The 288358-nt window shown below is 39.7% G+C and overlaps 1 long non-coding RNA gene across 1 annotated transcript; it reads left to right on the top strand.

Moving 5' to 3' along the window:
* The first annotated feature begins 74908 nt into the window (after positions 1–74908).
* LOC103009836 (uncharacterized) lies at positions 74909–231550 on the top strand. Its single transcript, XR_449834.1, has 5 exons — positions 74909–74959; positions 75077–75290; positions 203003–203101; positions 222285–222382; positions 231513–231550. It is a non-coding gene; the product is annotated as an uncharacterized LOC103009836 (long non-coding RNA).
* Positions 231551–288358: the final 56808 nt, after the last annotated feature.

Below are 288358 nucleotides of genomic sequence, written 5' to 3'. Positions count from 1 at the left end.
TTATATATAATCAAAATGACATTGAGAAAATCTGAATCACAGAGGCATACGGATGGGGAGTTCTGTTACTGCGAAATCATAGCTTTAAGAGAATAACTTTCATAGAGAATCCCAAACCTGGGGTACGTAGCATCTTAGTTTGATTACTCACTCTAATCAGAGACTGTTGGATTTAACACGCATCAACTTCACAGGTACTTCATCTTTATCCAAAGTGACTCCCTGACCAGTTTCTAGAATATCCTAGCCCCCTACCTTTTAAAACGCTTTCTTTGTTCCTATGCGGTTTGCCATTTGTTAATTCCTGACTCCTACTAACACTGCATGTTTTGAATAAGTTTTCACGCAAGACGAAGGTTTGTCTTTGAACTAGATCTCCATCTTGCTGGATAGTTGCTAAATTACAGACTTTACCCTGTAACTATTTACATTCCGAATAGAAACATTTATAAGAGAAGGGTTAATTGGTAAAGGAACCAAGAACACTGAGCATGATAAGAAATAACTTGGAATATATATATATATATATGCAAAATCTAGGCCCTTCCTGCCAGTTCTGAGTGACAACTGTCACCAGAAATCCAAGGACTCTGATGTCTGCATTGAAACACCTGCAAATGTCCTGGTTTAAGCTGTGAAGCGGTTCTAATTGCTGTATATGGCTTGCACATGACATAAATAGTTGTAACCTTTCTGTAAAGTGCCAAGTCAGGAGTTGTTAATCCATAGGGAAGCCATGGTGAGGCCGAGGCTCCAACCTGATCAGTAATTCCTGTTCTTGTTCTCTGATTTAAGAAGAGAGAGAGATTCCTCTCTCTACGGTAGCCCGGCCTCTAGTATGCTGTGTGTGCATTAGTAAAACTGATCTCCTTAAAAGTTCTTCAAACTGAATTACTTAACAGCATCGTTTAGGACTGCTGCAGAGGGAGAGAAGTCAGTGGGACCAGGACTTGAAGAAGTCACTAACGGTAAGGCTGATTAAGGCTTCCACACCTTGCAAAACAGGCCTGGCTGTCACTTAGGGGAGATGGCTGCACTTTATACCGGGAAAACAGGCCCTTTGAGCACAGGTTCTTCTTGCATTAAGACTACTCATTTGGAGGTGATGTGAATTTTCTGTATTCGTTTCAATTCACTCCTCTGGCTCCTCAGGGTAATGACACAATTCAGGCTGATTTTCAAGTGGCGAGCTCTCAGCCTTCCAATTCTAAAGTTTTCTTTTTCTTTTTAATAAAATTCATAATAGGGCAGGCAAAAAAGAAAGAAAAAAAAAAGAAAAAAAAAGAAAAAAAAAGAAAGAAATCAAGTGAAATCAAGTATCACCAAGCCAGGAGCTGTGTTCTGTTTAGAATCTTAGGGTCTCGGCACAGGCTGTGGGTCCTCGAGAGGAAGACTGTAAGGTGAAAGTTGGAACCCACGAGGGCTGCTTATGTGGGGCTCCGCATGGAAAGCTGCAGGAACAGCCTGGGGAGGGGTTGGGGGAGGGGAATGAGCAATTTGCTTTGGGCACCAAATATAAGAAGGTGCTAAAAAGCACAGGAATCAAGATACTTAATATATTAATGCACTGTTGTTTTTTTTAAAATAAAAATTAAGGCCCAAAGATCTATGATGAACAAAATACCAAAATTTTAAATAAAGACAGGATCTGACCCTGCACTTTATGACCTCATTCTCCTTACTGGTGTCCCAGCCCTGGTCCATTGTTCATACATCCATGTTTTCTGCCAGTGGCTACCGGCCTTAGCGCTGCCACGTTGCCCTGGTGATAAGAGCAGGTCAAACTTACCTCAGTGGAGTTTCCACCTTTTGTGATAATCACGACATCATTGTTCAAGTTTATATATTGTGGACTCATCTTCCACTCCAGACACTGAGCTAAGTGCTCTGCACCAGTAATTCATTTAATTCTAGAAAGTGAGGCAGGTGTCCACAGGCACAGAGCCCGAGGCTCAGAGAGGTTCAGTAACTTGTCCCACTTACAGTAAAGAGCCAGGGTTCCACCGGCTGGTCTGAATTTGAGGCCAAGCTTCCACCATTGCACTGCACTCCAACTCCAACTTGAGCTGAGCTTGAGTCGGGAACACCTTAGAGACCACTAAGGAGTCTAGGCAGAATTTAACATGATTATTCTCTTGTCGACGCAGGGTTGTGTACGCTCTGCTCAGACCTCTCCAGCAATGGAGAATTTTTGCTTTCTGGGGCAGTGTTCTATTTCAGGGCTGTTTATGCTTTATTGAGCCAAATCTGCCCTCTCATCACTTCCACATAGTGTTCCCATATTTGTCTTTTGGAATAACTGTTTCTTTGCCTATAATACCTTTTCTTGCCATCATTTGCTGTCTGAACTCCTAGTCATCCCTCAAAACCCACATCAAATATCCCCCTATTTATGTATCTTTGTCAGATTCTCTAGATCAATTGTTCCTCCCTCATCTCTGATCTTATGGCATTTTATACTTGTTTATGTTCTTACCCTAACGTTTTTGGGTATAGTTATTTGTTTTCACAGTTACCCCCCTACTAGACTGTGGGCTCCTTGGTCTTGTTTATCTTTGGACCCCAAAGACCCAGCCCATTGTTTGGCATACTCTAAGGCCTATTAAAAATGCTTTCATGAAAATCACTAGAGTTAAACAGATCAGCTGGGAACTCTTCTTACTGAGGGTGCCCTCCATGTGCTAGGAGCTACCTGTGACTCCTCTCCAACTGTTATAAAGAAAGGAATTTGGACTTTGGAATTGAATCTAAGTTCTGCCTCTTCTGCTTCCTAGATGAGTGACCATGGACCAATCATTTAAATCCTTGCTTTATTCTCTGTCTTCTTCTCCTTCCTTGCTTCTCCCATATTCCCAGTCTCTCTCTCTTTCCAACTTTGCTCGTTACTTGTCCACAGGTAGCCACTAGCAAGGCCATCACAGAGCCCAGCACCTGGCTAGTTCCTGTAGACAGCTCTTCCAGACCCTATGTCGAGGGTTGTTTCTTAACTCTGAGGGTGGACTCTGCAAAGAGAAACCTTTGAGATTCTAAGTTGCTTCCATGTATTTCCTCGGGGGCACCGAGTTGGCCTTGTAAAACCCCGCCCAGAACCCAGCATTGATCTTTGATTTTAATGATACAAATTGAAGAAAAGAGAAATCCTTCTATGGGGGTGATCTGCAGTGGGGAAAACTCTCCAATGATGTGGGGAAAGCCGGCAGCAAATGACAACCCCTGGATGCCTGGAAGTTTGGGGGCCAGGTTTGCTTGGTGCTGCCACTCGCTGGAGCACAACGAAGGTTGAAGATGAATTTTTTTCCTCTCTTCTCCCCCCACCCCAAGTTTCCATTATATTAAGAAAAGGACTTTAAGCACTGACTACACTTAAAGTTTTATTAGATAATACTTGATTGTGCCCGTGATATGAAGCCTGGGGCAAAGCACTGAATTAGATGTCACAGAAACAAATACACAGAAAACTTCAATGACTCGTTGACATATGTGCATCCACATCTGTGGGCTCTGTGCTAAAAAAGCAGACACCCAAATCTGTGGGGAAAACACAGAGCAGCCCAAATCCTTTAGAAAGTTCTGAGCCTGAGTCCTGTCATTTCCAAGGTCAGCATTTTAGGAATTCTGCATTTTCAAAACTTGCAGCCCAGGTGATGGAGGGCATGAAATTCACATCACTTGTTCTACCATCTCCTGCTGCTTTTGTGCTCAGTAAGAATTTCAGAACACCATTCTATTTTATGCCTCCAGTTTATTCTGCACCACAACCCAAGGCAGTATCGACATGTAAAGGATGATTCCACAGATTGTAGCCACCGTGCTGTTTCCCATGTCTGACGAGCCAAGGGCAGTGAGAAGCTGCAGGGTGGGTGAGGAGTGAGTGGGGGGAAGGGAGGGCAGGGGGTGGGTACTGGGAAGAGAGGGAAGACGGGACTCCAAAGGGGCCAGAGGGAGGTTATGGGAAGCAAGACTCTCTCATTTGTAAATCTATATGCACGGTGGAAATGTGTTGTTTTTGTCTGTCCTGTATCACTTTGGTGAATCACTCCTGTGCTACTGTACGGTTCTGAAGGTGCAGGGGGGAAAAAAACAGTGCACAGATAACTTCCCTTTGCTCCCCCGGATCCATGCTCCACCCTTCTCTTCCTCTTTGCCTGGGAGGCTGAGCTGTAGGACCCTCACCGCCCGGGGCTCCCTTCCCCATGGTTTCTGGTTGGATTCATCCATTGAGAGGCACTGAGAGGGGATCGGAGCTGGGAGAGTGAGATGATTCCTCCAGCTCCCTCCCTCCTGGGGTCATTCCTCACTAAAGCTCCCGGCTCTGCTCCTGCAGTGCCCTTGGCTTACTCTGGTAAGACAGCCTGGTAATGTCTCCTCTTATGCCCTTTTTCCCTGGGGAAGCAACAGCTTCTGGCTACGCCTGGGGTACAGTGCCATCCCTTGTCAGTTTTCCCACCCCTGCCCACATCTTTATAAACAGCCCCTTTATTTAACTCTCCTCAGTTTTCCCATTGAGTGCACTGTTTCTTATTGTCATCTTACAGGTACATAGTATATCTCATTCCTCCACAGAATCCCTCTAAAATTAAAACCAAAAACACAAGGGACAGGCAGATGACCCAGATCGGCCCCTTCATTTCTTTAGAGATGGTTATTGATGATATCTTATGAGCCAATACTGTTCTGGGCGTTAGGAACTCAGGGATGAATGACAGACTCTCCCTCTATCCTCATGGCTTTTATATCCTAATGGGAGACACTAAAAGGAGACATACCTGAGATCATCTCACACTTTAAAGAAAAGGAAGGAATGTACTAGAGCCTAACTGGGTGGGTGTCAGTGGGGTGGTAACAGCAGATGGGGTGGCCAGGGAAAGCATTTCTGGGAAGATGACAATTGAGAGGTGTCCTCAATGACAAGGAAAATGGTGAAAAGCACAAATTATGTGGAAGGGACAGCAAAGCTCAAGTGTCTAGGAGCAAGAATGAGCTTGTTCTGGGTCCAGATGAGAAAGATGTCAGTGCACCTGAAGATCAGGAAGCCGGGAGGTTGCGGGTAGGCACTGAGTCTGGAGAGGTGCTGGGCCTGATTGTGTGGATAAGAAAATCAGGGGCTCAGATCTTACTCTGAGTGGATTGGGGGCCATTTTAAGATTTAAGATTTTAAGATAGAAGTGATGTAATCTTTTTCACATTTATAAAAAATCCCTCTGGCTGACGTCTCAGGAGGGGTGTGTGTCTGCATAACCTCTAGCCCCCTCTGTGTGTGTCACTGGCTCTCATCCTTCACATCCAGCTGCCCTGGCTTGGGGAATGGTGTCCCGGGCATCATGTGATCAGGTAGAAAACTGACTGTCCTCCTTGACGGTCCCATCTCGTTTATCCTCATCCATTCAGCTGCCACATCCATCCTTTCTGCCTCTTTTGTAATTCCCCCGCTGGCTTTCATCTCCTCTGTCCCTGCTTAGATTGGGAGCCTCATCTTTCTCACCCCGGATTCCTGCACCAGCATCTCTGCTTCCATCCTCTTGCCTCTCTGGTCCGCTTTCATTGCAAGGGCGATTTTACCAAAGGCACTCCCCAGCTTCCTGTCCATCCTTGAGACCTTTTTGCATCCCAACCCAGCCAACACGTAGCCTCTGCCCATCTTTCCAGTCTCCTTGCCCACAAATCTAACAAGTGCTCTGTGATCTCGCTTTTCCTCAGAGGACGCTCCTTCTACCCTGTGCCTTACCGCTGATGTACCCTCTGCCTGGGATGCTGTATCTCTGCTTGTCCCAGTCATACCTGGTTTCGGCATCATCTCTTTGGTAAAGCCGGTTAGGATGCCCCATCCACGAGGTGGAGTCGGCCCTGTGCTCCTCATTTCTGTGAGTAGCACTCTTTTGGCTCTTTGTCACACTGTTTGGCAACTCATTGCTTGTTCGTCTTCTCTACCAGCCTGTGGAGGGTGAACACGGGGGTGTTTTCAAAACACTGACAACCGGCAGGGCAGAGGTACCTGCCCTTCAGAATGGGAGCCCTGGAGCAGATCCTGAGGTCCTGGAGGCTCTGGCTGTGCCAGGGGAAGCCCCTTTAGTGGCTGGATTGGTGGGACATCCCAGGATTCTGCAGAAGTCCCAGAGCAGGGGTGGCAGAGACACTTGCCTGGAGCCTTGGGTAGCAGTTATTTCCCAAGTGTTCTCTAGCTGTTGTTAAAATATTGACTGTCCTGCACTTTAGCAGCTGTTCAATAAATCTTTGTTGAATGACCGAATGATGAATAATACTCTGCCTCCCCATGAAGCATCCTCCAGCCCTTCTTGCCTAACAGCTCTTTCCCTGTTAGAATGTAAGGCTTCCAGAGAACATCCCTGGCTTCCCTAGTATTCTCATACCGCCTTGCCTGGGGGCGGGTGGAAAGGACGTAGTAGCTACTATTTACTGAGCATTTGCTATGTACACAGGGCACGATGCTAAATGCATTTTCTCCTTTAAACATCACAACACTTCAGTGAGGAAATAATAACAACATTGAGCACTTCTATGTGCTAGACCTGGTTCCAGACATATTTTCACTCATCCATTCCTTATATCAACTCTAAGAGGTAGATATTATTATCGTCCTCCATTGACAGATATTGAAATGGAGGCCCAGAGAGGTCACACAACTTGTTGGTGGTAGTGTTGGGGTTCAAGCTCAGGTCTGGTTCTAAAGTGCATGCCCTTAACCACTGAGCTATTTTGCTTCCACCTGAGCTCAGTGATTGATGGATGGGATAAAATGTGGCGGTACCCCTGGGGCTTAAGATTCTTGGACTTCCTGTTAATCAGTTATACACCTCACACTTCCCTGAGAGGGGCTGGCGCAGTGCAAGGTCTTCATGGATGTGTGCTGGGTAAGGAAATGAATGAAGGGAGGGGCAGAGGTGGTGGGTGATTGGTTTCCTGTCAGCTGCAGGGTTTCTGCTTTGTCTAAACAAACAAACAAACAAACAAAAAACTGCACCAGCAGTGCCATGGGTGAGGCTGGAGGAAAAAGCCGGTGTGTCTCTGCCTGGGCTCAGCTCCCTGGCCACCATCAGGATGGAGTCTGGGAGGTCACGGGCTCCTTCCTGGGGCTCAATCCCAGGCTGACTCTTCCCATGGAAAACTCGTGAGGACACCAAACTTTGGGACAAGAAGAGAAATAAAATAAAAAAGGAAATATCGGATTCACAGGACACTCCGATTTGATCCTGAATTCCAAGATATTCCAGGTTTGGGCTCTGTGTGTACTCCGTCCAGCACACATGGCCCTTCCTGAAACACTTCTCTGTGCTCTGTTTATCTCTGTTTTTTCAAATACTGTCTTGGTGAAGATTAAAGGAGCAGGAGGGCAGATGGAACAGACCAGGGTGTTTTCTTCACACAGTCTCAGACAGGCTTGCAAAAGCAGATGACAAACCCACTCCAGCTTTTATATTTCCTCTTCTCGTACTCATTTTTTTCCTGTCCACATTTAAGAACAAATAACAAAAACATTCTTGTGACTTTGAGTATTGGAGCTTCCGATACAGTTTAAATTTTGGAGAAGCGTGGGCATGCTTATTTTTGTAGCCAATCATCTGGAAAAATTTTCAGAATGCCAGACCCTTTCTGCACTTTCTTTCAAATGAAAGTAGCTTTATTGTTTTCACTGATCAGAAAGGTAAGCACTCTGTCTGGTTTAATGGCTTAGAATTCAGGCAGAGGTGAGGAGATTGGTTCAAGATGGCAAGGTAGAAGGATGTGAGCTCACTCCCTCTTGCGAGAGCACCAGAATCACAACTAACTGCTGCACAGTCATCGACAGGAAGGCACTGGAACTCACCCAAAAAGATACCCCACACCCAAAGACAAAGGAGAAGCCGCAGTGAGAGGGTAGGAGGGATGCAACCACAATAAAATCAAATCCCATAACCTCTTGGTGGGTGACTCACAAACTGGAGAACAATTATACCACGGAAATCCACCCACTGGGTTGAAGGTTCTGAGCCCCACATCAGGCTTCCCAACCTGGGGGTCCAGCAACGGGAGGAGGAATTCCCAGAGAGTCAGACTTTGAAGACTAGCAGGATTTGATTGCAGGACTTCGACAGGACTGAGGGAAACAGAGACTCCACCCTTGGAGGGCACACACAAAGTAGGGTGGGCATCAGGACCTGGGGGAAGGAGCAGTGACCCCATAGGAGACTGAACCAGACCTACCTGCTAGTGTTGGAGGGTCTCCTGCAGAGGTGGGGGGTGTCTGTGGCTCACCATGAGGACAGGGACACTGCAGCAGAGGTTCTGGGAGGTGCTCCTTGGCATGAGCCTCCCAGAGTCCTCCACTGGCCCTACCAAGGAGCCTGTAGCCTCTAGTGCTTGGTCGCCTCAGGCCAAACAACCAGTAGGGAGGGAACTCAGCCCCACCCATCAGCAGACAAGTGTATTAAAGTTTTACTGAGCTCTGTCCACCAGGGCAACACCCAGCTCTACCAACCACTAGTCCCTCCCACTAGGAAGCTTGCACAAGCCTCTTAGATAGCCTCACCCACCAGAGGGCAGACAGCAGAAGCAAGAAGAACTACAATCCTGCAGCCTATGGAATGAAAACCACATTCACAGAAAGACAGACAAAATGAAAAGGCAGAGGACTAGGTACCAGATGAAGGAACAAGATAAAACCCCAGAAAAACAGCTAAATGAAGTGGAGATAGGTAACCTTCCAGAAAAAGAATTCAGAATAATGATAGTGAAGATGATCCAGGACCTCAGAAAAAGAATGGAGGCAAAGATTGAGAAGATACAAGACATGTTTAACAAAGACCTAGAAGAATTAAAGAACAAACAATCAGAGATGAACAATGCAATAACTGAAAAGAAAAACACACTCTAGTGTATTCTGTATCAATAGCAGAATAACTGAGGCAGAATAACGGATAAGTGACCTGGAAGACAGAAGGGTGGAATTCACTGCCGTGGAACAGAATAAAGAAAAAAGAATGAAAAGAAATGAAGACAGCCTAAGAGACCTCTGGGACAACATTAAACGCACCAACATTCACATTATAGGGGTCCCAGAAGGAAAAGAGAGAGAGAAAGACCCGAGAAAATATTTGAAGAGATTATAGTTGAAAACTTCCCTCACATGGGAAAGGAAATAGCCACCCAAGTCCAGGAAGTGCAGAAAGTCCCAGGCAGGATAAACCCAAGGAGAAACATGGCAAGACACATATAATCAAACTGACACAAATTAAAGACAAAGAAAAATTATTAAAAGCAACAGGAAAAAATGACATACAAGGGAACTCCCATAAAGTTAACAGCTGATTTCTCAGCAGAAGCTCTACAAGGCAAAGAGGAGTGGCATGATATATTTAAAGTGATGAAAGGGAAGAACCTACAACCAAGATTACTCTACCTGGCAAGGATTTCATTCAGATTCTATGAAGAAATCAGAAGCTTTACAGACAAGCGAAAGCTAAGAGAATTCAGCACCACCAAACCAGCTCTACAACAAATGCGAAAGGAACTTCTCTAAGTGGGAAACACAAGAGAAGAAAAGGACCTACAAAAACAAACCCAAAACAATTAAGAAAATTGTAATAGAAACATACATATCGATAATTACCTTAATTGGGAATGGATTAAATGCTCCAACCAAAAGACACAGGCTCACTGAATGGATACAAAAACAAGACCCATGTATATGCTGTCTACAAGAGACCCACTTTAGACCTAGAGACACACAGAGACTGAACGTGAGGGGATGGAAAAAGATATTCCATGCAAATGGAAATCAAAAGAAAGCTGGAGTAGCAATACTTATATCAGATAAAATAGACTTTAAAATAAAGAATGTTACAAGAGACAAGGAAGGACACTACATAAAGATCAAGGGATCAATCCAAGAATAAAATATAACAATTATAAATATATATGCACCCAATATAGGAGCACCTCAATACATAAGGCAGATGCTGACAGCTATAAAAAAGGAAATTGACAGTAACACAATAATAGTGGGGGACTTTAACACCTCACTTACTCCAATTGACAGATCATCCAGATAGAAAATTAATAAGGAGACACAAGTTTTAAATGACACACTAGACCAGATAGATTTAATTGATATTTATAGGACATTCCATCTGAAAACAGCAGATTACACTTTCTTCTCAAGTGCGCACGGAACATTCTCCAGGATAGATCACATCTTGGGTCACAAATCAAGCCTCGGTAAATTAAGAAAATCGAAATCATATCAAGCATGTTTCCTGACCACAATGCTATGAGAATTAGAAATAAATTTCCAGGGAAAAAACATAAAAAATACAAACACATGGACACTAAACAATACATTAATAAATAACCAAGAGATCACTGAAGAAATCAAAGAGGAAATTTAAAAATACCTAGAGACAAATGACAACAAAAACACGATGATCCAAAACCTATGGGCTGCAGCAAAAGCAGTTCTAAGAGGGAAGTTTATAGCAATAAAATCCTACCTCAAGAAAAAAGAAAAATCTCAAACAAACAACCTAACCTTACACCTAAAGGTACTGGAGAAAGAGGAACAAACAAAACTCAAAGTTAGTAGAAGAAAATAAATCATAAAGATCAGAGCAGAAATAAGTGAAATAGAAACAAAGAAAACAATAGCAAAGATCACTAAAACTAAAAGCTGTTTCTTTGAGAAGATAAACAAAATTGATAAACCTTTAGCCAGACACATCAAGAAAAAGAGGGAGAGGACTCAAATGAATAAAATTAGAAATAAAAAAGGAGAAGTTACAATGGACACTGCAGAAATACAAAGCATTATAGGAGACTACTACAAGCAACTCTATGCCAATAAAATGGACAACCTGGAAGAAATGGACAAATTCTTAGAAAGGTATAACCTTCCAAGACTGAACCAGGAAGAAATAGAAATATGAACAGACCAATCACAAGCACTGAAATTGAAACTGTGATTAAAAATCTTCCAACAAACAAAAGTCCAGGACCAGATGGCTTCACAGGTGAATTCTATCAAACATTTAGAGAAGAGCTAACACCTATCCTTCTCAAACTCTTCCAAAATATTACAGAGGAAGGAACACTCCCAAACTCATTCTACGAGGCCACCATCACCCTGATACCAAAACCAGACAAAGATACTACAAAAAAAGAAAATTACAGACCAATATCACTGATGAATATAGATGCAAAAATCCTCAACAAAATACTAGCAAACAGAATCCAGCAACACATTAAAAGGATCATACACCATGATCAAGTGGGATTTATCCCAGGGATGCAAGGATTCTTCAATATATGCAAATCAATCAATATATGCAAATCAATCAATGTGATACACCATATTTACAAACTGAAGAATAAAAACCATTTGATCATCTCAATAGATGCAGAAAAAGTTTTGACAAAATTCAACAGTCATTTATGATAAAAACTCTCCAGAAAGTGGGCATAGAGGGAACCTACCTCAACATAATAAAGGCCATATATGACAAACCCACAGCAAACATCATACTCAATGGTGAAAAACTGAAAGCATTTCCTCTAAATCAGGAACAAGACAAGGATGTCCACTCTCACCACTATTATTCAACATAGTTTTGGAAGTGCTAGCCACGGCAATCAGAGAAGAAAAACAAAGAAAAGGAATACAAATCAGAAAAAAAGAAGTAAAACTGTCACTGTTTGCAGATGACGATACTATACAGAGATAATCCTAAAGATGCAACCAGAAAACTACTAGAGCTAATCAATGAATTTGGTAAAGTTGCAGGATACAAAATTAATGCACAGAAGTCTCTTGCATTCCTATACACTAACAATGAAAGAGAAATTAAGGAAACAATCCCATTCACCATTGCAACAAAAAGAATAAAATACCTAGGAATAAACCTACCTAAGGAGGTAAAAGACCTGTACTCAGAAAACTATAAGACACTGATGAAAGATATCAAAGATAACACAAACAGATGGAGAGATATATCATGTTCTTGGATTGGAAGAATCAATAGAGTGAAAATGACTATACTACCCAAAGCAATCTACAGATTCAGTGCAATCCCTATCTAATTACCAATGGCATTTTTTACAGAACTAGAACAAAAAAATCGTAAAATCTGTATGGAGACACAAAAGACCCTGAATAGGCAAAACAATCTTGAGGTAAAAAAACGGAGCTGGAGGACTCAGACTCCCTGACTTCAGACTATACTACAAAGCTACAGTAATCAAGACAATGTGGTACTGGCACAAAAACAGAAATATAGATCAATGGAACAGGATAGAAAGCCCAGGGATAAACCCATGCACATATGGTCATCTAATCTGTGACAAAGAAGGCAAGTATATACAATGGAGAAAAGACATTCTCTTCAATAAGTGGTGCTGGGAAAACTGGACAGCTACATGTAAAAGAATGAAATTAGAACACTCCCTAACACCATACACAAAAATAAACTCACAATGGATTACAGACCTAAATGTAAGACCAGACACTATAAAACTCTTAGAGGAAAACATAGGAAGAACACTCTTTGACATAAATCACAGCAAGATCTTTTTTGACCCACCTCCTAGAGTAATGGAAATAAAAACAAAAATAAACAAATGGGACCTAATGAAACTTAAAAGCTTTTGCACAGCAAAGGAAACTATAAACAAGATGAAAAGACAACCCTCAGAATGGGAGAGAGTATTTGCAAACAAATCAATGGACAAAGGGTTAATCTCCAAAATATAGAAACAGCTCATGCAGCTCAATATTAAGGAAACAAGCAACCCAATCCAAAAATGGGCAGAAGACCTAAACAGACTTTTCTCCAAAGAAGACATACAGATGGCCAAGAGGCACATGAAATGCTGCTCAACATCACTAATTATTAGAGAAATGCGAATCAAAACTGCGAGGTATCACCTCACACCAGTTACAATGGGCATCATCAGAAAATCTAGAAGCAAAAAATGCTGGGGAGGGTGTGGAGAAAAGGGAACCCTCTTGCACTGTTGGTGGGAATGTAAATCGATACAGCCACCATGGAGAAGAGTATCGAGGTTCCTTAGAAAAGTAAAAATAGAATTACCACATGACCCAGCAATCCCACTACTGGGCATATACCCAGAGAAAACCATAATGAGTTAACCCACATTGGGTCATGGGGATGTGTGAATAAGGGTGAAGCAAACCTGAGGTTGGATAGATATTGAGCAGTGTCTTCACAGCTGTAATTCAGGATGTATTACCAGGTGGTGTTCAGAGTTGATTTGATGTGGGAGTGATGGGGGGCTGCAGATAAAGATTTGCGAGGCTGCTGTGATAGTCTGGGCAAAAGTGAGGAGAGTGGTCCTGAGAGTGGGTGAAGGCAGCACAGATGAACTAAAGGTGTCACCTTCATGGTGACTCCCCCAAGCCCCCTCCTCCTCTCATCTGGACCCTGTGACTGCCTCCAGACAGGTCTTTGCTTTCGTTCGTGCCCTCTACACAGCAGCCATAGCAATGTTTGAAAACACATATGTCCAAATCAGAACAAATGGCTCTCTTTGCTTTAAGCCGTTGAGTGCCTTCCCATTTCACATATAAACCCTAGGTCCTTACCATAGCCAAGGAGACCCTAGCGCATCTGGTGCCTGAGAAACTTCTCTGACCTCATCCCCTACCAATCCCCCCTTTCCCTCTGCTCCAGCCACGCAAGTATCCTCTGCTTTTTTGCATACAGCTCGATCTGGCCCCAGGGTCTTTTGACCGGCTGTTCTCCCCAGCTCTGCCATTCTCACTCTCTTCCCCCACACTGCTGCCTGGCTGGCTCTTTCTCATCTCTCAAACATCACCTCTTCTGAGAGGTCTTCCTTGACCACCTGTGTTACGTTGTCAGACAGCCCATCAACCACCTCTCTCCTGTGGACATTTCTGCTGTTTACAGCACGTGTGCTCCCTGAGAGTGGAAATCTTCTCCATCTTGTGCACCTGTGTCCCTGGTACTCAGAGTAGTGTGGGACACACATAGGAGTTCTGTACCTAGTCGTTACCTGCATGTGATGAAATGAATTAAGGACTCAGTATTGCTGCAGGGGGAGGAGCTGATGTACCTTCCTCAAGGTGAGACACAAGGAGACTGAAAGCAGGGCTCAGTGCCAGAAATGCATCCAGGGGGCTCGGCCCCTGGTTGAGAAATCAAAGGTCACATAGAGCAGACATCCACATCAGATGGGAAGATGGGAGCCTGGAGCAGGATCTGGAGAACAGATGAGGTGAGTGCAGACGGGAGCAAACTCAGGGTGGGAAAGTGCCTTCCAGAAGCCTGGCACCATCTGGCCCTGCTACCTTCGGGGTGGAACGGTCCTGTTTGCCCAGTTACGGGTTGCTTTTAAAGCCCTGCCTTTTGCATCACCAACTACCTTATTTAGTGGCTGATTAGATTCCGAGGGGCCAGGGAGAATCAAGGATGCCACTCAAGTTCTTAGCAAGGTGACAGTGACGTGGGTGGTTCTGTTGATTGAAGGGGGTCACAGAGGAGAAGTAGTTGGTTTAAGACATATGGGAATGAGCTGCTTGAGGTTTTATGGGCGCTTCTCCAGGCCTCCTGTTCCTGAGAATGTGAATGTAATAAAGGGTGGTTGCCTAATCCTGCTGTGACCCCACTTTCCCTTCCCGTCTTGTGGTCTGGCTGAATCACTTATTTTTCATGCTGTCTCAGGAGCACCCGCTCCCACCCCCCTGCAGGGCTCCTTCCGCCTGGTGACACTTCCTCTGGCCCCTTCTGTCTTCCTTTGGGATAGATCTGTGGGCCGTATGTTTCTGGATTATACGGAAGTAAAATCGGGAAAGTTTTTTTTTTTTTCCCCAGTTGTGAATTCTGGCATGATGGAATTGCTTCTGTAGCAAAAAATAAAGAGAGCTGATGTAGAAATGGAAAGCTGCCCTCTACTTACTGCTGAAGGCTTAGTCTGGTATTTACAGGAAGCCATGCTTGGAGGATCTCACCAAGCTTTACAAGTACATTTAATTAACCTCGTAGGGTGCTGGAAAGCTGGAGGAGGGCACAAACCATTGGTCCTTGTACAATGGATGGAGAAACTGAGGCTGTGCTTATTCTTGCAAAGAATCAGTGAAGCAAAGCAAGGCCTGACCCCTCGCCCTGTTACCACTCAGAAAGGAGGGCAGGCATCCTTAGGGAGCTGCTCAGCACCTCCTTGGGGGCCTGCAAGTCAGGTCTGTGGTTTGCCCACACCCTTACCTTGCATCAAGAACCTCAGGCCAATCGAGCACATGGAAAAGAGCCAAAGCCTTAACCGTGGTGCCTGGCTGGGGCAGCTTTTGATAGGAGCAGCTGATCAGAGAGAGTTTTTCTGGGTGAAATGCCTGTGTAGAAAGACACTTCAGATTGAACAAAGATGAGGCAAAAAACCTGGAGAGTTTATGGGGTAGGAAGGTGGTGACACAGAACCAAGATCCTTTGGTGGCTAGGTAATTCTAACCGCTTGGAGCGCCAGAATGAACGATTCCTTTCTCCTGGCGGCGTGCCCTGCCTGCAGCTGCCCTTGGTTACGATGCTTTCCGTCTCCATTTCCATCTGGCGACTCATTCATTCTTCAAGTCCGCTCGTGCTTCATCTTCCTGAAACTGTTCCTGGGTCCTGGTTGGAGGGAAATGCATGTTTCCATTGCAGGGTTTGTGTACTTGCTGTTCACTCTGCCTGGAAGCTTTTGCAGAGGTATTTGTCTAGCATGTTCCCTCACTTCTTCCAGGTCTCAGCTCCAACTGGACCTCCTCAGAGAGGCCTTCTCTGATCACCCTGTCTATACTAACACCTGCACTATCCCTTCCCCTGCTTCATTTTTCTTAGAGCCATTAATATTACTTGATTCTCTCTCTCTCTTTCCCTCTCTCTCTCTCTCACACACACACACACACACACACACACACACACACACACATATCTATCTTCCTGCCTACCTACCAACTATCTCATTGTCTATCATCTATGCAAATTTTGGTCTGTCACCTTCATGAAAGTATAAGCTTCATGGGTAGAGTAAACCTAATGGTCTTGATCACAGCTGCTCTCCAGCTGTGCTAGCCTAATGCCTGGCACATAGTTTGTTCAATGTTAAAATATTTGCCAATGAATGAATTAATGGATGCTTGAACTCTGTGCATCCATGGTACCCTCTTTTGACCTCTATTGTATACTTTCATACACTGTAGTTTTTCTATCTCCCCCTTGAGAATATAAGTTGTTATTTTTTTTCCTTTTTTTGGAGAAGGGAATACTCCTGTAATTTCTTTTACAGAATTGTTCAGTCCCCTTGCTCAGAATCTGGCACAATGCAGTGCTCAAAAATATAATGGATTGGTAACTGACTGACTGGCTGAGTGTTCTGGTGAGAGACAAGGTTGGACCAAGGTCATGGCTGTGAGGACAGAGAGGAGGTGCCAGATTCTGGGGCAGACTCAGTAGCAAGCGATGACAACTTGTATAGGAGAGGAAGGAGCAGGGGACGTTCTGCTTGACTCTGACAGTTTCAGCAAGAGGGACTGCGTGGGTGGTGATGTTCACTAAGACATCAAACACCAGAGAAGGTGCAGGTTGTTAGGGGAAGATGGGGGATAACTCATCTTAAGTAGTTTGCATTATCTGACCCCCGAGCAGAGATAAGCCCTCTGTGTTCTTTTTTCCTACTTCTGAAATAAAAATAATTTTCCTCCTACCTTTCTCACGAGGATGTCATTTAAAAAATTTATTACATAAATAATTTTGTCAAAAAAATGTTGAGTGCTTTTGATGTGCTGAACTTTATGCCAAGACAAAGGATAAAAAAGATGCTTACGTGTTTGCCCCCTCTGTCTCTGAGTGCCTTTTCTCTTTATCTCCCTTTATTAAGCGGAGTTATCACTTTCAAGGTACCACTGGGCATGTTCTCTTATACAGAAACTAGTCCAAGGGTTTCTTTTAAGCCCCCAGGGGACTGATAGGAATTTGGGCTCAGGGAGTCTGACTCAGTATGTAAAACTGCAGTTGTCTGAAGTGGGCCACTCCGGAGCCGAACTGAAATGAAAGTAGAATTCTTGCCTTCTCAACAAGAGGAAATGTGCATGGTTACTTTCTATCCCAACCAATAACTCTTCAGCAATGGTAAAACTTCCCTTTGGGGATCTTGACTGAATCAGTCTTTTTCTTCCCCTGAACATATTTTTTAGCTTAGGGTATATTCCAATTTAGAGGCCAAGTGAGTGTGGTTGGGTGACCTGCTCAGGTCAAGTGCATTCCATATTCTAATGCCATTAATCATTTTTACTCAGAGTCCCTTTCACTCAGGTTTCTTTTGCCAGTGAAATGCTCCATTTAAAGTTCCTTGGGGAAAGTCCGTCATAGAAAATGTCAAAGAGGAGACACTGTTTGATTTAGTTCTTCAGTAACCTTGGAGAATTTATTATTCCTTGTTCACACTCTAATATTTGCTTTATTTCCTTTCTCTGCACTCTTTCAAAAAGGAAATACTGATATAATTGAAATGTAAGCGCATGAAAAGGATGAGAAGCAAATATGATATGAATGCGGGCTCAGTAATGATGTGAGCATCTGATTTGTCTAAGAGCTTCCTGGTCACCAAGGCAAAGAGGGAAAAAAAGCAAATGCACATTTTCATTATCACAGAGAAGCACTCTGGCTCCTTAGAGAGGACTTGATTTTTCTTGGCATAAAATTTTTAGGGAAAAAAAAGTGGGAGGGATTTTATGTATATGATAAGAATTCTATGATGAGTTTAAAAGTAGTTTTCAGTAGCTGTTTCACTTGTAATGATCAAGAGTGTCACATTAGTGTCTAACTCAGCAAATTGCTTGTGCCAGAGAGGAACTATTATGAGGTAATCATGTCAACTTGGGTTGCTCTAATTGGTCTCAGAGATCCCTGAAACAATCTGTCTCCAAGGGTAATCCACGAACCTGCGTTTGAACGATGGGGGTGGTTGTTAAAATGTAGATCCTCAGGCCCAGCACAGAACTATGTATCAATATTAGAGTAGAATCCTCCCAAACAGAGGTTGAGACAGGATTTGAGTAAAGTAGGTGAGGTGAATTAAACCCTGGAGGAGAGTGGGGAAGGAAACAGGGAAGACATGACAGCCAATAATTAGTGTTTTAGTAAGGGACCTACCATTCTGAGCAACTGGAGGTTAATACCCGGGAGAAACTCTGTGGCCAGGGTGCACTTATCACCCCTGAGGGGTGAGGGACCTGTAGTATTTTGTCACCAACTTCTATTACTTCTTAGGTAAAGATAGCTTCTGGGGGGCATTAATATCCCAGCACTTCTGCCCTGATTCACAGATGGGCAAAGTAAACCTTGGCAGCCAGGAAAGCTGATGCAGGCTAAAGCCAGACAAAGAAATGCAGGTCTGAAATTTGGACTTCTGGCAGCATTCACTGTGGTGGCAGAGAGGAGTGTATTCATTTTGTAGGGCTGCCATGACAAAGTACCATGACTGGATGGTCTAAAAAACAGTTTATTGTCTCAGTTCTGGAGGTTAGAAGTCTAAGAGCAAGGTATCGCAAGGGTTGGTTCCTTTTGAGGGCTCTGAGGGAGAGTCTCTTTCACTCCTCTCTCTGGGTTTCTGGTGGTTTTCTGGCAGTCTTTTGTAGGCCTTGGCTTTTGCTGTATTACCTTCATCTTCACGTGGCATTGTCCCTGTGTGCCTCTGTGTCCAAATTACTTCTTTTATAAGGTGTTATAGGCTGAATTGTATCCTCCCTAAATCCAAATGTAGAAGCCCTAACCTCTGGTACCTCAGAATGTGACTGTAGTTGGAGATAGGGCCTTTAAAGAGACAATTAAATTAAAATGAGGTTGTCAGGGTGGGCCCTAATCCAATCTGACTGCTGTCCTTATAAGAAGAAACTTGGACAATAGGGAGATTCCCAGAGATGTGTGTGACAGAGGAAAGGCCATGTGAGGACACAGTGAGAAGGTGGCCATCTACAAGTCAAAGAGAGAGGTCTCAGAAGAAAGCAACCCTGCTGGCCCCTTTATCTTGGACTTCCAGCCTCCAGAAATGTGATAAAATATACTTCTATGGTATTTTGTAATGGCAGCCCAAGCAGACTAATAAATAAAAATAATAGTCATGTTGGATTAGGGGCCCTCTCTACTTCAGTATGATCTCATTTTAACTTAACTAATTACATCTGCAATGGCCCTATTTCCAAATAAGGTCACATACTGAGATACTGGGGGTTAGGACTTCAAAATACAAATTTTTGGGGGAAAAATAAAACCCATAACAGGGAGAATATTTGGGTGGATGTTTGATGGGATGGGCTGTACCAGCTGAATCAGAACATTTGAGGATAGGCCCTGGGTATCTGCATTGCTAACAGAGTTTCTAGGTAATTGGTTACACGCCAAATTGTAATTGGTCAATTGTAATTGGTTACACACCAAAATTTCAGAATCAACTACCTAGAACATGGGCCATTATTTTATCTTACCCAAGTATCTATTTTCTCCACTTTACTTTTGGTAAGAGTGGGAGGGCAGACAATCTGAGGCTTTCCATGAGTATGAAAAGCCAGTTTTGCTGCTAATAGAGAATTCCTGATCTTCAAATACCACCACTGCATTATAACTGGTTAATTGCATGTCTGTCATCCTCCACTGGTCTGTGTACTCTTTTTATGGTAGACATTGGATGTAGTTCAGCTTTGCATTTCTTGTTCCTAGTACATTATAGGTGCTGATACATGTTTGTAGGACTGAATCTGTCAATAGACTACCAATGATTGCTTGTTAGATGAGTGAAAATGATCTGTGCATGTTGGCCAATAACCTTCTGTTGAATGAAGGAATAGATATTAAGAATGACACAGTCTCTGCTTCTTAACCCCTTTTTACCAAATGATATTGTAGGCCACAATATCCCCAGGGTTTCATCACTGTCAACCCTAATAGAGGAAACCAGGATTCTCCTACTGAAATTTATTTTACTGGAATTTCTTTAGGGAAATAGATCTAACGATGACTAGAATTTAATACATTCCCAGGTGTTTTTCACTGTATTACTTGTTAAGCAGGCTTCCGAACACATATATATTTCATTCTCAGTAGTCTATGTTAAATTAAGAATGATAATGATAAAGAATAAATAATAAGACCAACTGCAGAAGGCATTCTAGCTGTTCACAAGTATTTTGGCTCTTCTCTCCTTCACGTATAAGATAGGATTATACCTCTCGGATCCCTTCAGAGTTAGGCATGGCTTTGTTACTTGTTTTAGCCAATGAAATCTGAGAAGAAAGGATATTGCTTCTGGGTAGAAACTTTAAGAACCAATGGGAGATTTACTTTCCCATGTGGTATTGATCATGAAATCACCTGTCAAGATGAAGCTTCCATCAGCCTGGATCACTGTGCGATGACTAGCTATCCCTCACCCCACCACAGTATTGGGTATGTAATGTGAGTGAGATTAAGGTTAAGCCATTGAGATTTTGTTTTTATTATTATATTGTAAAAATATCTCTCTTTTTGCATGATAGAATTATATGTGTGGAATGTGATATGAGGCACCACCTGAATATTTGGCCCATCACTAGAGATAAAAAATTAGAAATGTTGAAGTAAGCAAATCACGGTAACCATATACTAATACTTATCTACTTCTATTATGTTTTGTTAAGTTGTATGACTTCTATTATTTTTCTATTCAATTATATGTTATTTATTTCTACAATTTTATTTTCTACTTAAAAGAAATTTGCTACAGTAACTGTCTACTAGGTCTAAGTTTGGGAATGTCAGAGTAAGGGCCTCTGAAAATCTGCTCCTCTGTGAAATGAGAACACTGGCAATACTGTCAAAATCAATTTTTTCAAAACTCTGGAAATTAACTAAGTGCTTGCAACAATCTAAGGCACATTTGTTCAAGAAAAACAGCTGAATCTTGGTAAAAACCATGAGCCTTGTGGTGTTTTTCACTTGCCCTAATTCGATCCCTTTTCCCCATCCTTGTGATAGCTTAAAAAACAAACACTCTTGCAAGTATGACTGTTGTGAAAACCGGCAGCTTAGCAGTCACTGGAGAAGGTAGAATGGAATTGGAGTTCCCTAAAGTCTCATTGTCAGTGTTTGACCTATCTGGCAGCTTATTGAAAGTTTAATTCTCAGAGCATTATTTAACTTGACTCGGAATTCACTCTGCAAACAGCCCTATCTGCAAGGCATTTGTTGAAAACAGGCAGTGACAACTGTTTAACATCGTAGCTGCCAGAGGTTGTGTTACCAGTTGGGGCTAACAGGAGGCTGATCATAAAACTTAACCACAAAAACTGGGGAATGAGATGTCCACTGGGGGCTTTGGAAAGCTATGAAACATCCCTAGAATCTAGAAGGAATCTAGAAGGCCTGCTCGAGAAAGACTTGAGGGAACTCTAAGCTGCTCTAATTTATGGCTGAGATTGAAGCTCTGCACAAACAGGATATGAAGGCTGAAGCAGAATTGTATGCCTTTCCAACATAAAAAGAGAGCCCTTAGGCAAAGACTGGGAGACTTGTTGGTTCTAAGAAGTTAAGGAAATAATTAGCTGACCACTATGTCACCAAGCAGGACATCAATGACTGCATAGAATAAAGAACACAGATTTTACAGAATTAGGCCAGGGAAGTCACTGAGTCAATGAACAGCAGCAGCAGCAGCAACAACAACAACAACAAATCTTGAAGAGGGGAATCTGATTACCATGGTTGACGCACTATATTATTTAAAATTTGCAATTTTTGACAAAATGTTATGAAACACACAAAGAAACAGGAAAGTATGGCCCATACACAGGAAATAAGCAGTAACTAGGAACTGTCCCCAGGTGTTCAACTTACTAGAAAAATACTTTAAATCAGCTATTGTACATATGCTCAAAGAAGTAAAGGAAATCATGTCTAAAGAACTAAAAGAACGTAGGAGAATGAAGAATATAGAAATGATAAAAAAAGAGCCAAATAAAAATTCTAGTTGAGAAGTAAAGTAACTGAAATAAATTTATTAGAAGGGCTAGTTTTGAACTGGATGAAGAAAGAATGAGTGAACTTGAAGACAGGTAAGTTGAGATTATCTAGTATGAGGAACAATAAGAAAAATGAAAAGGGACAGAGCCTCAGACCTGTGGTAGATCATTAAGTGTGTTGAAACATTAATAATGAGAGCCCTAAAAGTAGAGGGGAGAGACAAAGGAGCAGAAAGAGTACTGGAAGTAATAATGTCCCAACCCCCCAAATTTGATAACATTAATTTGTACATGCAAGAAGCTTAATGAACTCCAAGAGGATAAACTCAAAGAGATCTACACCAAACACATGATAATCTAACTGTCTAAAGATAAAGACAAAGAATCTTGAAAACAGCAAGAGAGAAGTGATTCATCATGTACAAGGGTCCTCAATAAGATTAACTACCTTTTCACCATGGAGGTCAGATGAGATGACATATTAAAAATGTTGAAAGAAAAGATTTGTCAACCAAGAATTCTATATCCAGCAAAACTATCCTTTACAAATGAAGGTGATATTAAGACATAGCCAGAAAAACAAAAACGGAGGAAATTCATCACCAGGAGAATTGCTCTACAAGAAATATTAATGGAAGTCCTTTGAGCTAAAATAAAAGGACATTATACATTTACTTGAATCCACATGAAGAAATAAAAAGAACACTGGTAAAGATAATTATTTAGGTAAATATTAGGTAACTATTTTCTGCTTTTACTTGATTTAAAAGTCAATGACATAAAATAATAATTATAAAACTGTGTTGGTAAGCTCATAATGTATAAAGATGTAATTTGTGTGACAATAATAGTACAAAGTAGGGCAGAGGGAATGGAACTATATTGGAGTAAAGTTTTTATATGCTATTGAAATTAAATTGGTATTAATGAAAGCAGACTGTATTAAGTTGTTAATTGTAATCCTCATGACAACTACTAAGGAAATAATTCACAACATATAGTAAAAAAACAAATGAATTAAAATAGTATACAAGAAAATATCTATTAACACAAAAGAAGGGACTAGAGGGACAAAAAAGACATAAGATACACAGTTAAAAACCCCAGCAAAATGGTGGACATATAACCTACCTTATCAGTAATTACATTAAATGTAAATAGGTTACATTCTCCCATTAAAAGGCAGATTTGCAAAATGGATTACAAAACTATGATTCAAGTATATACTGTGTACAAGAGACATACTTAGGTTCAAAGACACAAATAGGTTGAAAGTAAAGGGTGGAAATTATATATCATTCACACAGTACTTAAACAAGAGCTAGAGTAGTATATTATCAGACAAAATAAACTTTAAGACAAAAACTGTTACTAGAGAAAAGAAAGAACATTTTATAATGATAAAAGGGTAACTCCATCAGGAAGTCATACTAATTATACATATCTATCTATCTATCTATCTATCTATCTATCTATCTATTATATAAGAACAAAGCCCCAGAATACATGAAGCAAACACTGACAGAATTGAAAGAATAAATAGACCATCTAACAATAATAATGTTGATAATGGATAGAACAATCAGACTTAAGATCAACAGAGAAATAGAAGACTTGAAAAACACTATAAACCAACTAGACCTAACAGACATTTATAAAACACTGCACCCAACAATAGCAGAATACACATTCATCTCAAGTGCACATGAAGCAGTTGCCAGAATAGACTATGTGTTAGGCCACAGAACAAAACTCAATAAATTTAAAAGGGTTTAAATCATAAAAAATTTGTTCTCTGACCACAGTGGAATGGAATTAGAAATCCATAACAGAAAGAAATTTGGGAAGTTTACAAATACATGGTAATTAGACAACACACTCCTAAATAACCAATAGGACAAAGAAGAAACCACAGGGAAAATTGGAAACTACTTTGAGATGAATGAAAATTAAAACACACAGTAGCAAAACTTATGAGATGCAGCTCAGTCAGTGACTAGATTTAGAGCTTTAACCATCTATATTAAACCACTTATATTAAACCATCTATATTAAAAATGAAGAAAGTCCTCAAATCAATTTACTAATCTTAAGAAACTAGCAAAATGAGAGCAACTAACCCAAAACAAATAGAAGGAAGGAAATAATAAGGACTAGGAAATGAATAAGAGAAAGAATACAAGGACACTAGAGAAAATCTTGAAACAAAAAGTTTATTCTTTGAAACGTCCTGCCAAATTGACAAAACTTAAAGCTAACTGACAGAGTGAAAAAAGAGAGAAGACTCAAATTATTAAAATCAGGAACAATAGAGAGAAAATCACTACTGACTTACAGAAATAACAAAGTTTATAGGGAATACTATGAACACTTGCATGCTAACAAATCAGATAACTTAAATGAATTGGACAAAGTACTAATGTCTTCACAGATTTTCAGTAGTTTGTGAATGCAATATAAACCACTGAGTTGTACACTTTAACAGGGTGAACTTGAATCACATGTGAATTATATTTCAACAAAGCTGTTATCAAAAAAGTCAGATCACAGTTTTTCCTTCTTGCTTTCTTAAATGCCAACAAAAGTGAGTGGTAACTTGGACATTTTATAGGGTAAAGGTAACTGCCCTTTGAATATCTGTATTATGGGTCATTTCAATCTCTCTTTTTTTTTTGGTGGGGGAAGTAGAGTGGGAAAATGGAGAAAACTTTAGAGGAGAGCAAAGTCAGTTGATTTATTTCTATACTTCCCATCTGTTTATCTTTTGTACATATCTCTTATGATCTTCTGTTTTTGCTTGTACCATTTTCTGTCAAACTTTGAAAAGTAACATGACTTCTTTGTAATTTCATTTCTTTTCTGAAATACAACATCAGAACTCTGAATACTTTTGAAAATGTTGTATAGTTTTTATCTTATTAGTTTATATGCCAATTTTCTAAATATATAGAACATAGAAGAAATGGCTCCATGAAAAGGTTTGGGCTTTGAATCTGACGATTAGTTTCTATATAGTTTACAAAAATAAATACAAGGTATTATTCCACTGAGGGAGAATGATCCAGATCATAAAATTTCTATTTCTATTCCTCGGTTAATCATAACGTATTAGAAACACAGACTTTAATGCCCCAATTTTACCACTCTTATGTAGTACAAATTGTTTCCCAGATTGTCTGGTTTCAATTTGAAATATTATGCTCATAAAACTCCAAGGAGCACAATTTCTTTGTAACGCCTTTCCTCTCATCACTGCCTCTGTGTATAATTTATATAGCGTCTCTGACATTCTCTGTGCTTTGTGTAGCTGATATTCCAGTGTTAGGTCTTTACCCTGAAGAGCCTAGAATTCAGAATCTAAAGTTCCATGCACTATGAACAATAAAGCAAAAAATGATGGTGGTGGGTGGAGGTTTCAAGGTCTCTAAATCTGCTCTAACAAGATTCTCAAATCATCATTGAAATGGGTCCTTTTTATACTCAGTAGCCAGAATTAAAAATGGGAACTTGGGTAACCCCAGTTCTTTTTCCTACTGAACTATGATAACTGGTCAGGCTCTATTTTCCTAATTTTCATGAAAACTTATTAGAGTGGCAGGTTGTTTAATTCATAACAATGAATGTCTACTCCTGGGTACCATATGTGCTATTTTATCTAGCATGTAAATTTCTTGGGGGAATAGCCTATGTGCTTTGTATTTTAAAGATTCTTTCACCATGTTAGAAACATAATTGTGTAAATCTTATTATTTCAGTAAGAAAAAAATCCCTAGCAAAACATTTAAACAAACCAAAAAGGGAATTTAATGACTTAAGTACCTGAAAAGTTAAGGGGTTTTCTCCTTCAGGTGTGGCTGGTTTCAGGCTCAAATGATGTCACAAATGATTGTCAGGTCCTGGTATCTCTCCGTAATTCAATTCTACTTCCTATGGTTTGTTTTAATGGTTGTTAGCTCAGGTCTCTCCTCTTGGTGGCAACCTGCCTCCAACTAATCCAGGCCAGAAGATGAGAAGATAAGAGAGCTTCTCTCTCTGTTTCTCTGTCTCTGTCTCTTTCTGTGTTTCAAGCAAAAGTCATTGGTTTTAATTGCTTATCCATCCCTGACCCATAATGGTAGCTGAGGAAGTAATGTTCTCACTAGCCAGGCTAGGTGTGGAATTAATATAATCTAAACACCATCAAATGAGAGTGAAAGAAGGAGTACTTCACTGAACAAAATTGAGCTATTATTCCTGTATAAGAGTGAGGGATGCTAGCTAGTCTATCAGAAGAGATAGTTGGCAATCATTTACTGACAGACGAATCTGGACCATTTAGATTTGGACTATCGTTTGGATTTCTCAGATCCTCATCAGAAACTGCTGAGAAGACAAGAAACACATTTATTTTCATTAAGTCAATATCCACTAAGAATGCCTGCTAATACAGGACTGTTCAGAACCTTTAGTATCAACAGCCTTGTTTTCAAGTCTGAATTAATCATAAGAAATATACATGCTGATGCATGCCGTATTCATGGTTCTGTTTAATCAATTATCTAGATCAGTGTCACCTGTTTAGCCAGGCTTTCTGGATCTCGTTTCTTCCACTTTGTGCAATAGTATTTGGAATCTGGATAATGGTGGTGTCAAATGATGCTATTGAATGAGGGTAGTTAAGTAGATGTCTCTAGAGTCCCTGTTTTCAAATGGGTAACAGAACAGTGCAAGACTGGTGATAGGACACGACATTTCTTCTAATATGTTCCACCACTTTGGGATGGTTTTCTGTAAATTAAATGAGATCTCCTTTGCTCTTCCTTTAGGCCAGTTCCCTTGCAAGGGAAGACATTTATTTCCGACTTAAGGCGTCATCACAGGGAACTGACAGTGCCTTCTGGGGAGACCTAACTTCCCTCCTTTGTGTAGCAGTCTCTGAGGTCCCAATTCGCAATTCACCAGTTAAATCCCAACTCCAGGTTAACCGTGCCTATTAATTTGTAGACAAAAATAACAGTTAAGTAGCAAGAAGGAAGTGTGCCCTTAAGGGAATACCCGATTGCTATACTGGAGTCTCACCAGGACCACCTGCATCAATTTAAAAACGGTTTTTACCACAGGAAGAATTTTCTGCAAACGTTTGTGTTTGTGTAGCTTGTTTACCTCAGCCGGAAATTGCAGCACATTGCAACTTGCAGAGTGTTTACTTTGTTTCCTCTAAATCATACTCAGTGGTAATTATTGGGATCCAGATTTTGTTGGTCTTGCCTGAAAATGGTGGGAAGTAAACTTGGACTGGTTTCAGGCTCTTGAGACGTGGATGAAATAGGAAAGGTGTGATTCCAAATGATTTCTGGAAGGAGAGAACAGGAAGAGTTCCTGTGGTTTGAGCCCCTCAAAATAGTCTTTCCCTCTTGCTTTGGGAGGGGTAATCCCCTCTCTGAGTAGTGTATCTTAAGAAGGATGACCCTTAGGTACTACATAATTCAGAATATCAGAGATTCTTTTATGCTTATTTGACTCCATTTAGTAAGTCACAATGGTCTCTAGGTACTTCATAAAGAATTTGTAGTAAATTTTTGGCATAAAAATTTTCTTGGTCTTGGTCCTGCAGTTGACAAGAATTTCAGCATCTCTGCATACCTTCTTTCTGGAGAATCCCAGGGAATCCAAATTTTATAGTACCTGGCAGGAGGAGGGGGTGGGATGGCTTGCACATATGCACCAGGGTGCCAGAAGCTGTAGGATGTTGGGAATTAAAGACACAGAATGCTAGATCCGGGATGACTCTTGCAGAGCTTCTTCAGTATTTTTGCACTGTGGAAATTAAAAATATTTAAAAAATATTTTCTATGCACGTAGTGCTGAAATAGTAGGATGGTATGTGGCCAGAGAAAGCCACATGGTTTACCTCTAAGAAGCATGAGAGAAATTTGCTACGATTTAAGAACTAACCTTCAATCTCATAAACTTAGTAGCTTCCCTTTTTGAGTCTACTAAGAGAAGAGTCTTTCTTTTACCCACGTGGATTCGCATTAAAAAAGTGTGGCAGTAAAAGTAATATTCACAAAATATTTCATTTATTTGCCTACCTTTTCCATTGCCCTTGCAGTAAAGTAAGGCCATATGACTAGTTTTTGCTGGTGGTCTCTGAGCAAAAGTTGTATTTTCCTCTTCTGGGTTAAGACATAGATTAGATGTGAAATTCCTGTACAATCTCTTTCGCTGCTGCAATTCAGAAGGCCTTGTGTTCCAAATGGTTCAGCTCAACAGGGTGGATTTTTAGCTCTTGATTGAATATGTAAGAGCACTATCCCCCCACCACTGCACCCTGATGGACTTGTAGCATGTTAAGGCACTTAGACCTTGGGGTTATCACTGCAGCATAATTCCGCCTAATATACCAAGTGTATGAGATCACTGTACAGAAATCAAAGGCTAATTTTAAAATGTGCAATGGTAAATGTAAGTGTTACAGGGCTGCACATCTAAGTCCTTAGATCAGTGCTTTCTTTCCTTAAAGCAGATCATGTGTTAGTTTCCTAGGGCTGCTGCAACAAATTAGCACAAGATTGATGGCTTAAAACAACAGAGATTTCTTCTCTCACAGTTCTGGAGGCCAGAAGTCCAAAATCAAAGTCATGGCCGAACCACATTGACTACTCTGAAGGCTCTAGGGGACATCCTTTCTTATCTCTTACAGCTTTGGTGGCTTCTGGCGTTTCTTGGTTCATGACAGCATAGCTCCAATCTCTGCCCCCATCTTTATATAGCCTTCTTTTTTGTGTCTCAGTGTCTCAAATTTCTCTTTCTCTCCTTTCCATTATAAATCCAATGACGTTAGTCACCAGAATCCAGAATTGTAGGCACTAAATCCACTGACTCTAAATCCAGGATGATTTCATCTTGAGCCCTTTAATTTAATTACATTGGCAGAAACCCTATTTCCAAATAAGGTCACATTTACAGGTACTGGCAGTTAGTACTAGGACATTATCTTTTTGGGAGACATAATTCAACCCACTAGAGACTACATGGGAAATCCCATCACAATCAAAATGTTGCTTGTTTAACATGGGCTCTGAATAAAGGGAATTAGTTGCATGAGTTATTCTATTTCCTTAGGTTGACTCTGCTTATCTCTTCTCTAATCCCCTTTTATTAGTCTTAAAGTCATAACTCCAATCTTATTTTCCTAATTATTTCTAAATTCTTTGATGATTCCTCACCAGAACCTTAAGTACTAAATGTATCAAGAATTTGCCTCAGTAGTGAGACAAACTTCTTCCACCTTGTAGCTGCTTCCTCCATTACTTTTTTCCTAGCTCATTTTCCACCATGCAGATTTAATGGGCATTTTTTCACATTCTAAAAATCTTGAGATTCTTAACAAGGTATTGATCTATGCTAGAAGTAGTGGAGAATATATGCTTTCTTCACTTTTTTCATCTCTTTTTCTACCTGAGTGTTTTTAACAATGTAGGATAATTTTGCCTTTTTCTCTCTACTGCTAATTTTTTCCTTATTTCTTATAGCCTTTTTGATATAGTTGCCTCTGGCATTAAAACATACCAAGACTACTGTTTTCTCCTGCTTCATACTATGTAGGAGCCACAGCTAGGAGCAGAAGCCCACACTAGAAATAGGATCCTTGGCTTTTATTTTCTACTTCCTGTGAGAATGTTTGCATTTAAAATCTTGGGTATTTGCTGGTGGAGTGAAATCACTTGTCCTTTTTTTTTTTTTTTTTTAATTAATTAATTTATTTTTTGGCTGTGTTGGGTCTTCGTTTCTGTGCGAGGGCTTTCTCTAGTTGCGGCAAGCGGGGGCCACTCCTCATCGCGGTGCGCGGGCCTCTCATTATCGCAGCCTCTCTTGTTGCGGAGCACAGGCTCCAGACGCTCAGGCTCAGTAGTTGTGGCTCACGGGCCCAGCCGGTCCGCAGCATGTGGGATCCTCCCAGACCAGGGCTCGAACCCGTGTTCCCTGCACCGGCAGGCAGACTCTCAACCACTGCGCCACCAGGGAAGCCCCTCCTTTTTTTTTAAATCAACAAAATTGTGATCAGTTTGGATCTTGGACACATAACTTTTTCGGTCAGGAGAAGAGTAATTTGTGGTGGACTCCATTTGATTTTGCAACCAAGTGACCTTCTAAAATCTTACTCAGAAGCTGGAGGGCTAGATGACCCAGGAAGCTGGCTAGTATCAGCAGTTTCAACCTGATTATGTTAAAGAAAGCTCTCACAGCAGCATTTCCAACATATTCATGCAACAGAGGATGAATATAAGCATCATGTGGACAAATGTGAGTTTTCTTTAAGACCTACTTTTTGGTTGAAAGTAGAATAGGAGTGATGGAAAAGGTCTAGAGCTAATTAGAAAAGTGGATGAGTCATCAGTCTTGAAACCTAGCATTATACCCCTCCCTGGTTTCTGTAGCTGCTTTCTCCTACAGACTAAATAAATGCTGCTTGGCCCAGCCAACCAGGAGAGAAGGGCCTTTCTTATTTGCTAACTCTGGATTGGTGTTATGGTTACTATGCAATTAAAGTTGGGGTTGGTAAATATGTCTGTGGATAATACTAATGAGCTGCCCACACCCATGGCAGACATTGCTAATTGATCTCTGTATTCTTTCCCACTGAGCCTGGACCAGCTCCAGATTCCTCAATTCAGGGCCAGAGGCCCCTTGCCAAGCTGTGGTGAATGAGTTAGAACTATTAACACTCTAGTGGGTGGACTTTTGTAAGGCATTTCCTTCATGTGCACAGGTGGTGAGATAGAGAATGACCCAACAACATCTTGCCAGAATGTACTGAAAGCAGGTAAAGGTAAGAGCAATATCCCTCGTTAGATCTCAGAGAGTGCTAGTTACTGCTGCCATGAATATTTTTTGGTATTGGTTGTATGATGAAAATCTGAAATTGAGGAGGAGGGCCCTGAGTGGGAGTGGGGAACTAGGAAAAGAGAGTTGGAATTTGAACTTAGACTAGGTCTCAGGGATCAGGATGACAAAAGTCACCTGAAGTCACTTTCTGAGCGTTGAGAAGGGAGCCAGCAAAGGCCCCTCTTGGTTTTGCCAGTCCACACAGGACGGGGGGGTGGTGGGGTGGGTAGTTAATTGAGGGTGAGCGATTTTGAGGCTCGTTTTTCTTAGTTGTGATTTGCTGGTACACTTAGGATCACAGACTTGTGCTTTGGAGACCCAACTATTTTAATACCATTTGCATTTCTGCAATTACTTCTGTCTTTCTCTGTTAGATTTTAATAAAGCTCTTTATGAAAATGTCAGGCTGTCTCAGGATTGACGTGTTTGTACATTTTCAGGTCACAATTTTCAAGGGAGAGCCATAGAGGCTTCTTCTGTGGGAGCAGAGTCAAAGTGAGAAAACTGTAAGGAAAAAAAAAAAATCCAGTTTTGGCAACTTAGAATGTTTGTTTCTGTAATTCCACCTTGTACGTGCTTTTGCTTTGAGGCATTATCACACCAAACATATATGGGGGAAGATTAGATTCTATGCGATTCAAGTGTTCTTTGGGGAGAGGAAAGAAAAGCAACAGAAATGCTTGCTTCTCTCCTGAGGGTGATAGGAGGAATATAAGGAACAACCAATGAAGTTCCTGAGGCCCCAGTGGCCTCCTCTTGGGACCTTATCTTTGTCCGCAGCACCTGGAGGAAACTTCGATAATGGCAAGAGGTAGGCAGGGGAAGTAATTTTCCTCCATCTGGGCAGATTCCCAGTCTAATATACTAAATGGGGAAAGAAAACACCTGGAAAACATGCTGTCACCTCCCCCCCCCCCCCCACCCAGTCCATGTCCTGGCAGATATTGCTATTGTCTTTGTACTTTCTCACTGACTTTAGATCAAGCTTTATTATTCTCAACGTAGCACTCAGCACAACCACCATCGGTCAATGAGATTTGACATGCAGGGGAAATGTAATTACCATTCCTGAAATAGACTGCCTCTCTTTCAGTTTCCAGAAGGCAGAAAGTAAGTCTTGCTCTTATTGGTTTCTGCTCTGGCACTTAGCTTAATTATTGACTCAAGGTGCTGCTCAGTGATTTGTTGTGAATGGCGCTGCGTTGGGAGAGGGCTGAGGATGGCTTCCTAATTGCCTAGTGCAGCCAATCACAGCCAGTTCACAGGCAGCTGTGAGGATGTCCCTCCAGATCCTGATGGTTCCATTTTGGTTGATTTCCAGCAGGAAGGACTTCACTTTTGCACCTTGTGTCTATACTATTCTGAGGTTCATTGTTAAAAAGGAACTATGGTAAGCTATTATATATAGGATGGGTAAACAACAAGGTCGTACTGTGTGGCACAGGGAGCTATATTCAATATCCTGTGATAAACCATAATGGAAAAGAATATTAAAAAAAAAGAATGTCTATATGCATATAACTGAGTCGCTTTGCTGTACAGCAGAGATTGGTACAACATTGTAAATCAACTATACTTCAATAAAAAAGGAACTATGGAGTACACTTCTTTTCAAGAAATATTGTTTGAAAACATTGGTATTTTATTATTACTAACAAGTAATTTTCTACTTTCCAGCCAATAGACTTGTTCACCTTTATACTCCCAGTGCTAAGTAGATTTTCAGTCATACATGTGGTGCTCAATAAAGTGAATTTATGTGTTGGATCTCCACATTTTCAAAAGGCTCTTGAACTTAGAACACTGGAAGCTAAATATCTCTTGTTTCCCTGAGGACAAAATAAGACGAAAGTAAATTAACTGCAACGAGACATCCTTCGATTAAATGAAAGCAGAGTTCTTTTCTAGGGAGAGTGGATGAAAATTGGAAAGGGTTACTGAGTGAAGTTCAGATTTCTATGTCTTTGGGACAGCTTTTAAGTACATTCCAGCCTGAAGGCCAGAAGAGACTAAACGGCTTCTCTAAGTCCCTCTGAACCTGGAGACAGAATCTTTCTAGAGAAGGAAAGAAACCCTGGAGGGCAATGACTGTTCTGAGCAATTACTTATATCACAGAGCATTGTTATCCCGTGACCAATGGCTAAATGGGAACAGAATAAGGACTCTCAGGGGCATCTTGAAAAATATAAGTAAAACCTTAAAGGTCAGGGAGTTATATCCATTAAGTGTGGTCTCCTGGAGATGAGTGAGTGTACTTATAGCATTGCTAATATTTTATCAAGAGTTAAGGACCCATTAGAATTTCCATTTGCAAGAGCAGGTTTGCTTAGATCCTGGTCAAAAGTGGTCTCTTTGGCTAATATTGTGTGTGTGTGTGTGTGTGTGTGTGTGTGTGTGTGTGTGTGTGTGTTTCTTGGACTTTTATTTCCCTTTCTCATTCTCAGCCTCAATTTGTTAAGCTATAGTTACAGAGTTTCAAAATATAGCCATTGATCTTTTCTTAACTGACTGCGATTCCTTAAATGAGAAATCTTACTTGGGTAGAGGATTGACTAGGAGAAGGATTTGTAATTTCATTTTATAAATCTCTCTGTTTTGATTTCCTGGCTCCTTGATTATCTGGATGGGAAGCTAGTAATTTTTTTGTTTTAAAGAGAGATATGGAAGAGACTGTCCATCAAACCCATTTTGTCTTCTTTCTTAGCATATGTCTACACCATATTTACCGTACTCTCTCACAGCTAAGTGTAGCCACATTTCTGAGTTCTAGCCAATAAGTTATCAGCAGAGGTGATACATGGCAGTGCTACTCCATGTGTGGTCCAAACACCAGCAGGGTCAGCATCACTGGGGAGCTTGTTGGAAATGCAGATGCTTGATCCCCATCCCAGACTTCCTGGATCAGGATCTCTGGGGATGGGGCCCAGAAACCTGCAAACCTGCTCTCCAAGTATGTTACAATTTGAGAAGCTCTGATGTAAACCACATCCAGATCTGCTCCTTAAAGACTTCTCTGGGATACTTCAGGTTTTTTCTCTTTGCTGGCTTGATGCAGATGGATTGCTGCATCATCATTTGCAAAAAAGGTTGCTCATCAATTAGGAACACCATTCTGGATTTCCCAAGAATAAAAAATAAACACTTCTTGAGTAAAATCACTAAGATTTTGGCATTTAATTTGAGAGTAGCTCATGTTAACCTAAACTATTACAGTGATGGATGGGAAAATGACTTATTCAGGTAACATGAGTGATTCACTTTTTTTTTTTTTTTTTTAAAGAAACTCCTTTATTTATTTATTTATTTATTTTTGGCTGTGTTGGGTCTTCGTTTCTGTGTGAGGGCTCTCTCTATTTGCGGCAAGCGGAGGCCACTCTATATCGCGGTGCATGGGCCTCTCACCATCGCGGCCTCTCTTGTTGCGGAGCACAGGCTCCAGATGCGCAGGCTCAGTAGTTGTGGCTCACGGGCCTAGCTGCTCCGCGGCATGTGGGATCTTCCCAGACCAGGGCTCGAACCCGTGTCCCCTGCATTGGCAGGCAGACTCTCAACCACTGCGCCACCAGGGAAGCCCAAGTGAGTCACTTTTTATGTAGGAACCTCTTACTTAGTTTTGGGTTGTCTTTTAAGCCAATTACTTAGAATTTACTGACCATACTCCTTTCTCTTCATCTCTACTGAGTATTAAAATATCCATGATTGTAGATTTTCATATTTCAGTTTTGTTAAATTTTGAACAATTTAATACTCATGCAAGCATGTAGAGGTTCATGCGTTAGGTCAAATGCTGGAGAAGGAGCACTAGTGAAGTGACCAGTGTGTGAATCCTGGTTTTGTTATTTTCTAGATGTGTGATGCTAGGCAAATAATATAATTTCCCTGAGCCTTGGATTTCCATTCCTCAAACTGGATGGAGTGAACAAGAGAGATAATGGCCTCAGCCTTTATGCATCTTACTGTCCAGGGAAACAAGAGGGAAAAAAATCAAATAAGTAAATTATTCAGTGATTATAAATTGTTTTTATTGCTGAGAGAGAATACTCACGGGATATGTGGGGAGTGTATATTTTACATTCAGGGACGTCCTCTTTGAAGATGTTTTATGTAAATTGTAACCTGAGAGGTAAGAAGGCTCTAGCCACTATGATGGTGTTAGGGTGGGTTGTGGCGGTGGGATGGCAGAAGGGAGGAGAAGGAAAAACGTCCCTTCCCTTCTGACTTGCTGAGATGACTTCATTTTTATAAGATCAAGATGGTGATGGGGATCATATTTTCTTTTTGTTTGTTTGTTTGTTTTGTTTGGCCATGCAGCATGCAGGATCTTAGTTCCCTGACCAGGGATCAAACCCATGCCCCCTCCTAACCACTGGACCGCCAGGGAATTCCCGATTGTGAGAATTTTTAAAGATTTTTTAAAGGTTATTTATTTATGTATTTATTTATTTTGGCTGCGTTGGGTCTTCGTTACTGCGCGCGGGCTTTCTCTAGTTGCAGCGAGCGGGGACTACTCTTCGTTGCAGTGCGTGGGCTTCTCATTGTGGTGGCTTCTCTTGTTGCAGAGCACAGGCTCTAGGCATGCGGGCTTCAGTAGTTGCAGCACACGGGCTCAGTAGTTGCAGCACGCAGGCCCTAGAGTGCAGACTCAGTAGTTGTGGCACACAGGCTTAGTTGTTCTGTGGCATGTGGGATCTTCCCAGACCAGGGATCGAACCTGTGTCCTCTGTACTGGCAGGCGGATTCTTAACCACTGTGCCACCAGGGAAGTCCCAATCATATTTTCTCACATCATCAGGGGTATTTCAATTTCTGATTGTATGCTCATTATTGTGTGCAAGAAACAGTAGATACTAAAGTAAATGATACTTGTCTCTAGAAAAAGTATCTCCTTATCCTTCTCTCAGGTTGATGGTATATGAGGCTGAGTCAATCATATCTGTAGTTGGGCTGGGTCTCATGCTTGCTCCAGTTTCCTTTCGAGCCAGTACACTCTGGTTTCAAACATTCTGAGGATGTCCCTTCAGCAGGGCTTAAGATGTTAACACCAGAACGACTCTGGGAATATTTTTGATGCTTTACAGCTCAGCCACCAGCTTTCTGAACAATGGGGAAGCTCTCTCTGCTTTACAACTTGGCTGCCAACTTTTCTGAGTCACTGGGGAGTTCTCTTTGCTTTCCAACCCTGCCCTCTGGCTCTATCCATCTAGAAAAATCTCTCTCCCCCACTTGTGACAGCTGCCCTGTCCCCAGTCTTTATTGGGCAGCTGCAGTGCAGTCGGTGAACCCTGCCTGCAGCCTTCCTTGCATTCCCTGAAGACTCATTGTACCCACAAGGGATGTCTCCTGCTCTGCTCTGTGATTTTGGTGTGTACATCTGTGCCCTCAGAGAAGGACTTTGAGGAAGTTTGGCAAATGGGTGCAGAATTATTGCATTACTGGGGCCCCTCAGGATTTTAATCTATAACCCTGGCTCATGTGTGCCCATTAAAAGTTTGTAGAAAGTTCATCTGGTTTCTCTTTATCTCCATCTATTGCCAATTCCCACCCCACCCCCACTCCCATTGCTCTAACAGGGGTGAAAGCAACTGTGGTATCTTTTCTCTGAGGAAGGACTTTCCACTTTGTGAAATTTAGTTCGTTTAGGTTTCTTGGAATCTTCAGTTCTTAGAATTTTTTAAAAGACTATTTTGTATGTAGCTTATTTTGCCCCTTTTTGTTGCTTAGAGTGGGCATGATACTCTCTTGCAACTTTCTACACGCTAATGAGAAGCAGTAGTCTTTTCAATGAGTTTTCTGTATGCGAATCACTACTATGCATTACCTGGGTATTCCCAAGCTCCCCAGCCTGTTGGGTTAACACAGCCCTTTTCCATTAAGTTAAATTATTCGGGATCCCAATAGCCCAGATGATGGGAGACTCGCATTGTCTCCTAATAACCCAACATAATCTTGGGAAACACCATTTTCCTACTCACCTCTTGCTCTCATTTCATGTTTCTGTTGAATTCTCTCTAGCCTTTGCATCTCACTTCTTGCTGCTGTTCCCTTTGCTTTGACTTATATCAATCTCACATGAATGAAAGCAGGAAAATTCATAGGAGAGAAAGAGCTAAAAGGGCAGAGGGAACAGGATAAGGGAAAAGGAAATATGAGGTTGGGGAGGGGTCTGCACTGGCTGGTATAGGGAATGACCAAGTGGGGACATTCTGAAACACAGGTATGAGAGCCTGTGTGCCCTGTCTTTTTTTTTTTTTTAATTAATTAATTAATTAATTTATTTATTTTTGGCTGTGTTGGGTCTTCGTTTCTGTGCGAGGGCTTTCTCTAGTTGTGGCAAGCGGGGGCCACTCTTCATCGCGGTGTGCGGGCCTCTCACTGTTGCGGCTTCTCTTGTTGCGGAGCACAGGCTCCAGATGCGCAGGCTCAGTAGTTGTGGCTCACGGGCCCAGCTGCTCCGCAGCATGTGGGATCTTCCCAAACCAGGGCTTGAACCCGCGTCCCCTGCATTGGCAGGCAGATTCTCAACCACTGCGCCACCAGGTAAGCCCTCCCTGTCTTTTTAATCATGTAAAAGAGATGAATTTCAATTTCCACTGCTGTCTCTCTCTTTTCTTAGAATTATGTTTTATTATTGAGTAAAGAGCTGCTTGAACTCTCTGTGTGGTCATTCCTCGGGGGTAATGATCAAGATGGTAATTGATGAAAAGAATGGCGTGATCCACAGCCAACACCCCTACAAGTCCATCTTCCACCTACAGGCGGGTGAGTGGACCCACCTGGGGAGAATATCTGGTTGGAAAAACAGCATGGTTCATTCCCTCTCCTCCCCTCCTTGCATCCTGGATAAGTCTACTCCAAGAGTCTATTCCCCCAACTTCACCATCCATAACTGGTTCTTGTAACAAAGAACTTAAAGAGAAAATTTTGCAAGAGAATAACCTTCTGAAGTGATTCAGAAAAAAACTCTTCATCTTAGGGAATAACTGTACTGTCATTGAAATACAAACTCACTGTGGGTTTGAAAACATTAAATATGACTAGAAGGTAAGATTTAATCCTGGGAGGTAAATTTCACAAGGGCATCTTCATGGAAGAAAATAAAAAACCTAAACCACAATGATGCAGTAAAACAGGACAGAGAAAAAAGGAGACTACAAAGGTTTCTCAAGGACAACTTTTGTCTGCAGTTCCTTTAATGGACTTGGAGCTGAAGCTAAAAGAAAGGATCGTATGTGTGGCTGGTGGCAGGTGGCTTTGTCACATCACATATCCACCTCCAGCCTCCAGTTTATTCATCCTTGTGCGGACGGATGTGGTTTCTCCAGGAGTTCCTTTACTAACAGAAGGGGCAGCTGTAACACAAAGCTGATGACTCAGAGGCCTCTTAGAGCTGACTGAAGACAGACATAGTCTTTTTCTTCATGGCTTTTTGCCAAGTATGCTGCTATTTGCACCTTGAAGCAACCCATCTCCTCTGGGATACCACAGCCTCTTTGTTCAGGTATTTATCATAGTGTTTGGCACTTTGCATTGTATTATCTTTCTCCCTGCTTTGCCTCTCCCACTAAATCTGCACTTTTTACAGGAAGGGACTCTGTCTTGTTTGTGAAACATCCCCAGAGCCTAGCACAGTTCTTGGCAGGCTACAGATGCTCAATAAATATTTGCTGGCGGAATGAGTAAATAAATGTATGATGAAATAATTAATATACACATAACACGTTGAACATAATTTTGGGAATTAAAAGTACAACAATCCCTGAACACCAAGACCAAAATGCAAAATAATACTTTGATTTCTAACATTTTTGTAAGTTTGCATTAAAAGTTCCTTAAGTAGTTCATCGTGTTAGGAAGGAATTTTGTTTGATTGCTAGGAACTGAGAGCCGATTGTAGGCGCTTAAATGAATTGGGAGTTAGTTTTCTCCTGTAAAATAAAATCCAAAGTTAGGGAATTCATAAGCAGGTGGGGCAGTGTCATGAAGTTGTCAGGGACTGAAACTTTTTCTCTTTTTCTGTCCAATCCATCCTTAGTGTGTGGCTTCCATTGTCAAGGTTCCCAGGGGCTGCTGGAGATCCTGCTAGTATGTCTGCATCATATCCAAAATTCATATTGTCAGCTTTTTATTCAGCTCAGTTTTACCTAGAGGAGTTTTCAACGTCTAGGTAGAGCAGAGTTTCAACTTGGGTTTCAAAAGTTATACAGAATCAAGGCCAGATCCTCAGGAAGACGAGTCTCATCTTCACAGAATTATAAGAGTGCTAGCTTTCATACTTGTGCTGGGGAGTATGATTGCCCAGCATCCTTGCCTGGAGCCTGGACAAATTCTGTGGGATAATTTATACTCCAGAACAGCACTGAGGGTTCAGACTGAGGCTGGGACTTGACCTGAAATGGCATCTTTGCTTGGCTTCTCCCCTCCTAAGCCCTTATCCGTTTCTCCTGGAAGCACTTTCTTAATAAATTGCTTGCGTGTGAATCCTTGTGTTCGGGTTTGCTTCTGGGGGAACCTGACCTAAGATAATGCCTGCTTAGGAAAAGCTGAGGCGAAGTTCAAGATCAAGCATGAGTAACCTGCATCCTAAGGCAGTCTCTATGCCTGGTGAAGACACAGGCATTTGCTGAGGGGGGAAGGGCAGGGTTCTCTTTTCCTAAACCCTGTGTGGCCTGTGCTGGGTGAGGCACCCCCCCTCCTGGCTGGAGCCCCGTGGCCTCTGCCTTTGCTGAGGCCCTTGGCTCCCAGTCCTTTGATGAGACCCAGAAGCCTTTGCTTTAGACTTTCGTGTTGAATCTGCCACATGGAAGAAGAAGCAGCTCTGAGTAAAGTGATCTGTGCTGCCGCCAAGATGATTAATGCCTCTTTGTCTGGCCTCGGTGGTTAAAGCCTACTGCACATCTGTAAAAAACAATTGCACGGATCAAAGTAAACATTTAGGCACCAAAAAGACCATAACACCCTGTCTGCACACTCACATCCAAGGCCCCAAATTGGGTGCCCTCGTACATCCGAAGCTTCAACAAGTCCATGAAGTCTTTGTTGCCCCATATCTCATCCCTTATCTATTTCCCAATGTTCCTGACTCATGCACCAGAAGTTAGCTGTCCCCTGAATTGAATGTATCCTCCCACTGAAATATAGGACTTTCCTGCATGGGGTCCTGCTGCTGTCAGATATAGAGTAGGAAGTCATGGAGGAGATTGCATGCTTCTCAATCACAAGGAGAGGTTGGGGGAAGGGATGTTGGAATCTGTTGGCGAGTTTATCCTCCTAAACTTACCAGTCAGATACATCATCTCATTCCCCTTCCCATCATTTTGAATTGAATGGATTTGGAGGTAGAGAGGACCCAGGAGATTTATACTAATGGAGCTCCCTACAACATGGAAGGAAACATGAGGTGTGGGAAGCAAATATTCCTTCTTATATTTTCAAACAGCACTTTGAATTTTCAGTCTCTACTCTCCTCCATGACCAGGTGCTTCAGGAGATGCTATCTCAGCCCTAGCCCCAGCCCAGGGTGGAGAATCAGTTTGGTCTTAGCCCATCTTGTTGGTGCTATTCTAGTTGGCTATGATTGGATTAGGAAGATGGAAATTGATGAAGATAATTCCCCCACCATCCACTGCCGCCACTGCGAGGACTGAATCCTGATCTGGATATATATTTCTATTTGTGTATACTCATTTTTCCATTTCTGTTGCTATTATAATATTTTGTTAGCTCAAGCTTGTATAAAACTAATAACCCTAGATAATTTTTACATGGACAGTTATTAAACCAGATTATTTCTTCCATGCTAGTGTCTGTGATTTTTTTTGAACTTAATTCAAGTGCGATATAATCTTTCTTCAACTTCAAAATACACTAAAATGGAATGAAATCTACTTCTGTACACCTGTTTGGTAACCAGCGGAATTTGGGTTCCAGAAAAACAGAATTGTGTGGATTGTGAGTCACTTCTGCTCTGGATAATCAGAAAGAGGAAATTGGAAGTTGGGAATAGAAAGGGGAGGTAAAGCAGATGGCAGAGGGAGGTTAGAGATTTTTGCAGTGAATCCTTGGGGAAGACAAAGGAAAATGAAGCACAGCAAACTCAGAAGGATATTCAGGTGACATCTGTGAGGAAGAGTTGGGGAGTTGACAGCTGAGATGCGAGAGAGAAGATTTGATCCAAGGAGGGAGTAGAAAGCATATTCTGAGTCATGCAATCAGGAAGGCACTGATCATTTGAATGGAGAACCAGGCAAAGAAAAAAATAAGTTTCAACTTCACTGAAATTTTAAGAAACTCAAAAATTTCAAGAAAGTTAAATGGAAATTATTATTATAGCATCCATTATTATTAATTTAATAATGTCTTTATTCTTTTATTTTCATGAATGCAAAATATATTTTAAAGGGCTTTTATAAGTTCAATTCTGATTTGTTTCTTGAATTCTGGTTTTTGATATTTTCTTAATTTCCCAACCTCAAAATCTCTGACAACAAGGATTTTCTGAACTTCAATTCAGTGTTTGATGAGATGACAATATTTACATTTATCTCCCCTACATTTCGTCTCATCAGTTCATAAAAGAAAGATTGACAGATTTGATCACTTACAATTACAAACTTCTGCATAGAAAAATGCATCATGAACGCAGTAAAAAGTCAAACAATGGACTGGGAGAGAATATTTGCAGCACATATGAATGACAAGGATTAATATCCCTCATCCAAAAAAACGTCTCTCAAGTTGATAAGGAAATGACATACAAGTCAACTGAAGACTAGGTAAAAGGCATGAAGGAGCACCTCAGAAAAGCAATGATATGTGGACAGTTCACAGGAAAAGCTGTCCAGCTTCTCTGGTTATCAAGGAAATGCAAATGAAAAGAATGAGAGACCATATTGGTCAGCAGATTGGCAGACATTTAAAAAGTTGGTAACAATCAGTGCTGGTGAGGATGTGGGGAAATGGGACATCTTATATATTGCTAGCGGGTTTATTAATTTTTATATACTGTTGAAAAAGTATTTGTTTAAAAAATGAGTATATCCTTTGACCCAGAAATCTTTCCCAATCTCCTGGTAATTCACCCCACAAAAACAAAAGTAAACTAACTAAGGGTATACATATATCCTTAGTAAATAAACAAAGATGTTTATTGCAACATTTCTGCAGTGGAAAAACTTGGAAGCATCCTGAATACTCATCAGTTAGGCAGTGGATGAATGAATTATGGGGCATCCATATTATAGAGCCTCAGTGAGTTATTAAAAATAACTATGTGTTTCTCTATGTTGTGTAATAGGAATTAGCATAGTGCTGTAGGTCAATTATACTTTACAAACAAACAAACGAACAAAAACTCATTGAAAAAGAGAGAGAATTTGTGGGTACCAGAGGTGGGAGTGGGGGAGCAGGAATTGGATGAAGGCAGTCAAAAGGTACAAACTTCCAGTTATAAGATAAGTAAGTACTAGGGATGTAATGTACAATGTGATAAATATAATTAACACTGCTGTGTTTATATATGAAAATTGTTAAGAGAGTAAATTCTAGGAGTTCTCATCACAATAAAAACGTTTTTTTTCTATTTCTTTAATTTTGTATCTATAAGAGTTGATGGGTGATCACTAAACTTACTGTGATGATCATTTCATGACATATGTAAGTCAAATCATTATGCTGTCCGTATACCTTAAACTTATACAGTGCTGTGCATCAATTATATCTTGATAAAACTGGAAGAAAAGAAAATATCTTAAAAGACAAAAAAACTCATGTGTTTCTCGAACATATTTTGTGTGTTGTCCATAGAATAATCGCATGGCTCACTATCTCACTTCCTTCAAGTCTTTACTGAATTATTACCCTGTCAGAGTGGCCTTTCTTGATCGTTTCATCTAAAGTCACTGTCTGTACCATTCTATCCCCTGGTCTTGCTGTAGTTTTCTTAATAAGACTTACAAGTATCTGACCTTGTGTTATGTGTCTGTGTTTGTTGGTTGATTGTCTTTCTCCCCTACTAGAATGAAATCTCCATGAGAGCAGGGACTTAGGAGACTTTATTCACTTTTGCATCCTCAGTGGCTAGTCCCTGGCACATAATAGGTCTTCAGTGAATTTTTTCCCATGGATGAATCTATAATATTGGCCTAGAAAGCGATGCTTCCTTCCCTTTCCTTGCCCCCATGTTGTTCCTGAGAGCACTCCCCAGTGAACTTCCTGCCTGCTCACCCTATCTCAGGGTTTGCTTTCCTGGGAACTTGCTCTGAAACAACGTGCACACACATATATGAAGAATCTTTTTAAAACATAAAAATGCAATAATTTTCTCCTCCTCTATTTGCTAATCTGAAGGACCGTCTCAGCCCCAAAGTTCCCCACGGGGTTGGCTGAGACCTTGGTTGAGACTTTATCATAAACCAACTTTTTTTTCTCTGCTGAATTCTCTTTCCTTTCATCCCTTCCATAGATCCTGACTTCTCTGGAATGTATTCTTTTATTCCACATCCCTTCTACTCATTTGCTTTTGAGGAGTCAGGAGGCAGATGCTTTCTTCCATTATCAGCTTTCTGGTCTTTACCTACAAATATTAATCATAAGTTACTAGCAGCCCTATTCCCTCTTTCTAGCTTAATCCTTGCAAAGTGTCCCCTTCTTTCATGGAATTAGGGTCAGAAGCCATGGGAAAATTGAATCAAATCTGAGATAGGTTTAATAAAGCAGTCACATTGAATTTCTACTCTCCCTGATTTTTCTCTTCTTTCTCCACGATGTGGGAGTTCTAGATCAAATTAAACTGCTGGGATATAGAGAAAGTGAAATGTAGAGGGAGGATGGGGAATGGGGGAGTGCTAAAGGAAGGCCAAGGCCGAATGCAGCTTGGGTGGAAGTGGGCAGTGGTCATTCATTCCTACAGATGCCTCTATTTCATTTACCCATTAAACATGGATGAAGAAATGTATTATCTGCACTATCACATCTATCTCAACTCTGGACAATGATGATGTTTCAGCTCTTAAAATCTGGTAGAGGAAGGTGAATAATTGCTCTTTAACATTTCCTAAATCTTTTATATTTTCCTGGCCACATTCTGTTTTTTTTGATTATGACATCCTAAGAAGTTGAGCCACATATTCTACTACTACAGTATAAGACTATCCAACCAAGATGATGAGGCAGAAAGGTCAAAAGACAGAAAGTTTTTTAATAGATCAGCATAGCATCCATTAGCACAGCTGCCTAATAAACAGTCATATTGTTGTTTGCAAATGGCATTAAAGCTGTATTTACACTTACAAGGAGAATGCTGCTTCAGCATATTGTTAATTAGGACACTACCCGAGGCTACTGCAAATTAATCTCCTCAAATATGCTTAATGCATAGAGTAGTCATGATTAAGATTGGTCCAGAATGAGAGGATTTGAGGGGAATCTTGCTTCGCCTTCTTGGATAAGCAGCAGCAAATCTTGTAGCTGAGTGCCTTTAGCACAGAGTTCACTAGCTTGTCCTAATAAGTACCATGGTGTTAGGTGATCAAGAGATAATAGATAGACATTCAGTAATACCCTTTCAATTACCCTTGTAAAACTGCTATTTAGAGACCTCAGGGGTATTGGATCAAGACACCAGCAGGCTAATGGGCAAGATGCCTTTGGAGAGAGCTTGGCGCTTTAGAGCTTGCTCTAAAGTCTGAGCACCACTTGGTGGCACTGACATTTCTCCCTTAATTTTTATTTTTATTTTAATTAATTAATTAATTAATTTTAAATAAATTTATTTATTTGTTTATTTACTTTAGGTCGGGCCTTTGTTGCTGCGCGTGGGCTTTCTCTAGTTGCAGCGAGCGCGGGCTACTCTTCGTTGCGGTGCGTGGGTTTCTCACTGCGGTGGCTTCTCTTGTTGCAGATCATGGGCTCTAGGTGCATGGGCTTCAGTAGCTGTGGCATACGGGCTTAGTTGTTCCGCGGCATGTGGGATCTTCCTGGACCAGGGCTCGAACCTGTATCCCCTGAATTGACAGGTGGATTCTTAGCCACTGTGCCACCAGGGAAGTCCCTCTCCCTTAATTTTTAGAGCGCTTGCCTAGAGGTGACCCACTGTGTTTTTCCTGGGAATCAGTGGAATTATTATTGGTACTAGGCTAGTTTTCTTTTATTTTAAAATATTTCTGCAGGTTGCCATGTGGCTGTCTTTGGCACTGCCCTATTGTAATAGTATGGACTGAACCTCCACTAGGCCCAGCTTTGTGGGCCTGTGCCTTCTCCAGCTTTGTTTTGCTGTGTCCTTCTCTGGATCGTACATCCAGCTCAGGTGTCATTCTACAGCTAAATGTTGCAGCTCCTGCATGGACCGTGTGAGGTGTTCTTTGAAATATGACAATGAACAGGACTTAGTTGCAGCCACAGGCAACTTCAAGGGTGACTTTGGGGAAGGGGCTTTATTATCCCCCTAATTCTCACCACTGTCCCAAAGCCATCCAAACTAAACATGTATTAGGGCTCTCTAGAGAAACAGAACTGGATAACTGTCTATCTACCTTCCTTCCTTCCTTCCTTCCTCCCTCCCTCCCTCCCTCCCTCCCTCTCTCTCTCTCTTTCTTTCTTTCTTTCTATTTTTTTGGCTGTGTCGGGTCTTAGCTGCGGCACGTGGGATCTTCATTGAGGCATGCGAGATCTTTTTAGTTGTGCGTGGGCTCTTCATTGCAGCACGCAGGCTTCTCTCTAGTTGTTGCATGCGTGTTTTCTCTCTCTAGTTGTTGCGTGCAGGTTTTCTCTCTCTAGTTGTGGCGCGTGGGCTCCAAGGGTGCGTGGGCTCTGTAGTTTGCGGCAGGTGTGCTCTCTCGTTGAGGCATGTGAGCTCAGTAGTTGTGGCATGCAGGCTTAGTTGCCCCGCATCATGTGGGATCTTAGTTCCCTAACCAGGGATGGAACGTGCTTCCCCTGCATTGGAAGGTGGACTCTTTACCACTGGACCACCAGGGAAGTCCCCTTTCTTTCTTTCTTTCTTTCCTTTCTTCCTCCCTTCCTTCCTCTCTCTCTCTTCCTTCCTCTCTCTCTCTTCCTTCCTTCTTTTCCTTCTTTCTTCCTTCCTTTCTTCCTTCCTTCTTTCCTTCCTTCCTTCCTTCTTTCCTTCCTTTCTTTCTCTCTCTCTTTCTTTCTTTCTTTCCTTCTTCCTATCTATCTAATCTATCAAAAAAAGATTTATTATGAGAAATTGGTTCATGGGACTGTGGAGGCTGAGAAGTCCCATGATTTTCCATCTACAAGCTGGAAACCCAGGAAAGTAAGAGGTGTAATTCAGTCTGAGTCTGGAGGCCTGAGAACTCGGGGAGCCAACAGTTTAAACCCCAGTCTGAAGGCTGAGAAGATGAGACGAGAGCTCAAGCAGGCAGGCAGGAAGCAAAAAAGGGCAAATTCCTCTGTCCTCTATGTTTTGTTGTGTTCAGGCCCTCAGCAGAATGGATGAAGCCTACCTGCATAGGGGAGGGCAATCTACTGAGTCCAGTTTCCAATGCTATTCTCATCTGAAAACACCCTCACAGGCACATTCAGAAGTAATGTGTTATATATGGGCATCCCATGGCCAGCTAAGTTGACACATAAAAACAACCATCACAGAGTGGTAGCAAGACCTGGGAGCTTGCCATGCAATCAGCTTCATACAACTCCAAAGGAATATACAAAAGGGAAGGAGAACCAGTGTGCTTGCTACACAAATGGAACTTCAAGGTAAATCCCCAGCCTCTCTTTCTAATCAGATTATCAACCCTAGTCTCCACTGCCAGCTGAAATTCAGGAGCCTCACTGGACCCACATAGGAATGATAGTCTGGCAGAAGAGGCAGGGAATTCCCAAACAACCTCAGTCAAAAGCAGAGTGTGGAAGGGACTCTAAATTAGGCATAAGTGCTGTGAGAGAAGAGAGATTGGGCAAGGAGTTTTGACTTCTGTAATAGACAATATTCAAGAGTGGGTGTGTCTATTGATCCAAAGTAGAGTTTCCTTCTGGAACAAGAAAAGGGATATATAACAGAGCACCATATTTTTCTGACTCAAAGAAAGAGCAACACAGAAACTCACAGAAGTTAGCGCTAAGTAAGCTGCAAGGAACCCGAACTGCATTTCATCTTAGAGCCCTGGGGGAGGGGCTCAGCCGTCTGGGTCCTGTTAAACCAGGGGTGAAGAACTGAAGCCTGAGGTTAAGGCTTCAGACTCATTAGTTGCGAACTAAAGGCTGAAAACTAAGCTGTCTGTGTTTGGTCTGAAGCCCTGGCTTGCGACAGTGAGCTAATCGGCTCTCCCCAGGCCTCTGTCAAGAAGGGCCTTTCCTTTAGTGAAAATGGGGGATTATGTCCCTGGGAGGTTATAGAGCTTCTCTTAGGGCGGGAAGTAAATCAATACGGATGCTGGCAACAGAATCACATAATTCTGCCGACTTGCAGTGGTGTCTCAAATATTATCCTGAGAGCCGTGGAGCGACCCCAGGTGAAGTGTAGTGTGTGTGTGTGTGTGTGTGTTTGTGTGTGGGCATGCCTGTGCACACACAGAATCTAAAAGAGCTCGCCTTTCATCCTTCCTTGGACTCCCAGAGCACTTTGTGTGTTTATTACCCCATCATGCCCTTTACTGGGGTTGTATGTGCCCTCACCACGCCCTCACTGGACCGTGAGAACCACAGGAGCAAGAAAAAACGTTCTCGGTTTGTTGTATAACACGCACTGTGCCAAGCACGCGACTACGCGTGGGCACACGGAGTTGCAGCGTCCTCCTGTAACAGGGCACTAAGTAAGGGGGTCGGGGGAGCACACGGAGAACAACCCACAGCCCTCAGGTTTTTTGTGCCCGGCCAGCAGTACGGTGACGTCACGTTCGCAGCTGTGGTCATTACACACTATTTGGAGCTCCATTTTCCAAATGGTGCTCCGTGGAGCACTGTTTAGCGAGATGTTAAAAGCATTTCTGCAAATAAATGAAACAAGTAAGTAAAATGATCTGTATTCAAGTAAATCTATGATACACTATAGTACTGCTGGTGACCTGTGACATTATGGTTTTTCTTTGTGTTGCTCTTGTTTTTCTTTTTTAACCCAGCTAGATATAACTTTTATTATTTATTTATTGCATTGGAATGTAGTTCACGCACTATATTACGTTAGTTTTAGGAGTACTACATCATAATTTGACATTTGCATACATTATGAAATGATCACCACAAGCCTAGTAACCACCTGTCCTCATTCAAAATTATTACAATATTATTGACCATATTTCTTATGCTGTAGATTACATGCTCATACTTTATTTATTATAGAACTGGAGGTTTTTGCCTCTTAATCTCCTTTCTCTATTTTGCCAACTCCCCACATCCCTTCCTTCTGGCAACCACCCAGTTTTTCTCTGTATCTATGAGTCTGTTTTCATTTTATTTTGTTTGTCTGGTTTTTTAGAGTCCATATATAAGTGAGACGTGTGGTATTTGCCTTTCTCTGTCCGACTTATTTCACTTAGCATAATACCCTCTTGATCCATCCATGTTGTTGCAAATGGCAAGATATCTTTTTAAAGGCTGAGTAATATTCCACTGTGTGTGTGTGTGTGTGTGTGTGTGTGCGCGCGCGTGCGTGCGTATCTGTCTTGATATTCTGAGCTGCGGTTCTCCATATAAATCTAGAAAGGTATACTCTATGAAGTGCAGGGAGTCAAGCTTTGGCATCAGCTGGGCCTCTGCCTTCCTCCTCGGCTGTATGCTCACAGACCTCAGTTTTCTCATCACCACACCAGCGATAATCATATCTATCACATAGGATTAGTGTATGCATTTGATGAATTCATTTAAACTATCAGCCACATATAAGGGATTCAGAGGTAAGATTCTATATCTTTTGTCTTACCTATAATGCTTAGCACTGTGCTTTGGAAATGACATATCCAACAGATATTGAATATTTGGTGAATGAATAAATGAGTTATTAGAATGTAATTTTCTAAAGGTTTTTCAAGTAGGTGGACTTAAGTCTGTTTTGTCCTTCCCTGACTAAGCTTCCAATTTCATGAATTTAAAAGTAAACCTACTAAGCTATATTAATGTCAAGTACAGTATCTGGTACATAATTTGTGCTTTCATAAACATTTAGTAACTGAATTAACAAATAAGCCATTGAGTCTGAAATCTACAACAGCTGGATCTGGTATGTAGGCTAGGTGGCATGATTAAGAAAAACATTTTAATTTCATGAAAATTTACTTTTTTAAAAAAATACTGATCTATCGAGGTATAATCAATATATAAATAACTGCCTATATTTAATATGTACAACTTGATAAGTTTGGACATATGAAATACCTGTGATACCATCACTGCAATCAAGGTAATAAACAAATCTAACAGCTCCCAAAGCTTTCTGTGTCCTTTTTTCCCTTGAGTAATTTTTTTTTTTTCTGGTGGTAAGAATACATTACTACTCCTCTGTTAACTGCTTTTGGAGTGCACAATGCTGTGTTGTTAACTACAGGCACTGCATTGTAGAGCAGCTCTCCAGGACTTATTCATTTAGCATGACTGAAGCTTTATGTCCATTGAACAACAATTTTCCATTTTTGCCAAGCCTATATCGTCCATTTGTGAAAATCTGTTCTAGATCCCATAGTGCCTGCTAAGCTGTTTGATCTCATAAACCATCTCTGTTCACCTTCTGTTTGAAGTGTGCAGTTTGTCAGCTTGACTTCTACGTCTTTGGGGGTCTCTGTCTAAGTCCCATCATGGGTACAAGTGAGACTGGGTCATGCATGGAGTGTGTGTGTGTGTGCGTGTGTGTGTGTGTGCATGTGTGTGTGTGTGGCAGAGCTGGGGGGGGAGAGCCGTGGGGGACAAAAGAAGTAAGAGGTGTGCTTGATAAAAAATACCTGCTTTCCTACTGTTCTACTTTTCTACGTTCCTATTTTAGCACCTCACCCTGTCCTATTCAACATTCTAAACTTATTTTTAACCCATTCCCCAGCCTGCACCATCCTATCTCCAGAGATACTACCCATATTCCCACTCATTTGAATGCAATGTAAAGCATAATAACTCACACACATATGGTGCTTTCTTTTTCATGTTACTTTCATGTGTATTATTCTATTTAGTTATCTCATTATTCCCATTTTTCAGATGAAAATTATTCCCATTTTTCAGATGAAAAGCAAATATAGAGAGGTAAAGGTGATCAGCTGGGGGTCTCAGGCCAGGAGAGAGTGGTTGTATTTGGAATTAAATCTTTCGGGCTTCCCTGGTGGCGCAGTGGTTGAGAATCTGCCTGCCAATGCAGCGGACACGGGTTCGAGCCCTGGTCTGGGAGGATCCCACATGCCGCGGAGCGACTGGGCCCGTGAGCCACAACTACTGAGCCTGCGCGTCTGGAGCCCGTGCTCCGCAACAAGAGAGGCCGCGATAGTGAGAGGTCCGCGCACCGCGATGAAGAGTGGCCCCCGCTTGCCGCCAACTAGAGAAAGCCCTCGCACAGAAACGAAGACCCAACACAGCCAAAAATAAATAAATAAATTAATTAAAAAAAAAAAAATCTTTCATTCAGAGAGTCAATTACAATCGTCTGCAAGTTGCATTATTACGTTAAAGGAGATGGGGTTGGTGGCCTCTCTCTCTCTTTCTCCTTACCTCTTCTTTCTATTTCTGACTATTTGACCCAATCAGCTTGGTTGTTATATTTGATATTTACATTTTTTTCCTTTTTGATTTTTCTTTTAGAGCATCTTTCAGTTTCTCTCCTAGAACTGGCTTGTTTCCTGGAGGACTGCTTAGGTGACCAAACTTCCCTCTCCAGCCCCCCTTCTTTTTCTCTCTGTAGTTTTGTTCTTCATCTTAGTTAGCTGGTATACCAGCCAGGTGGTGGCTCAAGCCAGAATTCTCAAAGATACATTTACATCCACAAGAAGAACTTGATTTGTTGTGTTGGAAGATGTTAAACAATTGCCAGAAAGGAAACCAATTGTGTTCTTTCCATGGGCTGGGCTCTGTATGAGGCATTTAAGTGATACAATCATGCGATTCAGTGGAACAGACTGCTGGTGTGGTTGGCTCTCACCCTGGAGGATGCCGCAGACCGGCTGCAGAAAGCTAGAAGTTCCTGGCGGTGAGGGGTAAGGAACTGAAAAGCACCAGTATGGGGTCAGAAGGGCCAAGACAACTGATGGTTGCAAGGCAAGTTTATTCAAAGAGCATGAATGTATATATAGGTTTAGTATGGAACGAATATTAGACAATAAATCAGTAAACCTTGTATTTCCACATAATTCTGTCGCCACTATCTATGCGTCAGCATGCCTTATGGGCCATTCTCTGGAGATACAGACTTCCCCTTCAGGGCAGCACGTCCTTCTTCTGGGGAACAACCAGGGGCTCTTAGATCCAGAGCAGGCACCTGGAGCGAAACTGGCCGCAAGCCATTTTCCTTTTTTACGCTCAATACCGCAGCGTCAGGAGTGCATACCAAGAAAGAGACAAGCAGTTCTCCGGAAAGCAGAAAGCTGAATAAGCTTACAGCTTGGGGGCCACCACAGGAGGAGGTGGCATTTGAGATTAACCTGGAAGGAGGGGGATTTAAATAGGTGAAAGGACAAATTAGCAAACCAGGAAAAGTGCTAACCAAGGAGCTAAGAGCCATGTAGCATTAATGGTTGCATTTCTTGTGTATTCACAGCACAGGTTTTGTGATTAGTTCCTGTAATAGAGAGGGTAAGACTAAGCTGCTGCAGCAGAGACCCGACAGTACAATGACCTAATGAACACAGAAGTTTATTTCTCTCTTATGGAACAGTCCTGGTGTGAACAGTCCAGTTCGGTTGGTCTGCCGTCCCCTGGGGCACTGCCATTTTCTGCATGGTTGAAGCTGGTTTGATGCCACATTCAGGTTCCAGTCATTGGAAAGGGGTGCAGGGAACATGGGTGAGGCACAGCCCATGTCCCACAACCCAGGTCAAAGGGACAAAATGAGGCTGGGCGTGTCGTCTAGCTAGGCTGTCACGTGCTTACCTTCCATTCCATTCCATTCAACTTGGCAGGTTGAGAGAATGGATTTTGTGGGTAACCTGCAGTCTCGCTGCCTTCCCAGCAATTTCCTCCACTCCTTTTAAAGTTTGTTGGGAGTGACCGTGACCTTGGGCTTTCTGGGAGCAGGAAGGAGTGTGTGGCAGGCAAGAGGAGGGAAGATCCTTCACAGAATCCAATGCTGGGCTGTGACGCTCGCACTGTATGTTCCCACTGACCACACTGGACAGAGCCATTCTACTTCTAGAATCAAATGACAGAAGGAGACTTTTTCTAATTTGTAGAAACAACAAAATTAGCCATTAGATTGGAATGTTTACAACTTAAAATTGTCTTCTGGTAATTTTTCATTAAAACTTTGGCACCTGCTAAGGCTTCAATGCAGATAATGTGAAGAGATGAGAAAGTAAATGAACACGTGACGTATCAAGAGGATGTTGATGCGAAGAGCTTTCCCAGCAGGACACAACCCTCTCAGTTCACATTTTATTTTATTCCTACTTGGGATTTCACTCCGCATACACATCATGCAGTCATGTTTCCTGACAGAGGAGGCGTTTCCTATCCTGTAAACTGAAATGAAGCTCATCAGTATTTTGCATGAGTGGCAAAACCTTAGCAGTTCCCAGGCACTTCTCCACTTGAGTGTGTCTGAGAACTGTTTGTTTAGAAGACACGAACGACCTGCTCTTTCATTTGCTTAGAATAAACCCACCAACTGCCTCTGATGGCAGGTGATATGGGGTGCGAGGTGAGGGCCTCCCATTCAAGGATATATCCTGAGAAACGCTGCTAGAATCTGTTCTCAAGTGGAAGAGAGGACACACACACACATGTACACACACTTGCTTTAATACCTACAACACAATCCAAACTGGAGGCAGGGTGGGCTTGGGCACCAGATTTTTTGCTCCTACCTTCTTCCCTGAAGCACATGCCAGTTGGTGGCAGTTTAAAAGTTTGTACTTAAGAAGCTTAATTTTTTTTTTTCTTTCCAAAGAGCAAGACTCTTCTGGGCTGTCCTCTTCTTCAAATGCAGCCTGGTGGGAACGAATCCTGTAAAAATGAGAACCAGACCATCTCTTATCACGCCTGAGAGGGTCAGGGAAGGGGCACTTCGCTGCTCTGCCTTGTGACGTTTTCCCTCGGGGTCCCATCTGCCTCATCAAATTCTGCCTCTGAGTGGCTGATACCAGCCCCCTGGGAGTTGTTCTCAAATCTAAAATCAATAAGCAGAGCTGTCAATCACCCCAGGCCTCCTCACCTGTGAGGGGCTGCCTTTCTTGACTGGGGCTTTCCGGAGATGCTCAGAATTGCATCTTTACAGCAGCTCACTTGGTCCTCAATGAAGTTGGCTAATTCTCAGGATTAATTGCCTCATTAATGAGGGAGATTCACATAGTACAAATGCTTTTAGCCAGGTTGTCAGATACCTTTGAAAGGGTTTAATGTCAATAAAAGTTTCAATGTTGCCATTAGTTTAGTTAGGAAAGCATTTAACAACTCCACTTGGGCGATCATTGCTCTGGGAAAAGACCCAGGCAGGCTATCTGCTAAATTCAGGGCTCCACGGGGACAAGAACTTGGATCCAAATGTAGAGAGGTTACTCTGTGAGGCCGGGGAAAGTGGAGGAGGTGATAGAAGAGTGAAAATGAATAAAAGCTAGATCGAACTTGAACATTACTCGTGGATTACATAGCATGAAATTAAGCATGCCATTTGACTTACCAAATACTTGGCTCAAATTTGAAAGCTTCAGCATTACAATTTACTGACATCCTTTTGTACCTTATTATATCCTTCCTGCCCCAGGACATTTGTATCAACTTTTCTTTCTACATTGATGTTTTTCTTCAGGTATTTGCAGTCACTCCTTCTTCAACTTCTTTTGATTCTTGATTTAAGTGTTCCCACCATGCGGAGGTTCTTTCATCACCCTCTTAAAAATAGCTCTGTCATCACTCTATCACCTTTTTCTTCAATACTGGCATGAGGGTAGGTGCTTATTTGTTTATCATCTGTTTCCTCTGTGGAACAGAAGGACTGGGTTTGTTCTGTTCACTTCTGTATCCCCAGAGCCAGGAACAATTCTTGGTATATAGTAAGTGCTCAATAAAAATATAAAAATCGAACAAATGAAATACTAATAATAGAAATAATATTAATAATAAGATAAACTTCCCAAATACTCTCATCCAGAAATAAACACCATTCACATGAGGAACCCATCTCATTTCAAATATTGTTCTATATATACTTCTATTAAAATAGGATACAACTATCAGTGCTCTTTTAAGAGAATTTTAACTTTAATTTCATTTGAATTGAACAGAAGAAAAAAATGAAGATAAAAGGTGAAGTTTTAAATCGATTTTTTTTTTACTGTAAGAGATGTTATTTCCTAAAACGTTCCATTAAAGAGATTATGCAAAATATTAACAAGTTGGAATCACTATCATTGTTTTAAAAATTTAGTTGGAATTTGAGTTTCTACCATAAAAGATTAGTATTCTCGCATTCCCTCTTTCCCAATTTTTAAATGTATATTATTTTTTAAATAATGTTCACAGTTTACTTTTTCTTTTGTATCTGTAATTCATGCAGTTGTCAAGGATTAGCTTTTTTTTTTTTTTTTTTTAATTTTATTTATTTATTTATTTATTTATTTTTGGCTGTGCTGGGTCTTCGGTTCGTGCGAGGGCTTTCTCTAGTTGCGGCAAGTGGGGGCCACTCTTCATCGCGGTGCGGGGACCGCTCTTCATCGCGGTGCGCGGGCCTTTCACTATCGCGGCCCCTCCCGTTGCGGGGCACAGGCTCCAGACGCGCAGGCTCAGCAATTGTGGCTCACGGGCCCAGCTGCTCCGTGGCATGTGGGATCTTCCCAGACCAGGGCTCGAACCCGTGTCTCCTGCATTAGCAGGCAGATTCTCAACCACTGCGCCACCAGGGAAGCCCAGGATTTGCTTTTAAATGGAGTCCCTACCTACCATCAGTCCTTTCTAACGTGTTCTTCCATCCTTGAAATTTACATTTGATGAAACTCTTAACTGACTGGATTTTTTTGGCAAGTGGATTTTCCCAGCAGGCCCATGGGGTGGCACTGTAGCATTGCTGTTAACAGGGAAGTTTCCAGAGTCACCACCCGGGGATAACATCTCAGCTCCCCCATTTCCTAGCTGTGTGACCTCGGGAAAGTTGCTTACTTTCCCTGTATCTTAGTTTCTTTATTTGAAACATGGGGATAATAATAGAACCTACTCCATAGGGCCGTGGTATGGATTAAATGAGATAATGCTCTTCACACAGTGCTTGGGACCCAGTAAGCCTGTGCCTGAATTCCCTTTGAGAGAGATCTCATTCCTTTCAGGGTTGTCTGCCTGAAATATTTCTTACCAGGCCTAACTGTGGAGACCAGCAGATCAAAATTTCTTTCTTCCCTAGACCTCACACTTAAATTACACAAATATTGTCATTTCCTATGCCCAGTTCCCTCCAGTGAGGACTTGCAAGTTCAAACATTAGGATCTCTGACACTTAGAGCCATGAAATTGACTGACAGGGAGTCAAGGCAGCCAGCAGAGGGAAGACCTAGGTGGACATGGGAGGCTGGCCCGGTGCTGTTGAACCACTTTGGAATCATTCTCAGGAGCCGGGCAGCTCAGGAGAAGGTCTATAGCCTGGATTGCAGCCGCAGCCTGCATCTGACAAGTTTATTTCCACAGTTGGATGTGATTTGCCTTAATGCTAGTATCCCTTCTGCCAAGGTGCATGCTGTTTGCTCAGATGTTGGTCACATTTTGATAATCATTTAATCTTTATTTATTCTGTGCACCCTGTGGTGTAGATAATCATCTCTGGCTGCTAGAGGAGGAGACCTGCTAGAGTCAATATGGAACCCCAGGACCCCTTCCCGACGGGATTCTTCTCAAGAGATGGATATGTTGATTTAAATGGAAAGTTCCTCACAAAACTGATTTGTAGACAAGACAGGCAAATGAGAAAAATGGGGAAATTTTCTTTATATTTTCACTTGAGGAATTCTGATTAAGTCTTCTTCTTCTCCTTTTTTTTTTTTTTTTTGCTTACTATTATGCCTACATTTTGGTCATTTCTTTATCACCTAACCCTTGACATAAGTATACTTGAACTCATCTATTTCTTTAACTGGACTAGAGAGATGAGAGGATTGAGAAGAGTAAAACAGTTTAAAAGGATTTTCAAATTTCATCAGTGAATCCCTGCACCGAGCCATAAAAGAAATAGGCATTTTAAATTTAATTTGTGTTCATTTTTAATCTAAGAAGTTCATTTTTTAGGCTTTGTTATAAGGGTTATGGTGGTTTGACAAAAATAAATGAGGATGCTTTCTATATTCTTTTCTGTTTAAACAGTACTTAAATATTATTAGAATTACATATTTCTATTTGATTCATGAGCTTTTAAAAAGTAATCTTTTTAATTCTCAAAAGAACTTTGTGTATTTTGTTCTTGGATGTACTTACTAATTTTTCATCATGGGACTTTCAAAACATATGGATTATTCTTTTTTATAAATTTATTTAAAAAATACAGATTATTCTTAATCAAGGAAAATATTACTTGGAACTTCCCTGGCGGTCCTGTGGCTAGGACTTGGCACTTTCACTGCAGTGGTCCCGGGTTCAGTCCCTGGTCGAGGAACTAAGATCCTGCAAGCCATGGGGAGTGGCCCCAAAAATAATAAAAATTAAAAAAAATTAAAAAAATAAAATAGGTACTTAAAAAAAAAATGAAACACGTTACTTGAACTTTAGACTCTTGCCCATGAATATTATCTTCTTTGGTCTGTGAATCAAAAATTCAGTCAAGGGAGGTAATGTAGACAGAGTAGACTGAAGGGCATTTGAGAGGTCCTTTCATTCCAAATCATCAGAGAGGGGGGTGAGTGGACCTCTTAGCCTTGACTTTCTGCTTGACACTGAGTTGGACTTTGTGCCCTCAGCTTACATTGAGGGATGTCCTGAAGAAATCAAAGTTTTGTAGGGTGATTGCTGAAGACACTGTACTCTGTGTTACTCCTCTAGGTGGACTTAGACAAGCTCTTTCATTTAGACCTATGCTGTCCACATGTGGCTATTGAGCACCTGAAATATGGCTAATACAACTAAGGAAATAGATTTTATTTAATTTTTAAGTAATTTAAATTTATAAATGAATGCTCAGTGATTGGAAAACTTTTAAGTATGTTGGAACTATTTGGTTATATGAATCTACTTTTTCTACTGTACATTTTATGGAATCTAGATATAGATCAAGTATTTCCAATGAAAATTTAGTGCTTCTGAGAAGTGCTATGAGCATAAAACGTACATTATATCTTGAAGACTTAGTATGTAAAAAAAACCCTCATGATTAATTTGTATATTGATTATATATTGAAATGATAATATTTTGGATATATTGGGTTAAATAACATGTTATTAAAATTAATGTTATTTTTCTTTACATTTTTAGATGTGGTTATTAGAAAATTTAAAATTGCATATGTGACTCACAGCATATTTCTATTGGACAGCACTGGTATTCACTAAAGTTCCAGGAAAAAACTTTGTTTCTTCTAAGGAAATTGTATGTATTTTTTCTTTTCTCAAAGAAAATATGGATATTATAATCAAAGTAATTTATCTAAAAAGGTAAATTCTTGGCCATCAGAACATCACAGCCCCATTTTTGGCTCAGTATTATTTCCTCTAAGATCTCATCACTTTTGTAGCTTCATTTAATTTTTCCTGCTGGTCTTATTTTCCTGCTGTGTCTGTATTTTCTCTTGCTGTGATTTAATTTGGTTTCCACGTGTCTAATTTATCATGTTGGGTGCATTCTTGTGAGCAACACCAAATTATGCTGTAGAGAGCCCATCTTCCTCATGTGCTTCCCTGTGAACCTGTCCAGGTTACAAACATGGCAGGACATGAAGGATGGTCGATTAAACCCTCAGGTTTGAAAGAAAAAAGGTAGAAATACAAAGGGATTGTCATTTTGAAAGCCCAAAGCTCCATAGAATTCAACACAAGTCTTCTATTTTTGAAAGCTACTAGGTTTGTGGTCAGATTCTGGAGATCTAGAAATCTTTCTGGGAGTGTTTTTTTTTTTTTTTTTGGCCATGCTTCGATGCTTGTGGGATCTTAGTTCCCCAATCAGGGATTGAACCCAGGCCCTGACAGTGAAAGTGAAGAGTCCTAAACACTGGACCACCAGGGAATTCCCTGGAGTGTTTTTAATAGAAGAACCTAGGTTTCACTAATTGAATGTTGCCAGTTAACTGATAATGTCAGTGTTGCTGACTGTTATCATAAAGAAATGATTTCGCTCTTAGATAGCCTCAACCACCAGAGGGCAGACAACAGAAGCAAGAAAAACTACAATCCTGCAGCCTGTGGACCAAAAACCACAGTTACAGAAAGACAGAGAAGATGAAAAGGCAGAGGGCTATGTACCAGATGAAGGAACAAGAAAAAACCCCAGAAAAACAACTAAATGAAGTGGAGATAGGCAACCTTCCAGAAAAAGAATTCAGAATAATGATAGTGAAGATGATCCAGGACCTCGGAATAAGAATGGAGGCAAAGATTGAGAAGATGCAAGAAATGATTAACAAAGACCTAGAAGAATTAAAGAACAAACAAACAGAGATGACCAATACAATAACTGAAATGAAAACTACACTAGAAGGAATCAATAGCAGAATAACTGAGGCAGAAGAACGGATAAGTGACCTGGAAGACAGAATGGTGGAATTCACTGCTGCGGAACAGACTAAAGAAAAAAGAATAAAAAGAAATGAAGACAGCCTAAGAGACCTCTGGGACAACATTAAACGCAACAACATTCGCATTATAGGGGTCCCAGAAGGAGAAGAGAGAGAGAAAGGACCAGAGAAAATATTTGAAGAGATTATAATCGAAAACTTCCCTAACATGGGAAAGGAAATAGCCACCCAAGTCCAGGAAGTGCAGAGAGTCCCATACAGAATAAACCCAAGGAGAAACACGCCGAGACACATAGTAATCAAAGTGGCAAAAATTAAAGACAAAGAAAAATTATTGAAAGCAGCAAGGGAAAAACGACAAATAACATACAAGGGAACCCCCATAAGGTTAACAGCTGATTTCTCAGCAGAAACTCTGCAAGCCAGAAGGGAGTGGCATGAAATACTTAAAGTGATGAAAGGGAAGAACCTACAACCAAGATTACTCTACCCAGCAAGGATCTCATTTAGATTTGATGGAGAAATCAAAAGCTTTACAGACAAGCAAAAGCTAAGAGAATTCAGCACCACCAAACCAGCTCTACAACAAATGCTAAAGGAACTTCTCTAAGTGGGAAACACAAGAGAAGAAAAGGACCTACAAAAACAAACCCAAAACAATTAAGAAAATGGTCATAGGAACATACATATCGATAATTACCTTAAACGTGAATGGATTAAATGCCCCAACCAAAAGACATAGACTGGCTGAATGGATACAAAAACAAGACCCATATATATGCTGTCTACAAGAGACCCACTTCAGACCTAGGGACACATACAGACTGAAAGTGAGGGGATGGAAAAAGATATTCCATGCAAATGGAAATCAAAAGAAAGCTGGAGTAGCTATACTCATATCAGATAAAATAGACTTTAAAATAAAGAATGTTACAAGAGACAAGGAAGGACACTACATAATGATCCAGGGATCAATCCAAGAAGAAGATATAACAATTATAAATATATATGCACCCAACATAGGAGCACCTCAATACATAAGGCAACTGCTAACAGCTATAAAAGAGGAAATCGACAGTAACACAATAATAGTGGGGGACTTTAACACCTCACTTACACCAATGGACAGATCATCCAAAATGAAAATAAATAAGGAAACAGAAGCTTTAAATGACACAATAGACCAGATAGATTTAATTGATATATATAGGACATTCCATCCAAAAACGGCAGATTACACGTTCTTCTCAAGTGCACACGGAACATTCTCCAGGATAGATCACATCTTGGGTCACAACTCAAGCCTCAGTAAATTTAAGAAAATTGAAATCATATCAAGCATCTTTTCTGACCACAACGCTATGAGATTAGAAATGAATTACAGGGAAAAAAACGTAAAAAAGACAAACACATGGAGGCTAAACAATACGTTACTTAATAACCAAGAGATCACTGAAGAAATCAAACAGGAAATAAAAAAATACCTAGAGACAAATGACAATGAAAACACGACGACCCAAAACCTATGGGATGCAGCAAAAGCAGTTCTAAGAGGGAAGTTTATAGCTATACAAGCCTACCTAAAGAAACAAGAAAAATCTCAAGTAAACAATCTAACTTTACACCTAAAGAAACTAGAGAAAGAAGAACAAACAAAACCCAAAGTTAGCAGAAGGAAAGAAATCATAAAGATCAGAGCAGAAATAAATGAAATAGAAACAAAGAAAACAATAGCAAAGATCAATAAAACTAAAAGTTGGTTCTTTGAGAAGATAAACAAAATTGATAAGCCATTAGCCAGACTCATCAAGAAAAAGAGGGAGAGGACTCAAATCAATAAAATCAGAAATGAAAAAGGAGAAGTTACAACAGACACCGCAGAAATACAAAACATCCTAAGAGACTACTACAAGCAACTCTATGCCAATAAAATGGACAACCTGGAAGAAATGGACAAATTCTTAGAAAGGTATAACCTTCCAAGACTGAATCAGGAAGAAACAGAAAATATCAACAGACCAATCACAAGTAATGAAATTGAAACTGTGATTAAAAATCTTCCAACAAACAAAAGTCCAGGACCAGATGGCTTCACAGGTGAATTCTATCAAACATTTAGAGAAGAGCTAACACCCATCCTTCTCAAACTCTTCCAAAAAATTGCAGAGGAAGGAACTCTCCCAAACTCATTCTATGAGGCCACCATCACCTGATACCAAAACCAGACAAAGACACTACAAAAAAAGAAAATTACAGACCAATATCACTGATGAATATAGATGCAAAAATCCTCAACAAAATACTAGCAAACAGAATCCAACAACACATTAAAAGGATCATACACCACGATCAAGTGGGATTTATCCCAGGGATGCAAGGATTCTTCAATATACGCAAATCAATCAATGTGATACACCATATTAACAAATTGAAGAATAAAAACCATATGATCATCTCAATAGATGCAGAAAAAGCTTTTGACAAAATTCAACACCCATTTCTGATAAAAACTCTCCAGAAAGTGGGCATAGAGGGAACCTACCTCAACATAATAAAGGCCATATATGACAAACCCACAGCAAACATCATTCTCAATGGTGAAAAACTGAAAGCATTTCCTCTAAGATCAGGAACGAGACAAGGATGTCCACTCTCACCACTATTATTCAACATAGTTCTGGAAGTCCTAGCCACGGCAATCAGAGAAGAAAAAGAAATAAAAGGAATACAAATTGGAAAAGAAGAAGTAAAACTGTCACTGTTTGCGGATGACATGATACTATACATAGAGAATCCTAAAACTGCCACCAGAAAACTGCTAGAGCTAATTAATGAATATGGTAAAGTTGCAGGTTACAAAATTAATGCACAGAAATCTCTTGCATTCCTATACACTAATGATGAAAAATCTGAAAGAGAAATTATGGAAACACTCCCATTTACCATTGCAACAAAAAGAATAAAATACCTAGGAATAAACCTACCTAAGGAGACAAAAGACCTGTATGCAGAAAACTATAAGACACTGATGAAAGAAATTAAAGATGATACCAACAGATGGAGAGATATACCATGTTCTTGGATTGGAAGAATCAACATTTTGAAAATGAGTATACTACCCAAAGCAATCTACAGATTCAATGCAATCCCTATCAAATTACCAATGGCATTTTTTACGGAGCTAGAACAAATCATCTTAAAATTTGTATGGAGACACAAAAGACCCCGAATAGCCAAAGCAGTCTTGAGGCAAAAAAATGGAGCTGGAGGAATCAGACTCCCTGACTTCAGACTATACTACAAAGCTACAGTCATCAAGACAATATGGTACTGGCACAAAAACAGAAACATAGATCAATGGAACAAGATAGAAAGCCCAGAGATTAACCCACGCACCTATGGTCAACTAATCTATGACAAAGGAGGCAAAGATATACAATGGAGAAAAGACAGTCTCTTCAATAAGTGGTGCTGGGAAAACTGGACAGCTACATGTAAAAGAATGAAATTAGAATACTCCCTAACACCATACACAAAAATAAACTCAAAATGGATTAGAGACCTAAATATAAGACTGGCCACTATAAAACTCTTAGAGGAAAACATAGGAAGAACACTCTTTGACATAAATCACAGCAAGATCTTTTTTGATCCACCTCCTAGAGTAATGGAAATAAAAACAAAAATAAACAAGTGGGACCTAATGAAACTTCAAAGCTTTTGCACAGCAAAGGAAACCATAAACAAGACGAAAAGACAACCCTCAGAATGGGAGAAAATATTTGCAAATGAATCAACGGACAAAGGATTAATCTCCAAAATATATAAACAGCTCATTCAGCTCAATATCAAAGAAACAAACACCCCAATCCAAAAATGGGCAGAAGACCTAAATAGACATTTCTCCAAAGAAGACATACAGACGGCCACGAAGCACATGAAAAGATGCTCAACATCACTAATTATTAGAGAAATGCAAATCAAAACTACAATGAGGTATCACCTCACTCCTGTTAGAATGGGCATCATCAGAAAATCTACAAACAACAAATGCTGGAGAGGGTGTGGAGAAAAGGGAACCCTCTTGCACTGTTGGTGGGAATGTAAATTGATACAGCCACTATGGAGAACAATATGGAGGTTCCTTAAAAAACTAAAAATAGAATTACCATATGACCCAGCAATCCCACTACTGGGCATATACCCAGAGAAAACCGTAATTCAAAAAGACACGTGCACCCGAATGTTCATTGCAGCACTATTTACAATAGCCAGGTCATGGAAGCAACCTAAATGCCCATCAACAGACGAATGGATAAAGAAGTTGTGGTACATATATACGATGGAATATTATTCAGCCATAAAAAGGAACGAAATTGAGTCATTTGTTGAGAAGTGGATGGATCTAGAGACTGTCATACAGAGTGAAGTAAGTCAGAAAGAGAAAAACAAATATCGTATGTTAATGCATGTATGTGGAACGTAGAAAAATGGTACAGATGAGCCAGTTTGCAGGGCAGAAGTTGAGACACAGATGTAGAGAATGGACATATGGACACCAAGGGGGGAAAACTGCGATAAGGTGGGGATGGTGATGTGCTGAATTGGGCGATTGGGATTGACATGTATACACTGATGTGTATAAAACTGATGCCTAATAAGAACCTGCAGTATAAAAAAACAAACAAAACAACTAATACTAAACTTTCATTGGGTTATTTGTATGGAAATATGTTAATATAAATGTTTCAGACATTACATGAAATTTCTAAAAATCTTATATTTGTATTTGTATGGAAATATGTATGGAAATATGTTAATATAAATGTTTCAGACATTACATGAAATTTCTAAAAATCTTATATTTGTATTTGTATGGAAATATGTATGGAAATATGTTAATATAAATGTTTCAGACATTACATGAAATTTCTAAAAATCTTATATTTGTATTTGTATGGAAATATGTATGGAAATATGTTAATATAAATGTTTCAGACATTACATGAAATTTCTAAAAATCTTATATTTGTATTTGTATGGAAATATGTATGGAAATATGTTAATACAAATGTTTCAGAAAAAAATAAAAAATAAAAAAAAAAATAAAGAAATGATTTCCTGTTGCTGGAAAATGCTGAGGTGAAGCTTAAATAGAGGAGTACAGTGTGAAAGATGTTGATAATATGGCCACATGAGGCTACCATGATTGATTGGCTATGATATGGAATTTATAGGACTTCAATCTTTTTGCCTAGTGAAACCCAGCTGAGTGGTTCCCTATAATGATTGTATTTTGGGCTCTGTTAAAAGATCAGTTACTCCAGTTGTGGCAACACAACTGGAGAAAGCCCTCGCACAGAGACGATGACCCAACACAGCCAAAATCAATCAATCAATCAATCAATCAAAACATACGCATCTGATTCAAGATCCTCATTAAAAAAAAAAAAAAAAAAAAAAAAAAAAAAAAAGATCAGTTACTCTTATACATTAAGTTACGACACTAAAATGAGCCTTGATTTTGAAGTCACAAAGACATAGGTTTGAATTCCAACTTTTCCCTTTCCCTGGTAAGTGACTTTTGGTAAATTACATAAAACCTTCCTGGGCCTCACTTTCTCATCTTTGAAATGGAGATGAAGGTAGCTATCTGCTGTGAAGTCACGTGTGAATAGAATTTGGGGTGCACCTGGGCATGAATAAGTGCTCAAAAGCACATACTTCTTGTGGCTTCCCTCCTTGCTCCCCATTGTTTTCCAGGCCACCATTTGTTATGCGTGAACATGTGAATTTCCTGACCACTTCCACCTCCCCTGACTGCTACTTCCACCATCGTTTTCCTGGTAACTAACATCTATTGAGCGTTTACTCTGCGCCAGATACTGTACTCTTATCTCGTCGAACAATCTGTTGGACAATCAGGACATCAGGGTTTAGAGAGGTTAAATAACTTGCCTAGGGAAATTATTATTCCTACATGTAATTAGAAAGAAATAGAACAGAAATGCAAAAGTTCATCTGTCTGACTCCAAAGCATATGAACCTTTCATCAAACACATTAGTAGCAATAATCCATTGACTTCAGTTCTCTGAAACAGTGGTTACAAAAAAGGTTCTGAAATTGCAGGTCAATTTCTCTGAAGAATTTTGCCTGCATTTAGGGAGCAGCTGCCCCGTGATTGGCTGGGGCCAGTGTGTCTTGGGGCTCAGCTGAGTCCTTTCTGGTGAAAACTACAGAAAGAAGAAAGGGTATGTCATCTTATGAGATTAAATTTTTTATTGAGAAAGTGGCACATAAATTAACTGTTATAAACATAAAGTACCTCAATTAGGATGAGAGTTCAAATTATAATATATTCAAGCCTAGCTTTAGGACTTAGTTTATAAAGTAACTAGCATAAGCTCTTCTCTTTAAATATTACTTTAAAAGGTAAGGATAAAAGGCTGTGCTGGATTCTTCCCTGTTTAGTGAGTGTATGATTGTTGGTTTGCAAACTGGCTTCCTGACCTGGAACCAAGGAGAGACTGAAGAAAGAGGCAGCCTCTCCAGATTGGTAGGTGGCACATTTAATAGGCCAGGGAACTGACATATGAGGCTGGTCTTCCGCAAGACAAGTAGATCTCCACGCCCATCCTCCAGAATCTTAAATGTTTATGTAGTGGCCTTAAATGGGACCAGTCCCTTATACCATACAGATGGTCTTAACAGCACATGCTCTCTCAAGCCTGCATCCTTGAAAATGGCTCCCACTGTGGGAACGGTGGGCAGTGTCAGGGAGGAAGAAATTTTCCTCTACCCTTCTAGGTTCTTCTGGCCGGTCTAAGAATTAAGTTGACATAAGACAGATTAACAGGAGAAAATCAAACAAAATTTTTATAACATGTGTACATGGGAGAGACACAGGAAAACTGAGTAACTCACCAAAATGTCCAAAGCCCTCACCTTAAATACGATCTTCAGCTAAAGACAAGCGAGGATGTTGAGGGTAGTAGTTTGAGGCTTCAAGGGGGAGGAAGGTAATTCACATGGAGATGGAAAAGCAAATGTTTGGTAAATAAATGTTTGCTTGGCCAAGCACAGACAATGGACATAGAGTGGTCTCAGATCTCCACCACCCCATCCAGCCCATATACTATCTCTGGTGATGGCTCTATTCTGGGAACAGGCCTTTTATCTAAATTCTTTAGGTAACTTAGGAGGAGGTATTGTAAAAAGAAAGACTTCCTGAGTCTTCTGATTCTTAAAAATAATCAGCCTAAATTACTCCTCATGCCAAAGAGACACATCTTGGGGTGACAAATTTTGTTCCTCTACAACAGAAAGTACATTCTAAGGTCAGAGAAAGGGACGAGGGACTTCTGATTGCCGGAGTCCAGCTTGCAGGTCAACTGGTGGTCACATCCTCCCAATGACCTCCTCCAACAATGATGCTATCATCTATTATTAAGCAAGTATGTTATGCGGTAAGCACTTCTTCCAATGTATATCTTCCAGCTTTGAGTAGACGAAATTTAGATGGCCAAAGTTAAGCAAAGCACACCACAACAAACCAAAAACTGATGAGAGAAACATAATTTTGTTTGGCTCTAGATTTTCTTATCTCATGTCCTCAGAATCTCTCCATCTTCATGTATGACTCCTTTCTAAAGAGGAAAGAGCCTATTCTTGCTAGTTATTTTGAGAACATATGGACAGGATAAAGTTTATTTGTTTAATCAGATATACCCAGTAAAGTTCATTCATTCATTTATTTACTCAGTCATCAGAAAAATATGTATTGATCACTCTATTTGAATAAATAAATTATAAACTTTTAACTGTGAGCCATGCCCTGTTCTAGGCACTGGAGATAGAGTGAAGAATGTGTGGATATTAGAGTTTTTCTTGAAATCAAGTTTTGAGAGAGGAGACAGTAAGTGACCATGATGAGGTAAGGGGTGGACATGGAGAGCCTGATGAGGGGATGGTGTTATAGAGAAAGGGCAGACGTTGCAAGGAAAGATGGAGACACCAAAATGCACTCTTTCCTTCAAACTGCCTCACATATAACAGTCAAAAATTATTTGTTGAATAAACAAACAAATTTTGTCAAGAATTGGTTCCTCTCCAAAAATGTTCCCCACAAGGCTTATATCATTGCACTGCTTCCCAATCCCATTGAAGGTATGCTGCACGGGTAATGGTGGCATCGAGAACTCTTATTAAAGATTCTCTCTCCTGAGAGGCTTTAAATATCATGGTCAAGGATAAATGAAAAGGGAAGTCAGGAAGATTCTCAAAATGTTTCTTTGTAAAAACTGCAAACATAAATACCAGTTTGACTTGCCTGTTGTTGTCAATCTTGTTTTTTGTTTTAAAATATGGATTTTGAGATCAATGTGTAAAGTTCACTTATCAGAAGGAAGCCTTTCTGACTCAATGTTCTTTGTTTAAGGGGTGCTGCTTACCCAGTCTGGGGCAGCAGAATCAAAGTCATTGCTTCTTTCAACATGTTCTGCAAAATGCTTGCCAACATCTATGTATGCTCTGTTGTTTTCAGGGTTTAACTTTATAGCCATTTCTTGTTCACTGCCATGTGGGATGTGTAAGGTAAAATGTTGGGTTCAAAAGTCTCATCATGGATGACCAGCCATTTTTAATCACTCACTCTTTTCTTTTGAGGAAGTCAACATTTTGTCATTTTGAGAAGACACTTAAGAGTCTAAATATATGCTTTTACTTATTACAATTGCCACTTTATTACTTGGGGAAAGTTTAGGTAAGATAAGAACAGCAGACTGATCCCCAAGAGGAAAATAACATTTTGTTGTAAACCAGTTTCACTGCAAACCTTGGGGTGTTAGATTCTTGACTGAATTTAGACTATACTCATTATAACTTGGTATTTGTCATTTCATGAGATAATCTCATTCGAACTAAGTTGTATGCCCTTTCGTCACGGAGAAAATTTACGAAAGGAAGTGATTCCTGGCTGAGTGCCATGATGCTGTGTTTTACATGGGGCAGGAGGAAGTGGAGTGCTGAAGAGGGTGTGTGTAACACCACAGGGATTCATGGGGGTCCCACATCACTATGGTGCTATGCTTCCACTGGCTAGAGAAAGTTGACTCAAAGAGCTGTTAGAGTTGGAGAAGGAAACAGTTATTGATTAAAAAAATGTTCTTTTATTGTGCTAAAATGTAACATAAAATTTACCACTTTAACCATTTTTAAAATTAATTTTTATTGGAGTATAGTTGCTTTACAATGTTGTGTTAGCTTCTACTGCACAGCAAAATGAATCAGCCATACATATACATATATCCCCTCCCTTTTGGATTTCCCTCCCATTTAGGTCATCACAGTGCATTAAGTAGAGTTCCCTGTGCTATACAGTACGTTCCCCTCAGTTGTCTATTTTATACATAGTATCAATAGTGTATATGTGTCAATCCCAATCTCCCAATTCCTCCCACCCACCCCCTTCCCGCTTGGTATCCATACATTCGTTCTCTATGTCTGTGTCTCTATTTCTGCTTTGCAAATAAGGTCATCTATACCATTTTTCTAGGTTTGACATATATACGTTAATGTACAATATTTGTTTTTCTCTTTCTGACTTACTTCACTCTCTATGACACTCTCTAGGTCCATTCACGTCTCTACAAATGACCCAATTTCGTTCCTTTTTATGGCTGAGTAATATTCCATTGTATATATGTGCCACATCTTCTTTATCTATTCATCTGTCGATGGACATTTAGGTGGCTTCCATATCCTGGCTATTGTAAATAGTGCTGCAATGAACGTTGTGGTACATGACTCTTTTTGAACTATGGTTTTCTCAGGATATATGCCCAGTAGTGCGATTGCTGGGTCATATGGTAGTTCTATTTTTAGTTTTTTAAGGAACGTCCATACTGTTTTCCATAGTGGCTGTATCAATTTACATTCCCACCAACAGTGTAAGAGGGTTCCCTTTTCTCCACACTCTCTACAGCATTTATTGTTTGTAGATTTTTTGGTGATGTGCACAATTTCATGACATTAATTATATTCACAATGTTGCACAGCCATCACTACCATTTCCAAAACTTTTTCATCAAATTCCCTCCCGCACCTGCCACAGATACTCTGTTAAGCAATAATCCCCCATTTTTCCCTCTTCCTAGACCCTGGTAACCTCTAATATTCTTCCTGTCTCTATGAATTTGCCAGTTCTAGATATTTCATATAAGTATATTCATACAATATTTGTCCTTCTGTGACTGGCTTATTTCACTTAGCATTATGTTTTCAAGGTTCATCCAGTTTTAAAATGTGTTAGAACTACATTCCGTTGGATGGCTGAATAATACCCCATTGTATCTATAGAGCATATTTTATTTATCTATTCATCTGTTGATGGATATTTGTGTTGTTTCTACCTTTTGGTTATTGAAAATAGTGCTGCAGTGAACATTAGTGAATAACTATGATTGGATTTTTCTTTTCAATTCTTTTGGGTATATAACTAGGAGTGAGAATTGCTAAATCATACAATTCTATGTTTAGCTTTTTGAGGAAATGCCAAACTATTTCCACAGAAGGTTCTACCAGCAATGTACAAGTATTCTGATCTCTCCACATCATTACCAACGCTTGTTACTTTCTGGTTTTTTGTTTTTTCTTGGATTATAGCCAAAGTAGATGTGAAGTGATATGTCACTGTGGTTTTGGGTTTTGATTTGCATTTCTCAAAGGACTAATAGTGCTGAGCATCATTTCATGTGCTTATTGGCCATTTGTATATCTTTTTCTTTGGAGAAATATCTGTTGAAATATTTTGCCCATTTTTAATTAGGTTATTTGTGGTTTTGTTCTTGAATTGTAGGAGTTCTTTACATATTCTGGAATTAAACCTTTATGAAATGTATTATTTGCAAATACTTTCCCCCACTCTGTATATTTTCTTTTCACTTCTTTGATAATGTCATTTGATGCACAGAAGTTTTTTATTTTTGTGAAGTCCAATTTATCTTCTTTTTCTTTTGTTGCTCTTACTTTTGTTTTTATATCTAAGAATTCATTTCCAAATCCAAGGTCAGTCAGATTTACCCTTATGTTGTCTTCTAAGAGTTTTATAGTTTTAGCTTCTATATTTAGGTCTTTGATTCATTTTGAATTAATTTTTGTATATGATGTGAGGTAGGGGTTCAACTTAATTCTTTTGCATGTGGAAATCTAATTGTCCCTATCACTGATTCTTTACTCCTCTCACAAATGTTTTTTCTTTCTTGTCAATATCTTTAAAACTTTAAGAATTCATTTTAACCATCACATAAAAATAAGACAAAATAAACTTCTTATTACCTCACATTTTAAGGGTTAACTCCATTTCTGACATTTATTGTTTAGAGAGAAGCAGCGTCCACAAACTGCTTTTTTCTCAGTAGGACCTGAAAATTGCAACTTCATTTTCTGAGGGGACTAACGTGTGACAGACAGCTTGTTATGGAACTATAAACTTTTATGGATAACTTGAAATAGAGGTTTTCCAAGGTCCTTTAGGGTTAGATAGTCACGTGTACAGTTTCTTCAGATGTCAGAAATAAGGCTGACTGGGTTGTTTGGAAGCCACTGATATCATGGGGATATTTTAGCATCCAGAAGATAATCAATAAGTATATACTGATTGATGGGCTTGAGGAGAGATGCCTTTGGCAGAATCTCAGTCCCATTTTGATTTTGACAGCTCAGGGCCCATGACTGTGTCTGTTCATCTCTCAACAATTTTCTTTGCTCAAGGAAAGTTGTGGCCTTTCTTTTTCGGTAAAACTTTTTCCATAAAGAAGGGTTACAGTTCTTATAGGGAAGCTGCAACTTTCCCAACTTATTTTATTTCAAGAAAATGTAATGAGCTTCTATTATGTGTTAAGAGTTATGCTAGGTATTGGGAATCCCAAGAAGAAAAAGAAACAGTGCTTGCCCCAGGGTAACTCAATAATGCAGTGAGGGAAATAGATATGTATGTATTCGGGTGTACTAAGTTATGGAAGACCAAAGATAGTACTTTCCAGAAGTACAAGAGTTGTGATATTTTATAGGGGTGGGCTTTGGACCCCAAATGCATGGTTCAGATACTACCTCTACAACTTACTGTGTGTGTGGGAGCTGGTTACTTAACCTCTATGAGCCTTAGTTTCCCACTGTATAATGGAGGTAACCAAATTTAACTCAGAGGATTTTTACAATACAGTAGAGATACAGAAATACAATAGGTGAATGTCTCTCGCTGGCACACAGTAATTGCTTGAGACCTAATGTTTATAGAGTGCCCATGCAGTTCCAATCTCTCTACATGATTATCTCAAGCAATCTATGGCACAGATACTATCCCCATTTTATTGATGAAACTGACTTATGGAGGTTAAGTTGTTTTCTCCAGCTCCATAGCTAGTGAGCAGGGGCATTGACATTTGAAGCCAAGTGGTCTAGTCATAGAACTTATATTCTTCACCACTATTATATACTGCCTTTCACTGGAACAAGTCATGTCCCGTGGTCCCATACTTGAAGGAGTAATTATTTAGAGGTGGGATACTCATGGAAGGCTTCCTGGAGGAATTAGACCTTGAACCTGGCCTTAAGGTATAACAGAAAAACTTTAGTTATTATTTCTCTTTAAACTCTAGTTTAAACACATGGTGTTGTGTTAATGTTATGAGGATAGTGGACAGTATTTTGATTTTTAAAAAATGCCCTGGGGTTAAAACTTGTATGCCAACTTCCTCCTGATGTTTATTAAACTTGACGATGCTGCATTTCTCTAACCATCACATTTCACTATTTAATACTGTGAATGACAGCATCTCCCATAAGAGCTGTGGTGCAAAGGAGTGGATAAGGCTACAGTCCAGAGGCTGTCACTCAGGGTTAGTGCTTTCACCACCTTCAGCAGGATGTGAAAATCATAGGTTAAAAGGGGGTAGAAGTTGAATTTGCTTCTTCAGGGCTATCCCTAGTTACCCAGTAAATACTCTTGATAGTGGATAAACGTCAAAACCACCCCCCCAAACTTTGCAATCTGATAAAAATGACACCTTACACTGCTCCAGTGAGAACTCTGCGAAAGCTATAAGTTCATCTGTTTCCTTGTTGATAATAGGCACAGCTCATGATTATGGGCATTTGCCCAATTTGTCCCCACTAGGACTGTAGAAGCATATTCTTCTGAAGTGATTGACAGCACACAATATATTGAGATCTTTTTATTCCTTGTATTAATATAATATGAACTGTGAGAAGATGAAAGCCCCATTTACATAACCTGAGATAAAAGGAGGTGAAATATTGTAATTATCCTTTCAAGCTAAATTTTCACTGCTATTTAAATTAACCTAGGTGAAGAGCAAGTTAAATCCAAGGAGAGCTCTTGCCCCATGAAATCTACCTGTGAAATCAGGAGTGTTTATAAACTGGTCAATCAATTAGCTATTTGCTGTTGAGATGCAGACTTCAAGCTGAAAATAATGACAACAAACCCGGGAGTGCTGTGATGCTCTGGGGCATTTAAATTTTTCTCCAATGACGTTCCATTTTTATTTAGGTAAAATGGACAAGATTATTACAGCTGGCTATGCTTTCTTGGTTTTTCAAAGTAGTGAGATGGAGAGAGCAATGATCCGGAGCCAGAGAATGTGGATTTTGGTTTGAGCTCTGCCACACGCTAATTCTGTGACCACATGAAAGTCACTACCCCTCTCAGGTCAGTTTGCTTAAATTTCAACTGGTCTAGATGCTATCTATATACTCTACAATGCTGTGATTCTCAAAGAAAACTTATGAGTGCCTATCAGAGAGATAGTTAAACTGATATTTTAAAACCCACTATATCACATAATCCTTACAATCTAACATTAATCAAAAAAAAACCCCCTGAAGTTTCTGCTCTAAAAACCAGAATGTTCAAATACTTGTTTTCATTTTGGTATAAGAAGAAGTATCGGAGGACAAGGAAGCTATAGCTTGTCTGATGCTTTGAATCCCATTAAAAATTAAACAAAATATTAAAATCAAATTGGTTATTTTTTTATTATTCTGGAAGCTACCGTTAAATTCTTTGGAGCTTTACAAGAAGAGTTCAGAACATACTTGCTTTTTTTATTTTTAATTTTTAAATTGTTATTGAAGTATAGTTGATTTACAATGTTTTGTTAGTTTCAGGTGTACAGCCAAGTGAATCAGTTATATGTATACATATATCCACTCTTTTTTAGATTATTTTCCCATATGGGCCATTACAGAGTATCGAGTAGAGTTCCCTGTGCTATACAGTAGGGCCTTATTAGTAAAAGATACTTGGTTTGATTATGTACTCCTGTGTAACAAATCAACCCAAAACTTAGTGGCTTCAAGTACAAACATTGATTATTTCACAGTCGGAGTGGATCAGGAATCTGGATGAGACTTACCTGAGTGTCTCTGGTTCAAGGTTGTGTCGTTTCATCACGCTGCCTGCTGGAACCCCAGTCTCATCTGAAGGTTCAACCTTGGAAGGTTCACATCCAGGACCTCTTATGTGCTTGTAGGAAGATGTAGTACCTTGTAGCCTGTTGAAATGAGGGCCTCAATTTCCTGCTGATTAAAAGTCTCCTTTCTTGGAACCCTCTTGCACTGTTGGTGGGAATGTAAATTGTTACAGCCACTATGGAGAACAGTATGGAGGTTCCTTAAAAAACTAAAAATAGAACTACCATACGACCCAGCAATCCCACTACTGGGCATATACCCTGAGAAAACCATAATTCAAAAAGAGTCATGTACCACAATGTTCACTGCAGCTCTATTTACAATAGCCAGGACATGGAAGCAACCTAAGTGTCCATCGACAGATGAATGGATAAAGAAGATGTGGCACATATATACAATGGAATATTACTCAGCCATAAAAAGAAACGAAACTGAGTTATTTGTAGTGAGGTGGATGGACCTAGAGAGTGTCATAGAGAGTGAAGTAAGTCGGAAAGAGAAAAACAAATACCGTATGCTAACACATATATATGGAATCTAAAAAAAATGTGGTTCTGAAGAACCTAGGGGCAGGACAGGAATAAAGACACAGATGTAGAGAATGGACTTGAGGACATGGGGAGGGGGAAGGGTAAGCTGGGGCGAAGTGAGAGAGTGGCATGGACATATATACACTACCAAATGTAAAATAGATAGCTAGTGGGAAGCAGCCGCATAGCACAGGGAGATCAGCTCGGTGCTTTGTGTCCACCTAAAGGAGTGGGATAGGGAGGGTGGGAGGGAGAAGCAAGAGGGAGGAGATATGGGGATATATGTATATGTATAGCTGATTCACTTTGTTATAAAGCAGAAACTAACACACCATTGTAAAGCAATTATACTGCCATAAAGATGTTTAAAAAAAAAAAAGAAGGAAGTCTCCTTTCTCAATTCTTTGCACTGTGAACTTCATAGGGCAGCTCAAAACATGGCAGCTGAATTCCTCAAGGTGAGTGAGGGAGTGAAAGAAAATGAACATCCAGGACAGCAGCTACAGTTTTTCTATAAGCTGATCTCAATAGGGACATCCCATTACTTTTCTACATTAATTAGAAACATGTCAATAATTTCAATTTGCCCTTAATGGGAGAGGATTATGTAAGGCTGTTAAACCAGGAGATGGGGATCACTGGCGTCATTCTAGAGGCTTTCTACCACAACATTAAATATTCCTCCACCTTGTTTACTTCAGGACAATGGTTATGGATGTAGAAAGTGATTATTCTCTGTCTCTCACTGGAGGAAAACAATAATCTTTACAAAGTAGATGCCATTTATTTAGGGAAGGTAAATTCCAGCTCTCCCTTGAAATATGTGAAATATTGGTAATTTCAATGACTTTAGAGGACTGTGGATGTATGAAAATCAGTTACCAAATAACATCAAGGGTATAAAGGAGAAGCAAAGATGGGCCACCTTAAGTCTTGTTTGTTGGCTACAGGTAGCTTGTGATCATAGTTTATCAATCTTCTCTTTGTGCAGAAGTCACATGAAAACTCGTATCTTTCAGCTTGATTATTACAGTAGCTTCTTCATATACTAGGCATGGTGACGAAGGCTGTTATTTTGGACCAAATAGCTAAGTGGACACAATTGTCTCTGTGCCCTCTTTCTTTTTCTGGTATTCCCAACATGTCTGCCAACTCCCGCTGGCAAGAAAAGATACGAAACCAGTAACTTGGAGGCACATCAAAGTATTAGCTCATCCAATGGTATTTGCATTTTAAGCCTGGCTTTGTGGCATGAAAAGCTTCGTGGACGGATGAAGGAATTTCAGTAAACAGGTGGGAATGGTGTTTTCTCTCCAGAGGGAGCCTGCAGAGGGAAAAAGCCTCAGTTCACACGTAGTAGGAATTACCTGCCCTTCTTAAAGGTAAAGTCCTATTTCTCGTTCCAACCAGGTGTCATGGAGCAGTGTGCCGAGTTGAAGGTCATTACGTTTCTGCGGCACAGCAGATACAACCTCTGTTTCCTGGTGTTTAGCTCTTACGCATTGTGAAGGAGAGAAGGAAGGGACAGTAAATATTGAGTTGCTGGAGAAGAGCTCTATTCTTTCTTTTATTCAACTGAGTGAAGATTCCTGAGAGACAGAAATTGTGGCAAATAGTGAATAAGGTGAGTTTGGCGATGGGGCTAGGACGGAAGGAAATTGACAAAAATTGTGTGCTGTGCTTTTCATAATTTTCTTTATTTTTTATTCTTGAAGAGTAAATATTATTATTTCTAGTTTTTAAATGAGAAAACTTGTGCTTAGAAAAATTGGGTCATTTTCTCCCTCCTTAAAATGAGGATAACGCTAGCCTTTCCCTCGTAGGGTTGTTGTGAGGATTAATTGGATGAACACCTGGAAGTGTTGGATAAATGCTTGTGTTGTTCTCATTACTATTATTGCTGTTTGACAAAGTCACATACTTAGGAATTAGCAGGGTAAGAATATGAACCAAGATACCTTATTCAACCTTTTCTGCTTCCTCTAAAATAAATAATTCGATAGTTCATGACGGGAGGTTGATTCAGGTGGGTGAGAGAGCAAGGAAGGAAGGGAAAGAATTGCAAGTAGTAGAGGAAAGAGGCTGTGAGACGGTTTATGTGACAAGAGCAGATGAAGGGTGTGGGAGTTGATGTAGGCAGACATGAATTGCTGGAGGGTTTTAAAGTCAACTGTGATTTATTTGAATTTGATATGATATTGAATGTCAAGGGAGGATGTTGGGAGGGTGCATTATTTGGTCAAAGCAGGGGTGGGAAAAAAGTGTTACGGGTGACATTCTCAGCTATTAATAAAGAAGGGAGGGCAGAGGACAAGAGGCTTCTTTTAAAAATAAACCGAGACCTGGAATAGGAGGGAATAGCAGGCAGATGATACCTTAGAATGGGTCAGATAAACACTGGGCTGCAAAATGCTGCCTCAGTTCTTGGCCATTGTTACCCCTAGACTTAAGAGTCTATGATGGGTTCCATTGAGATAATTGGCACCTGCAGACGATACCTGAGCACTGTGGGAATGAGTGGTTTTGCATGGAGGCAGAAATCCAGTGAGACTTGCCAACACATCTTCTGGGTTTTATATTTGCCATTAATGAGGACCAAATGAAGTGTGGGTTCCTGCAAAAGGCTGCACAGATGAGGTTTGCAGAATTACAAAAGTAGAATTACCCACAGAGGCAGGGTGATTGCCAGCCTGAAATTGTGGTGAAAATCTCTGGAATTCATGGCTTCATGACTCGCATTGGGGCCAAGATGGATTAATGTAAATTAGAGGCAGTGGAAAGTGCTGTGATGGTGAGGAGGATGCCTGTAGCGACAGAGGGTTCTAGTCTTGAAGGGACCTTCAAACTAAGCTACAGGTTTGGGTTTTGTTTAGTGGAAGAGAGAAGTGAATGCTATGCTTCTGTTCTCTTCTCTGTGTAGTGGAGAAATGCCCACTCCAGTGGGATGAGAAGAGGTGTTGTCCCCTGTTTGCATGTACTAACTGTGTTCCTTTCAAGGGAGATACCACCTTCTTTCAGCAGGGTCACAATTTCTTGTGACCTTGATACTTCATGGGAAGAAGTATTACATTCACCCGAGGCTTCCTGAGAGTCTACCAGATTCAGTAGGTGATCTCCCTCCCCAACCCTCAGTCCCACTCAATTTCTGAGCTCATCAGACCTGGGTAGGAAATGTATCAGCAACCTCAGCTTCTCTACCTGGTAGGATCTGGAACGCAACTTGCTGCTTTGGACACAGATCATAAGCATAAAGGATAAGCCCTCCCTCACTCCCTCTGAGAGACCTGTTTGTTGTATTGCCGGCCTCTGACTGGGAGTCCTGTGAATCAACAGATCATCAGGAACCTGCTCTAACCACCAACACTATTTTTAGTGGAAGCATTTGTTTTGTTACTTGCTACCTTATTGGATCCTTTCAGATATTGGCAACTGCTTGAGTCATCTTATTTCATGTATATTTTCTCAGTTCTTGACACTCCAATTTAGGCTTTCTTGCCAGCTGCAGGGTTCAGATTGTAGAAGTCCCATACTCTGAAGGCAGCAGAGCCCCCTGGAGGTAAGAAGAGAATGGCAAGGGATGGGAATCGCCTACCTCGGGCTTCCCAGTCTCTTCCACATCATGATAATACTTGCACTGCTCAGGCACACAGGGATAAATGAACTAATCTTGCTGGAGGTTCTGGCCTCCCAGGCTCCACCCTTGAGGACCAAAGGGATTAAGATTCTGTTAGGTTTCACACTGGTTAAGAAGTTGTAAAACTAATATAATGTTATATGTCAATTATATCTTGATTAAAAAAAAGTTGTGGTCTATCTGATCATGGACAACATTATATTTATTTGAGGGACGTAGCCTAAGTCAGGAAACAATTTTCTCTCAGTGAGCATTTATAGTTTGGGGACTATGATGGTCTCTCTCTCTCTGTTCTGATCACCACTGCCTACTTTGTCTGAACCAATCTTGCTTAGTTCATTCTTCTTCCTCTTGCTTCTTTAATTCTCTGTTCTCTCCCTCAGCCAACTCCTCACCTATACTCCAATTTTTAGTCCATTTCTACCAGTTTCCCTCACCTGGAATGTTCTCTGTAAACGCATCTTGATCTCCTAGGGGAGCAGCATGTGGTGTGCTTTGGCCCAGTTGAAAGAGCAAAGGATTTTGAGTTAGATTACCCAAAATTTGAATCTCAGTTCTGCCACTTATTAGCTTAATGACCTTGGGCAAATTACCTGTATAATGGAATAATACAATGTCTAAAAGAGATGATATAGTTAAAATGGTAGACATAGCTCAATAAATATCTGCTATTGTTAATTATTTATCTTTCTGTCACTAGTTAGCACTGTGTTGGACTATAGTTATTATGCAACCTCTGACAGTGTTTCTTTACTTACATCAGGGATTAGGAGTGTATTTACATTTATGTAATTCTAACAACTGCAGTGACCTAGTATTATGTGCCAATCACAGCACAATAGAAGCCATACATCAGGAGAGCAACAAACATGGGCCTAATGATACCAGCAATAACCTGAAAGGAGGGAGGAATTGGAAAATATCTAATAAAGTTATGTGAGAACTCAAAACTGTGTGTTAGTCTGTTTGGGCTGCTATAACACAACACCATAGTCTGGGTGGCTTAAACAACAGAAATTTAGTTTTCACAGCTTTGGAGGCCAAGAGGTCAAAGATCAAGGCAATGGTAGATATGATACCTGATGAGAACCCTCTTCTTAGTTTGCAGAGAGCCATCTTCTCACTGTGTTCTCACATGGTGAAGGGAGAAGACAGAGAGAGAGACATCATCTTTCTCATGTTTCTTCATAAAAAGGCACCAGTCTCATTTATTAGGGCTCCACCCTTTTGACCTAATTATGTCCCAAAGATCCCATCTCCAAATATCATCACACTGGGAATTTAGGCTTCACTGTATGATTTTTTTGTGGGGGGAGCAAACATTCAGTCCATAGCAAACTGAAATGATAGTTTCAGCTGTAAAGCATGCTGGGAACTCAATAGCAGACAGCCCAGAAAGAAGAAGAAGTTGGGACCAGGTGGGATTAGGGTTAGTGAAAATTTGTCAGTATCTAAGCAGTGTGGAAACACAACTGATTTTTGTATATTAATTTCACATCCTGTAACTTTACTGAAGTTTGTTTATTAGTTCTAATAGTTTTTTCAGTAGAGTCTTTGGGGTTTTCTATATAGAATATCATGTCATCTGCAAATAAAGACAGTTTTCTTTCTTTCTTTCTGATTTGGATACCTTTTATTTTTTTTTCTTACCTAATTGCTCTGGCTAGGACTTCTGGTAATATGTTGAATAAAAGTGGTGAGAGTGAGCATCCTTTTCTTATTCGTGATCTTAGAGGACCATTGAGCATGGTATTAGTTGTGGGCTTGTCATATACAGCCTTTATTATGTTAAAGTGTGCTCCCTCTATACCCAGTTTGTTGAGAGCTTTTATCATGAGTGGATCTTGTCATACGATCAGTTAATTTACAACAAAGGAACCAAGAATATACAATGGGGAAAAGATAGTCTCTTTGATAAATGGTGCTGGGAAAATGGGACAGTCACATGCAAAGGAATAAACCTGGACCACTCTCTTACACCATACACAAAAATCAACTCAAAATGGATTAAAGACTTGAGCATAAGATCTGGAAACCATAAAACTTCTAGAAGAAAGCACAGGGGCTAATCTCCTTGACATTGGTCTTGGCAATGAGTTTTTGGATTTGACACCAAAAAGCAAAGGTGACAAAAGCAAAAATAAACAAGTGGGACTACATCAAACTAAAAAGCTTCTGCACAGTGGAGAAAACCATCAACAAAATGAAAAGGAAACCTATGGCATGGGAGAAAATATTTGCAAATAACATATCTGATAAGAGGTTAATATCCAAAATATATAAAGAACTCATACAACTCAATAGCAAAAAAAGCCAAACAATCCAAGTAAAAATGGGTAGAGGGACTAAATAAACATTTTTCCAAAGAAGACATACAAAAGGTCAACAGGTACATGAAAAGGTGATCAGCATTACTAATCATCAGGGAAATGCAAATTAAAACCACAATGAGACATCTCCTCACAGTTGTCAGAATGGCTACCGTCAAAAAGACAAGAGACAACAAGTTTTAATGAGGTTTTGGAGAAAATGGAGCCCTGTGCACTGTCAATGAGAATGTAAATTGGTGCAGCCAGTATGAAAAGCACCATGGAGGTTTCTCAAAAACTTAAAACATTGAACTACCATATGATCCAGAAATCCTACTTCTGGGTCTATATCCAAAGGAAATAAAAACCGGATCTCAAAGAGATAACTGCACCCCTGTGTTCATTGCAGCATTATTCACAATAGCCAACATATGGAAACACCCTAAGTATCCATCAGTGGACGAATGGATAAGAAAGGTGTATATATTCAGTGGAATTTATTCAGCCATAAAAAAGAAGGAAACACTGTCGTTTATGACAACATGGATGAACCTTGAGGGCATTATGCTAAATGAAATGAGCCAGACAGAGAAAGACAAATACTGCATGGTATCACTCATATGTGGAATCTTAAAAGAAAAAAAAAGTCAAAAACTCATAGAAACAGAGAGTAAAAAGTGGTTGCCAGAGGATGGTGGGTGAGGGAAATAGGGGAGGATTGGTAAAAGGGTACAAATTTTTCAGCTATAAAATGAATAAGGCCTGGGGCTTTAATATATAACATGATGACTATAGTTGGTAACACTATATATCTATGTCTTATATTACACATTATTACATAACTTATTATGTGATATTTTACTATACATAAGTTGTATTATCTAATTAAAATTTTCTAAGAGAGTTGAATTTAAATGTTCTCACCAAAAAAAAAAAAACCCCTCAAAACCAAAAAAACACAAGATGGATATGTTAATTAAAAAGATGGTGGAATCCTTTCAAAATGTATATTTATATCATATTTATGTATGTATCTCATGTCACCATGATGTATACTTTAAATATCTTACAATTTTATTTGTCAATTACACATTAATAAAGCTGGAAACAGTCCAATTCCTTATTGCTACATCAAACTGTTTCCTTGGCAGCAGCTGAGCCATCAGAAATTAGTTAAATTATGTCCAATGAACTCTGTTTGAAAATGTAGGGGAGGAGGTAATACACTTTAGGCATATTTAAACAAAAAGCTGACACTTAATCATGTAAGTTTCAGTTATCTGGATAAATCACTTAGGTGGACTAGACAGATAGAAAAAAGGAGCCACTGTAATGCTGTGTCATATCAGGTGCACTCTAAGCAATAACATCAAATATTGAATATTCACTTTTAATCTTGTCCCTCGAGTGGTGACATCAGCCTTTTGCTTCTCTTTCTCGGTAGGGATCTGTTCACAGTGTCCTGGATCTTTGCAGAATCTCTCAGCTTGTTGTTCAGACCCCAAATTTACTTTGTTTCCCCAGTTTGTGGGCTTTGAGGTTATGATGCTTTTTCTTAAAACAATATTAAGGATGTTAAGATTTCAGTAACTGAAGTTTCAGAAACTGAAGTTTCAGTAACTGAAGATCCAGATATGGGTTTTCTGTAGCATGATGAGAATGCCTTTAAAATCAATCTGTGAGAGTTGATCAACTGTGTCAACTACAAGTTTATAGATACTTATTCTGAATTTTTTATCTGATATCAGAAGTTGGTCACTTGTCTTCTCTTAACCTCCTTTTTCCCCTTAAGTTGTATACTTTTCCCCTGGCATAACATCAATTTCTTCAGCATTGCAATTTTGATTTGTCCATGAAATAAACATCTGTGGTCCTCTACGTAATGCTCTGGAATATTTTTTTCCTTTTGTATAAAATGCTTTGATTGTTTCTGAAATCATTCTGAGGATCTTTAATGTGTCCATTCCATTTGCCCTTAGATTCTTAGATAATTTTCTGAAAACACAAAAAGTAAGGATGGTTACCAACTTACAATTTAATCTTAAATTCTGCTGAGACATATTCTAAAGAGTATTTCTCTTGGTTGTTAAAATAACAGAGCATAATATTTTAAAAACAGCCACTTTGCCTTTGAATTCATTTTGTGTTTGTGTTTGAACCATTTTCCAATTCCTCCCTTCCTTCTTCACTTTTCCTTCCTTCCTTCTTTCCTTCCTTCCTTCCTTCCTTCCTCCCTTCTACAAATAGTTATCAAATACCCACGTGTGGCAAATCCTGTTCTAGGGGCTGGTGTGTTTCATAAGAACAAGGATGTCAGTGTGGCTGGAGCAGAGTAAAGAGGTGATGGTAGGAGGTGAGGCTATAGAGGTGGAGAGGTGACAGGGATCAAGATTCTGCAGGGCCTTAGAGGCCGTTGTAAAAATGTCACCTTTTGTTCTGATGAGATGGGGGCCATTGTAGGGTTTGAGCAGAAGAGTGACATCATCCAGTTTACAGGATCACTCTGGTAGTGTGTTGAGAATAGACTATAGAGGGAAGAAAGATAGAAGCCGGAAACCTAGCTAGGGGACTTACATAATAATCTAAGCCAAAAGTGATGCTTCTTGGACCAGGGTGTAGATAGTGAGAAGTGGTCAGACGCTGGATGTATTTTGAAGGTAGAATCAACAGGATTTGCAGGTAGAGTAGACATGATGAGGAGAGTAGATGAGGAAAAGACAGGAGTCAGGGATGATTCCAAGGAGTCTGATCTGAATAACCCCCCAAAAAGAAAAGAGTTGCTATTATGAGGCAGGAAGAATGAAGTTCAGTTTTTGACAGGTTGGGTTAGGGGTGCCTATTAGGTGTCTAGGTGGAGATGTTTTATTCTACACAGTTTAATTTAAAACTCTAGAATTGATGGTTGAGTTTGGATTGAAGATAGACATCTGGGAGACTTCCATCTATAGTTGGTCTTTAAAACCATGAGAATAACTGAGATTTCTAAAGTGACTGGTGACAGGGAAGAGTTTGGAGGGCTGGGCTATGGGCACCTGCGTTTGGAGAGTAGGGAGATGAGGAGAAACCAGCCAAAAAGAAGTGAGTAAGTGAAGAAAATGTTTCCAGGGAGACAGTAATAAACTATGCCACATCCTGCCCTTAGATACATTAAGATGAGGACTGAGAGCTGCCTCTTGGATGCGGAAATGTGGGGGATTGGTAGCATCAAGAAGAAAAGACAGTTTCATTGAGCTGTTTTGCTGGAAAGAGGTGCAGAGAGGGTGGTTGGAGAAAGATGAGAATTCAAGGTAAATTGATATTTAACTAATGTCATCAAAATGAACGGCAAGGGAAGGCGGCAATCTGAGTGACCCAGAGTATCTTAACTGCCTTTCATTTTGTCCGAGAAGACTGAATATCCTGTTCGCTCTTTATTAATCTTCTGAGATTTACCCATCATCAAACTTGGACTTTCAGGTCTAGAAACTTTTGTGATGAAGGGATTTTGCTAAGGGAACATCTCTGTGGTTAATTAGACTATTAGGGCTCAATCTAATCAGAACCCTGATAAGAAGCATTAAATATGTTTCAGCTATTTTGACTGATTTTTAAATTAAGTTATTAATTCATTTGTTCAAAATATTTATTAAGCACCCACTATGTATGTGTGAGTGAATTGCTAAGGACAGAAAGATGAGTGTGGAGTAACCTTTATTTACAAATTAATTAATTAATTAACTTATTTTTGGCTGCGTTGGGTCTTCGTTGCTGCGCGCGGGCTTTAGTTTCAGTGAGCGGTGCGTGGGCTTCTCGTTCCGGTGGCTTCTCTTGTTGCGGAGCACGGGCTCCAGGCCCTCGGGCTTCAGTATTTGTGGCACGTGGCCTCAGCAGTTGTGGCTCGCGGGCTGTAGAACGCAGGCTTAGCAGCTGTGGCGCACAGGCCCAGCCGCTCCGTGGCATGTGGGATCCTCCCGGACCAGGCCTCGAACCCGTGTCCCCTGAATTGGCAGGCGGACTCCTAACCATTGCGTCACCAGGGAAGCCCACTTGGAGTAATCTTGAAGATATGATAAGCACATAAACCAATAATGACAGTACAAATTGATTTGGGCTACAATGGAGGGACTTTCAAAGTGTTGTAGTAATGGTAAACAGCAGAACCCAGCAGGACTAGCTGGAAGATTTATAAGGCCACTAAAAGGAGAAAGGGGATTTAGACCTCCAAGAGAGGGTTGAGCTGGATAATGTTGAGAGGTCCTTGAAAATTTGAACTTCATGAAATCAGTGAATGCAGTCCTCTCTCTGGGCAAGAAGAGCTGGGCTCACATGTCTGTGGGAAAATATTTATCAGGATACAAGGCAAGAGAGGTTGTGCCCCTCTGTGTGTGTTAACATGGCTGGAGAAGGTCAACTGATGCCCTAAGACCAGCTCAGCAATGGTTCCCCCTCAGCCCTCCATCCCTTACAAGAAGGAGCTTAAGGTCTGTTGCACAAATCAGCTGGTGAGTTAAATGCCAGCCAGATCCAGCCAGCTGTGTTTACACTCAAAGAGGAGTGGAAACTCTCATTTCATGAAATGGAAACAAATGTTATGTCTAAGGATACCTTCAAACCAAAATTTTAAACTTTAATCACTCTCCATGTCCCAAAAAACATTCTTTTTAAAGCAATGTAGATCAAAGTTAAACATGACAGATAAAGACAATGATAAAAAAACATCAATTAAAGTTGAGATTGACTGTGAAAGAGTTAAGGACACGTTGGCTAGGGAGAAAAACTCCGAGGTGCCTCCTTTCCCTTCCCTTCTGCCCTAAGCATGTACTTATTTTGTTTAATGGTGAATTCAGGGCTCAGTGTTTAATGCTGGTCGACAGCAACATGAATCAGATTTGAAGCAGGGTTTAAGGAGATAGTTATTATACATGGCTGAGCCCAGAGGGAAAGCCAGGATAACTGTGGTGATTTGAAAGGATGCAGATCTGGGTAATGATTTACCATTTTTTCCTTGTGGTATGCTAAGAGCTCAGGACCTGGCAATTACTTCTTTGGACAACCACAATCACAACAGCACTACAATTACAGGATGAAGAAGAGTTAACTTTTTGTAGGGAACTTAATATATGTTTGACATCAAGCTACATACTTATCATGAATTATCTCACTGAGTCCTCATAACACATTTTCAATGTAAGTAATATTGCTATTCATACTTTATAGATGAGGAAATTGAGCATCAGAGAGGTCAAATGGAGCGGGGATTTGAATCCAGGTGTGTTTGGCTCAGTCTCTACGCTACAAAGTTATCTGTGTCCACGATGCATCTTGCCTGTTACTCTGTAAACCCCTTTCAGTGGAATTGCATCTAGTTGACCCTGATAACCCTGTGATGCCTACCTACCACTGTGTCTTGCAGGTAGTAAGTTTGTTGGATGAATGAATGAATGAATAGAGCCTGTATCAAAAATTACACTTTCCCTTAAGAACTAGTATCTTGTAATTTCTAAAGTAGCATTTTATTTGTAACAAACTCTTGGAAAACGGCAATAATAAAGTAATAAACAACCCACTATCTAAAATATTAGTTTCGACATCATCTTATTTATTTTCAATATTGCTGTAAGATTCCTCATTTAAAAAGGAAAAAGTCTCATTAAGCAAGAATCTTAAAACAAGCAGTGTGCAATGTATTTGTGTGTATGTGTGTATATATATATATATATATATATATATATATATTTCTTCCATGTGGTAATGCTTTGTGCACTTAATTTTTATCTCTAACACAGAATTAAATTGTTTAGTGACCTGAAAAATTAAAATTTTCTCTGTATCCAGAAAAAAAGGATCATTTCTGGACTGAGTGTGAATAAATGTTCCCTGGTTAGCACTTTAGTTCTTCACCAGTCTAATGTCAGAGATTTGTATTTTGTGGATTAATTATTAGTCTAGGCAAAGACTATGTGCTGTCATGCTTCACAATCAATACTCGGACTGTTTTGAAAGAAAGATAATTTGGTGTTTTGAAACGGAGATAATTTTGTGTTTTCTGGATCATTCTTCAGGGATAAAAATAAAGTGGAGAATATGCACTTCTCATCTTTATTGCAGTGGAGACAGCAGTTGATTAATTAAGTTGTCACCCAACTGTAAACAACCTATGTCAGTTATTTTACAACTTTAATAAAGTTTTTAGAAATTTACATCAAAATTTTAATCAACATTACATGGATTATTTATAATACCCAGATAGTATCTGTGTGTTGTATTTATAAGCATTGGGCATGGTACAGAATTTCAACCTTGATTCTTTATTAAATTTTAATTCTCAAACTTAACTCCTCTAGGTGAGCACAGAGAGGAAATAACAAAGTTCTTGTCTTTGGACAAGACAAAGAAATTCTTATTTTGGAAATGATAGTGCTCCCCAGACCTGTTAGGGCCTCTTGGAGCCCAGTAGGAATGCCTCACGGGAGTCCCCCAAGTCCTCCATGACTTTGACACTTGCTTTCTATTTTTGCCTGTTGAATTGCTGAGTTTACCAATATTCCTATATACTCAGTATTGTCCCAGCTAACTAGGGGTAAAAGTACTTTACAAAACCCACCAAATACCTTGGAGGAAATAGATTATCCAAAGTCAAAGGATGATGGGGGAGAAACGCAGAAAACAGCAGGAGGGGATTGAGGAGGTGGAGGAAGATATCTGACACATAAAAAATTCATGCTGAGCCTTCCTAAGCTGCTCAAATGAAGAGTGATCAAGGCAAAACTAATGTCTTCGTGTCATTTAGAGGAGGAAAGACATACTTTTTAGAGCATACTTTTTATTCTGAGAATATATGTGAAGGGAGGGGAAAATGGGGAATGCAATTAAAATAACATTTTTTTTCAGCATGTGCTGTTTAGATTGGCACTCATATTAATTCAAAAAGGGGAAGATTATCATCAAATATTTAGCATCCTTTTGTGTAATATAACAACTTCAGTAAACAGTCTCTAACTTTTTGGAGTTATCTTTCTAAGGCAGAATTAAGATACCATAGGCAGAAATCTGACCATTTAAAGACAGGGACAGTATTCTCTGTGGCTTGAGATAAGCAAAATAAACAAATCTCTTCTTATGCAGGAGCTGGGTTTGCTAGTTTGAAAAGCAGAACTTTCAAAGCCTGAATGTATCACAGGCATGCTTCCCACAGGATAATTGTTCTATTCATTTTAAAATAGCTTTGGATGACTGAGGCCCCTTTGCAAAGGATTATTGATACCTTGGTAAATATTGAAGAGCCAGAAAAGTGTTTCTCAAATTTGCCAATGGGCAAATGGTTTTACTTTTGGATTAAATGGTGAATGTGCTTCTTAAAAGAGTGCAACATGAATAATGTTTTTGCTCTTTGTCTAATTTAACTGATTAGTAACCACCAAGTGCTTTAAGGATATAACCATTCCTTCAAATTTCCCCTGAGGACGTTGCCTGTACACTGGCAACTAGTGGGTCACATCGCCCTGGAGATATATTTTGTTTGGCTTACAAAGGGCTCTTGTTGATTTTTTTAAAAAAACAAACCAACATTTAAAAATTGGGAAATTGTATCTAAATACCTAGATTTATGCCTTGTCTTGAAAAATATGGCCATACCATATTTTCACATAGGCACAACTTAGTTGAAGTTAAGAAATGGCTGCCTTTTTTGTTACCCAAATTCTTCGGTTTCCTGATATTTTTAAATATTTTAATCGTTTTGCTCTTCTAAGAAGACTTTGGAGACATTCTTTTTCTTCTTAATTGCTTCCTCATCTCCATAAAATTTTAATACTATGGATATGCTATGTATCTGTTTAGGTACTGTGGTCCCTTGGAGGATCACAAACTGCTGTGATATTTAAGGATTTTGTGTTCTTAAGAACCAATTTTTGCCCCCTTGGGAATGATATCACCTCGTGGAACACACGTGCCGCTCTAAACCCTATGGTTCTTCAACACGGAGCCTGAATATGTTTAGTGGGACTGAAAATAAAATATATATGACAAAATTGGAACACCATAATCCTATACCACCTCTACTTTACTACTTTATGTTCCTGGCCCATGTGGACATTTATGTTTGCAGTCTCTGATCTATTTGGAATAAAAATAATCTCTGAGACCTCTAAGGGCTTTGAAAGCAGGCCACTTGCCTGAGATGCCTGAGCTAGATAGCTATGGGCTTCTATCTTGAGCTGTGGAGTGGCCATTTTCTTCAATGATTTCCTTAGGTGAATGCAAGACAGGTGCTTTTTAATTCAGAAAAGAAATAATTGAGAATGTGTCCTGATCTTGATCTAGTGAATTTCTTTACTTAACTGGTAGGTGTTTGTGCTCAACAAATATTGATTGAAACTTACTCTAATGCTAGGTCACGACACCAATGAAACACTGCATCGTAAACCAAGCACAGCGATGAATTTGATCTTGAGAATCTTCTTCTGGTTCTCCAGTCTAACCATTGAGTGTTTGGTAAGAGTTATTAATTAGCGACTTAAAATAACCAACATTTAAATGCTGAAAATAGAAGTATTAGTAAAAGTAGGAGGCGTCTACTAATTCACTGATCATTGGTGATGGTTAGTAGGCTGAAGCAATTTGTCTGTGATATGTTCTTCCTTGCAAATGAAGCTTGTATGTTTGTTGGACAGAACAAGAAGATACAGAACAGTAAAATGCTAACGGTAGGAATTTAGATATTAGGAAGAATTATCTTTTGGCTTCATGAAAGCAAGGCTAGGGTTCAACAGTTGGGGTTTATTTGATAATTAGGAGATGGGCTAGATCAGAGGACTATTGCCAAACTGTATGCATAATGCCCACCAGCACATTTTGACGCTTAGTATATGTAAAATGCGGTAAGAAATACTATTTTTAAAATTATTTATTTATTTATTTGGCTATGTGGGGGCTTAGTTGCAGCACGTGGGATCTTCGTTGTGGCATGTAGGATCTTTCACTGTGGTGCACAGGGCTTCTCTCTAGTTGTGGTGCCTGGGCTTAGTTGCCCTGAGGCATGTGGGATATTAGTTCCCCGACCAGGGATTGAACCTGGGCCCCCTGCATTAGAAGGCAGATTCTTAACCACTGGACCACCAGGTAAGTCCCACCAATACTATTTGGAGAGAGTTTTTTTCTGTGTGTGTATTACATGTTACAGAAGTATAGGTGGTATGAAAAAATCTCAGCTTTTTTTTTTTTTCATGTACAAGCATTGAATGAAAGATCTTTTTAAAAAAATATTTATTTATTAAGGCTGCGCTGGGCCTTAGTTGTGACGTGGGATCTTCATTGCAGCATGAGGACTCTTAGTTGCGGCATGCATGCAGGCTCTAGTTCCCTGACCAGGGATCGAACCCAGGCCCTCTGCATTGGGAGCACAGAGTCTTACCCACTGGACCACCAGAGAAGTCCCAATTGTCAGCTTTGAATAGAATAAGTATAGGTCAACCACTATTACAGTTAAATACTATGTAAGGACTTGTTTAGTTACTAGTGACAAAATTAATTCCAATGACTTACTCAAAAAGGGGTGAAAATGTAAAATAGTTTGTTCACATTTTTGAAAAGGAGAAATTTGGATCCAGGTATCAAACATAGATTATTTTTCTAATTTTCAGTTCTGTTTTCCTTGGCGATGGCTTTCTTAGGCTGGGTCCTCTACAGGTGGAGAAAGCTGGCCTCCAGCAGCTCTGGTTTGACAAACCTACTGACAGCAACCCCAGAGCACAGAGAGTTTCCCCTTCTCTAGAAGGCCAACAAAAGGGCCAGAGCAGGTTCTCAATGGCCTGCTTAGGTCATGCGACGGTTCCAGGGAAAATCACTGTAGCCAGGGGTAATTTGACTTTGGCCTGGCAAGAGTCATACATCCGTTCTTGTGTTGGTGCTTGTGTCAGCTCAACCTGAAATGCATGGGCTTAGAACAGAGATTGTTCTTCAAGTGAAAATAGGGCACAGTTGCCAAAAGTAGGGGAAATTACTGCTGGGAAAACAAATCCTGTAGTTGTTCACCATAGATACCTTAAAATAGTAATAAATATCATCAACTGTGAATTTTCTGAGATAATAAAATCTACCTTTAATTCTAAGAGAATTTATTAATGTCTGGGTGGGTAAGGCTGGTTTTAAATGCCTTTTATTATCATTAGTGAAAGATAATTTCAGAATCATGGATTTACCTGAGGAAAACAAAATTTTCCTATTCTAAAACAATGATTGAACTTACCCTAGGAAACTGGGTTTGTGTCTGAAAATATTTTTATCATCTTCTGTTGCTGATTCCTGAGTTAGAATGAGACGAGGATCCTTCTCCTCTTGCAAGATGAACAGTGTAAAACTTGCGAATCCTGACACTTAGAGCAAATCAGGATCTGAGAGGTCAAGAAGGTCACATCTTAGAAGACACTGGATGAATCCAGGAAGGGATGAATTGGACACATATTAAAAACTCTGGAATCTGAAGTAGATGGGAAGACTTTCTTTGTAATTGGATTAGAGGATTTCACCTACAACTTTTTATAACAAACTGTCTAGCATCTAATGGCTGGTATTTAAATATAAAAAATGTAAATGTAAAAAAAATCCAATATTACATATTCCTTATCAATACATATATAGTAAAAACATGAAAAAAATATGCTTAGGAATGATAAATGTTAACTTGAGGCCAGTGGCTTCTGGGGAGGGAGAGAAATGAATCAGGGAAGTTTACACAAGGACTTTAATTGTATCTATACCATTTTATTTCTGTGAAAATAAAGATTTAAAGCAAAAAAAAAAAAAAAAAAAACTCTGGAAAGATAAATAGTAAAATAAGAGATGGTCATCTATCTAAAGGGGTAACAACAGGAAAAACAGTGAGAAAGTTTTTTTGAATACCTTTTTATATTTTTGATGTTTCAGTCATTCTTAACTATTTAAAATTTATAAATAAAAATTTAAAAGTTATTGGTCTATGACAGAAAAATCCTTTAAGTCATCATGTTACCGAGTCCTTCATGTTATCAAGTCATCATGTCACCTGCACGGCAGGCCAATAGTTGTTGGGGCAAGGAATACTGACTTTATTAAGAAAGCCAGCAGACTGAAAAGATGGTGAACTAGCGTCTCAAAGAACCATCTTGCCCTGGGTTTGGATGCTAGTTTCTTTTATAGAACAAAGAGGGGGGAGGTAAGGAGTAAAGTAAAAAGGCGATAAGTTGCTGCAAATATATCCTGGTTCCAGCCAGACTCCTGAGAGGATGTGTTAATTTCTTCTTGCCTACAGCCATTCACAGGTGGGCCTAGTCAGGATGTTTTCTGTGAGCTAAACAAAGGTATTTTAGCTTAATGCTCAGACAAGGGAAGAGGGTTCCCAGAGATGGGCCATTATGTATACTTTAAGCAATAGGCACTATCCCTTTAGTGATCAACTTGCAGCAAAAGCGATAGAATACGAAGATTAAAGTAAAAGCAGTAGATCCAATATGGAGTCAGTTTTGTTCTTCCCTGTTACAATCATGTAAGCAAAACATGACCTCGTGTTTCTGCCATGTCAATTCTGATCATGTCTCTGTGTGCTTCATGGGCAAGCCATAGTTTTCCTGAAGCTTCAGACTGTGGCTCTTCTGCCTGGGATACACAAGAGACTTCCAAATCAGCCTTTCTAGGTGTACATTTCCAACCCCTTAACGATGATGCTTTTCTCAAGGACAGAAGCCTTGATGGCAAGCCAGTGAGATACTCTAAGCAGAGAAGAGAAAAATGACATTGCCTAGTGGGCAGATCAGAAAACCGTGGGCTCACAAATTCTGTTAAAAATCTGAGGAATTTCTCCATTTACAGCCATCTATGCTTTCACTTATGCAAGGAATTCTTTCTCTTCTATATGAATTTCTCCTGAAAAATGTTAATTCAAGTAGACAAAAGCCCCAGAGCATTGGTCTGTATATTCTATATGGGGAAATGATGTTTTAAAAAAGATTTTTGGAAAGCTTAGGCTGTTGGAGAGTCAGCACACCGAAAGGGCTAGCTTTCAGTTAGGGAGAAACTTGGCTAAACAGAAGGATTCATTTGGGAGGATTCTAGGAAACAGAGGCTTTGCTAGCAGGGGTGGTGGTGCCTGTGGTTTCTTGGGCTTGCTCAGGTGTTTTCTGTATTTGAATCACGGACATTTTAATGCTGTGGGGTCCCTTCCTGATTGCATGTTCTCCTTCCGTTTTCCCTGATATCCCATACTCAACACCAATGATGCAAATTGACAAATAAAAATAAATCAGTTTGTTTTTGAAACTTCTTGAAGAAGCAAGATAAATCTCCACCCAAATTAAATCTGTCTTTGAGAATGATACTTTGAAGAGGAAGAACTTGCCAACTCTGAAATCTTCTTGGAGTTGTGCTGACAAAGGATTGTGTCCACCTTGCTTTACCTTTTCAATGGCCGAGAAGTCATATCTAATTTTATTTCCTATTCAGAGCTGTTACCTCCTTCTCCCTGTCTTTATTTTGTGGGCTCTATGTTGATCTGGCACAAATGTGCAGCTGTTTTTTTTTTAAATGATGATGTTATCTGTTTAGTATTCCAACACAATTTAAAATCATTTGGCTCAGCACATTTGAATCAAAAATCCTATTAAAGATGCAATATTCCTCTGCTACCTAAAAAGGTAGTGCATTCATATGGCATTCCTTTCTCAATCAGAATATAATACTGTATACCTGTTCAGAGTGATGTGATTTCCAGCATTGAATCTGCAGTGCTTAAATGGGCTGTTCACCTTCCTATCATGGAAATTTGTTATTCATGCATAATTTTCTCCCCTACATTTACAAAATACATTAGCAGCCACGTGATCTTGCCCTGGCTCTGCTCTGTAGCCTTTTCATTTGAAATCTTCCAACTTATTATTTTTGCTCCTACCGTCTGATAGAAATCATGAAATTGCTGAGTTAAGATAAACACCGTCTGTTTCTTTCTTCCTTTTTTTTTTCTCCTAAGCATGATTGGAGATCGTAGTAATAAAGGAAAAGAGATAAAGAAAGAACAAGTTGATCATTTACCTTAAAGCAAAAAGTTCTGACCACTGGATTGATGAGAAGCATGTGTAATTCTAAATATTTTGCATCTGCTTAGCTGCCTAACTGCATGGGTAAATGAGCTGTAAGAGAAAGAACGCAGCTGAAACCTAATATCCGTTTCAGCTAGTTCTAAAACACTGACGGTAACACGAGAGGCTGCGTTTCTCCTCTGGTAAATTTTAAACTTCTTCAGAGGTCACTGTTTATTAAACAAGGCAGGCTTTCTGTTTGGGCAGACTTTTCCAATTACACAGGCTTGCCTGCAGTATCTGGAGATGGAATCAGAGACCACGCATGCGTTCTGGGCTGCGCCAGGCAGCCCAAAGCCGGCAAGTCCAACGCCCAGCCTCTCTCAGTGTGCTGCTGTCTAGGGTTGTTTCCAAATTCATTTGACATATTTTCTGTGTGGTGAATATGTCGGAGTAGGTTCCCTGCAATAATAGGCTGGCTGGGATTGCCCATGTAAAGCTCCTGGAACTCACCAACATCAGTTGCATCAATTGAAATCGTTATGTTGCTGTTGTTCACAAAGTGTGTGTGCGTGTGTATACACAGGCACATGCATGCATGTGTGCACACGTGTGTGCATGTGTGCTCGTATCCACACACATACATCTGTAGCTACTCAGGACACTGTTCTTTGTTTTTTTTTTAAACATCTTTATTGGAATATAATTGCCTTACAATGTTGTGTTAGTTTCTGTTATATAACAAAGTGAATCAGCTATACATATACCTATATCCCCCTATCCCCTTCCTCTTGTGTCTCCCTCCCACCCTCCCTATTCCACCCCTCTAGGTGGTCACAAAGCACCGAGCTGATCTCCCTGTGCTATGAGGCTGCTTCCCACTAGCTAGCTATTTTACATTTGGTAGTGTATATATGTCCATGCCACTCTCTCACTTCGTCCCAGCCTACCATTCCCCTTCCCCGTGTCCTCAAGTCCATTCTCTACGTCTGCATCTTTATTCCTGTCTTGCCCCTAGGTTCTTCAGAGCCACTTTTTTTTTTTTTAGATTCCATATATATGTGTTAGCATATGGTATTTGTTTTTCTCTTTCTGACTTACTTCACTCTGTATGACAGACTCTAGGTCCATCCACCTCACTACAAATAACTCAATTTCGTTTCTTTTTAAGGACATTGGTTTTTTAAAGAGATAGTAATTGTATAGAAATCTGGGACTAAATTATAATGGTACATTCATCAGGGCAAGAAAATCCACCTAGGTTGCCTTGGAAGATGGCTAATGGAGGATAGACTGTTGGTAGGGGTAGTCAACATAGTTAGCTCGTAGCTGGGCAATCCCAGTTGTGATAATTATGAGAAAAGCAAACATAGTACTACCATATAGTAATAATAAAAACAACAGCTTAATGTAATATGTATAATCTGTGCCAAGCTTTACTGGGCCAAGTCTTTCATGAGCACAGTTTCATGCGATGGCAAGAGTATGGGTTCTAGAGCTAGACTCTGGATTTGAATCTTGACTCTATCACTTACTAGTTTTGTGATTTGGAACAAATCAGTTAACCTCTTTGTGCCTCAGTTGCATCAACTGTAAAATGGGAATAACAGTTATACCTAACTCTACCAGATTATCTGTCATCAGCTTGCTGCATCTATACCACATTCTGAGTCTCCTGTGCACTGTGAAGAAGCCAGGAACTGTCGTTCCCAGAATATCCTTTCACGTACGGCTTTGGGTATCATCTGCCAAGGAGAGGCACTGGTGTGAGATTTTCCTGGCAGAAGAGAAGTGGCCATTATGTCCCAAAGGCGGTAGCTGCAGGCAGAGGTGTGGGTAGGAAGATGTGAGGTTCAGAGTGACTTTCAGGTGGGGCTACTGAGAATCATCTGTCTCAGAGCTGCCAGCCAAGATAGACAGTGAGAGCTTCCCAGAGGTCCTTAGGGCGTGCAGTGGTCTCAGGGTGGGTGCTGCGCCCATTTGCATAGATGCATCAGGTCTCAGTGGCTTCCCTAAGATCCATTGTCCAGCTTTTCCAAAAGACTGTAAAAGCCCCTAAAATTCCCTGCATTGGAATTATTGATACTTGGCACATTCAAAGTAGCTTTTGTTTTCCTGACCAAATGCTGACCGGCTAACACACTACCTCGTGGGATTGTTGTAAAAGTTTTACAGGTTAAAACAGGTGCTTGGACTAGTGCTTTCCACCATGGATCACAATCCATAAGAAGTAGATGCCTTTTTTCTTAAACTCGATCAGCTTACGTGGCCTGGCACCAAGGCAGGCCCCATTTGCAGACCATTCCAGAATTTTGGATCATTCTAGTCCAATCTGGGGAAAAGGCAAGCACATTTTCTGTCTCCTTCATAATGAATCTGGACAAAGTGAATTACCACCTAGGCTGGTAGAAAAAGATGACTGACCTATGACCAATAAGATGTTACACCAGTCCAAAGACTGAGTACAAACTTCAAAGAAGAGTTTTTGACAGTAACCTAGAATATCATCAGATCTCTTTCTAAAAGCAGAGATAGCGATTGACATTGTGGAACACTGAGAAGTGGAACATTTGGAATAAGACAGATACGGGTTAAAACGCTGGCTTAGTGACCGCACTGAGCCTGCAAACCTTTTGACACTTCAGATTTCTCATCTATGAATATGTAGATAATTATATTTATCTTCCAGAACTGTGCTCAGCATTTGAAAGACAATGTCTGCAAAAAAGCTGAGCATATAGTATGTGTTGAATAAATTTGATTTCCCCTTCTATTTAAATAGTTTGTCCAAATATCCTCTTTGACAGTAATGAGGAACATAGGTTTGATTTAAGGATTAACATATGTGAGTATATATGCTTAGAACAGATTGTGGAACATCAGAAATGTTACATGGGTGTTAGCTAAAATAAGCATTTCAATTTCATCATTAAAAGAGATAGACATTTAACAATGAGGTGTGGACAACTCATAATTATAAACTATAGAGGCTTAAGGACAAACCTTGCACCTTGACTTGTGTGACAATGTCAATAATGGTGGGAGCGTTTCTAAATTATATTTTTTCTAAAAGTAGAGAACTGAATACATCCTCCTCAAAAATGGAAACTTTACAATTAAATTAGAAGGATTTTAGCAAGTGTCATACTCCTGCCCTAAGACTTCCTTTGAACCAGGTCAATGGTTTGAAAGATTCATGGACAGCTGTGGAATTTACATCCTGGTATGAAAATTCAAAATGGTGGCTGGCTGGGGCACAGATGATTCTGTGCAAAACTCTGAATTTTTGTCATTTGCAATGGTGACATTTTTCAAGTGACATTCCTGTAAATACTGAATAATAATAGATCCCAGACAGAGCCCTCAGGCGACAGGAGAAGAGAATGAGGACGGAACAGAATTAACACTGACAAGAGTGAGAGAAGACATGTAAGATAAATAGCAAGCGCGGCCCTGTCAGAGGAGCACGGGCCGCAGAACCGCTCAGATGATTGCTTGATTGATGGAATCGGCGGTGGAGGAAATGTCCAGTAATGTAGCAGCAGATCAGTATTGAGAGATGAATCATCCTGCAATTGTACGCTTCTATCTCAACCCTAATGGGGTTGAAAAACAGCGCAGTTTTGAGGGAGGTCCTGAGATAATTGTTTTCTAACAACCTGTTCCCGTGTATCGGCAAAGTAGTTAAATCAAACTCAGGACAGCATTGTGATGCCACTGGTATAAGGACAGGGAGAGCAATGGACTTTCACCACTGAATGGGAATTTCAGCAGTTCTTGACTATTTGCCAATCTAAAGGCGAGAGAGCCTCTTTTGGTTGCAAATAGAACGCATATTCCCCACACCAGGCTGCTGCCTCCCTTGCCTGTCTTGCTCGTGAATTTTCACGGGTAATTCCTAGAGGAACCTCCTGGTCATCAGCCCAGAACATGTCTTCAGGGACATCGGGAAAATTGTTTTCTAAAGAATGCTAAACATGACCTAACTTGAGCTAGCAATTATTTAGGAAGGAGAAAGAGTAAGGGAGGAAGGAGAAAGAGTAAGGGAGGAAGGACACTCACTGTCATTTACTGAGTGCCTACTGTGTGTGTGCTAATAATTAAGAGAGAAGAAGGTTAGTTGTACAACTTCAGGAATCCCAAAGGATGCAATCAGGTGGATCAATAGGAGCTGAATCTGTGAAGATGCATTAACTAAAGGCAGAAAGACTGTTTTCAGAGCATATGATTCTCAGCTTCTGACCGTGCTCAAGCAGGGACGGGGTGAGCATTTGTCCAAGTTGGAGAAGGCATCCTCAGACAAGGGGACTCTTGAGACCTTTTAAAGCATCACATTCTATGGATTATGGGATATTCTTACATTGCTTTTTGTTCACAACAATTTAAGGGTAAATGCTACTCAGAGACAGAGAGGTGACCTCATTGACAACTTACTTCCTATTTTAATCTGGGTGACTGTGTTGGGTTAACCAAAAACGTGATCGGATAGGATTTGAAGGAGCTGAAACTCACTTTTCCACAACATATTCCTCTAGATTTGCCTAGCATTTATGACATTTGAAATGCTTTTTATATCGAAGAATGTGACAGGCACATAGCAGGTATATATATGTATTATATATATTATATATAATATATAGATATTTTATACATAAATATATACACTATATATAAAGTATAAGGGTGGATATATAAAATAAAATCCATTCATATATAAATCCATATATATAAAATATAAGGATGGATGAATGTAAGATTATATATATACACACACAATTTTAATAAAAGAGAACAAGTTTACCTTCACATGACCCTGAGAAGTATGTCGTCTGCCCATTTTACAGATGAGACTATTAAAGTAAAGCAAGCTACTTCTACAAGCTAGTCTTAAAATTGGGATCATGCTTCCCCCAACCCTTATTTTTCTTACTTATGATTCTTCCAAAGAAGTGATTTTTCATGTGTTGTGTGCACCTTTATCCCTCCTGCAATCTTAAGAAACCAAGGCACCTAATGGCAACAAAGGTCTGTTTCACCATAAATACTTTGAGGTCATGACTCTGTCTAATTGCTAAAGTAACCCAGCTAAATATAATTCTGAACTATATCTCTCCAAAACAGACTCTAAGGCTTTCTGCCGGTTTCCGAATAGAACTGTCTCGGATCTGGGCTAAGTTTACCCAGGCACTGAGGCAAAGAACTCTGATGCTTAATTTAGAGGAGTGGTTTGAGTTTAGATTAGATCCTTGTAATTGTTGGGAATCTAACAGGATTTCAACTTGTTGTTATCTTTACTTGTGGACAGAGATTTGCAGGGAGCTCCCTATAGCTTTGTAGCACCCTGAGATCCATTTTAATCCTAAAAAGATGTTATATTCACTCTTAGAATATTAAAGCTGGAAGGTAATCCTTAGAAATAATCTAGTCTTGCAACTTTATTCTACAGAAGTGGAAACTGAGGTCTAAATATTTTTAAAAAATCATCAAAGCTTACACAAAGATTGTCAAAGGTCGAATCTAGCCATTAATGGGAAATTTGAAACTCAGTCTTAGGTCATGTTCTGGGTTGCGTGCTAGAGTGGCGAACTTATTCCTGTTTGCCCAGGACTTTCCCAGGTTTAAAATAGAAAGTCTTATGTACTAGAACCCCCTGTAGTTCTGGGCTAACGGTGATAGCTGGTCACCTACCTTGCGCTCTCTCCAAGGTGTCAGTTACTTATTTCACTGGCGTTAGTACCAAATGGACAGAGCTGGAAGGGAATCACACATTGCAGTTACTGGTGATATTCTAGAAACTAGATAGACAGATCCCAAGAGTTCTATTTGAGCTATCTGGTATGGAGCAAACACTCAACAGACATTTGTCAAATCAATGAATGAGCGAATGCAAGCTCCTTGAAGTAGAAGTATCACTAGTCTATTTTTTTCACTGGTACTCTAATTCCCATCAAGAGTTATCAAGGATTTTCTGCTTTTTAATTTGCCCAGATTTTGATCTTGAGTTACTTGGTAAGAGGAAGCCATGTGTAACCTACAGGGCTGCTGTTTTGCAGATGGTTCTTCCCTAGGTGTTTTTCACAATGTTTTTGAATCATCTTGCCAATATTTCAGGAAAAGTGGCAAAAAGAAGGGAAAGAAAAGCTATCGTAATGAGAAGTGACAGGAAGGCAACTCCCTCATAGGGGTTGTCAGGGAGAGAACTGTTGAATAATTCAAATAACAGATTTACTTATTTCTAAGCCATTTCCCATCCCAGCTTTGGAGATATCTGTAGAATAGCTCTGGACTAGGAATTATCCAAGACCTGATTTCATTGCTGCCTGGGGAGGGATCAGTTGAAGGGACAAGTTCCTTCAGGTGACTTGGGGAAATCGCCATGGTTTGAGGTCACTATCAGAATTTTTTGGGTTGGCAGGCCCTGGTTGCTTCTTCCTTGCCCCAGGAAAGTGTGGACACAGCCAGCACCTCATAGGTCTCAGGACAAAATGTACTGAGCTCTGTAGGGTAGATCAGCAATTTTCATGGCAGCTGCTCCAGTATTTCCACTGGCTGTTCTTTGTTTTTTGCAGTTGGGTCTGGGCACGGATAAAAGTCAGAACTGGCGGTGAAACTCACATAGGTTATGAATCTAGGTTAAAGTAATTTGGCTCCTTTTAAGGAATTTCTGCAAAAGTTTAGAGGTTGTAAGTGGTGAAAGGTATATTTTTGGATAATCTGTGAAATCCGTTTATCCATATTATCTCTGGCCTTGTTATCACAGGTCACTGAGGGTTGGCTATACTTGTTCCTTATCTGCCCAAGAGGACTCGGGGAGGATTTATTATCCCTTCCCACTAAGTCCCTGACCATATGTGAATCAATTTGCCAAGCAGCCTCACATCTGCTTGGGGACACCCCTGAGAGATGGTCCTGTCATAAGAGTGTGCTGTTAAGTTCTCACTATTACAAATACCACCTCACATTTGATAAGCTTTCACCTTTTTTTCAGGGTAATTTCACAGGTATTATATTTTTATCCACAAAACTCTTCAAGGAAGGTAAAAGTGGTATTAATATCCCCATCTTCGACAGGTAAGAAAATGGAGCAACAGAGAAATGAGGTGATTTTTCAGAACTTATTCAGGTCAGAGCTGGTCCTAGGACCCAGGTCTTGCATCACCCGGCCCTTGTTTACCAAGTCTTATATGAGGACCAGGAATTCAAACACTCACCTTTTCTGCTAGTGCTTGCAAGCTCCTCTAATATTACTAATTGAATTGTAACCATTTGATGAGATGGGTCTGAAGAAAATTCTTGCTTTGTTGGAAATTATTGGAAAAGTCCATCAAACTTAAACAAATACTAGCTTATTGTCAATCTGAAAAATGAAGGGCTACTCAAATTAAGCTGAAGAGGAGTTTGTGTTGAGTAAGCATTTTTTCGATGCTAGTCACTGTGGCAAGTGCTTCCTGTACATTATCTGCGATAATGCTTGTGAGGTGTTTATGCCAGTGTCTGTTTTGTTTTGAGATAGATAGGGGCACTCAGGGGATGTTTAGGACAGCGTAAGGCTTCTAAATTACAAGGTTTTATAAGCTACTTGGTTTGGCTACAAATATACACAAATACATATATACTCAAGTGATAAGCCAATCCAATTTAAATAAAATTCAATAAATATAAGCTGGGACTCACTCATTGTGCTGGACACTAAAAGAAACATAACGCCCTCTCAAGGAGTCTGTGGTCTAATGAAAGAAACAGAACACTAATTAATATGGGCCAAAAGACAATGGGCTGGCATACATATGTTAGAAACAGCCCACAAGAAGGTAGACTTCATGGGCGGGAAGCATGATTATATTATTTATGGCCGTATCCCCAGAACTTAGTTGTCTCTTAGATTTGGTGAATGAAAAAAAAAAATGAACTAATGAATAAATCATTGTTCTAGGGAGGCATGTTAGAAAGAACTATTCTAAAAAGGTTAGGGAAGGTTTTGTAGGAAGTGATGGTTGAACTTCAAACTAAAAGATGAGTAAGATGTCAGTGTATAAAGTTGGGAGGTCCTGGAAGAGAAGAGAGCTAACGAGAGGAATGTTTGTGAGAGCGTGGAGCATTTGGGGATTTAGAGGCTGACAAGTAATAGGCCTTGGAGTGAGCTCTAGAAGACTGGAAGGGATGAGGGGGCAGTCTGAGAGATGGACTAAAGAGGTAGGAAGTACCAAGCTAAGGCTTTAGATTATCTTATGCTATAGGGACCCAAAATGTTCTTTAAAGTAATAGAGCAGGCTCCAATTTGTGCTTTGGTAAAACCATCTCTTGTGTCTCTGTGGAGGAGAGTTTAGAAGTGGGGAAGGCCTGGGGTCAAGCCAACCACTTACCCATTTAAGAAGTAATTAAATCCTTAATTGCCTTTTCAGCAGTAATGGGGGCCGGAGGCAGGGGAGTAGATTTCAAAATCACTAGAGAGGTAAAGGGAAGAGTTTGTTGACTCACTAGATGTGGGTGGGGAGGAGAGGGCGGAAGGTAAAGATGACTAAGGTTTCTAGGTAGGCCCTTGGGTGAATATACTCAAATTGCACATTTACAGAGTCTGTGGGTTTCTGAAAAACCCAATGATTTTAAACCCTGCTAACTAGAGGGAAAACTCTTAAATTAGAAATGCAATTTCCGTTCCAAATTCATGAGTGCTTTCTCCTACAGCTTTGCTATCTTTGGTTTCTATCAGTGTATATTAAAAAGGGTCAAGATGATGTCTCTTTTCATTTTGTGAAGAAATCAAGGATGATAATAATTTTTGTTTTGACATTTGCACAGTTTAGTCATGTCTCATAACCAGCTTTTTGGGCTTCGCTAACTAACACAGTGACCAGAAGCTCCAAAATGGGATTTAGAAATCTCCAGATGATACCCAATTAAAAAGTGTTCCAGGCAAAAAAGTAGCAAACCTTGTTTTGAAACGTACTCACAGTTCCATTTCCCTAAGATAGGGAGGGTGCTTGGCAACTCCAGGCTGATGCTAATGCTAAAAGCATTTGACTGCAGCCATAATTATGGACAATCAGCTATGAACCAGAATTAGGATTATTGGCAATTACATCGTATGACTCAGGGCATGATAGGTTCATGGGTTTCTGTCCACCATTTTGCTTGAGGCAGATATAGGGTTCCAAACTTTAAAATTCAGCACAGAAGAGGCTAGGAAAGAAATTGCCTCCATGAGCTTCTTGAAAATATGAAATTAGTTAGTTGATCATTGTGACTTTTATCATTAAGATCACACTGAGTAAATGAGAAACTCAGAATCCTAAGACTTTAAGTTAGGATGAACTTAATTATATAGTTTTTTAAATTGAAGTTTATTTGATTTACAATGTCATGTTAGTTTCAGGTGTACAGAACAATGATTCAGTTACATTTATATATACACACACACATACATATATATATATATTCTTTTTCAGATTCTTTTCTCTTATGGGTTATTGAGTATAGTTCCCTATGCTATAGAGTACGTCCTGGTCGGTTATCTATTTTATATATAATAGTGTGTATATGTTAATCCCAAACTCCTAATTTATCCCCCCCTTCCCCCTTTGGTACCCATAGACCCACAGACATAGGATGAACTTTAAAGTTAATTTATTTTAATCATTTTACTGAGGAAACTGAGGCTCAGAGAAGGTAAGAGACTTGCTCATGGTTATGAAAGTCATCGATAATAAAACTAGAAGAAAGGAATAGGCATTCCAGATTGATGGTGCAAGCTTCATCCAAAATGATTTATCCAATTTTATAAAGATATTTCATGCATATGCGTTTGTGACTGCTGCTAGCATGTTTTATTTTTTTAAACTTGTTTTTGCTTATTTTTAATTGTGAAAAACACATAGCATGAGATCTAGTCTCTTATCAAAATTTTAAGTGTATAGTATTGTTAACTATATGAATATTGTTGGACAGCAGATTTCTAGAACTTTTTCATCTTGCATGATTAAAACTCTATGCCCATTGAACACCAACTCCCCAGTCCCCCGCTCCCTCTAATCCCTTGTGACCACCATTATACTTTCTGCTTCTATGAGTTTGACTACTTTAGATACCTCATATAAATAGAATCATGAAGTATTTGTCCTTCTGTGGCTGACTTATTTCACTGAGCATAATGACCTCAAGGTTCATTCTTGTTGTAACATGTGTCAGAATTTCCTTCCTTTTTCAGACTGAATAACATTCCATAGTATGTATGTACAGTTTCTTTATCCATTCAACTGTCAATGGACATTCAGGTCGTTGCTAAGCCTTGGCTATTATAATTAATGCTGCACTGAACATGGGAGTACAAATACCTCTTCTAGATCCTGTTTTCAATTCTTTTGGATAAATACCCAGAAGTGGGATTGCTGGATCATATGGTTGTTCTATTTTTAATTTTTTAAGGATCATCCATATTGTTTTCCATAGCAACTGCACCATTTTACATTCCCACTAACAGTGCACAAGTGTTACAGTTTCTTCACATCCTTGCCAACACTTGCCATATATATAATGGCCATCTTAACAGATATGAGGTGATATCTCATTGTGGTTTTGATTTGTATTTCCCTGATGATTAGTGATGTTGAGCATATTTACATATACCTGTTGGCTATTTGTATTTCTTCTTTAGAGAAATGTCTATTCAAGCCTTTTGCCCATTTCTTAATTGGGTTATTTCATTTTTTTTTTTTTTTTTGCTGTTGATTGTAATAGTTCCTTATAAATTTTGGAGATTAACCCCTTATCAGATATATTGTTTGCAAGTATTTTCACCTATTCCATAGGTTGCCTTTTTGCTCTGTTGATTATTTCCTTTGCTGTGCAGAAGTTTTTAGTTTGAGGTAGTCCCATTTATCTAAATTTGCTTTTTCTGCCTGTGCTTTTGGTATTATACCCAAGAAATCATTGCCAAGGCCAATGTTATGAAGCTTTCTTCTGTGTTTTCTTTTAAGGATATTGTAGTTTCAGGTCTTATGTTTAATCATTTTGAGTTGATTTTGTATATGGTGTAAGATGAAGGTCTGATTTGTTTTCTTTTGCATGTGGATACCCAGTTTTGTCAACAGCAATTGTTGAACACTGTCCTTTCCCCATTGTATATTCTTGGCACCCTTGTCAAAGATCAGTTGACCATGTATGGGTGGGTTTATTTCTGGACTCTATTCTGTTTCATTGGTCTATACATTTGTCTTTATGCCAGTACCATACTTTTTTGATTAGTGTAGTTTTGTTGTCTTTGTATCTACTTTGCTAAATTTATTAGTTCTATGTAGACTCTTTAGATTTCTGCATATGAGTTCATGTCATCTATGAATATGGACAATTTTACTTCTTCCTTTCTGATTAGGGTGACTTTTATTTCCTTGTTTTGTCCTATTTCTTTTTCTATGATTTCCAGTACTATACTGAATACAAGTTATGAGAGTGGGCATCCCTCCCCTGTTCCTGACCTTAGGGGAAAATCCTTCAACTTTTCACCATTGAGAATTGATATTAGCTGTGGGAGTCTCATATATGGCCTTTATTATGTTGAGGTACATTCTTTTTTACCCAATTTGTTGAGTTTTTTTTTTTTTAATTATGAAAGTGTGTTGAATTTTCTCAAATGCTTTTTCTGCATTTATTGAGATGATCACATAATTTTTATCCTTTATTCTGTTAATGTGGTGTATCACATTGATTTTCATATGAAACACCTTTGCATCTCAGGGATAAATCCCACTTGGTCATGATGTATAACCCTTTTCATGTGTTGTTGAATTTAGTTTGCTAGCTTTTTGTTGAGAATTTTTGCATCTAAATTCTTATAACTAGGTTTTTAAAAAATCCATTCATCCATTCTACTTATTTTGATAGGAGAGATTAATCCATTTACATTTAAAGTAATTACTGATAGGGAAAGACTTACTATTGTCATTTTGTTAATTATTTTCTGGTTTCTTATAGCTTTTTTTGTCACTCTTTTCCTCTTCTGATGTCTTATTTGTGTTTTGTTGATTTTTTTTTATAGTGACGTGCTTCTCTGATTCCTTTCTTATTTTCTTTCTTGTTTTCTATAGGTATTTTATTTGTGGTTACCATGGACTTTACATAAAACTTCTTATGGTTATAACCATCTATTTTAAGCTGATAACTTCAATGGCTGACAAAAGGTTTATTCATTTACTCCCCTTCCCACCACCTTAAAAGATTATTTGCTGAATGACTTTTGCTCAAAGCCTCACCATTACCACTCCCATCTGATACATTATCTTTCTTCTTGGGTATTGCCATATCCTCTTAGGGTCTCTCTGCTTTCTTCTATGCTCTTTTCTCCCTGACTGGCCTCCTCAACTTGCCCAGTTATTCTCTAAACAGCAGCCAGAGGGGTCTATCTAATGCTAAATCAGATTATGTCCTTCATTTGCTTATAACCTACCACTGGCTTTCTATTGCAAAGGAAAAAAGCCAAAGTCTTTTCAATATTTATAGGTCTCCGCAATCAGCCCCTGACTCCGCACCTCTGTGGTCACTCAATTCCAGCCATACCGGCTGTTTTGCTGTTCCATGACCACACCAAGTGTGCTCCCTCCTCAGAGGTTTGTACTTGCTCTTTCTTCTCTCTGGGAACGCTCTTTTCTATAACCATGTGGTTTACTTTCTCACTTCCTTCTGGTCTCGGCTCAAATATTGGCTTTTCTGGCTACCCTGTATAAAATAGCAATTCTGTACCCCTCCTACACAGCTTTAGTTTTTTCCATAGCAATTATCATTGCTTAGTTTAACATATATTATTATTCTCTAGTCTAACATTTTACTATTATTGTTATTGTTATATTATTTGGTTGTTAACTCCCACAGCTAGAATGTAAGCTCCATGAGGGCTACAATTTTGTTGATTACATTCACTACTGTATCTCTAGTGCCTAGAACAGTGCCTAGCTGCCAATAAGCATGCAGTCACTCAATAAATATTTGCTGAATAAATGAATGAAAGTATTAACACATGGGTGCTGTTGTATATAAACTGAGGTGCACTCAGGGGAAAGTAGCCAGATCAGAGAATTCCAAACCATAAGAAATTATTGTTGATTCTAATTGTAGTCAATTTTCCCCTTACAACTTATAACGTATGTGGATGCTGAGTCTGCAGAAGACAAGGCATAGTGAGTGGCTTCAGATATTTGAAGGACTACTTTGTGGACGTAGGAGGTGAAGTTACTCATGGATTCCAAAGACTAGAACACCAACTCACAGGAAAGGAGCTATAGAGAGACATGCTTATTAAGCAAAAGGAAGAAGGTGCTCTCTGACCATTCGCACTTTCATAAAATGAATGGGCCACCTTGCTTAGGTAGTGAGCTCACCATCATCAAAGGTGCTCAAGCAAAGACTGGATGAGTAGTTAGTGGAAGGTGGAAGCAAGATCCAGAAGACCTCTGAGGTCTCTTTCAACCCTGAAATTTTAGAATTCTACAAACATGAGAGGAAGCAAGAGTGTCTCTAATAAAGTATCTTACTACAGTGTGATGGCCATTTATTTTATATCATCTAGTATAATATTTTTTCATAGCTGGAGAGTATTCCATTATGTGGGAGAATCCAAAAAAATTTTAGCAAATACCTAATGTTGGGTATTTTAATTTTCTACATTAAAAAACATTAGACCTGAGTTGGTCCCTTTCCTAGGGGGACATGCTAACAACAGTGGACTGGTGGAATTTCAAGGACAGCTTCCCAGAGCAGTATACATTCAGGCAAAACTGAGAGTGGGTATCTTCATTTTTTGGTCAAATCCTTTCTCTGTGTTGAATACTACAATACAGTGGCTAAGCCACCAATCTATTGTGATGGAATGATGAGGGGGGGAAGATATCTGGGGCCGTGAGTTTTTCCTATGTCTTCTAGGTCAGAGCTTCTCATATTCAATGTGTACACAATCACTGGGGTTTTTGTTAAAGATTCTGATATAATAGGTCCGGTATGGGGTCTGTGTTTCTGTATTTCTAACAAGTTCTTGAGGGAAGCTGACCATTTTATGAATAGCAAGGTCCTAGTTCATATTCCTCAAGGGGCTCTCGATGAAATTGCCTTTCTTTGGAGTCAGAGGCAGCAAATCGCATCTCATTCCTAAAAACATTTGGAATCATTATGATGTTTACTTTGTATCAAGCAAAGCAATGACAAGTGCTTACTAATGAAAATAAGCTGTTGAAAGGAACTGCCAATTAGATAGAAACAATTTAGCTTGTATCTCACTCTCAAGGACAAAATTAGTCATGCATGGTATTTCCAGTGGAAAAAAAGTGCTTTAAGTAAATTATTTAGCATTTATATTTGGTAGTGGTGCATGCCTAATAAAATAAGTGGTGAAAACAAATAATTATAGTATGTTATTGGCATCACCTAGAGTCTAGACCTGCTGCCCTGTTGTGGGACTTGGTGGATGAAAAATCCTGACTCTTCTGTGGAAGGGACAGAGACTTTCAATACATTTGTTTGTGGCTTCCCAAAGTGTGGCCTGGCTATTTGTGATTAGTCGAGTCAGTCTTTTTGCTTGTTAAAAGTACCTGCTCTCAGGAAGTCATGTGCTCACCTCTATTGTAGCAGTTGAACACAGTATGTAGCAATTGCTTCTTTATTTTTCTGTTTCTCCCACTCTGTCATGGGAATGACAGGGACAGCATGCTGTCCACTGTACAGGCTAATATTAGGGAACTAAACAAATATCTTTCAGACTGGAAGAATGAAACTTCATTTGGGAAGAAGAAGCTCTATATGATAGCCCTGGTCATGCCGTCAGCTGCCCTGCAGACCTTGTCTAAAGCTTCGTGCACTGATAGTTCTTCTTGCACCAGCTCAGGGGTTGCCCCTAACATAAAAGCCCTATGTCTTTGTTTTCCCACCTCATGTGAGCATCAAAAGAGGAGAATAAAAATCAAAACACTCTGAAGAACTGAAAGATGAATTTGAGGAAGAAAAATAATGACTGTACTTAGGGTGTATGCATGTGTATGTATGCATTTTTAGATGTTAAGAAAATACTACAAAAGTCTCCATAATTAAAATACTATATAACTCATACAAGCCAAGAAACAGATCTAAATATATAGAGAGTATGGATAGTTTAATATATAGAGAGTATGGATAGTTTATTTCATAGATGTCTTGGAAAAAAATGGCTATCTGTTAAAACAAGTAAGTTAAATCTATCTTTCACATTCTACACCAAAAACAAACAAAAAAGCCACACCAAAACCAAACCATAACCCAGTTGGCTTATCTAAAGAAATGTTAACAAATGAAACAATACAAGATCTAGAAGAAAATCTAGGTAAATATATTTTTGATGGTGGGGTAGGAAAGGCATTTAGCACTTAATGAAAGAAATTTGAAACTGATTTTCATGTTTGAGACAATGATGGTGAATTTCTAGTTTGGTGAGCATGTAAGAAATAGATACTCTCATATATTGCTGGATGGATTGTGAAATGTACTTACATTGCTAAAGTGCAGTTTGGCTAAAATAGATCAAAAGATTTCAAATTTTACATAGTATTTGGTGCAGCAGTTTAATTTCTAGAAAGTGGTCTTAAGAAAATTATTATAGATGTAGGAAAACGTTGATTTTGTAGAAAATGATTAGAAGCAATTTATCAATAAGGGGTCAATCAAACAAATCTTTATGCAGCCATGTGATGGAATACTATTCAGCCATAAAAATGATGGAGAATATTTAATGATAAGGAGAAGTGCTGCCAGCACATCGTTAGGTAAGGTAGAAGATCAGAAAGCTAAACAGAAAATGTGGTTCCTACTTTAAAGACAGGAAAGATATATGTGCAAAACTAATAATGGTTATCTATTAGTTTTATATCATTATGAATGATTTAGTTTTATATAATTATGCTTTTTATATTTTTCATATTTTCTTCAATAAACATTTTACTTTCGGAATCAGAAAGGAGTGTTAATAAGAGAACAAAACCCTCTTATAGATGAAAGAAGCATTGTTGTAATTATTAAAAATGAACAGATGCTAATATTAACAATTGCACAAATTAAGGTCAGGCTTACAGTACTGTTGTCAACTGTTTTTTTCTCTGTTAAATTAGGTTTAAAAATTTTTTTTTCAAAAGTAAACAAAGAAACACGTTGAACAATACTTGAGTAATCCAGAAAAAAATCGCTCTTTTTATTGGCAGGATAGACCACGTTTGCTGTGGTAACATCTTCAAAACTCAGGGTCTTAAAATATAAAGGCTTATTTCTCATTCAGGACACATGTCTATTGTGGATTTTTGGATGGGAGGGAAAGTGGGAGATCTGCCCATCTTGGTCTCTTAAGAGATTACTATCTTAAATATTGTCAGGAACTGGCACAGTTAAACAGAATGCAGGAGAATCTCACATTGGCTCAGAAATGACATATGCTTTTGCTTACAACTCATTGGCCAGAACTAGTCATGTGACCCCACCAATCACAAGGGGCTGGGAAGACAGTCAGAAATAGTTAACGAACAGCAGAGCATTCCTGATTTCTACCCCCTCTTCTTTCCTTCTCTGGGCACGGTGGTCTAGAACTAAAATCTGAAGGCTGGCAGGGTCATGATCTGGCAATGACCATGCTCAAGGTTGAAAGGATTAACATGAGCAAAAGAACAGAGCTGAGACAGAGAAAATATTGAGCACATTTCTAGGGAAGTTTGAAAAATGCTCTGCATTTCTCCTTCCCTACTATGATTACAATGGAATTCTACAGGTTGTTCTTCATCTCTAAAGTAAGGGGTTTTGACTTTTATGCCTCTACAGCCCTTCATAGCTTAAAATTCAGCATATGCTGAAAAGAACACTAATAAGAGCTAACTCGGATTTTGTGCCTTTTATGGGCTTCCTACTTTTCCAAGTTATTTCTTTGGATTATCCATTTGTTATGGGCCAATTTGTGCCCCCCTACCCCAAATTCATATGTTAAAGCCCTAACCCCCAGTACCTCAGAATGTGACTATATTTTGAGGGAAGGCCTTTAAAAAGGTAATTAGTTAAAATGGGTATGTTGAGGTGAACCTTAATCCAATATGACTAGTGTCCTTATAACAAGAGATTAGGATAGAGAGAAAAAGAGTGAGAGGAGAGATGCTAGACACATGTACACATACAGAAATGACCATGTGAGGACACAGTGAGAAGGCAGCCACCTGAAAGCCAAGAAGAGAGGCCTCAGGAAGAGACCAAACCTGCTGACACCTTAATCTTGGACCTCTATCCTCCAAAACTGTGAGAAAATATATTTATGTTGTCTAATAAGCCACTCAACCTGTGGTATATTGTTAATGGCAGCCCTAGCAAACTAATGCATCATGTAATACATAAGAAAATCCTATGAGTTTGGTACTATTTTCTTTTCCACATTTATAGGGGAGGATATTGATTTCAGTGAGGTGAAGTGACTTGCCAAATTGATACATTTAGCTCATGGTCCTAACTACTACACTTTAATTGAAGCAATGAAAGAAGAAATGAAGTAGGAAAACAAGGCTTTCACCTAATAACAGGTAACAGTTGTAGGACATTTGGCAGGCACAATTGTGTACACTTTATATGTGCGCATTTTTTTAACAGTAGCTGTCAGCTATTTCTGTGTAACAAATTATCATGAAATATAGCTGCTTACCTACAACAAAACATTAAATATCTCACAGTTTTTGTGGTCCAGGAATCCAGTCACATCGTGGCTGGGGACCTCTGACTCAGTGTCTCTCACAAAGCTGCATTCAAGGTGTCAGCTGTAACTGTGGTCATCACAGGGCCTGACTGAGTCCAAGATTGAGGGAGGAGACAGATGGGCCCCTGGGCTGGATGCTAGTGTTTATGAAGTGGAGTAAAATTGAAGCTTTGCTTTCCCCCAGACACTCCAAGGACAAAGCTAGTGGCAGAAGCTGAGCTCTGCTGGAGTAAAGAGATGAGATGACCACTCCTGAGTCAAGGAAAACTTCCCCATCTGCACATGTGCAGGAAGCCTCCTTGGGGGTCAAAAAGAAGGGGGCGCCACCCCATAATAGGTGATGCCAAGACCCCCATAGGTCTCTGTGGTGGAATCCATCTTAGCAAAATGTTGCGCATGAATGCTGGGGAGGGTCCTAGGACAGGTCAGATATGGAAAAAGACACAAGATAACTGGCCAAAGGTAAACCAACACCCGGAAGGACTGTCTTATATAAGTGATTTAAATTACCTCTTTACTGCACTCCTCCTCATTAGAAAGGATGCCCACACCCTTTCTCTCCTCATGTGTATTTCTGCCTTGTTTCAGTCTTAAACAAGCTGTTTCTCTGTGTGCTCTCACTTGTTGTGCTGTCTCTGATAATAAACTTTGTACCTGTTTTTACAGTTTTTGACTTCTTTAAACATTCTTGCTTTCAAACAGGGGCAAGAGCCAGGGCCACTTTGCTTCTAGCCTCTAGCCCCTGGTGGTCTAGTGGCTAGGATTCCTGGTTTTCACCCAGGCTACACAGATTCAGTTCCTGGGAACTAAGATCTCTCTTCAGGACCGCTCACTGCTGTCTCTCCGAGATCAAGCTCACTCACATGCATGTTGGGAGGATTTAGCTTATTGTACTGAGGGTCCCAGGTCCTTGTTGTGTGTTGGCTAGAGGCCTCCCTCAGTTCCTTGCTATGTGCAGCTCTCATGTGGCATCTCTCCACATGGCAGCTGGCTTTCATCCGAGCAAGCAAGAGAGAAGAGAGGGGAGAGCAAGACAGAAGTCTGTCTTCATAATCCAATTTCAGAGGTGATGTCCCATCACTTTGCCATGTTCTATTGATTAGATGTGAGTCACTAGGTCTGGCCCATACTTGACAGGAAGGGATTACAGAAGGGTATGAATACCAGAAGGTGAGAGTAGTGGCTGTCTACCACGGATGAGCAAACAGAAGCATGGGAAAGGTAGACAACTTTCCCAAAGCCACACAGCTAGTAAGTGGCAGAGTCAGGATTAGAACATGGCTAGTCAACTCCAGGGCCTGTGCTTTAAAGATTTATGCAATCGTGCTCACTATGCATAGCAGATAAAATGTTATCAGCAACTATGTCTTAAAACCTCTTTGGACTAGAGGCGATGGGCCAAATCCAGAGTCACACTGCCCTATCCACAAGTCAGTTACGTACTTTGGGGGCTGAGAGGTCTGCTATCCATATTGGGGTCAGCAGAACACTTTCTGTAAGGAGCCATGGAGTACTTTAAATATTGTGGGCCACATGGTCTCTGTTGCAGCGATTCAACTCTGCTGCTGTAGCATAAAAGTAGCCATAGGTAAGAGTTAAATGAATGGGCGTGGCTGTGTTCCAATACAATTTTATTTACAGAAACAGGCAGTAGGCTGGATTTAGCCTATGTGATATTGTGTGCTAACTCCTGGCCTGAATCACTGTGGGCCCACAGATGTACCAAGGAATTCTTAATTTTATAAAAGTTAGAGTTACTTGCTTTATTGGGATCTCATAAGTCACTGAACCAAAAGATGGAGCAAAAGCAATTTTGAAACAATAGAAGCAGCAAAGGTTGATATATTTTTCCAGGGTCCTCATGCCCCGAAGATACCTCTTGAATGTGTTCAGCCATCATCACTCCTTGTGCCTTGGACAACTTTTTTGCACTTGGTGGAAGGAATGCTTCCTTGCATTTCCCTTTGGACTTTCATCCTGTTGTATTCTGGCTTGAAGTTTCTTTTTTCTGCCTGAGTCCTTTCCTGTTCTTATCAACTTCCTTGCCCTAGGCCCAGCATTTTTCAGGTTGCTGACAACTTTGCATAATATCCATTACGTTCCTTTAGATGGAAGGGGCCCATGGTTCCTGGGAATTCCATAAAGTCGTAAGTTCCCCCGTTTCTGAACAGAATGCATGCAAACTCCAGGAAACACCCTAGGCAAGGGATCATCATGAAACTTTCCTAAAATTAAGAGTGAGCCCTGGAGCCTAGTGAGCTCTAATTTTGGAAGATGTCTTTATTGATACAGACAGAATTTAGGAAGCAAGGCGAGTGGAGTGCTTTACCCCATTAGGGGAGCAGACCCAAGAATGTGAAGTTTCCTGAAGCCAAAAGCCACCTGGTGACAATGTAGAGTCTTACAAAGGATCCCCACGAGACTTAAATTATAGTTTAAAGAGTTAAGTACTTATTTCAGGATCTCAGCAAATAGCCAACCAGCAATTTTATTTTTAGTATGTTTTCTTTCTCACTGGAGAAAATGATCTACTAGAAAAAATAATAGTTGCAGCCTTTGCCTCAGCCTTTATTCTAATGCTGGGAATAGCTTCAAATAATATGATGAACAGTTTCCTAGCGCTTTGCCTAGGGCACTGTTAGTCTTTTATACATATTTATTTTATTTTATTTTGTGTCTTGGACCTTCTGACACATAATAATATAATAATATAATTTACCTTGATTACACTGCAGATGGGACTCTCCCTGACTCAATTTAAAAAATTAATGCATTTAATTTGAGTAGAAGTGTGCAATAAGACACCAGGTGACTCAGCTAAGTAAGAGAAGGGTTCCTAATTACACTTCTAAATCAAATTGTACTCTGAGTGCCCTTCTGAGGTTAAATCCTGCAGAAGTTTGGGGCCATTGAGGATTGCTGACTCAGTTTTCCCAAGCTGAGAATGGAGGGGAGGGGGTGATCTGTATTCAACATACCCTGAGTTTCTAAATATTTGAAACTAATATTCACTACTCTTCCTAAAGTATAGTGTTTAGGGATGCTTAGCAACGAATGAATCTCTTTTTTTCTTCCCTTAGACAGTTTTCTGAATTCCATTTGGTATCACCTGCTGTTTTATTACACATTTTCTCATAATTGCTTTTGTGTAAGCAGGGTTTGTGGGATAAAGAAAAAAATGACTAATCATATCTCAAGATGTGGAATCCAGAGTATACCTCAGCATTATTTTAGGATTATTTAAAAATGTATTTACCGCATGCTTTTCTTCTTTCTCATAACAGTATTTCTCATTAGAATAGATTTATTTATCACTTTTCTCTTAATGTTGTAGTTTGTGACATGAGAATCAATTATAGACCTTTTCAGAGGGACTTTTTAAAATGACTAGATGATGATTTCTCCCCTGTGCCATTTGTTAGTGTCACAGGGATGAAGAAAACTTTAAAATGATTTTTCTGGGTAAGAAACTAAGATATATTCTTGGAAAGGGTGTGGATTATGCTTTCAAGGGGCCAAGTCTAATTACCAAATTTCAAGGAGGAAATAGTTTGAAATAAAGCCTCAAATTGGTATATTTTGATAGAGATGGTGATTTGGAGGCGGTTGACTTGGTTGATGAACATGTTTCAAAAGTTTCTGGTCACTTGTTTGGAACTGGTTTCATTGGAATTAGGTTGGAATCTTTTAATTCTGAAGTTCTAAGCAGGGAAATAGGAGTGAATGGATTCAGCGATGGGTGTGAATTGATCACAGAGTACTAAACTGAGTCAAAAGGCTTTCACCTAAAAATCTCAAAACATACTGTTGACTTAAACATGGGCCCTGGATAAGTGATTAACATTCTTTTGTTGGGACTTGAAAATGGAAAACAGAGATCATATGGAATTAGAGTGGTGGAAATAGGAATTCAAGAAAGGAAGACAATAATGGATTTCAAAACACTAGGGGTTCACTATGACCCAGAAGAAATGATGACAGGTGAAAAGGTATTAAAAGAGGGTCTTGATATCCAGAGGGTGATCCATGGACCAGCACTGTTGGTATTACCTGGGAGCTTGTTAAAAATACACAGTCTTGGGCCTCACCTGAGACCAACTGCATTTTCACAAAATTCTGGGTGATTTGGTACAAATTCAGGTTTGAGAAACATGGCTTTAAAGTAAGATATTTAAAAGATTTTCCCTTTACCAACAATGCTTCGGTAGCATAGGGTTACATTTCCTTCTTTGTGCTTGGAATCACACTATATGATTCCACATTAAATAATACATAAGCATAGTAGTGAAAATGTTGTTTTATAATTTTTAGTTTGTGCATTAATGTATAGGTAAAAGCTGGTACACTTGATATTAGAATTATAGAACAGAATGTAAAGATCATAAATGTAGACAATTTAAAATAACAACAATTAAAGAAAAGAAATAGAGAAGAAAAGAGAGGTTAAAAAAAGAAGTAAAGAAAGTAATTTTCTCATATTTCATAGCAAGCAGTCAACAGATACTGGTTAAATTTGAAAATCCAGAAAACAGAGTTTATTTGTCATATTTCAAGTCATAAAAGAAACAAATATAACAACATAACCAACAAAATTTGAAGAGCAAGGCAGGGAGGGAAGTTGGAAGGCAGTGTAGATGAACTAAATTCTTCAACCTTCACAGCAAGGAGCTAACAGTTGCTATCCAGGGTTGATAAATCACAAAATAAAGGCAGTAGCATGTAGCAAATATGAGTCATATTCCAAAAATCCTAGTGGGTGAGAAATGTCCCATTTCTTTCTTCGAATCTAATGAAATCAAACTACAATATCTATGCTGCCAATTTGGTAAGAATTCAATGGCAGTTAGGCTGAGAGATTTCCCTCTCCACCTCCACCCACGTAGTTAAAGTATGGGCCAAGTCTGCTTCCTCTTCCTCTGGGACACATAGAATTTCCCAGGCTCCCTGGCAAGTGGTTATGGCTGAGTCACTGAGTTTTGGCTTTTGGAACATGAGTGGAGGTGATGTGTGCTGCTTCCAGGCCAGGATCTCCCAATCCTCTTCCCTCTTTGCTGTTTGAATCAAGAGGCCACTGATGTCTGAGAGGAGAGTGCTGCCATAAGAGGGAAGGAGCTTGGGTTGGGGGAAGGCTGATTGGGACCATCCAGGTAGACTTGAGCAAGCAATAAATTTCTATTTTTTTTGGTCTCAAATACCATAATTTTCTTTTATCATTAGATTAGCCTTTTTGAATAATACAAAGATCATGGGGGTTTCACACAAAGCTGATTTCTGAGGATTCCCCACTTGCCTCAGTCAACAAATCACTGTGGTTCCTTGATGTCAGGCATTTGCTCATTTTTATGTCATGCGAGGACATGGGCATTTTTGCTGAGGCTGAGAAACCCAAGGACTGGGGTCTAATTTACTAAAGGAAGAACTGAAAACTCAAAGGGCTACTCTGGGGGGCCTGGATGAAAAATGGAGGGAGAATTTACCCTTCACTCTATGTTCTGGTTATTGCTTGCATTTGTAAAAATCAAGTACATGTGATATTTTATAAGATTATCATTAAAAGTACTTCTCCTCTCTAGTCATTGTAATACTTTGATGTTTAAAGAAATCCAGCAAGGACTTAGATAAATGAGATATAAATGGAAATGATGTGTTAAGATTCTGATTTGGCTTAAAGTTTTCTCCTGAAAGAAGTTCAATGACAAGGGTGGAATAAGCAAATCGCCACTTGTATAAAATGTGTCTAAGAAGTGACCTTATATGAGAAGGTCCTTTTACTTCTTTGAGCCTTAGTTTCCTCACCAGTCTGATAGTCATGCTACCATTTGCTCTCCTTTCCCAAGTTGCTATAAGGATCAAGTTCAATTAAATGTATAGAAGACTTGCTTAGGACTTAATAATAAATTGATATAAAAATAGAGACACAGAAATAAACACTACCATGTTCCTCCTCACATGAAGCAAAAACTCTAGTGGATGGGGGGATAGGAAGACACGTACAAAAGCAAATGAATCTATGGATGTGGAAGAATTTCAGAAACTATGAAACATGACTCTAAGATGTTATTAATTTTCCCTAACTTCATGTAGCTGCAGACTTTCTAGTTGTTAAAGAGATGGAAATATATTCTTAATCATGGGTCCATGTAAATCTCTTAGTTCGTAATCAGAATTGAAAAAATTGCTGCAACTCTGGCTGCTCCTAGAATGAATAAATAGTTCAGGAATGAATTTCTCTTGAGGAAAAAGGGAGAAATGTGTTGGTCATATTTTAAAAATCCATGTGTTCAAAATGCCTGCAAACTTGGTCGCCCCTACCCTACACAGTTCAGAATTATTTTTTTCTTCCCTTCCATTAAGGAGAAGGGATGCAATCTTGAAATTGTGTTCTCTTTTACTCACTGAAGGAGTCAGAAAAAAAAAAAAAAAAGACATCATTCTTTCATCCTTTTAGGGACTTAGCTTCTTCACATTAGTATCAATTAAACATTTTTTTTTAATGTGCCAGCTCTGTGCTGGGTCTCCGAGAGCATTAACTCATTCAATGTCACTCACAATGAGGTTGGGAATGCAGGGTGATGTAAGGTGAGGCTGCACAGTGAAGGGCCCTGTGTGCTGTATTGAGTAACCAGCACTCTGTGTTCTAGGCATTGAAGAGCTGTGGACAGTTTTGGGGACAGGCAAGCATATTAGTCAGGGCAGATGCAAAGTTCCATCCCAAATAGGCCCTGAGAGTAGTGACTTAAAATTTACAAGAGTTTATTTCTTCTCGTTTTTCACATCTAGGAGGGCAGCTTGTTCTATGGGATCATCTCAGCTCTTGCTAAGTCATTTCTTTTTCATCCCCTGAGCATTGTCTTTTGCATCCTCAAAGCTGCATCGCTGCTGCCTTCCGGGTTCCAGGGAAGAGGAAAGAGAATGTAGAGAAAGTATGCCTGTTGACTGAAGTCCCAGGCATAGAAGTGGCACACGTCAGTGCTACTCACTTTCCTTTGACAATAACGTAGTCTTGTGGCCACAGCTAACTGCGGTTGGGCTGAATAGCCAAGATCTGGCTGCAATTCTATTATTAGGGTGACTTTTGTGGACACCTAGTCATGTCTACTGTAACAGGAAAATAATCAGATATATGATTTAGAAAGAAAATTCTGATTTTTTTTTTTTTTTTAGTATTCTCTGTAGCATCTAGCACAGAGCTGTCTATGTGGTAGGCATTCCATCAATAATTGTTGGCTCATTAATTGACTTACAGGTTTGACACACCCAGGTTGAGGCTTGAGGGCTGTCTCATTTACTTATGGTGGCATGTAAAGATCCACTGATGGCACCTGCCCAGTGATGCCTTCCTCAACACCACATAGCAAAGACGCTGCTGAAGGTCTGTTCTACTCTGTTAGAGTCATGTCTGGGGAATTTATAGCCCTCATGAGACAAAAGGGAATGATTCAAGACCCCGAATCAAGAGGTTGGGAAATGATCCAATGTGCCATTGTACCTGTTGCCCGGAAGGGGCTAACGACTGTTGTTATGTTACATTTAACCCACCAACCACAATTTATAGAGAGGGATTTTATGTGGTAGTCAAAATCAGGTTTTTTTTTTTTTTAACATCTTTATTGGAGTATAATTGCTTTACAATGGTGTGTTAGTTTCTGCTTTAAAACAAAGTGAGTCAGTTATATGTATACATATGTTCCCATATCTCTTCCCTCTTGCGTCTCCCTCCCTCCCACCCTCCCTATCCCACCCCTCTAGGTGGTCACAAAGCACCAAGCTGATCTCCCTGTGCTGTGCGGCTGCTTCCCCCTAGCTATCTATTTTACGTTTGGTAGTGTATATATGTCCATGCCACTCTCTCACTTTGTCACATCTTACCCTTCCCCCTTCCCATATCCTCAAGTCCATTCTCTAGTAGGTCTGTGTCTTTATTCCCGTCTTGCCCCTAGGTTCTTCATGACCTTTTTTTTTTTTCCCCCTTAGATTCCATATATATGTGTTAACATAACTGTATTTGTTTTTCTCTTTCTGACTTACTTCATTCTGTATGACAGACTCTAACTCCATCCACCTCACTACAAATAACTCAATTTCAGTTTTTTAAAAAGCACTCTTTTCCTTCCCTTCTTCCTTGTAGTGGTTAACCCAAAGGGTGAAGGTGGCAAAAGAGAGAAGCCTGCTTTAATGAGTAGGAGTATTTTATGCTGATAATGTTTAGAGCACCTGTCCCATGGTAATAATACAAAGCAGACTGACTTTTAGTCAGTTTAAAAAATTGTTTTAAAATTCTCTGTAGATAGTGAACCACCTTATTGCTTGTATCAAGGTGGGCTTCTCCCATGTCCCCTACTCCTTGGTATGCCACTCATTCTCTTTCTCCTTTCTTCTTTTCTCATTCTCCTTCCTTTACAGTATTGGTTTATTCTCACTGTCTTCTTCATCTCTCTTCCCATTCTCTCTGAAGGCTCCACCAGCTGGACTTCAGCTCCAACCACTTCATCCAATGAGCTCATGTCGAGGTCACCTTGCAGCTGCTAATTCTGACTGTTGATTATCAGTTCTTGTTTTTCTTGACCTATCAGCAACATTTATCACTCCTGCTCACTTCTTCCTCCTGGAAACTCTTGCTCCTCTTGGTTTCTGGGCACCATCCCAACTTGGGAGGTCCTCACTGGGCTTTCTTCAACAAAATCTTTTCTTCTTGATTTCCAAATGTTGGAGCATGCCAGGACTCAGTTCTTTGTCCTTTTCTCTTCTCCATCTACACCCACTTCCTTGATGATCTTATCCAGTCTCAAGACTTTAAATAGCACATATAAATGGTGACTCCTAAGTTTCTATCTCTAACCCAGACTTCTTCCTTGTGCTCCGTATTCATGCATACGACGCCACCACTTTGCATCGCCATTGAAAAGACACCTCAAACATTACATATCTATACCTGACTCCTCATCTTCCCTGCACAATCGATCCATTGCCAATCTTCCCATATGAGTTTATGATAACTCTAATTGCTTAGGCCAATAATATAAAGAATCATCTGTGACTCCTGTTTTGTTTTCATAACCATATCCAGCTGGTTGGGAAGTTCTGGAGGCTTTTTGTGGAAAATGCACCAAGAATATGACAATTATTACTATGTGTGCTGCCATCACCAAACCAACATCATCTTTCACCTTTCAACAATAAGTTACAGTAGTCTTCTAGATGGTCTCTAGATCCCATCTTTTTCTCCTACCTCATGTCTGGACAAAGAAGTAAAGGTGTGGAAATCAGACCAAACCAATCTTCTGCTCAAAACCTTCCCTTGGTTTTCCTCTTTACTCAGTAGAATTGCCGAAGCCCTATGATCTGCCCCTTTATCTTAACCTTTCCAATCTCATTTCCTGAACCTTTCTCCCTCTGTCACTCTTTCAAATATACTTGCCCCCTCTTTGCTCCTCCGTGCTCCAGGTGTTTTCACAGCAGTTCTCCTTGACATTAGTTATCTTCCTCCAATATCGCATGACTTGCTCCCTCAACTTTTCCAGACTTTGCTCAAATATCATTTCAGTAAAGTCTTTTGTTACCGTACTTTATAACATTACAATATTTCTGATCTTCCTTGCTTGTCTTTGCTTCCATAGCAATGTACTATATTTACTATTTTTTTATATTATTCACCATCTTTCACCCACTAGAATATAAGCTCCATGAGGGCAGAGATTTTTGACGCTGTGCCCTCAATGCCTAGACAGTGCCTGGCATATGGGAGGAGCTCAGTAATAAAGTTGTAACTGCAGTATGGTTGATTCTGTATTTGTTGAATGAATGAATGGTGCTTCTGGCTCCTGTCCTCTTGACAGTTCACCCCTCTCCAATTTCTTGCTTTCCTCCAATGCTTTCCCTCCAACTATGACGTTTGGTAATTTTTCTCTTACCAAAAGTTTAATAATTTCTCTTCACCATCCATTCATTTATCCAGCTCTACAACAAATATTTTCTGAGCGTATCTTTGTGTACTGAACTGTGCTAAGAGTCTAAAGTGAGTAAGAAACAGTTTCCTTCTTCAAGCTCATTTCCTGTGGATGCCTTGGATTTAGGCTTGGCTGCTAATGAGTGCGCCTGTCAGATAATGAACTGAATCCACCATCTCTCTATACCTTTCTGGAAGTCATTGTCACTAGTGGGGTGTGCAGTAGCTTTTGGCTGGATTGGGAGAGAGGGCTGAGAACCATTTGTCTTCAGTAGTGATGCTCCTTCAGGAAATGCATGACCTGCTGATTAGGAGCCTCACATTCATCATCTGTTACCTTGGCCCGAGTAGGAAAGATGAGAGGGGATCTCTCACCTTTTTTGGTCAGGCCAGGCAATCACGTGTGTGCCCCTGCTGGATGCGGGGCTTTTGTGGGGAGCAACATGTAGAGGCTCTTGTTTGTTGCAAGAAGACATTGCTACTCCCTGAGCCTCCCTGCTGTGGAGTTGTTAAGTCCATGCTAAAAGTAAGGACTCTTCTGTTAATGATCCAGGTTACTGGTCCTCCCTTCTTACCTCCCCAGCTCTGATGCATGCCTGGAGGCCAAGGAGCCTGCAGTATGTGGGCTGGAATAGGGACCTTGATTCATTCAGGGTGAATCAGCCCCCTTCAGTTAGTTGAACCTCCCCATCCAAAGGCCAGTCTTCATTCCTAGGGGAAGGAACACAAACTTTAGGGTCAAAATAAACCTTGAATTGCATTCTGGGCTTTGTCACTTTCTAGCTGTTTGGCCTTGAGCAAGTTAATTTGTCCTCTTTGAGCCTCAGTTTCTCCATCTATAAATTGGGGGTAATAACAGCTACTTTACTGTATTGCTGAGAGGATTCAACGATTTAATGCTGACAAAACACTTACTTCAGAGCCTGGCATATAATAATCATGAACCATATGATGGTTATTATTATTATTTAAGAAGTTACTATTATTTTACTTGTATGGAAAGTTAATTGTTTTTGTTGTGCTAGTCGTCAGTTATTTTTGTACAGTGTCTCAGAGGCACAGGCTTGAAAATATTATCATTGGCACAAAACAAAACAAAACAACAGCAAACCATCCCAGCATGGAGAGGTAAAAGGAGAGAGAGGGGCCAGCAGAACCCTTATTCTCTTGTGGATCCCGGTGCATTTGAAGTGCTTCAAATAGCCTCCTGTGACAGGAGGAGTCGCAGGTCGCTCCCGACCCCTTAAGGGCAGAAAGCTTCTCTCATCTGACAAAGGAAAGGAGTAGGGTTCCTGGCCTCTGTTCTCCCCACACTACCTTTGTCCTCCCCAGATGCCTTCAGCCACTTTGCACACTCAGGGGCTGGTTTCTGGACATCCTGCTCTGTTTTTAATGCCAGCTCCAAAAATGGGCCCAGACATCTGCTTAGAGGCCAATCTCTGCAAAAAACAGCCTATTTTTTTTTTTTCATTGCAAATCTGGATCTCTGGAGTAGAGTGAAGCATATCATAACTTTTGTAGCAGAGGAGCAAGTCTGCCCTCTCTGTGCTTTTCCCCAGACCAGGTGGGTGAATGCCCAGGGATCCCGTGCCCCAGCTCCAGAGAGCAAGCAGGAGCAGGACCTTGGGAACAATCCCATCCCCTCATCTCACAAATTCCCCACACCTACCCTTCTCTCCAGTCCCCAGAATCTTCCATTCTAACTTGTAGCAACATTGGCTTTGAAATGAGGCAGTTATTTGCCAGAGACCAGAAATTTTTGTGTTTTGTTTTACTCACCCTGAAAAAATTAGTAGCTGCAGTGTGATATGGTAGAATGCTTAGTATAGTAGCATGCTTTGGCATTGGCTCAAATCCCAGCTCTATTTCTCTCTAGCTGTGTTTCCTTGGGCAAGATACTCAACATCTCAGAGCTCCAGTGATAATATGTGCCTTCAGGATTGTTTAAGGATTAAATAACATGATTTATGAAAGTTCTCAGAAATATTAGTTACTTTCTGCTATTTCTCTATGACCTGTACAACCAAATACTTTAGAAAAGGAGGGAACACAGGAAGGCTAGAATAATGACAGTGGGGAAGTGAGTACAGGCACACCTCAGAGAGATTGCCCGTTTGGCTCCAGACCACGGCAATAAAGTGAATATTGCAATACAGCAAATATTGCATTAAAGCAAGTCACATAATTTTTTTTGGTTTCCCAGTGCATATACAAGTTATTAAGTAGTCTATTAAGTGTGCAAGAGCTATGTCTGAAAAGCAATGCACGTACTTTAATTAAAAAATACCTTGTAGCTAAAAATTCCTAACCATCATCTGAAAACTCGGGGTTGCCACAAACCTTCAGTTTGTAAAAAAGAGCAATATTTGCGAAGCACAATAAAATGAGGTATGCTTGTGCAGAATCAAGATAGGTGTTGTATTAGTTTGCTAGGGCTGTTGTAACAAAGTACCACAAACTGGGTAAACATCAGACATTTAGTTTTTCACAGTTCTGGAGGTTAAAAGTCCAAGATCAAGGTGTCAGCATGGCTATGCTGTCTCTGAAGGCTCTAAGGGAGAATCTTCCCTTGCTTCTTCTAACTTTTGGTATTTGCTGACAATCCTCAGTGTTCCTTAGCTTGTAGATACATCACTCCAGTCACGTGGCTGTCTTCTTCCCATGTGTCTTTACATCATCTTCCCGCTGTGCGTGTCTATCTCTGCATCCAAATTTCCCTCTTTTATAAGGATACCAGTCATCTTGGATCAGGACCCACTCTAATGACCTTATCATAGCTTGACCATCTGCAAAGATTCTATGTTCAAATAAGGTCATGTTTATAGGTACTGAGAGTTAGAACTTCATTATATCTTTTCAGGGGACACAACTCAACTCTTAACAGGCATTAATATATTATTATATTTTATTTCCTTAGTTTTGTTTTCAGAGTAATGTGACCTTCTTTTCTTTATGTCTACTTTCCTAACCTTGGCAATGGTTCTTATTTAACTTCCCAGAAGAAGCAAATAAGAACCACTGCCAAGGTTAGGGAAGCAGACTATTCTACTCCTGTTTTATAGTATCTGATGTCTGTCTGTCTCCCTTATCTTAAGTATCTATCTATCTATCTACGTGTTTATGTATTATGTATCTATTATCTATCTAAATGTACATTTCTTTTTTCACTTGGAACTTTTCGTCATTGATGACAGATATATGCATGAACTCTGGGAAAGATTAGCATGTATTAGATTCTCTACTCACTGGAGGGTAAAAAGACACTAGAAGTCATAATGATAGTTAATTCTGTTGAAGAAAAGTATGCTTTCTTTAAATAGTGAAAGATCCTTTTTAATTAAAATATTTATTTCCTTGTGAAAGGAACAGCTGGATCAGTTGAAACAATGCATTTGTGAACACATGATTCAGCAACATTTCCTGGGCCAGCCAATAACATTGGTATAAACACAGCAAATCATTTCAATTTACCAACTGTTCTGAAATTATCTGACCAAGCAGAAAGCATTAATCTGAATCCTGTTACAAATGGACTTTGAAATGGTGTCATGAACCTTGGAGAAGATGGGGAAGAATCATCTTCTCTCTGATTTGGAATGGCCTCTTTTATCATTGTTCAGTGTTTTTCCTCTTTTTATTTGTAACTAATGACATACTGCAGTTCAGGTCTGCTGGTCTTAATCTACAACTAGGCTATTAGCAGCCCCAGTCGGCGTGATGACACACCAATTAAAATTAGGAGATTAAAGAGTAATGTTCCTTGCCTGAGACCAGTCTGCATACCACAGACAATTTCTGCAGCTAGTGAATGAAGAAAGACTTAAATGGCAGTGAACTTGATATCATTAAATTTAGGTAACATTGAATAGTGGCGGGGGGGTGGGGCAGTCTGCTAGAAGACTGGGAATTAAAAGCCAGAGACAGAAGTTTTAATACTTGTTTTATTATTTAACGTTTATCCATTTATTTTTATTTTCAACAAATATTAAAACACCATCTAAATTATAAGGCGATCAGGCTGATGGAAAAGACCATCAAATTCCATATTTCTCCATTCCAAAGAGAACTTCAGAGCTCCGTTTTTTCTCTCTAAAATAAGAACAAGGACACCTAGCCCTGTATTACAACAAAGGGTGGAGAGATGTTTCGATAAATGAGATAAGTTTGGGATTCAATCTTAAAATTTTTAAGAAGATATCTAAAGAAGGATTCAGAAACAAGAAATGGGACTTCACTCAATTTAGCTTAAAAAATGGAAAATTTAATATAGGCTCACCCCATATAAATCCAGGGCCTCATGTCCTGTGTCTCAGTTTCCAGACATTTCTGTGCCAGCGTAGGCTAGCATCCAAAATATATTAAATAAGAATATTGTTTTCTTGGGTCATTTGAAGATGGTTTAAAATAACCAAACTTGTAAACTATAGCAACACTTTCACAAATCGCTGTTCTATGTGCCTTGATTCCCAGACCTCTCCAGAATCTTTCACTTCAACAAACTACTTCTAGAACTCTTCCTGATATTCTGTGCTGCCAGAATTTTTTTTCATATTGATCCATATTTTCTGACTTTTTTCCTTTCTGATTCAAGTGAGAATTCTTCTCACTTTTCTTCCACCTTGCAGAATTTTTCCTATGCTTTCAATTGAAAGCAAACAACTAGTTAGCAAAGAGATAAACTTCCTTGAAGTACGAAGGAGGTAAGATGATTGGAAGTGTTAAACAAAATGTCAGAAATGGAGAACTGATTGAAATGAAAGGTGTTTATTTGGGGTTTGTTAGGCCTGCAGCCCAGGAGACACAGATTCAAGAAGCACTTGAATTGTGTTCCCCCAGACTTCAGAATGGGGGAGGCTGATAAAAAACAAAAACAGCAAGGTTACTTGTTTATCATGAGTTGTTTAATCAAGAATTATAGTTGGAGGGGCTTCCCTGGTGGCGCAGTGGTTGAGAATCTGCCTGCTAATGCAGGGGACACGGGTTCGAGCCCTGGTCTGGGAAGATCCCACATGCCACGGAGCAGCTGGGCCCGTGAGCCACAATTGCTGAGCCTGCGCGTCTGGAGCCTGTGCCCCGCGACGGGAGGGGCCGCGATAGAGAAAGGCCCGCGCACCGCGATGAAGAGCGGTCCCCGCACCGCAATGAAGAGTGGCCCCCGCTTGCCGCAACTGGAGAAAGCCCTCGCACGAACCGAAGACCCAACACAGCCAAAAATAAATAAATAAATAAATAAATAAATAAATAAGAAAATCCTTTAAAAAAAAAAAAAAAAAAAGAATTATAGTTGGAGCTGGAAAGAAGTAAGGGTGCTTGTTAAGTAAGGATCAGTTGGATCAGACATGGTTGCATATTTACAAAGGGAGCCCTTGAGACACAAAGTTGCAGCTAGCGGAGGTTGTTTTAAAAACTGCTGGTGTCCTTGGTGAGGTCCAGTTTACAGAAAGTTCACGTTCTCAGTGGTGCAGAGACGTGTCTGAGACCAGATCCTTAATGGCTGCCTACTCCATTTTTGTACACGTGAACTGTGATACTCCATTAAAATTTCACTTTGTCATCAGAAGAGATGGGGGAGGTGAAGGGGAGGGCTAGGAGCAACCACACATGAATACTTCTTGTCCCTGATGCCCTCGGGTCGCTGGGAAACTCTCAGGAATTGGAAAAATGTCAGACAACTACTGCTTCATCTCTCTTGTTCTTGGGCAGACAGTCTATCATTTGTGCTGTAGATCTGCTTGGCTTTTCTCTGATGGAAGTCCAGGTTCTCTGTCATTCATCTGCCTGTATTTAATCCTTCACAAGGACCGCCTAAAAAGGGCAGCATCAACCCTTGCGTTTTTATGACCTTTTAGAATGAACTGCCTTAATTGATTCCCGAGAGAGAATCTAATAGCCCAGTTTGGTTCAGGCATTTACTTCTGGTCCAATAAGCTATAGTCAAAGGGGGCAGGGGTCATGTGGCAGGTGTATTAGGACATAATATAGCTGGTAGGCTTGGCGAGGTGAAGGACGGGTGTGAGGGGAAATAAATAATGTGGTATACCCAGTCCAGAGGATATATTTAAACTTCTGTAAAGTAAAATAATTATTTCAAACTCACTTTATTTTTTATTTTATTTTTTTATTAGTTAATTAATTAATTAATTAATTTGTGGCTGTGTTGTTTCTTTGTTGCTGCCTGTGGGCTGCTTCTGGTTGTGGTGAGCGGGGCTACTCTTCATTGAGGTGCATGGGCTTCTCATTGCAGTGGCCTCTCTTTGTTGTGGAGCACGGTCTCCAGGTGTGCAGGCTTCAGTAGTTGTGGCTTGCGGGCTCACTAGTTGTAGCTCATGGGCTCTAGAGCGCAGGCTCAGTAGTTGTGGCACACGGTCTTAGTTGCTCCGCGGCACGTGGGATCTTCCAGGACCAGGGCTCGAACCCATGTCCCCTGCATTGGCAGGCGGATTCTTAATCTCTGAGCCACCAGGGAAGTCCCCTCAAACTCATTTTAGACACCAGTCCCTTCGGCTTGGTACTAGGTCTTGATTCTATATTGGCTACCTTTGGACACAGACACCTGGTTTACTTAGATTTGACTTAAAACCTGTTTGGAGGCTTCCCTAACTCAGAAATCGGTGACTTGATAACATCCTCCAAGATTATGAAAACTCCTTGCGATAGCTGCAGGGAATTCATCCTTGGAGAAAACTCTTGGAGAGACAAGATGGGGTTAGTACAATTGGAGTAGTACCTAAAACCAGGGGAAGCTCCAAGCCCCCAGTGGTATGTACTCTGAAGAAACTGACAGTCTGCTTTCTCTTGGTCTGGAAAACATTTCCATTAAGACCAGCAAGAAGGCATAATTCTCAAACTATTATTATGGATCTATTGAGCTAACCTTAACTTAGTTATGATATAGGTACCTCAAATACAACAGGCCACAAGTAGTACTATGAATTCCCTTCCACACCCAAACCAAAGCAGGAAATATTTCCTATTCTGCATTTACCAATGTGATCAATGCTATCTAATTATTCAAGATAGAAAGTAATGAAAGCAATTAGGAAGTAATTATACAAGATCTACTGATGATGGTGGTGATGAAGATGATAATGAGTTTTGCTTGGACTATTGCAATAGCCCCTTAACTCTTTTATTTACTGCAAGAGTAGATAGATTAGAGTGTTATCTCTTTCTAATCTATTTCTAATAGGAACCAGAATTATTTTTCTGATATTAAAAAAATAAAAATTCTATGACCCCTTATTTTCTAAAGGACAATGTCAAAACTGCTTTTCAAAAGCCCATCATTGACTTTTATCCTAACTGACCTTCAGAATCTCTTAAGTCTCATCACCTACCATGTCTTTTCTCTTTGTATTTATTATTCACTGCCATATCTCCAGCCCTTAGAACAATGCCTGGGACATAGTAGGCACTCAATAAATTTTGTTTACTAAATTCCTTTTTACCATTGCCATTCTTATTCTCTTTCCTTCTGAGGTTGATCTTTCTTATTTTTCTTACATTGCTCTTTAAGTCCTTTTATCCTTTTCTTAATCCTAAATATGTTCGTGTTCATGCATGTTTTTCCAGTTTTTCCAATCCACATATGTGTCGCCTTTACCTCTTACATCATGCTAGAACCCTGATAAGAAAGTATCTGATTGAATCCTCCTTTAGATTTGTGTTACTTTTGTCAAGGAAAATAAAGAGAGTGTGTTCACCTGTAAGGTCAGGAATATGGCATCAGTGATATCAGTAGGAATGACCACAAGGCTCAGACTAGGGCTGAGCTGCACCACTGACTGATGAGAGAGTAGACATTTTGCCTCCTTATTCTGAGTGTCTCATGATTTGACCTCTACTAAGTTCATCTGCTGCAGTCACTCTGGCTAGTCTCCATTCACCTGTCTAGTTTTTATCTGTTCCTGTTGTTTCTGTGCCTGCTAAAGTTGTTCTCAACATGGTGGTCATCTTGATGGTTCAAGGGGAATGATTTTTTTCTCATCAATCTTAACTTTATTCTCTCAATTTCTTGTAGGTCTCAAAATGTGACAATCATTTTGCTTAATTACCAAGAGATTGGGCTTACTCTTTCATTTCCTTAGAACCCCCACTATAAGAATCCAGATCTGTACCTTTTGGGGTGGAGTAGAGGTGACAAAGAGTCTCTCCTTGACCAAACTTTAGACTGATTCCTCTGAACCCTCTTCTTAACTAGGCCTTGACCTTTGGACTTCTATGTCCATCTTTGCATCACCCAATTTTTAGCAAAAATCCTGCTAAATCAGTTTAGAGAGAATTCTCCACCCTCAATCTTTGATCTTCTGATCAAATTCCTCATCTTACCTGTTCCCTCAGGCGATATCTCATCACCTTGGTTTGCCTTCAGCAAGAATCTTATTAAATATGTTTAACCAGACTCCTCCTTGTGCCTGATGTTTCCTCTTAGTATTTCTTCATCCACTGACACCCCACTCTCCTCCTTGGCTATAAATCTCTGCTTTTCCTTGTTATATTCAGAATTAATGCTGATTCTACACTTAGGTTTCTTCTCCCTTATTGCTATAGTTCCTGAATAAAATCTGTTCTTACCACTTTAAATACTGTCTAGTTGTTTTTTCTTTAACAGAAGATATTTTATGGTTGTATCCAAAGGATCCTCTACATTTAGTCAACTAGAACAGAGAATAAACTTCTTGATTACCTCCCAGTAATTTTCCAATTCTTGGGAGACACTTCTTGACTGTTCATCTTTCTTTCTCCTCTAGATTTTGGTTGGTACACTGAATCTTATTGATCTGGGCCCAATGACTCTTTCAGTTGCAGGAAACAGAAACCACTGTGACTGACTACTTTTAGGAGAATGAGGTTTAATATAAGTCTCTAGTGCTTACAAAAATCTTTGGAAGGGTTATAGGTTTCAGATGTGCGTTAGCCCCTGCGAAAGACCTCCAGAACAAGCCTATTAGACCTACTATCACAGAAGCTGCTCCCTTTGCCAGGAATGTGGGGGTCAGGAGGCTACCACTGGAACAGTCCTCAGGAACACATCCTCTTGCCTGTGATTCAAGGCCAGCTTCCTGACTTTCTCTATCGCACTCACATGAAGCTAAGCATTGGACATTAAATGCTGTTGCATACGGTAAACCCCAATATTTACATGACCACGTTTGCACTGGCAAAAACCAAAGCAGAAGGAAGACATCCGCCTCATGATCACCTTCTAAAATCTCATGACAGTACTTCTAATTTAGTGGAAACTGGTTTATATCCAAAATCTCTCTTCAAGGAAGTCTGGGAAATGTAGGTCTTTTAGCTGTCCACAGTTTAAGAAGGAATTTGGAAGAGATGGTGAATGAGCTGATGTACCAGAACCCATCACAAGCCCACGTCAAACATCAAGATTATACTGCTGGTTCTCACTTGGATTTCAGAATCCCAAAGGTGTGACTGCAGAGTAGACTATTTTCTTCGCAAGTGGAAGTATTACGTCCCATGGGGCCCCATCTCCTAGCTCTGGCTTATTGGGCCAGGGAAGAATCCCTAACCCAAGGCAGTGAATCCCTTGTTTAACCAGTAGCTAATTGGAATCTTTCGTTCTGGAATTTAAACTAAGACACATAGAAGTTAGTTTGACTAAGAAGACCCAATCTGAAAGATCAGAGGCTGACCTCTGCCTTATGGGCAAAGTGTAGGATGAGTAAACAGAGAAACTCAAGAAGAATAAAGGGAACGGAGCACATAAACCGAGATGGAGTTAGGCCCCTGAGAAACAGAAAGAGAAGACTCAGTTTCTGAATTTACAATTTCCAGAAAGGCCCAGCTTTATTTAATTTCCTGCCTTTGGCTGCCCAATTGCCTATTGTATAATTGTAGGGGCACCCTCCCTCCCCTTCCCCCACCCTAGTTTTCTTGAGCTAGTTTGAGTTTCTGTTTCTCACAATAGAAAGTTGATTATAGTAAAAAATTCACAACCTTAGGATAACATTTATTTAATTATTAGCATTGTGTTAGAGAAAAACTGTTCACATGTATTATTATCCTCAATTTTCCAGCTTCTTCTCTCTCTGCTCCCAACAAGAAGGAAGATTATTGTTGGCTGAGAGAGCTATTAGGCCAATCTACATTAACGATATATGTAGAAGCCACAGAGGCTATGTGAGGGAGAGAGTTTTTGGCCATTTGAAAAAAAATCACTGTTGGTTGCAGATACAGGTGAGAGAAAAGTGTAGAGAAAGGGAGAGATTGTGATGGATTACAAATGGGTTTGAAGTCCTTTTTAACTACTTTGGTAGTTGTGCTATTTTTCTTTGAATAGAGTGTTCTGATTGAACCACGTAAAGGCTGTGGATTTACAAAGGCTACATCTACAAAGATCACGTGTTTGTTTGTTTGTTTTTGACTGCGTTGGTCTTCATTGCGGTGCGTGGGCTTCTCATTGCTGTGGCTTCTCTTGTTGCAGGTGGAGCACGGGCTCTAGGTGCACGGGCTTCAGTAGTTGCGGCACGCGGGCCCTAGAGCTCACAGGCTTCAGTAGTTGTGGTTCATGGGCTCTAGAGCGCAGGCTCAGTAGTTGTGGTGCGCAGGCTTAGTTGCTCCGCGGCATGTGGGATCGTCCCGCACCAGGACTCAAGCCCGTGTTCCCTGCATTGGCAGGCAGATTCTTAACCACTGTGCCACCAGGGAAGTCCCAAGATCATGTTTTTGTTGAAAACCTTCTGGTATATTTTGGCTACAGGTTGAAATATATATGTATATTCCAACAGTATTGTGATGTTATATAGTATTCATACCCATGTGTGCACACACACGTCTCAGAGAATAAAAATATTTGGGAAGACCCCCATACCCTTCCCATTCATTCATAGAACATTGAGTTCACATAGCTCTGGGGACAGATTGCAGGGAGCATTCGTCTAGAAGGTGTTTTGTGGTCTGTCCATGATGATGTGGACTGTTCTGCAAGAAATGCCCGGTTCAAATGACTAAACTGGTTTTGTCCATATTTACGATTAAGTTCCATAATAATCCAAATTATTTCATAATAATGAAACCAAAATTTTCAATAGGGTTTAATTGTAGCTTGGATAGGTATAAGTGTTAATGACTGGAACAGATGAGCATATCCTTTTAAGATAAATGCTTGTATGAACAATGAACAAGTACATCTAAAAGCCAATTCATGGGGAATTCTTTTTTTTTTTTCACTGACTCATTGCCTGGTTTTAACTACATGCAGAAAAATACTTTAACCCTGCACCTTAACAATAGTTATTGGGAATGGTTCATTGTCCTTTGCTTGGCAGAGAAACAATGTGCTTTGAAGTACAAAAATCTGATCCCTGTCTCTTCTGTGTGGAGCACACTGTATTTCAAAAAATGCAAACCCTTCTTTGTTTTCAGGGCAAATAACATACTTAAGCCCAACCATGGTGTTAATTGCAAAAAAAAAAAAAAGTCTGCTGGGAGGAGGGTGTTCAGAGTTTCTGGAAGGCTAAATGTGGAGGTATTGTTCACTCCCTCATTAAAGATATGGCCTTTCCCAACCTTAGATGCTGTTGGGTTTAGTTCAAGAACCAGGAAAGCCCAGTGTTTATAAATAATCCCTTGTAAGGATAGTTAGTTCTTTTGAAATGGCAATGGAAGCAGCAGAGCAAGGTGTTTATGTTTAATTATTATTATTATTTTCTAACATGAAGAATGTCATTGGCAGATGACAGAGGAAGAGCCCATGCCAAATGTTCTGCATCTGGACCCATCCTGTGTAGCCCCTTGCTTCCACTAAGATTTGTATCTGGCGTGGTGAATTACAAATGGCTTTGAACTACTTTAGTAGTTGTGCTGTTTTTTTCGTGGATGGGGTGTTCTGAAAGAACTACACAAGTCTCCAGGTTTATAATGGCCAAATCTACAAAGACTGTGATGCTTCCATTGTTTCTTTTCTTTCTTTCTTCCTCTTTTTTTTCCTTCCTTTCTTCCTTTCTAAGTTCTTGGCAGAGAACAAAAGAGGTTTCAACTGGTACTTTAAAGATGATTTAATGACAGGTTATTTATAGATATGTGGGCAGGGTTAAGGGTCCCAACAAGAAGGACTGAAGTATCTCAGAACCAACGAGGAGAAGCTGCTGTGCCCTGGGCCTCAAAGTCCAGGCTGGAGTTCCCAAAGCCTGGACCAGCTGAAGAGCAAGTCCTGGGCTGGCCCACATGCTGTGGAGCCTGGAGCCCAAGAAGACCTAAAGGGAAGTGTTTCCTGGAGAAGCTGAAATCCAGAGCCAGGCGGGGTCCAAACCAACAAGATAGTCTGAAGGGAATTAGAAGAGCGTGGAAAACAAGGTAAGCCATGGAGGGATAGAATGTGGACATTTTCCTTCAATTGTAAATTGAGAAGAATGCTGGGGAGATTTTCTTAGTCTTTGCAGAATAGAACAGTCAGTGTGGGTGAGATGCCTGCTGCCTGTCCTGTTGTTACTGAAAAATCAAGCAGGTTCAGACCTGAACTAACCCTTATTGTCGACAATTCAGTGGAGTACTATGTCTCACGTCTTGCTTTGCAGTGTCCTGACTATATCACATATCCCTATAATATTTTTCTTCGGGATCCATTTTTATGGCGTGCTTCATTTAAATTAAAAATAATTTAGTTTTTATCTCGCATTTTGAAAGAATATAGATTAAGAAAGTTACTCACTTTGTGCTCTCAGTCTTCAGCTACCTCACCTAAGGGCCTGGGTATCGGGAGGTAGAATAAGGCAGTAGATACTAATGTCACTTCTGGGTCAAGAAACCCTTGAATTGTAGGGGTTGAACACTATTTACATTTATTTCTTTCTTCAACTACACTCTAGTGTAGGGTGGCTCTTTTCAATCTTTTAGCTATAACTTCTGGAACAGGTGGCTACCAATGTAACCACAGAGAGATATGGGGTATCGTGTGAGATGTTCTTAAGCATCAGGATTATAGCACTCCCATTCCACTGACTGGAACTCAGTCAAATAACCTCAACCCAACTGCAAAGGAGGTTGGAAAGCGTAAGTTTTCTGGATGTTCTGGAAGAGAAAACAATGGGTCACTGCCATAATCACGGAAAAAGAAAACTCAGGAATCTGGGAAAAACTCAGGAAGAAGACATCCCTCTTGGACAGCTAGTGTGTGGCTTTTACATCTTTCTATAAGTCCTAATCCATTGATTGGGATCCTTTTGAAGTCAGTGGTTAGAGACCAGAAAGTAGTAGTAGGAATAATTTGGGTTTAATATAATAACAGTTAGGACTATGATGCTGGCTAAGTACTGAGAAAGAAGAAATGGATTAAGAACAACTACATTGCTGAGAGTCTACAGTATTTGGAAACTGATCTGTAAACAAAAGAGATGGGTAAGTGAAACATTTTTTTCAAGAATGCCAACCTGGACAGACATGAAGATGGTGATTTCTATGTCAATGGTAGGAAACTTGAGAAGAGCTGTATTTCTTGGAATCCAAGATGATGAGATTGGTTTTTGATATATTGGCTTGAATTCCAAGCAGAACAGTCCTGGGGATGCTTGGAGAAGTGTCTGGAAGCCGTATCAGTGGTAATTTAAGCCATGGAAGCAGGTGAATACCATAGAAGCAGATGAAGGCATAACTATAGAGGGAGAAAGAAAGAATTTTAGAACCAAGTTTTGAAGAATATTCTTGGGCAATGCAAAAACGCATATGCCATGTCGTAGGTTCTGCGTATAGGAAAATCAGAAATAAGATGAGAATGATTTCAATAAATTAAGATTTTAAAATGTATTTGTTTATTTATTTTGCCATTTTAATCCTTCCCTTTTATTGATATCTTTATTTTTAAATTTTAACATTAGGGCTACATGATATATGACACCTGTTCATTTTTCAGGGCAAAGCAGTTGGCATTTAATTTGATATAGTCAATAAAGTAAAACAGTGATTTGCTTATTCTTTTACCCCTAGAGTAAGTGGTTATTTTATACAGCCTTGATCTATAACCTATGCCTTTGTCTACATATCTATATAAAACAATAGATATCTAATACCACTAGGGAAATCACATTTCTTATACTTATTTAACACATTATTAAAGGAACCACATTATTAAAATTTTTAATTTTCTCAAAGTTACATGGTTCTTTCTAGCCAGTTTTCAAAATAATCATCATTTTATTGAAAATAACTGGATGAGCTATGACAATGAATCAGGCCTGTGAAATATATTTCCTGCCTTGAGTTTTTCATTTGCTTGCATGACTCTAACCTGTCTTGAAGGCAGGTTAACAACAATTACCAACCCCCGAGGAAAAGTAAAATAATTAATAATGAATTTTAACAGATGGCACTGTAGCTAAAATGTGTGCAGTAGGAAGCAGAAGGGACTGGTACTCGGGAAGATAATTCTGAGGCAGTTTATTTTTCTTGGTGTGTTGCATAACTGAAAGACTCTTTCATGATGGACTTTGAAGAAATCCTCTTAGTTTAAAGCCTCAGATAGGAACTTACAAGTGGGCTTCTTTAACCACAGACTCTGAACTCTATCTCTTGGTTTTTCTATAGGAAAATATCAGTAAGGATTTAAAAAAAAGATGATTAGAAAAATTCATTTTCTGACACAAGTTGTTTTAAGAGAATGTGGAGAAAGTGGGTTCCGACTGAGGAAGACCAATCTCTTATCACTCTCACAAACTTGAAAAGTTTCCTGAGGTACCAGGAGCCTGAGTAGAATAACTGTAGTTTTGCTTATCAGTCATTGTTCAATAATGAAAGTAGATGTGTTTTAATGTGTCATGATAATTATTAGCTGGAAATTTTTCCTGGAAGGTTGTCTGGTGTGTGTGTGTAAAGAGATGAAAAGACTCTGGGATCTAGGCACCATTATTGAATTAAAAATTATCAGAAAGATAAGAGACTTTGCTTACAGGTAAAGACAATATAGTCTCTTCTTTTGATTCTTTGTATACCCAAAATATAACAGAGAGAAATGGGGGAGGCTCAGGGAATGTGGCTGGAAACACAGAATGCAATATGGACAGAATATTATTTTATGATTTGCTTTTAAACTCAACAAATATTTAACAAGTCCTGAGTGTGACTCCGGCTCTCATTCTGAGAGTCCGAAACTTACACAAGAGTTCTCGTTTATTGACTCTGAAAGCAAGAAATTGAAAACATTTTGTATAAACTGATTTTAAGAGTGTGCTTTGTAATGTCTTCCAATGTTGAGTTAGAAGGGGTCAGAGTACCTTGGCCTTCAGGTTTAAACAGTTTAGATTTCTTACTTCTTTTTCCATTTCTTTCTTTCTGTCCCTAGAAACATCTGGGTAGTTAACAGAGAAATCCTTCAGTCTTCTCTGAATGTGACAGAGTTTGCGTCTCAGTTGATCAGAAAATCGAGCTGTGCTAATAATAGTGGGGACAACCTTGGTGGGGGTGATTTGTACAAAGGTCTCTGGAGGTTAGTACAAGTCTCAGGGTGGGGACCCATTCACCTCTGTGGAAGCTGCTTCTAAGACATCTCTGAGGAAAGGAGAATGAAAGATTCAGGCAAAGCTAGTATCTGGATCAAGAGAGTACATGCAGAGGGGGAACTGGGCTTTGGATCTCATGCCTGTTGCTGAGGGAACTGGCATCTGGTTTCAGAAGTACCTAAAGGATCAGAGATAAAAAACTAGGAAAACCTGCTTGTGCCTTGATATTGTATATTACACTTATAAAACTTAGGAAGGTTTTGGAGAGCACCTCAGAACATCTATATTATTACTTTACAGGTCAGGAAACTGAGGATAAATTTAGAGTTTGGCCTAGAACCTAGATCTACTGGAAGATTTCACTTTGCAATGCAGAATTAGGATTAAAGGAGTGGAATATTCAATAAAGTGTTTCTGCATATATTGTACCCGGTTAAGATTGGCAATTATGTTCTAACTAAAACCAATGGAAGAAAAATAAACTCAAACAATTTCAGCATTTGAAAACCTTATACGTGGGAGTTCAAATGATAACAAGATCTCTAGAGAACAAGAGGCCATAGAAAAACAAGGAGTAAACAGTTGTCTGAACTTCTCATATTGCTCAAATTCAGGCTGATGCTTGATTGCTGGACCCAAGCAGGGATTCTGGGAGTTCTGGATGAGTGTGGGTGTGGAGCCAGGCTTAACACAAGTCTGTACAATGAGGAGCTGAGAGAGGTCAGGAATTTAATATCCTTGGGTGATACTGAGTTTGAGAGCCCATGCAGACAGAATACACTAAAGCAGCTAACTGACGATATTGGTCTGAGCAGTAGAAATTGAATATGAGGCAACTGACTGAAAACTTGGTACAGCAGAACAAGAAAGCCTAGGTTAGCTGGAAGACTATGAGTTGATTATGGGTTGACATTCTAGGGACTTTCAAAGACAAGCCTAATGCCACACCTGAAGGTGGGGAGGGAAATCTTAATGGTACTAAACCAGTTTGGACTCCTTTGTCTGTGACTGTTTAGAGGAAGCTGAGTCTTGAGATGGAGACTATTGATAGAATAGGTGTCCTGGGGTTTGCTTTGATGCCTGACTTAGGAAAATGCCCTCTGGCGCCCTGTGCAGGTGCGGGTCAGGGCGGTTAGAGTACAAGATGCTGACTGGGAAGAACTGTTGACTGTACCTTTTTTATTTAGACAATATTTATCAAGCACCAATTTGGTACCAGCCACTGGAGATGCAACTGTGAGCATGGCAGACAGGCTCCCTGTCTTCATAATGCTTATTATATTTAGAAAAAGGCAATAGGCAAGTAGATATAGGAATAAAAGTAAGTCCAAATGTGCTATGAAAGAAATAAACAATAGGGTAACACATAATGGAAGAGATTCTTAAAGTAGGTAGTTCTAGAAGACCTATCTGATGAGGGGATGTTTAAACTGATGAGAAGTATTTACCTATTCAGAGAACTGATGAAAAGCATTCCAGGCAGAGGAAAGAGTGAAAACAATAAAAGAAACTGAGGAAGGAAATGTTTCAAGGAACTGTCTAGGAACTGTCAAAAGACCATGTTACTACAGCAGAGTTTGCATGGGGCAGAATGGCATGAGGTGAATTTGGAGGCATAGGCAGAGAGGGGACCATGTAGGGCATTATGGGTCTTGGTAAATGTGGAAGCCAAGATAGTGCTCAGTGATACTCCTTTCACATGTTGTACTAGGATTGGTCTGTGTGACCAATAGAATATGGTGACATCTGAGATTAGGTTATGAAAAATACCATGGGTTGCATTTTGGGTGTGTGTTCTCCCTCTATTTCTCTTGTTCTTATTCTCTCTTTCTTGGATCATCTGCTCTGGGGGAAACCAGCTGCCATCTTGTGAACAATCTTGTGAAGAGGCTCACATGTACCCTCTTGTCTACAGCCACATCAGGAAGCATGGAAGTGGATCCTCCAGTCCCAGTCAAGCCATCAGATCACTGCAGCTCCAGTCAACAACTTGACTGCAATCTCATAAGCTTATGCTGTGCTGGAACCACTGAGCAAACCACTTCCAGATTTCTGACCCTTAGAAACTGTGTGAGATAATAAATTGTTGTTTCAAAATGCTAAATTTGAGGTCATTTGTTATGTAGCAATAGGATCTTATATAGTAAGGAATTTGATTTTATCTAAATACAATGCCTTTTTGAGCCAAGGGAAAGAGAGGGTCCTGGCGACGCTCACTGGCTTGGAGGTTGACCAGTTAACCTCTTGAGATTGCTGTTCAGTGACTGTTTGCTGGACTGCTTCCCTGTAGACAATGATATATTCAGTCTTCTTGTGTTTAGGACTCAAGTACCAACAGAATGAAGAAGTCATCCTATTTGCAGTTGCCTTGAAAACCAAGATAGAACTACATTTAGAGCTTTAATAAAATAGTGTTCCTCTCTTCAGTTACAGACTGAGAAAGGACATTTAGAGTATTGACGTCTACTCTAATTCAATCCAATGAGCATTTGTAGAGTAACTTTGAAGAACAGTTCCGTGTTCAGCATTGTGAGGCAAGGACTATAACCGGAGTAACAGTTCCTGTACTCTAGTTACTCACCATCTAGGGTGGAGATAGATTATTTTAGGCTCTGTGCAAATGGGCGGCATCTCTCCTCTCTTAACCAGATGGCAGTTGATTCCTACGGATAACAAGGAGACTAAAATTTCAGAACACCAAAAGACAGACTAGTCTAAGGGTTTTCCCTTTCTTTGTTTCCTAGCAAACGCAAGTACTATTTATATTGTTTCCTAACCTGTATAGAAACTGGAACTTTTTTCCATCTGAAGAGTGTTGGGCCCAGGAGTTGATAAGGCTTTCCTGTTGTTAAGGTGGGTGCTGAGGGGGTTAATCTGAAGCTTTTAATCAAGTCCACATAGAGGTAACTGGTGACTTATCTAAGACCACGGATGTTCTTAGCCCCTTTGCTGCTTCATTCAAAGCACAGAAACTTTGAGTTTATCCTGACTCCCAGTCACCGTCTTATAGTCTCATATTTAGGACATCGAGAGAGACGATCTTTTCCCTAATTTTACATATCCATAAAGAACAAGCAATCATAGTTTTTAAAAAAAGGAGGCTTGACCATCTACATGTATCTCTGCTGCAGACACTCTCTCTCTTAACAGTATACAGAGGCCTTTGCATTTCTTCCTTCAGAAAAAATGGACAATTGACATTGTCCTTTAATTCCTGTGATCTCCAGGAGAAGCAAAACCCTTTGCCTGGCATTGACAGGGAGGCATCAGGCTGATCGTAGGAATTTTTTCCCAAGGGCTTCCTAAAACACAAACACACCCAGAACGAACACTACTATAAGATAAACTTGACAGGTGTGCCATCGGAGGCTCATATTTCAAGGTGACTTTGAGATTTGGGGACCTCGTTTTGGAGTTCTGAGCAGTCTTAATAAGCAGGTTCATCATCTCAGTGAAGAAGGAGGTCAGCTGGGTGCACCAAGGTGGAACTGATTGGCTAAATTTCCAATGGCCACAGAATGATCCAGCAACAGCCTGACACCGGGAGGACAGAAACAGCTGTATCCAAGCTGCACTGAAATCTGTCTCTAATTACATCCACCCAATAAAAGCTTGGTTATTTACCACTGGAGAAGGGTTCATAGTGGCACTTACTCTTTCATCCTTCTAAATAATTTTGCCAGTTTTTTTTCTTCCCCTAGGTTTTAGGTGCCAAATGTTTAGAGAACACATTTCCAGAAAGTCCTATTTCTTGCCTGGCAACAGTGTAAAATCATCTAGTAATTGTGAATGCTAAGGGGATGTTTACTACTTGAAAAGAGAGCCAACCTGTTCACCAGGGCATTACTGTTATCTGTGTTGTTGTCCTAAGAAGATAGAGCAGCCAAAGTTCTTCATTTATCTGATGGCAGGCAGCCCAGGTTAACTGTATGTTTCTGAGTTAGTCCTAGTGATTGCCATTGGATACAGGTTTCCACAGATCCATCGTGGATAATGTATTACTCCATTAGCACTGGGAGTGAAATTAACAGGTCAATAAAGGTCTCATATAGTGCTTTGTATGCCAATGTCAGCCCGCACATAGCATGATACTGGTAGCCATTAAGCATTAACCATTAAGCCATTAAGCATTAAGCATTAAGCCATTGTGCTCATTTTCAGTCTTGTCAGTGTTACGTTCCTAAACAGAAGTGTTACCACGACTCACGGGGACTGTACTGTTTTCTGAAGCCTCAGTCTTAGTCCAACCAACTGCCTGGCTGTAATTTGAAAAATGACATTTACCAGTTTCTGTATAACAGAGTGGTTACTCTGATTAGCTTTGGGACCAGGCAGACTTGGTTTTTTAAATGTTGTGAGCATGAGTACCTTAATCTTACGGAGCCTTGGTTTCTGTCATGTACCTAGTGGGAGTAATAATACAAATAAAGTAAAAGGGTAATGCCTTTTCACCATTCCTGGTTCCAAGGGAGATATGCTTCTGGCTTTGATAATATATGCAAAATGCTTAGAATGTCTAGTGTACGTTAGATATTCAATAAATGGTTGTTATCATTATTGGAAGAAATTCTGAGCCCCTGTTAACTAATAGGGAAATTGAAGGGTGGCTGATATCTCTGCTTACTCTATGAATTCTTTGTGAGAGCAGGGATAAATTTTCTAGTTCTTGATTTCCTATCTGATGTGGTTTTCATAACCCTTATTTGTCTTAGATGGTTTACACTGAGAAGATCTGTGTAGGAGGCATTTTTCGCAGATTTTATGTTAACAAAATAAACAGACCAAATTTCTTCTTTTTCTCTCAAAATAAGCACTTTGCATAGCTCAACCCACTCACTCCATCCTTTCTCAAGCCACGCAGGCCTGCCCTTCACTGTTACTCCTCTTAAGACTGAAGACTTGTCAGCGGGCATCTGGTGATCTCAAATGCTCTAGTTTTCCTCCATTAGGAAAGAATCCCAAGAAATATAATTAAAAAGAACATAGGAACAAAACACAGAATATAGTTCTTTCTTTTTCAGTTTGCTGCTTGATTCCTTTTAAATTCACTAAATGTATTGGTAAATCTGAGAAATAGGCAACTGGGTTCCATTTCCCTTCCCAATCTGGATCAACTGGCAATGACTTTCTGGAGCACTGTCTTCTGAAGTCTTCTTTCTGATGGTGTGTTTAGGTTCAACAGTGAAAAATTATAGTGATCAACTTAAAGTGAGTCCTATGAGTGCTTAAAATGAAGGGGATATTTGCTATCCTTGTCTTAAGATTTCAGGTTAATGGCAATGGTAGAAAATCCTTTAGAACGGGAGTCATTGTTGACTCATCTTGATTTATCCTAACATACATTTGGTGTTTTGCATTTTGTTTCTCATACTTATTTATTTATTCAGCAAATATTTGTTGAGTGCCTACAACATTCTAGGAATCTGACTATTCAACCGGAAAAGTGGGTTCCACTGACAATGTACAGCGTGTACCAAGTTCTGTAGCTTACCATCCACTTGTTCTATCTCTTCCTCTGCCTTTCATTTGTTATTGTCTCAGTTCAGGCCCTCATTATCATGACCTGAGCTGTATCATCATGGTTTACTAGGGAAAGAGGAAACCACTCCATTCTACCTACTGCACAGCTGACCAAGGTCTTGAAACACTTATGAATTCTCCCAAGGGAGGGATGAAGCAATGGTGAGAGAAAAGAGAGAGAGAGAGAGAGCTCAAGGAGAGACATAAAGTAGAAGCAAGTGGATAAGTACTGTCACCGAGAAATTACTGGGAGAAAAAAAGATACTTATTTGAAGATAGTTTTCAATTAAGCACAGACATCAAGAAAGGCAAATTTTCTCTCTCTTGAATTTTGTCATATAGACACATGCTTTTTTTTTGGTCTTTCTTTGTAAGCTGTAACAGCTAACAACTAAGTCTCCTAAATGATATCCTAGCCATCATATTGCCCCATTCATTCCATCCATCCCATGTTTCTAGAAACATTTTTCTAAAATGTACATCTCCAGCTCTCTTATTCCTCTGCTTAAAATCCTTTGATGGCTTCCATTACCCACAGTAGAAGTTCTTTGTAAGGACTTATCAGTGCATTAGGATAGTTTGTGAAGTGTGAACTGAATGTCTGCTACTAATACTTTAATTTTTAATGTGAATTTTGCAGTGTTGAACTCCAATACCTTTCCTCAATGGAATAGAAAGAAATGAGTTCGTGTGTAATCTTTTTCTATGTCATGGGATACATCATGTGGCAACTGCCAGCAATGATTGTGATGATGTCATTGTTATGTCACTCAAATTCCAGGGATATGTGTCCTGAATTTCATCATCAATTGTCATAGATTTTACAGTAGAAAAGACTCTAACCCACCAAATAATGTCCAAATTCCATAAAGATTATATAATATTCTATTTATCTCTTTAGACAAATCTTCAAGAGTACCACACCCCCATCTACTTGTTCAATGTACTCTCTCTCTCTCTGAAATATTTTTCACCCTCCCCCTCAGTCAATTTGGTAAGTGCCTCAAATATTTTAAGATCACAGTTCATTCAAGCATTACTTCCTCTCTGAAGTCTACCTTGATACTCCCTCCCCGCCTCTAGTAGAATTGAGTGCTTATACAATTGCACAAAAACTGGAAGTATGAGGTCTTTTCCTTGTGCATCCCTCTCTTTTCATTTCATCAGGTCCCAGTAGAAAGTATCTATTGCATGAGTCAGGATACCTCAGGGCCTGCTATGGGAACAAACAACCCCAGAGTCTCAGTGGGCTGCAACAACAAAGGTCTATTTACTGCTCATGCTCTGTGTCTATCATGGATTGCCTGGGGTCTCTTTCTACACCATCATTCAGAGACTCAGCATGAGTGAGCAGCCCCCATCTTAAAAATAACTGGTATTGTGCCAGAGAGAAAAGAGAAGATTACACATAAGTCATCAAATCCCAATGTTACTTGTATTCCTGATCTATTAATTATAACTATTAAAATGATTCCATCCAAACATAAAAAAGCCAGGAAGTGCAAGACTACCTTGTGCATGTGTGGCAGAGAGACAGAAATATTAGGTGAATAGCACTATTTATGACCATATATGCCCCAAATAAAACCACTCATGGTTATCCCCTGGAGTTCTGAAAGGGGCCTGTTTTCCTGGGCATGTTCATATGACATATCTGGATGCAACTGACATGTCCTTAACAATGAGAAGGGAAGAGTGGTGGTTGGGTAGATAACCAACAGTGTCTCTCATACATTATTCCTTCAACTCCTGCATCTAACTTCTGGGGTTGGAAGGGTCTAGGAGCTACACAGAGCACACCATATTTTCAGTTCCATGGAGAGCCATGTTGCCCTGGAACAAATAGACTGCCATATATTTCTCTAGCAAAGATGGGTTTATTCGTGATTATCACAGAATTTCAATTCAGGGTCTGCAACCATGGTGAACCATGTGTGAATCCCTCCATCGCCAGGAAAAGAGAATGCTTTTATAGAGGAGACAAGGAAGTTAGGAGGGCTCTAGTAAACAGAGTCCATGGCTTTTCATTGCTATGGCTGAGTTCTTGCCAGGAAAGGAGTCTTTCTTCTTCCTGTTAAACACTGCTACCATTGCAGGGCATGAGAGCTCCCCCTTCTGGTCTCCCAACTCTATTTAATTGAGATTTCTGTTTATAAAATTTTTACAGTCATGATAGGCTTTGCATAGCTGAAACCTCTGTGAACCATTGTTTTGGGAACTTCCTATATAAAATCTACCTACAGTCCAACAACCCTATGAGCTAGGCATTATTTTCCAGATGGGGAAACAGAAGACCAGAGAGGATGAATATCTTGCTCAAGGTCACAGAGCTAAAATGTGGCGGAACCAAATTTAATACCAGCCTGCCTTGTGACTCTGGAACTCTTGCTCTTTTCTTTATTTCCACAGCATCTTACATGAAACCCCTGGAATTATATGAACCTCTTTTAAAGTTAAACATATTTTTAATCTGTACCCACTATCATCTGAGGGTACTCTAATTTTGTCGTCTGCTATGTAAACCACATTTCTTTTTGTTTTAAACATTTCTCTATCTACAGTTTTAAGAGAGGGTGTCAAGGGTTTATCTTCTTACACAGTCCTATTCTGACAACATAAGGGCATTTTGCAGTGACAGTGTGCTTTAATTCAGAGAAATGGATGGCACAGTGATTCTTCTGCAGTAGGAGATTTATACTTATTTCCTCCTCTCTGTTAACAGGATTTATTCATAGGCCCTGAACAACACATGCCAAAGGCTGCATTTTTTTCCTCTCCCCAACCTCCAAAGGAGTCATTAATATTTAATAAATAATCATTGTTATGACTTGAAATGCTTGCTATAAACAGATCAAACAAGGCAATCAGTTTTTATTTCTTAAAGCAATGAAAGTTAGTTAGTTTATTGTGTCTCTTTCAGAGAGTTTGGGTGGGGTTTCAGCCACAACGATATCACTTTATTATGAATATTAGTTGAATAGACTGAAATTAACATTTGATGACTTCGTTGATATCTGACATTTTTTTCATAGGCAGACTCTAATAAAGCAGTCAGTTAGAGCTATTAGACATATTTTAGGAGGATTTTTTGATGCATATCTTCACTTAGATTATGAAATTTAAATCATTGCTGCTATCAGTGTGAATACTAATGTTATAGCCTGCCAGATGGAAACCTTTCATAAATTTTCACTTTTCTCTTACAGTCAGCTGTAAATCTTAAGTAAATGACTTCTAGGGTAAACTATGTTGATGTCAGCTTTAATGCCTTATGTCCACACTGATTTCAATGTCATAAGTACCTGGAAGGCAGGCAACTCTTAATTAAATGTCATTTTCTTTTTCCATTATTGAACTAGAGCAGAGTGCAGACTCTGCTGGCATTGTCTATGGCTTACTGTTGAATAGCTCAGCTCCTGCTTTGTCACAAGTGGGTTCTTTGGAGCTATTTTAAATGCTTTGGTGTCTGTCATGCAGTTTCTCCTCTCTTAACTAAAACTGTCTCCCTCAGTGTGTCTTTCAGATAGTAAAACACTGTTTCCTTAGTCCTTTGTTCTCCATTTTGACAAAATACAATCCGTAGATTCTTGCCTCATATTAACAATTTTTTTTCCCTTCGGAAATTGATATTTTAGTTCTCTTCAGAGTGCTAATCTCCATATGAGGACTACACTGCATAAAACTTCCTTTTTCCCTATGGGGATATATCAGTATTCAGACTAAATCTTCCAAAGGACTTGTCTTACCAATTGTAAGAAGCTTCTGGTAACTCCTGGTTACTTATCACTTACATTTCTTGTGGAGTTTTTTCCTTTAAATTGCTTTTTCAAACAGAGCCAAACTTTGAGAGGTATTATCCCTTTTTTTTTTTTTTTAAACAAAACAGGGGGCAAAACAAAATAAAGTTAAAGATTGTTCAAATTTTCTCATCTTTGGAAACCCAAAGGAGAAAGATGATAAAAAAAGTAACAAAAATATTTAGGTGAGTCAATAAATATTCCTGGTAGAAATCTTAGAAGTCCTACAGGTAAGACAACTTTTTACAGTTATTGAGTTATTGTCTCACCAGTTGTTTATTTATTTATTTGTTTTACCATTAAACCTACGAACCCAGTGATAAATGTGCTTCCTTTGTTGTTACAATGTAATATATTGAGCTTTCCTTGAAGCTTCATTAAAATTATATCTGAAGCTCCGATTATAAGAAAATGATTAATAATACAATAACATGGAGTAACTTCTCTGTGGAGCTGTTTGGAGTTGTGGGCTTTTTTACCAGCCCCATCATCTGTTTTGTTCTCTGCTTCCATCCACCCAGGGAAATAAATGCCCGTCATCATTTTTTTTCAACAAGCAACAAGAACTATCTTTCTGTGGAAACAAAGGCACTGACAAAACATTCTACACCATTAAAATAATTTTCCAACATAGTTTCAATAATTAGTGTATTTCAGTTTCAACAACTATAATTAAACCTGACCTTTAAGCTAATTATGTCTTGACATTTATGATTTTAAACTGGCTTTCCCTGTGGTGATGGTGTGTTATATTAAGATTCTAATGAATAGTTTTGTAGTATTTACCTGTTGTTAGAGGGTCTCTGTTGGGGCTTGGGGGGGACCACTTCATTCAGCATCTTGTCACTGGAGACATAATGATGCCACACTGAAAGAGAATTATCTGCCACAATATCAGGCTGTTACTGAATTTCTGTAAGAGTGTTTTGATATAATTACAGGTACAACAAAATCCTTGCTGGAAATTTTCAAAATAGGTAAAAAATTACCTCAGAGTTTGAGTCAGTGTTGATAAAGTGGGCTTTCTTGGGGTCTAGTAATTGGTGGCAGGTGAGTAGGATGAAGCTTCCTAGCTGCCATGAGAGAAAAGTTGTGTCAAAGAAGCTGGAAGGGAGGAGAAACCAAGATGGCAGGCTTGTCTTCTTGCCTCTCATTAACATTGAGCAGTAGTGGAGTTTTCCCCTTTTTTTAATCCTATCCTAGGGTACTTCCAGCTCAATTTTTTTTTCCTTCTTGATAATAATAACATAGCTAACATTTATCAAGCACTTACTATGTGTCAGGTACTGTGTTAAATACTCTACATATATTATCTTAGAATTTTAACAGCCCTATGAGGAAGGGAATACTCTAGCATCTAGCACTGTCAACCCAAAGTCCTTTTTTCAAGTGTTTTTTGTTGTTGTTGTTTTGAGCTATAGAGGTTGACTCAGTGTTTAATGTCTTTTTTAATTTTTTAAATTTTCATTGTGTTAGTTTATACTGTACAGCAAAGTGAATCAGCTATACGTATACATATATCCCCTCTTTTTTGGATTTCCTTCTCATTTAGGTCACCACAGAGCACTGAGTAGACTTCCCTGCGCTATACAGTAGGTTCTCATTATTTATCTATTTTTTACATAGTATCAACAGTTTATATATGTCAATCCCGATCTCCCAATTCATCCCACCACCACCCCTTTTCCCCCTTGGTATCCATACGTTTGTTCTCTATGTCTGTGTCTCTATTTCTGCTTTGTAAATAAGATCATTTTTTTCAGATTCCATATATATGCATTAATATATGATATTTGTTTTTCTCTTTCTGACTTACTTCACTCTGTATGACAGTCTCTCGGTCCACTCACATCTCTACAAATGACCCAATTTCGTTCCTTTTTATGGCTGAGTAATATTCCATGTGTAGATGTACCACATTTTCTTTATCCATTCCTCTGTTTTTTGTTTTTTTCTTTCTTTATTTTTATTTTATTTTATTTTTAAAAATTTTAACATCTTTATTGGAGTATAATTGCTTTACAATGGTGTGTTAGTTTCTGCTGTATAACAAAGTGAATCAGCTATACATATACATATATCCCCATATCGCCTCCCTCTTGCACCTCCCTCCCTCCCTCCCTATCCCACCCCTCTAGGTGGTCACAAAGCACTGAGCTGATCTCCCTGTGCTATGCAGCTGCTTCTCACTAGCTATCTATTTTACATTTGGTAGTATATATAAGTCCATGTCACTCTCTCACTTTGTCCCAGCTTACCCTTCCCCCTCCCTGTGTCCTCAAGTCCATTCTCTACATCTGCATCTTTATTCCTGTCCTGCCCCTAGGTTCTTCAGAAACTTTAAAAAAAATTTTTTTTTTAGATTCCATATATATGTGTTAGCATACAGTATTTGTTTTTCTCTTTCTGACTTACCTCGCTCTGTATGACAGACTCTAGGTCCATCCACGTCACTACAAATAACTCAATTTCATTTCTTTTTATGGCTGAGTAATATTCCATTGTATATATGTGCCACATCTTCTTTATCCATTCATCTGTCGATGGACACTTAGGTTGCTTCCATGTCCTGGCTATTGTAAATAGAGCTGCAATGAACATTGTGGTACATGACTCTTTTTGAATTATGGTTTTCTCAGGGTATATGCCCAGTAGTGGGATTGCTGGGTCCTATGGTAATTCTATTTTTAGTTTTTTAAGGAATCTCCATACTGTTCTCCATACTGGCTGTATCAATTTACATTCCCACTGACAGTGCAAAAGGGTTCCCTTTTCTCCACACCCTCTCCAGCATTTATTATTTGTAGATTTTTTGATGATGGCCATTCTGACTGGTGTGAGGTGATACCTCACTGTAGTTTTGATTTGCATTTCTCTAATGATTAGTGATGTTGAGCATCCTTTCATGTGTTTGTTGGCAATCTGTATATCTTCTTTGGAGAAATGTCTGTTTAGGTCTTCAGTCCATTTTTGGATTGGGTGGTTTGGTTTTTGAAATTGAGCTGCATGAGCTGCTTGTATATTTTAGAGATTAATCCCTTGTCAGTTGCTTCATTTGCAAATATTTTCTCCCATTCTGAGGGTTGTCTTTTCATGTTGTTTATGGTTTCCTTTGCTGTGCAAAAGCTTTTAAGTTTCATTAGGCCCCATTTGTTTATTTTTGTTTTTATTTCCATTTCTCTAAGAGGCGGGTCAAAAAGGATCTTGCAGTGATTTATGTCATAGAGTGTTCTGCCTGTGTTTTTCTCTAAGAGTTTTAAAGCGTCTGACCTTACATTTAGGTCTTTAATCCATTTTGAGTTTATTTTTGTGTATGGTGTTAGGGAGTGTTCTAATTTCATTCTTTTACATGTAGCTGTCCAGTTTTCCCAGAACCACTTATTGAAGAGGCTCTCTTTTCTCCATTGTATATTCTTGCCTCCTTTATCAAAAATAAGGTGACCATATGTGCATGGGTTTATCTTTGGGCTTTCTATCCTATTCCATTGATCTATATTTCTGTTTTTGTGCCAGTACCATACTGCCTTGATTACTGTAGCTTTGTAGTATACTCTGAAGTAGAGGAGCCTGATTCCTCCAGCTCTGTTTTTCTTTCTCAAGATTGCTCTGGCTATTCAGGGTCTTTTATGTTTCCATACAAATTGTGAAATTTTTTGTTCTAGTTCTGTGAAAAATGCCAGTAGTAGTTTGATAGGGATTGCATTGAATCTGTAGATTGCTTTGGGTACTATAGTCATTTTCACAATATTGATTCTTCCAATCCAAGAACATGGTATATCTCTCCATCTGTTTGTATCATCTTTAATTTCTTTCATCAGTGTCTTATAGTTTTCTGCATACAGGTCTTTTATGTCCTTAGGTAGGTTTATTCCTGGGCATTTTATTCTTTTTGTTGCAATGGTAAATGGGAGTGTTTCCTTAATTTCTCTTTCAGATTTTTCATCATTAGTGTATAGGAATGCAAGAGATTTCTGTGCATTCATTTTGTATCCTGCTACTTTACCAAATTCATTGGTTAGCTCTAGTAGTTTTCTGGTAGTATCTTTAGGATTCCCTATGTATGGTATCATGTCATCTGCAAACAGTGACAGCTTTACTTCTTTTCCAATTTGAGTTCCTTTTATTTCTTTTTCTTTGATTGCTGTGGCTAAAACTTCCAAAAGTATGTTGAATAATAGTGGTGAGAGTGGACAACCTTGTCTTGTTCCTGATCTTAGAGGAAATGGTTTCAGTTTTTCACCATTGAGAACGATGGCTGTGGGTTTGTCATATATGGCCATTATTATGATGAGGTAAGTTCCCTCTAGGCCTACTTTCTGGAGAGTTTTTATCATAAATGGGTGTTGAATTTTGTTGAAAGCTTTTCCTGGATCTACTGTGATTATCATATGGTTTTTCTCTTTCAATTTGTTAATATGGTGTATCACATTGATTTGCATATGTTGAAGAATCCTTGCTTTCCTGGGATAAACCCCACTTGATCATGGTGTATGATCCTTTAAATGTGCTGCTGGATTCTGTTTGCTAGTATTCCTTTGAGGATTTTTGCATCTATGTTCATCAGTGATATTGGCCTGTAGTTTTCTTTCTTTGTGTCATCTTTGTCTGGTTTGGTATCAGGGTGATGGTGGCCCTGTAGAATGAGTTTGGGAGTGTTCCTCCCTCTGCTATATTTTGGAAGATCCATTCCTCTGTTGATGAACATGTAGGTTTTTTGTTTTTTGGCCATGCTGCATGACTTGTAGGATCTTCCCTAACCAGGGATCGAACCCATGCCCCCTGCAGTGGAAGTGCAGAGTCATAACCACTGGGCCACCAGGGAATTCCCTCTTCAAGTGTTAAATGCCTATACTTGGTGAAGCCAGATAATATTTTGAAGTATTAATGTCTGTGTATCTTTTATTCCCACTTTCTTTATATGATCACCTCACCCCACTTCCCCACCTCACCCTGTAATGAGAGGCATACACATTGCTTTTAGGAACCACAAGAAACAGTCAAGTCTGATTTTCTGACCTCCAAAGTGGGTCCTAAGGAAGCAGGGCTATAACCAGAAAACTGGAGAGAGGATAGCATAAGAACTAGAAAGTCGGTATTTCCTCTCCTCATCTCACTAAAGGCAGGCCTCTGCATGAAGGAGAAGAGCAGGAAGGATGGGTTATCTTAGTGGGGGGGAAGTAGGAGGGAGATGAGTGAATGGGGGAAGGTGGTGTAAACCAGGTAGAGAGATGGTATGGGGCAAAGAATAGGAATAACCAAGCAGATCACAAGAGAGTACCCTGGAACCCAGCCATCATCGGCAGACCACTTGTCAGTGGAGAGCATGGTTGGCCTTCCATATCCATGGGCTCTGCATCTGCAGAGTAAACAAACCTCGGATCAAAAATATTCAGAAAAAAAATTCCAGAAAGTTCCCCCAAACAAAATTTGGATTTACTGCATGCTGACAATGATTTACATAGCATTTCCATTGTATTTACAACTATTTACATAACATTTATACTGTTTTAGGCAGTATAAGGAATCTAGAGATGATTTAAAGTATATGGGAGGATGTGAATGAGGTTATATGTAAATACGATGCCATTTTATATAAGGGACTTGAGCATCTGCAGATTTTGGTATCCATAGGGTGTCCTAGAACTGATCCCTGGCAGTTGCTGTTAATGTTCATCTACAGGTGGGCAGAGAAACCATGCTAGTAAGGCTATTAGTCTCATTGCCCTTGTGAGATGTGTACTTTTCATGGAGAGTTCCCTGTAGGTAGCTCATGGATTGTCCAGAAAGAAGACCCCTGTTATGAGACCTTACTGAGGCCATCTAACTGCTCTGGGGGGACATCCACCTTTTTCCATGGCCTGAGACATACATAAGAGTTCCAAAATACAGAATAGAGGTCATTATACCCAGGGAGGCAGAGATGCTGTAGAAATAAAAGTCAAGCTTCATGCTTGGATGGGACAAGATGGAGAGGCAACCCTCTCCTACTACATGAATTGCAATTGAAATTCCCACTAGATATTTATTTTTAACTGAATAATTTTGATAAACGACTACACAAAAGCTATTTTTCTTCAAGATTCACCCAGTGGATCTCTAATGGTGGGATTAGAGGCAGAGGGATATTTGTGTTCAAAAGGCATTCTAAACTTCCCTTAGATTAGATTCTATGTGTTTCTTCCTGTTTGCATAATATGAAGATGAATCTGCTTTCTAGGCAGGACCATGAAAACACCAGAAAGTAAGACGTGTGCTTCACCACATGTGATGCAAAGGAATAGGTTAGACCTGGTGTGTCCACTGACTGAGCAGGGGGTGTGGGCTTGGGAAGTAGGATCAATAGGCTAAAGGGAAGCAGGCAGATAGGAAGTGGTTGAAAAAATAGGATGTAAATTTTGCCAAAGCTACTCTAATTTCAGAATTGTTTGGCAGTCTTATTTAGTACCATGTTCCTGAAGATCTGGAGCCCCTGTTGTGGACTGTAATAAACCAAGTGTGCTCTAAGTCACTAACCAAGTTAGTTACTAAGCAAGTTAGTAACTACGTTGCTAGAACATTGAGTGAAGAGGTCTTGGCCTTTGCCTCACTTTGGGTAGGTTTCAGTCAATGTCATTTAGCTTCATTGTACTCAGTTCATCTGCCCTGGAGGGAACTGATGGAGGGTTGGTGACTAAACTACCAGCAGTGAGAAAGGAAGAGAACAGTGATTAGAAGAACATTAAAGAGTTCAAATCAACAGCTGTTGGAATTTCAGATCAGCCCCAGGGCTTGTCTTAGCCCAGGGGTTGGTGGTGGTGTCAGGCATCACTTATGGCTTGCCTACCTCACTAGAGTGTGAGTGCTGTGAAGTCAAGGGCAACTGTTAGTTTTGTTTGGGTTTGTTTTGTTTTTTCATTTGCAATGCCTGAAACCAGTCATGAATGCTTCTGGTTGAGTAAGTCTAGCTTTTGGAAAATATTTGCCCTTTCATGAAAAGGCCGTCCATGTGTGGCCACTCGCTCCATTGTTCTAATCACCATCTCTCTGATTCAGTCCCTGAGAGGAGTCAGCTTAATGAGTATGGAGGTTGCAAAGACTCCAAGAGAGTCAACTCCTTGGTGTTTGGGAATCTCCTGCTCCCATCAGCACGTGAACAAGGTGGTGTCAGCTGGCTGATGACCCCTGGGGCACATACTGTGACAAAGGACCCCAGACCACGCCTGCTGTTGGCTTACAGAGGAACTAGGTGGATGGACCGGTGGTTCATTTGTTCTCCCTCTGGGGCAGCTTCTGTAGAAATGGGTCTTCTGTACAACAGCACCTCACAGGAGACAAATAGACAAATCCTATCAGCACGAATGTGTTTTATGGGTCCGATGTCTAACATGATCTCTGTAGCTCTGACCCCTGGTGGATTTATTATCTGGGTCTTATAGTCCTTTGGTGTCTTGAAGACTATAGTCCGTAAAATGTGTGTTGGGTAAGACAGCTAGCGAGATTGCCATTCCTGATGTGCTATAGGCCTATAACTCTGCCAAGAAGGTTCAGAAAGCTGTAAATCTGATGTGAATTTATAGTGGCAGACTGAAGTGTAGCCAATGACAAGATGTAGCCATCACTTACTAATGGGATTGCTGACCATACCCAGACCCACAGAGCTGGTCTATTATGAGTTAAAAGTAACATTTTTAGTTTAAACTGCTCTTAACCCAGACCAGCTCTAAATATTCACCATGTATTTATTCACCTCTGTGGCTTAGAATTTTTCCTGACCCACATCTTTACCTTTCTGTGCCAGCGTTTCATTCTTTATCAGTAATGATCTTTCTGGAGCTGTTTGATCTGTCTGTGCAGTGACATATGATATTTGAATAAACTGCTATTTATTTCCTCTCTGGCTTTGCACATGGAGCTTAGTGACATGTTTCACAGGAGATCACCTGTGATGAGGACAAAGGTCAGTGGAAAGCTGTTCAAACAAGAGAGGTTTGGCCTCGAGGAGTCCATCTGAACCTCAACTCTTGACCTGTCCATTGACTGTGTTTGCTAATTGGGTCTTCAGTGCAAAGCAAAGAACAGTGCTCAGCACTGGTAACTATTTGTTTAGCCAGAACATGAAAATCAATCTACCAATGACCAAAAGGGCTTAGCAAACAACATCCCAGTGGAGTTGGATGTTTTTGGCCTGGGATTCAACAGATGTGGTCTGAGAGCTCCTGCAATCTGCATGCAGATGCGGTTCACATAATTAATGCGATGTTTGCTTCCTGCATGAAGATTTTCTTCATGATATATAGGGCTGATGAGAGATGGATAGAGAAAGCAAGGGAGCCTGAGGTTAGTAGAAATAAGTGACCCTGAAGGTTGTCTGGGTCCAATTGAAATGATGGTGTACATTCTGATGTCTTGCGATGTATTCTTTTCTTTAATCAGTGAGATGTGAAGGATTTTACAGCTTGTGATGGAAGATAACGCAAACACGAAACAAAAAACCTTTTTCTGAATAAATTCCTCCATTAGACTCTGAGGAAGTAGCTTGTCTGGCTGGCAGGGAACAAGGTCAGAGGAACCTAGTGGCTTCTGGGTCCCTAAGTTTCTCTTGCTATACTCTTGCTGATAGCCTTTGAGAGAAATTAAACAATTGATCTCATCTGAAAACAACATGGAAAGGAGGAACGTTTTTATCACACAGAAAATGAAAAAATAAGCTCTTGACTTTTCTCAACTCAATGCTGTCAGATCCAAAGGAAATTAAAAGAAGCATATGTTTGGCTTTAGGAATCCAATTAAGGAAATACCTTGGAAATTAGCCCCTAGCACTGGACCTTATTAGGTAGAATTTATTAGAAGGATCCTGAGTGGCAGGCATCTCTCATTTTCTTTTTCCCATTTAAGGTGGGAAGCTCTTTGCTCCTTTCTCAGATGCTTGTTGGTAAAGCAAGTAGAAAACGGGAAAGCATATTTTAATTAGGGGGATATTTGCAAGGCTTGCAACAGTAAGTTACATAGGATCGCTCCAGGAAGACGTTTTTCTTAATAACAGCACCTCTTTGTCCTGCTGTAACCTTTGAAATTTATCCCTAACCAATTCAAGTTTACATAATTTCTTTTTAACAAAGGGAGGAAAGAAGAGAGAAAGTAAAGAAGGAATAAATCGAATGTAATGTGGCAGATGCTTTTCTTGCTGCTTATAACTCTGGAAAGAAGCAATATGAAGCAGTAAAACTCTGCAGATTTTATTTGGTTTATTATCTCTGACTGCATCTCAAGCTGTCTCACTGCTCCGGTTTTAGACAACACATGACATCATAATTGCTTCTGGCATTTTACAGTAATAGACACTGGTGAGAGTTGCATGAGCACCCTCCCCCCTCCCCTTTTTGATTACTTCTTTGGAAAATAGCAACCTCTCATTTGAAGAGCATGCACATTTTGACTAAGGTAGTTTCCCACCATGTTGCCTGCAAAGATAGTCTGCCCTATTTAAGTTCGAAAGCAGCTTTCTCCAATCCAACAAATAAATTCTCAGCGTTTCACATTGCCACCTACCAGCGTATTCAGTGCAGTATACCTGTCCAAGGTCCTGAGCAATTAGCAAAAATTAGCCAAGACCAGGGCAGCAATTAATCTATCCTCAGAAAATCCAGATCCCCAAGGTGATACGTTGGACGACTTTGTAGTAGTTCTGAAATAGTATTTAGATTCTCAAAATATGTGGAGAGATTTACTTTCCCTCTGCATGGATGACCTCTGTTATGTGCTGAAGACCCAGCTAAGGAACCAGTGGCAGGGAGATGGCTAAATGAAGTCACCAATGCAAATTTGAGTTTATGACTGATCCAAGCACTGGATGATAAGGACATCTTCAAAAACATGTGAAGCTGATGCAGACTTTGACTGCCCCGCAGCAGATTAGCATTGTTAAACTGTGTCACAGTGCATACAGTGCCTGGCTTGAATATTTATTATGTTCTTTAATCTTGCTGAGTAAACAGATCTAGATTTATGAGCAAAGGAAAGGAGCTTCCTTTTCAAGGACCAGTGTGTCCAGAAAGGCTTCATAAAGACATTCATTGTGAGAGCTGGCAGGATTGGTAGAGATCATTTAAACCCCTCCTTTACACATGGGGAAGGAGAACCAGAGATGGTAAGTTACATCAAAGGTCACATAGCTATTATGTAGTGGTGTTCAGACTGGTTTTCTAGTCTTCTGATTTCTAGAGAATTTTTCTTCTCATTGCAAGCACCCTTGCAACTGGGGAACAGACTATGAACCTACAAACATTTTTCTGCTGTCCTGCAAAATCACATAGAGATAGTGTTCCTGAGCTGCTTTATATGTTTTCCCTTGGACACCCCTTCACACTGGCTTCTGGGAGGAATAGTATGAATTTCTCCAGCCCTCCTGCTACCTGAACCACAGCTGGAATGTTCTGACCTGGCCTTCTCTCTGCCTCATCAAATTGCATTTATGGCTTATTCCTTCAAGACCCTCCTCTCACTTATGGCTGTAAATAGTGTGGGCATAAATAGTCATATATTACAATGTGAGGCCAGAGCCAATTGGAAGTAAACACCCTTCTGGGTATGCAGAACCCTATAAATCTCTTGTACAGTTCTTAACACTTTCTACTTTGAATTATCATCTTATATCTCATATAATTCTGCTCTTTACTATATTGCAAGTGGCCAAAATTGGTATTATTCCCTCAATTTTATAGGTGAGTAAGAATTTAAGAGACTTATCCAAAATAAATGAAAACTAACTAACTGACTGGCTGCCTGACCAGTGTTGAAACCAAGATGTCTAGTTCCTAGTCTAGTCTTATTTCCAGCCCCACATTATGCCATCTCCCTACAATGCCTGGCACACAGACAATAATTAATACTTATGTTTTGAATAAATGAAGCAAAAGTTGACTTCCATATACCTCCATTTTGATATTCAGAGATACCTTAATCTCAGGGTCCTGGAATGAATTTATCATTTTCCCTAATAAATCTGCTTTCCAACTTTTGTTCCTTATTTTACAAGAAGACATCCTGCTTATCTATCTGCCCAAAGCAAAAACCTGTAAGTCACCGACAATCCAGGGAGTCCTCCCCAAATCTGGCTAATTCTTTCCTTTGTATCTTGGTTCCCATCTTCTCTCTGCTGCTGCTATCCTAGATCAGGTCCTCATTATTTCTGGACTGCACTCATGCAGTAATCTTCTTAGAGGACTCTCTCCTTATGGGCTCACCTCTCCTCAGAACTGCCGGTTCTAATTCACAAATCTGATTATGGCATTCTCCTCCATCGTGGAGCCCCTTTTTCAAGGATCAGACTCTTAAGCATGTCATACCTTTTATGAAATGGCCACTGCTTGTTTTCACAGAGTTATCTCTTGCCAGTCTGGACTTCTCACTCTGAACTCTAGCATTATTGAATGGATGTCATTTGTTCCACAGGTTCTTTCATACTTCTAAGTCTGAGCAAGTGCTCTTCCCTAGAATGCCCTCTTGTTTGACAGAGTTGTACCTACAAAAATGATAGTTTGAAGACATGTAACCAGTTCTTCTATCGTTAATGTCCATGTTCTTTTCACAATGTCAAAGTGGCATTTTAAAAGCTTCTGGGATTTTTGCTTTGGGCAAGTGAGACACCGTATATGCTTACTAAAATGGTTAAAATTAAAACGACTAAGTATATGAAGTGTTGGGGAGGATATAAAGGAAATGGAACTGTCATACATTGCTGGTGGGAAGGCGAAGTGGTACATTTCCTTTGACACTTTCTTTAAAAGTTAAGCGTATTCCTACCTTATGACTCAGCCCTTACAGTCTTTGTTATCTACCCAAGAGAAAAAAAAAAAAATATGTCCATACCAAGGCTTGTACACCAACGTTCATAATGGTTTTATTTGTTATAGCTCCAAACTGAGAACAACACAGGTGTCCATCAACAGGTGATAGATAAACACACCATGGTATATCTGTATAATAGAGGACGACTCTGTAATAAAAAGGAATGGACTATAGATATACTCTACCATATAAAAAATATCAAAATACTGACAGTGAATGATACAAGCCAGGAAAAACCCAGTAAATTTGTGTGGTTCCATTTACATAAAAGTCTAGCAGGTACAGCCTAATGCATAGTGACAGAAAGCTGATCACTTCTTACCTGGGGAAGGGGATACAATGAGGAGAATTTGGGGAAGAAAAGGAGGAACGGATTAAAAAAGGCCATAAGGAAACTGTTGGGGATGATGCATTTGTTTATTATCTTCATTATGGTAATGCTTTAACAGGTGTTTACATGTGGAAAAACATTACATCTGTACATTTTAGATATGTGTAGCTTATTGTATATCCATTAACCTCAATAAAACTGTTTTAAAAGTCAGGTTATAAAATCTAAAAATAATGAATTTTTCAGTTGTGAGAATTTCAGGCGTTTTGGTGAGTGACACGATCCTGGTCAGAGACTCCTTCTTTGCCCTTGTCTATCTGTACCACCTAGGAGTAAGGCTTGTCCCAACTATAGCTGTTGACTATTTCAAATAGAGTATTTTCTATGAGTAAATTTCATGTCTGGAAATGAAGAAAGAAGTGGAACATCTTGCTGAAAAGGATTAAGAAATACCAGATAATTTTATCTGGGATTTTCTTCCTGTATTAGTTAGGGTAGGTTAAATGTTTTAACAAAAGGACCCAAAACACCAGTGGCTCAGGACTGTAGAAACTTGTTTCCCATTCTTTGCAGGTCCTTGGCTGGCAGTACTTCACATGGTGATTCAGAAACCTTTATCGTTCCATCTGATGGTTCCACCATCCCTCAAGACCCAGTGTCTTCTCTTGTATCTTGTCAGCAGGCAGAGGATGCGTGGATAGATGGTGGCACTGGAGGTGCTACGTGGCCTTGGACTGGAAGTGGTGAACCTCACTTTTGCCCATACACCCATACATCCCATTGGCCAGAACCCACACTCAAGACCACACTCATTATCAACAGGTCCAGCTGTGTGTCCAGGAGAAAAGGGAAATGCCTACCAGTCTCTATCACACTCCTTGATACTCTCCTCACCTCTACATTTCTTAAGAACCCATCACCACCATTTGACAAATACACTCATTCATTATTTAATAAGTATTTTTGGTGCACTCCCCATGAGAGAATACACCATAGACCTGGTCCCCATCCTCATTATATATACAGTATCACAAGGGGATATGGTGCACACAAGGAGAAAGGAATATTAAAAAGACACATTTATAAGTGATTCATTATAATTGAGGTAAGTATTACAAGACGAAGGATCAGAGCACCCATGATCTCTGTATGAACAAGATGAACATTTCACTCATCCAGCTCTTTCTTATTGAACACTTAAGTGTGGGGAGTTGAGCTGTCCTGGTACAAAACATCCAGTCCCATAAGTTCCAGTGCCCCCAGTGGCTAAGGTTGGTTCAGTGGGTTGTGTAGGCTTCCTGGTGGAGGGGACTGGTGCCTGTGTTCTGGTGGATGAGGCTGGATCTTGTCTTTCTGGTGGGCAGGACCACACCCGGCCATGTGTTTTGGGGTGTCTGTGAACTTAGTATGATTTTAGCAGCCTCTCTGTTAATGGGTGGGGTTGTGTTCCTGTCTTGTTAGGTTTTTGGCATGGGGAGTCCAGCACGGGAGTTTGCTGGTCGTTGAGTGGAGCTGGGTCTTAGTGTTGAGATGGAGGTCTCTGGGAGAGCTCTCGGTGATTGATTGATATTCCATGGGTCCAGGAGGTCTCTGATGTTCCAATGTCCTGATTTCGGCTCTACCACCTCAGAGGCTCAGGCCTGTCACCTGGCTGGAGCACCAAGACCCTGTCAGCCACATAGCTCAGAAGAAAAGGGAGGAAAAAAAGAAAGGAAGAAATAAAATAAAACAAAACAAGTTATTAAAATAAAAAAATTTTAAAATATTAAAGAAGAGAGCAACCAAACCAAGAAACAAATCCACCAATGATAACAAGTGCAAAAACTAACTAAGATAACCGTATAAATCAGAAACTAGTCAGTCGCATACAGCAAACCCCAAGTCTACAGTTGCTCCCAAAGTCCGCCGCCTCAATTTTGGGATGATTTGTTGTCTATTCATGTATTCCACAGATGCAGGGTACATCAAGTTGATTATGGGGATTTAATCTGCTGCTCCTGAGGCTGCTGGGAGAAATTTCCCTTTCTCTTCTTTGTTCACACAGCTCCTGGGGTTCAGCTTTAGATTTAGCCCCGCCTCTGCATGTAGGTCGTCCTCTGGCATCTGTTCTTCACCTGGACAGGAGGGGGTTAAAGTGGCAGCTGCTTCGGGGGCTCTGGCTCACTCAGGCCGGGGGGAGGGAGGGGTACGGATGCGGGGCGAGCATGCGGCGGCAGAGGCCAGCGTGACGTTGCAGCAGCCTGAGGCGCGCCGTGTGTTCTTGGTGCCTGCAGCAGCAGCCTTAGCGTCCCATGCCCGTCTCTGGGGTCCGCGCTGATAGCCTTGGCTTGTGGCTGTCTCTTTTAGGCGGTGCTCTGAATCCCCTCTTCTCACGCACCCAGAACAATGGTCTCTTGCCTCTTAGGCAGGTCCAGACTTTCTCCCGGACTCCCTCCCGGCTAGCTGTGGCGCACTAACCCCCTTCAGCCTGTGTTCACACAGCCAACCCCAGTCCTCTCCCTGGGATCCGACCTCCAAAACCCGAGCCTCAGCTCTCAGCTCCCAGCCCCGCCCGCCCCGGCGGGTGAGCAGACAAGCCTCTTGGGCTGGTGAGTGCTGGTCGACACCACTCCTCTGTGCGGGAGTCTCTCTGCTTTGCCCTCCACACCCCTGTTGCTGCGCTCTCCTCCGTGGCTCCGAAGCTTCCCCCCCACCCCCCCCCGCTACCTACCCCCCACCCCCACCCCGTCTCTGCCCGCGAAGGGGCTTCCTAGTGTGTGGAAACCTTTCCTCCTTCACAGCTCCCTCCCAGAGGTGCAGGTCCCGTCCCTATTCTTTGTCTCTATTTTTTCTTTTTTCTTTTGCCCTACCCAGGTATGTGGGGAGTTTCTTGCCTTTTGGGAGGTCTGAGGTCTTCGGCCAGCGTTCAGTAGGTGTTCTGTGGGAGTTGTTCCACATGTAGATGTATTTTTGATGTATTTGTGGGGAGGAAGGTGATCTCCACGTCTTACTCCTCTGCCATCTTGAAGGTCCTCCTCCAGGAGATGAGCATTTTAATAGGTAGACTGAGGAAGGACACAGCCCTCACCAATGCAGGTGAGCATCATCCAATTCACTGACAACTCGAGTGGAACAAAAAAGGAGAGGAAGGGTGAATTTTCTCTTTTTGCTTGAGTGGAAGCATCCATCTTCTCCTGGTCTAGAGCATTGACACCCTGGTTCTCAGGACTTTGAACTTGAACTGAATTGTACCACTGGCTTACCTCGTTCTCCAATTTGCAGATGGCAGATTATGGGACTTCTCAGCCTGCATAATTGAAATGAGACAATTCCTGTAATGAATCCCCCCCCCCCACTTTTCTCTCTCTCATTGATTCTGTTTCTCTAGAGAACCCTGACTAGTACACCATCTTTCCATGCAGCTGCGTGTGGCCATGCGACAATATTTATCAGTAAAATGTGAGCAGAAATGATGTATTCAAATTTTATCTCTCTTGCTTAAAAGAACATCATTTCCCCTGGATTCCTGCTATTTCTCCTTCCTCTGAGCTCTTTTATGGAGGTACCTGTGACTCAACTTCAACTATACAGATAAGGAAAATGACCAAAAAGATGAGGCAGAACCAAGGACGGAAGGAGTCTGGGTCTCCAAATGATGGGGACACACCTGGACTGCTCATTTCAGGAATCTTATGTCGGAAACCCATACACTTTCATCTTATTCAAGCCACATTGTTTCTGGGTCTTTTCATTACCAGAGCTCAGTCTTTACTCCTAAGTGATTTGAGAAATATAAGAAAATAGAGTGACTTTCAGAGGAGAGAGAGCCTTTCCTGCTGCAGTGATCAGGGGGTGCTTCATGGTGAAGGCGACATTTAGGTTCAACATGTTTTAATGGGTCAAGGAAAGGGGACTTCAACAGAGGGATGAGCCTAAGTAAAGGTATGGGACTAGGAAAACATCAATTAACCACAAACTCACATCATCACACACAGTAGAGACAAATTCATCCTCTTCTCCCTCCCACCATGCAGGATGTAAAGTTCTCTAATTTTAGAAGTGCCTTGTTTTGTTTGTTCTAGTGTAAAGATGTTTAATAACCTGTAGGGTTGGCAACGTACTTGAAATTACTTTTAGACCTTTTGATGAAATTTGCCGTTATAATTAATCTTCTTGTATAGTACTACTCATAACCCCCAAACCATCACTGCAGTGAAATGAGGATAATTGAGAAAATTGGCTCTGTGACTCAGCTTCAAGTCTCCTGATGGCCTGGATAGCCTGGGTTGTTTAGAATTTGGGGTGTTAATCCTCTGAATATCTGTCTATCATCTACTTGTACCCCTTTCTGTGGGTCAATGAGTACAGCTTACACTTGCCTTTAAAGAGATTTTCTTTGTTCCAGGCTTAATTGTGTCCTCCACACAAATTCATATGTTGATGCCCTAACCCCAGTACCTCAGAATGTGACTGTATTTGAAGATGGGGTGTTTAAAAAGGTGACTAAGTTTAAATGAGGCCTTAGAGTGGTTCCTAAACCAATGTGACTCGTATCCTGATAAGAAGAGGAAATTTGGATGCAAGAAGAGACACCAGGAATGCATGTGCACAGGAGAAAAACCATGTGAGGGCCCAGTGAGACAGAGGCCATCTGGAAGCCAAGGAGGGAAGCCTCAGATGAAACCAAACCTTCTGACAATTTGATCTCAGACTTGCCAAGCTCTGGAACTGTGAAAAAATAAACTTCTGATGTTTAAGCCACCCAGTCTGTGGTATTTTGTTATGACAGCCCTAATAAACCTGTATATCATCCTCTTATCCTCTTCTCTAAACGTAAACCTTGAGATTCTGTTATCTTTGAGCTCGTTGTCATGACAGTTTGCTTTATAGTTTAGAAAATGTTATATACAAGATCTCATTCTACTTTAGATAGCTGTGAAGTAGACTTCATGCTATCATTATCCCCATAAATGAGGAAAACTGAAGTCCAGGAAAGGTGTTAGCTTGTTTGCTTGAAGTTTTGCCAATAGATCATTATGGAACCAGCAATCAAGCCCAGGTCCCCTGAGTCTACCACTGGTGATTTAAAAGATCAAACCTCCTCTCCTGATGGTAGATTTGTTTCTACAAGACTTTGCTGGCAGTGTCCCCATTGCAATATAGAGAGGCGTGTGTTGGTTCTGGAGCCATATTGCATGGGGCTAAATCCTGGTGTGTCATATCCTAGCTGTGTGTGACCATAGGTGAGTTAATCATTTTGTGTCATAGTTTCCTTTTTTACAAAACAGGGATAAGAATAATGCCAACCTTATAATATTTTGGGAAGATTAACTGATATAATATAAATAGCATGCTTACTATGTGTCAGTTCCAATGATTATTATTATTTTCTGCTTTATTTTGATAATCTAAGTCCTGAAAATTCAAGGCTAAATCTACTCAAATTCCAAAGGAGGACCCTCTAGGGAATTCCAGATTGTCTAAATTCCAATGCTTCCTCATGAAAGGGGAACTTCTAAGAGAGAGAAATCAGCAAAGACTTTAATTAGTCAGAACCCAATGACACGAAGCCCTAAATTGACTAAAATTCCTTTCTTTAACTTTGTTTTTAGGGGAAAGAAACAAACCAGGAGAGATACTTGATATTTATTCATACTGTTATTAATGGTAATAACCATTAATAATTAATTCATATGGTAAGATACTGTTTAATGAGCACCAAAGTTGTGTAGCATATTCTGCTGGGTGCTGTGAGGGACACAAAGATAAACCAAATTCTTATTCTGTCCTCAAGCTGTTTACAGTTTAATAGCTAAGAGAGGACATAAGTTTAATGTAAGGCACAGATAATAAGAGCAATGAAAGGGATATAAGTATTTTTTCAAATTGCAAGAAATCTGGAATTTAGGGGAAAATGCTTTTTCAATCAAGGCAGATCACAAGCTCAATGGATTTTGGGTTCTGTCTCCTAGTGTCTGTACAATGAAACTAATGTTAAGAGGGTGATCCCTGAGGGCCTGCAAGAACCTCATTTATTACAGCAAGATTCACTTATGGTTTACTGGACTGATGTAGAAAATGTTTGCAAACAAAGAAATGAAACAAGATATTTTTATTCTTGCATCACCCAGAATCACATCACCAGGATATTCTGCTCCCATTAGCTATGAGACTCCCTGACCTCACCTGCAGGATAACAAAACACTTTTTAGTGGCTTCAGAAGTTCTGTGTTTTGGGAATTTTGAGAGGGTTGTTGCAAAAGCTCTTATTGTTTGACTAGACAGATTGGCAAAAACAGAGAAAAAGAGAAGTGATAAATAACAAGGATAGTTATCTCTTGATCTTATAATAATTATAATAGGTGGAGACAATATTATCACTTCATCTTATAGATTAAGAAACTGAGGCACAGAAAAATCAAGTACCATGCCCTATATCACACAACTAATAAGTATTGGGGTCAAGAGTCTAGATAATTCCAGCAGTATGCAGAGAAAGTATACTTAACCCTGTATTATACTCCTAACAATAGTGCAAAAATGAGCAAAGCAAATGAAGAGGCAATTCACAGGTGAGAAACTGTAATGGACAGTAAACATATGAAAGGATATTTAGCCTTTCTAGTAATCAGAGAAATATTTAAAAAAATAACCAATGTTAGCCTTGAGTATCATACAACTCTGTTGTTAAAGCAGGAAAGCAGCCATAGAAACTATACAAAAAATGAATGTAGCTGAGTGTCAATAAAACTTTATTTACAGAAACAGGTGGTAAGCCAGATTTGGCCAGTGGGCTATAGTTTGCTGACCTCTGCATTGTGATATTCTGTGGAACATGATATAAATACGAAAAGGAAGAGATAACGGACAAGAAGGAATATCCCAGATATAATATTAAGGAAGAAAAATGCAAGTTTCAAGGTAGTATGTCCGGTAGAATGCAATTGTTGTAAAGAATTGTACAGCAAAATGCACATGACAGTTGCATGTTGAAACATGTCTTTCAACATGTATATTGAAATATGGGTATATGCCCAGATTAATATATGGGCATAGTGCACTGGAGCTAAATGTGGGCTGTGAAGACAGATTAGGTTTTGACCCTGTTTCTACTAACTGTGTGACCTTGGGCAAGTTAATTGCCCTTGCTGAGATAAGTCTCCTTACATATAAAGCAGAGATAATAATATACTTCTTCTTGTTGTTATGAGAAAATATTAGTGCCTGCACACGGTCAGCACCCTACGTACATGTGGTCAGCCTCACAAAGAGCAGTTTTACTATAGTTGATCTACATGCCTTCCATTCCCATTGGTTCTTTGGTTGTTCCTGTGCTCTTTGTGGCTGTTAACATTCTCCTGCTTCTGTTCCCACTGGTAACAGGCTTCTCTTTTCCCTGGGGTTGTCTGCCACCCTCTTCTTTTCCTGCCTCTGCACCTTCTTGGCTCTCAGCTTTGGCTGCTCTTGTCCCACCTGAGTCTCTCTCTAGTTACTACATCTCTTATAGAGAATGGACACCTTTGGTGCATATTTCCTGCTGCCCAGGTATTTAGAACAAGCATCACCACCCTCAAAAAGTGTCTCTCACTGATGACCCTGAAATCCCGTGACTCTACGCAGACTCTGGGTACCTGGACGCTCCTCTCCTTAGGGTGAACATCTGCCATTCATCATCTCTAAGCCCCACATCCCTTCATATACTTTTTGACCTCATTTTTGTTCTTCACAAGAGTGTTCATCTTGGTGTCCGAGGATCTAACCATCTTCCCTCAGTTCTCTTCCCATTTCTCCCTAGAGTTTTACAAAGGGAACTCTTAGTAAACTGTCCTGATATGCTAGAATTCGGGAGAGCATATATACCATAAGCATTTCCCCACTTCATCTGAAGTACTCAGACCTTTGCTATATGCTACACTTAGAATTTTCTTGGAAATTGTGGGGTGGGAGTGAGGAAGCAACCCTTGAAAATGAATGTATTTTTCTTCAAGTTTTAGTATTTTTGGCTGGTGGCAACAGACTTTGCTATCAGTTAGAAATGACTGGGGTCTAAGGTTCAGGAAAACTTCTCCAGGTAACATTCATAAGATATCAATTTCTTCTGCTACCTCAGCTGCGTCAGGTGACCTTCCCTTCATGTGACATTAGTTGCAAAATTCATGTGTGCCTGGCTTCCTGAACGTTTACCATCCCCTAATCAGAAAACAGAAGGTTAAAGCTTGTACTTACACCTTCTAACCTCTCTGAAGAAGTTTGGCTTTTCTTTTGTTGAACAAGAGGCTTTCCCCAAAGGGGAATAATGAGACCTGACCTCCACAGGGTCCAGAGATCACAGAGCAGACTGCACAAGAGCATGACATTGAAAATTCACCCTGTGCCCAAGGGAAAAGCAAGCTTAAGGACCAAAATCCTAAACAGATTTTGTTCCCTACTCATCCAACTAAACAGCTCTTTGTTTTTTCTCAACATTTTACCCTCATTCTTCCCATTGGGAGTGTTTGGTCTTGGAATTCAGGCCGTTTGTTTGACTTATTTATTATGTGACTTGGGAAAATTACCTAACCTTTCTGAGCTTTACTTTTTTTTTGCAAAATGGAATAACCATAACTGCATCAAAAGGAAATTATAGACAATTGACATTGATTGAGGTCTGACATGTAGCGTGTATTTTATACGGTAGCGGACTTCCTTCATCTTGTGTGATATGTGACATGCATTCTCCTTCCCTCTGATAGCATTTGATTTCCGGTGGGAGATTTACCTCTTCCCCAGGTATGTGTACTCTTGGTGGGAATGTAGATCCAGGGGTCTCCTTTCTCAACCCTGCAGTTGATGGGGTCCTTTTTGCCTGATCTTTCTTTACTTCACCCAATATACCTAAAGGAAAGTCACATAATCAAATGTGGTTAATCAGACCTTCTGGTTTTGGGATCTTAAATACTGAGCAAAGTAACTGGAAGATATAGCTAGAATTCTTTCCCTACTGGAGCCTCCACTGTGGTACGGTAGCGTGCTTCCTGCCATGAACACTTTCTGGGAGTCTTTAGCTGTGAGAGCCCTGTCCTTTAGCTTTCTCAGTAATCTTTTTACTTCCTCCATTATTTTCTCCAAACTTTTTTTCTTCAAGTCTTTTTCCACTTGTTTGCAACAACAAAAAAAATCCTTATTTACATAAATGATCATTATTTTATTTGGTTCTGACAATAATCCTATGATGTAGGTAAAATAGCTATTCCCATTGTCCCTATGAGGAGATTGGGGCTCCAAAATGTCAAGTAACTTACCCACATCATGTAGTGAGAGGAGAAAATTAAATAAAGGAATGAAAGATTAAAGAAGATAGAAGTATTTGAAAGCAACTTGAACAAAGTAGGCATTTATCAACATGAATTAGTTAATTCTAAAGTTAATTCTGAATCTTTGAACTCAGTGAAAAGTGACTACCTACTCTGAGGGGAAAAAAAGTAACATACCCTGTATGAGAAAATATAAAATAAAGTGGTGATTCAGTGGTTTATAATTTTACACAAATATTGTTCGTTTCTCAAAACTTGGGCTTTTTGAGGGCATGTTCTTTGCTCTGGAATTTCATTGCATTTCTAAAGAACATTAGAAAATTTGGGCACTCAGGTCGTAATGAACAAGGTCTATTAGAAACAAGCCACAGAGTTTGGATTCAAATCCTGTTCTTGTGGCTTAGTCTGGTCCAGACCTTGACATAGCCATTGCCACAGCTTAAAGATCCTGCTGACACCTTTGTTTTGCAATAAGCAAGAACAGTCACCGAGCCCTCCCAGTCATTCCTGGAAGGGCATATACGACAGCAGTCGGGGGAACGTTTCCAAGCTAATTATTTAACAGAAATTTCACAATATAGCAGCGACTACTCACCAGGTGTTTGAGACTGGAAAAGGTCTAACAGCCGGGCAACCATTTCAATAAACCCTGTTATTAAATTTATCTGGACTTCTGTATATCTCAAGAGGCCAGTTTGATTTATTTTCAGGCATATTTTCATTTAAGCAACTTTGGTTTTTGATTCATTTATTGCATATACTTGATGCTCTACTGATATACAATAAAACCCCAGGCCCTTGAGTGTTGATTATGCATGGAAACATTTTTTTAATGGAATAAATTCCAAGGGGAAAGTTGAACAGTGTCTGTTCTTTTCCTTTCCTTCTTTAGGTGTTTTCTGCTTTTCTTTTTCTTTCTTTTTTTCTTTACTTTCTTTAAAATGTTTTTTAATCCAAGGCTAACATAGAATGGACTCCAGGCTCCCTGTGGCCGATTGTGTCAGATTAAATCTGACGTTTTCCAAATGGTCATTTTAGTCATTTGGAAATGATGAAGGATTAACACGGGGTTAGTATAATCAGCATCGTGCTCTCCAGCTTGCTTGCAAGACTATTTTCCATCTCAATAAAGTGGTGTGGACTTGGAGTACTCAGGGATGGCTTGACTTCCTGACTGTTCTGCTCGGTCAATATATCAATAATAGCGGGTGGAGGGAGGCTTTTCTGTCTAACTTAACCTCTGGCCTTTGCACACATTCACTCTTCAGCTGAGTCCCTGATTATGCTGGGGCTGCCTTTCACATGCACCTCTTGTTAAGGTTGTGACTGTGTTTTAAAATAATGAGGCCAGCCTGAACGAAATTGCTCTGGGGAAGGAGCAGGCTTCTTCCATGCTCAATAATACTTGGGTTTGGGCTCTGGTATTCTCATAAAGTTCTACTTTCAGAATTTCCCTGCAGCCTGGCCTGCCATAAATGCCGAGTGTCTCCTCTGATGGGGGAAACTTTTCTTTATTGGATAGGTATCCTCAAATGTGGTTTCCAGTGTCCTTCTGGGGGGTCTGCTGGCAGAAACGGAACATACATTTGTCCTCTGCTTAAAGGACACTCTTTTGGGGATGATTTATTCTACAGAATAATTTGCCCAGAGGAACTTGGGAAAGGGATTTGAGGCAGTTGTATTTATTCTCCATATAAAGAATAAGTAACATTCCCTGATAATGATCAGTGTACTGAAAACATGTCTTACACCAAAATAACATTACTGTCACAGAGCTCTAAAGAAAAGTTTACAGTCTTTCTTTATGGGAGGAATTGCAAACATAGATTTTGTTAGTTTTCTCGAATGTTAACCCATTACTCTGAATTTAAGGTGCAACTATAAGGGTTAAAGGGGATGATCATTATAGTTACGACATAGGGAATATAGAATGCATTTAAGGCATTTAGCATAGTAATCACACAATGAATGTTAATATTATTGCTATTACTCTCCTGAAAGAGAAGATATTTGTAGAAATGCAGTCGAATTCATTGCTGTTTTATATTTGACTTTTAGACATTAAAATACATGTTTTCATAATTTATTGGATCATAAAGCCCTAGATATTAAATTATTTGACCAAAGCCAATGTGGTGGTTTCAAAAACCATGTTGTAAGTTCTTTGACTTTCCTCCCATCAGGAAGTGGAGCCTAGTTCCTTTCTCCTTGAATATGGAAAAGCTGTAGTGGCTTGCTTCTACTAAACATTTAGGAATGAGGGATGTGAAAATACACGACTTCCCAGGTCATAAAAGGCAACACATCTCGCTCTCTCTATCCCTGGCAACACTCCCTCTTGGAATCTAGCTGTGATGCCTCAAGGAAGTGCAGGTTACGCATAGGTATTTGGGCAATATTGCCTGTTGGAGTCCCAGCTGATTGCCAGTGTCAAGAGCCAGACACATGAATGAGGACAGTTTTGAGATGTCTCTGACTCTAGCTCCAGTCACATTTGGACTCCCAACTGCATGAGAAACCCTAAATAGGACCCACTTCCCAGCCCTGAAACTTCCAAAACTGTGAGAGGAAATACTAATAACTGATTACTGTTGCATATGGCATTAAGTGTGATGTGGTTTTTTATTCCACAATAGCTAACCAAGATAATCAAAGTACCGCAATTAGAACTCAGTTCCTTTGACTTTTGTCCATTGCTTTGATTGCTTCCTTAAAATAATTTCTTGGCTTTCATTTGGTTTAAATTAGAATTTACAAAACACTTTTATTTCAGGTATACTGAGGCTCTTAGATTATTTTTAGAAAAAAGATACCTGGGAAAGCTATCAGAGCTTATTTATTTGAAGCTCTTTATTATACAGATGAATAAATTAAGCTTCAGAGAATTCATTGTTTAAGACCACTGTAAGTGGTAAGATGCAATGATTATTTAGAACTTCTTAAGTGTCTAAGTGCTGCATTGTAGATGGCAATGATAACAGTCATAAGCAATGACACTCAACCAAGTTGTTCCCACACTCAATTGACCGACAATGCATAGTAGGTTACTATCAGGTTCACTTGATCAAATAATTTGGGCTTCTGCTTGATTTTGGAAGACCTGAATTGTGCCTGAGGAATGAATTTATTTTCTGGTATCCACTTCATTTTGTGCTTTGTCGACAGAATCAAAATACTCACTTAAATGCATACAGAAGTGCACACGCGTAGGATTATTTATTTGTATGCTTTTACATTAGAGTTTGAAAGCATTTTTCCCTTTTCTCTTGGAAGCTATTGGAAGAAATGGATTAGAAAATTGAAAAATATAAAAGGCAGAATCAAGGTGTGTGAAAAACAGGGTGTTTGCTGAAGAAGGCAGTCTTCTGTGGTTGGGTGAGGGAATACATCTTGCTATTGTTGACAGCACAGCGGTCTCTCAGAATCCTGGGGGAAGATTGCAAGAAGGTGATGGGGAATTTCTATTTTTTGCTTTTGCCCCCTCTGCATATATCTGCCTGAGGGATAGAAAGTTAATCTCAAGTTACCCAGGTTTTTTTTTGTCTTTTTTCTGCTGTTGCCAGTGCTTTCTGGTGGCTTCTGCTCCTCTGTTTCCCTGAGGCTGAGCGAAGGAGGAGGCCTTGAGAGGCCCAGGTGCCACCACGAAGAGCACTTGATATGTTAAACATTGAGCCAGTTCTTCTCCGCTGACTGCTCAGCAGTCTGGGTGCAATTTTACTAGTGCTCAAATACCCCTTTCTTAATGACACATTCTTACATGTCTAAACCTTTTACAACCTTAAAGTTAGGTGAATTATTATGGGTTTTTAAATATCTTTTGCTGTGATTTTGGTCAGTGGTTGATGGGTTGATTTGTGATCTCCATAGATTGTATGTGCTTTTCCACCAACTGTTAGGGAAGAAGAGAGGACACTATAACTTTTGGATTTGTCTGAGGTCTTAGCATAGCTAGACATGGCCAAGGAGAGGGGGCCTGACGGTGTTTTATTCTTTATTTTCTTGGTCAGTGGCCCAGGATATAGTAGAAGTATCTCTGATTACAAAAAGAGAGTAAAATTAGCTACCTTTTTCCTGGTCCTATGATTCAGAGATTTGAGTCATATGAGAAAAAAATCCACTTTGGTGTGAAGAGACCTACTTAGGTTCAATCCCAGCTCCATCATTTATGAGAACCTAGTATGTTACCTAACTTCCTGGAACCTTAGGTTCCTCATCTCTAAAATGAGAATAATGCTAATAACTTTATCAATTAAATGAGATGCAATTCAGCAGCTATCATTCAAACACTTGGGATTTTTTTTCTTTTGTGACTTTGCATTGCTTCTTGATAAAATAATCTAGAGCAAAATTTGAATTGAATATACTGATAATCAAGCTGAGAAAGAGAAAATACAATAATTCCATTTTTATTTTATATTTAAAATAAAACTTCAAATTTAAGAAACTTTAATGAAAACAGAAATTTTATCTGTCAGAATCTCCTCTGTGTTAAAAACTCAGTTTCAAAAGTCTCTTTAAGTGTGTCTCCTCCCCTCTTCTCACTCACACACAGTTTCCAGGGAGAAGCAGTACTTTAACCCATTCTGTATAAATTAGTTTCAGATAAACTTAAAGAAAATCCTCCTGATAGTGGTATTACTTTCACAGTAGAAGATGAAAGCATATTACTACAGTTATGCTACACATTTTTCAAAGAAATGACTCCTGCTGAGTTTCATTATTGCAAACACTACATTTGATCACAGGAATGTGGCCAAAGCCCAGTGGCTGAAGGGGTAGTGCACTGTTACTTGTACAGGATGAAGCATGCTAATTATTAGGATGGGTGAAGCAATGATAAATATCCCTGCTCTCCTTTTTCTTCCACAAGATTGCAGTTCTATAAATCATCAAAATGCAGTACAATTAAATGTATGGGTGTGAACTTACAAGGCCTGATCCCTTGCATTATAGAAGGAGGACTGAAGTTTCTTTCTTCTAGGTTACATTAATGATCCAGGGAGAAAGTGCAGTTGTATACATTCTAAGTATACAGAACAACGGCGTTGCATCTAAGGTGAACATCTCCTGTTGTTAAGATTACCCTTGAAAATCCTTAGGAAGGCAACTCACTGGAGGCTGTCATTTGTGTCATGAAATCCACCGCAGCCTGTTTCTCCTCCGGTGTCGGAGTAGATGGATCTTGCTTTGGTCGGGCACCAGGGGAAGAGGTTGGCTTGCCTTTGGGATAGGTTGTGCGAACAGCAGCTCCCCTTTAGCCCTACGTTCACACAGTGGTGAGGTGAGAGCTTACACTGGAGAGACACACGAGTCTACTGAGAGGTGGCCAAGTCACAGCCGGGTCACTCTCATTCTCAGGCACAGGAGCAGGGAGCAGGATTTTGGTTGGGATTAATTACATTCCTTCCGTGGTTATTTCTGTACCTTCCTGTCTCTGTGACTTTCTCTTTTTTTTACCTAAGAGCTATCTTTAAAGTTTAAAAAATTAAATGCGCATATAATAGAACTTCCCTGAATATGCACTGAACTCTGTCATTATTTTTAAATTCCTCTGTTTTCAGATTCAGGATTTATTAGCATTTCTGACTGACGTCCTCTTTTATCCCTAGAGCTCAGAGTCCGTCAGAGAGGCTGATAGAGGATGATGCAAGTTTGCTGAATGGCTGATGTACAGTCTAGGCTCTCCAGGACATTGATCCTTACCAGTGTCTGCTCAACACAGCAGGGGACCGCGGAGCTTTGTTAGGTGGTCTGGGGCTGTCTCTTTTGTTCAGAAATGTTCAGCCTTTTCCTCTGTCATAGTGAATAATTTATTTAATACAGTCAGCTACAGTCAGGCACACAAAAGAAATTCATTTTTGTTTCATCAAAGCAGAGACAAACTGTCTATTCATTCTGGTAAAGATTTATTTTAAACAGTGCCAACTAAGAGGAGTTATGTCTTTTGGTCTGTGAACTGGATATTTGGTACACTGAAGTTGAACCTGGAAACTCTAAAGGTTTGAAGTAGCATGGAGAAGTGAAAAGAGCCAAGGACTTGTAGCCAATTGAATGTGACTTATATGCCAAGATTTAGGTAATGAGAGCTGATACTTATTATAAGCCAGATCCTGTTATACGAGCTTTTCATATATTAGCTAATCCTTAATCTTCCCCCAAATCCTATGATGTAAGGCTATTATCTTTATCTCCATTTTAAAGTAGTGGAAGCAGAGGCAGAGAAGTTAAACAACTTGCCCCAGGCCACTCAACTAGGAAGTAGCAGAACTGGGATTTGAACCTAGGCAATCTGGCTCAGTTCCTATGTATTTAACCGCTGCCTCTCTGTTTCCCCTTCACCCTATCTCATCTAATCCTCATGACAACTCTGCAATGCAACTACTAATATCTACAGTTCAAATATGAAATTACAAAATGAGCTCAAATTCACCTGCTTCTAACAGACAGATTCAAGGCTTGGGTCCAGGTTTCTCCAAAAAGTAATAATTGTCAAAATACTGTTTCAAAGAGGCGCCTGAGTTGAAGCTGTGGCTATGCCTCATACAAGCTCCGTGACCTTGTGTCCATCACTTATTCTTCCGGAGCCTCGGTTTCCTTATCTGTAAAGTGGTGATGATGGTACAGCTCTGCCCACCTCCTGGGTGTGAGGATACAAGCAGGTGAAATGATATAACAGTGAAAACTTGTTTCTTTCCCATGTCCTTGGCAATGAGTAAGGGAGCCTGTTTGGGTCATTCCCCTCTTTCATTTTCCTAGAGATGATATAGCGAACTGCAACCTGGAAGAGCGCTTTCCTAAGCATAGAAGTTACTTCCCAGGAGGGACTTAGGTGCTGAAGTACTTGGATCTGCCTCATTAATCTACGTGGTAGAGAAGTTTCTAATTTTCCTGACTTTGCTTGGGAGCCCAGGCTCAGGTACCACCTGGAGGATAAAGGGAAGCTACTTAAAATAACGCCAGCTATTTTTGTAAAAATGATAAAATATTTTGAGGAAGAGAAGTGGCTCCTAAAACAAGCTACTATGCTATGACAATTCCTCTTGATGAAGAAGGTTTATTCTCATGACACGTAACTTTATAATCTGGGCTACTAGAAAACAGAAGGCCCGAGGATGCATTTATGACATCGTATAAGGGCTGATGTTATTATAAAACCTCATAAAACTATTGACAAATATTCTTCAAAATCTAAAAGTATGATTGTGGGAGTCTTAGGGTGGAGGTAAGTGAGGGCCAGATTTGGGCTATGATTGTGAGGAATGGGATTTGCAAGTGATAATCTGGTATCAGTGGAGGCAATGGTACCAGTGGTAGGCTGATTTGTAGGGTAGATGGGGAGGTAGGCTGGGTCCAGATTCTAGAAAAGTGCAATTAAAGTGGAACTTAACTTCATTTGCTCTCAATAGCTCCTGGGACCATGTTCATACTAAATTCCTACATCAGTTATCTACTGCTGTGAAATTATTCTGTTGGTTGGTTATGTGGTCTTCTGTTGGTTTTACCTGTGCGTATTCACATGGCTGCATTGAGCTGGAGGGCTGGCTGGAGGTTGGGCTCAACTGAAGAGCTGGGATGGCTGGGCCTCTTTCTCTATGTGGTCCTTCAGCCTCAAGGAGGCTAGACTGAGCCACAGTGGGGGCAGCATTACAAGAGGACATGACCCAAATGTATAAGTTCCTCTCAAGTCTCTATTTCTGTCACATTTTCTGATGTCTTATGGGCCAAAGGAATTCATGTAGCCAAGTTCAGAGTCAATGCAAGGAGACTCCACACTGGTGTGAACACTGGGAGGTATTCACTGGGAAGATTAATTTAACCATATATGATTGTCTGCTCTCTGTTCTCTCCCATATGCAAATACACTCATACCTTTTAAGACCTTCTGAGTCTCATCTAATTATGACATCATGGGAGAAACTTATGAATTCATGATTTGAATCAGGTCTAGATGTGGATAAGGCCTTATGGGTGTCTTTCCTCTTAATCTGGAGACCTGCGAACTACAAAGAGATGTTACCTGACTGCTTTACCCAATATACAATGGTAAGACAGAGGACAGAGTTAAGATAACCACTGTAGAAAATCTCGTTCGGAGGGAGAGGATATATGTATACATATAGCTGGTTCATTTCATTGTACAGCAGAAACTAACACAACATTGTAAAGCAGTTATACTCCAATAAAAAAAAAAATCTCATTCAAAAAGGAGAGAAAGGTAGTATGTGAGGGTGATATGGCTGTGACATCTGTCATGCCATTGATCGCCAGGGTTGATTCGGCTGATCTGGCTGGCTAGGCGGGTGGCCCCTTCCTCTGTAACTGCTCTGTGTGCATTCATCCCAAAACTGTGTGCCCAGTGGAAGAGGATGACCTTCCCTGAGAGAGGAGGATCATTCTTTGGTCAAGAGCATATGAGTAGCTGAGCTCCCCTGCTAGACCTTCCAAACAAGCTCTCAAGGTCCATTTGTAGGGGAATGCGGGGTGGTGAAACTCCTGAAACTCCAGATACATCCAAATGAGGAGCTGCCTGTGGCAGTCTGCCCTTCTTTAGAAAAACAAAGCAAGATAAAATGAAGCAAAATACAAAAAGCAGAGGGGTAGGAGCAGCTCAGAGCAGTCATGGGTCCAGAGCATCTTTGAACTCCAGCCAGGCACAAATTGTCAGGGCTCCTTATTCCAAAGAAGGGAATGCTGCTTGCTGAGGGCCCAGTTCTGCCCCTGGGAGTGTCTTCCTAATCCGTTGTTCTCTGTGGCTTCTGCCTCTACCCTCTGGTCTTTCTTTTTCCAAAAGAAATAGCCTGTGTTTGCAGCTAAGCAGCTCTCTCAACCTACTTCCTGCTTGTAGAGCCTGTATTCATTTTGAACTGTCTCTACCCCTGTTAGTCCAAGCTGATACAAAGCTTTCACATTTGGCCACTCAGTGGGAATTCTCTGAATCTGACTGGGTTCACCTCATGCCCCTAAAGTCACATACATAATTCTTTTTGAGACAGACCTCTCTCTATTTTGGGCTGAGTGTCAGGGTGCTGTGGGACATTGCCTTTAAGATTTTTAGAAATTCTTTATTCTAGTTGAGAGGATCTAACTAGGCATTCTGCTGAATCCTTCTGAGGTCTTAACAAAAGGTCTTATAAATAAACTTATGATTTGATCTCAACCCTGAGGTCATTTCTCACTTTTTGAATCTTTTACTGACTAAAGATGGGGAAAATGTGAAACAGTTTTGTTTTTCAACCCATTGCATCCTGGTTCTTCTATATTTCCTTGAAATTCTGCTCGCCAACTGAACAGTTCGCTCTGTAACTATCTCTCTTCCTTACACAAGAGACCCAGTTGGCGCTTTTAACATTCTGTCTGGATATCTCCTTAGTGAGATGCACAAGTCTATGTTCTATCTTCCAAATTAATACAGGCAAGAGTTTTGCCAGTTGACTTTACTACAAACCATGAGCCACTATCTTCCCAGCCTCCAGAGGCAGCTTTTACACTGTGGTAAACAGAATAGTGACTCCTTTAAGAGATCCATGTCCTAATCTTCAAAAACTGTGAATATATTACATTTCCTGACAAAAGGGACTTTGCAGTCATGATTAAGTTAAGGATCTTGAGATAGGGGAAACTGTCCTGGGTCATCTGGGTGGGCCAGATGTAATCATAAGCATCCTTATAAGGGAAAAGGAAGAGGGAGGCAGGATAGGCAGAGCGAAGGAGAGAGAGAGAGAGGAAGAGAGATAGATACTGATTTAAAGACGATACCCTGATGGATTTGGAAATCGTTGAAGGGCCACAAGCCAAGAAATGCAGGCAGGCTCTAGAAGCTGGCAAAAGTTAAAAAAGGAATGCAGCTCTGCCCACACCTTGATTTAAGCTCTGTAAGACCCATTTTGGACTTATGACATTAGGAACTGTAAGACCATAAATTTGTGTTGTTTTAAGCCACTAAGTATGTGGTAATTTGTTACAATAGGTAATTGGATCCATCCCATTGTGGAGTTCAAATAGTTAGAAGTTTGAGTTCAGAGATTCCCAACAGCATCTGGACTCAGAGAAACAAAGGTGGCATTGGCATTGCCTTTTCTTTCTTTCTTTCTTTCTTTTTTTTTTTTGAGCCCGAGCAGCCAGTTGGAGTTCCAAGTTTTTACTAGAATGCATGGTCAGCACAGAGGGTAGTTTAGTACTCCACTAAAGCATCTGTGAGCTATTGGTCTCTAATGGGATATTTTAAGCATTTTCTACATATCTTGGTCCCTATTCAATCCTTCTTATCCACTAAAAAATTTTTAAAATTCGAAAAGAATATTGTTTGGTAATGCAGTCTGGCAGAGAAAGAACTAAGATCCGTGTACATTAGCATAGCTAAAATTTGTATTATCTTAACCATGAAATTTTAATAAAGCAGTCAACAAATGAAATTGGTGTGTTAGAGTCATAACCTGAAAGTTTTTTGTCTGTCAGTTTCATGCTCAGATAATTATTAATGATGGCTATTAATGCATTCATGTGAAAAGACGCTAATTCATAACAGAGAAGTAGCAGCTCTCACTTATGATCCAACTCTGGGGCTTGTGGAATATGAACCAATCAATGCACTTGAATACTAAATGTTTACCGGGGCAGGCTTCAGGGACACGCTTGCCTGTACAATTTGCTCACCGACCAGAACAACCCAGGAAAGAGTCACAGCCATTCTGAAACCTTTAATGGTTTGACAAATGGACATATGAGCAATTTATAATAAGCTGCTCAAGAGTTCCTAATTTAATTTCTTATTTTAACTACTGTGAGAGTTCAGGGTGTCAATGTGTCTTGGGAATATTAAAGTGAAAATGAGAATTGTAAGTAGAATTTCAGTCTTTTCTGAGGGTAGAAGAAAATGCCCATTATTCATGAGTCTAAGATTAGTCTTTTATTAATTAATAAAGAAATACTTCTTGAATGTTCCAAAGAGTATGTGTGTGGTCAGCCAGAGGCTCACCTCTGCACTGGCAATGCTTGGTCAGAGGAGCAGGATTATTGGGCTGTGGGCAAGGGCAGGAAGCAGTGAGGTGCTAGTAAATGTTTAACAACTGGCTCTCAGGGGAAAAAGAAGCCCTGATTAGCAGCATTTGCCAATTTCCACGGTAAAAACTCCCACTATGACCAATTTCAAGCTACCCAATGACTGTCATTTCATACAGATTTGGGAAGGGATGTGTCCCGTTGGCTCTCATCAGCTGGTACAACATGGCATATCCCTGCAAAGAGTTTTCAGGGACAGAAGACACACAGAAGTTGTTTCCATTTGGGGCTCTTCTAAACACCTGCATTTGGACTTTAAAACATTGTAGATATAGTGAAGGTGAGCTGTTTAAGGATTTCTCTTCCTTTCTTTGGTTTTTTGATTTTTTTTTTCCAAATGAAAAATAAATTAAGACTCCACTGATAACATGAAGGACAATACCATTTATATCCTCCTAGATATGTCTTAACATTAAAGACCACTGAGGCCAAGTCCTGGGCCAACGCATCAAATGACAAATCCATCTAGGTGAGTGGAACCCTTGCTGGATTTTTTTTTTTTTTTTTTTTTTTTTTAAAGATGGGTTTTTGTTTTTGTTTTTGTTTTTTTAAATCTTTTCCCTCTACCCATCTTTTTTTTTTTTAATTTTATAGCTACTTTATTTATTTCTTTATTTTTGGCTGTGTTGGGTCTTTGGTTCGTGCGAGGGCTTTCTCTAGTTACGGCAAGTGGGGGCCACTCTTCATCGCGGTGCGCGGGCCTCTCACTATCGCGGCCCCTCCCATTGCGGGGCACAGGCTCCAGACGCGCAGGCTCAGTAGTTGTGGCTCACGGGCCCAGCTGCTCCGTGGCATGTGGGATCTTCCCAGACCAGGGCTCGAACCTGTGTCCCCTGCATTAGCAGGCAGATTCTCAACCACTGCGCCACCAGGGAAGCCCGATTTTTTTTTTTTTTACTGAACTGTGATTCCAGTTTTAATTTTTTAGCGATGTGTTATATGAGAGATTAAAGGCCTTTTGTCAGTGATTCATTTAAGTCAGTTATGAATAAGTTGACATTCCTGGGAAGCCTTTGAATATTTTATGATGTGTACTGACAGCCCTGCTAATTGGAGACAGATATACTTACCTGCTCCAATTCACTGTTTCCCCAGTGCAGCCTCCCAACTCCATCCATCTTAGAGCTGCTATGTTTAAAAATTATTCTAAAACCATTCAAAACAGAGTGAGAATAAAAGGACTATACGATACGATCCTACTGTTCTGAGTCCCTTAACACCTTAAGGGACTGAAAAGTGTCATCTCTGACCTAGATTCTTTGTAGGTTGAGGTGGAGTTTATCTTATCAGGTGGTCCTCCCAGGCTGTGCTTAGTAGGGCTGAATTAGCTGATCTGTCTGAGAAATATGTGCTCTGTGTGTTCCCCACAAAGCAACTGTTCAATCATAATTTGAGGATGACGGTGGTGTCAGAACCTCCGAGGAGGCCTAAGATGACCCAGCTCCTGTCAGTTCTTTGGATGGAGTGTGCGGTGCTGTGCTTTCCTTTACCCCAGGCAACATCATCTATCGTAATCCAGGGCCTACATCAGCTATTGTAATCCAGGCACTGAAACTAGGGAGGGTGGGACGGATGATTAAGCCACATGCCCACCAGGATGTTTAGAACAATGTGCAGTAATGTGTGTTCAAGGATGCTTTTCCTGGTTGCCTATAATAGCTAAAAATTTGAAAACAATATAAATGTCTCCAGTCAGGAAACTAAAAAATTAAATTATGGTTCAGTAATACAATGAAATTCTATGCAACCACTAAACATATTAACAAAAATGTATGTTTATGTATTAGGGTTCTCCAGATTATGTGTGTATATATATATATATATATATATATATATATACAAGCTGGGAGCTCAGGAAGCCAGTGGTATAATTCCAGTCCCAGTTTGAAGACCTGAGAACCAGGGGAGCTGATGGTATAGGAGAAGACCAATGTTCCAGCTTAAATAGGCAGAGGAGAGTGAATTTGGGGATTGAATGATGCCTACCCACATTGGGAAGGGCAATCTGCTTTACTCCATCTACTAATTCAAATGCTAATCTCATCTGGAAATGCCCTCCCAGACACACCAGAAATAGCATTTAGCCAAATATCTCGGAACCTGGTGGTTGGTCAAATTGACATATAAAATTAATCATCATAATTTATTAGCCCCAAATGAATGAATGATGTATAATTAAGTAAACATTTATAGTATATCTCATTTATGTAAAAGATGTATATATACATATATATGCTTATAAATGGAAGGATTAAGGAGTTTGGGGATTATGAATATTCTTTTTTCTATTTTGTGTATCTACATTTGTACATTGAACAGACACCATGTAATGATGAAATAATGGCAAAAGCTTAAAAATAAAAAAAGAAAGTTGTTATAAATACTCAGTTCAAGGGAGATCTTCATGAGGCTCTGGTCACGCCCCTGCCTTCCTAGACTTAGTCCCTCCTACCCCCATCCCTTATGTCTCCCCTTCCTCCCACCCTCGATCCTCCCTTAAGGGGAATGCAACAGGAACCCCATGTGGTAGATTGAATAGTTTTGCTGCCTACACCTAAGGATTCTCCCCAGGACCGTATCGTGAAGATGAAGACCAGGATATCAGAATTTTCTCATGAAAGTCAGGGAAACTGGGACCATTGAAAAATCCCGGCAGGGAAGAAGGTCACTGCTGGAATCCAGGGGCCGGGGTGCAGGTAATGGACCACCCTGGTCAGCAACATCACTGACTCAGACACCCAGACCTTGCTCTGGGTTTCCCTTAACTTCTCTCCCTTCCTCAGATATGCTTCTGCCACAAGAGTGCAGAGCCTGGAGAAATACTCAAGTAGCTAATCAAGATGCAGCTGCCGGTCGGCTCAATCCTACTTAATGTCGGTGTCAGCGCATCCCACGCCTCCTCTAAGTCTCAGTCCGAGAACTGTGCTTTTAGCTTTCTGAAATGGAAGCATGTCTCAAGAGGAGGATTAGCCAATTGGCGAAAGAACAAAGAATCAATTTAGTTTAAAATAGTTCCTTTAATGGTGGTATTTTGCATCCACAGTTACTTTCCAAGGCACGGTGTGCTTTTGTCTGGAATCGTCGGGGGAGCCAAGAGTGGGCTTGCTTTTCGCCCTGAGACAGGGAGGGGTTGCAGTGGACCCCCTGCTTTCTGTTGGATGAGAAGCTGAGCCAGAAAAGGATAAAACTTTTAAACTATCTGAAATGCGATGGCAACTGCTTAGGGTGTTTCTTGGGTGTTTTATCTTCAATAAAAAGAAGAAAGAAAATTATCAAAACCTATAGAGAGAGGATAGTTAAAGAATTTATAGCCTTGCCTATACGCAGACTAATTGATTAGGAGAAATGGTCTAACAAGGTCCCCTGGCACTGAAATATATCCCTAGCAACACAGGGATTCAAAACTGTTGCTTTAAAGTAAAAAGTCTCTTATTGCATGGTTAGCCAAATAATTAGGACATGTACCTCATTTGAAGTAGGAAACTGGATTTGGGCAACACTATCTAATAACTGAACTCAGGAATAATTCTAAACTTTGAGTTACACAAAGAAAGCGCTGATTACTTCTTTAACATCGCCACAAGAAATTTCCTCCCCCTCTCAAGATTAAATGACACATGATTCTAGCTTTTTTTGTTGATTTGTTTTGCTCTCCAAGAGTTTAAAGGCAAAGCAATACACAAGTTGAAAAATATGAAAAAATACATATACTTTAATTTTCTGAACAGCTACTAAATGCCAAACACCAGGTATCAGTTACTTCTTTCCTGTATGATAATTGTGAAATGTACACATGAGGCAGGAGATAGGTGGGCCCCAGGCTGGAGTCTGTCCCCTGTGGACAGATACTCCAAGATAAAGATAATAGCAGAGCAGAGACAGCTGAGCCCTGCCCAGATAAAAGATAAAGAGACCACATATTCCTCATTCTTGAAGTCAAGGAGAACTTCCTCACTATATGTGCTCTGAAAGGCTCCTTGGAGGTCAAAAGGGGAGGGGGCACCACCCCATAGTAGGTGATGCCAACCTACCCATAAGCCTCTGTGCTATAATCCATCTTGGCTAGGAGATGCACGCAGAACATGGGAGGACCCTGAGAAAAACCAAATATGGACTCAGAACCAGACAAAGCAAGATGATTGGCTAAAGGAAACCCAGAAGAAATGCCTCATATATAAGGGATTCAAGGTACCACGAGGGCGTGACTCTTTCTCTGAGCCCGCCCGTGTGTCTAGCCACATGTACCCTTTTTCCTCCTAATAAACACTTTACTTGTTTCACCACTTTCCATCATTTTTTGGAAATTCATTTCTACAAAGCCGATGGGCCAGGGCCGTGTCACTGGCCACTGGCCCTGTGGTCTAGTGCCTAGGATTCAGCACTCTTACTGCCGTGGCCTGACTCCAGTCGCTGGCTGAGGAACTGAAATCTTGCTTCAAGCTGCTGCAGGCCGAGGCCATCCGAGATCAGACATTATTATTACTCCCACTTATCAGATCCAAAAACCAAGGCCAATGAGTTTCATCTTCCCTAAGACATTCCAGCCAGGAAGTGGTTGAGCCAAATTTTGAACTTTGGCTTTAAAGGTGCGTGGCTTCCGAGAAGCCACACAACCTTCTAGATACGTAACAGCATCCAGGTATAAAGAGAGAGTTGTATTTTAGAAAACCTAGAGATGAGAGTGAAATTATCTAAAAAGGATTTGTTCAGCAGGTAAATGTGAGATGAATCAAGTATGTAGGCTGGAGAAAGGAAGCGTTAGGGTGATGGAGTGGATCCTGAACCCTTCCAAATGCTAAAGCATCCTACAATCCACGGAGAAAGGAGGAAGGCAAGATTAGATGACGGACAGAAATGTCAGGGTGAAAACCAACACAAGGGGGTCAGTCATGAGTTCTTGGGAGACTGGGTCCTGCCAGAGCCCAGCACAGATCCTTGGTATTCCATAAATATTTTCCAAATGAAGAAGCAGCATACTTCAGGACATGGATGTTGAGGACCTAGACTGAGGCTGAAATTACCAGCACGTAGAGTCCAGGTTTTCGTGTCTTAAGTAGTTCCCATGCGACCTGGTACCTGGCTCTATTTAACCTAAAAAACAATCCAACCTAGGAAATTTTAGTGCAGAAGTTCCGCAGCAGAGTTTCATGGATAGGCTTGGTTGGGGAAGGAAGTTCTACATGGCTGGGTGCGGGGGCCGTCAGTTGTAGCGTTTATGCACAATACAATTTTTAGAGAGCATGTAAAAATTTTTTTTTTCCCTTTTAAGAATGCTGACTTTAATTTATTTATTTTGAGGATGGCATAATTTTTTTATTCCTTGTTTTATTGTGGTTAGATATACATAACATAAAATTTACCATTTTAAGCATTTTTTTCACAAACTATTGGCTATGTTCCTCATGTTGTACAATACAGTCCTATGGCCTATCTTACCCCCAACTGTTTGTACTTCCCACTCCCCACCCTATATTGTCCCTCCCTCTTCCCCACTGGTAACCACTAGCTTGTTCTCTATATGTGTGAATCTGCTTCTTTTTTTTTTTTAGAGTAGGTATAACTTTATTTTTTATTTTATTTTATTTTATTTTTAAACATCTTTATTGGAGTATAATTGCTTTACAATGGTGTGTTAGTTTCTGCTCCATAACAAAGTGAATCAGCTATACATATACACACGTTCCCATATCTCTTCCCTCCTGCATCTCCCTCCCTCCCACCCTCCTTATCCCACCCCTCTAGGTGGTCACAAACCACCGAGCTGATCTCTCTGTGCTATGCGGCTGCTTCCCACTAGCTATCTGTTTTACATTTGGTAGTGTATATATGTCCATGACACTCTCTCACCCTGTCACATCTCACCCCTCCCCCTCCCCATATCCTCAAGTCCATACTCTAGTAGGTCTGTGTCTTTATTGCCGTCTTGCCACTAGGTTCTTCATGACCTTTTTTTTTTTTTTCCTTAGATTCCATATATATGTGTTAGCATACTGTATTTGTTTTTCTCTTTCTGACTTACTTCACTCTGTATGACAGACTCTAACTCCATCCACCTCTTTACAAATACCTCCATTTCATTTCTTTTTATGGCTGAGTAATATTCCATTGTATATATGGGCCACTCTTCTTTATCCATTCATCTGTTGATGGACACTTAGGTTGCTTCCATGTCCTGGCTATTGTAAATAGAGCTGCAGTGAACATTGTGGTACATGACTCTTTTTGAATTATGGTTTTCTCAGGGTATATGCCCAGTAGTGGGATTGCTGGGTCATATGGTAGTTCTATTTGTAGTTTTTTAAGGAACCTCCATACTGTTCTCCATAGTGGCTGTATCAATTTACATTCCCACCAACAGTGCAAGAGTGTTCCCTTTTCTCCACACCCTCTCCAGCATTTATTGTTTCTAGATTTTTTGATGATGGCCATTCTGACCGGTGTGATATGATACCTCATTGTAGTTTTGATTTGCATCTCTCTAATGATTAATGATGTTGAGCATTCTTTCATGTGTCTGTTGGCCATCTGTATATCTTCTTTGGAGAAATGTCTATTTAGGTCTTCTGCCCATTTTTGGATTGGGTTGTTTGTTTTTTTGATATTGAGCTGCATGAGCTGCTTGTAAATCTTGGAGATTAATCCTTTGTCAGTTGCTTCATTTGCAAATATTTTCTCCCATTCTGAGGGTTGTCTTTTGGTCTTGTTTATGGTTTCCTTTGCTGTGCAAAAGCTTTTAAGTTTCATTAGGTCCCATTTGTTTATTTGTGTTTTTATTTCCATTTCTCTAGGGGCTGGGTCAAAAAGGATCTTGCTGTGATTTATGTCATAGTGTGTTCTGCCTATGTTTTCCTCTAAGAGTTTGATAGTGTCTGGCCTTACACTTAGGTCTTTAATCCATTTTGAGTTTATTTTTGTGTATGGTGTCAGGGAGTGTTCTAATTTCATACTTTTACATGTACCTGTCCAGTTTTCCCAACACCACTTATTGAAGAGGCTGTCTTTTCTCCACTGTATATGCTTGCCTCCTTTATCGAAGATAAGGTGACCATATATGCGTGGGTTTATCTCTGGGCTTTCTATCCTGTTCCATTGATCTATATTTCTCCTTTTGTGCCAGTACCAAACTGTCTTGATTACTGTAGCTTTGTAATATAGTCTGAAGTCAGGGAGCCTGATTCCTCCAGCTCCATTTTTCATTCTCAAGATTGCTTTGGCTATTCGGGGTCTTTTGTGTCTCCATACAAATTGTGAAATTTTTTGTTCTAGTTCTGTGAAAAATGCCAGTGGTAGTTTGATAGGGATTGCATTGAATCTGTAGATTGCTTTGGGTAGTAGAGTCATTTTCACAATGTTGATTCTTCCAATCCAAGAACATGGTACATCTCTCCATCTATTTGTATCATCTTTAATTTCTTTCATTAGTGTCCTATAATTTTCTGCATACAGGTCTTTTGTCTCCTTAGGTAGGTTTATTCCTAGATATTTTATTCTTTTTGTTGCAATGGTAAACGGGAGTGTTTTCTTAATTTCACTTTCAGATTTTTCATCATTAGTATATAGGAATGCAAGAGATTTCTGTGCATTAATTTTGTATCCTGCTACTTTACCAAATTCATTGATTAGCTCTAGTAGTTTTCTGGTAGCATCTTTAGGATTCTCTATGTATAGAATCATGTCATCTGCAAACAGTGACAGCTTTACTTCTTCTTTTCCGATTTGGATTCCTTTTATTTCTTTTTCTTCTCTGATTGCTGTGGCTAACACTTCCAAAACTATGTTGAATAATAGTGGTGAGAGTGGGCAACCTTGTCTTGTTCCTGATCTTAGTGGAAATGGTTCCAGGTTTTCACCATTGAGGACAATGTTGGCTGTGGGTTTGTCATACATGGCCTTTATTATGTTGAGGAAAGTTCCCTCTATGCCTACTTTTTGCAGGGCTTTTATCATAAATGGGTGTTGAATTTTGTCGAAAGCTTTCTCTGCATCTATTGAGATGATCATATGGTTTTTCTCCTTCAATTTGTTAATATGCTGTATCACGTTGATTGATTTGCGTATATTGAAGAATCCTTGCATTCCTGGAATAAACCCCACTTGATCATGGTGTATGATCCTTTTAATGTGCTGTTGGATTCTGTTTGCTAGTATTTTGTTGAGGATTTTTGCATCTATGTTCATCAGTGATATTGGCCTGTAGTTTTCTTTCTTTGTGACATCTTTGTCTGGTTTTGGTATCAGGGTGATGGTGGCCTCGTAGAATGAGTTTGGGAGTGTTCCTCCCTCTGCAATATTTTGGAAGAGTTTGAGAACGATAGGTGTTAGCTCTTTTCTAAATGTTTGATAGAATTCGCCTGTGAAGCCATCTGGTCCTGGGCTTTTGTTTGTTTGAAGATTTTTAATCACAGTTTCAATTTCAGTGCTTGTGATTGGTCTGTTCATATTTTCTATTTCTTCCTGGTTTAGTCTCGGCAGGTTGTGCATTTCTAAGAATCTGTCCATTTCTTCCAGGTTGTCCATTTTATTGGCATATAGTTGCTTGTAGTAATCTCTCATGATCGTTTGTATTTCTGCAGTGTCAGTGGTTACTTCTCCTTTTTCATTTCTAATTCTATTGATTTGAGTCTTCTCCCTTTTTCTCTTGATGAGTCTGGCTAATGGTTTATCAATTTTGTTTATCTTCTCGAAGAACCAGCTTTTAGTTTTGTTGATTTTTGCTATTGTTTCCTTCATTTCTTTTTCATTTATTTCTGATCTGATCTTTATGATTTCTTTCCTTCTGCTAGCTTTGGGGTTTTTTTGCTCTTCTTTCTCTAATTGCTTTAGGTGCAAGGTTAGGTTGTTTATTCGAGATGTTTCCTGTTTCTTGATGTAGGCTTGTATTGCTATAAACTTCCCTCTTAGCACTGCTTTTGCTGCATCCCATAGGTTTTGGGTCGTCGTGTCTCCATTGTCATTTGTTTCTAGGTATTTTTTGATTTCCCCTTTGATTTCTTCAGTGATCACTTCGTTATTAAGTAGTGTATTGTGTAGCCTCCATGTGTTTGTGTTTTTTACAGATCTTTTCCTGTAATTGATATCTAGTCTCATAGCGTTGTGGTTGGAAAAGATACTTGATACGATTTCAATTTTCTTAAATTTACCAAGGCTTGATTTGTGACCCAAGGTATGATCTATCCTGGAGAATGTTCCATGGGCACTTGAGAAAAATGTGTAAACTGTTGTTTTGGGGTGGAATGTCCTATAAGTATCAATTAAGTCCATCTTGTTTAATGTATCATTTAAAGCTTGTGTTTCCTTATTTATTTTCATTTTGGATGATCTGTCCATTGCTGAAAGTGGGGTGTTAAAGTCCCCTACTATGATTGTGTTGCTCTCGATTTCCCCTTTTATGGCTGTTAGTATTTGCCTTATGTATTGAGGTGCTCCTATGTTGGGTGCATAAATATTTACAATTGTTATACCTTCCTCTTGGATCGATCCCTTGATCATTATATAGTGTCCTTCTTTGTCTCTTGTAATAGTCTTTATTTTAAAGTCTATTTTGTCTGATATGAGAATTGCTACTCCAGCTTTCTTTTGATTTCCATTTGCATGGAATATGTTTTTCCATCCCCTCACTTTCAGTCTGTGTGTGTCCCTAGGTCTGAAGTGGGTCTCTTGTAGACAGCATATATATGGGCCTTGTTTTTGTATCCATTCAGGCAGTCTGTGTCTTTTGGTGGGAGCATTTAATCAATTTACATTTAAGGTAATTATCGATATGTATTTTCCTATTCCCATTTTCTTAAATATTTTGGGTTTGTTATTGTAGGTGTTTACCTTCTCTTGTGTTTCTTGCCTAGAGAAGTTCCTTTAGCATTTGTTGTAAAGCTGGTTTGGTGGTGCTGAACTCTCTCAGCTTTTGCTTGTCTGTAAAGGTTTTAATTTCTCCATCAAATCTGAATGAGATCCTTGCTGGGTAGAGTAACCTTGGTTGTAGGTTTTTCTCCTTCATGACTTTAAGTATATCCTGCCACTCCCTTCTGGCTTGCAGAGTTTCTGCTGGAAGATCAGCTGTTAACCTTATAGGGATTCCCTTGTGTGTTATTTGTTGTTTTTCCCTTGCTGCTTTTAATATGTTTTCTTTATATTTAATTTTTGATAGTTTGATTAATATGTGTCTTGGTGGGTTTCTCCTTGGATTTATCCTGTATGGGACTCTCTGTGCTTCCAGGACTTGATTAACTATTTCCTTTCCCATATTAGGGAAGTTTTCAACTATAATCTCTTCAAATATTTTCTCAGTCCCTTTCTTTTTCTCTTCTTCTTCTGGGACCCCTATAATTCGAATGTTGGTGCGTTTAATGTTGTCCCAGAGGTCTCTGAGACTGTCCTCAGTTCTTTTCATTCTTTTTTCTTTATCCTGCTCTGCAGTAGTTATTTCCACTATTTTATCTTCCAGGTCACTTATCCTTTCTTCTGCCTCAGTTATTCTGCTATTGATCCCGTCTAGAGTATTTTTAATTTCATTTATTGTGTTTTTCATCATTGCTTGGTTCCTCTTTAGTTCTTCTACGTCCTTGTTAAATGTTTCTTGCATTTTGTCTATTCTATTTCCAAGATTTTGGATCATCTTTACTATCATTATTCTGAATTCTTTTTCAGGTAGACTGCCTATTTCCTCTTCATTTGTTAGGTCTGGTGTGTTTTGACCCTGCTCCTTCACCTGCTGTGTGTTTTTTTGTCTTCTCATTTTGCTTATCTTACTGTGTTTGGGGTCTCCTTTTCACAGGCTGCAGGTTCGTAGTTCCCATTGTTTTTGGTGTCTGTCCCCAGTGGCTAAGGTTCATTCAGTGGGTTGTGTAGGCTTCCTGGTGGAGGGGACTAGTGCCTGTGTTCTGGTGAATGAGGTTGGATCTTGTCTTTCTGGTGGGCACGTCCACGTCTGGTGGTATGTTTTGGGGTGTCTGTGGCCTTATTATGATTTTAGGCAGCCTCTCTGCTAATGGATGGGGCTGTGTTCCTGTCTTGCTAGTTGTTTGGCATAGGGTGTCCAGCACTGTAGCTTGGTGGTCGTCGAGTGACGCTGGGTCTTGATGTTGAGATGGAGATCTCTGAGAGATTTTCGCCATTTGGTATTACGTGGAGCTGGGAGGTCTCTTGTGGACCAGTGTTCTGAAGTTGGCTCTCCCACCTCATACGCACAGCCCTGATGCCTGGCTGGAGCACCAAGAGCCTTTCATCCACACGGCTCAGAATAAAAGGGAGAAAAAATTAGAAAGAAAGAAAGAGGATAAATAAAATAAAATAAAAGTATTATAATAAAAAATAAGAGGGGCTTCCCTGGTGGCGCAGTGGTTGAGAATCTGCCTGCCAATGCAGGAGACATGGGTTCAGGCCCTGGTCTGGGAAGATCCCGCATGCCGCGGAGCAACTAAGCTCGTGAGCCACTATTGCTGAGCCTGCGCGTATGGAGCCTGTGCTCTGCAACAAGAGAGGCCGTGACAGTGAGAGGCCCGCGCACCACGATGAAGAGTGGCCCCCGCTTGCCCCAACTAGAGAAAGCCCTCGCACAGAGGCGAAGACCCAACACAGCCAAAAAAATAAAAAATAAAAAATAAAAAATAAAAAATAAAAAAAAATAAGAAAAAATATTAAGAAAAAATTTATTAAGAAAAAATTTTTTTAATTTTTAAAAATACAAAATATGAAAAAACTTATTAAAAATTTTTTTAATTTCTAAAAATAGAAAATAAGGAAAAAATTATTAAGAAAACATTTATTAGGAAAAAAAATTTTTTTAAGTAAAAAAAGAAAAAACAAAAAAACAAAAAAAAACGGACGGGCCTAACCCTAGGAATAACGGTGAAAGCAAAGCTATACAGACAAAATCTCCCCCAGAAGCATACACATATACACTCACAAAAAAAGGAAAAGGGGAAAATTAATATATCCTGCTCCCAAAGTCCACCTCCTGAATTTGGGATGATTCGTTGTCTATTCAGGTATTCCACAGGTGCAGGCACATCAAGTTGTTTGTGGAGCTTTAATCCGCTGCTTCTGAGGCTGCTGGGAGAGATTTCCCTTTCTCTTCTTTGTTCATACAGCTCCCAGGGTTCAGCTTTGGATTTGGACCCACCTCTGCATGTAGGTCGCCTGAGGGCGTCTGTTCCCCGCCCAGACAGGACGGGGTTAAAGGAGCAGCTGCTTCGGGGGCTCTGGCTCACCCAGGCGGGGGGAGGGAGGGGTACAGAGGAGGTAGGGCGAGCCTGCGGCAGCAGAGGCGTCGTGACGTTGCAGCAGCCTGAGGCGCGCAGTGCGTTCTCCCAGGGAAGCTGTCCCCGGATCACGGGAGCCTGGCCGTGGTGGGCTGCACTGGATCCCGGGAGGGGCGGTGTGGAGAGTGACCTGTGCTCGCACACAGGCTTCTTGGTGGCGGCAGCAGCAGCCTTAGCGTCTCCTGCCCGTCTCTGGGGTCTGCGCTGACAACCGCGGCTTGCGCCCGTCTCTGGAGTTCGTTTAGGCGGCGCTCTGAATCCCCTCTCCTTGCACGCCGCGAAACAAAGAGGCAAGAAAAAGTCTCTTGCCTCTTCGGCAGCTGCAGACTTTCCCGGACTCCCTCCCGGCTAGCACCGAAGCCGGAGCCTCAGCTCCCAGCCCCGCCCGCCCCGGCGGCTGAGCAGACAAGCCTCTCGGGCTGGCGAGTGCTGCTCGGCGCAGAGCCTCTGTGCGGGAATCTCTCCATTTTTCCCTCTGTGCCCCTGTTGCTGTGGGATCCTTGCTGATAGCCGCGGCTCGCGCCCATCTCTGGAGCTCGCCCAGGCGGCGCTCTGAATCCCCTCTCCCTGCGCGCCGCGAAACAAAGGCAAGAAAAAGTCTCTTGCCTCTTCGGCAGCTGCAGACTTTTTCCCGGACTCCCTCCCGGCTAGCACCGAAGCCCGAGCCTCAGCTCCCAGCCCCGCCCGCCCCGGCGGGTGAGCAGACAAGCCTCTCGGGCTGGTGAGTGCTGCTCGGCGCCGAGCCTCTGTGCGGGAACCTCTCCGCTTTGCCCTCCGCACCTCTGTGGCTGCGCTCTCCTCCGTGGCTCCGAATCTTCCCCCCTCCTCCACCAGCAGTCTCCGCCCGCGAAGGGGCTTCCTAGTGTGTGGAAACATTTCCTCCTTCACAGCTCCCTCCCACTGGTGCAGATCCCGTCCCTATTCTTTTGTCTCTGTTATTTCTTTTTTCTTTTGCCCTGCCCAAGTACGTGGGGATCTTCTTGCCTTTTGGGAGGTCTGACGTCTTCTGCCAGCGTTCAGTGGGTGTTCTGTAGGAGCAGTTCCACGTGTAGATGTATTTCTACTGTATCTGTGGGAAGGAAGGTGATCTCCGCGTCTCTTCCGCCATCTTGCCGATTCCCCTCCCTGCTTCTTTTTTGTTATATTCACTAGTTTGTTGTATTTTTAGCTTCCACATATAAGTGATATCAGAGTATATGTACATTTTAATGAGGAAAGAGAACCCGTAGCCTTTATCAGATTCTGAAGGAGGGCTCTGAATTATTAAAAAATATAATGATAATACTAAGATGAAGTAATGGGAAAACAAAGAAGATTCAGAGACTGGCTTTTCCATTCTACTCATTTTCTTCTCTCTATCTCAAAAACACCAAAGTTATTTTTGACTGACTATCTTTTTTATGCTGTCCTCCTTCCTTAAATGCTGTCCCCTCAACATGTTTTTCAGCTAACTCCTCTACATCCTTTGGACCCCAGAACTTTCATCAAGTCTTTCCTGACTACTTTAGGTCACATGGATTTAATTTCTTCCTGCTCAGAATTCCTATAGAACACATGCTGTATCCTACACAATTTACCCTTGAATTTTATAGTGTCTGTCATTATTGTTTCACAAAGTGGATTTTTTCATGCTAATAGATTAACAGATCTTTGGGCAGAGGGACCACATTGTAGATTAGTGGCTCAGAGTGCACACGTGGCTGAGTCTTTTTCCCTTACCACGTGCCCTTGGGCAAGCTATTAAACCTCCTCACCGCTTGGTTTTCTCTTCTGTAGAATGATGATAAGAACAGAACCTTCACCGTTCAGTTCATGGAAGGATAAATGAGGTAACGCATGAAAGGTGCTTAGCACCAAACAATAGAAACAAATACATTGATTTTTATTGATTGTAAAACAATCATTGTAAAACAATACATTGATTTTAACTATTACAGCATATTTATTATTACCTTCTATTTCTACCTTCTACTACAGGGGCTTCTCTGCTCTCACTCTTGAATTCTGAGACACTGCGAAAGCCACTTAAGCCTATTTAGTCTTCGTTTCCTCATCTTTGAAACAAGGTGATAATATTTGTAAATAGGTTTCTTGTAGGCTTCAAATGAGATAATGAACGTAGTATTGTTTTGGAACCCTAACCGCACAACAACCCCAGCCAGGAGGTCAGAGTCCTTCCCTAGATTTTCAAACTGAAGCCTTAATCTCCATTGTGATGTATGAGATAACAGCTTCCAGGAGTAAAGTCACCAAACTTTCTTACCGAAGTTAAGAGAAAACACAGGTGATACGCAGAAAGAAGCTGATCTGGGAGAGGGAGTGAGGGATGCAGTGAGCCCCTCGGTCTCCTTAACCCAGGCTCTTTCCCTGCCTTCGTGCTTTACCTGAATCAATGACACCAGCACCCTCCACTGGCCTCCGTGGCCTGCTCTTTCAAAGAAGCTAGTTAGAGCCAGGTATCTGTCTGGGCCTCTGGAGGAACCTTTGACGAATACAGAGAGGCAAGAACAAAGCTAGCAATTCAGCAACAGAAAGGATGGCAGGGCACAAGCGAATTTTTCTCTCTTCGTGATTTGTTTCCAATCAAAAGAGAAATGGAGGAAATCTTGGCAACTTTAGAGAGAAGTCAGGCAGCATCCCTGCCACTGTCCAGACAGAGCAGAGGAGGGATCAACACTCTTCTCTCCACGGAATTTGAGGTACACATTTTCCTCTCGACTTGTGGAGCCCCCAGACGTTTGGGAGAAGCACTCCAATGCAGTGCAGGGTTTCGGCGAAAGCTTGCTCCAGGGCACTTGAATCCTTTCAGACGGTGGCAGCAACCCTGACCCTTCCAGTGTGGTAAAAAACTAAAGTTTTGGGGGTTGAGGAAAACTGGAGCTTCATCAATTATGCTGATTGGGCTCTTATTAAGACATATGTAGTTTTGTGGCTAAAAAAACTTAACAGAAGGAAGGTTACACACATCTCTAGAATCTAGGGCTTAAATTACCTTTCCAGCCAGGAAATAAATGTTACCTAAATGCCTAACCTGAAACCCTGAAGCTGTAGTCAGAGCTTTTACACATGTGTGTGTACACGCACGTACGTATATGAGGTACATGACGTATGTATACGTTATCTGTATATCACTGTATCCTGGTAGCTGCAGAGATGTATAAGACTTGGTCCAACACAGATTTTTTCCAAGGCCAAGGAGATAATGAAAATCACCCCCCAGGAGACCTTTTTGAGAGGAAAGGGATCCTTTGGCTATTTCAATATAAACTCCTTTGCATTCAATTCAGTTGGAAAAACATTCACTGTGCCCGGAAGATCTCTGAGTAGGGTGTTGCCGGGAATGCATATTAGAGTCCCACTCAGCCCTCTTCAAGGACCTGGTGATGGAGGAAAGGCTCTAATGATTGTCCTGATTGTCCTTACATGAAATTCAGCACTACCTCGAGGATGACTGTTAGAATAAGGTTCCAGCCTAATCACACTTGTCATATTTGCCAAGCCACTGAGGGCTTTGGTGTAGAACAGAAGCCTTTCAAACTCCAATAACAGCCTAGATAAAATGTGAAAACAACCTTTTATCCTTTTTTCCTAACGTCAGGCTCCAAATGATGAAGTTCACGTAAGACAAGACAGCAGTGCAGCAAACAGCTGATGGCAAAAGTGTCCTCACTTGCCTTGTCGTTTAGGTGACTTGGGAGGAGGCTCGTCAGAAAGATGTGATGCAGATTGGGGCAGACCATTAACCAGCTGGGTGTCTCCCATGAGGGGGTTGAAATCACCCTTACCAATTGCTTGAGTCAGGTTGTACAAAAGCTATCAGCTGCTACTAGCTTTTGACTTACCACCGGTTTCTTCTAGTCATTTCTTATTACTGTCTTCAAGCATAAACGCTTCTGTAAGACGACTGCATTTACCCTTTGGGTAACGTGTGCTTGGGAGGAACTTATATTTTCAGGGGAGGATTTGGGGTAGAAGAGGAGGCAGTGGAGGTTGGTGGGGGCATCGAGGCTACAGATGAGGTTTTGCAATTATGGGTGTGCACAAGGCAACCTTGTTTCCGAATGATTCCAGGACGCCCTGGAGCCTCCGTGCCTCCCGCAGGTGGTTTTACTGCCTCTGTAGTAGATCTCTGCTTGTAGGTGACAGTGCTATAGGTGAGACAGAGGCAGTGCAAATGTCTCCACCTGTACCCACCGCACCCACCTGCATACCTTACAGCAAGCTTGAGCAGAGCAATCAGAGAAGGGGAAAAAACACGGCATAACGAAACAAAACAAAACAAAAATTCACGCAGTGACAAAGGAAATACACAAGGTAGACAGGATTAGTAAGCAACTGTAATGATGGGTTTGGGGTTAGCTCTGCGTTTTAAATTAAAATCTGAAAATAAATTCCTGTCGGTTAGGAAGAACTAAGCATCTCCTTGTGAACTGTCCACAGCTGCTCAGATGCTGATTATCTTTCTTTTCTGCAGGCATTTTGGGGAAATAAGCAAGGAAGGAAATAAACCCGCACTGTTTGAAATGCTTCCTTTCATACACTCCATCGTGTCCTCTGGCCATTGTCACCTCAGGCAGCTTGGTGGTTCACCGTAGTCATTCTGTTGTGTGAAGGTGGAAGGCCAGGGATTTCAGAAGACTTAAGGGCATCTTTCTCCTCTAAGGATGCAGGAGGCTCCATGGCTGCCCATATTCCTTTGCGCCACTGGAGTATGATCTGGTTGGGGTGTTGTGTCGCCTTGGTTCTAAGGGGACCACCCCCTGGAACTAGCATCTCATCCCTGCATCCATTTCAGAATTAAATCCTCCTGACTTTTTAAGGATTTCATCTCTCCCAGCTTCATTCGGGGTCATTGACTTCGGACTGTGTTGAGGTTGTGATACATTTTTCACAGCCCCTCACTTCTTTGTCTCTCCCCCAGCCCACATACTTCTAAGTTGGCTCCTTTGATATATTCTCTTCTACTTGGGTGCATCCTGGTTTTTGATAGTGCATGATGAGAAGTCAGCAATTAGGAATGAGCGATGCTCCAGGAATCAGAACAGAAGAATTGGGCTCTTGTCACAAGTAGGCTACAACTTTATGACCTTGGGCAACCTCTTTTAATTCAGAGCCTTATTTATTTATTTTTTAAAACTTATCTGTAAAATGGGGCTTATTATCTCTATCACAGGGGTGTCGCGAGGATCAAATACAATAATGGATCATTAAAAAACCTATGAAGATTGGAGTCCTCTGTGCAGTTGAAGTAATACATCTCTATTGTCTCTGTTTTGACTCAGTTTGGTTTTAGAAAGAATGTGGGTTTCTATTCGAGACAGATCTGCACTGCTAGGATTTTGGCTTCTGGATTCAGGTTTGAGCACAATTAAAATGGAGGCTGCCATTAACCACAAGATTCCATACAACTGTCTTGGATGTGTATTTCTGTGGTACCCCCGTATTTTTCCCCATTATTTGAGTCTGGTAAAAAGAAAGCCATGGACTGAGGATAATTTTTTTATAGAGTGTACTTCAGACAACTCAAAATCAATAGTTGTCTTTGTTGAAGGCACCCAGGAAAGTAGAACATAAGGAATCATAGGGGTTTACTATTGCTTTTTGAGGCCAATGGTAAAGCTTTATGGTACTCTCATAAAATGTGTGGTTGAGTACAAGTGAAATTATATTTCATTATAGTTTATCATTGTCTGATGATGGATAATACTGTCTTTTGTAAAACTTGATATTTAATATATATGTGGTCAAAGAACTGAAGTCTTTGTTTCTCTCCTCCTAGTGGCTTAGTATTTAAAAGGCAGCTAGAGAAACTGAGGGTGGAATTAACGATGGGGATGACAGACTATGAAGGCAGCTGTGGCTTTTCAGAGACCCAAGGGATCCAGAAAAAAATTTGTTAATGATAACTTCTTGCTTAGAATGCCCTTGGCATAAAAGTGGGTAGTTTTAACACCAGTAATAACAGTAATAGGTAATAGTCATAATCATAACTAATGCACATAGAATATCCCAGCCTTTGAGCTTATCATTTTACATGCATTATCTCATCTGAGCCTCATCTCACAACCTTCCTGTGAGTTAAGCACCATTATTATCCTGATTTTACTGGTAAGAAAACTGGGTCTGAGAGAGACTAAGTTGCCCAAGCTTGCTCATCTAGTAGGAGAAAATTTTGTTTCCGTGGAGTGGCAGAAGGTGACTAGTCACTCATCAAACCTGATTTTGCTTCTTCTCTGGCACACAGCTATGCTGCATCTCCCAGCTTCCATGCAGGTAGGTGTGGCCATGGACCAAGTTCTAGCCAATGGGATGAGAGGGAAGTAATGTGCAGAAAGCTCACCAAGACTGGCCTATATAGCCTCCCATAATCTATCTTCCAGGCTCTTTTCCTGTGCACTGTCTAGGCTTAAAGGACTCTAAACTCAAGGGAATGGCAGAGATACTAGCCCGAAAGAGCCTGAGACCCTGAGTGACCACATGGAGGAGAGCAGCCTGACAATGATGAACACTTGCTCTCTATTTTTTTTTTTAAGTGATGCTTATGGGATAAACTTTATTTATTTATTTATTTTTAATTTTTATTGGAGTATAGTTGCTGTACAATGTTGTGTTAGTTTCTACTGTATGGCAAAGTGAATCAGCTATATATACATATATCCCTTCTTTTTTGGATTTCCTTCCCATTTAGATCACCACAGAGAATTGAGTAGAGTTCCCTGTGCTATACAGTAGGTTCTCATTAGTTATCTATTTTATACATAGTATCAATAGTTTATATTTGTGAACCCCAATCTCCCAATTCATCTCACCCCCTCTCTTCTCCCTTGGTATCCATACTTTTGTTCTCTACGTCTGTGTCTCTATTTCTGCTTTGTAAATAAGATAGTCTATACCAATTTTTTTTCAGATTCCACATATATGCATTAATATACGATATTTGTTTTTCTCTTTCTGACTTACTTCTCTCTGAATGACAGTCTCTAGGTCCATCCACTTCTCTACAAATGACCCAATTTCATTCCATTTTATGGCTGAGTAATACTCCATTGTATCTAAACTCAACTCTATCTAAGTGAGAAATCAACTTCTATTATGTCCCACTATTGAAATGTTGCTGCTTATTTGTTACAGCAGCTTTTTAGCATTTATCCATAGTACACAATCAATATATTCCTGGAAAAGATATACTGTTGAGTAGTACATTGCTCTCTACTTCCATGTGTTGTTATAGAAAGAAGTTCACTCATGAAGAAAAACTAAATCAACAGATATTCCATATCGTGGTGACTGAGAAGCCCATGATGTCTTTGTCTGCTGGAGTTCAACAACGTATTTTACTATAACATACCTTTGGTCTTTTGTTCCTTTTTTTGTTCTATCCTATTTCTCTCCTTCTTTCCTTCCCTTCCTTTCTACTGAGTGCCTGTGGTGTTCCAAGAAGAAAATAAATGAATGTAATCCCTGTCCTTAAGGAGCTCAGAGCCAAAGAGTGGGTCGAGATAAATACATATATAATTATACTACAGTGTGGTAATGACAGAACACCTGCACTCTGGGAGCACAGAGGAGGGGTACTGACTTGACCAGCGAGGGGCAAGGAAGGCTTAGAGAAGGTGGGGACTGAGGGGAATTTCCTGGGATGTGGGACTTTCAGTGTAAACCCTAGCAATTCCCACACAGATCTGGACAAGTTAGTCACCGTATGTGGAGGTAATGTCTTTATCTCTTCTCAAAGGATGAGCAGGAGTTTGGGGAGAGCATTCTAGACCAAGGGCCAGCATGTGTGCTGGAGGAAAAAGTGCAAGACTTCACTGTGGAAAATGAGACTGGAGAGTTAGGCGAGAGACAGACAATGAAGGGCTTTGTAAACCATGTTAAGGAGCTAAGGGGCTGATGGCAGAGACTGAAAGCAGCAAGATAAGGAAGGATGCCACTGCAGAGTCCAACCCAAGTCAGGTAGAGAGGAGAGGCCATTTGTTTAGAAGGCAGAATCTTTAGTACTTGGTCGTTGATGAAACAAAAGGATCTAGAGAGAGAGAGAGAGCAGATCCAGGATGACCTGCAGGTGTTTAGAAGAGTAATTTCCCAGTGACTAGAATTTTAGCAGAGAGCCTTCCTTTCTCCAAGCCTGTGTGTTGTGCTATGTGCCTTGTCTGTGCCCTGTGGTCGGGTCACCTCGCCATCCCCCCACACTCCACCCAGGGAGAGCAGCTCTTGCTTCAAGGGCTTAGCAGGGTGCCTTCTGCACACCTCCTGGCACAGTGGTCCCAGTGCAGAGCAACCGGTTACTGAGGCCACCCAATGAAGGGGTTAAAAACCTACCTTAGTGGGGTTTGCAGAACTTAAATGACCTGTCCAAGGTTACACAGCTAGTAGGTAGGCAAGGAAGAGTTGACCCCCGGTTGTCCAATTGTCTTATTAATAAAACACAATACAGCTTTTTATTTTGATCCTTCCATAGGAAAGGATGAAAGGGCAGCTTGAGTTCCTTACAAAGTTTAATATCTGCCTTCCCTGTTTCAATATATGGACTATGTCTCCTTCAAACTTGTATCTCCAGCACCTGTCACTGTTCCTAACATATATGAGTAAATGCTTGATTGAATTCTGAATGAATACTGGCCAACATGGACCTCCTGCCATTGTAGAGTAGAGTAGATAAAGGATATATAGCACAGTTATCCTAAACGGAAACATTTTTTTATCTTAGCACAAGAAATCTGAACAGGATAATGTACAGCCCAGAGGATTTATATTTATTTGATCCCAATTTGATTTTTGGTTTTAATTTTGTTTTGAGACTTGTCAAAAGAATTAACATCTAAACAAAACCGATGTTCACAGGTATCCTCAATATCCACCAAGAACTTTTAGAAAATAGATAATTTTCTTTTTTCTTGTAAGGCCTAAGACTTTACTTTTAGATTTAAAACTGCACCTAAGCTTGCTGGAGAGATTCAATCAAGAAAATGTCACACTATGGTTCCATCTACTGAATTACTTGCTAACACTGAGGCCCAGTTAAAAAGGTGGACTTGACATTAGGGGGAAAAATGTCTCACCAAGATCCTAGAGATTTTTAGTGGCAGTAGGACTCCTTCAAGGAGAGTGGCCTTGAGTGATCTGTCCTTTAATATAAAATATCACTCAGCAAGCTGTACTCTCTGATAATTTTTATAGCAAAACATAACATGTTTTCCAGCAAGGTCAGAAATGTCAATAAAAAGGGACAAATGGACTTGCCTGTGATTCTCAATTTTGAAAACAGTCTGATCTCTTTAGCGCCCTGGTGCTGAGACTTGAAAAGCAAGTATAATTTCAAAGGGACTCTTGAGGCTGCCCTATACTTTTAACCAGGGCATCCGCCCGTGCGGCCAGGGTGTCCTTTGGGGGATAATGTAGTACTTTGACCTCGGGTCAAGGGATATTGGCACCCAGGAAAAAGTGTGTTACATAGCTGCCCCTGGATCCACCTTTGAATTGGGTTTGACAGTGGTTAAAAGAGGTTTGGGGTAAAAAAAGAAACTTCCTATGTAACTAATGGACTGTGTTAGTTTTTTATTGATGCATAGTATATGACCACAAATGTAATGGTTTAACACGACCCTCGTTTATTATCTCACGGTTCTGTAGGTCAGAAGTTGGCGGTGGCAGGGGAGGGTGGTGGTGGAGGGGAGTTTGGCTGCCTTCTTACAGTCTTATAGGCTGAAATCAAGATATAGGCCAAGCTATGCTCTCATCTGTGGGATGTGGGGAAGAGTCTACTTTAATGCTTATTTGGGTTGCTGGGAGAATTCGGTCCTTTGGGGTGTAGGTTCCTTGGAATGTAGGAATGGTTTCTTGCTGGCTGTGGTCTGGGGTCACCCTCAGTTCCAGGAGGCTGCTCTCAGGTCCGTGTGTCCCCCTTCATCTTCAGACATCAACTGCATATTGAATCCTCCTCGCTTTCGGATTCTCTCTGACTTTCTCTTCTTCGACCAGCAGAGAAAATTTTTGCTTTTAAATGGTGTGTGATTAGATTATGCTTATCCAGTTACCTTTGTATTTTAAGGTTAACTGATTTGGGACTTTAATTACATTTGCAAAATTCCATTATAAAGAGCACCTATAAAGCATTATAGATTATAGGTTATAGGTTATAGATTAGTGTTTAAGTGAATAACTTGGTACCAGAAACTTTAAAGGTCATTTTAGAATTCTGTCCACCACAGGACCAATGTAAATGATCTGCTTTGCATGTACTACTTAATCTAAACCTTTGAACAATCTATAAGGACACAAGTTAATTGCCTAATTCACCCACCCAGTAAGTGATGCAGCTGGCATTCGATCCCAGTCTATTCTGAATCTAAAATCAGTGCTTTTCCATGGTAATAATGATAACGATATTCACAAGAACAACACTCTCTACGTGCCAGGAACTGCCACTTTTCATGTGCTAACTCATTTCACCTTCAAAACAACTCTGTACTACAATCTTGGTACTATTATTGCTCTCATTTTGTGGGTGAAGAAGCCACGGAGGAACCAGCCAGCTCTCAGTACTCTCATTAGTATAATTCAACCACTCCAGTTAATCTCTACTTCTTTGTATCAGCACAGCATGTGGGAATTCAAAGAGCAAGCAAAAACTTGACCAACATCCATTCTAGGTGCTCACAAATTTCCTAGCTGGGTTACCTCTCTTGCAGGCATGTTTTCCTCACCTGCACACTTGGATGTGACACCTTTTAAGACTTTCATGGTGTTAAAGCAAAAGTTGTTTAACAGGCAAGGAAGACTCTACTGAAGACTATTCCAACAGGGAAGAGAGGCCAGAACACAGTCTGAGTTTAACTCTGCTGAAGCCAAGGGCTAGAGAGCTTTTAAGAGCTGGGATAGGAGGATCCCAGGCCATCCTCGTTTGCTAATTGGTTTCACTGAAAGGAAAAATAAAGTTTCTCATGTCTTCATGACAGGAGGTAGTTTTACAGCTTGGAGAAAGGTGCCTGCCATAGTTAGGCTCCTACCCTCCCAGAGAAACTGAGAGATAGGGCCATCCCCTTCCTCCAAGATTACATTTCCAATGGATGACTCCCAGGTCCTTGAGAAAGACCTTCTTGGTCCCTAAAACTGTCAGGAAGCCTTTAAAAAGATTTACATCTCAAAGGAGCAAAGAAAGAATTTATAAGTTTTTTAAAGCAAATGCTTTAAGAGAAGGGAGGTCAGGGCTTACAGTCAGGAAGAAATCTGTCTAAAGTTTCATCAGGGGAGGGACATGGTAAGGCCACCTTGGTCGACTGTGAAGACTAAACAGATAATGTACGCTATTGTGCCTTCTAATCTGAAAAGTAATATTCAAGTATCACTTCCTCCAGGAAACTCTCCTTGACAATTTAAGTCTAAATTCTGGGCTCTTTCTCTGTGGTCCCAGAGCTCCTGATCTGTCATATGTAATATTAATATTAGTCTAAGTAAGTGCCCATCAACAGTACTATAAACAGATATGTAAGTAAATAGCATACATATATACTATAAATAGAAGTATGTATAAACAGATATGGTACCTGTATGTGCATGAATGCTATAGCCATTAAAGATTGCATTGAAGAAGAAATTTAGTAACTTAGAAAAATGTGTATGATAGATTTTTATGTTAAATAAAGGCAAATTATAAAACACTATGAAAAATATGATCCCAATTAAGCAACACAACAAAGAAATAAAACCCAAAGAGCTCCATTCTTCCTGATCCATTGTTTAGTGCATGGGCTAGCAGCCTGGTAGGAAAGAAGGTTTGGGGGAAGGATATATAATAGGACTGTGATTAGCCTTTCTTGCTCTGGCTCTATCTGCATCCTCAGCCTTGACTTAATGTTATTAGTTGATTGATTAATTGATGGAAATGTTTATTTGCACCAGTTGCCCCCTATGTACCTGGCCAAGAAGAGCTGCCCAGAAATGGCATGAACTACATCAGTAGATAATGAGTTTGCCGTCACAAGAGGTATTCAAGCAGAGTCCAAATGGCCACTTATCAGAAATGTGATGAAGAGACTTCTAGCCTCATATAAACCAGCTAATTACCTTTGTGAGACCTGAGACCCTCCTAGTTTGAGGGAGGGTCTCATGAGAAGGGTGTTAATTAGCAGGTTCCCTCTCCTGTAATCCCCGGACAGAACAGGAAGCACAGTGAGGCTTCTAGGAACTGAGATGGGGGAGCTGGCAAAGCCTTTGAGAGCTAAGGCAATCACTCTCTCTCAGGGGTTGCGAGGTATCTCTGCTCTCTTCTTTCCTCTGCAGGTGCATCTTGCATGACCTTTGCTAACCCAGCCTCTAAGCCACAAAATCTTTCTTTCAGCAAACTACCACTACCAGTGTCCTTGGGTGAAAAAGAGAGACACAGAGAGAGAGAGAGACAGAAAGAGAGAAAGACAGAGAGAAACAGACAGACAGACAGAGAGATTTCGATTCAGTGGTGCACGTGTGATCGGGAGAGAAACTACTATCACAACTTAAAGTAATGAAAAATATATGAGTTGGTAAATATACTCAAACCTTCCCCAGAAAGTTCCCCTATACATGGGGCAAATTTTCACGGTAGTTTCTGTTTACCAGAATCTACTTCATCGCCTCTCCTTTCTGCATCAGATTGTTCGACACTGCAGTGATAACTTGAGAATTCTATCCAGGGTCCCTGTGTAGCTGATTAGAAAAGCATTCTGAAGTTGGCTCTCTGAATTGTTATTTGGAATATACTATCTAGAATCCAAATGGCTTATCGAAATATTTTAGCTCAATTATTCAGATTATAGGCATAAACTTGTGTTTTTGTGTTAATCTGAAGTCATTTCCTATATTTGTTCAGTGAGCAGAGCCAGCTAAGCAGGGAATCGAAAACATCTTTTAAAATATAGAAAACACTGGGAGTAAAATTCCCTCCTTTGTGTCACAGTGAGACCCTATGTTACAGCTGCCTGATGGTTCTATAACCTTTAATGATATCCAGCTTCCTCACTGGTTATCTTTGCCTGGAGCTGCAAAGATTTCCTTAATAATTTATGCCACATTTTTCATTTCCGTTCACCTCATCACGTAATCAGCAGAGTTGTAATTCCTCTTCCCCTACTACATCTTCATTTTCGACCCCATTACCTGTACGAGCTCCAAAGCCTCACCGTCCTTGGCATGGCGTTTCTGTCTTCTAGGTGCTCTCCTGGGTCTCTGGCAATCTGCTGCCTTCTAATTGGTGCAGATGCGAGTAGGAAGATGAGCAGAGCACACAAGGGAGGAAGCAGATTCTCCTGGTAAGTAAGGGGTCCTTGGGGACCAAGGCACTTTGGGGAAGATGCTTTAACACTGTCAAGCACAGTGAAAGAGCAATTTGTGGAGTCCTGTTCCATGACATTTTTTCTTACCTTTCAAAGGGGTATTTCCAAAGCCTGCACTGGTGTTGGCTTGACCTCTTGAAGTGCACACCTAAGCAAGCTCAGAATTATAATGATAAATATCACTTATTGACCAGATGCTTCACAGATGAAGAACCTAAACCTCTGAGAACATAAGCAATTGGCCAAGAGTCTTAGTCCATTTAGGCTGCTATAAACGAATACTATAGACTGGTGGCTCATAAATAATGTAGACAACAGAAACTTATTGCTCACAACTCTAGAGGTTAGGAAGCCTAAGATCAAGGTGCCAGGCATTCCTCATCTGGTGAAGGCTGGCTACCTGTTTCATAGATTGCTGACTTCTCACTGTATCCTCACATGGTAGGAGGGGCAAGGGCATTCTCTGGGGTCTCTTTTATGAGGGCACTAGTCCCATTCATGAAGGCTACACCTTCATGACCTCATCACCTCCCAAACTCCACCTCCAAATACCATCCCATTGGGAGTTACGTCTCCACGTATACATTTTGAGAAGACGCAAACATTCAGCCTGTTGTGATGGAGACAAATTGGTGTGGGAGATATGCTATTTTTGGCAGAATGGCCAGGGAAAGGCTTTCTGAAGCAGTGATAATTACTGAGAACCGAGTGATTCAGCAGAGTCTCCAATGAAGCAGAGCCAGCGGGAGCTGCAGCAACATTTGTATAGACTTTCCTCTGCTGTTAGTCACATCTTGACTCTTCAAGTTCAATAACAACACGATGAAGTTTGTAGTGGGACCTCGATATGGACAGTCTGTGGCCCGGATATCACTTTTTTCATCCACGGGAAGCTTCCTTCTGGCTAGGTTCAGGGTAGCCCATGGGAGGTTAAAAAGAAGGAGGTAGAAAGGGCTGGGTCTGGGCGCCAGAAAAAGGCACAACCAGCCTACTGAGAAATCTTGGGAAAATGATTTCACTTTTAAGGATCTCAGATTTCTTGCCTATTAATTTATAGAGTTGGCTGGAAGCGGTGTGGGTATTGGAAGGAAAGCATGCTACTTCATCTCTATGGTACATCTGGGAGTCCTCACCTTCAATTTATCCATTAAAGTTATTCCAGAACAATTTACATTTTCAAAAATAACTAAAGCTGATATTTATTAACCTCCAGCCCCTATACATTTTATATACCCTCTTAGCCCTCACAACTTTACAAAGTAGCTGCCTTTATTATCTCCATTTTATAGATGAGGAAACTGAGGCACAGAGAGATTAGGAAAAGGAAAGGAGTCTAACATTTAGTGAACATTCACTCTTACAAGGGGCTGCATGTGGTGACCTCAAGAGATGATCATGTTTTATTACCATACTAACTGCCTGCTGGACCTCTTAAAGTCTTCATTTTACAAACAGGGAATCCGAAGCTCAGTGACCTTATACAATTAGCTCAAAGGAAGCAAACAAAAAGGGCATTTTTTATAATTTGCCTTTATTTAACATAAAAATCTACCAGCTCTGTGCTGCTGCAACTGTCTCTTCTTTTGCCACACATCATGTGTAGCTGGCAGATGGCTGATGTTTCTTTACCAGCAGTGAGGAAGGTGGACTTCTCTCTGCTCTCGTAGATACATCACTCCTAGAGGACTCTTGGCATATTCCCAGTTACAATGCTGGGCTTTGTAAGTGTCATGTGAGTTATAGGGCCCTGGTGTCTAACTGTACCTGTCAATATTGCCAGTGAGGAACTAGTACCAACCTCATAGAATTTTTTATGAGGACTGAATGACAGGATAGATCTAAAGTGCCTCATCCATGGATACATAAGAGGTACCTGATGAATGGTCTCTATTGTCATTATTGGGAAATATGTCCCTTCTTCTTTTGTCTCCAAACCTGAGCTCTGCACTTTACATTGGATTAAATACAAAATAGATGCTTGATGAATAAGTGTAAAAAATAATAAGTTAAAAACTTGGAGTTTGGGGACCTGGATAACTCGTCCAGTGTCTGCCATCATTACTGTGAGACCATTCAGAAGTTACTTACCATTTCTGAGTTTTCTCCCTTGTATTAATATCATGGGGGAGTGGTCCTGCATGATCTCTATGACCCTTTCTAACTAGGGATTCTTAAATTATTTAATTTAAAACCAATAAAACCTAAGTTAATTTTCCTCCTCTTGTCACTGCTTAGAGACAGTGCTTTATCTGATACCAAAAATACCTGCTTTTTTGCTATCCATGTGGGTTTCTTTGTGTGTAGACTGGGTTACACATTTTGGGCTTTAAAACAAGAGGGGATATCTCTCCTCTCTTTTCATTTTATTTTATGTTACTGGTTCTCCACTGAGGCCAGTTTGGCCCCTGAGGGGATGTTTGACAATGTCTGTAGACACTTTTGGTTGTGTCACTGGGGATGGGATGTTACTGGCATCTAGTAGAGGCCAGCGAGGCTGCTGAACATTCTACGATGTACAGGGTAGCACTCCACCCCTAACGACGAATTATTTGGCTCAAAATGTCAATAGCACTGAGGATGAGTACAGTCTCTACTGCAAACATATTCTCCAATGTTTCATGTGTGGAGAATATATTTGTGATGAATGAGACTCTCCTAACAGAGAGCTTGAAAGCACCGCTTCCCGTCATCTGCCCTGAGAGCAGGATGCTTGCAAGCAGAAATCTGGGCTTCGTGATTAAACGTGCATATAAAAATCCCCTGGTGTTTTAAAGGAGTCAGAAGAACAATGAGGGAGGCTATTACCATGCATCAGACTCCTGTACTTAGCAAACACATTACCTACCTGTAATGAAGGATTTCTGAGTAGTAAGGGTTGCAGCCTCTACAGGGGAATGTTTTAGCTGAGGGCATGCAGATTTTAGCTGCATGAATAATATCATCATTAATGGGAATCATTATGCCGCCCTGCACCGGAAATTTACCCCTGAATGGGTAGCAATATCCCACAGACGGAGGCCATTGAAAATCTGTTTCACTGGCAGGATACGTGGAGAAGGATTGCGTGGGAAGCAGTGTCAGCTGCCAGCTCATGAATGGCTTCAGGCCAACTAGTCTGTGTAGGGAGAGAGTAAGGCCAATAGGGCAACATTATGTAATAACCTGTGTGAGCTGGGGTGACACTGGGACAGGTCATTGGTCTCTGGTGCCCCCCCTCCCCTTTTGGAGCCTTTTCTGTTCATGTCATAGCACAACAGTTCTGTCGCCTGTCACTTCCCTAGGATAGAGCCTTCCTGACACCTCCTTAGAAAATGGGCTAATAAATTCATTCTAAGGTGATAAGTACTCAAGTATGACCTTGAGCCATACTCAAGGGGCAGGATCACTTGTGATTTAGAGGAATGCAGGCAGTGAGGCACCCACCCACCGGGCCACAGATGTTTGTTTTTCTAGAGGGTCTGCAAGGGTGTCGTCTCCAAGGATGTAATCTGCCTCTGCATAGATCCCTCAGGTCTTGAATTAAGTTGCTGTGGAGTCATTTCTTGCACATCACAATTTCTACACGTTCACTGTGCAAAGCAGTGAAGAAGCAGAGATGCTGTGTTGGAATTAGGAAGTGGAGGACCCGGGGAGTCAGGCCCCTGGGTTCCTGCCATGCCACCCCATGCTACACCACGCCACGCCACGGGGTCCTGGGGCACCTCTCTGGAATCACGTGGGCTCCCTGGAGCAGTGCTTCTCAAGCTTTTCCTCATCAAGGCCCACATAGAAAGAGGTACTGTGTGTTTGGAATCCGGAGTATGGGGAGAACTCTGCTCTAGGCTGGAGGTGAAGGCCCTGAGGGCTGAGAGCAGGTCAGGCATTGTGCAAGGTCTGGCCTGGGAAGCAGAGCCAGGGAGCAGAGCATGAAAATAACTGTCCTTGGGTGACCTTGACCAAGCCACTTTCATACCTTGAGACTGAAGTAAGTAGAGGATTTCAGCCGTGGTGTTAACTGGCACCGCACCAGAGTCAACAGGATTGAATTCATTCTTCAGTGCATTAAATAAGGATTCATGGAGCACCTGTTATGCACCAGTTGCTCCTCTAGCTGAAGAGGAGATGGGGCTTAATAAATCCTTGCCTTCAGGGAGTTTATATTCCAGCGGGGTGGGGGTGGGATAGGGCAGGGAACAAATAGACCACGAATAAATATGTCATATGTATAATCAGTGGGCTTCATAAAATAATGCAGGACGAGGGACTAGCTTGTGTGTGTGTGTGTGTGTGTGTGTGTGTGTGTGTGTGTGTGTGTGTGTGTGTGTGTGTTGGCTAACTAATACAGAGTGGTCAGGGGAGACCATTCTAGGGAAGTGGTCTTTGGTCTTTGAGCTGGAGCCAACCGTGGAAAGCTCTGGTGGAAGAGAGTTCCAGACACAGAGCACAGCGAGGGTGAAGGTCTGAGGTTAGAATATGATCAACATGCTCAAGAAACAGCAAGAAGCCCAGTTTCTGTCTTGGAAGGTTTTTAATCATCCCTGCCAATTCTTAGTCATTTGACAATTTCTATATTTTTTTGCATTTGATCCTTACCTTAAGGCTGTGAAGCTTATTGTAATCTATCATTTGCTATTTTCATACACGTGGAAATGAGGTTTGGGGAAGTGGAATAACTTGGCCATCCCATGATGCTTGGGAGTTTGGAAGCATGGGGCTAATCGCAAAATTTTAACTCGTGTTTACCTAGAAGCCAAAAGATATATGGATGTTTGTAGACAGACATCATTTTGAGTTATATTGAGGACTTTTAAAGGAAGGATTTCATTTGTTCCTCATAATGATCCTTTGTGGTAGGTCCTATTATAATTCCCATTTTATAGATGAGGAAAGTGAGACACATGAAAAGCAAAGTACTTGGGCAAAAGTTATGAGTAGCAAATGCAGAGGCAGAGTTTGAACCCCCGCCGACTGAATCCGAAGCCCATAATCGGAAGATGATCAGGACGTCCAGGCCCCTGTGAGTAGGGTGGGGTCAATCAGTCTTTCCCACTTGAAAGTCAAGGGCCTCTCTGGAGCCACTGGTGAGTCCTGTTTAATTCTGGCAGTGATCTGTCAGAGCCTGCCGGATACTTTGCAGTGTTCTTTGTATTTAAACACAAGAACCGGTATCCATTTTCATTCTGAGGCAGGCTTTTCTGCCAGATGGTAGGAAGTCCCAATCGTTACTACTTGGAGTATCACTCAAGCCACTTTCTACCCATCAAGTCTATTTATTTATTTGTAAACATCTTTATTGAAGTATAATTGCTTCACAATGGTGTGTTAGTTAACAAAGTGAATCAGCTACACATATACACACGTTCCCATATCTCCTCCCTCCCGCATCTCCCTCCCTCCCACCCTCCCCATCCCACCCCCCCAGGCGGTCACAAAGCACCGAGCTGATCTCCCTGTGCTATGTGGCTGCTTCCCACTAGCTATCTATTTTACATTTGGTAGTGTGTATATGTCCATGAAGGAAGATAGGAAGACATGAGCTTCAAAACACTGGATTGCAAATGTAAAATAGATAGCTAGTGGGAAGCTGCTGCATAGCACAGAGAGATCAGCTCGATGCTTTGTGACCACCTAGAGGGGTGGGATAGGGAGGGTGGGAGGGAGAAGCAAGAAGGAAGGGATATGGGGATATATGTATACATACAGCTGATTCACTTTGTTGTACAGCAGAAATTAACACAACATTGTAAAGCAATTATATTCCAATAAAGATGTAAAAACAAAAACAAAAGCATTGGATTCCTCCAGCCTCCTCTGAGTGTGGCCCCACTAAGTGTCTTGTACAAATAAGGAGCATTTTATAAACACAGAAGTGACAGTCTCATGTTCTGCAATGACTTTTCCTCATTGCTTCTTCCTTGTGTCAGAACAGGGACAAATCCCGGCCTTGTGATGCCTAGCCTCCATTTGGAGGAGCTGCAGAGCTCCAAGTTTTCGTGTGCTAGGGCATAAAGAAAGAAACTTCTCACCTCCCTCCGCCCCCTCACTTGTCGTGGGGTGATCAGAGCTGGAATTCAGATAAAGGTTCCTGCAGCTCTTGTGGTTCAACTCTGTACAAGGGCCCAGGCTGATGGCTTTGCAAGACCAGTATAACAATACCAATATCAAAAAACACAGTATTACATGAGAAGTTCACTTCTACTTGGGATAGTCATGTTTTTTCAGAAGACACAGCGTATGAACTTGTTCTCCTAAAATAAGTCAAATTACTTAACAATTCAACCTTGCAAACTGCAACTCCAGAGAAGGAGCCATTAGGCAACTGTCTCCTTGGGTAGCTTTCATCAGATGATGGCAATGCTCAGACAGGCTTTGGGTACCACTATGTAGTTCTTATCAGGGCATAGAGAGAATCTACTGTCCAAAATTCAGTCACTGATGCACTATTCCTTACAAGCTGCATGACCTTGAAAAGATCATTAGATATCTTAAAACCTCCATTTTCTTGGTTATATAATAGGGATAATAATACCCATGCCCAAAGATAGATTTTTGTAAGGTGGATCAGTCTAGGTTCTGAGTTGCAAGCAACAGAAACCAAATCTGGCTGAGTTAAGGAGAAATAGGATTTATTGAAAGAATCACTTGAAGTGATGGGGAACCAGGCATGGAGGCAGAAAGAAAAACAGCCAAAGCCAAGCCACAGGCTGGTCTGGAAGGGACACTATTACAGATAGTGGTGGAATTGCTGCTTCTTTCTCTCACTGGTTCCTTGTTCAAACTCTAGGGCAGGCACAACTGGTTGCTTGAAACTGGAGCATGTTCTTGGCTTTGGCTGCAAGGGATGCAACTTCCAAAGTAAGAGGCAGGCTCAGCCTCCTAGCAAGACTCATTAGGGGGAGAATTACTTAAATACAGGAAAGGAAATAAGATGATGGGAAGCCAAAAATAAAAACAAATATTTTTTTCATTTATTTCTGCTCTGATCTTTCTGATTTCTTTCCTTTTACTAACTTTGCGTTTTGTTTGTTCTTCTTTCTCTAGTTCCTTTAGGTGTAAGATTAGGTTGTTTATTTGAGATTTTTCTTGTTTCTTGAGGTAGGATTGTATTGCTATAAACGTCCCTCTTAGAACTGCTTTTGCTGCATCCTATAGGTTTGGATCATCATGTTTTCATTGTCACTTGTCTCTAGGTATTTTTGATTTCCTCTTTGATTTCTTTAGTGATCTCTTGGTTATTTAGTAACGTATTGTTTAGCCTCCATGTGTTTCTGTTTTTTACGTTTTTTTCCACTGTAATTTATTTCTAATCCCATAGCGTTGTGGTCGGAAAAGATGCTTGGTATGATTTCAATTTTCTTAAATTTACCAAGGCTTCCTTTGTGACCCAAGATGTGATCTATCCTGGAGAATGTTCCGTTTGCACTTGAGAAGAAAGTGTAATCTGCTGTTTTTGGATAGAATGTCCTATAAATATCAATTAAATCTATCTGATCTATTGTGTCCTTTAAAGCTTGTGTTTCCTTACTAATTTTCTGTCTCAATGATCTGTCCATTGGTGGAAGTGAGTTGCTAAAGCCCCCACTATTATTGTGTTACTGTTGATTTCCTCTTTTTTAGCTGTTAACATTTGCCTTATATATTGAGGTGCTCCTATGTTGGGTGCATATATGTTTAGAATTTTTATATCTTCTTGGATTGATCCTTTGATCATTATGCAGTGTCCTTGTCTCTTGTAACATTCTTTATTTTAAAGTCTATTTTTTCTGATATGAGTATTACTACTCCAGCTTTCTTTTGATTTCCATTTGCATGGAATATCTTCTTCCATCCCCTCACGTTCAGGCTGTATGTGTCCCTAGGTCTGACGTGGGTCTCTTGTAGACAGCATATATATGGATCTTGTATTTGTATCCATTCAGTGAGCCTGTGTCTTTTGGTTGGAGCATTTAATCCATTCCCATTTAAGGTAATTATTGATATGTTTCTATTACCACTTTCTTAATTGTTTTGGGTTTGTTTTTGTAGGTCCTTTTCTCCTCTTGTATTTCCCATTGAGAGAAGTTCCTTTAGCATTTGTTGTAGAGCTGGTTTGGTGGTGCTGAATTCTCTTAGCTTTTGCTTATCTGTAAAGCTTTTGATTTCTCCGTTGAATCTGAATGAGATCCTTGGCAGGTAGAGTCACCTTGGTTGTAGGTTCTTCCCTTTCATCACTTTAAATATAATGTGCCACTCCCTTCTGGCTTGTAGACTTTCTGCTGAGAAATCAGCTGTTAACCTTATGGGAGTTCACTTGTATGTCATTCTTCCCTTGTTGCTTTTAATAATTTTTCTTTGTCTTTAATTTTGTCAATTTGATTACTATATATCTTGGCATGTTTCTCCCTGGGTTTATCCACCCTGGGACTTTCTGCACTTCCTGGACCAGGGTGGCTATTTCCTTTCCCATGTGAGGGAAATGTTCAACTATAATCTCTTCAAATATTTTCTTGGGTCCTTTCTCTCTCTCTTCTCCTTCTCAAACCCCTATAATGCGAATGTTGGTGCATTTAATGTTGTCCCAGAGGTCTCTTAGGCTGTCTTCATTTCTTTTCATTCTTTTTTCTTTATCCTGTTCCACGGCAGTGAATTCCACCATTCTGTCTTCCAGGTCACTTACCTGTTCTTCTGCCTCAGTTACTCTACAATTGATTCCTTCTAGTGTATTTTTCATTTCAATTATTGTATTGTTCATCTCTCTTTGTTTGTTCTTTAATTCTTCTAGGTGTTTGTTCTTTAATTCTTCTAGGTCTTTGTTAAACATTTCTTGCATCGTCTCCATCTTTGACTCTATTCTTTTTCCGAGGTCCTGGATCAACTCCACTATCATTATTCTGAATTATTTTTCTGGAAGGTTGCCTATCTTGCCTATCTCTGCTTCATTTAATTGTTTTTCTGGGGTTTTATCTTGTTCCTTCATCTGGTACCTAGTGCCCTGCCTTTTCATTTTGTCTATCTTTCCGTGAATGTGGTTTTCAGTCCACAGGTTGCAGGATTTTAGTTCTTCTTGCTTCTGCTGTCTGCCCTCTCAAAAATAAATACAAATGTTTACTGTCTGAAGATTAAATGGGATTATATTCCCAAACAGAACCCAGAACACAACTGGTCCTGAACAATTGTGAGTTCCATTTTCACCTTCCTTTGGGTCAATATGTTTAGTGTTGATGGTAGTATTAATGGAATTTATAAAGCACATTCAAGTGATTTGTAGCACTGACTTGCTCATTTATTATTTCTTTGCTTTTTTATAGCTGCTTTAGAGGAATTGTGCCTCAGGACCCTAAATACAGTAAATATTTGAAAGACTGAAAACAGCTTCATGAGAAGCTTGAAAAATAACAGTTTATTTCATTTGCATGTTTTGTAGACTTTGCTGTAACTTCAGAAACTCTGCCCTTATTCTTCCCTGTTCACTATAAAAACTCAACTTATACTTTCAGCATTTTGAATATGACAGAGCTTTAAACATGAGCCTTATGAGTGCTGATCAGTGGACAAGGATACTTTGGAATGTGATTTGTGTGTCTAGAACTACTCTGCTTATTTTCTTCCTTAATAACTACGTCACTCTTTGGAAATAAATGATCATTTTCAAAGAAACATGCAGACACTCAGGCCCTTGGGGAACTCTTTTAGTGACTGAAGAAAAATAGACTAAATGTGTAGATGTTGGTTCCAGCCTAATTCATCTGCTCTGAGGTTCCCTTTGGATATTCAAGTTGCTTAGGAAGCAGGATAACTTATTATTACAAGAACAGAACTGAGTTCAAACTCTTTTTCATCATTCACTAGCTGTGTGACCTCAGGCAAGTTATTTAACCTCTCTGAATCTCAGTTCTCTTATCAGAGGGTAAGTCTGAGAATTTTGTAAAACAGTCTATAAAGTGTCTTGTAGAGTGCCTGGTTCATAATTTATTCTCAATCAATTGGTGACACAGGTACCATTGAGGATAAATTTTCATTCTGTTCTGCTAAATCAATTGTATTTACTTTCTTTCCTACCAAAGATATGGATGGAATAAAAGCATAATAATGACAAAAACCAAACCGTTTGAGGACAGGGATAGTGTTTAATTAACTTGCCCTCCTGTGGTTGGTAGAGTGCTCTGAACAGAGAACAAAATATGTGCCCATTTCATGGTAGATGATGTATCTAGAACTCATGGATGGATCTTTAGGACTGATTGAAAAAAAATTCTGGAGTTTTAGGCAGTTGTACAATAGGTTCCAGACAAATTCCACAATATCACAGGGTGTGGTTAAGGAACAGGCTTTTGGGGGGACATTTACAAAACCAGGGTTAGTAAGAAAAGAAAGTACACAGTCCTAAAATCTTGCATTATCCCCAAGGAAAGGTGATCTAGGACCAGGGTACTCTGCCGAACAAACTGTGGGAATAAATTTCGGGGCAGGAAACATGTCCCCCTATTACTACGCTTTCTTATAATGTGCCATGTCTGAAGGTTTGTGTCCCCTCAAAATTCCCATGTTGAAATCCTAATGCCTAGTGTGATAGGACTAGGAGTTAGAACTTTGGGAGGTGCTTTGGTCATGAGGATGGAGCCCACATGAACACAATTAGTGTCCTTTTAAAGAGACCGCACAGATATCCCTCACTCCTTCTACTATGTGAATACACATAGGTACCAAGGAGAGGGCTCCTCCAGAACCTGACCATGCTGGTGCCTTGATCTTGGACTTCCAGTCTCCAGGCTGTGAAAAATAAATTTCTGTTGTTTATAATCTACCCAGTCTGGGGTATTTTGTTATAGCAGCTCAAACAGACTAAGACAGGAAATCTAACATGGGAAAGGGGCCTTGTCAAGTGGGTGTGGTGTGGAGGGAAAAGACAAATATGCTACTTGGAATCCAGATACTCTGGATTTGGGTGCTGCCGTTACAGGGGCTGTCTGGGAAAACTAGCTTCCCAGAACCAATAGACTTTGGGACCTGTGGTCATTGCTGGTTCTCCTGCTGGGGAAGGAAATCCCCAGTCCCACTGGCAGTTGAGTTAAGGAGAAGCTCTTCTTGCTGGTGGAAGGAGTAAGCCCTAGTGCTAGCTAGCTCCTTGTTCAGACAATTCAGAGAGAACCCCTAGAGTCATTTTTAGATAATCTTATTTATAATATCACATAAATTATTTTAAGAATAACAATAGCTCTATTGTTGCTTTGATAATATTAATATTTTGTTTCCTCTTTTTTCTTTAGTTTTTTAATTGAAGCATAGTTAATTAAATGTTGTGCTCATTTCAGGTGTACAGCAAAGTGATTCAGTTATAATATATATATATATATATATATATATATATATATATATATATATATTATAGTTTCTTCTTAACTGCTTCTGTTTCTTAAGTTCTACTTTCTCTGAAATCTTTGCCAAGAACTACTATTTCCTATGTTCCTACTTTTTATCTGTCACTTGACATCAAATTCTCCCAAAAACCTTGAACGGTAGACATTAAGTCCATTTTTCAGATGAGGAAATGAGTAGCACAGAATTGAAACAATTTGCCAAAGTCCTCAGCTCCAGTACCTAGTCAGGTTGGAACTGAAGCCTAGGTCTCTGCTTCCAGAGGTTGAGCTCTGTCTATCTGCTAGATGCTTCCCTAGAGATATTGAAGAGGGAGGAAGGGTTGTGCCTTTGTTGTCTTTTCCTTTTGCCAAGAAAGCAACAGGATGCACTGGTTTTCTCCTACCTCCTTAAGGCTCAGAGGAGTAGGGATCCTTGACGCACTTAGCAGTCAACACCAGGAATGCTAGTCCTCTGGCTTGACCAAAAAGGAAGCGATTATGTCCACTCTACCCTCATGCCACACAGACTAGCAGGAGTGTGTGGATTGGAATGTTACGGATATCAGCCAGAATTATTCATGCACATCTACAGCCCTGCTAGTAATTCACTAACAGTCCATTTGATTCAGTTGGTCAACCAAATTAGCCAGAGCATGCTACCTGCCATATTGGTTTCCATAGTCATTAATGAGAAAAAAAAATTTAAAAAAATTGGATACCTGGAAAGCATGCCAAAAAAAGTGAACATCACCATTTTAATTTAGCTCGAGTGTTGTCATAAAGAATGTCTATTATTTTAGCCCAATCTATTTTTCCGGTGGAATTTCGAATTGTATCCTTCCCTGAACATTTATCATGTCTTATGATATCGGACACTGTACCCGAACTCTTGCAATTGCTGCAAAGCCTTAACTTATTATTAAAAAGGCCTGTCACTTAAATGGGAACCTTTAGCTGGTAGTTAGAGGGAAAAACAAGGTGACCAAAAGACACATTTGGGGCTGAAAAAGACTTACATGTTGGCAAAATTCCACTCTGTTCTAACAAATTATTGTGATACACAGCGGAGAGAGAGAGACAGAGACAGAGAGAAGAATTTAGTTTCATCAATGTATCTGAGACACTTGAATATGCAAAGGCAGAGATAAGAAACTTAGTCTCTCCGTCCTCCGTCAATAGCTTGTCGATTGCATGAGCTGTTCACTAATGAGCCACCTTCGAGAAGGCCAGCACCAAAAAGTTTCTATCCCCAAATGTGCTGACATGTTTAAAATGGAATGTGTATTTGCAAGAACATCCGCATGTGAAACTGGGGATAAAACTCTTTGGAACCTTTGACTTATTTCTTGGGCTCACAGTTATATATTATTCATGTTGATACTTAACTGCAAGGTCTATTCACATCACAAACATGGAAGAGGCAGAGTTCAAAAGAATGCTGGAAGTTCATTGCCACAAATGAGTGTTTTTCTAAGGGGAGAATTTTTTACTCAGTTTTTCTGACTTGTGCTCTGCCTGGAAATGAGATGGGCAGGGGATTTCCTCAAAACCTAAGAGCTTGGCAAGATCATCGTTCTAGAAATTATGAGAGAGACAAGTCACCATCTTTTTGGGTTGAAGAATTAAATTGGCAGCATTATGACTGTAGCTGCTACAGCATAAAATAACATGTTGATTCCTCCAGAATGTAAAAAGTAAAGCTAAAATGTACACACACATACACACATATTAATGAAGCACTCACATGGCAGGGTCACTTTTGGAATCTGTATGTGATTCTCAGAGCTGAGGAAGGGAACCACTTTGTTAACAACTTTTTAGCTATCTGGGGCTCTCCCAGGTTCCTTAGGTGCTGGGCTAGGAGTAACGAGTCTCCCAACTTGAGTGTAGCCCAAGTGAAGTTTGCCATAAATTACACTTTAACTTTCATTTCTAATTAATGTCTAATATAAAAGGCACACTATTATATAGATATTAGAGTGCCAGGCACTGATCTAATCATTTCACATTTATAAACTAATTTAGTTCTTAGAATAGCGCTGTGAGGGAGGTATCATCTCTGTCGTCTTACAGATGAGAAAACTGGATTCTAGAGAAGACAATTGTTTCCTTCCCAAATCACAGTTCCAGCTCAAGGCCTCCTGGAATGCTCAGCCCACTTTTTATACTTTTTTCTGCAATTCTCACTTTAGATCCTTATAATTGACCATCACTTTCCCTCAAGTTGCATAAAAATTCCATTAAGGTATTAGGTCTTTTTCTGGTTTCCAGTGAAAGAGAGACATAACTCAAACTACTTTGAGTGAAAATGAGATTTTTTTCCTTCAGTTCATAGAACTGCAATATTCAGGTGTGGAGCCAGGCCTAGCTTTAGACTTAGTCCCTGTTTCCAGATGTCCCAGGGACATTGTCCGGATGCTATCTCCAGCTCTCAGACCCACCTTCCTCTGTGGTGGCTTCATTCTCAGGCAGCCTGTGTTTCATAGGTGGTGGATAATGTCTTACATTCTCCCAGCTGAGCAATGCTACCAGAACTTGCTGCAAATTAATATTGTCTTAGTAGTTCCTTCCCTCTACAATTTCAGTTGAGATAGGGATAGGAACCTGATACTGGAAGGTTGTTGCTGATGTTGTTGTATTCTGAAACTCCATTTGTAACAAGCCCTTTAAATTCAACCAATTTATTTGCTGCTAATGAAATTAAGACAGGAAGAAGAGGTCTGGTGGAGTGGGCAAAAAATCTGGATTTGGGGGTCAGCATAGTTTTAAGTCTCATTTCTTATATATGCAATTTTGGAAAAGTCTTGCTATATAAACGGAGTCATAATAGATGGGTCAGATTAGTGATCCTTCAAGTCCTTTCCAGCTGTTAAAATCCATGACCAGATGGCTTTACTAGAGGATCATGGCTATTTGATGAAAACATTTCGAACTCTCCCCTAAACCTTTCCCCTTGACGTTTGGGTTCCCAATCCCATATGAGATACAAAATCCTAGGCATTCTTTCCAGTTAAGAATAAAAGGAAGATTGCTGGTGGGTTTCAGTAGGGGCTAAAGTCTGGAGATTTCTCTCTGGGGTTGAGAGAAAGTATTTTGGCCAAGTCTGGGAGAAAGACAATGAAGAAAAAAATAACAAAATGGTTAAGGGGGCATTGGGGTCTCACTCTAATTTGTTACCATCATTACCTTTTGTCTAAAGGCTGAGTCCTCCATTATCTGATCTATTTTTCTTATTGGATTAAAGTAGGGTGGGGAATCATCCTGGATGGGGCACAGATGTCAGGGGCCTTGATCATATTTGTATTCTGGAGACCTAACACCTCTAAGCTGAAGTGAGGATAACCTAAGCCAGGTGGCCAGTCTGAAGCTGCAGGGATCAACTCTCTGACTTTTGTTTTCCTAAACTCCAAGGGGCCCCTTCTCCATCCCTTGCCTTTGGCCCACTCATTCTTCAGTTAAGCTTGTACCTTTCATTATGTAAAATTCATTTTGATTTACTTGCTTGTTTATACCAAATCATTGTGTCTTTCAGGCATCTTTTGCATATATTACATCTCTTAGTGTTGACTTTATAGTTTAATTCTCAGAATTCAGGCTGTACGTTGCAATTATCCTTATTTATTTCTGTTATTTGTGAAGAGATTTTGATCGTCACTTTCCTCTAAGAATTCATGATTGATTCACGGAAAGAAAAAATATTAACCTGTGTTTGTTTTGGAATTGTCCCTCTCTGCTGCCTCTTTGCTAAAGAGAATTTTACTCCCACGTTTACCCTCTGCTCTTCGTAGTGGGTTCTGCTGTTGCTAGGTTTGTTCCTTAGGTTGCTATGGTATTAAAATCACCTTTGGACTCATGCCATCCTGGTTAGACTTCGCTTCTTGATTGATAAAATGAGAACTTGGAGATGAGAACTCTGAAAGCTTTCTTTCTTCTAGTCTCAAGAAATAACATTTCTATGGTTCTTCTCCTTGGGCTGGGTTTCATGACATCATGGGGACTGGACTTTATAATAGAAGGATTTACAATGATATTTTAATGGGTCATTTAAAGAATGAGAGGGTCTCATTCTTGTAATCAGTTACCAAGTGCTTTTTAAAAAATGTCTGGAGCCGAAACTACACTGCACAAGATGAGTCTGTGTGTGTGTGTGTGTGTGTGTAGGGTGTGCGTGTGCGTGTGTGTCTGTGTGTGTGTGTAGGGTGTGTATGTGTGTGTGTCTGTGTGTGTGTGTATGTGTGAAGGGTGTGTGTGTGTGTGTGTAGGATGTGTGTGTCGGGGGTACAAAACATACTGTTAATTGAGAGTTTATGGGAGTTGCTTTTCTTTTTTCCGACTAGTTGCATCTAGTAGTCATGCTCCAATAAACTTTGGTCTGGTAAATAGAATGACAGTGATTTTATTGAAGTGAATTGGTTCATTTTCAGAGAGCCCCAAAGGATAACATTAAAGTGATGTGAAAGGAATTGTTTTAACTGTTAATTAAAACAAAACAAACAAAAAAAGTTCTTCTTACGTGGGAAAATTTACTGACATTTGTTTTTCTTTTCTGTGGAAGGATTTTTATAGATTGTGCATTCAGAAAATTGGCAATGTTTGTAAGAATGCATTGCAATCCTACAGTAACATATATAACCAAAAAGCCATTATTTTAACACTATTTTTAAATGATGCTGGAAGAATATTAGGTTAATTTCATAATGGCTGTAGCATCCTCTGTGCAGAAGAGGAAATGCCAGCTCCAAAAATTACTGCTGCAACATGGAAGCAGCTTATTAAAACTGTCACGGGACAAGAAAGCTGTACATCAATGGGTGGTATTAAAAGCAAACCTTGACAGTGATACAAAAAAGTACATTCATTCAAAAGAACACACACAACTTCTTTCTTGTGTTGATAACATAAGAAGTAGGAGAACTCACTGGCAAATCCAAGAGCCACTAAGGCAGTCCGTGTTTCATGAAGGGCCAGGCAAGCTCAGCCTGCTTGTGGCCGGCTTGTTTTTCCATGAGACTTTCCACCCTGGCTGGGAAGCACCGTGCAACTGCCTTCCTCTCCCTGCCCCTCAGTTCCCCTGTTTATAGGACTGGACCAGCAGTCCTCTCCTGGTGTTGAGAACTTGTGAGGCTTACTTGATGTTTCCGGAGACCTGTGACATCTTTGGGTGTAAGACAGCATCATCAATAGGCAATATTATTACTTTAGGTGTGCACCTTGAATGGTCCTGAAATTCAGAATGCTTTGCAGAGTTGTGTGCTGACAGGTAGCCCTTTCCTGATAGGGGAGCAAGTAAAATGCAAAGTGGTTTGGGAGACCACAGTGAGATGGGCAATGTCAATATATTCACCCTCCAAATAGATGCCAGAATGAGAGAGGATACATTTAGATTTTATTCTCTGTATGTTGCTCTTAGATTGCCTTTTAGAGGGAATCAGCAAGTTGCCTTTAGGTAAATATTTTGAAGGTTTACAATTGTTGCTTAAAATTTTTTGGTTGGAAGTGAGCACAGTGCTTAATGAAATTCACCTGGTATCTCATTAGTTCATTAAAGGGCGGGGAATTAACATTCCACAGAGACCTATTAAGAGAAGTAATTTTATTAAAATCTTCATTATTATTTTAAGGCAAATAAATTAATATTCTTATTTGTGAAGTGTTCCCTCTCCCTCCTCAGGATGCTGCATTGACAATTAAAACATAATAAAGATGATTAATAATGAATAAACATAAAATTAAAATATCATAAAATACGCAATTAAAAAACACTAAAAATTCTAGCTGAGCGGAATCTTTAGAAAAGGCTAATCATGACTGGAAGAGAAGTGCTTCTGGAAGATGATGTTGCAAAGCATTATTTAGCCATGGAGAGTTTTTAAAACATGCCTGATTCATGACTTAGGGATAATGATGTGAATCTTGTTAGACCCTTGATGCCCAAAATGAGAAAACCAAAGGGACCTGGATCATGCCCATATACATAATTTGACATTCTACTTACTTCTGTGTCATAAAAAAAGCCCATCTCATACCCAGAAGAAAGTGGCCAGGTATGTTGTCAAGCATGTACCACAGATAATCGTAAATTTCAATATTATTTTATTAAATTTAATACTGTTTATGTGAGTATTGACATACATGCATTATTCAAAATAGTTCTCTAAGAGCTGGACTGGATAATCTTTAAAGTCCTTTTCTGCTTCAAAATTCTACCCCGTCCTGGGAAGTAGGGGGCTGTGGTGTAACAGAAGAGCACTGAACAATGATTTAAGACATCTGGGTCTGATGGTTTTGTTTTCCAGAACCTCAGTTTTCTTATCTGTAAAATGGAGAGTGTAATCTCTTCTTCACTGGATTGTTGAGAGGAACAAATAAAACATGTATGTGAAGATGCTTTAAAGGTATAAATTTTTAGAAACAATACAAATACTTTGCTTTTGCTGATAAGACACTCAGATCAATGTCTAATGTTTTTAGGCCCCATAGCTTTGGATGATCTTTTGGAAGAGCAAGTTGATTCCATCTCCTGTCCTGATTTCTGATTTTCAGTTTCTTTTTTTAATAACTGATATTTCACAAAATATATTGACTTCAGTTCTTGACAATCTCACATCTTTTCTGAAAAGAGACAGGTTGGAAATAAATAAAAAGTTAAAATGCTGTTTTCATTGTTTTAGGAGGAGGATTTGACCCATGGAAAATCTTAATAATAACCCACCATGGTGGGAAATTTTAAGTCTTTCTATTAGAAATGGATTCTTTTGTGTCTTTAAAGGTGCTCTGATTTTCAAGATGCTGCTAGTAAAACGCCCGGGGAGGGGAAAACATTTAAATACTTGCCTATACCTTATATACGTCAGAGGGGGGAAGTTCACTTTCTAACTGAACACGTAGCTGAGAGTGAGGCTATGGGGATGGGGAAGATAATAGCCACTGTGCTAGGTGTTATGTGAAGCGTGGTCCATAACTTGTTCCCCGTCATTGTTCAGATACTGACATGTTGGCATTGTTTGCCTTCTGGTACACACGTGGAAATGGAGGCGCAGAGGAGTTAACTTACTCAGTTTACACGGATGTAAGATCACAAGGCTGGTCAGCCTAGAAGCTGGGATCCAGAGTAGACATTAGAGAGGAGGGCTTTCCACCACGAAGGAGAAAGAGGCGCTGGCCGAACCTGCATCACAAGTTTGCCTGGGAGATCGCTGTCCTTCTCGTCTGATGTAGAAGGGGAGACCCTGTGGGCAGGGGACACACATGCTTTTCTAGATAGTGTTTCCAGGGGTGTTAGGTGGTGTCTGTACTCCTCCCTCATGATGGTGACATTTGCTGCTTCGTTCAAGAGAAAGGATAAAATAGCTTGTTACTCCTTTAGCTATTGTCTCTACTCAATACATACAGTAAGAACACAGGATTTTTATGTCAGTTTTCTCATCTGTGAAATAGAAATAACAGTAGCAGCTATCTACTTAGGAGGATTAAATTGGCAATCCATGTAAATGTGAAACCTAATGCCTGCCAAAATTAAGGGTTCAATAATGTTAGCTGGTACTGATGAAATTTTCTCAACTACTGGGAAAAATTAGAGTGCACAAAACTTGGGTTTCCTGTGATTGAACTCACTCTAGCTCATGAATCCTTCCTTGGTCTCTTATAACATATTATGGACTGAAAGTTTATGTCCCCTGAAATATGTTGAAACCCTAACCCATCATCCCTAATGGGATGATTTTAGGAGGTGGGACCTTTGGGAAGTGATTAGGTCATGAGTGTGGAGCCCTTAAGAATGGAACTAGTGCCCTTATGAGACAGGAGAGCTTGCTTGTTTACTCTCTGCTCTCCGCCACGTGCAGATACAAGAAGACAGCCTTCTACAAGCCAGGAAGTTGGCCTTTACCAGGCACTGGATCTATCGGCACCTTTGATCTTGGACTTCCCAACCTCCAGAACTGTGAGAAATAAATGTTCACTACTTATAAGTTACTCAGTCTATGGTATTCAGTTACAGCAACCTGAACAGACTAAACATGGCAGAAAACATAATCCCAAAGTTCTTCTGGTTTAAACCTTAGTGTCCTTGGGGTTGATATTCAGTGAGATTCCTCTTCTCCTCCTCCTTGGGATGGCATCTGAGTTAGTGGGAAGGAGTTTTGCCTGGACGGTTCCTTTCCTGAGTTTCTGCTGGCGACTACTTTCCGTATCATCACTGGGTTGGTCCCCACTGTGGGAGTTGTTCAAGGCTGGTGGCAGCAAGTGCAGGGGGACTGAAAGGCATACACTGTCCCCATCTGGGCTGGTTTAATGTTGGGATTCATAGCTGGAATGGTGGTCTTGGATTATGGAGGGCACGCACGCCCCCATCCCCACCCATGCTCCACTGGCATTCAGCTTTCCTTCTGCTCCCTGGGGAGGAGGGGCTGTCACTTCCCCCTTTGGGCTCTGCCAGCCCAAGGGCCCACTTTCTGGACTGCTGTCCAGAGCAGTGTACCAGCACGATGTCTCTGCCGGCCTCTGTGCCTCTCCATTCAGTGGCCCAGAATCATACTGAGTGCCCTTCAGTGCCACCAGAGCATAAGGAATGGGGTGGGGTCCCTTCTTTGGACAAGAAACACCTCAATCTGGTTCCCTCACACTCCACTGAGGGGGATTAATTTGTAAAGCTCCCGTTTTCAGCCATCTTCAAATGAAATGGGAACGCCATTCTCCTTATTTTGAAATCACCCACACCTCAGGCGAGGTGATCTTGACACCCCTCCCCCGCCACGTCCAGGAACCCCCGGCTGATACAGCTTATATTCCTCTTCCCCTGGCGTCTCCACTCTGCTCTTCCCCAGACTCACTGCTGTATTTTTTCCGGGCGTGGCTGCAGAAATGAGGTGCACTGGACTGTGTCTGCATTTGGGGTCACAGTCTCTCTGTCAAAACCACCTTGTCTCCCTGAAGGGGCGTGTCTGGCCCACTGGAGTGAGGTGTTTCTTTGAGTGTCAAGCCTGAAGAATGGAATCTCTTTCTCCTTTTTCTTGGCCTGCCACCGTTTACCGGATGCTTGCCACACTCCAGGCTTGGAGCTCTGTACCTCCTGGGTAGCCTGGAGGTAAATCCTGAGAGCTCGTCCTGAGAAGTAGGCATGGGGACTTGGCCACTTTTACAGAGGATGGGGCTGAGGCTCAGAAAAGAGATGCTACAGGGTCAGACCAGGAAGTGGGGGGCTAAGGACTCTCAGCCTGAGGAATCGGGCTCCAGCAGCTCAAAGAACAATTGGGAAGCTGAATGTTTCATTCTGGAAAGCACTGGACTGTATGCGTACCCAGCTCTCTCTCTGTCTCTGTCTCTCTGTCTATCTCTCTCTCTCTCTTCATCTCGCTGCTTCTTTCTCTCTTGCCTTCATGAGGAAGATTCTGCCCTGAAGCCACTCTTGCTTCCCACCCAATGTCTTATTGTGTTGCTTTTTCTTTCTGGATTCTCTCTATCTGGAAAGCTCAACTCATTTTTCCAGTGCTCGTATTTAAAAGGTTACCTTCTCTATCACATCACCCACATGCCCTCCTTGGAGAATGAATTGCTTGCTCATTTTGTGCCTGCATAAGGCATTGTGTGTCTAACTTATTATAGAACCTGTGCTGTGGTCGGCAGATCTCTCTTCTTCTGACAGTCTTTCCCCAGGTTAGAACCATTTTGAAACTTATATGTAGTTTATAATCAATATGTGCATTTAAAGTTGCATTTTCCCTCCCCTTTCCTTTCTCAGTGTGATTTGCATGTTTTCCAATTGATGACATTTTAGGATTAGGAAATATGGTCGACACTTACCTTTTACTCTTGCCTGGTGTGTGAACTCAGGACTTCTCACAGAGGTGGAATTTTTTCTTCTTTTTAGTCCCAAGTACTTGGTAATTTGTCTTGCACGTAATAAGCTGTTGAATAAATGAATACATAAATGAATAAATGATGTACCATAAAAACAATGTTATTATGATCAATGAAATACATTTAACGTATGGCTTCATAGGGTATCGGACATTTGCTTGTAAGTTTTCTTTCAAAACTCTGTGACTCGGAATTTTTATTTCAGAGAACCAGACACATTTTCACTAAATGTTTGACTCTCCATATGCAGCTGCCACTTCCTGACTGTATAACTATGTCAGCCAGTTGAACTTTGGTTTCCTTATCTGAAAAGGTGGGATAATAGTAATTATCTACTTCAGAGATTTGGAAAGATTTTTATAAAGTAAGTACCTTGCCTGTGTGAGATACCTCTTTGGGAATTGCTATAATCTTCACATGTCAGAGAGCTAACCCAGGTTGCTAATTAATCATTGATGCTCTCAGTCTGGAGTACTAATGGTTGCTGACACAGCAGTTCCCTTTTCTTCTCTCTAGCATAACTTATTTTTAGATATTCACCCCTCCCCATGCAGCCATAGGCTTTAGCCTAAGCTGATCACCCCTATAAGAGCAGCAAGGGGATATCCATTTGCTTTATGAGGAATGTGTTAGGAAAAGATGTGGAATCCAATCAATGGGATGTGAGGGGAAAAGACTCTGAGAGCTTCTTGGAAAAGTTTCATTGCTGGTAAAGAAGAGCTGCAGACTCTGACTCTAAGAATTATGTTTGCTCCAGTTCAGTGGGAAAACTATAGTCAGGGGATTACAAGCCTCATTAATAGTAATATAGAGCATGCATTCTTCAAAAATAAATGAAGGGCACATATATAAATAAAGCAGAGAGAGCCACAGTGAGCGTTTGTCTCTCTTCTTCCTGTGGGCATTATAATCTAGACTTGACAGTTGCCTCAGTCATGGTGCTGCCATTCAGAGTTCATACTGATAGTGAGGATTCTGTGAAGCCAAGGGTTGGAGGGAACATGGACCCGTGATGACATTTTGAGCTTCTGAATTGCCCAACCCAAAAGCCTACCTACCCTGGATTACCAATTATGTCAGAAAATACATTATCGGATTATTTAAGCCAGGTTGAGTTCCTATTTCTGTTGCCTACAGCCATCAGCAGCCATCTTCACTCTTATATATCCCAATTGCTATTATCCTCCCCAATAAGCAATTTATCTCTTGCATTTTTTTTCTTTTTTTTTGCTATCTCTCTGCAATGCTAATATTCTCATCCAGGAAGGACTCTCTACTTTTTGTAGTGTTAATAACTTTTCTGCAAACCTCTTTGTTAATTAGTTTTGCTTGGCTCTGTTTCTAAGGCAGTTCTCAGTTTTTCCAGGCACTCTGGTGGTTCTCAACTCAGTGGAGTCCTGGCAGTGTGGAGGACACATGGCTGTTCATTGCCCAGAAGACTCATATTTTGGCTGCATGCTACCTGGTGAATTTCATCTTTTTTTCATTAATTTGTTAATTTCCAAAAAATATGTATAGAACAGCTATGGGGTAGACACTAGGTCAGGCTCTGGGGGTACAATAGTGAACAAATGGAAAGATCCTTACCTGAAGAGTTGTGAGAATTTTTATGGCCGATATGGAAAAGGATGGGCTCTGAGAAAGTTTAAGAGAAGAGGAAGCATGTCATTTGCTCTTGACTGATGCTATCTCAAGATGAACCAAGAGTTTTAAAATTATTCCTAAAATTAGAAAGAATGGCTTAGGTGAGCAGTCATCTTTCTCTAGATGAAGGCTAAACTCATGTTCTCTTTCCTAAATCTTATGGAGAAAAACACTTCTCCAGTATTAATGCTTCCAAACAAATGCAGGAACTGGAAACCAGCAGGAGGCAAGTGTTGGTGTTGCGATGACTTATAGGATGTAGGAACGCCAGGTGAGGAGTTAGGGACTGGGACAGTCCTCGCAGGTTTCCAATAAGCTAATGCTTTGAGGTAAGCGTCTGGTTCTTTCTGGGTATTATATCTTGAAGCGTGTAGAACTGGATGTTGCCCAAGCTCACTCTGACCTCTTGCACTATGAAATTTTATCATTATGATTAATAAAGCCTAGAATCAATCATGAGGCAATTAACAAATACCCCCAAGATTCACCTTTGGCAAATATAAGGATTTAATTGATAAATAGCTAGAGACATTATTTTTACTGATCAAAATGAGGAGCACTGAATTTTTATAAATTTGGACAAGTTATTTTGGGTGCCAAAGCCCAGGTTTTTAGCAATGGTGATCCAAGCTCATACAGATTCTCAAATAACAATTCACCTCCTCTTTTGGGTGGTGGCAGATCACAAATCAGTGCTGATTGGCCATTTTCTTGTTTCTGAGGAGCTTTCTGGCCAGGTTTCAGGGAAGGAAATGTCTACAACCGGTAAGACCTTCAGTTATGGGCCTGTGGATCCTATTACTTTCTCTGTACTCAGTTATTTGTGCATTCTGATGTTTTAAGCCTCTTGGGCATGGCTGTTAAGAGGTGGCATGAGTGTCATCTTCCCAAGTTCTGCCCATCAAGCCATGAACACATATCCATTGACAGCCTGTCCATGTAATGAATTGTCCAAACTGGGGACACTGGAGAGTGAATGAGGACACTATTAATAGTTATGCTGGAGAATAGGGGTAAACTTGGACTGGCTTGAACAAACTGGGCCTTATGCATACCCTATCCATTGAGCACCAGCTATTTAGAAGTGGGGAGATTATATATAATATGGAGACACAGAGACCCACCCAGGTCACGACTCTCACCCAGGTACCATCATCCCCGCTAGCCAACACAGTGGTCTCCAAATACCCCTGCACTCCACCTCCAACAGTCTATGAGATCTTTATAAACCCCTTTAAATGTCTGATTCACTTGCTTTGTTTGAAATAACAAAAGTTGGATGGCTAATTGCTTCATAGGAATTCCCTTCAATTTGTTACTTTGCTAAAAATTAAATAAATAAATGAATCATCCCTGCTTTATCCTGTATTCAATATAATTAATTCTAATCTTTTGCATTTTCATTTTCTCCATGTTTCATTCTATCATTTAAAAGACACAAACAGAAGAGAACTCTTTTAAAATTAGTGGAATAATTGTGCTGCTCATGCTACTTTGTGAAAAGGCTGTTGAAAAAAATACCATGACCCGATCTCACACATTAAATGGTTTAGAAGTGAGACCTTCAAAATTTGATTGAAGGGATCACACTGAGAATTGTTTTTATCTTGGTTTATATGCTTTCTGATGTGTCCTATCTCCCCAGCACACTGCTTTACTCTTGGAAAATATTAAGCACGGATTTTTAGTTAATTAGTTAATATTATGGATAGCTTCATTTTTATATTTCCAACTCATTGTTTCTGGCATTGAAGGGTATCATAAATAAACTTCAGTTTTACAGCAAGTAATCTAACTACTGAGGTAACCTGGAAAGTGCTTCAGTAATTGCTTCTATGCATACAAAACTCGTTACTACCATGGAGGATGAAGAAATTTCAGTGTATTTCAAGGCACCCAAGTTGGAGGAAAGGGCTCTGAATGCCCTGTCTTATAAAATATAATTTTTAGAGTCTGCTTGATCCAAAAATTTCAAGTGTCTCTTACATCCATAAACTCTCTTCTTTCCAAGGGGGCTACCACTCCCTGGTGGTAAGGTATTCATAAAGACATTACATATAGTAATTATAATAACAATAGCACTCTATGTTTGCATAGCAGATTATAATGTACAAAGTAGTTTTGCACACTCATCATCTCATACGACTCTCTCCACAACCATTGAAAAAAGTGTTTTTGGCAGAGAATGTTATGAGTTCATAGCACCCTATTTTCTTTTTCTCCTGGGTAAGCACAAGTTATTTTCCAGGCTTCCTTGGAGTTATGTATGCCCATTCTTGGGCCAATGGAATGGGCAGAACTGAAACATGCTATTTTTAAGCCTGACCCATTAAAAACTCCTGGCCATTCCCCATACTTTGATTTTCCCCCACTAACTAGTTGGTTATAAGGAATCCAGAAGAGGAATTCAATATTCTGGTGTAGGGGTCTGAAAACCATGCCCAGTTGGTCAAACCTGGTCTGCCGTCTGTTTATATATATAAAGTTTTATTGAGACTCAACCACATTGCTTTATTTATATATTGGCAATGGCTGCTTTTATATCAGTACTACAATGGCAGAGTTGAGTAGTTGTAACATATGGCCTGTAATGCTTAAAATATTTGCTATCTGCCCCTTTACAGATAGTAAAGGGGATGACAAATCTACAAGATGGAAGGAGCCTGGATACCTGAATCACTGTGTGGAAGGCTACACTAAACACCCATACTGAACACGATGAATAAGAAATAACCTTCGGTTGTATTAAACCATTAAGGTTTTAATGTGTTTATGTTAGTCATTTCCTATATTTATTAACGTAATTTTCTTACAGTCAATTTATTGATGAAGTAATGAAGCGCAAAGAAGTAAAGTTACCTATTTAAGCTCACAGAGTCAGAAATAAATAGTGGTAGACAATCTAGAAATTGAGCCAACTTCTTAGGTTTTTTAATTCCAGTGCCAGTGTACTTGTCAACATATTTCAGATGTCACTACTGAACATATTATATCAAAAGTGTATAACATAATACCGTAAATTAAACTAAATACCTAAAGTGTAATAAGTCTTTCCTGATCAGGAGTAGTTAATGTACCTCTCAAACCATCCAATAGGTCATAAAAAACCATATTGGAAAAAGGAAAGCTGCAACATCTCATTTTGTAGACTGGTAAAACTGATGCTTAGTGAAGTCCAAAAACAGTAACATAGTTTGTGATAGTCAAGTGGTATAAGGTGATATAAGGTGTTGTGAAGAATTAAAATGAAGTCTTCAAACCATCTTTAGTGCCTTTCTTTCAGGCCATGTCAACAGAAAACAAACAAGCGAAAAAAACACACCAAAAAAGAAGTCAACAAAGAGAACTTTCTTAGTGTTCTCTTTATTAATAAGGCTGAGAAGAAAACCACTGGGCATTCAACTACTGAATGTCTGGATTTCATCATCTTTGAGGAGGGAACTCTGGGATTTGAGGTTTAGTGAGCTTCTTGGTGGTTTGCAGACTTGTTGAGGTCCTGTTATATGGTGAGAAACTTCTGTTGGGTAGATTCCCACTAAAAGTCTAATCTCAAGTGTTATTTCACTCTTTGTCCATCTGGGGCCTACAACCCTCCTCTTTTTCAGAGGAACTCAGAATTGATACTGTGAAGATATTTTTCAGGTGAGGAGTTTTTGAGGCAATGGGTATATTTGAGCAGTAGAGACACAGGTTGTCAGAATGCTGTGTAGAGCTGGCAATAAAAATCATGGACCAAATAATGCAATGAATCCCAGGGCCCTAGAGTAAATAGAGCAAGCTAACTCTATACAAAACAACTTATGTTACTAGTCTTTCATATTGCACAACATGTTAGTGTAATCTGAATAAATCCTAGGGCTCCACATAGCCCAGTCTCACTGCAGGGTCACAGTTAAATGGCTACAGTCCAGAATTCTGAAATAAAATAATTATAATTTTATTTGATTATGTTCAATAATGTCAAAGGAGCTCCACTTTATCATCCATGACAGTATTTCTTAAATTCTTTCCCCACACGCCTCTCATTCTCCTACGTATTTGCTACAGCATCCATCCATGCGTTTTGTTTTCTTTCCTATATTTTAGCTTTCCATGAAATGCTTCTCCACACCCATTTCTGTGGGCCCCAGTTTCTGTCCCTATCCCCCTTTCCTTTGACAACTCTGCAAAATATTTCCTTAATGAGTAGATGAGGATGGGTTGAGCAAAGGAAGGAGGTTATATATACTCATATATTAATTACATTTGCCCCTCCTACATTAGAAAGGTAAGAATGGAGAGAAAATATTTTGAAACAAAGTATAAGTTATAAAATCTTTGCTTAAAACCAACTAGCCTTTGACTGCATATTAAGCAGAAGTCATTAGCTTTATTGGAATGAGAACCAATAAGCCTTGATCATCTTTACTTTCAGGTATATGGCCTTTGCAAGGCCCATTGAAATTACATCAGAGTTGCTTCAGAGCCATTGTTAAACACCCAATGCTTTTCATTTTTGTAAAATAACAAGGTGCTGTGGCTCATTATTAGATACATGCTAAAATATCTACCCACTCATCACCTATTCATCACCCCATCAACCTCATGCATTTACTCTGGCATGGAGACTTAGTCCAGCCAAATGAACCAACTGAGAAAGAACATTTAATCAAGCTAGGCATGTACAAAGCGGCCCTGAACAAATGGTGTTAGAATTGTGTTGCCAATGCCTACTGTCACAGAATACTTGTGGGATGAATAAGACCAACACATTTTGGAGGTGATATTTAGGAACTTTCGCCTTGACAGGCACATAGGTATATACGAGGAAATTGCATCTTTGGAGGTAATCCAGTTTAATGAATTGATGTCTGCAGTAGCTAAGATACCTGAAAAAATTATGGCAAATGGTACATAACAAAAGCTACTTCTTCCTCTTACCAGCCTTAAAGGATCACATAAAAGGACATGGATCTAGTCTTGGAGGCTAGGGGAAGCCTCCCTAGAAAAAGGAACTTGGAAGGTGAGATCTAAAGGCTAAGGAGGAGCTCGCCAGGTTCAGGTGGGAGGTGGTGATGAGGAAGCACAGCGCAATGGTCTGGAGGAGGGAGGAAGAGGACCGAGAGTGGATATGGCCTTGGACCAGAAAATCCAGCAAAGTGACAGGAACTTGGGACCTGTGAACAAGGGCTACTCTTACCAGATGGAATTGTTGTTAGGACTTTGACTTGTCGCCTTAGGGAGCAGGGAGGGAAGGCCAGCGGTCCTCACCTTGGACACCAGCGCTGGTGCCCTGCCGGGCTCCCCGCAGGTGTGGACTAAGGCCTGGCGTGCGGGTCATTTCACACGTGGGTGCTGGGACTCCAGGCCAGACGTTGCCCCTTTGCCCAGGTGGTCAGGCTCTTCGTGTGCGCCACTCTGACCTTGACACAAAATTTCTTCCCTTCCCAGGCTTCTCCAGGAAGGCCACCCTGTAAGTGGGGATTGCTGCTGTTTGTAAAGGATGCGCGGGGTCGGGGGTGGGTGTGGTGCTCATACAGCAGAGCCCAGGGCACCGCATGCCCTTAGACATGTGTTTCTTTTCTTCCCAGGCTTCTTTGAATGTGCCTTCCCGTGTGTTGAATCACAAGTAAGTGCTCTTTCATAGGTCAAAAATGGTTGAATAGCAGGAATTTCATGTGGTTCAGCCTAATGTGCCTTTTCCCTTTGGTTGAAATAGTTTGTAAGATATTTGGTAGTCATATTTAAATGCTGTCTTTGAAATTCCACTTATTGGAGGAAGCACACTGCTTGAGGCTGGAGCGTAATGTGGATTTGAAACCCTGCTTATCCATTTCTTATTGTGTTACTTTGAGGAGGCCGTTCCACTCTCTTTGCCTCAGTTTTCTTATGTAAAATAGGAATTAGGTATTTATAGGAATCAGAGGTTTGGGGGGAAGGATTAAATGCAGGAACCTGTGGGAAAAGCACCTCACCCAGGGTCATCACACAAGTAAAACTCCCCAGAAATGTGCTATTTAGGTCAACCCAGACTGTCGCAATCGGGTCACCCAGAGTACTTTAGAAAGTGATGGACCACACATTGTCCATCAGCACCATTTAGAAGCTACTGAGCTCAGTTCAGTAAAAAGGATGCTTAGCAGTGACCTCTATCTGCTTGTCATTGTGCTCAGGCCTGAGGATGGAGGCAAGTTCTTGCAAGGTGTGTCACTTTTTGGTTTTCCCTTTAGCTTTACAGGGCACTTGCTGGAATTCTTACATGCACATGATTGGTATGTAGGAACCAGGAATCTAGAAAACACATAAAAAAAAATACTAACAAATCCTGCTCGATTTGGTTTTAGAAAGAGGCATTGATTTAAATAGGGAAACTTTTTCTCTCAAGGTTATGTTTGCGAAATATTAGGCCACAAAGCATGGTGCAATGTCATACATTTTACTCATTTATGCATTCCCCAGATGCAGCACCATGTGTGACCTTGCTCAGCTATCCAAACTGTAAAATAAAAGATTACCCAAACATTATCAGGGGTGTATAAGAAATTACATTGCGAGTCATAGCTGATTTTTCAGTTCTTGTTTTACTCTTTCAGCTGAGCAGACAATTTCTTTTTTTTTGGTCTAAAATCCCCTAGATGGCACTAGAGAACCCTGTATTTAAGTGGTTTATACAATAACCCTAAGTAGATGAGGGGAAGTAATTTTTATTTTTCTGCAAATAAACGTTAATAAGAAGTTGAACGGAATGTGGTGCAATGTGCAAGGTTGGCGTTTATGCATTCTGTACTTAAAAGATATACTAGGTGCTCCTTGAAAGTAAAAATTGGTAATTTTTAACTGTGGATGTCTCGGAATTGGGTTTTGGTATTTTAATTAGCGTGAAATTCATTTGGTGTAGACAAAAAGACTTGTAGAAACAGCAGAGATCCTGAGGCTGATTCTTGACCCCAATGACATTCGTCTCAGAGCCATATAACACAGTATCAACATCTCCTAGGATGGGAGAGAGTGGGTTTACCTGGGGGCCCTGAACCCAATGGCCCAGGAGATGCACAGGTGAGATGAGTGAAGAGGCCTGGCTGTAAGAGTGGGACGTGGTGGCACACGTGGCAGAACCACACAGCTACCGGGCACACGGACCAGTAAAAAACAGCATTCCTGTAGGTCCAGGGTGGCCCATAGCTGTGAGCTGACAATTTTTGTAAATTTTATCCTGATAGTTTTCAGGTCATAAATCTAAGGCTGAGATAATGATTGACCTCACCCAAGGTCGCAAAGTTATTCAGTGATAGAGTTAGGCTTCAGTTTCTCTGACTCTGCCCTCTCCCCCTTATAATTGTCCTATCATGCCAAAGTCGTCTCCACACCGCACACCCCTCCCATTGTTCTTTCTTTGTCCTCCCTTCAGACGTCCAGTGTCCTTGGATCACGTGGCAGATGGGGGCTCTGAGCTGCCAGTGGCTTGAGGGCCCCAATTCAAGAGCCTTAAACAAGGATAGAACACTTGAAGTCGGGCAGCTCCAGGGTTCGCTAATTTGCTGTTGAGTGATGTCATGATGGGCCCAGGATTTTTCCATTTTGCACTCTGCCATTCTTCCATTCTCACTTCTGGCCCCCATGGGTGAAAAATTGCCGTGGCAGCTCCACACATCACATACAGACACGAGCACACCCAGTGGTGGAAGAGGAACTGTTCCCTCCTTGGGTCTCTTTCATAGTGTGAGGAAACCTTTCTCAGAAGTTCCCAGTGGACCTCCCCTCATGTCTATACTGGCCAGAACTGGGTGATTCTGGGCACCAAACCATGACTACCAAGGCGAAGAGACAACCAGGTTGCCTGGTGGAGGTGCCCCTCTGCCAACAGAAGGATCTGGAAATGTGCAGGGCTGTCCTTGGTTTACAAAGTGACTGAATGCCATCTGCAGTACTTAGAACCCAGGATACAGGAACAAGAAGTGTGGGATATTCAGGGCAGTCCTTTGGGATGAAGAATCATCTCACCCAGATGCCAACATTACCCCTGCTGAGAAACCCTGGAGTCCAAACAGGACTTGCTTCTGAGTCACAAGGAAGGGAATGGACACTGAATCGGTTAGGACCCTGGCAACAGGAAAGAATGGAGGTGTGGCTACTGAGTCAGCAATCAACAGCCCACTTCTTCTTGTTCCTGCTCAGGTCTTATGAATACTTCAGAATCCCGTACAAGTGTGTAAGGTAAAGTGCTCAAAGAAGGCTAGCCTCTCCAGGTCTTTTGCTAATAGACTACAATCAAATCAAAGAGAATATAATAATTATCAGGAGTTTACTTGGATAACATGCATGGGGAAAGAGCTGTTATTCTTCTTGAAAATAAAATAAAAATGAAAGCAACTAGTGCTTTTAGCTGTCACTGGGGTGGGATAGGAGAAAGGAGATATTGGTGAGGCTAGATGGGTTTGTTTGTTGGTTTGTTTTGTTGCAGGGTTGGAGGAGCTGGGAGGCCACCAGGAGCTGGAGAAGGGCACTGACTTCCTGCCGGATGCCCTAAGTGTCATGGGAGAGAATTAACAAAGGCGAGGCATCAGCGTCATTTTATGGAAAGAACTCAGGCTCTGAAGCCACAGAGAACTTGGTCACCAAATCCAGGGTTGCTGTGAACTATATGGGGAAAGTCACCAAAGGTCTCTGAACCACAATTACGCCTCTTTGCAACATGGCTCACAATGATATTTACCTGATACATTGTTGCCATGATTACATGGGCAGCAGAAGGCAAGGCCCTAGCACAGCGCTCAGTAAATGTCAAGTCCCATCTCTGTTTCCTGGACATGTCATTGTTATTTATTTACTCACTCTTTCTCCCCATATAGAGTTGCAAGATTTAGCAAATAAAAATAGATGAATCCAGTTAAATTTGAAGTTCAGATAAACAACCAATAATTTATTAGTGTAAGTATGTCCCAGGTACCTTGGGATACACCTATCCTAACAAATTATTGCTTGTTTATCTGAACTGCAAATTTCACCGGGTGTCCTGCATTTTATCTGGCAACCCTATCCCTACATTCCCTCTCTTCCCTGGTTTCTCTCCAGCCAGAGTAAATAAATGAAGCCTAAATTAAATATCACTCTCTCACTCATCTGTTTTAACCTTAGCGGGAACCTGGCAGACCAATGACATCACCTTCAACTTCTTTTGGTGAGCAAACATCCTCTGAGCTTGGGAGGAGAGGACCTTGCCTTGGCTGAGACAGGATCAGGTCTCAAAAGCCATCTTGGTCTTATGAACTTTGTGGTTAATCTTGTCGCAGAGTGTTTTCTTTCACAGTTGGCTGTTCCGGGCCTGCATAGATCTGCAGTAAATACTGTACTGCACTGCTGAAAAGGGAGGAAAAACATTACCATCTGCATCTACAGCTTGCAAATTACAGCTTGCAATCACCTGCTATTAAATAAAGACGCTCTAACAATATTTTGGGTTTTAAATTAGCAATTTACATCACAAGACTCTGAAAATACTAGTCTTTTAATACTGCACTTTTCTTTCCTTTTAACCAGGCATCAACATGTATTGAATTTTTTAAAAACGCAACACAAAGTAATGTTTATTTAAACAATAGCCACCAATGTTATGAGACACAGATGGAAATCCAACAGTTCCTCACTCAGTGGGCGGCTTTACTGGAGGACCCTGATGGGCCTGCAACTCTCTCATTTACATCATGGGGGGAATCTAGGCATTGCCTTTTTTTTTTTAACTGCCTGGCTACATCAGGCTATGTGTCATGTAAGAAAATGGTCTCAAGCCGGGAATTAGAGGCAGTCTCTGTATGAAGGGGACTTCAGCAAAAAGGCTGAAAGGGAAAGAGTTCAAGTGGGAGGATTTCCCTTTGTCACTTGACATCAGGGCTGAAATGGAGGGGACTGGCATTTGTGCAAAGCACACTGCATGCAAAACAAGATGGGATTTGGAAGCATACAAAGAGAGAAAGATTAAGCAGCTTTGTGCCTCACGGACACTACTTATATAGACAGAGGGTTATATCTATATCTAGATATAGTGGTTTGTCTTCCAGTTCTTTTTATTGGACCTTTAGTCCCCTTTCTCTTGACATCTGAGTTAGGGAACAGAAAACTCAAAGAGCTGGCACAAGTTGCAAAGAGATAAGTATAAGCTTTGTGGTGGTGGTCACTGGGTTGTAAATTCCTTCACACAGACACAAAGCATTCCGGGGCATTATTCCTATTAGCAGGCAGCCTGCTTTCCTGTGTGTCCCAGCTCTTCCCTGCATTCAGCTGCTGTTGATGAACAGCTGCTTCTCTGAGCTCTCCCAGATCCAGGACTGCTTTCAGTACTCTTTTTTCTTTAATCCTAAAAAAAAAAAGATACTACTCTTGTCTTCGTTGTTCATGCCTTGCCATTTTTGCTTTTTATAACCCAAGACACCTGCCTAAATCTTGAATTCTTTTCTTTTCATGGTGTGTTGAATTTTGATTCCTACACATGCTATGTGCTCAATAAATGTTAGATATTATTATGATTTTTATTTGTAGTAAAGGTTTAATGCTGTGTCATACAAAATTCTATTTGAAAGGGAAAGCGTCTTTGAAAAAGTTTAGAGTTTAGATTTCAGCTCATTCCATGGGTTTGCAGTGGTAGTTGGTCTAGAGGAGGGGGGCAGTGTTAGATCCTTTCTACATTCCATTAATTACTCTGTTCAGCCTCCCAGGTTCAGTCATAAGTCACGCCCAACCCAGCTCCAGTAGAGCCAGCTTGTGGCCGTTAGTAATTTACTTGGAAAAGCAGCAAATTGAATGACTCTTAGACTTCTCCACTCCTCTTAGGCTTATTGGTCACCTCTGATGCCATTTATCAACGTATCCTGTCATCACTGTTAAGGTCTAATGTTAGTTCCTCAGTTTAAGGATTAAATTGGTTTCAATCTAATCTCCTAAATAGAATTCAGATGATTTAGGGCCCAGCTCAACTGCTTCCTGGCCAGAGGGCTTTGTTCCGGTCTTTTTATTAGGTGCTATTTATAGTACCATTTTCTGATAGAATCAGGGCATAATGGATTGATTTTTATTTCTTGTTGATTACATGCACATTCTTTCTAAAGGCTTTTAGAAACTAAATGTACAACTTATCACCAAAGCTTAACACTGGAGTCATTCTCATTTGCTTAAATAGAACCTGCAAAGAATAAAATTCTCCCTTCAAAAGTATATACACATTCTTGAGTGACAGAAAAGCCCTTGAATGTCTATTGCTAGATGTTCTGGACTCATGACCTATCTCATGTCTTTTAATGAATATTCTAAATGTGAATAGCACTTAAATAATAATCACTGTCTGAAACAAAAAATCATCAGTGTCTTTGGATGATTAGACTTTGAATGTTTTCTCGGTGTGCATGTTGTTTTATGTATGTGTGTGTTGGTCACAGATGCCATGTATGGCATGAAGAATACAGTTGGTCCTCAAATTTTCCCCTGCCTGGTTCAATAGGGGCTGGAGTGAGGATAAAGTAAGATAGTTGTGAAAGCCCTTTGCAAACTGTGGAATGTTGCTTTTTAAAAGCAATTTGAATCACATAGTGAAAGCCCATCCTAGCATTCATGTCAGGCCCTAAGACCAACACTTAACTTTGTTAGTATTTTAGAAGGATATTAGTCTATTAGTCTGTAATGTGTGTGTGTGTGTGTGTGTTTGTGCAGTGTGTATGCAGGTACATGTACATACATGTATAATCAGGTTTGTTTTAAATGCTTCTATTGAATTTTCCTTGTAAATAATGTTGTCCAAAGTATCTACCATAATTTCTTTTCAATTATGCACCTGCTAATTTCTTGCTTCCATGAGATGTTCTTGAATCATTTTGAGGAAGAGAGAGAAAGAGCCAGAGATAACGATCTAGTGAGAGAGCAATATGCCAACCTTTATTAAGACTTCAAAACACTTGGACGTACACTTCCTTAAAACTCAAGAGTTCACTGGGCTTGACATTTTCCAAATCCTTGGATACTTGTTAACACTCTTCATATCCATTTTCATGATCTCTCAGCTGGAGAAAAGATGGTTTATGTGTTTTAACTACCTTTAAGCCTTTAGCTAGTTAAGTAAACATAATTTCATGTAATGGGCTTTGCCATTGAGTTTACATTTTAAAGAGTCTCTCACAATCTATCCATTCACTCAGGTTTTACATAATGCACTTGGCATTACAGGACTATAGCTGAGAAAAGCACATGTTAAAGCCATGGTAAATGGGAAGATGCAGAATGTTTCAATCCCCAATCCTTAGTTTTACTAATACTGTCAACATTTTTAGCCTCTCTCTCTGTCTCTCAAGAATTGCTTGCAGATAGCCAAATTGATTGTTTTTTTCTTTCACCTTTAAAAACTTTCCTCCTGCTTCCTCTTTTGGGGCTGGTAATAATCACAGAACCATAGAATTTCAATCTTAGAAGGTATTTTAAATGTCATACAAATCCAATAGTTCATCCCGTGCTTGAATCTTTTATATTACATTCCCACTAAAGGGCTAGCTAGGCTCCTCCTGAATTCCTTTAGCTATGGGACACTCATTACCTCTCAAGGGAGTCCATTCCATTCCTACACAGCCCTAGTAGTCAAAAAATTATTTGTTAGGCTTAGAAGAAATCCCCCTATTGAATTTTGCTCTGTTCTCAGTAAATAGACAAAACATGTATAATCCTTTTTTCATATATTTGAAGACAATTATTCTGTCTCCTGTAAGTTTCTTTATGCCCAATATTTCTCATAATTTTATGATGTGATTTGGAGTCTAGTCATCCTAGATCCTTCAGCTCTGACCATGCCAAAGTTCACTGACAAGAATAATAGTGGAAATAAAACCTACCATATTAAGCTTTTAATGGGTGCCAGGTATCTTACAAACCTTACCTTTAACATCCACAATGATGTGAGTTAGGTATTGTCATCCTCATTCTATAGATTTAGATAAAAATCTATATCTCTCTATATCTGTAGTTAAGGAAACAAAAGTAAGGAGAAGTTGAGTAGCTCTCCCAAACATGCATATCTAGCATCTGTAGTTGGCAGACCCTGGATTTGAACTAGTGTCTTCACTGATTTTAGAGTGGGTGTTCTTAACTGTACATCATAATCCCTTTGTGAGATGTGATAACAACCCCCTCACCCACCCCATAGAGTAAGCTGGTCTGGTTTAAGCAGTTCAGAGTGGAGAAAGGTGGTAACTTACCTTGTTCTAGAAGTGATGCCAAACCAAAGGACTGATCAGGATGAGTCCAGTGGGAGAAAGAAGGAGAGAAGCAAAGGAACTGGATGAGTAATAGGATGGCATATGAATCTCAGAATAATTGAAAATGGTACATCTGGCAAACCCTACCTATATCATGGCCTCCTTTGGAAGGAGGGTGTGGCTGTAAAGAAATAGTCATTGAAACTAGCCATATTCTGGGTGTACATGTGTCTCCCTTTGAAAAGATATAATTTTCCTCGGAATATAGGGACCCGAAAGTGGAAAAGAAACCTTGCATTCACAAATGTCCTTAGGAAACAAAGTTGATTAGAGATGAAATGAAAAAAAAAGGAATTCCTGGTGTCTTTTGCTTTTTTTTCAATAGACTCAAGTGGACCACTAAGTTAGAGGATATTATTGCTGAAAGTACTTAAGAGATTGTTTAGTTAAAAACTCTCACTTTACATGTGGGGAAACTGAGGTCCAGAGATGAAAAGTGTCTTGCCCAGTGCTATACATCCAGGCAGGGACTCAGAAGAGTGTGTGATCAAGGTCTACTGACTGCAGGACCGAGACTCTTTTTACTCTATTTCCTTACACTTACTATTTCTTTGGTGAATCAAATAATAACTGTTCTATTGCAATGCACTGACACAATGAACAATAGCAAGATGGAAGCTTACACTGGAAGCTTGCTGTGCAACACGGTGCAGAATTCAGTGTTTGATGCATCTTTCTTAGGGATGTTTGCTGAAAGTACCAGAGGGTGGAGGGGGGATTTGTGGCAACATTATTCCATCTAGCATCATGGTTTCCTGTATCTTATGAGATTATTTATGGTGAATCTGGTTTCATTCGGTTTTGGAAACTTGGAATCAGAATCATGGGGGTGGGGAAGTATTCATTAAAAATGCAGGTTCTTAGACTAACCAGCAGACAACCTATATCAGAATTTTTGGGAGTGGAATCTAGAAATTAATATTTGACAAACATACTAGATGAAGCTTATGCATATTAAAGTTGGAGAAGTACTTGTGTTAGTTCATCAGTGTGTTAGTTTCCTATTGCTGCTGTAATAAATTACTATAAATTCAGTGACTTAATACATATTTATTATCTTACAGCTGGGAGGGTCAGAAGTCCAGAGTGGACATCAGAAATACAAAATGGGTTTCATTGGACTAAAATCAAGGTGTCAGCAGGGCTCCATTCCTTCTGGAGGCTCTAGGGGATATCTGTTTCCTTGCCTTTGCCCACGTTCCTTGGCTCATACCCCCTTCCACCACTTGGCTGTCTGCTTCTGCTGTCACATCTCCTTCTCTGACTCTGACTTTCCTACTTCCGTTTTTTTCTTATAAGGACCTTTGTGATTACATTATCCAAGGTAATCTTCTTGTCTCAAAATCCTTAAATTAATCACATCAGCAAAGTCCTTTTTGCCATGTAAGGTAACATACTCTCAGGATCTGGGGATTAGGAGGTGGACATGTTTGGGGAGGCATTAAACACCTACCATTATTGGTTTTAAAACATTTCAAAGAAATAGAAAGGGGCTGAAGAGGGGAACATTAAGTACCAGTAGGGTCCCCGTCCCCCTCCAGGAGTCCCCTGATTTGTCTCTAGGAAACTCAAGGACTCTGAGGAGAACAGTTTGAGAAAAGCAGTCCTAGCATCTGTGCTTACTTAAGAGTCCATACGGGGGAATATGACCACCAGGCTTCATTTAGTGCATCTTGCATGACTTTCCAACAGTCGGCTTTGCAACTATCATTCAGCCTTCCCATTCTCAATTTTCTAAGAAACTCCATTCAAACTTACTGCAGAAAACAAACAAAATATGACCTTGATTTATTAGAGATAAAATTACTGCTTTAACTGATTGTAAGAGAAAGTGTCTGTTAGATAGGGGGTTTCCAGTCAACTTTTCATCCTTTGTTATCATTTTCCAACATTTTTCTATTAAAAAGAAAATAAACAGGCAATTAGTGGAATTTTTAAAGGTATCCTTTTCTTCTGTCTATCTGTATAGCTCTGTCTCTTGTCCATTACGAGCTCCTCAAAAATATTTCTTTTGAGATACTATTTGATTTCTGACAGAACTTTGTAGATGTTTCTGAATTAATATAAGAAAAATGGCCCTGAGTTGTATATTTTAACTAAAATATAATAGCTGTAAAAGTTATCTAATGGGAAATTAACCAAAGGAGAGAATTAATGTTTTGTCTTTAGAAGGTATCTTTGTACATCACTGTATCAAGATACTCTTGGCCATCTGCCCTATGACAATATTTGGAAAGAGCTAGCCAATAATAATTGTCCTTAATGTCTGTACTAGTCAGCTTAAAATTATACTGGGTGGCTCAAACAACAGAAATTTATTTCACATAATTCTGGAGGTTGGGAAGTCCAAGGTTAAAGTGCCAACAAGGTAGGTTTCATTCTGAGGCATCTGCTCTTGGCTTGTAGGTGACTGCCTTCTTGCTGTGTCCTCACATGGCAGAGAGAGTACAAGGGGTCTCGTATATTTTCCTCTTCTTATAAGGGCACCAGCTCCATCAGATTAAAGCCCCACCCTTATGACCTCATTTAACCTTAATCACTTCTTTAAAGGTCCTATTTCCAGTACAGTCATATGGAGGGTTAAGGCTTTAGCATACGAATTTTAGGAGGGCATAAATCAGTCCATAGTTTGTCCCTGGAGCATCACAAGTGTTTCCTGATTCCTGCAAGAGCTTGGCCATTTTATCACAAAAGATGGTTTATATAATGATGACAAGGGGAAGAAGCAGAAGCATGAACAGGTTGTTGAAACTCACATCTTGCTCTTTGTTTAGAGAGATTAGTCATCCTCGCTCCTTTGCAACATTTCTATTACACAACACAAAAATTCTGCCTTCAAGACTCCCCCAATTCAAGAAATGCTGTAACTCAGTGCAATCAGTGTCCACCACCCAGATACCTTTCCTCTTAGGAAGTAGTAATCATATCATATCCATAAGGATTGGCTGTAGATGGCTTTCACTCCTCTTCTCTCCTAAGATGGGTGGGATATGGATGGGGGTTCTTTGTTGTTCAGAGTTTTGAAATAAAAAAGAGAACTTTCAAGAGAGGTCTTAGAGACCAGTGAGGAGGATATTGATCATTATCAATATTACCTTTGTGTGAAAGATCCTCTGATTAATATTTATCTCCTGGAGTTCTGCCCCTGAAAGTAGGGCAGATAAGCAGGAACAGGCAGAGAAGACTCTCAATCATGATGCCGGCATGACTCTTCTGAAAGGAGAGAGGGAAGGATGGACAGTTAGGAAGAAGGAGTTTCAGGTTGCCGTGCAGCTCGGAGAGTCTCAGCCAGGCTGATGAGAGTCTCGGAGCAGAGACTGCCCATCAGAGAAGAAGCATTGGGCAGGAACTGTCCGGCTCTAGTCCCCTGCTGTGCTCATTAGTAATAGAGAGCAGCGCCCAGGAGAACGTGGCTGAGATGTGACTGCTATGGTGTGTGGCAGCCGGGGGCTCTCAGCTACCCGTGCTTCTCAGAGCAGGTTCACCTGAAGAGAGATCTGAGAGGCGGACCTGCATGGACACTGTAGAAATCTGTCATGCTTAACATCGTAAAAAGAACCAATTGATTAATTGGAGCATGGCAAAGGGAAAGGCATCCATCTGGATCTCTGGCCAGAAATCCCTGAAACAATTATATCTACATCTATATCTGTCTGTCTGTCTGTCTGTCTGTCTATCTATCTATCTATCTATCTATCTATCTATCTATCTATTTATCTATCGATCTATTATCTGTCTGTCTACCTACCTATCTAATCTTTCTTCTGTTTAAGTAGTTATCTAGTACAAGGAGGAGACCACATGCTATGCTTGAAATAGAAGAAAGTGTTTTTTTATCAATCTAAAAAATCTGTTTCTCAGCCTGAATTTTGCCAGTCTCCAAGGAAACTTTTATCACTACAAAGAAGTGGCAGAGTTTACCTGACAAGCATCAAATTAAGTTATTTGTACATCACTTGCATTGAAGAAATAAAAGCTATTTTTTTGGTAAAATTCCTGTTCAGACTTTCCTACTTTAAAATCTCCTTTCCTTTTTCTATATGCATAGGCCTATAAACTTGTCCATATCACTGCTAAAAACATAACACATAAAGGGGATAAAACCAAATCTCTTGGTGACCTCCTCCTCTCACACCAAGCAAACAAACACACAAGCATCTCTGTTTTCATCTCTGTACTTTTAGTGCTTATATCAATGCTTGTGAATATAAACAAATGAATGCATGAATAAATAAATAAAATAATGAATGAATGACTAAATGAATAAGAGAATAAATGATGGTATGCTTTTCGTATGGGTGGAAGGAAGTGAGTTGGAGAGAGAAATAATTTATAAATTTAAAAAAATGTCATAACTCCAAAATTGAAGAAATTATGGATTGCTTTCCAGGGGGTAATATGATTGGTTTCATAATCTGCACGTTAATTAGGCAGAATTAATCAGCTTAATATTTTGAGAAAGAGCCAAAAGAATCATTCCACAAAGGTGGCAAAGAAAATAAGCCTTGTCTAATTTGGATGAATCCTACAAGAAATGTGGGCATCTTTCGGTATGTTGTGGGAAGAACACTCACCTCTGAGTCAGGAAACAAGGACTGCAGCCTGTTTTGGCCACTAACCAGCCTTATCCCCTGAACATCTCACCTCACTTCCTTTGATTGAGTTTTCTTTTCCTCTTGGTGGGATTAAATAGTCTCTAAATCCCCCAGCAGTCTAGAAATTCCCTATATGTAAATTGACCAGTTTAGGCTCTTGCTGGGGTAGGCTGTGGGAGAGCCCTGGAGATTATAGCTGGGGCATGCTTTAAAGAGAGAAACCGGCTAAGGATAATGTGGGCAAAGACAATTGAAGACTTATTTGGGGAAATATTGCAAAAAGCTGTCTAGAGAATCTCAAAGTGATTTTCAAATAACATCCAAGTATTCCCAGGGATGCTTGGGGCAAGACAATGCTCTGCTATTTCAGAAAAGAAAATATGTACTGTGTTCTGTGAACTTGAATATAGTCAAGGACGTATATCACAATTGTGTGCCAAACCAGCATTGTCAGGATAAGGTACTTTCTGGGAATAATTCTTTTCTGGAACAAAGCTCTGTGAAGTATGCAGGAACATGTAGTACTTTGAATATTATCTCTATGCTAACGTAAACTTTTTTTCTGTACGAGTCTTAACAGAATTAAATTCAGATATTATGAATATCATGGATGGTAATGGGAGACTTTGAAAGTCATGTGATAAATGGTGTTTTGAGTATTATGATGACTTCACCAATTTATTACAAACATCTTTTATTCACAAATGCTATCAGGAAAGAAATCTTCCTGACCTACTATGTTCCCACCATTGATTAGGTGCTGGAGATACAAAGTTGAGTAAGACAGGTTCCGCAGTATATTTGTGTAGGTCTAAAGCAGCTGCATTTAAATAAAAGGCATCTGGTTATTTGAAAGTTTGTATGCATATGGGAGAAGTGGGGTGATCAACTAGAGCTTTTTAACTCTTTGGCAGCCACACTTCATGCTACAGGAATCTCTGGGAATAAAGAAAATCCCTACCCTTTTTAGCCTGCAAATAGTATTTTAAGTGCTTTTAAAATAATCTGTTTAACTTATTAGGGTACATATTCATGAAACATAAAGTCAGAAGGAAGATAGAAACCATATTTCATGCCTTTACTTGTTCTGTGAATATTTCCTCTCTTGATTTAAATTAGAGTCAAATTATCTATTGCAAATTACCGACTCATTTATAGGATGCCAGTCCGCTGGGCACAGGCTTTGTGTCCTTCTGGTGTGAGTCTGTTCACAGATTTGAAGATTGGCTTTGGCAGAGCTACAAGTCCAATATTACTTGATGTCTTGCAGTTATCAATTTGGATCATTCCTTCTCAGAGTTCTTCTCTCCCTTGGTTCTATGACTTCTTCTGATTCCTCTTTACCTCTCTAATCCTTTCTTTACAATCTCTCTGGAAGATTCTTCTTCTTTTGTCTACCTTATCCCACCTGGGAATTATCAGACTCATTTTTTTTTTTTGTCTTCAAATCTGTATTAGTTTTCTACTCTTGCCATTACAAGTTACCACAAGCTTAGTGGCTTCAACAACATAAATTTATTATTTTATAGATCTTTAGGTTAGAAGTTTGACATAGATCTCACTATATCTCACCAAACTAAAATCAAGATTTCAGCAGGACTATGTTTCTTTCTGAAGTCCCTAGAAGAGGTTCTGTTTCCTTGCTCATTCATTATTTTGACAGAATTTAGTTTCTTGTAGTTATAGGACTGAGATCCCTGCTTCCTTGCTGGCTATCAGCTGAGGCCCATTCCCAGCTTCTAGAGGCCACCCATATTCCATGGCTCCTGGCCCCCTTCTTCCATCCTTAAAGCCAGAAATGGAAGTTTGTATCCCTCTCATACTTTGAATCTCTCGTTCCATTTCTTCTCTCTCTGGCCATAGCTGGGAAGCTACGAAAGTTTCTATGCTTTTAAGAACTCATGGGATTAGGTTGAGCCCACCTGAATAATCCTGCTATACTCCTTCCATTTTAAGGTCCATAACCTTATTAATATCTGCAAAGTCCCTTTTGCCATGTAAGGTAATGTATTCACGAGTTATGGAGATTGAAGCATAGACATCTTTGGGGAGCCATTCTTCTGCCTACGACAAAGTCCAAAATCTAATTTGTTATCATATTCTTTACCTCCTTCCTGTTTTTATATCAAATCTCTACTGTGCATAACAAAGTCTGTTGTTTCTAATCAAAAACTTCAGGCATCATTTAGCTGTCTATGCTTTGTCACATCTCCCCAGTTCATCTCAAATCTGGTCAAATCCTCTCTCCGCTAGAAAATCTTCATCGGCTTCCACTGCCCACAGAGTAAAATTCAAAACCTTTATCAATGCCTAAAGATTCTGATCTGGTTTTTTCCTATTCTTTCCTGTGGTTCTCCCTGACTTCATCCCTTTCTTCTCCCACATCCTTCATCTAGGTAGTTTTTTCTTTCCATCTGCAACATATCTCACCTTCAACTGCTCAACGAGTTTCTTCCAAGCTAAAATACTTTATGAACTGACTTCTCCCTTGTCTTTGACTACCATCTCCATGCTAATGGTCTCATACAGAACAGAGATTGCTGCCAAAACATCTTTCTTACTCTGTTGTCCTTCCTTTTCTTTTTGCCTGTAAAGTCACAGAGCACAATGACTTGGAATTATTCATTTTTGTATTCCCATTGTCTGAGAGAGTGCCTGGAAAATGTTTGGTGCTCAATATATATTTTTGAATAAATGAATAAATGAGTGAATGAATAAAAATAATTTGTCCCTGGAGTAACTACATATTTTTCATAAAAATCAATTAGAAAGTACTTGTTTACTACACATTTATACTCATTAAGTATGTGATCTATATACAAAAACTGGGTCATCGATTTTTGTGAACTATGGGTAAACTAACACATTAAACTGTGTATTCTTCCAAATGCCTAACTCTGAGTTTTGTACATAGAAGGTGCTCAATACATCCCAATTAAATTGAATTTCTGGTTTGCTTCTCTGACAGTACACATTAGTTGCAGGGGCTGGAAATGTGAAACTCCGCATCTCCTGTAACCGCATCATCCTGGGTATGTAATTGGCTGAGTTCTTGAAACACAAAAAACCTGGATTTTCATGGATTTGATACCTGGATTCTAATCCCGCCTCAGGCTCCTGTTGGTTATGCATGTGACTTCAGACATTACATTTCAGTGTTCTGAAAATGTTTTACTATTTTTAAAATAAGGGTTTTAATTATATGATTTATAAAACCCCATCACATTTTCTTCCCATTAATAAGAATTTCTTGATCATTACTCTGTGATTGGCACTGAGCTGAGAGTCATGCAAAGAAGTTATCAATCACAGTCTTTGCCCTCAAGGAATAATTAGCTCAGGGGACAGGGGGTTCGGTAGAAAGAAAGGTGGTTTGATGACAATAATAGTTTTGATACACAGCCTGAAGTGTGAAAAGAATACTTATATTCATTCTTGCTTTTATTTTTCTTGCCCTTCCCCACCTGAGAAGACAAGATACTTGGCTTTTAGCTCTTCCTTTATACACAGGTGTATAATCTTGAGTTAGGATTGTGGACATGGGTATTTACAGCAGTGGGTGAGAGGTGTCAGCTCTGCGTTCATGGAGTGGGTGTGTAGCTGAGTGGCCTGGTCTCCAGCAGAGAGACCAGCAGGGATGGTGGTGAATCAGTGCTCTGGAAATAGTCTTAGGAGAGCAAGGATCAGGCACTATCTTCCACTACATTTGAAAAGGCTGTGGCCAAAATATATTTCAGAAACTAAAAAACAAAACAAAAAACAAGGTTTCTTATTGGCAGGAAGAAAAGAACAGAATATTTACAATGGTTTAGAATGCAAAGACAAAAAGTGGACCTCTGTTCTCACTGAATTACTTAGACAAATTGAGATCTTCATCATCTCCATTTTCATAATATCGATTTTGTTGTTTATCATGCTTGATGGAAAGGCTGGCCTGAGTTAGCTTGGATTGAAAGGAGTACTGCTGACATAAATGGTCGTGTGGCTGAAACAGTGCTCGACAGATAGGATTCATAACAAATCCTACTCTTGAAATCAAGTTCTCAATTAAAAGAGCACCTTTCTGAAAGGATGATGCCCAAGTGATCTTAAAAGGACATTTCCTCTGGGAAAAGAAGTGAGTAGAACAGAGTAGGCAGCTTGAGAGTGTACACAAGTGGAGAGGAGGAAACCATCATTATAAGGAGAAAATAGCATTTTTCTTATAATTTTTGATTCAGCAAAGGAAACTATGAATGACTGTCTTCTCTTGGGTGCCAGAATGGAAACAGGAAAAGAGAAAGACTCAAAGTGATGATAATATTGCTTCTCAGAGGGAAGGAAAACCAAGGCTTTGATCTAGGTATGTGCCTTTTATGTTTTAAATGATCTGCTCCAGGCTTCTCTTATTGGAACAGGTAATTGAGACCTAACAGGCTTCATGAGATCTATGATGTAAAACTTCATCAATTCTACAGCAGTGTCTAGACCAGGAAGAGAATAAAAGACTCAATAAACAAAGTGGTTTGACTTAATAATGTTTTTGGAGTGCGTACCACATTTTCTCCAGTCAACTTTTCTTTTTGACATAGATAACTTTTAACTCCCATGGACACACAAAGTACTCATTTACTTCAGAGTTTGGACATATTGGAAAGTAGTATTGGGGAGTCACTGTTCTTCTCAAAGTCAAATCAATTGTCTGTTTTAGAGATAAGAATTGTCCCTCCCAGTCAATGGCTCCTTCACCGCATCCTCTGTGCTCTGTCAAGCAGGCATTGAACACCATCTGCCTATTGAAAAGGGTGTTACTCACCCTAACCCAAGGCACTAAGGATACTCATGTTTCCAACACCAGCTAAAAGCTTGAAGAAAAGCAGAGAATTATGATTATTGCATTTCTCTCTGCTTGGGCTGGAGATAATGAGCCACTCCTGCTGCCCTTTTCCATGCGTAATGCCTATTGATGTCAACGAGAAACTCATGGTGTACAAAAGCCATTAGATCACATGTATCATCTTGAAAATAATAAGGACAAAGGGACACCTTTTTTTTTTTTTTTTTTGAACTTTGCAAAGAGAGCCTCTATGGTTCCAAGTCTCTCTAGATTGTCCCAATTAAGAAGAAATAATTTTCCTAGAGTGTCTGCCTGTTTCAAGGTGAGCTTTTTATAAGGAAAGGATAGAGCAGTTCCCGAGACTGTTTTAGATTTCCAAAGTCACTTCTCCTGGGAGACATGATTAGGAAGTATTAGCAGTCCTCTCAGAGAATGATCAAAAACATGTAACTTCTATATATTGCAAGGGGAATGAGGAAAGTTAAAAGAAGAAAGCAAAAAAGTAAAATTCTTTCTCAGATGTGGGAGGCGAACTGCTCCTTTTAGAAATTACTTAACTCCTTTGGGCTTTTCGTTTCCTCTTGTAACAAGGGTTTGGGTGTTGATCAGTGTTTCCCAAACTTAGTTTATCATTGATATAACTTGGGGGGAACTTGTTAAAAAAGAAAAATGGTAGGTTAATAGTTTCCTCTCTGGGAAATTCTGATTTAGTGGATCCGGGGTAAGTCCTGGAATCTGCACTGTTAACAAGTTACTGAGATAATTATGTAAATTTGGAAAACATTTGTAGATGGTTTCTAGTGTTCTGAACACTAGAATTCTTTCTTGTTTTAATGCTCTTTCTGTGTTAGATTATGGACTGGCCTAGTGCAGATGGCTGGGCACATTTGGAGAGACCAAACCCAGTAACTATATCTAGTTACCGACCACACTGGGAACTAAGAGGACAAGTTTCTGAGGTTACAAAGACGTCTAATCTGGCAGACAGGACATGATATTACATGTTATAGCCACAGGTAGCAGACACTGATTCTAGCAAGGTAACGGACCTGTCCAAAGGATTAGGTAGAGAGGGAGATATTAGTCATTCATATTCAGGTCATCAGTAGGTATTTGACTTCACAGAGATCTTCCAACACATCATATAACACAAACCACTGTCCCTACATTGTTGCTTCAAACAAAAACCTACGGCTATTCTTGATTCCACTCATGCTCTTACAGCTGAGCATGATTAAGCCTTTGCAAGGCGGGCTGTATCTACCCTATTTCTGACATACATCCTGAATCTGACTTCTTCTCACCATCTTCAGGGTCACAATCCCAGTCTAAGCCCCCACTGTTCTGTGCATGAACTACTGCAATAGCTTCCTAACTGGTCTCCTTGTCTCAAATCTGGCTTCCTTGCTGTCCTATACAAAGGAAACAGTATAATCTTTTAAAAACATAAATCACGTTACATCACTCCCCTATTTAAACTTTAATCAGATCTTTTCCCCAAATTCTTTTGGATGCAGGTTGTGGGTAGAGGATCTATTTTATTTCCAATGGAAAGAACCCTTTGAGAATGCTTAAGGTCACTCCATGACTAAATGACACCAAGAGTGTCCCTGAACTCACAAAAACGTTTTTCTGAATTCCCTTCCACTGTATTGCCTTTGCAGACGTGTAATTAACTGAAACTTCTGCACATATGAAATCTTCATCTCTCTTAATCATACCCAATGAACTTTGGAATCTAATTACGCTCTCAGCTTTTCATAAATGCGGTTGATGTTCTGTGGTTTGCTGTTAAGAGTACTTTCTCAATCAATTATTTATAATGACTTTGTTTTTCTTGCCCATAGTCCCTCTTCTTCACTAAACACTGGATTAAGTGATCTCTAGTAAAAGTCAGTCAGGTGAAGTGCTGGAGAAAGGCATTATGGGAAGAGGAACAGTAGGTCTGAAGGCACAGACGTATGAAGTAGCCAGACAGGTTCAGGGCAGTGCAAGTCATTCAGTGTCCTTTGACTGAAGTAAGCAGTCAAATCCCTCTTGGAGGGACAGAGGTAGGTAAGGTATGGATATGGACAGGTGCCAGGTCATGAACTGTCTTGTGCGCTATATTAAGGAATTTATGTTGTGAAATTTACAGAGAACCATAGAATGTAATTCAGGGAAGTAGGATGATAACATATGAAGTGTAGAAGGACCTCTCTCATCAGTGTAGCAGGAGAGATGGTGATTGAGGGTGTGAGGTAAGACATAACAGAGAAGGTGGATTGACAAGACACAGGGAAGAATTAAACATCAATATCCAGAACTCTTATTGACTCTACCTTCAAATTATAAACAGAGCATGACAAATTCTTACCATGTACACTGGTACCATCTTGAAACAAGACACTGTCATTGCTCTCCTGGATTACTGAAGTGGTTGCCTCACAGATCTCCCTGCTTCTGTCCTTGCCTTACTTCCTTCTATAGTTTATTGTCAACATAGTAGCCAGATGGTGCTTTTAGAACATAAATTATAAGTTTCTTCTCTCCTCAAAATTCTCCAATGGCTTCTCATCTCAGAATAAAAGTAAAAGTCATTGTAATAACCATAAGGCCCTACACAAAATAATCCCTAGTTATCTCTGTGATCTCATGTGGTGAGCTTTCCCTACTCAATCTGCTTCATCTATACTAAACTCTTTGCTCTTCTTTCAAAACCCTAGGTATGTACCTTTCTTAGGGCCTTTGCGATGGCTGTTCCCTCTGCCTGGAATGCTCTTCCCACAGATATACACACACAGCTAATTCTTTGATCTCCTTTAACTCTACACAAATATCAACCTCTTTTAAAATGGTAACTTGCTTCAATTCCAACTCTGGACACTCTAGATTTCCCCTATCTTGCTCTATTATTTACCCTAACACTTACCACATTGCAACATACCATATGATTTACCTACCTATTATTTTATCATTAATTTATTTATATATTTTGGTCTATAATATAAGCTCCCCTGGCAGAGATCTTTTTCAATTTTATTCACTGATAGATCCCAAGAGCCTTGCAAGGACACTGGACTTGAGAAAAACTGCAGGAATAGAAAGGACTTTTTTTTTTTTTTTTTTTTCAGAATTTGGAGAGAAGCATTAAAGGAACAGATATTATTTGCAGTTTCTCCCTTAGGGCTTTAGACTTTGGGGTAATTCAACTCTAGTGTCAGCTGACCACTTTCAGTAGAGATTGAAACCCCAAGTACTCTAGCTCCAGGGCCTTGGAATTCCTCTCTGGCTCTATTTCTTTACCGTCCATCCAAATGAAGTGGCTACGCCAAGAGTGAGTCCCACGTAATTGTGTGATATAGCTCAGGGGGAAAATAATGTCTATAGGAAACATTTACTGAGTGCTCATTATGCCTCAAGCACTTCATTCATCCTCACAAAAATCCCATAAGGTAAATTAATTATTACTGTCCCCCCTTTTTTTTACGTATGGGGAAAACTGAGGCACAGAGAGATTAAAGCACTTGGAGGTAACAGAGCCAGGATTTGAACTGGAATCCATAATAGTAACCACTATGCTTTACTTCCATCTCTTAGAACAGTGGTTCTGAAAGTTGTACATGAGGTAAAACTCGTAGGCATTAAGAGAAAAATACTGTAACTATTGACATTTAATTTTTATATAAATCAAGGAACTTGGTTGCAAGCAACAGAAATTGTCTGGTTATTTGAAATAGATAATCCCTAATCTTCTGGACAGGTGGAGAATCAAGCTTGAAGCTTCACAGCCAGCAACAATGCCTGAGTTATGCCATAGAACAGGGGGACCTTCTGGGCACTGCCACTGAGCCCTGCTCCTGGGTATAGATGTGCAGGCTAGCACCATCAGTTCTCAGATGCTGAACATTAGTCATTACAGCTAGAACCATTGCTGCCCCTGCTGCCTCTGCAAGATGGATCTCTATAAGCTGGTTACTTCTTCTAGCACTCTCCCCAGAAAAGATTTTGCACAGACCCTGCTACTTTGTGTTCCTAACTTGGGTTTCAGAGTCTGGACTGGTACATCTGATAGTGAAGCATGGGAAAGTGAGAATTTGGCATTTTCAACTTCTACTGGTGCACATGAGTCATTCTTTTAACTCCCCAGTAAGAGAATCCCTTTCCTTTGTCTTGTGAAATTGAGGTTTCAGAAGGCAAAAGAAGACAGATTTTCTTACTAGGTAGCTAAAAAGAATGATGAATGTCCACCAAAATCTATATATTAGCAAAAAATATGCCTACAATTTGTGTATCAATGGAAAAATCACAGTCGCCAATAAACACAGGTGCAGATAGCTAAAGCTGTCAAACTATACATAATCAGGTCTCCTGTCAGTGGTAAAAGACATGGGTTGGTTTGTGGAAGAAAATTTTCAGATTGAGAGTCTTCTATCCATAGATTAATTTTTCTTCTATACATTAGGCAACAATAGTCAAGATTTAATTTCATTAGCTGATCACCTGGGTTCAGCTTTTCAAATTCTGTTTGAGGAAGAGCATAGTTTGAGAGCCAGAACTTAGTCACAGGGGGAGGAGAAGGAGAGGTTGAGGAGAAAAAGGAGGAAGCAGTGGTAAGATGGGAAAGGAGGAGGGGAAGTAAATCTTTCCAAAGGGAAAACTATTCATTCAAATGTTTGTCCTGGTGGTCTCAAGGATAGCAACTAGTGGTCTATAACTAAATTCAATTTGCATTTGTGTTTTATTTGGCTTCCATTAAACAACATTTTTTACATTTTAAAAAAAAATCTGGAGATTTCTCATAAAAATCTGTGTTTGTGGTTTCTCTTGAAAAATCAGAACTGGATTTCTGGTTTCTCTTGAAGAATCTTACCTGAACATCCTGTGTTCAGGACTGCCCTTGCATGCTCTTCTGGCACTAATTGGTTGAAGCTGAGTAATTGGTGGTTCTCATTTGGACAGGTGCCACAATCCCCACTATTCCCCACTACCTACCCATAACTGAAGTTGTATGTCAGCCACTGCATGTCATCATGCTTTTATTGTCATTTGTCTTTGAGCAGAGAAGTGTTTTTCTACCTATGTCTCTATTAAGAGTGTGTTTCAAGAAAACTGAGAGAAAGTATATTTCTTTGTGGAAATTAAAAGTATTTATATATTTTCAACAAAGTGTCTCTGTCAAAAGTTCAATGCAAGATGTCCATGTAAAACAAACCAAAAGGAGAATTATGAAAATCGTGTGGAAAAAATGTATAAGGAAAATGTACATGGTGAAAAATTTCATGATTTAAAAAAGGAGGCAGGACTAAACTTTCAATAAAGGCTGTTTTTTAAAGTGAATAAAGTAAGTACCTCAGCTCATATTAACCAGTCCATTTCACTCACTAGTGTTACCTTCTTAGGCTATGAGGCATATGAGTTTGTTACTGGTCTTTGCTGTTGGAGACATTAATTCCCAGAATGTTTAACCAGATAGTTCCCAGGATAAAAAGGCAGGGAAGGAACTTTAGTATTTTACCATAAAAAAACCTCCTCCCCAAACTTTCTCACTGATCAGTGTTGTGGGTTGAATTTTTGTTCCCAAAAAGGATATGTTAAAGAGCCAACATCCAGTGCCTGTGAACATGACCTTATTTGGAAATCGTGTCTTTGCGGAAGTAATCAAGTTGAGATGAGATCATGCTCCATTAGGGTGGACCCTCATCTAGTATGCCTGGTGTCTTATAAGAAGAGGAGAAGAGACCCAGAGACAGACACGTTAGGAGAAGAATGTGATGAGGCCTAGGGGAGACCTCCATTAAAAAGTGGAGAGAGAATGGAATAATGAATGTACCAGCCAGGGTGCACCAAGGATTGCCAGCAACCATAAGAAATTGGGAGAGGGACTTCCCTAGTGGTCCAGTGGTTAGGACTCAGCGCTTCCACTGCAGGGGGCGCGGGTTCCATCCCTGGTCGGGGAACCAAGATCCTGCATGTTGCACACAGTGAGGCCAAAAAAAAAAAAAAAAAAGAAGCTAGGAGAGAAGCATGGAGCAGAGTCTTCTTCAGAGTCTCTAGTAGGAACCCTGCTGACACCTTGATTTGGTACTTATGGCCTCCAGAACTGTGAGAGAATAAATTTCTATTGTTTCAAGCCACTGAATTTGTGGCAATTTGTGATGGCAGCCCTAGGAAATGAATACAATCACTTTAGGAATATATTTGGATGGCTGGTCTTGACTCAAATCATCTTGTTTACTCTTCTGACTCTTCATTGTCAAAGACATCAATTTATAGCCATAGGTATCATGCTTCCATATCAGACTGTGATTCTTTGATTTTCTCTGCAGAAACTTAGGAAATGACTTTTTCTATTCGTACAGAGTGGTTTAAAGCTATTAATTTGTGGCTCATGCCCAAGGTGAATCTCTGAGCATTCTCCACTGAGTGCAAACTAGTATGTTATGTGCTGTTTGCTAATTGAAAGGCAGTTTAAACTTATCTTTTATCAGTGTACTGTGATAAAGGGAGGCTCTCAATTGCTTGTTGACCTTGCTGAGAAGGTTCACTTTACCCCTGAAATAATAGTCCTTCCTCCTCTAAACCTGCTGCTTTTGCCCCTGTGGTGTTACCATTTCACTCCCTTGGAGAAGATAACACGGTGGGTTGACTCATCTGAAGTAAATTGGCTAAGATTATTTTCTTGGTGACAGCTTTATTGTCATTCTGCAACACATTCTTAGATGCTGATGAACTTGTTAAACAGGGATGTTTTCCTCTATCTACAAGAAAAAAGAAATGTCTTGAAAAATGCAATTTTACTTTATGTTTCGTATCAGACATCTACTCGGGAGCTAACCCATTTGCCCCAAAAGAGAATTTCACTGAGGTCTTAGTTTAAACTCTCTGATTTAACTTTCTGAAATGCAGACTCATTGATAGAAAACTAAGAAAGGATGTAGGCATCCAGATTCATTAGCTAGACTTCATTCACCCCCATGGTGTCATGTAATTATTTCTCAGATTATTTTATTATGCTTATGCAACCTTAAAAATGATTTAAGATGCCTTCCAATTTTCATGCTTTGCTTTACTTTTTGTGTATAAATTATTTACATTGTCACAAACTGGGATCCTTTGAAGTACAGGTGGCAACTGAGGGGCTGCTTGCACCCACGGAGAAAGACTTTTAGGGCAAAATTCCACAGAAATTGAAATCGCTTTGGAACAGATCTAGATCATGATTAATGATCTGTGATTGTTATTTGCTGCACTGTTCCAACCCTGGCTGTTTACCCGGCATTATAAAGGAGAGTTTCTACTGAGTATTTAGGACCAAGCACATACAGTTTTCTTTCTTTTTTTCTTTTGTTATCCTTTGATACACTTTTCTCTATGGTCAATGTGTGCCCCACATTTATTTATATATTTAGATAGCTGTTTTTAATAATGTGATAAGGGGAAAGGAGGGATAAATTAGGAGGCTGGAATTAATATATACACACTACTATATATAAAATAAACAATAACGTGATAAGCATCTGTGAGCCTACCATGCAAAACTGAAGCTAAGATCTTGAAAATAATCTACATCCAGCTGTATGGTTCACCCCTTTCATTCTATCCTCCAGCCAACCCCCTTCTTCTGACTCCTGTGTTCACCCCCTTGCTCTCATTTTCATTGTCTCTATAACCATTCCTAAAACACTATGTCTTTTTTAGTTATTTTCAGCTTTTAAAATAGAGTATAATGCTTCATGTAATCATTTGAGACTTAGAATTTCACTTAATATATGACTAAGATTCATTTAGTTTGTTGCATGACACTGTAGTTCATTCATTTTAACTGCAATGTTCTATCATGTGAATATAGCACATTTTGTTTTTACAGTCTCCAGTGGGCTATTGGGTTATTCCCAAGTTTTTGCTATCATGAACAGCACTGCTGTGAATATTGAGAATAAATCTGCTATTAAACCACTGCAAGAGGTTCTATTGTGTATAAAATAGGAGTTGAACTGCTGAGCCTTCAGATATAAGAGAAGTCAGTAATAGACTATAAAAATCAAACTCTTTTCCAAAGTGATTGTGCTTATTTATATCCCTACCAGAAAAATGTTAGAGATACTGTGGATCCTTTCTAACATTTGGAATGTTCAGACATTTTAATTTTTGTGAATTGAAAGGATGTAAAATGGTATCTTATTATGGTTTTAATTTTAATCTCTCTGATATAATGAACAGCTTTTCATGTTTATTAGTCATATGTTTCCTATTGTGTAAAGGACTCTAACATTTCTTTCCCATTATTCTGTATTTGTTCTGGATACTAATTTATATTGTATTATATCTTCTTGATATTAATCTTTTGTCTATCGTGTGTAATATAAATATATCATAAAGGAATGGGACCTGTATTTTCAATTTCTTATAAAATCTTAAGTTTTTTTTTTGCTGAACAAAATTATTAATTTTAATGTAGCATAATTTATCAATTTTTAAATTTTTTACAGTAAACATATAAGAAATCTCTTCATATCTCAAAGACTAAAAAATTGTAATCTCTTATTTTCTAAGCATTTTCATTTTTATTACTTATGTTTAAGTCCTAATTCATATGGAATAGATTTTGCATTTTTGTGGGAGGTAGGGATCCAATGTCATCTTCTTCTATATGGATAATAATTTTTTCCCTGATTTACTTACTGAGTAATCTCTGCTTTCTTCATCTTACATAATATATCTGCCATGCCAAAGATCCATGGTCATATTATCTATCCATGATTACTATATTTCATAATCAATCCTGATATATAGTAAGAAGAATATTTCCTTGTTGCTCTTCTTCAAAATTGTCCTGGCTAGGCTTGGTCCCTTATTCGTCATACACATTTAGAATAATCTTTATAAAGTTCAATTAAAAAAACATTTTGGAGAAGCTGTTTGAAATTTTATTGATCTTATAGATCAATTTTTGGAAAACTGACATCTTCATGATATTAAGTCTTCCTATCCAGAAACATAGTTTATATTTTTTAGTTGGGTATTCTTGAATACCGCTTCCTAGAGTTTTAGAATTTTTCCTTTACAGGTATTGGGCATCATGTTTTGGATTTATTCTTATGCACTTAATATTTCTTTGATACAGTTCTAAATGGAATCCTCTCTTTAATTATGTTTTCTATATTTTTCCTGCTGGAGAATAAAAATATATCTGACTTTTGTGTTAAGGTTATATCCATTCACATTATTAAATGCTGCTATTATTTCTAATTATATTTTTGTGCGTTTTCTGGGGTTTATAGGTCAATGATAATATATCCAAATATGGCAGTTTTATGTCATCCTTTCTAATTCTTGTGACTTTAATTTCTTCCATTTACTTAATTCTAGTAGCTCGAACGTTCAATACACTGTTGATTAGAAGTGATAATTGTGCTTCCTTGTCTTGTTCTTGATTTTAAAGATAATACTTTAGAATAATATATGATTTTGGGAAACATATTTTTTTGTCAGGTTGAGGATATGCTTTTCTATTCCTAATTTACTACTAACTTACTTATTATCATGAATGAGGTTTGCATTTTACCAAATTTCTGCATCTATTGAGATGATTATATAATTTCTCTTTTAGCCCATTACTGTGGAAAATTACATTACTGGATTTTATAAACTATTCTGGCATACCTGGAATAAACCCAGTTTGGTCATAGTATATTATCTTCTTAATGCACTATTGTATTAATTTAAAAAAAATTTTTGTTTTTTAGGAATTTTGGTTCTATATTTATGAGTGAAATAGGCCCATAATGATTTGTCTGGTTTTGGTATCATACTTTGAACTGAGGAATAATCCTCCATTTCTGCTGATTAGGAGAATAGGTACAGAAATTTGTTGAAAGTTTGGTAGAACTTGTCTCTTAAAACCGACAGGGCCTGGTATTTTGTTTATAGATTTTTTTATCACTGCTTCAATTTCATTAATGGTTATACAACTATTCAAGATTTTAATTTCTTCCTAGTAAATTACATTTTTTCCTTAGGAATGGCAAAGAGATGTTAATATTATTTTCTCATCTTTTTATTCTTTATATTATCTGTGATTATATTCATTCATAACATTGCTTCCACTCTCTTCTCTCAAAGAGTTGACAGGGGTAGGTTTATTTTGTTATAATTTTTATTAAAAGAACCAACTTTTTCCTTGTTGATCTTTTAAAATTTTTTTATGAATTTCTGTTTATATATTTATTATCTCTTTTCTTGTATTTTATTTGGTTTTACTTTATGGTTTCAAGTGGACTGCCTAACTTCTTAGTGTAAATACTTAGCTCATTCATTTTGAGGCTTTAAAAATTTCTGATAAATTCCTTCAAACAACTGTTTGATGCATCCCACATATTTTGATATATAGTGTTTGCCATTCTCTTTAAAAAATGTCTCATGATTTCTTCTTTAACTTGTGAATGATTTAACAGGATGTTTTTAAAAATTTCTGCTGTAAACGCTTAGAGTAGTTTTTATTTGTTTCCTTTGAGGAACCCTGATAAATACACTCTAAACTCTATTTCCTGATCTATAAAAGTAGGATCTTAATAACAGGTACCTTGTAGCTTGTTTGGAGGATTCAGTGAGTTAAAGCATGTAAACCACTTAACACAGTTCTTCGCACAGAATTGTCTATCCAAAATATTAGTTGGGATTTTTTTTTTTACAATATATTTATGAATCATTATATTTGTCCAAAATTGGAGATTTTAGGCTCTGTAAAGACACTCTCAGCATGCTTAGAGATAACATGCCTGGCAAATTGTGTATGAGGAGATAGTTTTCATTTAATTCTGTATTAATGGAAAATAAGAATTTGGAAAATACTGCTACATGGACATATTATTATATTTTCCCATAGCTTAATATACCTCTCTTTTTGTATATCAGAAAAAAATTTTGTGTTCTCACTAATACAAGAGATAATCCAAATTCAACAGCTATACCCAAGAGAAAATAAAAGTCATACCTCACCATCCCTTAAATGAACATAAAATATTTCTGAACAATATACACTTATACATTTATCTTAATTGAAGAGCTGCAATCCATAATTAGTGAGCAGAAAATCAGAGAACAAAATGCTGGTAGGAATTTAACACAAATTTACTTGCATAGGTTTAAATTGTAGTTTCTATAATAAAAATAGAAAGGTTACCCTTTCACTTTTGCAGATAGCTAATTAGTATCCTTCCTCTAGTGTGAAAATGCTCTTGCTATAAACAAGACCCCATGCAAAAGTCTTGGCATAAAAACAATGCATTTACTTTGTGAGTTTAGTTTTCTCTATTTGGGCACAAACTGTAATTTAAAAAAAGAACCGTTATCTATATTTATACAGTGCCTCACAGTTTTCAAGTGATCTTCCTATTCACAATCTCATTTGATCCTAACAGTTTTTGCTGAGGTAAATGTGCGAATGTTATGATATACATTTCACAGATGAAGAAACTGAAGCCCCGATCAGTAAAATGACTTATTCAGAATTGGCGAGTCTGTAAGTAGCAGAACCAAGGCAAAAGCCCAGATTTCCTAACTTTCAGTCAGTGCCCTTTCTAGTACTCCCTATTCTCAAATGTATTGTCCACTCCTTCCCTACATGCATTTTAATCTGAATCAAATTAGTCAACCTGCTTTATACATGCCCAGGTATTGTGTTCTTAAAGGCAGGGGGCTTTTAGAGGATACATCTACCTATTTATCTTCAACAAGAACAATGCTGTGTCTTGCTCATTTGCCATAAATGCTATGAACTATATTGAAATTGAAAATTACAATGTCCTGTTTAAAAAGATGATTTTTGGGGCTTCCCTGGTGGCGCAGTGGTTGGGAGTCTGCCTGCCAGTGCGGGGGACACGGGTTCGAGCCCTGGTCTGGGAGGATCCCACATGCTGCGGAGCGGCTGGGCCCGTGAGCCACAATTGCTGAGCCTGCGTGTCTGGAGCCTGTGCTCCGCGACAAGAGAGGCCGTGACGGTGAGAGGCCCGCGCACCGCGATGAGGAGTGGCCCCCACTTGCCGCAGCTAGAGAGGGCCCTCGCACAGAAACGAAGACCCAACACAGCCAAAAATAAATGGATAAATAAATAAATAATAAAAATAAGGAATTCCTTAAAAAAAAAAAAAAAAAGATGATTTTATTTAACTCACATAACAACATTTTGATGAGGAATCTGACTCAGTGGTATTAAGTAACTTGTCACACAGTCCACGAATATTGGAACCAGGAGCCAGGAACATCCCTAGTCAGTCTGATCCCAAAGCCATGCCTTAATCACTGATTACACTATAGCAAAGGAATAAAGATGAAGGAATGAATAAGGTGGATTTGGTAGCAATGACATTTTCATGCACATTAGAGAAAAAATAAAACAATTTTGACCTCCAAGCATTTATTTGGTCTAAGAATAAAAATGATTTTCTCAAGCATTTAGTTTTGCTCAATGTTTTACATATATTATTTTTAATTTCCACATCATTACCATTACACGTGACTTTGAGATTCGTGACGGTTAAACAAGGTCTTGAGGAACTTGTTAGTGGAAGCCTGAAAGGCTTCAAGGAAGCTGTTGGTGAGGGCTTAAGGGAGACTGAGCAAAATGGTATTAAACCTGAAGCAATGAAGATCCTTATAAGATAGCAATTCAAAATTTTTAAATAATGTCATCTATAGGAATGTGAAAAATGAATAACGTTCTTAATGAACTGATGGATCTGGCTAAGGATATTTTCAGAAATAATGTTTAAAGTGTTAGCTGGTTTCCTTTAGCTGCATACTATAAGATTAAAATCTAGAGAAATGAGCTAAAAAGGAATTATTTAGTTTTTGAATAGTATCCAGAAGAACTGTAAAATATCCAAGACTTTCTGTGTTTGAAAATACAAATATTTATCACCCCAGTCTCTTGGAGGGCAGATGAAATCCAGGGCACTATCAGGAAAATGTGGTCTTAGGGTAAATAAGTCAAGGGTGGAACTATAACACTTTTTGCTAGGACCTCAGAAATATTTAAAAGTGGTGCTTCATAATTCTTCTCATTCAAAAAGCAATCTTTATGGTTATAGCTCACACACCCTCTCTGTTCAACAGTTGAGTTTCCAGGAATCTTAAGAAATTTGTCCACCGTAGCCTCACACCAGACCCTGAGTAGAGCAGACCTTAGGAAGAGATTTGTGTGACTTTTGTTCAGTGGAGTAGATTTATAATTGATACATAAGAAACTGACAAAGTTTGTAAGATAACTATATTGACAGAAACACCACCAGCTCGAACTAAAAGTGAGAGAGCAAAATAAAAAAAGGCTCTTGGACCTCCATATTTTAATGGGCAGAAAAGAGGCTGAGAAAAGTGCTTGGCAAACATAGGGTTGTTTTTATGGAAAGGAAAAGGTGACTAAAAGGGAGAGTCCAGAGCCTAGAGGCTACAGCTAATATCAATGGAGAAAAACTCTCATAAACTAGGACAGGACTATAATCTAGGAACTGGCAACACGTGCCCATCTGGATTTCAGAATTATTATGAGCCAGGATAGCTATGTGCCTCCCAGTACCCTTTTATAACACAAGTATCTATGTGTTTATTCTATGCCCATCCTAGCATTGCATGCTGGGTGGTTGTAAGGACACATACATCTATTTATCTTCAATAAGAACACCACTGAGTCCTGCTAATTTGCCAATAAATGCTATGAACTATTGAAAAATTATAATGCCTTGTTTAAAAAGATGATTTCATTTAACTCTCACATAACGACACTTTGATGAGGAATCTGACTCAGCGGTATTAAGTAACTTGTCACACAGTCTGTGAATATTGGAGCGAGGAACCAGGAGTCATCCCTGGTCAGTCTGATTCCAAAGCTATGCTTTAATCACTGATTACAGTAGAGCAAAGGAACAAAGATGAAAGAATGAATGAAGTGAATTTGGTAGCGATAGCTGGGTTAGCTGATCTCTTTAGTTCACCAGTTTTCAGATAAGAGGAACCATGCTGATGACTCTTCTCCACACTTGAACTTAGTTTAAGTGACAAAATCCTGAATTTGAGCCAGAGACTGATACTATAATGGAATGATTCTTTGAGTACTATTTAAAGAGAATTTAAAATGGATAACCAACAAGGACCTACTGTATAGCACACGAACTCTGCTCAATATTAGGTAACAACCTAAATGGGAAAAGAATTTGAAAAAGAATACATGTATATGTATAACTGAATCACTTTGCTGTACACCTGAAACTAACACAACATTGTTAATCAATTACACTCCAATATAAAATAAAAAGTTAAAAAAAAAGAGAATGAGTATATTATACATGTGGAAGGAATGCAAATAATTTGTGATGAGAAGACAGAGTGTAGAGGTTTGGAAATATGCTACACAAAATCTTTGACATTACTTCTTTCAATAGATGGTGACTATGTCCCCTCCCCCTGACAGGCATAATATTTGTAGATATGGTGTAGGTTGTATTGTGATGTATATATCAGTCTGCTAGGGTTGCCATAACAAGTACCACAGACTGGTGGAGTAAACAATAGGAATTAATTTTTTCACAATTCTGGAGGCTAGAAGTTTGAGATCAAGTTGTTAAGCAAAGTTTATTGCTTCTGTTTTTCTCTTCTTGGCTTGCAGATGGCTGTCTTCTCCCTGTGTCTTCATTTGCTCTTTCCTCTGTGTTTGTCTGTGTTCTAGTCTCCTCTTCTTAGACAGATACTAGTTATATTGGATTAGGGCCCACCCTAATGACCTCATTTAACCTTAATTAGCTCTGTAAAGGTCTTATGTCAAAATACAGTCATATTCTGAGGGACTGGGGGTTAGGATTTCAACCTAAGAATTTCGATAGGGAACAATTCAGCACATAACTCTCTTTCTCTCTTTCTGTGTGTATATGTATATGTGTGTGTATATATCTATATATATACTTATAGATAACAGCTATCTATCTACCTATCTATCTATCTATCTATCTATCTATCTGTCATCATCATCTCCATCTAGGGGAGGGTTAAGCAATTTAACATGCTGACTTTAACCTCATAAACACATTTTGCGTTATCTCTTCTTGCATTCTCTGAGGCACTTGCATTTCATCTAGAAGTGATTTCAAGTCTTTGCTGAGAGTATCATTCCTAAAAGAACAGTATCTCATTGACGATGCTTCTTCTAGTTTTACCCTTGAGGAAGGAAACAGGGGGAAGAAATCTAGCATTCTTTCTCTCTGTTACAGCTGAATATTGGATACCATGGTTCCATCTTACCAAATAGATTTTGTAAATATTTAGTTGAGTTGATCATAGGGTCCCAAGATCTGCACACCAGACATTCTAATTTATGTATCTCAACATTTTGAAACACATCAAGTTCAGAGAATCCTCAGTGAAAAGAATACAGAGCCTTCATAGATAATACTTGTGCTGTGTTTTCTCTTTGTGAGAGTAGAAGCACAGAATAGTCACAGAAAAAAAAAAAAACTGAAGAAGATAAAAAAATTTCCTTAGAAACGTTTCTTTTCCTACCTTATATCTAATAAAAGAGAAAGAAAAATTTGGTGTTTTCCTTGCTAGAGAAAAATGCCTCTACATTGTAAATATGAACTGTTCAGATGATAATGCAGTGTGCTAGATATCAAAGCTCCTTTTATATTAGCTGAGAAACTTTCAGAGTCTCATGAAGAAGTAGAATTATTTTGTGGAGCAAACCAAGGCTTTATCTGAGGAATATGTTGTACTCTGGGATGGAACACTATTAAAAATAATAAACCACATCAGTGGCAAAGGCTAAAATAAACTTCAGCCAGAGAGAATCAAGTGAAATTGTCATAGTTTATGTCCCATGACTCCAGGTCAACCAGATTAAAGTCTACAAGACCAAACATTCTCTCCGAATCTCTGGACATTTTCCTTGTTGTGGGTTGGGTCTCTGCTGCCCACTAGGAATGATTTTATTTTATATATTAATGTGTGTAGGCACAAGCAGTCTTAGAGAGCTCCTGGTGATACCGACGTTCACGGTGCTCCTGTTGAGAACCAGACTGAGGCCATCTTGGGGTTTCACTTGCAGTATTTTATGAATCTGGTCTTATGTTCTTGTCTTCTCTCCTCCATTTCCAAAGACAGAGAAATAAACAAATTAAGCAACAGACCTTGGTCCTGTCAGTGTGTTCTTCATCTGCTTCAGTCAGTAGTTTACATGCGAGACAGCCTGGGTGGTTTGTAGGGCTGGCTTAGTTTTTCTCTGGATACTCTGTACTTCCTGGCAGAGACCTTCCTTGATCATTTATTATCATCTGAATATTTACCTGCCCCCTTTCTTCCCTGTCAAAACACTTTCTCTCCTTCATTCTACTCATTATAACATGCAATTATTATTTTTTCTGGTGTATGGATTGACCCATTTACTCCACTGCAATAGAAGTTCCATGAAAGTTCAGGACCATGCTTTTCTTGTTCAGCTTTATAGTCCCAGAGTATACATTAAATGTATATACTAAACAGATTTATTAAATAATGAAGGATTATGGGAAAGAAGCTGCAGTGTGGGGTTTCTTATGTGGTTGTTATATTTTTCTGATCAACCACATTTAGTCCTTACCAAAGTTTCTGGCTTATAACAGAATTCAAAGTCATAATATCCACCTCTGGATTTCAGAGAGAACTTATAAGAATCATTTTCTTTCGGATATATACCCAGAAGTGGAATTACTGGGTCATATGGTAGTTCTATTTTTAGTTTTTTGAGAAACCTCCGTACTGTTTTCCATGGTGGCTGCAGCAGTTTACATTCTCACCAACAGGGATTGGAGAGGGAACAAGAATTCCCTTTTCTCCACATCCTTGCCAACATTTGTTGTTTTTGTCCTTTTTGATGATAGCCATTCTGACAGGTGTGAGGTGATATCTCCCTGTGATTTTGATTTGTATTTCCCTGATGATGTCCAGCACCTTTTCATGTGTTTATTGGCCACCTGCCTTTCCTCTTTAGAAAAATGTCTATTCAGGTCTTCTGCCCATTTTTTAATTGAGTTGCTTGTTTTTTGGATGTTGAGTTGTTTATGTATTTTGGATATTAACCCCTTATCATTAGTATCATTTGCAAATATTTTCTCCCATTCTGTAGGTTGTCTTTTCATTTTGTCAATGGATTCCTTTGCTGTGTAAAAGCTTTTAAGTTTAATTAAGTCCCATTCTTCTATTTTTGCTTTTATTTACTTTGCTTTAGGAGACAGATCCAAAAAAAATATTGCTATGATTTACTCCAAAGAGTGTTCTGTCTATGCTTTCCTCCAGGGATTTTACAGTTTCTGGTCTTACATTTAGGCCTTTAATCCATTTTGCATTTATTTTTGTAGATGGTGTTAGAGAATGTTCTAATTTCAGTATTTTACATGTAGCTGCCTACTTATCGAAGAGACTAATTTGAAAAGATATGTGCACCCCAATGTTCATAGCAGCATTATTTACAATTGCTAAGATATAGAAGCAACTTGTGTCCATCAACAGATGAATGGATAAAGAAGATGTGGTATATATATACAATGGAATATTACTCAGCCATTAAAAGGAATGAGATTTTGCCATTTGCAACAACATGGATGAACTTGGGGAATATTATGCTAAGTGAAATAAGTCAGGCAGAGAAAGACAAATACTGTATGATATCACTTATATGTACAATCTAAAAAATACAACAAACTAGTGAATATAACAAAAAATAAACAAACTCATAGATATTGAGAAAAAATTAGTGGTTACCAGTGGGGAGAGGGGAGGAGGGTGGGGCAATATAAGGATAGGGGATTAAGAGGTAGAAACAATTATGTATAAAAAAAGCTACAATGATATAACTCAATACAACATGTATTATGCATTAACTATGTTTTCTTATTTTCTTTATTCTTGATGCTATGGCATCTGAGCCCTTACTGACTTGGGAGACACTGCCCTGATTCTTAGAGACAGCAAAAGATTTGCCCAGAAGCATTACTTTAATACGCAAACTAACCAATCCATATTCCATACTCCAAACTGCCTCTTCTGTATGACTTTTACACTCCAGGAGACAATATTTCTCTGCCCTAATCGTCCCAGGGCCAGGTACCAAGCAACTAGAGGTCACCCTTTTTATCCCAGAGATGCTACACCCAGAAATATTTCAAACTAGCTCATCCTAAGCCTGCTTACCCTGCTTGCCTTACCTTTCCCATGAGAACCATAATTAGGGCCCCCGCCTATACTTTCCCTTCACTTCTGCTTCCTGATTAACCCTGGTGCTTCCCCATGTAGTCCTGTGTGGCATGGTGTGCCCCTTTTTCTGGAGAACTGTGAGTATCAAACTATCATTTTAATGATAGTCACCTCCCGATCTGTTGGCCTCACCATACCTAAATAATAATAAAATCTACATTTTAAAACACAACAAAACAAGCATAAAATTTAGTACTAGGATGTTTTTATGAATCATTCTTCTGAACAATCACAATTAGGACATGGTTAATTCCATAATTTGTGTTGGGTAGGAAGACTTAAATGAATAATCAATCAACCAATTAGTAATAAATAAAAACTCTTAGAAAACTCAGAGCATGTGACTATCAAGAGATAAGGTGATGGTGGATGGTGAGATCTAATGAAAAAGATAAAACTAATCAGAAAAGTTTAAAAATAGCTCTTTCATCAAAATATCATTTATAAAGCATATTTTATATAACATCTCCAGGTATTCATTGATATAGAATAACATAGCATCATTAGAACTATTTATATATTGCAAGCAACAGAAGAAGCAAATCAAACAGAGAAAGAAAGAAAGAAAGAAAGAAAGAAAGAAAGAAAGAAAGAGAGAGAGAGAGAGAAAGGAAGGAAGACAGAAAAAGAAAGAAAGAAAGGGAAAAGAAGGAAGGAGGGGAGGAAGGAAGGAAAGAAGGAAGAAGGATGGAGGGAAGAAAATTTTCTGGCTGACAAAACTGAGGCAGCATGAAGGATTCAACATTCCAAACTAACACGGGCAGCAATGTTGGACACCTGATGTCAACTAATACATTTACCAAGAGAAGAAATAAAGGAATTGAAATGGTGGGGGTGGGAATGAGGGTTGAGGAGCTATTTAATACAAGGGAATGTATATTACAAAGTTGTGCTTGGAATATCTCTTTCTCTTTTCCCGATCTCTTCAGATATTATTACTTCTTATTAAAAAATCTGAAATGTGAATCAGAAAATCTCACTATAGTCTTTCTTTTTTTTTTTTTTTTGTCTTGCTAATCATACGTTTTAACTACTTGGTTTATGGCTTCTACATACAAACCCTTATTACATGTCCTTTTAGTCAAACAAACCAGGGCAATTTTGAAGCTTACAATTCAGTTTCAGCTATTAGCCTTTTAAAGGTATTTGATGATTTAAGAATATACATATATATGACAAAATCACTTTTTTGATTTTAGATAAAATTGTGGTTTTACTTGTTTTTGACAAGCTAGTTTGAAATGCCTGAAGGTGTAATAAGTTTTCCATACATACTTCCTCAGTAGCTTGCCCTTCTGTGTTCCCACCATGGTTACTGAGGTTTATCCACTTAGATATAAGCAGAGATTGCAGCTGACAGTTTGGTATAGTTGGGAAAGATTGGCTATCAATTCCTCAAAAGACCACCAGGGTAACCTATTATTCAAACAAAGCTAAGTTCATTAAACCTACTGCAGGAAGGGAGAGTAGCACTTTGACAGTCTCAGTAGTGCCTCAAAAAGGAGAAGTCAGGGGTAGATATTGGTAGGAGTTTGGGCTCTGGGATAAAATGCTTTAAGACAGGTCCTTCAAGGCACATTATCTGATTGGGATTGGGTAAAGTTCATGATGTAGTATTTCTGGTTTGGTGGACACAGGGAAGCAAGAGTCTTAACAGGAGTTTTGATAAATAAACAGCTGTTTGATAAGTGAGCTGTTTGGCCAAGTCAACAACTCATTGTTCCTAGAGCAGGGATTGTTTGCTCAGATGAGCAAACTATTCATTCAAAAGTATTGGCTTTTAGGAAATTCCTGAAGCCAATAGTGAAGTTATTTATTGGTTTATAGCCTTATCTTCCTGGCCAAGAATCTTCTGGAACAAATAAGAAAGAGTCATGTTGACACAAGTGGCTTCAGATCCCAATCCCCATAGTAAAAGCTGTGTGGATGCAGGTGGTCTGGGTTCTCAAAATTAATGCAGAGGATGGAGAATGCCATTTTGTTGTAAGGACTCTGAAACCATTGGGATGGTAGGTGGGTTTGAGAGGGATCAATCAGAAAGAAAGTCAATTTTGAAGATGTTTCAGGTGCACGCTAAGATTTAAAACAAGTCTAGAACTTCCTTGAATGTGAGAAGTATTTTTAACCCAAGTGCATATATTGTAACAGTTCGTGTTTTATTCATGAAATCCAAGACTTCCATTGTCTCAGGATATTAAGAATGGAAGCCTTCCATATTCCCATTCAAAGGTATGACCATGTGTGAAGTCATTGTTTGTCACTTGGTATTCCGGCTTCTGAGGTCAGTTATTTATATGGTTCTGTTTGCTTGTTGGTTTGCTTGCTTGTTTCCTTGTTTGTTTTGCTCCTATCCTCACTCCACATGTATAATAGTTGAACAGTATGACCCATCCTTCCTTCAAGACAGTAGGTTTTATGATCCCAGCAAATCATCACTGGTTGACTTGCCCCTCATCACAGTTCCTCCTTCTATAACTTACAGCAGTTTAATCACCATTGGCCTTTGCTCCTACATGGACTAGTTGATATAAAAGTAAATTCTGGAGATTTGACAGAGGAGATTATGTGGCCTCAACCTGTGTCTTTCTATCACACTATGGTCACAACATATGCCCTAGTGTTGAGCTGAGTTGAGTCATGGTTAAAGGGTAAACAGTTTTTGAGTTAGTGAAGGGCTACTGTTGCAGACAGAGACAGGTAAATACCTTCCACTCATAAGAAGTTTCAAAGGGATAGGTGCATACAACCAGAGAATACATGAAAGGAAATATTTAACCAACCCTGGCAGTCCCTAGATTAGTTGTTCTGGGGCTCTCTTACTCTAATACATGAAATCTACCTGACACTCAATACTTTTGCTGGTTAGGATTTGGAACTGACCTTTCTGAGATTTCCTTGAGAATTACTACAGGAAGTTATGAATTATTCAATCAAATGTTTTGAATGAGGTATGACCAGAGGAATAAATCAAATATTTTCTGGTTAGAAAGCAAACCCCTTGTCTAGAATGTCTCCTCACAGATGAGAAAACTTGCAGAAAGAGTAGTTAGTACTTGTATTCCCAGAGCTTTCCAGATATGTGACAGTAAGTACTGTACGCCTTGAAGAATAAACTGGAATTTTAAGCTGTGCTCTGGAAGAGAGATTCTGCAGCTAGGTCCAAGCTTCATTACATTCTTATTTATTCTCTCATTCAAAGGCATTACAGAAAGCTTCAACTTTGATTGTTCCCTACTAGAATAGCACATCTGACTTTTCTTGTGTCACTTAGAGGAGTACTTCATAATATATCTGGCTTCTATTTTGGTCATATATTGTCTTATCTCCTACAATACTAAGGGGTTTTAAGCTCACAGACTTGATGCATTCATGCAATTTTTAGTCGGTGCCAACTACATGACAGTTCTGTGATAGTTACTAGGGAAACAAAAAGGAAGACATCATGCCTGTCCTCAAATAACCTATTTAAAAATTATCATTTTACGCATGCATTTTACTTCTTAAGTCCTTCACATCTTATCTTATGTGCTATACACATTCCACAAATACATCTAGTCCTCAGTTAAACTGACATTTGTTGTTTAAGAATGAGGACTTTAAAGAACTAGGATCAGTTCCCCCAAGGTGAGCTTAGGTACTAAAGTTTAGTCCTCATTTATATGTTTTTACAAATATAAATGAAGTAAAGCATAAAAAGTTGTTAGTATAGTATGTGGAATATAGTAGGTGCTCCACAAATGTGCAGTCTCATTAGTCATTATTATCTAATTCAGGGTTTATAAACTTCTGTAAATATTTTTGGCTTTGTGGCCTTATATATGGTCCCAGTAACAACTACTCAACTTTGACGTCATGGACAAAAGCAGCCCCAAATGGTATGTTAACAAATGCTGTGACCGTGTCCCAGTAGAACTTTATATGTGAATGCTGGGGCATGAGCCATTGTTTTCCGATCTAGTTCAACTTTCCAAATTTATAAAAGAGAAAATGAAAACTACAGCAGAAAAACAAATTATCCTGCATACCATATACATGTTTGTCTTGTTAAAAGAATTACATTTGCACCATTTTCCCTGTCAGTTGAAATGCTGATGGTAAGTTTACATAAATCAGGTGGAAATTTCCTGCCAGTTCCCTTAATGGGATTCCCAATTCTTGCTTTTATTGTAATAATTGAGTCCAAAGTCTAAGGTAATAACAATAACACCATTATTTGCCTCTCAGATGAAACTGCCTTTTATTTCAAAACTGAAAAGACTAAGAAAACTAGATTGTGCCAAATAGAAAGGAATGAAATTCTGTTTTTATTGACCACTGTCTTCAGTGTAGGAGAGCTCATGATCTGCCACTTTTTTCAGTCTAAATATTGTTATACTTCATTTTATATTCTGTTTCCAATATTACAGGTTTCCTTCTTTTTGGCGTAAACATAATTTTTTGGTATCTTTTCTTCTTTGGCCACAAGCAATAGTGTTATAATTAACAAAAGGAGTTCTTACGGGAATTATAATCAGAAATAAAGAGGCAAAAAATAATTTCTTGTTTTGGGAGAAGTTATTTTCAATTCTGCCTCTCATATCCTTATCTAGTCTCATATTCATGACTGAAAGATCATATGCGTATTGGCAATGGCACTTTGCTTTTGTTGTGTTGAAAACTCCTCTTTTAAGGTATATAAGTAGTTTGCAGTTAAAATTGCAAACTGACATACTTTGGTATTTCTGGTATTTTAAGAGTAATCATTCCAGCATGATGATCTTTTCTCCAATACTTGGCATAAAAAGAATGGTCTCAATATTGACACACTTCATCCAGATGATTTTTATTTTTCCCTGAGAATATAAAACAATCTCAAGTTCTATTAAGTGAAAAAGCAAAAAATAGAACAGTGTGTACGTAGGGCTAACTTTTTAAAAAGAGGTGTGTGTGTGTGTCTGTGTGCCCAGAAGAATTTAAAAACTTCTAAAAATGGTTGCTTCCGAGAAGGCAGACGAAAGAACACATAACGAGAAGAACTTTTATCTGATTACTTTTTTTTAAAACATCTTTACTGGAGTATAATTGCTTTTTTATAATTTTAAAATTTTACATTATAGGTATAAATAAAGTATTCAAAAATTATATTAAAATTATACACATACCCTAATGCGCAAGAATCTGCTCAATATGATCAATCAGGTCACAGTTTTTGGGGGTTGGACTCAGGCTTTTGAAATTTAAATTATTCAGATGATTCTGATGATCAGTCACTTTAGGAACCACTTAATTATTCCACTCACTTGGTGCTTATTTCCTTGTACCGGAGTGTACGTGTGAGAATGTCACTTTTATCCCCCTAGTTAGAGAAGCATATGGGGGACATCTTTTAACCTCCTAACTAGAGAAGCATATAAGGGAATATCTTATATTTTGTTTTCTTTAAAGTTTCCAGCTCAAAGAGGGTATTCAATGAATATTTGTTGATGACAATAGTACAGAAGAATAATGCCCATTCCTCTACTATATTTTATTCCAGTGTAAAAGAGTTTTTAGAAATACTTTAAACACAATAGTATTATGAGAATTAAAAATTATCACTTACTATATATGAAGGGTCAAATATCAACAAATGCCTACAATAAGAAACTCTCAACAAAGGCCATTGGTATGGCTAGTCTGTAAAGAGAAAGTGGTGAAGTTCAAAGCTAAGACCATAGGACTTAGAGCTGAGTCAGACTTCATATTCTACATGAATGAGTAGAAGCAGAATGCAAAAAAAAAGTGTGGTTACCAGATTCCAAAAAGCTCTGTTTTATTCCAGAGAGCATACAAAGCCCCCTGCTCATGAGGGAAAATACTGTCCCCCTTCTTCAGAGTGATATATGTGGCAGCCCCATAGTTCCCAACTTTCTCTTCCACTGTGAATCCTATGTTAGTGTTTATAGAGATAGCTGATGTGATTGTTAAGGCTGTGTGGTCACCAATGAACAACTGATTTCCATCAGTTTTCTTCATTCAGATGCAACACAGCCATTCATTCCCATTCCAGCCTCAAAGCTGTCTGGAACCCTAAGAAATTCTTTGATATGCTTTCCAACTTCCCTAGGATCCCAATGCTGTCATACACCCTGAATATAGCCCTCTTTTCATTCCAATGATCAACCACTTTGGTGTGGGCCTCACAGGGGACAATCCAAGAAAGCCCTTTCTTGTTTTTTTGGGTTCCCTGAACTGTGAAGGAGATGAAAGCCTAGAACCTGGAATCCAGAGTTCTGGGTAGTTCAAAGTGCAACAATCTTGTGCCGTACATATTTTTATGACCCCCATTTAACAGAGGAAGGAAATTTGAAGCTCAGAGAGTGAAGTCATTTACTGGATGTCACATACCATAGGAGGCAATGGGACGTGGATCAGAGCCCAAGTCCCCCTGTACTGGGGAATGACTGAGTGGGTCAGTACCCTTGGGACACTGGCAGTGTCCAGATAAAAGCAGCATCTCCAGCAGGCATTGCCAGGGACCTTCCCTAACTTCTGTGGAAAAGGTGATGCTGCAGGGAAGAAGGTAGTTACAAGGAGGAGGAGTTAAAGAGAGGAGACAGCAGCCCAGATGACTTTTATAAGCATGATGCATCCGCATGCAGTAATGGAGCCTTTTATTGCAATAAGTCACGTGATGGTCAGCTTTATTTATGCCTCATGCTTTTTGGAAGGACAGCCAAGATGGTCCAGACATATGCTATCATGAAATACATAAAAGAGTCAAAATCTTTGGCTACCGTGGCTTTGAAACCATCAAATATCATCAACAAAAACACAGATCTAGATTGCAGTGTGTCAACATTTACCCTTTCCAGGGGACCTTTTCCTTTTAACACATTTCTGTGCATCCATCTGACATCATTTTCCTCGAGCCTAAGAAATCCTCTTTATTGTTAATTTTAGTTCAGCCATTTAGGTAACAATTTCTCTGTGGTTCTGTTTGTCTGAAAATGTTTAGTTCAACTTTATGTTTTGATGGATATTTTTATAGGATAAAAGATTGTATTATGACAATTATTTTTCTTTCAAAACTTTAACAATGACATTACTTTGTCAGTTGGCTTTTGTAGTTTCTGTTAAGAAATATCAATCTTATCTTGCTCTTTTGAAGATGATGTGTCTGTATTACCTTTGCTCATTTAAGATTAAAAATCTTTGATTTTTAACAGCTTGAAAATGCATCCGCTTGCTGTTTTTTTAATGAAATTTTATTTTTTTGCATTTATCCCTCTTAGGGTTTCCTGGGGTTTTGAACCTGTGAGATAGTGTCTTTCATCAGTTCTGGAAATTTCTTAGGCATTAAACATGGAGTAGTGCTTCTAGCACATTCCCTGTTTCATTTTCTTCTGAGAATCCAATTCCACTTATGTTAGAATATTTTATCTTTTCTCTTAAATTCTCTTAAATTCTGTTCTGTTTTTTTTGTTGTTGTTGTTCTGTTTTTTAAAAATTATTTCTGTGGAAGAGTCCTTTTTCTAAGAAGACAATCTTGAGCATGGGGCTTCCCCTGGTGAGGAAGAGACTTATCAATCTACTCATTGTAAGGAAACCTGAGGCTCCAGGGGCATTAATTTTATTTCTATTCTTCCCACAAATTCTTTGTGTTAGAAGATAAAAATCAAGGAAGATTGGTTAAAAGTAGATAAATTATATGGGCTTTGGGGGAGAATGTTATGAAAATTGGGGATTCATCCAGAAAGAGCAGTATTAGAATAACTATTATTCCATAAATGCAGAACAGATTAAAAGAGGGGAATTTATACCAAAGAAATAGTACAAAAGTTTCCAGAATTGAAGGACATAAGTCTCAATAGTGGAAGGGTCCAGTAAGGGACTGCCACAATGGTTGAAAATGATTTGCACTTAGGCAAATCACTGTGAAATTTCAGAATCCCAGTGCTGAAGGGATGAGGCTAACATCTCCCAGAGAGAAGGCCAGCTATGAAGGACCGAGGATGAGAATGGCATTGGAATTCTCATGATCAACACTGGAAAAGAAAAGGCAGTAGATAAATGACTCCGTTTTTGAGAAAGCACCAATATCCAGTTTTGACACACCAGTGAGGTGTTTTGCTTTCCAGCTCTTTGGCTGGTGTCTGGAAATTCCATTTTCAAATGACAATAGTTGAAAGAGATTGATAGATCAGGCACAAAAATAGTTTGAAATAATAAAACAGCTTAGTGAAGCAAATTCACATAATCAGGTTTCACATTTCAGAGAAACCATCAATATTCTCTAGGATATATGTAGGTACAAATGCCCTGGTGCAAAATCTCACCAATAGATATAGAGTTTAATGATACTGGCTGAATGAGTGTTGAGCATCCTTGCAACCTCAGTTCTTTGCCTTGGGGTTTTTTTCTTAAACAACTTTTACATCCCAAAAGGTAGAATAAATATAACAGTGTGCTACTCTTACATATATTTGAAATATCCAAAATAATACATTATAGTGCTTATAAAACATTTTACATACAATGTATACAATTATATATTTTATTATGTATTATACTATTTTATAATTTTTCTCCAATACAAAATGTTAATCTACCTTTTTTTATATTTTGTCATTGAATAGTTTTGGATTTGCCTGCAAAATTTATAAAAGTATGTTATTCTGTAAAATTTTTGCTTTTGTTATTTTTCATGTGGACAAATAATCTTCATGCATACTTCATTAGGTAGCAGTCAGAGGTCAATTTCTCATTCATTCTTATTCACATGAGTTATAAACTCATAACTGCATCATAGCCCAAATTTTCCTCATTCAATATGAAAACCACTAAGCCACGTATTATACTGATACACAAAGCCATATGTAGGACTTTCCAAATAGCAGCTTTATTTTCAATGTACCAATTGAATTTTTAATCACAATGAGAGCACTGGGGGTAAACATCACTTTGTTTAGTGCTTCCTATTGGTCCCAAGTTGAAACTTGTTTTGAAAAGATAATATGTATTGGAGTGTATTTTGCATACAATAAATTGAGTTGATTCAGAGGTTTAATAGGTGTGAATACTCATGGAATTACCCACTAAGTTAAAATATAGAACATTTTCATCAACCCAAAATTTCCTGTGTACTTTGCAAACTATACTACCACCCACCCACTTTCAGCTCCAAGCAAGCACTGATAGGTTTTCTGACACTATGGCTTTGTTCCTCTTGTTTCAGAACTTCAAATAAACAGTCGTACAGTCTGAACTCTATTTTGTCTTGCTTTTTGCTTTTTTCACTCAATATAGTGGTTTTTATATTTGTGTTATTGTATGCATCTGTAGTTAAAACTGCTATGGTCTCTTTTGTACAAGTCTTTATGTGGACATATATTTTCACACACACACAATATCAAAAGATTTGAACAGGTACTTCACAAAAGAAAACATGTGAATAGCCAGTAAGCACATGAAGGAATCAAATAAATGAGATGTTACTAGGTATCCACTAGAATGGATAGAAGTAAAAAAATACTAGCTCACATCAAATATTCATTAGTATGGGGAGCAATCAGAACTCTAATATTCTGTGCATTGTAATGTATAAAATTATACCATAATGGAAATTAGAATTAATAATTGGGCAATACAGGAAAAAAATAATGAATTTTTTGAGTAGAGTTTCTGGAATCAATAAGCTTGAATGATAGGAGAAGTTGCAAATATTGGGGATGACAGTGGTGATAGTAATTGGAGGCTGAACTGGGACGGAGGAAGATAATTGTAAATGAGAAAGTTAAGAAAAAGAGAGATCAGAGTCATGAATGGATTATCCAAGAGTATCTCAAGTGTTTTCAAGGATACACTTGATTGGAGAAGAGGTGAAGACATATATCATGAGCACCTTAACATTTTAAAAGAAATGAGAGGAATGCCAGGGAGAGGTCAGGAAATGACATTTACAAAAAAGGGGAGGGGTAGTGGTTGTTAGTTACAATGATTAAAACTTCAAAATCTACGATCTAAGATTTTTTGTGAGTGGGAAAAGGATAAAAAAAATGGCTTGGAAGTGAAAATGGGACAAAGAGTGCTCTGCCTACTTCTTTACCTTGAGGTGCTTGGTGTGTAGGAGAAAAAAGTCACTCTCCACTTGAGAAGGCTCAGGGCAAGTGGTATACTTATGGAAAGACCGTATTCAGTAAAGTGGGGAAAAAATGCTTAATAGAAACTTCAAAGAAGTTAAGGATATCAAGGTTTTTAATTCTAATTTTTGCTTTTTAATAGGACAGTCTGTATATTTCAGAGGATACAGTGGAAGGATGTGGGAGGAGGGGGAGATTAGGTTAGTTAGTGAAATGTGCAGCCAAGTGTGGGGATTAGGGTAAGGGTGATGATAAAGAACTGGACGGGGTGTTGGGGCTTCCTATACTCACAGAAATAAACAGAGTTTGTAACTTTAATGTCAGATGGTAACTTCTCTTTTTGCAGCTGAGAGAAGCAACGACCTCTGTCTGGGAGCCCTTATGTGACTGTTCTATTCTTTTCCAAATGGTACAATATCAAAGTGCCTCAGAGAACGACCAATAAAAGTGTTCAATATTCTATCTCATGAAGATACTTTAGGGTCCTAACAGTGTTACCAGAATTTTTGATACGTTACGCCATCTGCAACACATAAACTAAGCTATTGGTTCTGGGAAATAAATAACATTAAACTATATTAAAAATTTTATTCAAGGTCAGATTTCAGGTTGGGTATAAGATGGAGAAGTAAATTCAGAAAGCAGCAGTGTTAGTCATATTATTAAGCAAGAAAGTGTTAAACATGTTTTATTTGTTTTTATGATACTATATCAGAGCATCCATCCTTTGCGAAAAAGATTATAATTTAGGAAATGAAGGAAATAAGTAAAATCTGTAAATTTTAAGATGTTCACTGTTGTTTTAAAACTGTCTTCCTAATAATATTCCTGATAGATTGCCCTATATTCAGCATATGGACCTCATGAGTAGGCACTGATATTGATGAAAGAAAAACATAGGTGAACTTTGCCTTCCTTAGTCACAGATGGAAATTGGTGAAATGAAAAAGACTCAGTAACCATGACCTTTTTACACCATGAATAAAGAAGTTTGCCACAATCCTTCGTTCACTGTTTGGCTGTTTTGCTTAATATGTCAGCCTATGTGTCTCTATTGAAGTTGGCTGGGGAATAAGCATTTGGGTCAGTCTGTTCTCCTTACGCCATACCATGGCCTCTCAAAAGAAAAGGAATGTAGCTAACATTTCTTGGAAAGGTCCTATGAGCTACTTCCCACGTTATTACTTGCAGTCCTCACAAGGGACTAAGGGACTAAGGGAGTAAGGGAGATATTACTATCACCAACCTCACAGTTAAAGAAAACGAGGTTCAAAAAGTTAAGTGAATCACACAAGGGTGTGCAACTCATAATGCTGGAGTTGGGACTTGAAAAGAAAAGGCAATATTTCATCCCTGTATTTTGGGGCTCTCAGAAAACCTTCTGAGTACCTAAGATCTAGGTTCTCAGGGCAGAGACACCAGCAAACAGAGTCTGTTAAGTGGGAGGTGTCCCCCAGCATTTTATCTAGGCTACATGGAGTCTATAAATTCCTTTATACAATTGATGGACTGATATACAAATAATTTGTTTCATCAGCTGCCCAAGGGAGCCTGCAAATTCCCTACATGCTTTATAGGACTGCTCTGAGGTTCAAGGAAGATCGTTTATATTAAAGTGCTTTGAAGGGATAGGGCCACATAGATATGGGTGTCCTTGGTGGTGGTGGTTTATCATTGCTGGCTTTTTCAAGGAAGAGTTGAGTGAGCAAGGTGTTGCATATTCTTGTATGGATTTGGTATTTTTATGAAAAGTTGAAGGTACTGTTTGAGGTTTCATTGGGTTCACTATGCATGCATGTGTGCAAGAATTCTAGAGGCGGGATCAGTACCTTGTTAGTTATCAGCTGTCCACTGTAGAGCTTTAGGTCAGCAGGCACCACAGCCAAACTAATTTGCTGTTCTCGGAGGCATCTAGCATCAGGAATAAGGCAAAGATATAAAGATTAATTGTTTTTGGATAATTAATCAAATGTTTCTCAAGGAAAGGACACATAGAGTTGTTCTAAATTTCAGTTGATAATAAGAACAAGAATAGCAAATATTTATCAAATTCTTAATGTGTGACAGTTAGTATGCTAAGATATTTTTATGCAATTATTCTCCTACCTCCCAAAACCGCTCTATGTGGTAGGTATATATATATATATATATATATATATATTTTAAATTATTTAATTATTTATTTATTTATTTTATTTTTGGCTGTGTTGGGTCTTCGTTTCTGTGCAAGGGCTTTCTCCAGTTGCAGCAAGCGGGGGACACTCTTCATTGCGGTGCGCGGGCCTCTCACTATCGTGGCCTCTCTTGTTGCAGAGCACAGGCTCCAGACGCGCAGGCTCAGTAGTTGTGGCTCATGGACCCAGTTGCTCCGCGGCATGTGGGATCTTCCCAGACCAGGGCTCAAACCCGTGTCCCCTGCATTGGCAGGCAGATTCTCAACCACTGCGCCACCAGGGAAGCCCTGTGGTAGGTATATTATTATCACTACCTTTTAGCAGAAAGGGAAATGAATACAATGCTTATGTCCCTCCCAAATTCATATGTTAATATCCTTACCCCAACTGTAATGTTATTAGATGCAGGGCCTTTGGGAGGTGATTAGGTCATGAGGGAGGACTTCTCAGGAATGGGATTAGTGCCCTCACAGAAAAGATTCCAGAGCACTCCTTTCCCTCTTCCACCATGTAAGGACACAGTGAGAAGATAACAATCTATTAAACAGGAAGCAGGCTCTTCAGACACCAAATCTGTCAACACCTTGGTCTTCCACTTCCAGGCTCCAGAACTGTGAGAAATAAATGTTTGTTGTGTAAGCCACCCAGTCTATCATGTTTTTTTTATAGCAGCCCAAACAGACTAAAGCAGGAGACTAAAACTTAAAAGTATTAAATGACTTGCCCAGAGCCTCACTGTTAGTGAGAGACAGAACTCAAACTTAGGTCTTCCTGACTATAACACCCGAAGGCTTAATCCTTAGAGGATATTTACTAATAATAGTTAATTAATTAAATTAGACAAATCCATATTGAGTATACTATGTGATAGGTATTCTCTTAGCAAGGAGAATTTATCTATTAGGTTTCCAAAAAGTAGTTATAATAGAGACAATTATAATAGGAGAGTAATAAGTGTCGTGTTAGAAATAACTTAACCCAGAGGCATCTGTATCAGTCAGTGTTCAACCAGAGAAGCATTAATATTCATTAATTCATTGATTGTTGCATTCATTGATGCAATCATTGATTCATTGATGTATGTATGTACGTATGCACGTACGTATGTATGCATTGCAAGGAACTGGCATACACGATTGTCAGGGCCAATCTGAAATCTGTAGAGCAGGCCAGTAGAAGGGGTGGTTGTAACTCTCAGGCATGACGCTGCTGTTCATAAGCAGGATTTCCTGTTTCCCAGGGAAGACCCAGCTCTGCTGTTAAGGCCTTTCAATTGATTTAATCAAGTCCACTCAGATTACCTTGGATAATCTTCCTTGCTTAAGGTTAATTGATTATGGACTTTAATCACATCTACAAAATAACTTCATGGCAACAGCTAAAATAGTGTTTGATTGAATAACTGAGGACTGTAGCCAAGCCCAATTAACACATAAAACTGACCATCACAACACCTAACTTGGAACAAGAGAGGGGGAGTAAGGCATCAAAAAAAGTTTTGTGAAAGAATTTGTAGTAAGATGATTCTTAAAGGATAAGTAGAAGTTAATCAGAATCAGAACGGAGTAGAGAGTTTCAGCTGGCAAAGGAAGATACATGCTTTTTTGTTTTTTTAAAAATTTTATTTATTTATTTTATTTATGGCTGTGTTGGGTCTTCGTTTCTGTGCGAGGGCTTTCTCTAGTTGTGGCAAGCGGGAGCCACTCTTCATCGCGGTGTGCGGGCCTCTCACTATCGCGGCCTCTCTTGTTGCGGAGCACAGGCTCTAGACGCGCAGGCTCAGTAGTTGTGGCTCAGGGGCCCAGTTGCTCCGCGGCATGTGGGATCGTCCCAGACCAGGGCTCGAACCCATGTCCCCTGCATTGGCAGGCAGATTCTCAACCACTGCACCACCAGGGAAGCCCCAAGATACGGGCTTTTGAGATTACTAGACTGTAAATCCCATGAGAGAAGCGAGGGCCTGTGGCTCTTTCCTTCACCTCTGCTTAATCACCTCCTGGTATAGAGCATGAAACAAGACAGTACAGTTGACCCGTGAACAACAGGGAGGTTAGGGGTGCCAACTCCCTTGCAGTGGAAGATCTGTGTATAGCTTTTGACTCCCCCCAGACTTAGCTACTAATAGCCTACTGTTGACCAGAAGCCTAACATAAGCAATTAATTAACACATATTTTATGTTATATGTATTATATACTGTATTCTTACAATAAAGCAAGCTAGAGAGAAGGAAATGTTATTAAGAAAATCATAAGGAAGAGAAAATACGTTTACAGTACATATATATTTATTTAAAAAATTTCAAGTGTAAGTGGACCTGGGCAGTGCAAACCCATGTTCTTCAAGGGTCAACTCTATTTTCTTGGGAAAAAATAAATGAAGTTAAAAAGAACTATATTCATCCTGGAAGTTAGAAGAAATAGATGGCTTGAAGCTCGGCTTTGAAGAAAATAATTTAGAAGAGCAGAGACGCGTGGGTGGCATTTCAGAGAGGGCCCCAAGTGACTATCAGCTGGCTGGGGTTCTATATCCACCAGCCTCCCCTGCGCTCCTGGCCCCTCCATAGCTTCTTACCTAAGCGCCCCTACTCCCTGTTTCCATCACTATGCAAAGGTGACTGCTACTGTTAACTGTTTCTGTTAATGCTGGCCTTAAAACCGATGGCTTTTGTATTGCCTACCACGTTCTAGGTCCTGTGCTAGGATTCTAGATTCTAACATAGATCTTTACAATGAGCATGTGAAAGGGCATTATCTCTATTTTACAAGTGTGAATGTTGAGGTTCAGAGTGGTTAAGGGATGCTTCCAAGATTATATATGTGTTTGTGTACGTAACTATTTTTTTTTTTTTTTTAATTTTTATTTATGTATTTATTTATGGCTGTGTTGGGTCTTCGTTTCTGTGTGAGGGCTTTCTCTAGTTGTGGCAAGCGGGGGCCACTCTTCATCGCGGTGCGCGGGCCTCTCACTATCGTGGCCTCTCTTGTTGCGGAGCACAGGCTCCAGACGCGCAGGCTCAGTGGTTGTGGCTCACGGGCCCAGTTGCTCCGCGGCATGTGGGATCTTCCCAGACCAGGGCTCGAACCCGTGTCCCCTGCATTAGCAGGCAGATTCTCAACCACTGCGCCACCAGGGAAGCCCGTAACTATTTTTTTAACTATGCCATTAGAAATCATAAGAATTTTTAATTTCTCTTGCCATTAGAATCAGACCTCTACCAGTAAGACATTTATCAAGCCCAAATCATCTAATCCAAGCGAACTATGTGTCATTTAATTTTTTCTGTCTTGGGTGTCAATCAGCACACCTGGCTCAAAGCTTTCCATGTCTACCCGCCAAGTAGTAGGGTTGTGGTTGAAAGGCATATAACTTTATGTTCCTGGATCTCTTTTCCCAATTCTATTAAAGAGGAGTAGTAATGCTGTGTCTATCGTACTGAATAAAAGAGATGGGATCACAACAATTGCTACATCACCATCACTGTTGTTGCTATTCCATGATTCACAGCAACAAAACAAAATCCTCGTGCTTTCTATGAGCCAGGGACTCTGCAAGGTGCTTCATCTCACACCCTGACATTTGAGGTAAGCCTATGATCCCTGTCTTATAGATGATGAAACCAAAGCAGGGAGAAATTAAATAAATGAATTGCCTAAAGGCACATAAATTTTAAGTCTTGAGTCAGGATTGCAGTGCTCTCAGTTCAACATCCTGCCTCTTCTCCTCAACCCATGGAAGCCTTCCCCAGAAGGTACATTTTTTTCCCTGAAGGTGAGCACTGAGTCCTAATAAGTCAATGATATTTTCTCTACACTTTTACACCCTGTTTTCAAGAACAAAAATTCAGCTACATGCCCTCAGAAGAAAAACAGAGTTATTTTGCACAGTTTGGATGCCTGCATTTTAACCTTTGGCCTCAAGTCGATAAAACGGCTGTTTGAATTTACCGGCAACAAATTATACGGGTGATTCAGAGGGAACATGGCAATATTTCTCAAGAAGATGAAAATTGGAACTTGCAAAATTTATCAGGGATATTCTTCAAAGACTCCAGGATCCTTTTTTTATTATGTGTTTTTCACAGTGACTGGCAAAACAGGGGTAGTTTATCTCTAATGCTCTCATTTTGAGAAGTACTCTCTGATTTGTGAGATAGCAGATATGCCTTTTCAGTCTCTTCATCCAAGGATATTACATGAATGTCAAAGAACAGGTGAAAAAATACATGTATATATTAGAACAAATCAAAGTTTTCTGAAAATGGAAATGGATCTATTTTAAGATTCCATAGCAAAGGCAGCCACTTTAACAAGATGCAGAGAAAAGAGTTGGAGTTGGGAAAGTAGAGGCTAACCTTTTTAAAGATTTCACCAAGTTTGACTAAGGTTCTTATTCTCCAATGATAGTCATTAACTCAAATTTTATTCAGCTCTAACTAGGCAGGTTTTTTTTTTTTTTCCAATTGGTTTCTTCAGTTTGAACTGTAGGAAAGATCGCTTGGTAAGATCTCTCTGTATATATTAAGAATGTGCATATGCTTTGATCTAGTTCCTTCTGGTGTTTTATCCTACTAGTATGCATGTAGGTGTGTTTGAGAATTTAGGTACAAGAATATTCAGTATAGCATGATTTGTCATAGAAAATGTTTAGAAACAGCCCAAATCTTTATCTTTAGAATCTTACAAGATAGCTTCAACACATGGCAAACAAAAATCAACAGAATTTCAATGAGGAACTGACTAATCAACAAGTATTTTTTAAAAATTTAACATACTTCCCTCAATAAAAATTGATTGAGCAGTCAAGTGACTCAGGCTCTAGATGATATGAATAACATAGTGAAATCCTACTCTAATAAACATACATAGAGCATCACACTCAATGTTAGTGACATAATCTTTTCAACCACAGACGGGACCTTTGCAAAAATTAACTGTGCACCCTTGTGCAAGACAGAATTAACTAAATATTGAAGAACCAGAGTCAACCAAAGACCTTCTCTAACTACAATGTAATAACATTAGGAATCAACAAAAAACATTGCAACTGAAAAATCCAGCAAAGAATTAATATCTGGAATATATAAAGAACTTCTACAATGAACAACAAAAATAATAAAATAGCCTAATACATAAATAGACAGAGCATATAGACATGAAATTCTCAGGAAAGGAACTGAAAATCTCAATAACTGTATGAAAGAAAAGCTTGGCCATACTAATAATAAGAAAAATAAAAATTAAAATATTAATAAGACACCATTTGACAGATTGACACACTTTAGGAAACCTGGTAAGGCTGAGTGTTTGCAGAGATGGTGGGGCCATTAGGGGAAAAGACACATTGATTGTTGGTGGATGTTAGTTGGTACAATAAGAAGGACATGCTCTTTTTTGGGCAGCAATACTACATGAAGTTTCTACCCTAGAAAACGGCTTGCTCTTTTATGAGTTCCATGTAGAAACATGCTTACCATGATGCTACTAGTAATTGTAAAAACATGGAAACAACACAACTATCCCACAGAAGGGGACTGCTATATTCATACAATGGAGGACATTTAAAAATGCTTTCAAAAGTGAATCGGATATTTACATGCATTGAAAAAAACCTAAAAACATAATATTGTGTAGAAAAGGAGATTACAAAATATACGTAGAGTATTGATACCATTTATGTGAAGTTTAAAACAAGAAGTTATTCTTATCCAGTAAGAAGTTAATCCTACCCACACATATAGTTAGTAAAAATTTTAAAAAATATGGGGAAATAATACATATCAACGTGAGGAAAGTAGTAATATCTGCAGAGGAATTGAGGAATTAATGGTGAATTTTTTGTAGATATAAAGTTTTTCATTCTTCCTTTCTTCCCTCCCTTCCACCCTTCCTCTCTCCCTCTCTCCTTCTTGTTCTTCCTTCCTTTCCAGAAGAATTCTTAAGCAAATGTAGCACAATTTTGATACTTAATTTTTTTTGTTGGTGGTGGACACACAGATTTTGGTTATATTCCTTTCCATAGTTTTTCTGAACGTTTTCATTATTTCATTATTAAAAGTAAAACATTAAAAAAAAACATTAAAAAAAAAAACATTTTAAAAAGTATCACCTAACTCGAAGGCTCTTTTCTGTTCACATTTTTCCAGCCCTGAGCCAGATCCTTATTACTGCATGTCCTGTCACTGCTGGACTTACCTTACAAAGAGCCCTAGCCTCCCATGCAATCTAGCTGTCGTATTGCTTGCAAGATATTCCTAAAAATACTGTGAGGCCAGTAGAGCAAGCGTCAGTGAGTTATCGATTTTATAGATGAAGAGAGAGAGCCCTTTTGCCCAAGGTCTTCTAAGCAGAAATGACTTAAATCACTGGGCTTCCAGTCTGGTGCTCATTTTGTTATTACACACTGCCTTAAATAATTTCATGTCTTTTGCCTTGAAAGATAATTCAGCAACATTGTATATCATATACAAATATGCTGAAGAGTAGCAGAGCAAATAGATTTCACCCCTTACATCAAACCAGATTAATTAGTAATTATAGTCTATATTATGAGTTTCTGGCATTCATTGGGCATCAGCAGAAATTGGATTCTGATGATACCTCAAGAGTTGGAAATATATTGTTCATGCCTTGGATTTACATCCAGGGCAGTAATAGCCACATGGAAGGTACTTATTTAATGATGATTCTTAACTACTTAAATGTAAGATGATTTTGTGTTTCCTTTTCCACATACTCACACAGAAACACGCACACGACTGGCATGATTTTTACCTCTTGTCCGATCTGTTTTATACTTTGACATGATAAAGTATATATATACTGTGACTTTTTATCCTGACATTCATAACCGTTATCCCACTGGAGAGCTCCCAGCCTTGTTATGTTGGGTGACTCGCCCCATGTCATAGTTTTCAGTGGAATCTTTTATGGATTCCACTGCAATTTCTTCACATCCAAGAGTGCCGTTCTCTCCCTGAGAACTGCTTACGTGATCCACATCAGGTTGCAAATCTGTAGGTGACTCAGTGTTTCTGAGTGGTTTGAAATCTTACCCCAGCCACTTGAAGCAGAGAAATAGCAGTCTGCCAAATTAATCCATCAAGCCATTTCAATTGCATTTTTCAACCAATTGCATTTTTCAACCAATTGCAATTTATCTTTTCCCCCTTAATGTTCCAATAGTATTAACAGAGTCAGTCAGAGCTTTCAGATCGTGTTTCTTTCAAAGGTTGTATATGGAGAGGCTCTTAAAGTCTTTGCCTCAGCCAGTCATAGGAGTGGTATGTCTTTGTCAGAGAGAATTCTGGATCCCACTTCTCTGTTAATCTCTGAGAGACAAATGCAAGGCAGGTGATGAGGCTGGCCCCCGAGCCTTCCGAGGGTCTCTTGAAATCCTCAGTCAGGAGGTCCTTTTCCTCCTAACTCCTCAGCATAAAATCTGGGGTGTGGAATCTTGCTCTGTTGTCGGATCCATCCAATCTCTTGCCATCTATTTCCATGATCAGCACTGAGCACAGCTGGACTTAATTATCTCTTGTAGCAAAATGAATAGGAATGGAGGAGCATACAAAGCGAGTAGGAAAAGATTAGGATGTCTTTCTACAGAAAACACCTCACGAGGGAGAAAAATGTTAATTTTTTTTTCATTCTTACAATGAAAATCAAGTTAATAAACCACAGGTCCTAGATTCTACAGAAAAAGAAGAAATGACAGTAATTCCTTATATTTAGAATATTCCCTCGTTCAAAGTGGCTCAAAGCTTTTAACAACCTTTTTCTCAACCTCAACTCTCTCATGCCTTATTGAAGCCTTCTTGAACCACGTGTTTAGAGATTATATTCTTTTATTGGTTATTTCCTTATTCTCATACTCCTAAAACTTACTGGTCTGCAGACAGTAAACCTTTCACAGTGGAAACATTCTGTTTCTATTTATTCATGAGTATTGATCTTTTTGTTCTCTTGGCTTTTAGGATTCTTCCCCTATGGTTTATTTTCAATGTTCTTCTCTAAGAACATCCTACTGATGCTTACCTTAGAAGGCAAGTTCAGAGAAATGGAGAGGAATAGCCTCAATATTTACAATCCAAAGACCTAGGCTTGAGTCTCTTATCTGACCATAAGTAAATTAATTTATCTTTCTGGACCCTAGTCTCCTTATATGTAAAATGAGGTAGCTATTCTCTTTCCAATGACAATATTTTATAACATGATAGCACGGAAGACTCAATGAACACCATCTCTGTCTATACCTTTATTAATTCCAATTCCTTTGTCCTCATGGGGGCTCCTCTTCATTGCCCATCAACCCAACTTTCTTATTTTCTCTCCATTAGAATCAGTTGTTTCAAGAGTTAAAAAAATTTATTTTTTCCTAGTACAGGTTGGATAAAATATATTTTTTCTCAGTGAATTGAATAGAAATGATTTAATTTGACTACTACTTGGTTGTGTTGCTGCTGACTAGCATTTAAATTCTTTTAATTGCCTTGGAATGGAGGATAATTTAGCATTACCATATGGTGTTCACACCATCTCACCCCTGATTATTCCTGCAAAGGTGCAATGGAGTTTGGTGTTCTGTATCTCTGTTCTGAGATGGTTTTACAGACTGAAGTTAGGACTGAAGACTTCCTTACTGTCTTTAGGATATAACTATTAAAAATAGCCAAATAAAACAATGAAGGTTTAAATATATTTTAAAATTTGCTTTGTTTTTGTGGGTCCTATTTTCCCTATAAATCTCTTTCTTACATTTTAAATCAGCTCTGCTCTTTCTGGAAGGCCAATGACTTCATATTTTTTATAAAATATGTTCTTGTTGGCTTTGAAGCATGTGCAGGACACTTGTCTTTATAGAAGGGAACATGGTTGGCTTTTACTTTTTCTCTCCTTTTTCTTGCCCTGAGTGGGGGAAGGAGCTTGGGGGAGAGAAAAGTGAAGGTGTCCTGATGTTTTTGCTGACTTGGCACTCTGATGAAATGGCTTTGTGCATTTGGGGCCTGGCAGGTATGAACAGTACCCTCTGCGGGTGCTTTCACGAGATGTTTGGAGGATTTCCTCCTGGTTCTTTGGATGTGGACAATATGTTTTCCTCTGGCTGCTGACTGCCTTTGGAAGTCTGGCTCACACAGACCTCACTCTGTTGCAGTCCTCTTGCCTTGAAAACAAGATAGCTAGCTGGACACTGGCTCTCTTTGCTGCAGTTGGT

The sequence above is a fragment of the Balaenoptera acutorostrata genome, chromosome 5 (genome assembly GCF_949987535.1).
Source record: "Balaenoptera acutorostrata chromosome 5, mBalAcu1.1, whole genome shotgun sequence".
Taxonomy (NCBI): Eukaryota; Metazoa; Chordata; class Mammalia; order Artiodactyla; family Balaenopteridae; genus Balaenoptera; species Balaenoptera acutorostrata.
Note: the sequence above shows the minus strand (reverse complement) of the source record. Positions and strands in the feature narration are given on the sequence as shown.